The sequence below is a fragment of the Astatotilapia calliptera genome, chromosome 8 (assembly GCF_964374335.1).
Source record: "Astatotilapia calliptera chromosome 8, fAstCal68.1, whole genome shotgun sequence".
NCBI lineage: Eukaryota > Metazoa > Chordata > Actinopteri > Cichliformes > Cichlidae > Astatotilapia > Astatotilapia calliptera.
The window spans coordinates 19,520,744-19,759,553 of record NC_137429.1 but is presented as its reverse complement, the minus strand read 5'-3'; the positions used below and the strand labels follow the sequence as shown (position 1 = coordinate 19,759,553).

Here is a 238,810-nt window from a genome sequence, read left to right as displayed (position 1 = left end):
ATAAGAGTTGGGAAGCCAAACTTCAAATTTAAAAAAAAAAAAGATTTGTGGAAATTTCTGCTTTACTTTAAGAAAAGAGACTTCTAGAATTGTCCTAACTTGTGTAATTATTAGTCTGAAAATGCTTAGCTTGCTTTGAATAATCACCGCAGCATGCATTATTCAAATGGCCATAAAACCTTTGTTAGGGTAGGGGTCATAGGCCACACATGAGTGTTTGGGCCATTGCACTCACGTGTAAGTGGCAGCAGTGTGCTTCATTTTCAGTGAATGCTTGAATTAAATGATTTAATGAGGTGTTGGAGAACCAACCAAACGTCGAAAATAATAACATAACCTTCGTGATGCATGGATGTCATGTCACTCTGTCCGAAACACTGTGTTTACAAGATACCTTTCAGGTACTGAGTGCTGAGGCTGACTGTTAAACGCTCACGTGTGTGACCCGTGAAGCAGCTCCAGCGTATCTTGGATCTTCACAATTCGCTGTTCACTTCATGATGCCTGAAGGCATCCTGCAGTGCCTTTGTTGAGGTTTGTGTGCAAGCTGCACAAGATGGAGGTGTGCAGATGGTAAATGTTTTTTGTTTCTCTGCATTTTTTCACTTTTGAATTGTTGTGTATGAATTAAGCTGTAGGGGATACTTGCAACTCCTTGTTGATTTTGCAACCCAAAGGTTAGCTTGAAATTCACAAAGTCAGCAAACAATCATAAATCTGTTTGGTTTTTTTCATGCATTTTGCCCGAATCTTATTATATGATATTAGTTAGGATTAAACACGGGGATAAACATGACACAGATGTGCAATGCCACATAGATATTACGTTAGGTAATTCTCCAGAGAATGCTTTCAAATCATCCTCAGAATGCAAGAAAAGCAAAACTACAGCACAACTACAATACATACATCAAAAAGTCAACATTTGCAGTAACATTTTAAAGGCTCTTGTGAGATAATACATGAATCAGAGATGCTGTCATCATAGAGTAGAACATAAGAGCATGTTTGTCCTACTCGGCTCCCGAGGGAAGTCATGAAAACTCTTCTCTCCTGTGTTTTATAGAGTTGTAAAAAACAAAGGTTTTTCCTTTGTCTGTCCCTAAGCCCTTGTCAAAAAAACAAGTTGACGCAGGCATAAATTCCACCTGACAGCCTCTGCAAAGCTTTGGACAATAAACAAGAAATTAAAGTGGATGTTCCCCTGCCATAAAGGTTGTAAGTGGATTGTGGTATTGCCCGTTGATTGCGCTGACCATTTCTAAGCAATTATTGTACAATAATTCAAACCGATAGCGAGGGGCAATTGTGTTTTATACAACCAACGATGCTGAAATTGACGCAAAATAGCAAAAATGGAATTTAAATTGGTAAATCTTAGCTTTTAACAACCCGACGGGCTTGGATAGGCTGCTTAAATTACACTGATCAAATAATAAATAAGTAGTCTACTATTCAAGATGACCGATATTTGTCCTGTTCATTGTAAGCACCCATTTCCCCAAGATAACAGTGGCTATCCTATTATTTCTACTCCAGTGGTCAACCTCTTTGCACTCTCTCAAAAGCCCATAAAAGTCAATGGCAAGAAACAACAATATGCATAAGGCAAACTCATTAGCTTGGTGCAATGTTTGTCAGTAAACACCAAGAATGTAACAGGCCCCTGATAAGAGAAAGGGCAGACAGTGAAGTTTTCACAGTCGAATAAGCCCCAGCTAATGCACTTCTGAAGAGCAGTTTGGGCTCCTGCATAGAGGTGAAGTGTTTGGATTGCCATCAAGGCCAAGATAATAGCACCTGCAGGGGTGCCACTGATTTCAAAAAACTTTTTCTCTCTTGTCTTGTTCAGTTTTACCAACTTTTCTTTAGTGATATTGGTGCCGCTGATGTGTGTTACAGCATTAGGTATTACATTTAAAATGAAAGACTTCTTTAGCTTAGCAAAACTTAAGCAAATCTACTTACTGTAGGCATTTACCTGCATTCTCCAAACGTAGCCCTAAAAGCTTTTCTCCTGTAAGTCTGTCTTTACTTTAGATAGTAAACCCACCTCCATTTCCATTTGCATTACACAAGCTAGTTCCCAGTCCAAATAAGAACACACACACACATACATGCAGGGAGTCCATTGTGGTGTAAGAGCAATCTGCCTGGAGAATGTCTGACTCCTTCCTGCCTTTGCAGACAGTAAGGGGGAAATGATTAGGCCCTTTTTATTTTGCCTTATCTCCCGAACGGGGTAGCAGCTAATATGAGCAGAGTGCTTTTCAGACAGCCAGGTCTGTTTGCACACCTCGGGAGACAAAACGGGGCTGCCCACCAGCAAAGGGCAATAATTCAAGAGCACATAAGTGGCTCGAAAGGGGTCTATGAGGGGCGCTGTAGATGGGAGGCCAAACATAACACACATTTCTCTTTCACGGTACATACTTACTGTCTGTCTGTCGATGACACATGTGCACACACACATAAAATGAGCTTCTTCGCCACAGCAGGGTCAAATAACAGGTGCACAAGTCAGGGCTTCACATTTTCTCATTTGGTTTCCAAACCAGTGATACCTCGTATTATTTCCTTTCTCCCCTCCAGGGGCTTTCTCCGCCAGCTGCAGCATTCATCGTGACCATTTGTCTGTTTTGGGAAGCAGAGCTGACGCATTACATCAATATCCCGCCAACGGATACGTGTATGAACGAGCTGGCAGCGGCAGTCAGATGGGCGATGACACACAGGTTAGACAGCTCAAGTGGGGCTGATGATTTAATTCGGTGAATGTCCTCAAATATATTACAAATTAAGGAAGCCATTGTGTTATTTAGGTGCCCAACCTGTCCCCTGAAAATCTGTCACGCTCTATAATGTGAGGTGTAAGAAAAAAGGAGATCATACTAGATGTGATTGCAAAGCAGCTCATGGAGATATTTGATATTTCCTGTAAGCTGTGGGGATTTTGAATCTGTGGGGGATTGATTTGGGATATCTTCACGATGGACTTGGCAATTACTCAAAACATGGGAGAATCTAAATGAAGAATGCGCCCTGGAGCCTAACAGGCACGGTGCACACCTACCAAAGTCAATTCTTTTAGTAATTACACCAAATGAGTTTCATGGAACTAGTTGGTCATCAATAACTAATCAAGCAACAAAGAGACTCATTGTTGTCTATGAATGCACGTGTTGTGTGTCCATTTTTAATTCACAAAGGTTACATGTGCTCCTTGGATGCCTTAAAAGGCCTTTAATTAATGCAAACTGTTACCATGATTACTGTTATTGAGCTGTTTCTTAAAGGGGACCCGTGCTCATTTCCTGCTACTGCCAGAGCTGCCTGCCTGAGATGACTGTATTAAGAATATCCCCTCTCACTGATCATCATATTCGCCTCAGCTATTTTTCTCAAGTTCCATTTCCCATTATAAGAAATTCTAATGCAAAGTCTCGGTTAAATGGCCGGACAAGAGTGCAGACATTTCAGTTAATGTATGACTTGCTTAAGCGCGAAATAAGGCGTGCATAATACGAGTCAAATTATATAAGGGCGTCGCAAAGTGGCTCAGAGTAGGTTTACTTGAATGAAGGACCATTTTTTGAACATAAACTAACCAAGACACAAACATCCAAGCAGGTGGATGCCAGGTGGAGAGGAAGAGACTGAGCAGTTCATCTGGGCCAGCTTTTAAAGCCTGGAAGGCCCAGGTGAGCTGCATTACTGGTGACCCACTCATGTCAGCCAATTATCAGTAAGCGTAGGCCAGGACTTCCTTGAGGTAGTGGGAGGGGTGACACGATGAGTTACTCTACAGGTGACTGGATTCTTAGACAGGGTTAAAGACAGACTTTAGCTAGGAGTGATAAAAAAAATTAAAATGTGCAGTTTTAACATTTATTTGGTGAGTTGTGCTCTTAATAAATGTTGTAAAGTAGCCAAAGATAACATTTCCAGACCTCCAAATCTCACTGATAAAGAGGATGGTGTAGCTCAGATGGGAAGTCAAGAAAACTATTCAGTGCCCCGAAATTCATGGTTGCCAGTAATGAAAATATCTCTATATCCATCCCGTATTCTTGATTTGAGATGGTTCCTAACAAGATCTCTGGACTCTTTCATAATAATGTATCTCAACAACTGCACTGACTTCGTTTAATTCAATATGGTGATGATAGTCTCCAAGTAAGCTTTTAATCTACAGTGGGAGAACCACCCATCCCACATCCTTCATCAAATCCCTGCTACTGTTCTTATTATTCTTTAACCCTTAACCTCCTGAGATCCAGGTACTTGTCTGGGATGAATTTTTAATTTCTCCTGCTGGAATTAGTTGGACCTGATAAAAACAAAAACTAACAATCACGTTTGATATAAATAGTGTAGAAAAGCCGAAATGTGATGCCTGTAAGTGAGTTTGTCCAGTTTGGCTTTCAATTAAGCATTCCTGGTGCTAAATCAGCTGCTGCAGGACACTTTGAGCTATTCTGTTACAGAGTTGGCGTTCTGTGTCAATGACATGATGATAACTAGTTGCCGTGGTGCTCAAATGTGACTCCAATGCAAATGCAAATAAGGAAATTGGATTTATTGACTTTGGGCTCCATTCCCAAAGTAACAGCTAACATGTATGCCTATGTGAATCAGTTAATAATGTGGATAATATATCTTAAATAGGATTTGTATGACCCAAAAGGTGCACATATGGAGTGTGTCATGTATACAGTGAGTCACTATGAAAACCTCACTTTTGCAAGGAACACAATGCACGCAATCTCGTGCACTTTTGTGCATTGGCAGTATCTTTACAGACGTGTAATGTAACAAAAAGAAATATATTATATAAACTTTTGAGCTGCGTCAGTCCTCGCTTGTTGCGTTGCCAATTTGAAGGAAAGGTTTTTACAACAGATTGCCTTCCTCGGTGAATGGAAACTTGAGGCAAATGGCTTGTATGAGTGTGGCCACAACTAGTAATGTTTTTTTTCTTGACTCTGACCAGCAGCAAATACCCTGGCAGTTTTGCAATCAATCACTTTAAATCTCAGGCTTTAAAGTGTGTGTGCGTGCACGTGTGTGTGTGAGTCTTTGTTTACCAGCAGAGCCTTTGAAAACAAGCGGTGATATTGGAGTAGCCTGGAGAGCCGGTGAAAGATAGCGCCATCAAGAATAAACCACAGACAACAACAGTAATTGTTTCAGCTTAAAAAACAAAAAAACAAAGACACAAAGAAACTTGAAAATAAATCTACAAAGACATCCATCTATTTTCTTAACCACTTACCGACTACAGCATCAGAGGGTTTGGAGCCTACGTCTGACTTTGGGAATAAAGGGTAGGGTATTTTGGGGTTTTTTTTGTTGTTGTTGTTTTTAAAGTACTGGGTATGAATTCTGGAATTATGTCAATCATCACAGTTGATTTTGTGACCACTGATCATAAAATCGAATCATGCTTGAGTCCCATGTGACCATTTGTGTCAAATTTAAGGAAATTTCCCTAAGGACTTCAAACGGCGTCTCCTTGACGATGACGGGACAAATGGATGGAAAATTCCTCTCGCTGGCTGTCACAAAGGCATAGCGAGGCAAAGAGGTGGCCACCTCTGGATTTGCCCTTGCACAACATTGAGGAGCTAAACAATGCAGAGGCACCTCTTCAATCACAAGAGGCAAATAAGGCAATAAGTATATAAAGGTTATGTACACTTTGTAACTATAAAGTGTAATAGCTGTCAGATGTGATTTAAATACATAACGACGGCATTTTGATTATACACACAAGCACTTGCATACACATTTAAGACATGAGACACGCTAATTCCATCTCTTAAAATGTGTCTATAGGTGAGACGCTTTGCCTTGATTGGTTGGAGGGCTTATGCCATTACAAACGAGCTGGCCTCGGTACTCAACTGAGCAGGGGAAAAAACCAAGGACAAACCAAGGTCATTTAAAGATACAGCGCTGTGCAGATGCATATTTGGTAAGTTTTACCGTTTATTGTAGTTTTATGAGCCTAAAGTGAACAATAAAGGGATCAATTGATGTGCTGGGTGTGTTTCACATTTCCTATGTCCGGTTTTTGCTATATTACTTTGTCTTTCTTAATAACAAGACTTTCATGTCCGGTTAATCTGGAGATGGAGTCTTTGCAAAGATCCATCTCCAGATTAACCGGGTTAGGGTTAGGTCTTCAGCTTGTTTAGTCCTCGGGTTGTACAGTTTGTACAGCCCGAGGACCCCATGTTTATTTTGTTTTAAAGGATACACGGCACACCAGGCTAAGACTCACTTTTTCCACTCATAGCTCTTACGAGTACTGGCGGCAGTCATAAATATTGTAAAAACATAAATTGCGCCCTGATGATGGCGCAGTTTATGTTTAATGGCAATTAAAGCTCTGGTCATGCATTTGTGTGCTGAATTTAATGGCAGCCCTTCCAGTTGTTGGTTCACCATCTCACCAAAGGACTCCAGGTATTCTCGAGCTCTTTTTCAGTCCAGTCCTTGCCCCTGACCATTTTCAGAGGAATATTTGTTTGTTTGTTGTTAGGCCACTTAGCAACACTGATGATTCAAGCAGAAAAAAGGCAAGAACCGATGCTGTGATTACACATAACAGACAACTTAGCAAATAACCAATTTTAACTCGTATTTGTAGGCACTTTATTCCTACCAGCCTGTCATAAAAACACACGTCTTTAGTCAAATCTATGACAAATCCCAAAGATAGTTTACCTGACATGAAATAGTATTTTTGTTCCAGCAAGGTGATTCCAAAAGAGCTGTTAACATGAAAGTTGATATATATAAAAACTAACTGCAACAGATGACGAGTATGTGAAAGTCATATCCTTTGGAATTAGAAAAACATCAGCAAAGACCTGTCACAGAACCTGCCTGAGCCTTAACATTACTGAAGCAGTGAGAACAAAAGGCAGCCAACATCCAAAGAAGAGCTTTGAAAGTCCTTCAAGACATCTGGAGAACTAATCCTGAAGACGATTTTTAAAAAATATGACAAGAAGTAAGAGTGTTCAGGATGCATTGAAGAATAAAGGTGGTAACACCAAATGTTAACTTTTGACCTCATTAGAATTACTGTTTTTTCTTTATTTACTCAGAAACACAGATGTTTGCACATTTTAATAAGTCAATTTCCATTATTTTGCTTACAAAATGTAAAGGAAGGAGGGGAGGATTGTGAAATATGGGCCAAAAATCAAACCAAAACTGCACATTACCACAAGTTTCCTTTTTTTAAATAGCAGTCAGACCCAAAATACACTGTGAATCGTGAGGGATCACAAATATCCTAACCGGCTGGGTCATACGTTACAGTTTCCTCTGTAATAATGTGGCAACAATAAACATCCTGTCATTAATGTGAACCAGCGTCAGATTAACATGTACTATCTCATCTCAACACTCTTTATCATCACAGCTATCTCCATAGGCCTATCTCACAAGCAGACCATCTGTATTTCCCTATAAAAGTGAGATGAATGATGTTAATCAGCACATGGGAGCTCTGTGCATCCCTCAGCTCCACCTTGTCCTGCTGTAATAAAGAAGACTGCCTGCCTGAATAATTACTCTCATCTGTCTAAGTCATATGAGCACAGAGCCGACGAGGGAAACAGAAAAAAAGAAAGCTTCGCCCAACGGCTTCTTTCTGGAAAACCGTGAAACAAACAACTCTATTTTTGCAAATTTGTTACACTTTACAACTCTTTATGTAAAAGAAAGTGTTGAGAGGAAGAGTTTTTACAAAAGGACTTTATTCAGCTGAAAACAAGATGTGGAGCTGTTAAACCAAACAGAATGACTTTAAAAATAAGACAGTAAAACTAAGTCACGTTAAACTTAAAAATGGGCCAATCAGAACCTCAAATGTGAAATATTCAAGAACTCAGAAGTACAAACGTACAGTATGAATGAAAACCATTAAAAACATATAATAGACAGCTGTTTGTCCCTTTTTTTAATGATTCATTTACACAGCATTTACTGCATCTTTTTTTCATAACTAATACAAAAAAAATCTTTCATTTAGGGAAACATATTGCCTTTTAAGCACTAGCCTCTTCTTTTTCTAACAATGTCTCTACCATCTTGGGTAAGAAAGCTTCCAGGAAATGAAAGAAGTCTTGAAACACTCCTGTCTTGTCGCTGCTCGGCTCTAACTTGAGCACTGCCCTTGTGCTTTCTGTTCCTCCCAGCATCTGGGGCTGAACATTAAACTCCAGGGGTTCCTTGAGCTCTGGCTCTTTTTCAATGATGAAAGCCGTAACCTGGGACTCCAGCTCCACACAGCTGCCCTCTGGCCTCGAGTCAGCATCTTTGATCAGCTCCCGTTTCACTTTCCTCCTGCCCGCCCACACTACGTGTTTTTGCATGCACATCCATGCCAGGAGCTCAGGCTTCCCTCGTCTCGCCATTCTTGGCTTTTTGCCTTGCGGCGACACCGAAGCATCACTGCCAGAAGACAGCGGCCTCTTGCCACCGATAACAACTGTACCCAGAGGGCTGGCTTCGATTTGGGCTTCAGCACCGTCAAAGCTGTCACTGAGTGACGATGTGACAGAAGCTTGTGTAGTTTCCATTTCCTCAGCAGAAATGGACGAGTCCTCGCCAAATACAGCATCTTTAGAGGGAGCGAGGTGACACTTGAGAATGTTTTTCAGTACTTCCTCCACAGCAGAGCAAACTCTCTGAAACCACAGCAGCCGGAAACCGTCTCCCGCTGCGTGCAGTTCGTCGCGCAGTCGTTCTGGGAGCGAGGCCGACTTGAACGGGATACTGATGGTCAGCTGCTCTGTTTTGCACGGTGTCGCTTCCCCATGTGGGCTAAATAAGCGCACCAGGCCCCACGGTTTCCCCTTAGTAGATTTTCGCTGATACTGCAGGCTGCGGCAGTACTTCTCAGCCTCTTGGCACTCCCTCTGAAAGCTGCGCTGACACCGTTCATTCAGGTTTCCTGCTACATTGTGGGAAAGCTCAAAGGGGTCTAAGAGGTTTAGGGGGCCAAGTTTGGGACGTTGCTGATGGGCCTTGGTGGACTGGTCCTCTTGCAAAGCATCGTCCTCTTTATTCTGACTGAGGAAATCTGTGATTGGAAATGAACGGCCCTCCCTAACAGATATAACACTACTTGCAAAATCAAACTTGGCATAAAAGGAGAAGAAGGCAGCCAGCAGGGTACCTGGACAGAGAAACGATTTGTTTAGAGCGAGCAAATCTCTGACTAACACATTTCTTTCTTTACATTTTAACTTTAACTTACAGAGCTGCTGAGTGTTCTTGCTGGGGGGAACAGCAATTGGCTGACTGGGGAAGGTGCAGTTCCAGCCTTCAATCACACACTCTTCCTCCTCACCTGCAATCAAGTTAATAATTATTAACACAGGTTAAACAGTTAATACATAAGCTAAAGTCACAGTATACATTATCTAAGTTACCTTTAATAGAAACGGTCATTTTAGTCTGTCTGCAAGACAAAATATATTAAGAAGTATTTTGTTTTTTATTAAAGTTTTTCTTTAAATTAAACAGTTAATTGTAAAAGTAGGGTCAGGTAACTCTCGGTGCTCATACACTCAGATTTGTTCCTCAGTGCAAGTGATGAGAGTTGAGGGAATTCAAACTAAACAGTAGTTTAAGGAAGAAAAATTTATTTATATAGCATATTTGACACCAAAGTGCTTTACACTAAAATAAATTCGAATAAACAGACACGCATTCACAGGGTTTACATGAAAAACCAAACAGTAATCAATCATCAAAACAGAGGTCCGGCAAAGTTTCCAAAAGCATAACAGAAAAGCTGTGTCTTTATTTTAGATTTAAAAACAGCCACTGAGGTCATTTGGGAGGTCATCCCATAATTTTTGGTGCAACTGCAACTTCTTTTTTTTTTTTCTCCGCCTGTCCCATTTGGTTCTTTAGCCATCAGAATTGTTGTCTGAAGACCAACAAGGATACCCAATGGATTTACTTTGCCAAATGGATCATCGTGGCATTGCCGTATTGGTCCATTTGGTCGATCTTTGTTTTTATTATTTATTATATTTTATTTTCAGATGTTACAGACGGGACAGACATGAGTGAGGGATAGGAAAGGGAGAAAGAAAGAGGAAGGAAAGGAAAAACAGAAGGGGAGAGGGACAGTGAGAAAGGGGGGGAGAAAAAAAATAAAAATCTCCTGGATCACCTGTTGAGAGAAGAATAGAAAACAAGCAAAAAAAAACAAAAAAACAAAAAAAACAAAGCAACATACTAAACACAACACCATCGCATTAATCTAGCTAAGTGTAAACAGCAGTAAATACTAAATATTCAATGTTGTTGTGCAGCACGCAGGACAGATGTGCTTCGAAGTAGCAGCCAAGAAAGGTGTAATTTGGGTCTACGAGCTGTGAACACCCGTGTGTACACCTGTGTGCATACCTGTGTGGATCAGCGTGCTTGCATTCCAAAGGTTTCTCCATGTAACGATCTGCTAGGGAGTGTGGGGGGGCCACAGCCCCGTCCTCCAGGGTGTGAAGCAGGTATGGAGGAGATCAAAACTCCAGACATCCAGAGGCCCCCAGAACACAAGAAACCATGGAAGACCAACAGAGGGGCAGCCGCGCCACTGTTCCAGTAAGAGCTGAGGAGAGTCCCAGATGAGGGTTCACTCAGCAGCCGCGGAGCAGAAGTCAGGGGGAGTTGCAGTGACGCGCCTGTGAGCTCCGCCGGCCGCCAGCTGTGCCTGAGTGACCGAGCCCCAGGCCGAGAGGCCGGGGGCACCCCACCCCCAAAGGGGCCCGAGCGAGCCCCAGGCTCCAGGCCCCGATAAGCGGCCGCCAAGGAGTGAGCCGGTGTGTACCCGGACGCCCACCCCCAGACACAAAGAACCACCAACGCACCGACACCTGAGGGAGTCCGCCACCGGCAGGGGAAGTGGTGGTGGGTGGAGATAGGCCTCCAAACCTTGGAGGGCCTGAGGTGTCCCCAGAGAGGTGGCGTCTGATACCCAACCTGACATATAGACACAGATATACAGGCACACACAGACACAAACATCCATTCCCCCCCTCATGCTCTCATATGCACTCACTCCACACTCAACCAACGTGGAGACAGACATAAAGAGACGCTGTACACACAATCACACTCCCCAAGCGTACTCTACAAACCGGGTCTAGGTACCCTTGCCCCTGGAGGGGGGAACTGCACCCAGACCCAGGTGGTGTTACCCTTTTCCCTGCGGTGGGGGGAGGCAGACCACCCTGACTCCGTAGCAGCAGGGAGGCCCCACACTCCAGACCGCAGTCGGACGGCCAACTCCACCTAGCCCTCCCGCTCCAGCAGGCCGCAGAGAATGGGGGTGGGAGAAGACTCCAAACCTCCCTCCACCCGCTCATTGTAATGTTGATGCATGTGTGTTCTAAGGTGCAATTAAAACCCAGGAGGGCATGGAGCTACCTGCCAGAGAGCAGCAGGTAAGCGCATGGTCCCTCCTGATAGCCCTCAATGTCTAAGTGTATTTAAAATTGAGAGGTGGGCAACGATGCCAGGGGTGAGGTGTACACCCTGATGGTAATTTGGACTCCGTGATTGTGCCCACCCCCAAGATCCTATATGTATGTGTAATGAGAGTGTGAATAATGTGAATGTCTAAGTTGTGGGATAAAATTGAGGCAGAGGCAGCCAGAAGGGGACAGAGGGGGGGGGGGGGGGGGGGGGGGGTAGCCTCCTCTGCACCCTGGTGACATACCCCTACTCCAAGGCCCTGCATGTGTGGGTGGTTGTGGTGGAGCGGGAAGAGAGAGGCAGCTGGAGATGCCTTCTCTGGAAATAAACTTCAACCACAGAGTGATTGAGAAGCAAACCTTAAAGATCTCCAGGGAGCGTATCCAACACGAGACAACAAACTGTGCCACTTTATACTGGACTCTGTAATGCACCAGAGCCAAAGCTGCCACCGCTGGAGGAACGTGACCTCGCTTTTTCGTCCTACTCAGTAATCAGCAGCTGCAGCGTTTTGGACTAATAGTAAACAGGCAAGGGATGATTGATTAACTTCAGCATATAGTTCATTACAGTAGTCCAGTTTATGTGTAACAAAGACATGCATAATCCTTTCCAGATCAGAAGGATTTTGTTTCTGAGCTCTTGATCTATTCCTTTGTCAAATTTCTCATTTTTGTCAAAGATTGTCTCAATGTTCTTAACCTGTGTTTTGGTACAAAAAGAAATCTTAAGGGGTCGTGAGCCGCTGAAGGAGCCATTAACAGTTTGACTCTCCCTAGGACAAAAACCCCCCGAACATCAAAATGGAAATATATACACGAGAATATATTTTTTCTCTTCCTGAAGCATTCTTCAGGAATCGTTCTCCAAGCTTCTTGAAGGACATATACATTGGAACTAACATTTACGAGGTGTGTTTGCTAGTCCCAAAAAATGTCTGTTAGCTACAAAAAACAAAACAAAAATAGACTGAGAAAAAGACAAGTAGTTTTTTTTTTACTTAAGTCAGAGGTAAAGCCGCGTGTTCAGCTTGGGGAAAGCAGATTGCTGTTTAATTACTACAGTTTGAAGAAAGAAATATAAGAACTTGAATGAGCAGAACAGATATCTAAAGCTTTGTTAGCCAAGCTGCAAAAAAGCCTTTTTCACTGAGCTGTACAAATCTAGGTATGCAGCCGTCAGGACCAGCTTTGTGATTTCCCAGAAAATCACATAAAATTAACACTGAGCAGAACTGAGTTCAGCTTATTGGTGCACCCACAAAAGCACCTCATGTGGACCCTTGGGTAAATTAACTGGCCACCTCTGACGATCACTAAATACTCACTGTTCTACCTCTACCAACCTCCGTGCATATTAATGATGATATTAACCAAAATTTTTCATTTGGATTCATCACTCCATCAGACCCATTGCCACTGGTTTTCAGCCCAGTTCTTTCTCCCTGTGCCTCCTTCTTAATAATGGCTTCTTGACAGCCACCCTTCTACTGAGACCATTTCTCATGAGGCTTCAGTGAACAGTAGGCAGATTAACTGGTCAGGTGCATCTCTCACATCCTGTGTCAGAACTTTGCTGGATTTTTTTCTTAACGACTTCAGATACTGTTCATCCGCTATAGATAGTTTTTTAGGCCTTCCACTTCTTCTTTTGCCCCCCCTTGTCCAGTCTGCTCATTTTCTAAGCAAACACTGTGCAGAGATAAACCAGGCTTTAAAATTAATATTCTGTTCATTTTTGTTCCTATTAAACAGTGTTATCTTTGGCATTTTTCATAGATTCAACTAAATAAAAAGAGAACAGATTATGTGTTTTTGTGACAGGCTGCTAGTAACAAAGTGCCTAAATTTAAAAATTGCTTAGTTGCTTGTTATGTGTAGACACAACACAGGTTCTTGCTTTGAATTAGGTGCCTTTTTCATCCTTGGATGACTCACAGCTCAGTTCTAAGTGACTTAATAAACAAAGAAACATTCCTCTGATATTTGTCAGGCACAACAACTGGATTGAAGAGGATTTAAAAAAGCAGCCAATGCCCAAGGAAGAGCTTTGAAAGACCTTAAGAAAGCCCAGAGAACTATTGCTCAAAACCACTTTAAAAATGATTAGCAAGTCTGGCTCCTTGGAAGCAAAATATAAAGAAATGAGGGGTGGCTCAAAACTTTTGCACAGTACTGTATTTAGTTGGTTAAGTATACAAAAATGTCCTTGTGTGAAGTGTAGAAGCAATGCAGCACTTACAGGCCAAGTCTTTGAGCTGATCCACTGTAGGGAGGACAGCAGGCTCACAGTTTTGCAAGAAGAAGATGATCAGCAGCGTGAGAGCGTAGTTGTTCAGAAGGGGACCGGCACCACTGGGATTACCTACACACCACAATGTGACAGCATTAGTAAGAAGAAGAAACGAATCAGAACACAGCCACAAGTTTTTTTGGGGGGTTTTGTCACCCGTTTGTTTACGCACTCGGACTGACGGTGACTCACGCAGCCATAACATCATTACAGTTCACTAATAAACCCGAATAACTGTTGTGCTGCTGTGACAACTGGAATAGAAGAACCATGGCTCAAGAGTAAAGGTAATCACCAGAAAGGCAATTAGTAGTGTCAGTGAGCAACATTCATTAAGATTTTAATATGAGTCGACACTGGCAATACAAGAAAAAAAGCTGTTTGTGTCGTCTTATTTCATCATAACAAGGTAATAAAATTGTAAAATCACTCTTCTCGCATCAGTGATCTAAGAGGCAGTGAAGTTCTACTGACATCTGTTGACCAGAAAATGAAATAACCACCTAAAATACAGAGGAAACTGAAACACGGGCATCCGTTTCAATGATCTTGTTTTAAGTTGCTGCGTCTTACCGGCAAGCTGCTTCTGCTTGGCCCAGTACCGGATCGTGTACACAAGAGGCCTCAGCCTTTCATCAATCCCTGAGCACAGCTGGAGGAAGCGGGTGTTTCTTACTGCTAGTCTAGTGAGGAAAAACAGCTGTTACGCTCACAGATAAAATAAAAACAGAGCTGAAGACAGCAGATGCTGCACAATATTGCATTCGCTCACCAACCTGTTATTAATGGTGATGTCCCCCTGCAGGTTAAGCTCACGGTGATGGAATTTGACAACGGGGAGACGAGCGCTGCTGACCACGTGGACTTTATGCACGCTGGGGACGCAGCGTTTCAGGATCATCGCCACGAGGTCGAGAACCTCAGCTGGAGCGGCTGTGGACAGGTCGATATCAGACAGTATAGAGTCCTCAGACCGCCCATCGTCTGACACGCCTTCCCCTGGCTGAAGAAAGAGGGAATCTCACCAAAGGCGTCTTCTTTATCGAGCTACATGTGTGATATTATGTGACCAAATGTGCGCATCGAACCTGTTCTGTGGTTGACTTGGCATGAGCCTGGAACACCTTGGTATGTTCTAGGTCTAAGAACAGGTCCAGGTCACATGAATGGATGCCAAACGTGTTGACAGATGAACCAAATGGGAGAATCTGGCTGTCTGCAAACCACCCAACATATGGCCACAAAAGTTAGAAAAACATTTCCTTCTGCTCTTTTCCCCTCACCAATATGCATGCAAGACCTGTGTACGGGTATTTACAAAGATCACCTGGGAAAAACTCTACAAAAATCTCCTGCATGAGTTGAACCAGCAAGCTTCGGGCATTCTTTTCATTTTCTCCCAGCTGAAATTGCTCAACAACATGCTGCATCTGGGCGTTCACCTAGAGGGGAACAAAGGGCAACACCGTAGTCCCTTTGTTAACAAACATATATGTTATAAGCTCGTCTAGTCTATTCTCAAAGCTGCATATTTTCGATTACACTAAACTTGTCTATTAGCAGAGTCGAGAGTTTCATTGCTCCACAAGCAAAGTGTATTTGTCATTTTTTAAAGACACACACATTTTAGCAAAGTTTAAAAGAGGATGCTTACAGACACCAACTGACACAAGTCGGGTTTAAGGCAGTCAAGAACTTGTTGGAGGTTCTCGGGATCGTTCTTCTTCTTGGGAATCAACTTGAAATTCTTCTTTTCCCGAGGTTTGACGCGCAGCTTCAGGCCTTTCAGCTTATGCTCAATACAGGACAGAGCTGCTTGGATGCTGTCTGTCTCGCTGAATTGCACGATGGCATACACACCCTGTGAGCGCAAAGGGATAAAGTCATGCTTTAATAGAAATGCAGTAATTTGGGGTTGCTTTAAGACTGTGCACATCTGGATCGGGTATAGTTGTCTGACCTTGTCTTTGTCAATGATGACATCTGCGACTGACCCAAACTGCTGAAAATACTCCGCTAAGTCAGTTTGGGAGATCTCAGGATTGATGCCACCAACGAACACGCTGTGGTCTTCCTGGGTCTTTCTAGTGGCGCGCACGCCACTCAGTGTCTGATGCTTCTTCCCTTTCAGATGCTGATCCAAACTTGCCGCTGTAGGACAAAAATAATGCTTCAGTAAAGTTCAGGTACGGGCTCTGGAACGGGGCAGATGCATCTCTCAGGTCCTGTGCCAAGTGTTTGCTGTATTTTTATTTTATTTTATTTTTTTAACTTTGAGACATTGAACATCTGCTACAGATAAGTGGGTGTTTTTTTAAGCCTGACATTTTTTAAGGACACACTGTGCTGGTTAATAGCTTTTTAAGAATCATCTTGTTTATTATTTTGTGCCTTTTAAATTGTGTTATCTTTGGCAGTTTTCATAGACTCAACTAAAGAAATGTGAACAAAATATATATTTTTGCAGCATGCTGCTAGTAACAAAATGCCCAAATATACAATTTAAAGATGGTTTATTTTTTTATTTTTGAATGAGCCAAAGGTATGCGTTAACCGGCATAATAACCAAAAGATTACTCTGAATATGGTCAGGTAAAACGACTGGACTGTAAATGAGTGAAAAACAGTCCATGTCAAAAAAACAAAACAAAACAAACAAAACCTTGAGGCTGGAGAACTAGTGCGCAACAACACTTTACAACATGGCAAGAACGTCTGGCTGCTTGGAAGGAAACTATAATCCTTCGGATCAAGACTTTTGCAGTGTTGTAGAAAAAATTACGAATTTTCTGAGTAATGTTAAACTTTAAAGCTACGGAAAATAAAGCAGACATAACTTAGTAATGTATGTGTAGTTTGCAAAGTGCGGTAACACTCATTAAACTTATGACGGAAATGACTGCAACGTTCAAACTGTAGCCGCAGTTTTATTAGTTATCTGTAAATTAAAGAAACTATTACATTCACAGCACTTCAACAGACTCGTATATGGTTGAGTTAGCTTCCGTTACTTACAGTTGGATAAATTGACGTTGCACAGGGTGCACTGAAACCCTCTCGGCGTTGTTTTTATGTCAATGTCCTCTGACATGATGTAAAGAATAAGTTATAACGACAAACGCAGGAAGCACAAAAATCGCTAGCCAAGTTTGAGGCCAACAACCTTCCACGCGCCTCAAATCTCCCTCCAGCGTCGACTCCGCGTTTGCTTTCAGTCCGTCACCAAACTCCGTCCGGGTTGCTCCCATGTTTTTAATCATACAGTTCCTCTTAGCTTTTGAACTAGAGCACTCACTGTAGCAGGCATAGTCTATGGAAGTTTATTTATAAAGGGGTGGCATTGAGGCCATAGAGAAACGCTAACATTAATTTAAAAAAAAAAAGAAATTTTTTAAAATTTGTCCAATTTCACTTGAGGTCTCTAAAGTAGAATTATAAAATGCATCATTTTAAAGCCAATTTATTTCAGCTTGAAACCTTTAAGCCTTTCACTTAAGGTGAACTGTAAACCTACTGCAGAATAGAGCTTAAATTACAACCTCTGAGGTAGTTACAGCAGAGGTCTCAGGACACATTTAATTAAAACATTGTCACAAAGCCCACTATGATAACAGGCTAAACATACTATTATTTTCTTTATCACTAATTCTATTACACTAATAACTATTTGAGTTATAAACTGTGTTTACTTCTAACCTGATCATCTATTTACCAGCTGAACCCAATATGTAGATGCATTCAAAAATTGTGATTTAAACATTTTTTAATAAAATAAAAACAATTTCCACACATTTTCTAATGTAGAAAAAAATTTAATAACCAATTTTTTGAACCATAAAGTATTTGCAGAATCAGTGAAGAATAATACAGCTTGACACCAAATGATTAAAAACAAAGATTCCCTGCTGAACTCAGGCAAAGCTTTTTCACTATAAAACTATGGACTACAAAGCATTACAATCTTAAAAAAAAAAGAGAGAGAGAGAGAGAAAAAAAGCCACAAGTACAAAAATAGATTATCATTAAAAAGGTACTGATGTGTACAAATACATCTATTTGTTTGCTGATCTTCCTCTGCGGGTTTTAGGCTGCGTTTTGGCTTCAACGTTTTTCTCTGGGTTGTTTGCAGGTTCCACTTTGGCAGCAGTCTTCGCCCCTCGTCCGACTCTCTTAACAGGTCTACTGTCAACAGCTTTATCTGAGAGATCCTCCTCTTCAGTTTTGTTGGCATCATTTGACACATTTTTGCTTTCACTGTTGACTTGGTCTGCAGCTTTAGACTTCTTACCTCGCGCTGCTTTTACAGGTGTCGCCTTTGGAATCTCAAAGACTTCCAAGTGTGATTTCCACTTAACGCATCTTTTGGGCATCTTTGCGTTGCTCTCAACAGCTTCAGGATTCTTCTGATCAGTAGTCGTCGTAGGCTCTTCTGTTGTGGACTTGAATGCTCCCCGTCTTCCCTTTCTTGCTGGTTCCACTGACGTGGGAGCAGGCTCGGAAACCAAAACTGTGGATTCTGTGCTGACCTCCTCAGGAGAAACAGTTGTACCTCTGCGGGCTCTCTTGGCTGGAATGGCTTGTGAAGTCTCACATTTAGCAGAAGCCCTCACTCCCCTTGACCTGCTAGTTTTCATAGACGAGGAAAGTGGCTCAGCGTTTTTCGCCTCCTCAGCCTTCGGCTTGTGTTCAGGACTTTCGGCAGTGGCTTTAGTTTCTTCGGCAGCTGGTTTTCCCCTCCTGCCTCGTTTGGGTTTATTTTCTGTGCTGAGAACAGGGACCTCTTGGACCTCAATGGATTCCACACTCTCTGTGTCTTGTTTTGCTTTCCGCCCTCCTCTTCTGGGCTTCGTGGCCACACTGGCCTGTTCGCTTATCTGGGCTGGTTCTGTTGTTTCTGAAATGACCATTTTAACAGTTTGGGCTTCTGTTAATTCCGTTTGGGCCTCCTCAGACTTTCTTGTTAGTTTTATTTTTTTAGCAGGCTCATTCATCTTTTCTTCATCCTGTTTGGCATTTCTGCCCCTCTTTACTCTGGCTGGAGGCTGAGACTGCTCATTCGTCTCCACTGCTGCCTGCTTGACCACCTCTTCTGTCACCTCATTCTGTTCAGCGGTATCCTGTCTTGCCTTTCTCCCTCTTCGTGGTTTTCCAGCAGTGGGAAGAGTGGTCTTCTGAGGCTCAGAGTTTTCCACTTGGCTCTGTTCCCCACTTGCTGTTTCAACCGTTTCAGGCTCTGGTTGAGCTGGCTTAACAGGTGTTTGTTTTGCTCTCCTCCCTCTGACTGGCTTAACAACAGCTTCTTCTGTCTGGAGTGCAGACAGACTGGTGTTTATCAGAGACGCTTGGGCACTGGCATCAGCGGAGGTCTCAGAGGTGCTCTCCTGAGACTTTGCATTTCTGCCTCTTTTTGTGTGTCTAGCTGCAGGTGGCGCTACAGCTTCCATTTTCTTCCCTCTTCTTTCTCCTCTCGCTGGAGTAGGCACAATGGGATCTTCAGCAATTTCAGCTGCCTCTTTTTTATCTTCAAGTTCTTCAGATTCGGCCTGTTTTGCTCTTCTGCCTCGGACAGATTTCTTCTGAACTGAAGCTGGTGTCTGCACGTGAAGTAAGCTTTCAGCTTGACGTGCTTGGACAACAGTTTCCATGGCATCAGATTTGTTTTCATCAGCTCTGCCTGGCAACACCTCAGGCTGGTCACTGCAGGCTACATTTGCATCTAATTTAAACAAGAGCAAGATAAAACAAGGGGGAGAAAATTATACATAAATTATAAACATACATATGATAAAAATGAAATAACATAATGCAACATGCTCAGTTATTAGTTATACTTCCTAAGAGAAGGCACTAAATAATCTAAAGTGTTATACCTGGTGTATCTTGGGGAACATCCTCAGTTGCATTTCGTTGCTGTGACTTTTTGGGTTGCTTAGCTCTTCTTCCTCGCTTGGGCACAGCACTTTCATTTGCTTTCTCCTCAACATCAAGTGGGTGGCTCTGAACACGCTCAGCTTCAGCAGCAACTTCAGGCTCATCAGAAGACTGCTGTGCACTTCTACCCCTTTTTGGCTTAGGAGCAACTTTGGGAGAAGGAAGGTGATTCTCTTCTGCTGACAGCTCAACAGCTGTCTTCGCATTTCTGCCTCTTGTCTGTCTAACAGCAGGTGGTGCTGTAGCTTCAGTTTTCTTTCCTCTTCTTCCTCTGGATGGAGCAGGGATTACAGGCTCTTCCTGTTTATCCTCAGCTGCTTTAGATTCCACCGTTTTTGCCCTTCTGCCTCGTACAGATTTCTTCTCATGTGCAGGATCTGCATTCACAGCAGTCTTCACCTCAGCTTCCTCAAGAAGTACTGCATCTGCCTGAGAGACCGTTTCCATGGCATCTGATGTTTTATTATCATCATCATCATCATCATCATCCAAAAGGAGAGAGAGAGAGGGGGGAAAGAAACAGTTTAACGCTGAATCTGTGTGGAGGCTGATATGTTTTGACAACATTACAAAAGAAAGTCACACTGATCAAACCCTTTTCAAGTCCACGCTCCCAAGAACAAACATTTAACAGTTTTAGTTAACCTAACCCACCTTTTACCACGTTTGCACTGCTGTCGAGAGACATCTGAGCTTCACCCTGCTAAAAATAGAACAAAACCAATTTGGACAATGAGGTCTTGTTAGAAAACTAAACCATGCACACCAAACAACTTTCTAAAACCAGGGATTAGAGGCAATGGCATTGATAAGAGTTAACTCAGTAACAGACAGATGTTCAGACTTTTTTGGTGGGCATGTATTTTGTATGAATACTGAATGCATTACCTCCTTTGCCTCTGGTTGTACTGTGGGCTCAGTCAGTGGCTCCTCCATAAGTTCTTGAAGTCCCTCGAAGTCCTCCACTGGAGCATTACCCCTCAGCCTTGGCGACTTCATGAGTCTCTTGAGCCCGAAATTCGCCTCAACAGGTTCGCCTTTCTGTCTGGGAGTTCTCATGAGCCTCTTCACGCCAACCACATCTTCGACAGGAGCACCTTTCTCCACAGGTGTCTTCATCACTCTCTTGACTCCAGTGAGGTGAACCACTGGAGAGCTTTTTGGAGTTTTCATGCCTTTTGCGTCAGATTCTTGCAACTGTGCTGGCGTCTGCAGAAGCTCCTTACCACCACCCAAACTGGCATCACCAGCTTCTGGGACTTCGGGGGTCTTCAGAATCTTCCCTTGAAGGTCTTCAAGCGGTTCAGCCTTCTCCTTTGGAGTTCTAAATATTCTCTTAACCCCAGTGAAGCACTCTTGCTGTTCAGGCTTCTGTTTGGGAGTCTTCAGAAGATTCCCTCTGATGTCCTCTAAAGGTTCGGCTTTCTGTCTCGGAGTCTTCATGATCCTCTTGACTCCAGTGAGGCACTCCTGTTTTTCAGGCTTCTGTTTTGGAGTTTTCAACAGCTTCCCTCTCAAATCTTCAACAGGCTCAGCCTTCTGTTTTGGCGTTTTCATGATCCTCTTAACTCCGGTCAGAGAATCTGGTAATTCTGGCCTCAGTTTGGGAGTTGTTACAGTGGACACCTGCAAATCTGCATTCTGCCGTTCACTTGACTCTGACTGAATCTGGCCGATGAAGGTGGCGTCTTGATCTTCATCAAGGAGGCGTTGGACTGCCTCATTGTTGTATCTTCTGCCTTTTACTGCAGATGTAACACTCAGCGGAGATACTATCATCTCACCTGTAAATAAGTCATATTTTTGTTTTCCTTTATAACAATTTAATGTCCCAGCCAGCTTATTTGGACTATGCAGAACTCAAGATTCACTACCAATCAAAACACCACAAATACACAGCTTACCTGGTTCCTCTGGTGTGCTCAGCACAGATGGCTCCATCACAGATGCGCTCTGACCTCCAGCTGGTGTCTTTGTGACGCTGTTATCATCGATTAAAGACTTCCGCTTCCTTTCGTTTACAGGAGTTTTAAACATTTCAGAAATACCTGAAATCAAACAGCACAATGTAAGAAGGCACAAAACTGAAATTGGCCACAAGTTTCACCACCTGCTGCGGATGAAGGAGAGGTGCTTACCAGTCAAGTCTTCATCCATTTTCATGTTCTTTTTGAAGAGTGCAACATTGGTGACCACTCTTGGTGCAGCACCAGTTGGCTGCACAACGGTCTGTCTGTGTGCTCTACCAACAACAATGGTGGCGGGCGAGTCTGCATGTCCAGTGCTCACGTAGCCCTTCAGATTTCTGGCAGGTGTCTGATTGGTGTTTTGGAAAGACAAGTAGATTTGATAAAGATCATTATAAAGATTCAGAACAACAGACGCATAAACATAAAACATAACTGTACTTGGTACAATATGTACCTGTGGTTTGGGCACTGCTCTCTTCTTAGGCTTTTGGCCAATGGTTTTTTTAAGTGGAGCAACAACTTGAGCCTTAGGTTGACCAAATTTCACAATGTGCGCCCAAGGATTGGAGACTGGATGGACATGAGAGAAAAAAGAAAGAAAGAAAACACACAAAATTAATCTTCTCATTCTCATCGTGATCATCAGATTTCTTTTTCCACAACAACTGCATTAATTAATTATAAACAGCTTTGAAAGATTAAATTAAATTTACATTTTTAAAGATGATAAAAAGAAAATGAGTAAAACAAGTAGCTTTCAGCTACTCCCACTAATGACCTTCATTCTGACTGGAACTGACAGATTTCTAGTGCTGGGAACAAAAACCAAGAGTTGAAACCAGCTATCAAACATTTCAGCACTTATCATACCTTTTATAGATGCTCTTGAAATGCCACTTCTTCTGTGCATCTTTACTGCACTCTTCGCAGCACCTGGAGTCTTCTGCGAGGTGCTTTTCCTTCCCTTGTGTGTTTTAGGGGTGACGGTGGGCAAAAGAACCTGGTCAGTGACCTTGTCGGCTTCAGCTATTGGAGAGGGTGTACTAATTTGTGACACAGAAAATCGCCCCTTGACTGTGGGGGTCTGAACTCCTGAATTAGTGGGAGTTTTAGCTGGTGTAAGGACGACAGTAGGGACACTTTCCAGAGAAGTACCAGGCAAACCCACAGTTGCCCTTCTTTTTCCAGCAGGAACTTGCTCGTGGGGAATCTGCCCTGGGGCTGAAGCCCTGCGTTGAGTTTTCTGCTGTTCATTGGTTTTAGGAGTTTCCACTTTAGGAGGAGATCTTCCTCTTGCAGGAGATGGGCTCTTGGATTTTGGTGATTTATTCGCGGTTGCTTTAGGAGAAGCAGATCTAGATTTGGGTGATTTATTGGTAGGAGAAGCTGCTTTGGGAGACGGGGACCTGGACTTGGGTGACTTGGGCGACTTCTTCGCGGGAGACGGGGACCTGGACTTGGGCGACTTCTTCGCGGGAGACGGGGACCTGGACTTGGGCGACTTTGCAGGAGACGGGGACCTGGACTTGGGTGACTTGGGCGACTTCTTCGCGGGAGACGGGGACCTGGACTTGGGCGACTTGGGCGACTTCTTCGCGGGAGACGGGGACCTGGACTTGGGCGACTTTGCAGGAGACGGGGACCTGGACTTGGGTGACTTGGGCGACTTCTTCGCGGGAGACGGGGACCTGGACTTGGGCGACTTCTTCGCGGGAGACGGGGACCTGGACTTGGGCGACTTTGCAGGAGACGGGGACCTGGACTTGGGTGACTTGGGCGACTTCTTCGCGGGAGACGGGGACCTGGACTTGGGCGACTTCTTCGCGGGAGACGGGGACCTGGACTTGGGCGACTTGGGCGACTTCTTCGCGGGAGACGGGGACCTGGACTTGGGCGACTTCTTCGCGGGAGACGGGGACCTGGACTTGGGCGACTTCTTCGCGGGAGATGCTGCCTTGGGTGATGGTGATCTGGATTTGGGAGACTTCTTCCCAGAAGTTGGAGTCTTAGGAGAAGCCATTTTCTTGCTCGGTGATTTCTTAGGTGATGGTGTTTTTGTTTTTGCAGGACTTTTTGCACGTGGGCTGCCCTCCTATGGAAAACAATATGTTTTAAATAAGTGTTTAACATTCCAAGTATACTGTCACTTTAAACTGCCCATTCTTACTTTTAGCAAGCCGATGACGGATGCTCGTCTAAGCAGTGACTGCTTGGGTCTCAAGAGAGACAAGCTCCTCCGTGGGGTAGCCCCCTTGCGTAATGGAGAGTCAGGAGGCAACCGTTTGTCAAACAGCTCTGGGCTCAGGTAACCTCCAAAGGAAACGCGTTTCCTCTTCGCTTGCTGTTTGGGCACGTCTTCTCCGAGTTCTCCACTCTTGCGTTTTTTGGACACTTCTTTTCCTATGAAAACAAAATATGCTCGTACATTAGTATCAAGCTACCAGAAGTGTACAATATCAATTATACAGCCACACCCAGAAATATTATAATTCAATTTTGAGCAGGAAAACCTTTTCCAGCTGAATTCCTGGGTGATGCCTTTGTTTTTTCTTCTTGGTTCTTGGTCACTGGAGTTTTGCCAGGTGACATTTCCTTACTCCTCCTCCTCGCAGGCGACTTGGGTGTTTCAGCTGTAATTTGCTCAATAACCTCATTTACAGTAAACTTCTGAGGAGTTGCGCCATCTCTTTTCCGAGGTGAAGCCGTTTCAATCACGCTGCCATTTTCAGCCTTTTCTGCTCTGGGTTCAGCCGTCTCAGCAGCTGGAACCTTCGCTTGCTTCCTCACAGACGCTGGGGTTCCCCCGTTTGTACTTCCAGGTCCAGCTAGAACTTCACTTTTCTTAGGAGTGCTTTTTCTCTCAGTGAAAATGGCACTACCTTTTCTGACCGAATTGGGTTTTGGAGAGGCGACCTTTGAGGAAGGCGTTGCAAGCTGACTGGCACAAGATTTTCGAGGGGTCTTGACATCCAGAGATTTTTTGATCATTTGATACAGGTCGCTGAAGGGGGAGTTGCTCTTGCCTTGTAGCAGGCTATCATCTGCCTTGGACTCCAACTCTCCGGTTTTCTCCAAGGAACGCTGAATATTGTCATGGCTGGCTCCATCTTTAAGACAAGTATCTTAAAAAAAAATAATAAAACAAATCAGTCAGTGGCTGTTTAGCTGCTTGTTCTGCAAGACCATTTACAGCTTTGGTTACATGGGTCTGCTTATTTTCAGACATATTTAGTAAGTGTACGCTGCTTCACATAGCTACATTGCTAAAAACGACTGTTTCTAAATAGAAATCACACCTGATGACACTTCAGAGAATCTCTTTTCTCCTTTTTCCACAATAGGGGTGTCACCCACTTGCTGGTCTTGAAGAACCTAAGAATAAGACGCCCCCATTAGTAAAACAATCCAATTTATTAGAAAGGTAATAACTTTTTTAAGAGAGTTGTGGAAGGCTGAAATAGAGTGGTTTAAAAGGAAAATAAATAAATAAAATTACCTTGAGGGTTTCAGGTTTGCCTCCAATGGCAGACCTCTTCTTTGGCGTTTGTGCCGGAGGATACTCAAACCTGAAATAATCAAAAGCAAAGACATAGAAGACGCCCTTTAGGGTAACCATGACAATGCTAACATGGAGACACTAAGTACAGGACTGTTTCATTTCCACTGCAAGCAGTATAATCTATGAGCTCTTAAAATATGTTAAACACATCAGAAGATTCCAATTACCCACCACTTTTCTACAAGATAGATTATCTCATTTTTATCTCTACATGAAAAACAATAAATTAACTCCAGTGCTGCTCACCTGAATTTGCATTTAGCAATAATAACCAACAAACCAATACCATGTTAACTGAAACGGCCAACACAGATTTCATATTAGTATAGAGATTGAAAATGTGACGTCACTCAGGGGTAAAACCGCAAATTCTGGGAACTCGTGGCAAGAGGTACTAGCGCACGCAGGCTTTCAATTGAAATCAGTTATACAGCGATAAAAAGAAACACAAAAAATGGCAGGAAGCTGTTGTATTATTAACTGCAATAGCCGGTCGCATGACAGCCACGGAAAGCCGACGGGTAAAGAGATCGGTTGTTATCGGATTACGTCGTTGAAGAGAAATTGTTCGAGCCATGTTTCCGAAGTAACAAAGAGGCGACTGGATTGCAGCCATTCAAAGACAAAATATAACGTCCCAGAACACCAGCTCACAGGTTAGTCTGCTCCAAGCATTTCCACAAAGGTCAGTCTGCTGTTGTAGTTAATGCGTCATTTTTATCACATAATTGGTGATATAGGTTACAAGCAAGTCTGGCGCTGAACAGAAATTGTCGCGCTATGCTCCTTTATTTATTGTGCATAAATAGTAAATTGTCCTGACACAATATTGCGTTTCGCTTCTGTTATTACCATGGTACACTGACAAAAACATATACTTTTATTCACAGGACAAAACTGTTGTTTTGTATCACTAATTGCCCAGTACGATTACAGCATACAATATTATTGTCACTGCTACATTTCTGTAATGAACCAGAAATTATTTCTTCTACTAATTAATTACCGTTGAGCTCAAAGGTCCTATTAATAAACTGTTAGCGAATGTGTATTTATGAAGACGATTTGTGAGACTGGTAAACTTTTGATATGTACGATGGTCTTTACTTTCTACACGGTGCATTTCAAGGTCCTGCACCCATCCGTCGGTAAACTGTACCTGGGCTTGTTGCAGTGACCTGAAGTTACTAAACTTCACGAGTGTATGCACGCACTCAAAGAACCGTATAATTATAAATATGAGCGTGGTGTAGTTGGGCAACACGCTAACGTATTTTGTCCCTCTGTGTGCTCGTAAGGGTCTAACACTTTCACTGGTTTGATTTTTTTCCTCGTACCTTTTCTTTGACTTTTCATTAAGTCTGTCTTTGCACGGACCGGCATTGTTCTCCTTCGTTTTGTGCATACCTTTTTGGGGGGCAAAGAAAAAGCAAGAATTTATTGGAACCGAAGAATGAACGTTTTGCGGTGCTGCAAATGTTTGCATTTGATGCAGGTATTTGGATTGTTTTGCCACGAGTTACCGGCATGCAATGCGCGAAAGTCACGTGGTCTGTCAATCTCTATTGTTGGGCTTAAGCATTACATTCGGTTTCAGCGGGTTCCTCACATCCTTGACTTTTTGCAGGTTGCATTTCAGAGATTAGACTTCTGTTCCAACAACACACGCAACTTGAATGCCCTTTACCTCAGCGTTTGTCTAACGGCTTGTGAAAAAAGGTTGTTAAAATGTTTCTTTCAGACCACACTCACCTGAAAGAACGGTCGATAATGGTTATAACATCTCCATGCTTCAAGCGCTCAGACTGCTGCAAAACCTCGCCATTGACAAGCGTTGGATTTGCTGAGCTTAAATTGGTCAAAATGACCTGGCAGAAAGACAGAGCGAGAGAGAAACACCACATGAACAATGAAAACATTTCAAAGCAGAAGCACAACTACATGATTACACAGCATCTAAGCAAACATTCCCCACAGCAATCATTTTTTAAATATCGGCAAACTAAGGCCATTAAAGCAGTCACACTCCTTGTATTTTCTTACCTCTTTATTCTCATTCAAGTCAATCCGGCAGTGCTCCTTGGAGACTTGAGGAAGCTGAATACGAATATCACAGTCAGGCTTCCTGTAAGGTCACAAGCAGAAGGCATTCAGCTGCATGATAAGTGGAACCTCTTCATATTTACATGTAACTGGGAGCTGATCTTTAAAGGCTCATGAAGAAAGACTGATTCTTATAGAGCGCTTTTCTACTCTCACGGAGTACTCAAAGCGCTCTATACAACATGCCTCATTCACCCAATCATACCCATTCTCACAAGCACTTTATTTATACATAGTGCTTTCTAACGACATTCATACTCCGATGGACCCATCGGAGAGCAAGTTCGGGTTAGTATCTTGCCCAAGGATACTTGACATGCAGACTGGAGGAGCCAGGGATCGAACCACCAACCTTCCGATCAGTAAGTGACCAGCTCTACCTCCCTGAGCTACAGCCGGTCAGATGGTGCAAAACTGATGTGGATTTTCTTGAGAGCTTTGATCTAACAATGTAAAGTCTACTGTATATGAGAACAAACATAGTTTCTTCACTTCAACAGCTTAACAGTAAAGTTTTTATAGCCCATCACAATCGCAACATGAGAAACATTGATGAAGTGTATGCGTTTTCTGTAGTACACGAGGGTGTCTTACATGTATGAACACTACTGTAAGTGGGATTAAAACAGAAGGTAAACAAAGGCCAACTCTACCAACCTTCCAAATAAACATGCTGCAGTCAGAGGAAATTCAGTCCCATCTCCTCCACTCCGCTTAATCACGACAATCTTACCGTGCAACGGCATTTTCCCAACGTTACCTGGGAACATTACGAAACACAAGTGTCAGCAGCGAAAGGCACAGTCAAATCCACATTAGACAATCAAACTTTAAATGTTAAATAGCATTTAAATGTAGTTCCAAGCCGAGGAAAGACATTTACTAGGCGGCAACATTGTATTCATACCTAACGATGACATTTAGCTATTTTTTTTAAATTTGGTTTATGACATTTTAGGTAGTTTTAGTTTATTCTACACTTCTTTTTAACTCTATGTAGGATTAATCTAATCCTAGATTTGTTTTGTATTTCTATTACAAACCAGCAGGACCGTTGTTCCTCAGTAAAGCGCTAGCAAACGTTTTCCCAGTATCCCACGTGCATGGTGGCCTCGACTGTAGTTTTCGTCTTGCCAGAAATACATAGCTAGCTGTAAGTTTGATTGTTTTTTTATCATTTACTACATTCTCTAGTTAAAAAAAGAAAAAACGTGTATCGTTATAACGCCACCGTTAAAAAAACTTAATGTCGGGTCGCCACTTGTGTTACACGACTTATTAAACTCTAATATAACGGTCGTTTAGGACTATCGTATCCTCACCTGAAAGTCACTTTGCAGATGCGTGAAATCCTGGGAAATCCATAAACATAGACAAGGATACAACGAGGACTTTAACTACACGATCATATCAGCCTAAAGTTAAAACGACAATCTGCCATGCCGACGACTACCTAACGTAAGCAACCTTCAACAGCGGTCCCTTGTTGTCCGTCGCCTGGTCCAGGGAAGTGTTGTGATATCAATCCGCCAGACTTAAACGCACTCGGTCGCCCCACTAAAACTTGACTTCACTTGTGTTTTGTAATGAAATGCGTGTAATATTTTGTCATACTAGGTTTGTCATGCACTGTGTATTTGCTCTGATCAAATTGAACTCGCGTTTAGACAAAAGGGACTATTTTGTTTACAAATTTGGCGGAACAATATCACATCGGTGAATGGATGGGCATTTGAAAATATTTGAAATTCCGCGCGAAGCATCGTGATTGGCTCAGACGTCATCGTTTCGTAAAATGGGTGGGGCTAGTAGCGCAGCGTAAACTTCTCGAAGCAGCACTCTAAGCGCCCAAGTAGGCTATTTAAAGCTCAGCAGCATATTCAGTCCACTTTGATGCAAATAAATACAAAAATAAAAAGTTACTAGTACTTACCTTTTTCATTCACAGCAGCTCCACAATGGTGAGAAATACAGTCTACACAATACCATACCATACCACCTTTATTTATAAAGCACTTTAACATAAAACCAGAGTTCACAAAGTGCTGTACATGCTAATAGCATAAGTAAAGAAAATTAAAATGAGATAAGATAAAATAAATAACTAAAAAACTAAAATAAATTGAAACATGTTAAAACAAATTGAGTCAACCCCTCTAATCAATGCCAAAGTCTTCAGCGAATAAATATGTTTTAAGAAGACTTTTAAATTCAGAGAGAGAAGAGGCCTGCCTAACATGCAAGGGTAGATCATTCCACAACTTTGGAGCAACTACAGCAAAAGCACGATCACCTTTAAATTTATACTTGGTTTTCGGTACCTTAAGGAGCTGCTGATTGGCGGACCTAAGGGAACGGGCAGGTGTATATGGTTGTAGTAGCTCCGAGAGGTGGGGGGGGGCAGGCCATTAAAAGATTTAAAAGCAAATAATAGAATTTTAAAAACAATCCTAAAATGTACAGGTAGCCAGTGGAGTGAAATTAAAATTGGGGTAATGTGCTCAAACTTTTTTGTTCCAGTTAAAAGACGTGCTGCAGCATTTTGCACAACCTGCAGGCGCCTAATGGACGCATCACTAACCCCAAAATAAAGTGCGTTACAATAATCCAGTCTAGAAGTAACAAAGGCATGGATTACTGTCTCAAAATGCTGTTTCGATAAGAAAGGCTTTATTTTGGCTAATTCCCTCAAATGAAAAAAGCTAGATCTTACAACAGCTCTGACCTGGCTTTCAAGTTTAAGATTTGCCTCTATTTTAACTCCCAGATTAGTGATGACTGGTTTAACATACTGTGCCAGTGAACCAAGATCTATAATAGTGGCCTCAGAAGCGCCACCAAAAACCATCACTTCTGTTTTCTGTTCATTAAAATGTAAAAAGTCCATCCAGGCCCTTATTTCATCAAGGCATCTGAGCAGCGGGTCTACTGAGAAGCCATTTATCTTTTTAAGTGGGAAATAAATCTGGGAGTCATCGGCGTAGCAGTGGAAAGAAATCCCATGTTTCCTGAAAATAGACCCAAGGGGTAGGAGATATAGAGAGAAAAGAAGCGGGCCTAAAACTGAACCTTGTGGGACCCCACATTGAAGAGAAGCAGCAGAGGATACAAACTCCCCGAGTTTCACAGAGAAAGTTCGCTCTGCCAAATAGGATCTGAGCCACTGCAGTGCGGTACTCCGCATACCCACCAACTGCTCTAAACGGGAAATTAAAATATTATGATCCACTGTATCAAAAGCAGCAGTTAAATCTAACAGCACGATAATAACACAGTCACCTGAGTCATTTGCCAAAAACACATCATTAAAAACTCTTAAAAGGGCAGATTCGGTACTATCTAAAGCTTTAAAACCAAATTGGAAAACTTCTAAAATACCGTGTTCTTCTAGGAAGGACATTAATTGCTTGTAAACTACCTTTTCAAGAATCTTTGAGATAAAAGGCAGTTTGGAAATAGGTCTGTAATTCGCAATAATATCAGGATCAAGAGCAGGTTTCTTGAGTAGAGGCTGAATCACTGCATGTTTGAGATTGACAGGTACAACACCAGAGGACAGACTACTATTTACAATGGATTGTACAGCTGATGCTATAGTGAGAAAAACCTCTTTGAAAAATCGAGGAGGGAGAGCATCATAAGGGGAACCTGAGGGCTTCATGTGAGCAACCAACTCCTGCAGGCAGAGCAAGGAAACTGGCTCGACCCTGTCAAAGACAGCAGAACTAGGGACAGGGGTAGAAGGGTCGAGAACAGACTGGGAAGTCTGCGCTTTGACAGATAGCACTTTATCAATAAAAAAGTGTAGGAAGTTTTCACAAATTTCCTGAGAAGACTCGACACCAGCAGTCTGTGGAGCATGAAGGACCATGTCAATAGTCTTAAATAAGACATGAGGCTTACGACAATTTGCCTGAATAATAGCAGCAAAATGTTTCCTCTTAGCGTCTTTTACAGTTTTCTGGTAAGAATTCCAGTAATCTTGTAACATTTGGTATGACACCTGAAGTTGATCCTTCTTCCATTTATGTTCAGCTCTCCTACACTTTCTTCTGGCAGCCCGGGTGTCTTCATTCAGCCAGGGTTCAGGTTTGGCTTTTACTTGCCTAAGCTTAAAGGGGGCCACTGAATCTAAAGCAGTTTGGCAGACAGAGTAAAACCACATACTCAGCTCTTCTGTATCATTGCATATGAAATCAGGAAGGCCGCCGTTCTGATTAAAAACAATAGAGAACTGTCCAGCAGAGGAAGGGTTAAAAATACGACAGCTCCTAGCAGCAACAGGAGGAAGATTAACTTTAGTACAAGGAAGGAAAACCTCAAACAGGACAGGCCTATGGTCTGACCATACAACATCACAAACCTCTAAGTTAGAGACAGGTAAATTGTGAGTTAAAACAAGATCCAACGTGTGCCCATATTTTTGTGTAGGCACAGACACAGGTTGCACAAGATCAAAAGAGTCAATAAGATTTAAAAAGTCCTTTGCCATTGGCTTGTCAGGGCAGCACACATGAATATTGAAGTCCCCAATAATAAGGACATGATCATATTTGGGCATAATTTCAGCCAACAGATCAGAAAAGTCATTTAAGGAAGTTCTTATTGTATTTTGGGGGTCTGTAAACCACAGCACAGAGCACTGTGTGAGAGCGACCTAGCTGAGGTTGATAATGGCAGTGGTTTACATTTATACTGCTTCTTAAAAACAACCGTTACTCCTCCTCCTCTGCCTGATATTCGAGGAGAGTTTAAAAAGCAGCAGCCATCAGGTAAGAGATCTGTGAAAGCGCTGGACTCACCGGCCCTCAACCATGTCTCAGTTATACAGAGGAAATTCAGTCCTTGGGTCATAAATAAATCCCTTAAAATAAAAGTTTTATTACTCAGCGATCTAGTGTTCACCAATCCAAACCTGGTGGAGGTCAGCGTGTTCGTGGCTGACGGCGAGACCCGACGCAGCGGCCGCAAGTTCTGTAGGTTCACAATAGACATTTCTCACACATTTACTGGATAGCTTACTGGCTAACTTGGGATATTTATTGAAGAACATTTACTGTATTGTTTACAATGTTTTCTGTACTGGTATCTTTATCTTGACACTGGTTTCTTTTCCAGTTAGTATATTCTGATATGCTGCACGCATCTATTTTCCACTATCTGCATATAGATTCATCAGCCAGTTTTTTTGTTTGTTTTTAAGAATAGCTTGCTACTACTGCGTTCAACCCCTTTTCTTTCAAGGTGCTGGAAAAATTCCTCTGATATTTTCTGACCATACTGACATGACAGCATCACATAGTTGATGGCGATGTGTCGTTTGCACATCTATGATGACAATCTCTTGTTCTACCACCTGGTGACTGTGGAGACCATTTGAGTACAGTGAACTCATTCTGAAAAGCAGTTTCAGAAGATTTGTGATCTGTGACATGGTGCGTTATCCTGCTGGAAGCAGCCACTGGAGGGATAGATGTGGTCAGCAACAACACCCAGGTAGGTTGTGGCATTTAAACAATACTATTTCGGGATTAAAGGGGCCAAAAAAGAAAATATCCTCATACTATTACACCATTATCAACACCAGCCTGAAAAGATGGATCCATGCTTTCATGCTGTTTATGTTAAATGCTGAAGGAGACTCATCAGACCAGGAAACATTATTCCAATCTTTTTCCATTCAGTTTTGGTGAGCCCATGGAAAATTGTATTTTCAATTTCCTGTTCTTAGCTGATAGAACAAGGTGTGGTCTTCTGCTGTTCGAGCCCATTGGCTTCAGGATTTGCTATGCTGTGCTTTCAGAGATGCTCTTCTCCATACTTTGGTTATAACAAGTGTTTATTTGAGTTGCTGTTGGCTTCCTATCCTTTCAAAGCAGCTTTGCCATTCTCCTCTGTCATCAACATTGTCATATTTTCACAGAGAACTGCTGCTCACTGGATAGCTTCCTTTTTTTGATCATCCTCTGTAAACCCTAGAGATGGTTATGTGAGTAAATCCCAGCAGATCAGCAGTTGCTGAAATACTCAGACCAGCCCACCTGGCACCAATGACCAGGCCACATTAAAAGACACTTAAATCACTCTTCTCTGTGTTGACCTTATTAGGACATCTTGACTATATTTGCATACCTAAATGCACTGAGTTGCTTCGATTTGAAAAAGAAAAAATACCCAAACCATTTCAAGAGAAAGTATTTTTACAGCTTACAAATTTGCAGTGCTGGATAATGTTTTACTCTGACATTACTGTAATGGAGGTTTTCATTGTGGTCATAAAGCTTCTCTGTTATATATTCATGCAACACAGCTCCTGGCTGTTAATAGTGGCCCCAAACCTTCCAGAAAGCATAATTAAAGTCAGTGACTGCGTGTGGATGGTTCACCAGTGTAAATGAATGAAAAGCTAATGAGTGTGATGCTGTAAAGAAAAGAATTGAAAAGACCACCATATGAACAACACAAACGTTTAATTATTAAATGTTGGTTTTATTATTTTTTCTAAATCTTTTTTCTCGTTTTGTTTTGGTTTTTTTTGTTTTTTTCCCAAAGTCGCTTGATAATCTTGACAAAATTGCAACATATTCCATACTTTTCAAACTGACGGTGTGTCTGTTGCTATTCCAGATTCGCTGTGGAGGGAAAATTTGTGCACCGTTCTGGACAGGTTAAGTCCTAAAATGACGAAAGCAGCTTTGACCGTACAAGAAAAAAAAAAAAGAGAAAAAAAAGAAAGAAAAGAGGACATGTGAACGACTCGGAGAGAGTCCACACTGGCATCCTACGGATGTTGGAAAAATGAGCGGTCAGGGGTCAGTGTCTCTCGGCACAAGTCCTGGTTTTGCCAGGCCAAACAAAAGTGAGTGAAGAAAAATCTGAAGGGCTCAGTAGCAGAGGTGTGTGTGTGTATGTGCATCTGTTACCGGAGAGGGAGGGGGTTGCAGCACAGAACATATACAAATGACAGGCCAAGCACACAAAAATGATTCCTTCCTGAGACATTGGTGCGCGTACAGTAATGATGGTCTGGGTGACGTGTAGCAATGGTGAAGGCGTTTTTGGTGTCACAGGGCACGAGGTTGCTCTGGATTCAGTTAAGTCACATATTGTTTCTACCACAGGTTGCCAAGGTGGAGGTGAGGGGCGGGGAGTTAGCTGACAAACATCACATTTGGGACCTCGCCTTGCCTGATCGCTGACAGGGCAGAGGTAGAGGAGGGGGATCAACTAGAGTCTAGTCTTCTCCTATTGACTACAAATTGATGCACTGAGAGAGAGCACTGAGATTTACTTGTGTTTAATACAGAGTGTATGTACACCATTGTTCACATTTCAACTCTCTTTGAAGCAGAGCCGCCGCCGCTTGTTTGAGCCCGTCAGGCCACAGAAGGCGTCTAAACCATTTCCTCAAACGCCGCCTTCTCTTTCTGCTACATGGCCAAACACACAAAAAAAAGCTATGCCCCGACAGGAGTGCTACTTTCTTACCTACTGTACATAAAAAAAAAAAAAAGAAAAAAAAGAAAGAAAAGTGGGGTCGGGGGGGCAAAACTGTTCGTGAAGCCAAAACCTTTAGAGCCAGTGATTTGTGATGGGTCTGCCATGTTTTTGTTTTGTTTTTTTAAAGTAGGACACGAAACATGAAAGAACTTCCTTCAGTAAAATGTGCTCAAAACGTCTTTTCTTGAATCACAAACCTAAAAACACATAAAACGGTATTCTTTAAAAAAAAAAAAAAAAAAAAAAAAAAAAAAAATCGATCAGGTGAACCCTAAAACTCTTCATAGTTTTAAAGAAATGAATACAGCTTATATACACAAACTCAAAAGGCTACTTAAAATACACCTTAATAATGAATCTTCATTAATTTGATTTCTTGAAAGGACCTGTGACCATATCATACAACTGAGTTCATACAATCATTTCCCCCCCCAATCTCTTGGAAGAAAAAAAAAAAAGAAAAAAAAAAAGGAAAACAAATCCGACCTGGAATAGTAGGTGATAATCATTGCGACTTGTTTTCTGTGCACATTTGTGTGTGTTTGCTTGTGTAGACTGGAAAGGGAAAAAAATAATCTTATTTTTCTTCCCCCCGTCAATTAGAATATACAAATGTGAAACCAAAGCATTTTTCCTCAATACTCGATGGGTATGAAAAAGATTCAAACAGTGAAGGAGTACAACAATTTCTAATCTCAGCTCAGAAAACATGTCCTCATTTCAACCTGCCATCCTGTTCTGGACATGTCGATCGCAATAGGTCCTTAATTTTTCTCTATATATTTATATATCTTTTTTTTTGTACGAAATCTGTTATTTTTTCATGAAACTGGAAAAGAGGAAAAGACCCCGAGTCTTTGAGGAGTGGGTTCTTTTGACAAGTCCCAAAAGTTCAGTTGTAGTCTGCCTCAGAGCACAACAACAACAACAACGAAAAGAAAAGAAAACAAAAAAAAAACAAAAGTGTCTGGTGTTTGTCAAGTCAGTCTGTGTTCATTGTTCTCGTCCTTATATTTGTTCCATTGTGCTCCAACCGCTCTCGGGTTCATCCACACCTCATCTCCGTTAGTCTTTTCAAAAAGAAAAAAGAAAAGAAAAAAAAAAGGTGGAGAAGGGAGGGAGAAGGAGGAAGAGTCATCAGAAGTATTTACGGTGTGGTATGTTGGAGGCATCCGGTTACCCCGGCCTGTCCAGCCTCATCTCCCCTCATGTCTGGATAGAAATCCAGAGAGAGGGGAAAGCGGATCAGGAAATTGGGATTTTTGTTGTCGGAGAGGAGGTGGTTGGCTCTGCTGGTCTCCTGTGTTCAGCAGTTAGGGGTCAAGAAGACCCACCTCCTTCACCCCTCCTCTTCAGAACATTAATGGGAGGAGACAGAGCGCAACACAAAGAAAAAATGAAAATGAAAACGTGGGCCGTGACTACGGCGATTGTGTAGCTGGACTGCTTTGGGCAGAGCTGGGGGACAGGCTGGGGCTGCAGCTGCCTGGGGGGGCGCCGCTGGGTCGTCCGCCTGCGGCTCCGCTTTCCAGACCTTCTGAGTTCTCCAGCATCTCCTGGATGAGAGGTGGCATGGAGCCGGGGATCTCCATCTTCAGCGTGATGACACGCTCAGCTCCTGCAAGATGGAAAAATGTAAGCTATCAGTGTAAGTTCTGGTAAAACATACTCATTCATTCATTCATTCATTCAAAAATGGAATATACAAAAGAAAAAGTAGAAATGATCAATTGTACACCTGAGTAATCACTGTAGCACTATATATGTAGAAACACAAGGGAACTACAGACCTTTAGCACTGATGCTTCTAAGATCAGTGATCTTCATCAGCATCTTGGGGAACATGTGCGGTTTGTGTGGCCTCCTCTTCCTTACATAAATCTTCAGCGCCTCCAGAAGGGGTTCCTGCAGGATGTCCACCTTGTCTGCCTCTTCCAAGTCCTGTCGATCTGTAAACAAAACAAACAAACAAAAAAAAGAAAGCACAGAGAAAAGGGTCAGCCAATACTCTCCGACTGTTAGAACCACAGTGGCCACTAGATGGTGCTAAGGAAAAGAGTGCAGCATTGCTACCCCGCTGCTGTTTCTGACACAAACATGACCCAAGCAAGCTTTAAGGGCCTTTTTTTAAAGACCTGCCGTACCTCCACACAGCAAACAGATGGCACTAAGCAGCCCCGTCTCTGCATCATCCATCTCCAGAGGAAGGAGCTGGTTGGCGAAGGCAAAAACCAGATCAGTGAGGGGACCGAAGCCAGCGTTGTGCATCTGGTTTCGGTTTAGCGTAAGTCCATCTGAGAAAGTCATCGTGTCTTGCTCTGGTGTGTAGCGTGTGCAGATCCGCAGTATCTGTGGACAGCAGACAGACTCGGTTTGTGAAAAAAAAATTAAAACCGAACTTCCAGTTTTATTCATTGAAAACATCTAAGGTAGATGTTTTTTGTGTGTGCGTTATTCGTACCAGGATGTCCAGACAGGCAGCTTTGAGCAGAGTGATCTGGTCGGCGATGGTGAGCGTCGTGAAGCCGGGCAGCTGCTTGGCAAACTCCACTGTCTTGATGATGCACTTAGTGGACAGCTCACTGAACTTGTCCCACAGGTCTACGTCCAAGGACACACGTCGTTCTGAGCTGTTAGTCTGTACGAATAAAGGAAGAAAATATTTGCAGATCAATTTTATTTCAAAGGCAAAGAAAAAAACAAAACTCTCCCACTTGAAAAAGGTGAATGAACATAAGGACACACAGACTGTCAGTCTCATGCCACTGACCGTAGTGTATTTGCCCAGCTGGCAGAGGGAGGGGAAAGTATCCTGGTGTGCCTTGCGAACCCTGTCGATCATCTGCTCCGTGTCAGGACTCAGCACGTAGCTCTCTGTGCACTCCTGCTTCTTCTCATCCTTTTTCTTCTTGTTCCGGTCGTTCCTCACCGCTAAAGGGACGGAAGGAACAGAGAGATTAGTATGCATCTCGAACCCTTTCGACAAAACTAAGTCTTGGCAAACTTTACATTTAATCTTGTATTCTTTTTCCTCTTTAAACACAGCGGTTCATGCAGCAGCATTTCAGAGCTATTTCAAGTGTAGCGTACAGTTCATGGAGCTAATTACAGTCTGCACGCATTCCTTTATCAGTAACCCCTGACTGCAGATCGAGGTAAAACTGAGGCGAGTTATAAGCAGGAACCGATCCTCAGTGTGCAGCAAACAGCGGCAGCAAACACATCTTTTCTTATCCGATACTGTAAGATAAATGTTGTGAGACAGCTCCATCCAGGATGGGCTATGGTGATGGAGAGGGAGAGAAGGGGAAAAAAAACAAAACAAAAAAAAACCTTGAAATAATCCTCTGTCGTTTCCCTTCGGGCGCTCTGGCTGCGAGTGGTGTGCTCACCCCAAATGACAAAAAACACTAGGAGAGGTGTTTAGCATTGGAATCCCATTATGAGCTCGATCCATTTCTCCCATCTACGTTTGGATGCGGTTTTGCTTCGACTATGTTGTGTGTACGTGTGTGCGCTGAGGCTGGGGTGGGGGTGTGTTGGGTGTGATGGGGTGCTAGTTGATAAATAGTGGTGGGGGATGGAGCTATCCATAAGGCTGACAAATTGCCACAGCTTTCATTAGAGGTCCCAGCTAATCTAATAACATAATATGACAAATATCCTGCCTCTAATGGTTTTAAAAGGGCTCGGCTGCGGAGACCATACCGGGGAGAGGGAGAGAGAGAGGGAGAGAGAAAAACCTTCCAGCTTTTTCTCTCCCTCTCACATCTCTCTCCCTCTCCTGGTTATACAACACGTTCTCGCTTTCCTAGTCATCCTCTCAGTGCGTCTCATTCTCAGCCAATGCACGCCCTCTCTCATTTTCAAAATGCTTTAAATCATCCACCTTTCCAACTCTATCACTTCTCCAATCTCTACCTCCCCTCAAGGTACCTGCACCCCCCCTCCCCGAGCCACTAACCTGAGATCAGATTTTCCTTGTCTTAATACCAACCTTGACCATTAAGGGCAAGAGCGCTCGGGCTGATGGGAGATCAGTGTCTTTTGACAGAGGGGGCCTGGACCAGGGCCAAGGAGAGGGGGGGGGGGGGGGGGGGAGCACTACTCTGTGCTGCTGCTCATTCATCAGCCCACAGACAGGCCTCCCTGCCTGGGAGAACAAGAAGGCGAGGAGGAGGGCGGGGGCTGGAAGTCTGATCTGGCATTATGTTATTGCTAAGCACCGCTCACCACAACAAGAAGTGAAGAAGACCCCGCTGCGATCGTGGTAATGCATTATTTTCCAGCATGCACTGGTACTTGCACAGAAAGCTCTGCAGCAAAGAAAGGCCGATGAAGAAGAGTATGCTGTGATGAGACCGCTTCATAAACTATGTGGGTATAAACACGGAAAACAAAATGTTTTTTTCATTCCCATTTACTTTAATGAGCTAATTATGACTTAGTTAGGGAAGGAACACCCTGTTTAACAAGCCCTCATCTTAGGTTGCATAACACTGTAGTAAGCTGCTGAAGATATTTGGGCCAGCCCTGTTTGTGGAGCTGATTGGGATTCTGTGTCCTGTGTGCAATGAGGGGAGGGGTGGAGGGCTGCAACGCACTCAATGTCCAATTAATTCACAAATAAAAGTGGGGCATCCCTAGTGCCCAGACATTACCCTCGCTGACAAATCGGCAGCACAATCATAAGCCGCACAACACAATTTAATGAAGTCATTAAAGAACTATTAGGCACGACTGGCGATCTGTCATGGCGAATTGCCACATGCAATAACTTGGGGGGAAGGAGGCCTCTGGCAGGGGAGTGCAAATGAAAGAAATACTGCCTTGCCTTGCTTTTCTTTTTTAAAAGTATTTATTATCATCATCATCATCATCATCATCATCCGCGTGTGGATGTGTGTAGATACAAATGTACATTTGATGTTTGTGTGTCAACTTGTGTGTCAACCAGCCATGAATCTAAAAAATGTATTATGAGAATATGAATGCTAATGGAGGGACTTGCATCATGGATTGTCCACAGTTGCGCGCTCGTTGCATAAAAAGGATTTACATGAGCCGGTGTGCAGCGTGCACAGAATACTGCGTCAGCGTGCACGCCCAGCCATCACTCAATCATTCCCTCTCGTAGTGGATTTCGGCTGCGCACGTGCAACTTAGACAATTTCGGTGCCACGGGTGTGTATGCGGGGGTTTTTTGTGCCCGCGTGTTTGTGTCTGTGTACAAGACAGAGGGAGGTGGGCAGACAGGGATAATTCGTGTGAGGAAAATTAAAGCTCTGGCAGCTCGTCCATCACACAGATTAAATTCAATGGAAAGATAAAAATGTCAATGTTACCCCTGCTCCTGCTGCTCGCAGCGCAGAGCCACCGTCGACAGTGATGAAACTTTCCCCCCTCTTTCTCTCTCTTTCTCTGTCCTCCAGCCTCACTCCTCCCTTCCTCCCCCGACTCCCCCCTCGGCTCTCTCAACTCTAGATTTTCATTCTTGCTCACACTGGGTTCAGTACACTTCTCTCCCTCTCTCTGCCTTCATCTTTCGTCGCTATCCTGCCTCTCTGGTTGATGTTATCCCCTCTTCGCACCATTCTCCATCATTCTGCGCTTCATCTTATTTTGCTTTTATTACTTTTTCTATCGCTGAATAACACCTTCCTCGAGGAAAGGGTGATTACTTTGGGAGAAAAAGGTGGGATACTGTTGAGAGGACTCCAACATGAACGCAACATGGTAGTGAACTGTGATTATATAACAACAGTTAAAAAGTGGAACTGATTTGCTATAAATACAGCCTTTTACTTGAAACTTCTGCTTCTTGTCCCTTCCCCCCCTTTCTTCTTGAGAATGTACATATTTCTCACAAAATTTAGAGAACAATGTTGCAGCTTTTGCAATCCCTTGGAACAGCTGTTGCTCGTAGCTGTCCGCTTCAACCACACACCGTCAGGTTGAAGCTGGCACTAGCCTTTACAGGCGTTTCCCTTGTAACCCTCCGCTTGCTGCCAACGCCCTCCCCGCTCCTCCCGGCTCTGTCTTGTGTGCCACTGCCACCTGGCAGCAGGCATGGCACTGTCATCTGGAGCTGTCTGCCAGCAGACACAAGGTCACCCAGACGTCCCCCGGCACTAGCGGGGGGTCCACCTTCTGCGTGTGTGTTTGACAGGGAAGTGTATGCCGTTCCAAGCGAAGCTGTCGGAGTGTATTTCTGTTACGGGCTTTTTATTCCTACCAGCTTGTGTTTGTCACCTTGTATGCGCATAATTTAGGCATACGTGCGCATGGAATTATGGTGAACAGTGCACTTTGATGAGCGTGCCCGTTCTCCTGTCTGTGTCAGAGGCGAAGAGAGAGTCCCTGCTGGCCCCAGATGGCCAGTCCCTCCCGCCTCGCCACACCAGACCAGTTCCACTGGCCAAAGTCAGCACTGTGTGATATGAAACCTGCAGAACATGAACACACTCCGGAAAAAAAGTATTCAAGTAAAAACCAAAAGCAGCTCAACAAAAGGAGCCTGGAAAACTATAAACTTATAACAATCATACATCCTTCCCTTGAGTCTACTTCAGAAAAGCCCTCCCCCGCCTGTTCTCTCTTATCCAGTACTATACAGTCACCACTAGATGGCTCTCCAACTCCAGTCTGTTGTGTGTTGGGTGCCTCGGTGCCTGTGTGTGTAAAAGAACTGGCTGCTGTGATCTTTCTAACCATGATTAATGGCCCCATTCAAAGGTAAGGAGCTCAGAGGATAACTTCTTTTACTGTAAGCCACAGTGCTGTGGCGTGGGGAGCGCTCCCTGCACTTTCTGCAGCAGAGAGACGAGGTAAATAGCTCCGGGAAGACAGGAGGCGCAGAGAGACTGAGCAAGGAAAGCTGTACGCAAGAGTGTTTAAACAGGAAGGAGGCATGCTGCACTTTCTGATCACGTGATTTTTATTATGATTTTCAAATCGACACATGCCCAGTTTCAGACCATTAAAAAGTGTTTATCAGAATATAAAAGCATCCCCCGCCTACACACAAGCACTCTCCCTCTCTTTTCTGCTGGGAAGTAAGTATGTGTGTGTGTGTATGTCATGTGATCTGGTTGAGGTAAAAACCCTGCTGGCCTCTGTGGTCACACCTCTCCCAATTACTTTATCAAGTCTGACTGCATGCGTGTATGTGTGTGTTCACACAGCCCCCGGGGGTGCAATGATTGGAGCAGACGCCTGCTCTTTCACTCTCGGCAGGTGAGAACATATTCATCACAGAGGCCTGCCAAGCCTGGAGACACCCTGACTGCTAATGCCAGTCTGCATCACGACTGCATCTCTGCCGCTCGCACATTCGGTGGATACTCTTTTCAAATGGAAAAATCGGAAAAGCTTTGTGCTTTAATTTCTTTTGATAATCTTGATAAGACTCCACCTATCGAGTAGATTATGACATGTGTTGTCAGATTGTGCTGGAGGATGGGGATGAATTCTTACGCAATGTTAGCAAAGGAGCAAATGTCAACAAACGCTGCGACTTAAGACTTCCTGCGGTGGCCACAATCATGTCAAAAACCCTGGGATTAAAGAGCGGTGATGAGATCTGTGCTTGTCCCTAAATGCCCTGTGAGGGCAGGGCACTCTGGGTAAAAATGATCATGTTTTTACTCACACTCCTTCGACATCCCAACTTCCAGGCACTTCTGCAACCGACAGTACTGGCAGCGGTTGCGGGTGACTTTGTTGATGATGCAGTTCTTCTCCCGGTGACAAGTGTACACCATGTTTTTCTGAATGCTTCGCCGAAAGAAGCCCTGCATGACAGAGAGACAAACGTGTAAGGTATTGAAGAGACAAGGGGAGGGTTGTGTCGGTGGAATCATTGGTAGAAATATGACTGCCATAGGAAATGGAGCAGTTAGTAGTAAAATTATAAGCAATTTTGCATACTACATGTGTTTAGGCTTCCTCGTCCAAATTGCGCGTTTGTTATGGCATTCGCCTTTTGTCCAGTTCACATTAAGCAAACAATTTAGAAATAAGAAGCAAAAAGAGGCCATGCTGAATACTTAGAAACATCTGCAAATAAAAGGCAAACAACAGCCAAGTCCAGCAGTGGCGTAATCTGTGTGTAATCACTACAGAGATAATGGTCAGTGAACTGTCACCAACTTATGAGGCTGCCCACCTGCTCGGAGAAAGCTCAAATGAGAAACCTAAACAATAAACGATTCGGGAGGTTTTTCCAAGTCCAAAGGCTTTTGGGGTAAAAGGCACAGGGTTACTGGGTGTCACATAACCATGGCCTAGTTTAGAGAGCCAGAAATAAGCAATTCTAGATCCAGGCCAAGTGCATATAATTAGAGAGAGAGAGAGAGAGCGAGAGCGAGAGGGTGAAAGAGAGAGACTGACTATAGGCTAAAAGTGTTGTGTAAGAAATAAAATGTAATCCAGCCCCATGGGAGATGAGGGGAAAAAAGGATAATGAACTCATTTTTGGTCAGTAGGCTGAAATGGGAGATTTCTGTGGACCACAAACTAGTTTTTGATTGCACAAGCACGAGCAAAAAAATATCCGATTTATACGACATGCACACCAAGAATGTGGTAAGATCATTTTTAACTCCCTAAAAATTTAAATACAAAAAAAAAAGAAAAGGTAAAAAGCAGTGCAAAGTTCAACCTGAGAGAACCCAGACCATCTCACATGCATTGAAAAGTAGTGCATCCCAACCTATATATTCCTTAATATGCCTATGCAATAAAAATCAATGTTCACCCGTGCAGCCTCACTGCTTAAACATCCCTATCATGTCAGAAAGATAAAGAGAGGTTAATGCAAATTAAGCCCAATTGAGTGAGTACTCAGCAAGCAGGTCTCTGGACAAATGTAATACAGGTCAGTGTCAGTATTGATGCGACGAGGTGGGTCATGTTTTGTGGGTGGGCCAGCTGGGGCGGGCGAGAGGGAGCTGGGGTGGAGTGGGGTAGAGGAGCTGCCAGGGAGCCCCATCCCACGCAGAGGGATTAGCTTTGCTAGCTGACAGATGGCTGATGGATCTAAGCCCGCAATTTGTCCTTCCCGGATCACCGGCCTCTTTCTACATCTCCTGTCCTCCCGCCACAGAGTCATTCAGGCTCCTGATAGGGGAACTGTGCGCAGTTTGTCACGTTTGTCATCTGTTTCAACAAGGCACTTTACAGGTGTGGGCGATACTTGTGATTACGTATGATGGCCTCCATCTCTGGCTAGAAAAGAAAGCCATTTGGTGCTCAGGTCACCTCGTCAAACCCTTTTTTCCCCTGACTTTGTAAGCGCCTCACATCTGTGCTGCAACATGTCAGGGTTTTTTTTTTAAATTTGAGAAAAAAAAAAAGAAAAAAAAAGGGGGGGTGAAAAACACAATTTCCAATAAAATGTGCATTTTATTGCAATGCTTCCAGCAAATAAACAATGCATTTTCTGCTGCTTTCAGATATTTCCAACCCCCTCTCACCCCCAGCCGCCACCCTGGAAAAGAGCTGTTATCTCACAGTGCAACCTGAGCAAACAATCAAGTGAAAAAGAACAAGGATTGTAGCTTATTTATAGCTGCTGAAGCTGAGGGATAATTCTCCAGTCTTTGTTTGGGCGAGTATCATCTCCTCTTTGATCCAATAGTGCCCCGACCCTGACCCCAGGGTCATCAGAGGATTGACCACCGCCTGCAGATAATGCAGAGGCTCAGGTGCCCGCTTGCAGCACCTCCTGATTGGCTGTTGCTGCTGGCTCGTGGGGCAGTCGATTGTTCCTGCCACCACCACCACCACCCCCTCCAACTCCTCCTTTTAGGAGTCATTGCTTCCTGTGGCTCTTAAGCCTCTTTTTGTATCACCGCTTAATCCACCCAGCGACAAGAGCCCTCAGCAGGCCTGTCAGCCACCCTGCAGAGTTCAGTGGAGATGAGGGCGGCAAGAGGAGGGAGAAGGGAGGGAGGCAGGAAAAGGACGAGTGAATGGTTCCTAGTGCATTTGTGATTGCGAGTGTCATGTGCTCCTAAATTCCCTGCTGTCTACCTGGTTAAGAGCTTCGTGTGCTTGCGATCACGTTCCGCTCTGTGCACGTGTGTGAGGAAATGCTTTACTAAGTGGGATGTAAGGAGTGCCTAGAGTTGGTGAGTTCACAGGGAAGCACAGGAATCTTCTCTGACACGAATATCACACTGCGCCTGGATTAGGAACGCGTTCCCAACCTCCTACTGCGGTCATGGACGTGTGTATATGCAGGCCTGTGCTCTTGCTCCTATTACGAAACAACTATTGCAACAGCTCGCACACTAATAAAGGCTTTGTTTAACAAAAAGAAAAACACCAAATAGGGGACATTCATCACGGGGAGGTTGGGGTTTTTTTTTGTTGTTTTTTTGGGGGAAATAGCCACTTCCCTTGCACTGCAGTGCATACCAGGAAGAAAGAATGCCTGCTTTGCACTGGCATGCCTCAAAGACAAAAACATAAACATGAGGGGGTGGGCATGCATATTTAATGTTTAAGTGTTAATATCTGCAGGGGGGGGGGGGGGGGGTAAGAGAAGTGCAATTCTAGTAAGTGTTTGCGAGCGGTAGAACTTAAACAAGAGAATGAGCTGTCTCCAAGCAGCAGAGCTCGATACCCCCCCCGCTCCTGCTTCCTCCGTTCACTGCAGCCCCCAGGAAACGCCTTTGTAGTTTGGCATGCTGCAGTAAAGCAGACGCTGCTAACCCTCAACTTACCCCAGTCTCAGATGAGACACCGTATATATTCTCACGCCTGTAGTGTTGAATTATTGAGTATGCTATGCCAAGTCATCTCCTCTGAAGTGAGAGATGCGGTGAAGGCATGGTGAACTTTTCAAATTATTACTGCAGCTACTGAGTGAGGAAGGCAGCGGTTTGTGAAGAGGGATGGGACCAGCAGGTGACAGCGGCTGTCGAACTAATGAGGTTTTAGGAGTTTTAGTGCGATTATGACAACATGTTACTAACCTGATGAATTGTTGTGCTGTTAGGGCAATGACATTATTTGAATGGAGCACAGAGGTTTATGTTTTTATTGCCTGCCTGTTTGGTAATGCAAAGAAGCGCCCAATTAACTGCTCCCTCCCCCACCTCTGCCTCAGTCTAACAGTGGCTCCCTCCCTGTATCTACTCAATATATCTGATTGACTGAGTAGAGCCGCTCATTATTCATGCATTCTCTATCTGGTTAATAATCTACCATTCACAGTAACACACCTATTCAGCTGAGAAGGCATGCATGCCAAATTTGCTCGTGGTTTTCTAGATAAAAATTTTATGACCTGAATGCGAAGAGATGAAAGAGCAGAATTTGTATATAGCGGAGGTGTTGCAGGGGGAGAGAGGCTGTCGAAAACTGACAGTGAAACCTATCTAGTACGTTACTGCTTTTCATCTGAAACAACTTATTTTGTGCAGAATATCTCATGACTGACTAAAATATCAGTTATATCTCCAGTGCATGAAAGCCTTCAAAGGATGATTGCAATATTGGTTCTGACACAACTGCTCTACAGTCAGAAAGAGCAACACTCCAACCACTAAAGATGTCTTCATCATGTGCTTAATACACCGTTTAGAGTTTTTAACCAACCAAAGGAAGTGTATAATAACCGATTCAGTTCGTTAAGGAATAATAATATTATTAAAAAAAAGACTATCCACACTTCAGAATGTTGTAGTGTGAATTTTACAGTTGTTTTTTAACACTGCCATCTGAATATGTGAAAGAAACTGCTTTATATTTTCCATTTTTATATCAAAAACCTCTCAGATTAATGCAGATAAAACTGCCTGAGGTGACACAAGGTGTGTTCAAAATCAGTAGAGACACACACACACACACACACACACACACACACACACACACTAGAATGAGGTGTGATTTAGCCTCATTATGTATCTTATAACCCTGCTTAATTATTGCCTGTGAGACAATGGGGATACATGTTAAGTGAAAACATTAAAAGCAGATTAAGACTTGGAATAGCCGCATTGTTGCAGTGCATCTTTTGAGATCAAAGTCAGAGCTCATTACATGCCAACAATCAGAGGGGGGAAAATGGATACGCCCACTCAGCTTTGAACCAAACCTGATATCCACTCTCTGTGCCACAGACAACTAAAATGCATTAAATGTCTAGAAATCCCAACTTGCTAATTTAAAAATAAAAACCAAATTGTATATTCCTGAATTGGTCATTCCTTCTTAATGATAGTTTCACAGGATAACCCTTAGCCACTGAGGTCGTTAGCATCATCAAATCCCAGCATGATGGTTCTGGGAAGAAAAAAAAACAACACCCATAAACTGTGTTTTTTGGTTTTGGTTTGGAGCTTGCATGCTCTCGACATGCCCGGGTTTTCCCTGTACTCGTCCAAGGTGTACCCCTGCCACCTGTCTTATGACAGCTGGGATAGCTTCCAGCCCCTGTGGCCCTTAACTGAAGATGATGAATGTATAACTAACAATGTATAAATAACAATGTAGCTTGCCATCACCAGTGTGTGAATGTGTGTGTGAATGGGTGGATGACTGGATATGTAAAGCGCTTTGGGGTCCTTAGGGACTAGTAAAGCGCTATATAAATACAGGCCATTTACCATAACTAACTGTAGCATGTAACAAGCTTACTAAATACAGCATACTTAAGTAGCTGTGCATCACCATTATCTGCACATCTGTGGGGGTGAAAACTAGGCATGCACCAAATATGAAATCCAGCAGTTCCTGACGTTTAATATAAAAATTAGACTGATCGCACATGCTTTCCTTCGTACCAAGAAAACAAAGAAATCTTTGCAATAAATGATGTTTTCAAAGCCTCTTTCAGCTCCTTGAAAATAAACTGGCACCTGACACTGGTAAAGGTGCAAAACTGACAGATGAAGGGAAACCTGACAACAACATGTGTGCAGTTCACTGCTGGTGTAATGCTAAGCATCATCCTGTTGTTCAAACTGTTTGCTATTATAATCTGACACCACTCACAAAATGTCATGCACATGCCGATTCTAAATGAAATTATTTCAAATATATTTTAGACATTCACGTATTTAAATGGATTCATACACGTTTTCACATATTCGGATATGGCAGCACACAGTTATGACACTTCTGACCCTCCTTTGCTTCCAAAACTTAAAACAGTAAAATAAATACATATTCAGATACTCGAGTTCATACATGATAATTACAAAAGCGGTGAATAGTAAAAATATCAAGAAGAGCAACTACAACATCACCATTCTCGTGCATTCAGACACTGAACATCTTCTGCTGTAAACAAAGACTGACAGCTCTGCCAATATTATACTTACATATATTTCCATTACTACTTATCACACGTAAGGACATGCAAAAACTAAATTTCATCTTGACCAAAGTGGTGGCTGGAAACTGCTGTCTTTTGTTAAACCAGCAGTTAAAAATGCTACTTGTTAATCGTCAAACTACCAGGATTTTCCTTGGAAAGTGGATGGAGAAGCACAATAAGCAGCATTGTTGTTGGCCCAATTTATTTACTCTGCCAAGTATTAACCTGCTGGAAAGCCGGGTGTACTTTGTATCACACTCCCAACTTTCCTGTGCTCTCCTCCCTTTGTGCATTCTTTTCCTTACTTTATCCCTTCCCCCTGTGCTCTGGGGCGCTGACCATCTTTTACTTTTGGTGTCAGTGAGTTCAGCTGTGGCCCCTGTGCCCTAATCGGCTGCCCCTCCAGCCATCCCAGCTTCTCTCTCTCTCCTCTTTTTTCTTTTTGCTTCTTCATGCCTTTCAGAGCACAGTCTGCTCTCTCGCTCTCAACCAGCTTAGGCCTCTCAGTCTTTGAATGGTAGCGTCTGCATTTCTACATCCCGCCTGAGTGTGTGTCCTTTAATGTGGACTTTTCTTTTTTCAGTACCCGTTTCCTTTCATTAGGCTACTATCCGTGCATGTATGGAAACAAATACACACTGGCCGAGGAGCCATTGGTCACAACTAGTACACCACCCTGCCTGTGCCAAACATACAGCATGTTTTAAAGGCGAAGACTTTCGCTTTTTTTGATAGCTAGAAGACGACCAGAGCGTAAACAGAAAATATTAACAGCACGTTGGGTTTGTGAAATGCACACACCGTGCAGATATAAGGTATGCACCTGGCAGTAACATTACATTAGATTGCACAGATCCCTGCTCCTCATCTCTATCCTCCTCCAAGCTTGCACAACTCTGGCTCCTTGCCTTGGGAGCCGTGAGATAAAGAAGTCTGTGTGCTCACACTAACAGGAGAGCGTGTACACGTGCACACAGCAGCTATCAACTGATAACAGAACAGATGGGCCTTATGAGGCCTCTTCTGCACCTGTGCAACATGGCTGTATTGATAATGGACAACCGATGCAGACACGTCAGCAAGAAGGCGATACGAGGAGCAGCAACACTCAAAAAGAAAGAAAAAAAAAAAAAACGATGACTAGATGACAAAATTTCACATTTTGTTCATAAGAGGCACATTTATCATATACGTGTAAAGGCCTGAGTTTCCATATTCTTGATTAGACAGCTCAGTGATAATGTCAGTGATAATTCTCAACATGCATTCAAAGACATCTAAAGTCAACAGAAGAAGAAGAAGAGAAAAAACAGGGGGTGTGAAATACTCAAAATGATGTGATTCATCATTTTTATCATATGAGCTATAAAAAGTTTTTTTTCTTTTTTCTTTCCAGTGGAAATCACATGAAAGCAATAAGATTGACAAATATCTTGCTTGCTTGGCAGATTCAGAGGAAGGCCGGGAGTCTCACCTTGCAACCCTCACAGGCGCTGACACCATAGTGGTACCCTGAGGACTTGTCCTGGCACACAAAGCAGGGCTTGTAGACGCGGGGTGGAGGGGGAGGCGAGGGCGGGCTTGGCACTATCTCCTCTGAGCTGGTACTCTGGGTCTCTATTGCTGTGGAGAGGAAAGAGCAACAAGAGAAAAAGGTTAGTGGACGCTGCCAGATGGAGCTCCGGCACACTAGCAATAATCAATGAGTGGGATAAACGCATAATCTCGTGTAGACACTCACACAGATCTTAAACAATCCAGTGCAAACAACATGAAGGGGGAACGCTCTCAGTTTCAAGTGTTTTCAGATCAGCCACAGGAAAGATGCCTTCAAAGAACAAACACTCTTGCACACACAGAGGGAGCACAAATGAATCCACCCCTCTACAACATTCTTATTTACAGCTGAATACGTGGTTTCTCTGCCTCTGTTTGGACATTACACAGGGGGTTACATCGCAAGCAGGGTTCAAAGGCAGGTTTTCTCCAGGCGGCCTCGAGTTGTGCCTTTTAAATTTCGTGCTCTTTTTAAGTGCTTCAAAATATAAAAAGGATTAAGGGTACACGCTGTACTAGTCAAGAGAAACAAGCTGATTCTCACCAACCAAGACAGGTCTTTGAAACTCCACTACCCCACACAAGCTTATTTAATATCACACAGGTAAACATGAGGTTAATTACTAAGTAAAGGGTGAAATGACAAACCAAAGAGCAGTAAGGTGTATCAAGTTATTCCAAAGTACATTTGGTGTCTTATTGTAGCATTTCTAAAAAAAAAAAAAAGTCCCTTCATTCTTATTTTGAAAGTTCAGTCACTTCTGACCAGCTATCTCTGGTCGGCACGCTGACCAGGTTGCTTTAGTGACCGTTATCCACAACATTTAGCTGCTTCACTGGCGCCTCGTCCAGCAGTCGGAAGTACTCCAACTCCACAGACTTGGGACTGCAGGTGGCGAAGGTAATCCTCCTTCCACATTGGTTATCAGCTGCGAGCTTGATGTGCTACTCTAAACAGAACCAGCAGCAGGTGGATAATAGATTCATGAACCACTACACCGAGCTCATTGAGGCAGGAATACAGAAACGTGGACCGAGGGCCAGTTCGGCTATAAAAGGGAGACACACTGAAGAGGCAAGACGATCGCTCTGCACCCTTATTTATTTGTCACAAAGAATAAGCACCACTTTATAAATTGCATAACTGTGTGCGGCGGAGTCTCTGTTTGAGTGAATGACACACACATACAAACAGCATGTATCCTGTCATATCATTTGTGCATGTACATGGTAAACAAAGCGACCAAGGATTATACAGAAGTAACCTCCCTTCACTGGCCTCAATGTTTTGTGTATTACAAAACACAGCGCTTCCATTAGATATAACAACACACATTCACAGCAAAGACCTTCACCCTGTAACTTATAAATGAAGCCAGAAAATAAGCCACAAACACACGAGTGATGGAGCAGACTGGAGCTTTAGAATCCCATGCTATGGCACTCAAAGCAGGTTCAGGTTCATGACATGCAGGTGTGCACCCTTTTAACCCACATTGCTCCACCCAGCATCATCAGCTTAACAGAGAGAGAGAGTGTGCGTTGGCAAGAGGCTTAGGAGTTACCAGCACCTCAGTGCTTGTGTGTAAACAAGCCGTGTACAGTATATTATCAGAGGGGGTTGGCTCAGCAACACACTCCACGTGACTACACTTCAGACAAACCCTGCGCTTGCATGGTGCCTGCACTGCACAGTGGGCAAAATAACAAAAGAATGCCTGCCTGCCTGCCTGCCCGCCCCCCACATGCACACACAACTATCCTTTTATACTGTCTCTGTGCAGGTGTCTACTTGCCAGTCTCTACGCGAACAGAGCAGATGGTGCAAGAGAAGATTATATTCAGAACAATCACAATAAATCTGACACCCTTATATGTTCCTGTTTCCTGGAAAAGGGTAACAGACACAATCACACTACACCAAAATCTAGTCCCTCCAAAGCCTGCTTGTTATCTCTGCCACCAGGAGAGAGAGAGAAAGAAAAAAACAAAACAAAAAAAAAAAAAAAACATACTGCGTGTCCGAGCAGGTTTCAGGTGTCGGAACAGCTAAGCTTCAAAGTAATAAAGCTCACTTTGCATCAGCTAACGGTGACACTTAATAAGGCCTAGCATAGCGAGAGGCGTTGTTTATGAGGCCCAGATGTCGTATGCCACTTTCGCACCGACGGCGACCTTTAAAGCTCTTGGTGTAAATTGGTCAATGTGATTTAAGGGGGGAAATATGTGGCTCAGAGGGGGGAGATAGTGGTTTTCATTATTTTTAAAAGCAAAAAAAAAAAAGTTTTATGGAGTGAGCAGAGGGGGGATATGGGGAATGAAAATGATCTTTTTGGATAATGAAGGGTGGAGATAAAAGGAGGAACAACAAATCTAGTTTTAGGGAAGAAAACTGTGTTGTTTGAGTAATAAAGCAAAAGACAAAAATACAAAACAGATGAACTGCCTACAGACATCAGCTTTACTCCTCCCTGAAGCTTCAGAGTCATCAGCAGCTGTCCAAGAGACTATTTGAAATCAAAAGAAATCTTCAATCTGACTCACGATTCCCCATTTAGTTGAACTCGTGTGATCACCCGTTTAGTTGTGCTTGGATACAAAGAACGGGACTAAAGTCAAAGCAAGAAGGTCCAGCTCCAACCTGCTTTCGATCATATTTTATTGGTAAAATTCGGACCTGAAGTGATCATTTTAAGTGACAAACACAGAAGCCTGGGAAGGATAATCAATGCCAAAATCAGCTGTATCCATCTCACACCCGCTGCTGATGGATTCACTGCCTGCAGGCATCGTAGATGGAGAGAGGGGGTGGAGGCTGTCTCACTGCGCAGCAAAGTTTACAAGATTTGCCAGATTTTAAGATGCGCGTCAAATTAAGCTTTCATTTTATCTTGATCATAACAATTCATATAAGCCAGACATGGGCACTGTAGTGGTTTAAAACATACTCTCAGACTCAAAAGTATAAAAAAGCGTGATAAAGGACACGACTGGCTTCTTGCTCAATGCGTACACACATAAAGAGCAGAGTTATCAGCTCTAGATTGATCTTTCACTTCACTTGAGCTCATTACAGAAAGCATCAAACTGGAATCTTATCCAGAGCAGCAGGTGATTTAACTGGACCAGAACCTCACCAGCATCTATCATCACTGATATCAAAGAGGTAACGTGTATGCAGAGCCTAAAGGGTACTAAGAGACGCTACAATACCCTGCCATAGCCGGTTCATCCCGGCGCCATCTGGCAAGCAATTAAAAATAAAATAAATAAATAATAAAAATCGAAAAAGAAAAAAAAAAAAAAGATGTACCACCAGACATCAGGGTAGCTTCTTTGCTCTGACTGTGAGGCCACTGAATTCACCCTCCTACGCTTCATCATGAATTAAGCTTCAGTTATCAAATATCTCGTCATTCATTTTTTTTTGGTAATACAAAGGGAACGCATCTGTTTGGTTATACAAGTTAGTGTTGTGTAATGATCACTGAAATTAATCTTGAAAGCGGAATCAGTGTCCTCATCGCCGCATCTTTAAAGATTTATGCGTCAGATGAGAAAACTCAAGCTGCAGCTCAACCATGAAAAAAATAAAATATTTGCACTAAATCGGCAGGTGGTATGGAAAGAAAAAGCACCACCCTAGACTTAACTATATTACACAAACTTCTGTTTGCACTTCAATCCAGGCATTCAATCCAATTATAAACATAACAGAGAATAGAGGGCAGGAATAATACATCCAAGAGAACATGTGTGGACATATCCAGAAAAGAAATTACAAATACAGGAGGTAATTTTGTCCGAAGGACGTGAAGGATTCAGTCTGAATGAACATGACAAGGACGACAGATTGTGGGCAGGGAGACGGCCTGCCCTTTGTTTGCATATTGCCGTTTTATTGGTGTCATTATGAGCCATCTTTGCCCATGCCACTGGGCCATGTAGTCACCACACTCATGTCAAACAAATTAAACTTAAATAGAGCAGGCCTTACATAACACCGCATCTTTTCTCATTACGGATAGAAGGGAAAAGAAAAAAAAAACATTCACAGTTTTGCGCGCTCTTCTGCGCCTCTTGATGTGGACTGATTACAGCCCTGCATTATTAGGGTGACCACAGAACTATTCATCCACATTAAAGCTGCCATCATTAGAAACACATAGACAAACAGATGTGCCACCCACAAGCACACACACACACAAAAATCACATCTATGGTTACATTTAAAGCAGGCTAAAGGGTCTCTAACGGCCATTTAAAAAAGACCCAACAGTCGAAAACAAACACACAGAATGTACACTCGCTTAATGAGAGCACCCATGGAAATCTGGGACACAGGGATAAGAGTCTGTGAGAGGGCTGGCGACTGTAATTAAATACAATGGCTGGCTTCTGGAGCCTTGTCAAGCTGAGGCATGGAGCAAAACAATGGCAGGCCTGTGGACAGCGAGGCAGAGGAGCTCAGAAGAGAGGACAGAGCTATTTAGTCCTTAAGCAGCTCTCACCCAGGGATTATTCAACACCAGCCTGCATCCAAGCTCTGATCAACACCACCCATCTTACAAGCCTGCCTTTTGTATGATCTGCAAATATCATACGCACAAGCAGTGGAAAAACTGACTCACGCTCGCCTGGAGAGCTTCCCTCAATATCCTTGAAACACGTTAACACTGGGGATGTGTGTGTCTTTTAAGGTTTCCAGATCCGAGCCCCTTCCAGAGCTAAGTCACCGCTGTTAACTTCAGCTAGAGTATCACTCCTTTAACCAAGGCAGAGCAACAAAGAGCAGACAATAACCTTAGGGGATGTCGGTAGGAGTTACTGATAAGAAATCTATTGTGCTTCGGTGGGGAACTGAAACACAAACCATATGGTTGCAACAGTTGTTAAGCAGACACAAGGGTGAATGAAAGTCTGCAGCAGCCTGGAATTTTGTCAGACGAGTCCCAGCAGCGGGAATAAGCGACACAGACTGCCAGGTGTAACCAGCGAAAACCAAACTTGACATGGCGATGACTTGGAACTGCAGAACTTCCCTTAAAGGAAGCTTTGTCTGACCGCTGACTCGTGACCGTGTCTGAGAGTTACGAACGGCGGCTACCAATGAAAAGTTTGAAGCATTCTTTGGTTAGAAATTGTAGCGAGGAGCCAAACACAAAAAGAACAGAGTTATCTAATAAAACCAATTCTGAATGACCAGTATGTCCAAGCACCTTGATTTAATTTAGTTACACATCTCCTTTGATTCCCAGACAACTCTTATACACATGTGCGTGCATGTGAATGTGCACGTACGTGCAAGCTACCCCCAGATGTCTTAATAGCTTAATGTAGTGCGGTGTTCTCGAACTCAGAGCCAAAGCATTTTTGATTTAATTAAGTTCAAGTGTGAGTGGTCTGTAATGCTGCTCTTCAAATTCACTTTGCATACATCATGAGCCACAAGTGCACTTAGAGCGAAGCCGAGGCCTCCCAGCCACATCCTCCATAAGCAATTACCGCAACACTAGACTTAAATGGACAAATATGCACGAGAATGAAATGAAATTTATTCTTATGATAAACTATCCTTAGATGTAATACTGACACAAGATAGCCTGGCTAACATCAGCACTTCAAAGGCATCAAGACCAAGAGGCATACACGCTCTCACACATACACAAACCCCACTGGCTATTATCAAGCCTCCAGACACCAGGCCGTCTCGGCCCAGTGCTGCCGAGCAGTTCTTGAGGTTCAGCTCTAGGTTAGTCCTCTGAGATTTGATTACCTTCATCCCCACTGGTTACTGGGGCCAGCTGTGAGGCATATTAATGAGATTTCACCATCATTAGGGAGAAGCTAAGTACATTAGCAGGCTGGCTGGTTGGCTGGCTGGCTGAACTGTAGTAAAGACTATTGCAGAAGAGGAAGGAGAAAAAAAAGGGATGGAGAAAGAGACAGGGCTTCATCGGGGTCCTCCACTTAGCTGAACCCTATTCAGTCAGACTATTGCGCTCTCTGGGTTCCATTAGATTATCTGGACACACAGACATGCACATGTACAGACACATGCCGGCCATCTGTACGCTACGTACGACATATAGACTTCCATTTGTGTTTCTGTACAGTGTGTGCTGGAGAAGAGACATCAGACAGACCACCATGCCACAGGCTGCTGCATTAGGACTCGCTTTGAAGTCTGCTTAAAATAATGAGGTGGGATGGCCGATGGAACAGCCCTGTGGATAGAGAAAGCCTAGGGAGTTGTAAGCCAATGTATCATGACTGTCCACAAAAACGAAAAGCAGCAACCTAAGCGCTGTAACAGAGCAGCAAGCGAGCAGAGAAGGGCATCATTCATGCACGGTGTTTGACTTTTACCAAATATTCAGACTTTATTTCTGTTTTTCAATGTAAGGAATGCGTGTAAGCATAACAGACAAAAAAAAACAAACTTACACACATATGTACAGGAATGCTTTATCAGCACTCTTCAATTACCGAAGGGGGAAATGGGACCGCTTCCTTGCTTACGGGGAAATCCTGCCATTCTCTAACAAAGCGTCATAACAGCTCTCTGCTGAAAATGGACTGGGGTTCCATTCGCCGCTTTCACACCGATTACTGAGGACACACACACACACACACACACTGACAGCTGTAAGGAGACGACCAGTAGGGTGTGTTTGTGTTCAAACACAGAGTGCGAACAGTTATTAGATGGGAGAAGGGGGAGGAAACTGGTGGCGAGGCCGACAGGCGTAAGCGAAAACACACGCTCACAAACAGGAGAGCCCGGGGAGGTTAACATCGGGCAGGAGTGGAGCGCAAAGCCTCCTCCGCTAAGTGAATTTTTCCAGTTCATCCTTGCCAAATGTGAGTCCCAGAGCTTTGAGCAGCAGTCATATTCAAATTTCTGCTTGTCAACACACAAAATAATCAACAATATATAACTGAAGTTTTCCTGGTGGAGGGCTAGCAATGGTAATCATGTCTCCACAGCTGTTTTCATACAAACTGCTGGTAACGATGGGAGAATGGGGCGAGGACACAAGCGGTCCATTCGCTTTAGCCCTCAGCAGGAGATAACCTGCTTTGGATGTGTTCACACTACAAGCATAGATAACAACAGGCTGCTGACTGTGAAATCACCTGACAATTACCTGTGCTGCCCTAAAGCAGAAAATCAGCATAATCAGACATCGCACGGACTCTGTACTGGGGGCAGTTGGTGTAAAGACCATTTAACCTGTGATCAGCCTGAGATATTGAGACATTTGCGCTCTCATGTGAAGTTCCTTCGAGCAATATCTTTCAAATCAAAATGGCTCATGATTACAGCTTAGTTTGAACAATGTGAGTGTGCCACCTAAACACGGAAAGACAAAGACTCATAGGTAAGACGAGCAGACTGCTCACAATCAGTGCTCATATGAAGCTGGGTTAGGGAGATTATTGGGGATTGCCTTACTTCCCTGGATGTGCTCCACCTAAGCTGCTGCATGTAAAACCTTCATTCTACCATCTCAACGTACAGAGAGGGGGCAGAGCGAGGTGACGAGAGGAGGACAAAGTGACAGAGGAACACGTGAAGTTACAGGACTCTGTCACTAGCGGGTCTCCAGGCTTTCTGAGCATAATAGCGACCACATATTTCCGGAGTTGTGCAACAACAACTGATTCCAAGCCCTGTTTGAAGGTCACATGATTCACATATATATTTCAAATAAAGCATCGGACATCACACTGCCCTTAATGCAAAGGAAGGGAAGCTCAAACTGACAAGTTTAGCCTGATTATATCATTTTCTGCAGCAGATGTAACATCACTTCCACTTAAGTGAGTGCACTGTGGTCTACATTTCAGGGAAATGACAGACTAGTATTTTGCAACCATTGCAGATATCCAGATTCTGCAGAGAGAGTAGAAATTGATGTGACAGCTTAAGTTTTTATTGTGCACCATGTTTTGAAGACTTCACTGACTCAAGACAAAATTGTTTTTGATGGATAACGCACCAAATTGGGGCCAAACACCCCAAGCCGCCAAAATAGTCCCATCCCATCTAGACTGCAAGAAAAACACACACGTATGTGAGTGATAAATGAGGGCCCGAGCAGAGGCCGAAGGGCAAGGCGGTTCCCGAGTAGGGAGTCTTTCTTGCCTGTTACTACGATCTCTCCTCAACACCAGGAAATGGTGATGTTTGTCTTGGACCAGGAGTGGGGAAAACAGCAGGTTGGGTTTAGCATGGGTAATTTATCTTCACACCTGGACGAGCAGGAGTGTCTGCATGCATAAATGTAACAGTGAGATGCACTTTTATTTTCTGCTTTATTAAGGGAAATAACTAACAAAAATGTAGTTAATCAAAAAGTCTTGTATGAAAAGAGCAAAAGTTAAAGGATTTTAAATTGGCGGTTGTCCCCTTTAAGGTATCCTTGTGCAGCAAACACAGCTCTCAGTGCAGATGTTATGCTTGGATCTCTCATAGGAAGTCCTATTCTGACCACCTGCTGGTGCAACTTTCACTGGATATCCTCAATATGTCTGAATGCTGCGTTAAATTTCAATTCTGAGAAGGGGACAAGACATTTTTGGTTAAATTTAAGGTAGTCAAATGTTTCTCAGATACAACAAGATGATGAAAGAAATTCACATGACACCGCCAATAATAGGGTGAATTTACGATACAGAACTTTGGGAATTTTGAAGAAAACAATGTTCCTGGTTGCACTCCTGATCTGATAAGCGTTCTTTGGAGATACAGAAGGTTCTTTCACAAAGACCGCTGCTTGTTCTGTCATTAGGTCTTAACCAGAGACCACTCATCACCAATTATGATCCTTTTCGTGACTGCATTAGCATTACAAAAAAATTCGTTTACTCCTTTACAAGTTTGGGGTCGATGAAATTGTAAATGTGCACCAGCAAATGCTCACATTTCCAGGAAGCGCTCCAGTTCTAACACTGGAAAACTATCTCTGCATTTTAAGACAACTGATGTGAAGCAGCAAATAAGTTTATATTTATAAATGCAGTCAAACTGTATCTGGCACTTATGTAAATATGGATCTGCCTCTCCAAACATGTATACTGTGTCATATTCTGTATGTGTCTCGGAGCCTGTGCGTGTGAACACCAGCATCTTCTTGTCAAGGCGAGGCCTGGTTTTTATCAGCGCAGTGGCCCCCATTATGTTCCCAAAATCCTTCTCCAAGGGGCCCAAGAAAACTTCCCACTCTGTGCTGCCAGGACTCTGAAATAACAACACGCCAGGTTTTCCTATCACAAATGGAGAACGAACTGAGAACATGTGTGGACAAACTGGATCGTGGGGGGAGGGAAAGAGCAGAGAAATGAGTGATTCAGCATATGGCAAAGGTGAGCTCTACGGGTGCTAGACTTTTTAACGGAGACTTCGTGTTAACCTCAGTAGCTGCTATGTCCCGCTGCTGCTGCTGCCACATGCTGGCTTTTGGTACAGCTAATTCTAAAACACATTTGATAAATGCAATAAAACACTCCAACATTTAGGGACCCAACTGAAAGAAAAACAAAAAGACAAACACATCAGAAGGCATCCAAAGACTGCCATCTAGCTGGAGAGAACCACAAGATCCCTGACAACAACGCTCCCTTGCAACCACGAGTGATGCGGTGTAACTCTACCCAGCAGCTGTCCATGCCTGCTGACTGACACTGGGACTATGTGAATTGGCACTCGCCCCGGGCTGACTGGAGATATCTGGCATGAGCTGATGGTGTGGGACATGGTGGTGAGCACAAGGGGGCAAAAGGCAGCCCCTGTAAGCCAGAGGATACCAGGATGTGCTCTGGAAAAGCAGCACATTTTAGTAGCCTGTCGAACTATAGTGGAGACTCCGTGATAGTGAGTGCAAGAATATAAGCTCTTGATTAGAGAGCCATTAATCCACATGATGCCCACAATGGATCTGCCATTGAACATGGAGTTACTTTAAAAAGCTGATCACACACATTTAGCAGCTGTATAGAGCTGAGTATAATGACTGACCTACATTAAGGGAGAGAAGAGGGGAGGCAGGGAAGCGGGAGGAGAGAACATCTGAAGAAAAAAGACGAGATGAGCGACAGGACCAAGGGAGGATGGTGACACGTGAGACAAACATTTCAAAAGCAGGACCCAGATAAAAGCTCCGCATGCTGGCATGTTTGCTTTTAGACGTTTAGTTCAAAGTAAGAAAAAGCAGAAGGTGTAACCACAGTGTAACCTTCCTTTGTCAGCCATTATAAAAGGGAATTTACGCAGCGTTTCTGGAGCAACATACAGCTGGGTTACTTCAGTACAACTCAAGATCAAGGTCATCATCGGATCATAACAGGAACACATGCAAGTAAAACCCCGGCCCTTTGCAAACTGCTCTTTAATGTTACCACTCTGACTTTAAAAACGACTTCATGAAACATTAAGCCTCTCTGTTACAGAGTGCCTGCATTGGTTAATTATAGAACTATGCATGAGCAGATGACTGTGTACATGTTTTTGGGCTTTTTCCCCCCTAAGACAACAAACTGTACTCATGCACACTGTGAGCCAGGAGGGTGCCAAAACAATACTAATCCTGGGCCACCCAATACAGACTCAGTGTGTGGTCTGACAAAAAAAAAAAAAAAAAAAAGCCTTGAAGGTTAGCATTTACTCATCTGGGTGATGCAGTTTTGCAGAGCCACTTAGAAAGAGTGCAACATAAGCTTCAATTCCCTCTATTCCCATAAAAGCCTCAAGGTCAGTGGCATTACAAGCAGAGTTGGAGGGTCAGGGGCCTGGAAATATTCCTGTGACCTTAAAGTAATCATGGAGAGAGACAGGTGCTGGGGAGGAAGGAACAATGGTTTAGAGAGAGGGTGAGTTTGTGAACACTGCACGTCTTTTTCGAAAATTACAGTTGAGTGATGCGAGACAGATGATTTCAGTTAGAGTGGAGATCATGAACACATTTCTGCCTTTAGCATTTAAAAACAACGACACACTAGGAAATGCTGGAAAGTGCATTTGATAAAGGAAATGAATTACGTTCACACACATTAACCGGGCCCTATTCATCTTTATTGGCAGGAGTGCCACACACATTGCCTCTCCTGGTGTTTGAAGGCCAAAAGGCCTTCATGAATACTTGTGCTCTAGTGTTTGCACTTCACTTGCTAACAGAGAGGTTATCTGCCCATTGACACTCACTAATCCAATGTGGCTGGCAGCATTCAAAGTCCTCCGTTCTTAAGCGCATATTCAACAGTGGAGGAAGCGGGTCGTAAATATGGGAGGGAGAAAAGGGCTATTTGCATTAGAGGGCTAAAGTGGACAAGGAGAGGCCTCGAAGAGGTAGATAAAAAAGGGGGGACAAGGATCAAGAGGGGGGAAAAAAGAAGAGGATCACGAGGATCTGGAGAGAAGAGAGGATCACCAGGGACAGGCTTTGTCATGTTAAATCGCTTCTCTCAGCCCATGTTCTCCCTTTCTCCTCCTCCTCTCTCTGGAGAATACAATAGTCAATCACAGGGGAATAGATTACAAGGGTCCGATCTTCTCAACTTCAGAGCAGGATAGTGACATTGGAAGTGGGCTTGAGGTCGCAAATAAGCGTGTGCAGGACTCAAGTGGGTGACAGCGTGTGCTCAGGGCGAGCAGTGACCCACAGAGCAGAAAACAGAACCCAACAAAACCTACAGAATACCTCGAGCGCACACAACTTGAGCCAATTTCAGCAGGGCCAAATTTTAAATTTACAACATTGAAATCTCTACATCTATATATGCAAAAATCCACTATTTCATTTGTGTGCTAGTTAAGTAAATGAAAAACACACTTTCTAATTTTGGCCTGTTTCAAAACAACACAGCAGAGGTCAGAAGGCAAATATTGGTTATGAGGCAATAAAAAATGCTTTAAAAAAGTGCCTCTTCATCACGCCATTTCTCCCCAAAATTAAGAATCCTTTTAGGTTTGTCACTTCATTTACTTGTCAACATGAGTTACAGGTTCTAGTTAAACCTTACATCTGCCTTCAAGCCTCAGCAGGTTAATGTGCATTCCTTTAACATAGACTGCAAACATAATGACCATGGTTCCCTTCATAAATTAGCTAAAAGTACCAATGTCAGCTTTAGAGTTAAAAGGGCATTGTGCATGTAAATGGAGGCATCTGCAAGAGTCTGGACAAGATGATGCAGCAGGCGTGCCATTATCCTGTCACTAGTCTGTTAAAGAAGTCAAAGATGCTATGACCCAAGGGCTTTTTTTTTACTAGATCGGCAAAGTGGTTAGAGTGGCCTAAAGACCCCTCGGAGACAGCTGACATATGCAGAATTGCCAGACGCAGAGGAAAACAAGCTAAATGCAATTTAGTGCGGCTGCCCATCCTTCATATACAGAGATTTGGAGCCTATATCATTGCCTGACGAGGCCGCACATTTGACAGAGCCATTCTGCATAAAGCAATGCGAGTAAATCCAAAGACGAGAATAGCAGCTTATAACAAAAGTTCCCCTAAAGGCTGCACAGCCAGCCAAATCTTCTCCTGCTCATGCCCCCTAATGATGAGTGATGACAGGCGTTTTATTCAAATGTCTGGTGCACAGTGTCGGTGGGGCTCCTCGGCGAAGATGTGGGCAGAGTGAGGGGTAAAACTGGGAGGCAGCAGGAGGCACATTCAATTGCATTTGATGTCAGTGCCATCGCAATAAAAAACAAAAAACCCAAAAGCAGAGGTGCATGTCAATAGCGCTGGGACATTAGGTTTGCTCTGTGTTTAGGACAAATGGCTGCTGACAGCAGGCAGAGTCATTAAGGGAGTGCAGTGGGATGTTACTAGAATTTAATGGAGGACATGTTTAGCTTCCTCGGGTATGGGTCGTGCTCTTCCCTTCTCTTCCCCTCTCTGTGGGTGCTGTCTCTGTCTCTGCAGACACTAATTTCCTGCATGGATCCCTGACCTTTCAATATAACCTGGGGGAACCATTTGATCACAGCACAGACACACATAAACCACACACCATTTCCTGTGATATGGCTGCCCACCAGTCAGTGGGACTGTTTTTTGTCAGACGACATTGCCTCTTAGAAATGGAAGCCTTTATCATAGAACATCAAGTAACTACATCTTCCTCAACTTCCCTTTTTTCCTTCTTTTTTTTAAGAAACAGTAACAAAACTGAAACTGACTTTCAAAAAAAACAATCTAGTTTATAAGTTTTGTGAGGTCGCCATTATTGTCAAACTAGTTTAAAAGTGAAAACATGAGTACAGTTGTGCTCCAAGCCAAGCGCTTGGATTAGCCTGGTGTTAAAGCTTCCACCTCTCCCTCCTGTCCTTCCCCCCCCCCAGGGTTCAGTTAACCCCAGCTGGCCTTTGCCGATTCAACTGCTGCTTCTGCCAGCCCTGTGACCTGGGCTTCATTATGACCCTCGGGGGCAACTGGGTCTCGTTTTGCTGCGACCCAGTTCCACTGCAATAGCAATGTATGCCACTCCCAGTTAACTCTGTCCATTAAGCTAAGTGGGGCCCGTCAATTATTCAACAGTTTCCAATGTATAATTAAAGAGATAAGGTGTACTGTCATGAATAGCGGCGCACGCAGGTGAGGAAAGACAGCAGTACTTTTAATTCAGCGTTCTTTGTTATCATATATCTGAATGGCAAATTTTTTTCCAATGTGATGAGAGGGATGTTCAGAGAAACAATAATGTTAATCAGTAATAAAAAGCAGCAGCAGGGTGTTTCATAATCATTAGATAAAAGACAGGCGAGAGGACAAAATGAGGAAGTGGAGAATTAGGGGAAGTGGTTTAGCATAGGGATGATGAGAAGATGAGAGCTGCATAGAAAGAAAAAGATTCACGGCCCGAAGGATGAGTAGAACATACTGTGTGTTTATTCTTATGCTTTAAAAAGAAAAAAACAAAACAAAATCAACTCATTTATAAATCACACTGAACTCAAACGAGAGTGAGTGCAGAGAGAAAATTAGGCCATAGTTTTAAAAGCAAGAGAAAGCAGATTTACAGAGCTGCCCGCCCGCCCACCCTCCCCCCCTGCTGTGTAGGTGTGCGTCCTGGGGGAGCCCGTGATGTTAATACAGTTATTAAGCCTCTCCACTGAAGCCTGCTCCACCTCCTCTACCCCGAGCATCAAGGAGTTCTCTCTGCCTGCCAGGCAACGGGCAAGCTTGCCTCTTCCACAATGAGATCAAACAGACCCAAGTAGGCCAGCTCAGGGGAAGCCTGTGATGAAGCGTCCCACTGAGCAGCGAGGGCAGGTGGGGTTGGGTATGTCAAGCCCAAGGAGAATCCCAGCAGGCTTTAGGAGAAGGGGTGGGGGTTAGACTTTAACCTTGCGATAGCTCCTCCTTCACTTCTTCTTCTCTTTAAAGTCAGCTGACCAAGATTCCCATGCACCTCTTCTTGGAGTTGGGGATTACAGCCATGAAAGGTTTTAGTGAATGTATATGAGAGCTGACTTTTTCTCTCGTTAGCTTCAAGGATATGTGCAGCCATCAAGGAGGTTTGCAGGTTGATAAGACGTGCACGGCGTACAGCCAGGAAAGCCCCCCCCCCTCTCTCTCACAACCTAACTGGTTACCCCTGCAGCAGGGTGTAGGTGTGTGTCTAATCGCTGCGTTACTGCGTTATAATTCAGACAGGACAGGGAAGATTAGTGTTGCCACTCCTGCCTGTAGCCAAAGGGAGCAAATTTGGACAAACATCTAGACAGCGTGCAAAAGTTGTTTTTCTAAAGTACTAGCAGGTTTTTTATTAACATTTTATTTTCCACTTATCTGCAGCAGTTTTTAACAGGAATATAAATGAAATGGCTAAGTTTTGACAAACATTGTGACAATGCTGGCCAACTGGCTCGCACACATTAGGAAGATCACAGGAGGGCGTTTTGTGTCATGATGACACTTGAAACTAAATGAAAGGAAAGAAAGTTAGTGACTAAAGAGATGGGCAAGATAAGGCGTAATGTGCTGTAACGTGGTAAATAGGACGGGGATATAGGTCATTCTGTACCAGACTCAGTTCCCCAACACTGGCCTGTTGGCAGCTAATGGATGCAGGCCAAGTCTCTATCAGTCGCACTAGAACACTAATAATATGAGTCACCGTGCCAAGAATCTCCCCTTCTCTTTCCCTCTCCCAGTTTTATCCCTTTACTCGTTTGCCCCTCTTCCTCCTTTGCCATTTGTTCTCTGCTGCTTTTTGTTCAGAAGGAGAAAAGGCCAAAAATCCAGAGACCAAAAAAATGACATTAAACCCCCTGAAAGGCTCCACAGAGATTACTGTTTGAAAATGCCAGCCCCTGCCCACCTCCCCCTCCTTTTCCCTGCGCCTGAGATCTCTTTTTCCTCCCTCCCCTTACCTCCATCTCAATTTCTTTCAGCTGAGAGGTGCTGACAGCCCAGACACAATAATCTGGCTCTATTGTGGAACTGCCACAGTGGCAGCAGCGCTGTGCAAAGGTTTCCCACGTATGGCGCGAGGGCAAAGCGGGGTGTCACGTCACGGCGGTGCCACTGAACAGTGCCGCTACAAGGGGGTGGGGGGACTGGTAACTACTTGCAACAGAGCACCATGCAGAGCTGCTTGACAACTCCAGTTCAAAATGTTGTCACCTTTTCCATTAGTCAGCTCCGGGGCTCAAGCAGAGACCAAGAGGAGGGGAAGGGCTATCTAAAATCAGAAGTGTAGGAGCTCCTTGGCAAAGCACAAAGAGGACTTCTCTTTGATCACAATGCTATCACTGGGAGCACAGAAAAGATTATTTGAAGGTTGTTAGACTATGGTCAAAACAAAGCAAAAGTCCAACACTGGAACACCAACTGAATTATTTAGTGAGCTCCATCATATCTTTGGGCAAACCTAGTGGAGCAAATGTATTTCTTCATACACTTTTCTCCGTTTCCTTCATCTTTTCAGCCAACTATAAAAAGCCTTCTACAGGTTACTGTTAAAAATCTCATGGAATAACAGAATGCACCCTCTGAGCTGCATGGCTGCATATTTCCCCGTAAGCCCAGCCTTAAACTGAAAGGATATCCATGAAAACAGGACTATTTTTTTGAAGAAAAAAAAAATAAGGAAAGGATAAGGAAAAGAGAATCATTTGTGTCTGATTTTTAACCAGAGAAGAGAGTGCGTGTCATCCTGAGGGTTGTTGACTTAACTCCACTCACAGCAAAATGAACAAGCAGCAAGGAATTCCGGCACATTATTTTTCCCCGGAAAAGAAAGGACCTCGGCATCTGACATAACCATTTAATTAACATGATATGGGCCTAGAAACGCTCTCTCCTTACTATCAGCCAGGGTACATCAATAACAATAGCCCAGATAAGAGAGAGCAGGTCACAGCAAAGGTTAGACGTATCTTTAAAAAGACAATACCACCTCCCTTTTGAGAACACAGCAACTCCACTCGTAACAAACAGGATCGAGTTGTTTCAGTCTGCACTCGTCACCTTTCATAACCCGCACTGGTTTGGAGCTGCTCAGCTAGGATGCATCTCTTGGCTCACAGAGAGCACAAACATATCAAACGTGGTTACGGGGGAACAAGTGGCATGTAACCCGAGCCCGTCTGCCCCCTTCAGTCGGACATGCTGTCCTATCCATCACTATCCAGCTCTATACTCTTCCTTCCCACCTCGACCACACTGCTGGCAGTCTATTTCATCCTGGTCCCAGGTGGGTCTTTAAGAGTCAAATGTCAGAGGCCGAGCTGCAGCCAGACACATAATGAATATGAAGCGATTCAGAGGGGCTGTGGGAAAGAGAGGAGACTGGTGTCCAGACAGTCCTGAGTCATGCTGAGCAGACCTTTGGCTGGGATGATATGAGAGAGAACCACAGAGGAAATGCTACGCAACATGGACATCTGATGTTATTTAGAAAGGTGCTTTCATAAATCAAGACAAGACATATGAACAGGTCTCATCTTCCTCCGACTCTGTATGTTCCTGCGGGGCTTGTTAGAAACGGAGATAGCAGGTTAAATATAAACCAGAAAACAGACTCCAGTTATTAACTACAATGAGATCATCAGAAACACCGAGACCGTTTGCTATGTTAGGAGCTGGCCTGCTGGCTTAATAAAAGCATAGTTGAAACCAAGGGGATTTTGTTTTGATGTGCACAAAATAACTGCGGAACATTTTGTGATGGGATCACACCTGCTGAGATGCGTTCTCAGACCAAATATTTTATATTGACAGCCCAAATGAGGATGAGGATGGGTCACCTGAGGATTTATGAAATAGATTACAAATTAAAAACAATGTGGGACGGCGGTGTAAAGCTATCATTCCCACACCCTTTACACACTGCACTTGTGGGTCGGATCGCACAGGTGTTTGAACTTGACCTTCATTCTAATCTCAAATACACATGTGCAAAGTTTCACGGCTGCATATTGCACAGTTGAAATGCTACAGTGTTGAGAAACTCTGCCCACAGACTGAAGGGACATGTGAACACCTGCCCTATAAAAACAGCCTTTAAAAGGCAGTCTCTGCTACAGCAGGTGTCACCGGGGAGCACACAGACTCACTAGGTGAAAACAATGGCAGTCATGCTGTTGCAGCTGATAAATAAGGGCAGGTTTGATTCAGGACTCCGTGCTGATTTTTTTCCCCCCTTGCATTCAACGCAAACACGAGCTGTGACAGAGCATTCGTTTTCAGTTAACAACACCAACTGAGACGGCAGCAACACGGTGCTATTTTTTTGTCCCGCTCGTGTGAAAGTGCCAGGCTTTTGTATTTTTAGCACACTAACCTCTAACCTATTTCCCCCCCCTCTCGCTGTCCCGCTCTCAAAATAGGCGGGCATTCCACTGCGGTGCATGTGCAAGTGTGCGTTTGTGTGTGAACTACTTGAGGTGTGCACGGTTGTCATCCATGTGATGCTAACACAGATCCCCAGAGGCAAAAACTGAGGATGAGTGTGCTGGTGGGAAGCAAGCAGTCCTGTGCTCTGGCCTGGAGCTAGTGGCCTGAGAGAGCCTGGCTGACTGCACAAGAGAGGCAGAGGCATGTAGCGGTCCTCTGCAACTGATGAAACAAGGCAACATTCCATGTAATCACTCTATATATAGAGGATGCTGAAAAAAAAGAAGGTTGGAGGGCAGGAAATCTTGTAAAATATGAGGAAAAATTAGGGCAGGGAAGCATTAAAGATTAATCGCCACACTGACTGCCCGGCTCAGGCTTGCCATGCGGAGAATGCCACCACGAGATGGGAAACAGGGAGGAAGATAAAGTGTGAGAAAGGACACACTTTAGGAATGAAAATGCCTCGCAGATGAATTCTGGGATGATAAATGTCCGTGGTTCAATACCCTGATGAATTTATGTGTGTTCCATTGTGGGAGGGTGGGGATAAAACATGGAGATGGGGAAGAGATGGGAAGCGCAGGGAGAGAGAGGGGAAGAGGGAGACAGTGCCGGTGAGCTAGCCATGCAGAGCACATTGCGAACAAGTCATCTGTAGAGATAAGTAAAGAAGTGATTACAACAGGCCCAGCTCAATTTCTGACAGTTGACGCTTGACTGCCCCTGAAGAGCAGAATTGATTTAAATGAAGAAGCAATGAATATTTTAGAGGGCAGAATCCCCCTTTAACCTGAACAGTTTTGATGTCCCTCCCAGCCCCGTGCGTGTGTGTAACGGTGCTGACACCAGGGAGAATGTAATTATTGATAGCGAGATTACAGCCCTGTTGTCGCAACGGCTGCAATCAGCTGCCTCCTTTAAGCCCTGATGAATCAATGACACTGCCTGGATCTTTTCTGTCTGCACTGCTTTGTTCATCAAAGTCAGCTTTGCAGTGTACACCAACCCTTGTTTGGGGATTTAGCGGCAAACCAAACTGGTGTACAGTACACTCTGACTTTTGCCTCCGGCTAATTCTCTCCGCAAACAAGCTGAGGCCCATCAGTTGGTTTGAGCGTGCGTTCATGTGTGCACAAAGGAAAAGAAAAAATGAAATGCCCAGACAAGAATATGCTGAACCCGTGATGTACTCGATATGCAATAGCAAGGCATTACGTCGCGCCACCTGCAAGACAACATCAAAGTTGCGAGCCAGCTATAGCAGTGTTTGGAAGTAAAAAGCCGGTTATTCTGCCACTCTGTTCAAGGTGAGGGACCACACCCAGTCATTACACTTTGTGGAGTGACTGAGCCAACGGGCATTTAAACAAACAAAAACACGCATCTTTGTTGCTCTTGGTAAACTTACTGCAGCGACTGTTGTAAGTAACTGTTGAATTGCATTAAAAGGGCAACGACTGCTCCACAGGTAGGTGGCAAGGTGCCGTTTTTGGGAGCAAGTGATGGCAGGTTGTGAAATGCTGCCCTGCAGCCTTTCCCAGGAGAATGGCAGGAGCAATGCTGAACTCCGGTCACTCCTCTGCCATTGCAAACATACCTTGATGACACAATTTGTTATTGATGTTACCCTGAAGGTGAGAGCAAGCGTATTCCAGTGGACAATCAGATTGCACTCTTTCACCCACACACATCTCCCCGCTCTGTGATGTCCCAGGCATGCAGGCTACTAAATCGCAATCACCTTTGGTTGATCGGGTTTAGATAGATGTGGCAAAATGAGGAGACTGCCTAACGCTTTCCTTCTCCAGAAGAACAGATGACCTTGTCTCAGAGCTGTGCATCATTTCTGCCAGTCCCATCAAGTCCGGACCAATAAAGCCCCACAATAAAATCCTGATGTTCATGATGGCACCAAGACACATTTGTGTTCAAGCAAAAAACATAAGACTCAGGGACCCCACAGTCGCATAAAGGACATGGTCATTCAGGAATACTAAGGCCTGGAATTTGCATTCCTGCCTTATATAAACAGTCACAAGCTGTAATGTTATTAAAGTAGCTTTGCCAAGAAATCCTTGATTGTTCCAAGAAAATAAAATTTGTACTTTATGATCTTCCCCTTGTAGGATAGAACCCCCCCCACACACACACTTCTGTGCCAGAAACCGACAGTACTCTAGCCAGTTCTGCTTAGTGACCCGACTCACCGTTTATTTTCTGTTGTTCATGTTTTTCCAGTTTCTAGCATGCACTATAAAAAAAAAAATGCACATAGAAAGAAAAGGTGCAGGAAGTGATATTTGCATTTCTTTCGTAAGGCTGACACAATCTGTTCTCCTGCACAAAGTCCAAACACATCACCCACTTTCCGTGTTTCAGTGTTGCTTCACAACACAAACAATTACGGGTGCTTTTTGTGGTGCTGTCTGATACTGCAGACTCAGAAAAAACTAAATGGACTTGCCTGTAAATCTGAAACTTAAAAAAATGCAAATTCAAAAAACTGCTCTTACAGCCAGAAAAAAAAAAAAGGGGGGGGACAAGGACTTAAGGACTAAATATCAAACAACTCAGATTAAGACACATACTGTTCATGTAAGCGCACTTTCATCATCTTTCATCATCAGAAGACAAACATGACAAAGAATGCTTTGCTCTCCATCTCACATATGCTCTATGCAGTGACTGATTCTTTTACACTATAGACAGCCTGAGAAAAATATACCCCAAAGAGCAAGACGCCCATGGGCTGCAGAGCATTTGAGCCTACCGTGCAATCCCCCCTTTCCACCATATCCCCAGTTTTTAGTGTGTGACAGTCATGTGAACAAAGCCGCGTGCATTCTTTCGTGCATGAGCCTATAACCGCTGTAAGGATTCTGACTGTGACTCAGTGAAAAATCAAGTGGATTTAATCTGCAAGGCCACACACTTTTCACCTGAGCCATTCAGAGCCTTCTTCCAAGTAGAACCAAAATACAAACAGCACACAATGCCTATGACTGGGCAACCTGGTGATAAACAGAGGCTACATGTAAACAGTCAAACCTCTTAATACACACCATCTTTTAAGAACTCGTTTTACAGGCTCATAGTGTGCTGGATTATATCAACTGATGTAAAATGGAAACATAATCTTTCTCATATTGCACCTTTCAGTCTCTTTAAGGATCCCCTCGGGAAAAGACCAGTCTCCTATGATTAGTTAGCTAGCCTGGCAAAAGAGCACTGAACATTGGTTATGTATCATAACCTCTACTCTACGAATGCTGTTGTAGGCCTTAACCCTTTATCATCAAAGTATCATACTTGCTGTGTAATTCTGACTGTAAAATGACAAAATAATGCTCATCTTTCTTTTCTCTCTAGCCCAAAATGATTGAGGGGATATGAAAATCTAGGCAGGGCTGGTTTTTCTGTCTGTATTCAAAAAGCAGTACTTACAACTGAATTGTGTTACCGTGATACACCGAATATCCCGGCAAAACCTGACTTCTCTTCTTTCCAAAAATCATTAATATTGTCTCTAGAACAAACAGTTATAGAGATGTGATCATCTGTCATTTAACTATAGCATTACAGATTCAAAACAGCCATGTCTAATGAAGTGCATGAAGGGGCTCCAACAGATGAATAACAATGGAAGAAGCTGCTGATTCCATGACTTAAGCTAGACAGGTATAATTCAAATACATATTGGTGATACAAGTAAGAAAATGAGGAGTAAATCTGAATGTCAGTAAATCCAAGCTGAGCAACAGCAAGTCCTGTACGACTTAATTACACCCCATTGGTGTGTGCTTTGGACTTTATAACGTTTAAATGCACAAAAGAAGCAATTTGAAGGAATATCACTATCACTAATATCACTAAAGGGAAGGGAGTAGGCTCAAAAGCATAATATGGCCTTGTTAAAGAACCAATAATACTGGGATGAAGCACCCATATGATGTGGATTTATACCCACTCACTTAGTGGGTCCAGAAGGCCGTTTTAGGCTAGATTCACTTTAGCAAAGATGTCACTGAGTGCATGCTTAGAGCCAGAAAGCTCTTCTGTGAAGCCTGTAATGAATAGTTAGATCCAATGTGGAGGGGTTGAAAAAACAGAGGACCAAAAAAGAAAAGCACAGAGGGGGTAAAAAGAAAAAAAAAATGGTAAGACCTACCAGGAAAAGTGCAGAGGAACATACCATGACACTACTCTCTGTGAACTTCAAAAAACAAAAAAGCAAACAGATGTTTATGGGATTGTCTTGTGATTTTTTTGAATCTGGCTCATTTGGATTCCTGCGTGAGAGCGGGGAGTGACGAGGAAATCTCGCGCTGTTGTCTGGGTTGTTTTCTAGCCCTATGATCCAATAAGCCTCTGAGCCACGTGATGACACTTACGGATGTTGCGCCTCTCTGCTCTACACCCTCCCGTCAATGTTCTCTGGTTGTGCACTAAATTTTTTATTACATTCAAGCAGTAAGGCAAAGAGGAGATATGCTACCCCTCACCCACACACACTCTCACTCTCCCCCTGCAATTCCTCCATTGAGCAAAACAATGTGGAGTCGAGTAAAGGATCAGAGGTCTTTTCCTGGGCCAAACCCCCACAGTCTCCCCTCAGACGAGCTCACATGGTTTGAATCAATGCCACCACTAGAGCTGTTTTAATGGACCGGTTCAATAAATACTATCAGGCTCTTTGAATATCTGTTTAGAAAAAAAAAAAATGTACGGGCTTCGCCTCTTTACTCGGGAGAGATCTTTTTCAAAACAAATAATGAGATGAGAAAGATGAAGAAAAGATTACAGCACGTACAAAATAGTTATGGCTGCTTGTCTTTTGTTGTTGCTGCCAAACATTAGAAATTCCTGTCTAAATTTCCCTTTGTCGTGCGTTTCTATAGTCTTGAGACAAGGAGGAAATTGGTCCTTAAGAGCCCGTGGAGATTCCTGCCTTTTTTTTTTAGCTCCTTCAGCAGTGAAAGACAACAGAGCTATCCCTTTATAAAAAGGGCCTGCTCACGCTTTATGCAGCCTGGCTCTACTGAGGTAAAGAATGGGAAGCAGCTCTTGCTATACTTTGTTGCTGCAATAAAACTCTCTCTCTCTCATATCTGCAGCAGATATGCTATCAGCAAAATTAAATCTCCCACGGCTGCTGGCGGATACTGACCCAAGGAGATCATGCAGCAAACGCATGAACGTATCATCAATCTAAACTAAATCTCACTGATATAAAAGCACAATAAACCTGTCATTTATAAAGACTGCTATCCTCACTACCTAGCACAGGAGTCTACACATAAAATCATACTAACTGAAATATTGTTTTTTTTAAAAATAAAGTTATGCGAGAACATCACTTCAAATTATTTATTAAATATAAATAAATGAGTGCAAGGCTTTCAACATTTAACAGATACAGTTGTCTGGTGAAGGCCATGGTGCTGCTGCTGAGGAACTTTGGCCTGTGGGTACAGCTTCCCAGATTACCAGAGGACCAGGGGATAACACTGGCATGAAAGTTTGATCTGATTAACGCTGGCATCGCTTGCACAAACCTGGTTTGCATTAAGTGCAGATTTCAGGAACGCAAAAGCTTCGGGTAGCGTGGCCTGGATCAGAGCGCAAACAGACTGGCAGGAAAGAGAAGGAGGGAAAAACCCCAAACCTGAGTGAACGCTCAGAAAGAAACGAGAGAGACGAAAGTGGGTCAAATATATATAGGCCTGTTGCAGCATTGACGGCTTACTGATTGTGATAACGTGCAGCGCTGTTGAGCACATATTATGGGGTTTAAATAATGGAAGTGGTAACTCCAGAATAAAAAGGCCTTCAAATGATCGTTTCACATGCGACCGGCGTGTGCTGGGAAGCGCAAAATAGGAAATATAGTGATTATTATGCACACACACTAACAGGGAGGGTTCAACTTCACCAATTAGTGAGATGAAGGTGAGGGGGGGGTGTTTTAAAAAAAAAAAAAAAAAAAAAAAAAAAAAAAAAAAAAGCACCTACAGTGATTGGAGCCGTTCCAGTGCTGGTTCCTGATGGACGTGCTGTACGGATGGGGCGCCCCGGGCATCAGTCCTTTCTCCGGGATCAAGCATCCTCTGCTCTGGTTGTAGTAATCCATCATTAAAAACGGGTTCGGGCTGGGATTCAGTCCCACAACGTCCACACTCTCATACATCATATGAAGCAGGGCGACGGCAGGGGGGAAATATTAGCAAGAGGGCAAAAAACAAAAACAAAATACCCGAATTGTTTGTGAGGGGTTGGTTTTCAGCTCGCCACCAGCAGCGGTGCCGAACGGAGGGGGGGAAACTGCATTAAAATCGAGGGGAAAGTGGTAAATCCAAACACAGCAGGGACATCGGAACATTTGGCATCTTCTCACGGCAATGTGAAGATCGAAAACCAGACCGATGGATGAATCGGTGTCCGAATGCGCCTGATCGGATATGAAAACATAATCTCAAAGAGCAGTCTGCGTTGTGTCCGAGGTAAGAAACTCGACAACAGAAATACAAGAAAAGGAAAAAAGAAGAAGAAAAAAATCGGGGACGAGCCGAATAACTTCAACAGAAGGTGTCTGTCTTTACGGCGCTGCTCAAACAGAGCAACATATGAGGCTGTATCCACACGACAAAGAATAAATCCAACCCCCAGTCCAAACAAATCTTTAAATAAATACAACACAAATCTCCAAAGTCTGCGTGGACAGCGCAGGGAGATTTGGGAATGTGTTGCAGGCGCAAATATTAGGAGAGGGAATTCCGCAGAGTTGCAGTTTGTCCTTTTGGGTTACGGTCGGTTGTCCCGTTTGCGCCCGTCGTGGGTGGACTCCTGTCAGCTCCGTAAAACGAACCAGTCCCCCCTCCTCCTCCTCCCCCCAGCCTCGCAGACTCTGTTGCACTACAACGAGCGGCCGCTTCCCTCCGTCAGACCCTGCTCTCCAACATCCAGGCTCCCGTTAAAACGCGCAGCGCCGCCTTGTTTTGTATTCGGGGAAGAGAAGCCTAAAACCATTCCCACACCAAACCGTGCGGCTATCATGTTCTGCAGAAATGTGACAAGGCACAGCAGCTGAGAGCTTTGGCTCCACCTCCACTCGGCTCTTTCTCTCTCTCCCCCCCCCCCTCTCTCTCCTGCTTCCCCTCGGTGCCTTTCATGCGTTGCTCCGCCCCTTCTTTAACCCCTTCAGGGACGTCACGACGGATCTCCCTCTCCCGAAACACGGGCACTGCGGGAGTGTTTCTTTTTGGGGGGTGAGCCCGCCGGCCGCCGTCAAACTGAGCAGCGAGGGCTTTAAATAGGAAAGTATTTGAGGACATGATTAAGTTATATAAGCTCAGTAATTAGTCTTGCGTGTCTTTACAGAGTGATTGTGCACACAGCGGCTGCTATATCACAATCTAACTCTCTTGTTTCTTTTTTCTTTTTCCTGGAAGTCCCCGTTTATGTTCTCACTCTTTACTGGGCTCCTCCTTCCAACTAATTTGACCCTTTCCCCTCATCAGTCCCTAACCCTCCCGATTTTCTTCTCCCCCGGCCGCGGTCTCCCTAATTTGCCTAATGCTATGCGGCTGAACTTTTCCTGAACCCAGGCAAGTAGGCAGCCTCACCTTCTGGTGACCCACTGGCTGACTCGGATCTCTGGCTTGCTCTCATCCCCACATTATTCAAGGTTTCCCACCTTGTATACCCAGTGTAACACTATTACACTTTTCCTCTGGTGCTGCCCAGAGAGGCGCCTCGGTTCACACAGCACACACAAGGATAAAAAGTGCCAAAGTCACCCAGTCATAGTAGCAGGGCGCTTAACTTTTTCTTTCCTCCCTCACAGTTTAGTTACAGCTAGAAGAAGTCCAGGAAGTTGTTTTCGGAGTTGCTGACTTTATACCGCAACATTCCAGGTAACATTGTTCCAGCTTATTAAGCAAACCCTGCAGCTGTGTCATCCATGAGGCATAGCAAAAACTCACACTATAAAAGCAGTTTGAACAGTCAGCTGACGCTAATATCAGTGCTGATAAAATATAGTGGCAATGAAGTTTGTGAGTGCATCCAAACTTCTCATGTTTTGCCTTTTTCCCCTTATGTGCTTCAGAAATCCCAGCCTGTAATTTTGTGATTGTCATGTGATCTGGAGGACAGCTGCTGGCCCAAATTGTCTGTGCATGCATAATAGTAGAGATTAAGGCCAGGCACCAACATACAAAACTGTGTGGGTTTTTTTTTAACCTTAACAATGTAAAAGCAGAAATGTAACGTTCGAAACACACAGAGCAAATTCTGCCTGTTTCATAACTCAGTGGGACGTCCCTGACAAAGTCGAGAACATAGGAGGACACTTTCCGAGCTGTTTTGGTATCTCGATGTGGACGCAAAGCTTTTCCAAAACTGCCTGGGTGGACAGTGAACATCTGATACCCGATCTTGTGAAATGTATCTGCACAAACACAAGCACGGCCAAAAAACCCTGAGTGGCTTGTATTGTAACCTACACCACAGCCGAGACAATACCTCTCCTCCCCCACTTTCCCAACACCTGAGCCACAGGCCACAGCTGGGTCTGACCAGCATGTTTTTTTTTTTGAAAGGGATTATCTGCACACTGGCAGGGGGGCTCGGCTTGCTCCACCTCCAGTGACTGTGACACTTATTTAATGCAGGCCCCTAGTGTGTTTACCCTGCCTGATAAGAGCCGATGTGCAGGCCTGGGCCATGGCGACCCCTCGTCTGCATTGATAGCGCAGCCACACATTCCTTGACAGGATTAGCCCAGTGAGTAATGGTTGTCAGAAAATGCTAATTTTCCAGGCTCTGTTTTCCTCTCTGAAGAGGGAGCATTCATCCCTGGGTAATACCCCATGATTGCATAAAACAAGCTGAGAGATAACAGACTGCTGATCATTACTTATTAAGAGAGGGGAGAATACAAGATTAGGCTGACATACAGTCCTTTTCCCACAGCTTTTTATTTGTAGCGAAAAGAGGAACTCCATTAAGTCAAAAAAGAAAAAAAAAGAACTGAATATATCCAAGTGGCTAAGAGTAAATACGTGGCAATTTTCACAGGAGAAGGTGATATTGGAACAGCGGACTCCTCTGAGTACACAGTTGGAGAATTGAGTGTGTTACACTGCATTAGTGGAAAAATTAGGACTGGTTTTTATTCCCAGTAATAATATGTAATATGTCACTCTCACATGAAAGTCAAAATATAAGAGCCAGGACATACACTTGACGGCTGGTACCACAACAGCAGAAGTAAGAGTGGTAAGTTAAAGAGGGAGAGGGACGAGAGGCACGCACACACACACACACACACACACACACACACACACACACACACACACACACACACACACACACACACACACACACACACACACACACACACACACACACACACACACACACAGAGGTTTCAGCCCACATCAACACACACCAGTTCAAGTGGCTATTCTTGTTCCAGCATCAACAAGCGCCACACTCCTGAGAACATGGAAAAGTACTTTGGCACTGGAAAGCCAGAGAGAATGAGATTGTGCCTCGATCCCCTAAGTTGACGCTGAGGACCCAGTCTCAGATTCGTCGCTCGGGCTTCAAAGTGAGGGTGCGTGAAGTGCCGACTCCAAACCGATGCACGGACCTGATCAAAGCTGCATTCAGACGCAGGGGCCTTGCAGAAAGAGTTATGCAAACATAACAACCTTGATCTGAAGCAAAGCTGCAAGTGAGAGTCTGGTGAAGAAATAGAGAGAGAAATGGGGGGTGGGGGTGGGGGGGTTTAGGAGAGAATTCAAAGAGTTTTATGGGCTAAGAGAGAAGAGGAGATTGCTGGCTGGACCTTGAGGGTGTCAAACTATTTTTACTGCCCCCACTTTCCTTCTTTCTGAGTCCAATCAGGGGCACTAGGAAGCTGTAAAAAGTGCACGCCTTGCCATTCCTTCCCCAAGGAGATGGGCAGACAGGTTAGAACAAACAATAGGTTGTTTTGTCATTTGGATTATGGCGCACAGCAATAGTGGGGGGGAGCACAAGTCCTGTGTAAGTGCACAAAGTGGACTCAGCAGTATCCTTCTTTAGAGCATGAGTGAGAATTTCTGTTTCTGGAGACGATCCACTTACATCTGCAATCAGCCCTTGGCTCTTGTGTTGCTACCTTCACTCTGGAGATCATTTCTGTCCTCTGTGACTAACGAACACATCCTGCACAATGTGCTCTTTATTGGACATGATGGTCAAATCAAAACAGAATCAAATTGTCTCAATGTCATGGAAAAGTCTGCTGAGCTCTGGCTGCCTAGAGACACTAAACAGGCAAAACAAACAAAAAAATAAATAAAGAAAGAAAAACCAACCAGACCTGCCGTATCGCTCAGACAACAGTCGGCTTGGGTAATAGCCATCTCTTGACACGATAAGGCCAGAAATGTTCCAGTTAGAATGGCCTGGGCCTAATTTTAGAGTTCCTGTCTGCCTTAGTGGCTACTACACAAACACAGGCACTCATGGCTCACCTCCCCCAAAGCACTCCTGCACATGTGCCAGCAGATGGCTAATGCCCAGACGATAAAGAAGTTGGGGCAAGCCTCGGCAAAGGTTTCTATCTTTCTTAAATCTTCCCAGCGGCCTAATAAAGCAGCACAGCGGTGGAGAATTCAGAGAAGAAGCACTTTAAGGAGTTGAAATGTGTCCTAATTTGAGACGGCAAGATAGTGATCGAGTCTGTTCAGGTCTCTGTCACACTGTGAGACAAAACGGGCTCTCTGTATGTCAGCATTATCCCACGACTGATCAGCACCGTAATCCCACCCCACCCCTATCACTAGCATAGCCCTGGCAACCACTTCCTCCTGTCACTCTCCAACTAGAATCACATCTTTGGCGTGCATACCTGTGTGGGTTTACGCATGTTTGCTTTCAAGTCTACCTGAACCTCCGTGGCCCGTCTGTTACCACTCCGTTCCCCTTACTGCCTTTACAGTTTCCGTGTGTGTGTTTGTTTGCACAGCTGGTTTTGTGCAGCCTGTACAGGCAGCACCAGCCAAACCCAGCAGCTGTGCTCCCTGACATTGAGCCAGTGCGTAATGAGGGCCCGACCCTCCAATGTGAGAACAAGCTCCAGTTATCAATGAACAACTGTATCACTTCCACCTCCCTCTGTCAATCTAATGGAAACACATACACACGCATGCGTACGCATGAACGCACACAAACCTTGACCTAAAGTTAAACTGGTCTATAGATCTCAGCCTTGGTGCTTTGCCATCCTGTGTGTGTGTGTGTGTGTGTGTGTGTGTGTGTGTGTGTGTGTGTGTGTGTGTGTGTGTGTGTGAGAAAGAGTGTCTTTTCTAAAAGGACCCTCTTAGCCCCCCCCAGTCATTATCCCTTTAATGTCCTTCCGACAGCAGATTCCAGCATTTATGGTACAGGCATATATCTGCCCATAAAGCCTTTTATTGTTCAGCCCAGCTCTATGGTGGCCGTAACCTGGTTTTCCCATTTTTTATGGGGGACCTTCACTATATCACAGAGGGGGGAGGACAAAGCTGCCCACCATCGGTGTTTACCAAAGTATGGCCGACTCATAAATCCATCGTGGCCGGCGGCATTCTGGAAATACTTCAGCAGAGGAAGAGAACGAGAAAGAGAGAGAGAGAAGAGGTAAGCGACGTAGCTTATTGTATAGCTTGTAATTGTCCACACTCTACAGCCTTGAGTTAGAGAGCCATCTCCTCAACGATCATTAGGTCTATGTTGCTTTGCACCAAGTCCATCACTCAGCAAATCAAGAGAAAATTGCTATGGATGTTACCCTGGAGGAAGGATATCTCAATATCAGTCATCCAAGACTTGGAATGGCCTCCATTAGATGTCAGAGACGGGGAGATGTTTTAGTGCATTCAGACGGATACTGGCTAATTCTATTTAGAGAAAAAAAAGGACAAGAAGAAGAGAGAATAAAGCACAGAAACAAGGAACAACAAAGAGAGCAAGAAAATGAGAAAAACAAGGGGAAAGAAAATATGGTCAAATTCCTCCTGAAGTTTTGTTGGCAAATTTATAAGTTTTGTTGATTATCAATTACAAAAAAAGTGTTTATTCACACATTAACCATGATTAATCACAGAGAAACCATTGCAGAGAAAACAAACTGTAACCAAACCTTGACTGAGACTTGATAATCATTATCCTGATTTGAAATTATGTGCGCCTGTCAGCAGAGTCATCATACCCGTATGGTATATTGTCTGGACTGGTCCCGACACGTTGCTACCAAGCTATCAACCTCCAGGGCTGAAAAGTGAAGCCAACAGAGCTGAAGCAAGTCCCAGTCCCCATAGACTCCCGAAAGTGAAAAACTTCAGATGTTTACAGCCCAGCGCTTTAGTTGATTGCCATTGGTTAGTTCCACCTCGGCTAGTTCCAATAACTTCACTCTCAAAGCTGACGGCTGTGTTAATTACAGTAATCAATTACACAGATTGGAAATTAATTGCAAATTTAATGTTTAGCTCATTTTGACAGTGCTCCCTGCAATGCATCCCTTGCTTTTGCTTTTGCATACACGTTCCTGGATGACATCCTTCTATACTCATATTTTACCTGCAGCTGCTGACTAATTAACTAAACTGTGAGAAGCAGGCGAAGTATATTATAAGGAAGTTACAGAAAGGAGATGAGCTCTTGCAAGAAAGCGCAGAGGGAGAGTCAAAAGGCAAGGAAGCAGGAAGCTGGAAGAATAATCTCTCTGCTCTGCCAAAGCTCACTCAGAAACTGGCATTACTGATGCAATTACAACTCAAGCTACACTCATTTATCCATGTCTGCATTTCCTGAATCCAGGTTTTCCATCTCGTGGTCTTAAATCAGAGCTCTCAAAAACTAGAGATGTGCTGATAAAATGGGGGGGAGAAGTAAGCATGTTCTGCATCTCCTTCAAGTTTTTGATTATGACCATGCTGTCTGCTTTTCTGGTTGAAAGCATTTCATCTCTTTCTTTTAGAGATCTAAGTATTTTCCCCACTCCCTCTTGGTGCCTTCTCTCTCACACTTCAGGATTTGAAGTGCTACAGAGGACCAATTTCCTGTTTTCTATTCAGAAGTGTGATGCTCGTGGTGGCCTGGAGGGGATATGGGAGGTGGTGGTGGTGGGAGGGGGTTAGTGGTTCACTTTAAGTGGATTGCCCTCATTCTTGTTGTGCCCAGCCCAAAGCATTATGATGCCTCGGTGACTGACCTCCGCTTCAGCAGTGCCCCTAACACCAGTACAGACAGGGCACACCAATTGTTGTGCTTGTTGCACAAAGGCTGAATGTGTGCCACGACCTGCACAAAAGGTTGGACAACTGCAGGCCAAATGTGTAGTCAACACTCACTGAAACCACAGTCTGCAGTGTGTGGAGTGGGCTGGGAGTTATTTGCGATACAGCTCTAATCCTGTGCTCGCTCTCTCATAAAAGTTGACTGCCCTCTCTCTCTTCTGGGCGCCCTTTCTCGCTGCAACCTGTTTTCTAATGCTTGTATGCATGTCGGTGTCTGTGCACAACTCTGCCAAATGATATGAAATGTTCAAAAAGTGCCGATCTAATTTGGATGTTGATGAAACGTGTGAAATCCTCAGCTTACCCAGCAAAGTTGGGAGCCGGTGGGGACAACAAAGGCCCTCGGGAGAGCGGCTCAGAGCATGAAAAATGCCCCTTGCCGTCATCACCGCCACGGCCCCTGCTGGCCTGCCTTTTACAGAGAGGTGGGGGGAGAGAGAAAGAGGGGATGGGGGGTTGGGGATCTGCCTCATTCTAACTTGGGAAGGCAAGAAGGAGGAGGGTTAATGGAATGGATGACTCCGGCACATTAGATGAGAAGTGAGCAGAGCAATGAGCAGAGAGGGAGTCATCAGCGTTTCAAAAGAATGGGGTGCAGTGAAAGTAGACGGAGCAGCTATACTCCTTTCCCTGAGATATATATATAGATATATATATATATATATATATATATATAGATATATATATAGATATATATATAGATATATATATATATATATATATATATATATATATATATATATATATATATATGTGTGTGTGTGTGTGTGTGTGTGTGTGTGTGTGTGTGTAAAAGTGTGTAAGAAACAGAGGAGTTAACTGGATGAAAGGCAGCCACATTTAGCCACAAATCCCAGAGGTACACATACGGGTCAGCTTCAAAGATATTCACTGTATGTGGGGTTGTTACTGCAGTCAAAAGGTTTACTCATCGTAGCCCCAGGGAGTAGAATAGAGCTGCGTCATTCTCACACAACTGGCACGTGAAACAGATATCAGTGGAAAACCTTTTGCCCTCAGACATTGGCTCGTCCTACCCTTGGCATTTAGGTGCACAAACATTGAGGTGGGGGAAAAAAAGGGAACTAGTGAAAGCAAAACTAACATCACATGGCTTATCAGATGTTTAAAAAAATGCATTTGCATCTGGCAGCACAGAGAAACTTTTGTGCTTTTGCTTCACTCGGTTGCGCATATCATTGCAATCCTAGTGAAATGTGACCGTAATAGAGAAGAGGAACCTTTTTTAAAAAATGAACAGATCTGTGAGAAAGTCAGGGTAGAGGCACTGCTAATTTCTTTCTATTCATTCACGCTGAAGAAAAATTTCTTGAAATGAGCTGCCTTTGCAGTTGGGCCTGCCTGTGATTAAAAAAAAAAAAAAAAAAAGGAGAAGAAGAAGAAGAGCACAGACTGGCTTTGGACTGATGGCATCCAATGGCAGTCGCTATGGCTACCCAAACCATCTGTGTTGTGAGCCCATAGAGAGGGGGGAGTGTCTCTAAAGTAAGTAAATAGGCTAATACAAAAAGTGAATGGCTCAGAAGGGCAGATCATTAGCTGACCACATCTTGCTATTCTCTGTGTGATACCAGGACAGGAGGAGGGGGTGTTGATAGATTAAAAAAAAAGAAAAAAAAGCAGCCTGATAATATTTAACCAGCAGAGATCTGTCATCAATCTGGACCATCTTCCCCCCACCCCACATCATCTGTCCTCACCGCCAGCTCTGACCCATTGTCATTCAAACCCCAGCTCCCTTTCACTCCTTATTCAATATTTTTGAGCCATTGTTCCACCTTACATGCCCCGGCTACACTACATTACTTTTCCCAGTCAGTGGTTTAAAAGGGTGAAGAGCAACAGCCAAGAGAAAACAAAACAAAAAAACCCCCATAATAAGTTATAATGTCAGAAAGTAACAAAAACATCAGCCGGCCGTCACACAAGTCTGAGTTTTGCACACATTTTCAAGCATGCACATTGTGACACTTTCTCCACTTCATACACACACTCCTTTTCTCCCCTCCCTCCCCCACACACACCCACCCACACGGAGCAACCCTGTGGGCTTCACTGGGCTCTTTGAATAAAAAAGAGAAGTCATTTATCCGACTCATCTTTGCTGCACCTCGCAGCACCTTTTAAAAACACTCTATATTCCTTGCTAAGGCTAAAGCTGCACCTTACTGACAGCATGATGGAGAGCCCTATTCTACCCCCCTTCTCTCTCTCTTTCTCTCTCTCTGCAGTCTCCCGTCTTTCCATCTTAGCTGCCAACAGCCCTGACTTACAAAAAAAAAGTAAAGGCTAAGCTTCAGTGACGATGTAAGAAAGTGTAGATCCTTGTGCATCTGTCTGTGTGTGAGCTTCAGTGTGTGTGGTGTGTGTGTATCAGTGTTTGCATGTTTAATCGGGGGAAAAAAAAGTGGCATAGTTAAATGTGTAAAAAGGTGGAGGGGGAGTTCACAGATGAGCTTGCTCATGTGTGGAGGTGAGAACAGGAGTGCCAGAGGCTGCTGGGAGGCCTGTCGTGTCAGAGCTCATCAGCAGCTAACAAAATCATCCACCAGAACCTGTCAATATTCACTTCGCTACCCTCTCTCCGGATCAACTCGTTTGCTGTATTCCACTCATTCTATTCGGTTTTTGTTATTATTGTATAACCTGGAGAGACATCACAGGCACGCTTGTCAACTTTGCTGTTGTTAAATAAACTAGGTACATCTTTGCTTTCTCACAGATTACTTAGGTTTTAGTCTTTCACGTGTAGGGAGACCACACTATGCAAAGTGTGGACCTGTGTAGGTGTCACGTCACCATTTTTTTCTTTAAATCAGTCAAGGTCACTGCAGAAGCACATTACACTGAAATCGAGTTAAACAGCAGTATACCCACTGCACGCATTCGTCTCAGGATCTCGTAGCATAATGCTCCATCTTATTGATTTTGGGGCAGTTGTTTTGCTTTCCTTTCAGGACATTGTGGGCCAGACGAGATGGTGCGCAGGCTGCGTCTCGCTTGATTTGGAGCGTGCTGCGTCCGCATTTTTAGAGTAAAAAGCAAAAGGTCTGTGTAAAAGGTTCTCTGGTGACTTGTATTGTGGTATGGTGATATGGTAGCATGTAAATACAAATCATACAGATTGAACTGAATATAAATCAGTTGGAAATGTAAAAAAAAACAAAACAGAAGGGAAAAAAAAGAAAAGAAGAAGATGGCGTATATTTCTGTTAGCACACGGTCGAGCGTTGGGTTGTCTAGACTGTATTTGACCAAAGGTGTGCGCGCTCCACATTTGTGTGTTTATCTGGAACAGTTTCCATGTAACCGAGCAGACATCGACAGCAAAACCTTTAACCTACTTGGCAAACAGCCCGGTTCTTTCTATCTCCCTCTCTCCATGGACGGATCATTCATCATGCTCTTCCCCTCCCCTTTCTCTCCATACAGCATCGTGGTCTGCAACATTATCTTCATCAATACAGCTTTTAAAGCAGATAAAGGTCACGATCGAGACAAGATTGATTGAAAAGTGTTCTTATTGAATAAAGTAATAAATGAAGGGGGGGGGGGGGGGGGGTGTAAAAAAACTTATGGTATAAGCCTAAAAAAAAAAAGTTTGTTATTAACCTGTGCTGTTTCAAAATCATTCATTATATTTTTTTCCACCTCTGTGATCATCTGTATCTAAATCTAACTATGTATGCACCGATGCTGTATGGCTCTCTGAGGCCTGGATGCTAACGGTTGCCTCTTCCACATTTTAACCCTTAAAAATATTAATATATATCTGTTCAATTGAAGATGGTAAGGAGTTCAGAGTAAATAATCTCACACTGCTGCTATGTCTTTGGATTGTGTGAGTGGTGGGTCTAATTCAACCAAGCATCTGTCATGGGAGGTGCCGCTCCATGTCCTCCATCCTCTCCCCTCCTCCTGCTTCTCCACAGTGGTATCAATCTTCTGCCCTTAACGACTAAACTGATTCCTGAAGTGTTGCTGCTCGGCTCATCAGGGCAAAGTGTAGCTGTGATCTCCTGTGTGGATAACCCGAAAGCATTTTGTAACAGATTTTGAAACAAGTCCTGATAATTGTTACAACAGTGGTGACGGCAAAATACAGTAAGTGATGTCAAAAAGATACAAGCGCTGACAGTAAAGACCGATGGTTTCTACACTTCCCCGCTATCAAGCAACTTCCCTCTATTTCAAAATGGTTGACATCCATATTTCTAATACTCAAACACATTTTTTTGTGCGTGAGCAGAGTTTGTGTTGTAAGAGTTGCCAAATGTACTCTGACGGTGGTTTAGTCATTGTGTCATTTGCGTATCCTCCGGTTCAATTTCTATCATACTGCACTGTTGCGCACTGTTCAGTGTTATTGTTTCTACATCTGCACGTATATCCCAGCCTCCAAGAGCACTTGTCAATGCACTTGTGTCAATGAGTGTTTATCCAATGTGTCCACAGCTCTCTGCCCGAGATGTCCCAATAAACAGCTCAAAATCCTTTGCGCATCACTCGTGCTACATCCATTCTCAAGGTCAGGCCTCAGTATGATAGTGTTCTTAGTCCGCAGTGACTTGAAAAGGCAAAAAGTTAAATATCTGGAAAACGTCTGAGAAGTGAAGTGAGACAACAACAGAAAACAAACAAACAAAAACAATCGGAACTATTCACTGAAGCCATTGTTTGCTTATTTCTCTTTTTGGTGAACTGTGCCGTTGTTACCCTTTTCAATCAACCAGCATTACACACAGCGGCACCAGCCTCAGGCTATGAGGAGTCCAAGCAAGTGCATTTCTATATGCTCTGTGGTGGTTGAATTCCCAGAATTATCTATGCACAGCCAGAGAACTATGCAAATTGGTATCCACATGGGACCGTAAAATCCAAAACAACACAAAAACACAAGCAGAGAAAAGCATATCCCTATGGAGTTGGGGCTTTCTGTTTATACTGAACTATTGTATTGGGAAAAAAAACAGAGAAATGTGTTTTTTGACAGTTCCGCACATATGTATGTGTATATTTCTATGTGTGTGTCTGAGTGTGTAGATGGTGGAGGAGATCGCGAGTATGAAGTGAAGAAAAAAATATAGTGTGAATAATTCATAAAGGACAAAAAGTGACAGTTAACGAGAGTGTCACAGGACACTAACGTCCTATCCGTCGAACCATCTGTATCCCGCCCCATCTCACCCTCTCCTCTAGGGAGTTCAGATAAAGGATAATGGATCTGCTGACATTCATCTGTCCTAAATAAAATTCACATAAAATAACCCTGTTGGTACGAAGGAGCATGAGAGTGCCGTACACGTATAGCAGTCAAATGAGCTCACGCACGCTCTCAAGCCTGTTTGAGCTTTTGATCAGACAGGTGTATGCGTGATCAGTCCACCGCAGAGCATGTATGTGCATCCATACGCCTGAAAATGTACACAGCTTCACAAAGTGGTGCACAAACGTATATACAAACATAAATTTATAAACTAAATATCACTCCACACATACTCTATGCATTTACAAAAACTAATTCATAAGCGATTAAGCACGTTGACCAGCTAGCTTCTCTCTTTCTCCATTTTAAACACGCACATGCACAAAGTACCCTGCAGACCTGGATCCGAGATAATTGCTACACCTCGGAATTTAATCTTCAATTCAATTACTTTTGTACCATTAATTCACAACAACAGTCACTTCAAGGCATTTTATATTGTAAGTTAAGATCCGATAATATTAGAATGAAACCCCAGTAACCACAGAAACCCTATCAGCAAGCATGCGGGTACAGTGGGAAGGAAAAACTCCGTTTTAACCGGAACAAACCTCTGGCAGAACCAGGCTCAGGGAGGGGCAGCCATCTGCTTCAACCGGTTGGGGGAGAAGGCCAGGATGTGGAGCGAGAGATAGAACAAAAGGCACAGATGGGAGAGAGCCAGAATTTAATAATTGTTAATAATTAAATACAGCAGTAGTGTATACACACAGAGTGAAAAGAGATGTATAAAGAAGCCCATAACACACTGAGTGGCAGCCTAAGCCTATTCCAGCAGGAGTAGCAGAGGATTCAGGTTTAACTGATCCAGCCCCAACCTTATAAACTTTATCAAAAAGAAAAGTTTTAATTCTACTCTTAAAAGTAGAGAAGTAAGTCTGTCTACCAAATCTAAACTTGGAGCTGGTTTCACAGAACAGGGCCCTGCAAGTCTCTATCTCCAGTTCTACTTTTGAAAACTCTAGGAGCCACAAGTAAGCCTGCAGTCTGAGAGCAAAGTGCTCTGTTAGTATAATAAGGTCTTTAAGCTGTGACAGGGCCTGATTATTCAAGATTTTGTATGTGAGGAGATTTTAAATCCAATTAAATGCAGGCAGTCAGCCAGAGCAGCGCGGGCTAAACATGGCTTTGGCAGAGTGTGACACCAGTGACGGCCACGTACGTGTCACTGCCACAGTTCAGATACCGAGTAATGGTCAAATGATCTGCGTGCTGTTTGCATGTGAACGCACAAAGAGTTGGATGCAGATGTACATAGGATGTAAATGGACAGAAAGTCGGGTGTATGTGGATAATTAAAGAGACTGAATCAACAGATATGTGCAAACAATAGGTGACTTCAGCGTGCCAGGTCACCAACCACTAAGCAACACGCACATACTTGTGAGTATGTGCAAAAGTCACAGACCAAGCAGATTTTATCAGTTTTCCAAACCACTGCAGTGGAATTTTGATAACTTTTTCATTACTCTAAAATGAGTCATGAATGAATTAAAAGGTTATTTTATTTTCGTTTTTAAAACGAACTAAAGCAAGATGTTAAAGCATACCATTAACACACACATACACACACACACACACACACACACACACACACACACACACACACGGAGCAAATCCCACCATCAGCACCACGCAGGTGCACGATCATTCCAGCAAACCGATAACAATGGACACCATCCTCTCTGTGTGTGCCCAAAACCCAGTCATCTGGCAAAAGAGCTGAGTGGGACACATCATCAAGGGTATTTTTGTTGTTCCAAAGCACAACCACACAATATGGCTAACACACACACAAACGCATGTAGCTCTCACTCACACAGACAGACATGCACACTCAAAAGGACACACATTCACACACTTTTGTTGTGTCTGTAAGCACCCGTATTGCATACACCGACCATTCACAGCCACATACCTGCATGCACACAGTGCACACTCCACTTACCTGTTGTTTACAGAAAAGGAACGCAGGCTCAAGGCTCTGTTAAAACTGTAGGTGTTAATATAATAATTATAAATAATATATATAAAGATACAGATTTTATTCCCTGCTGTAATTTCTTTCTTTTTTTTCCTGTTTTCAGTCCTGTTCAGACATTTCTGGTGTGTACACATTATTATTATTATTTTTTAGATAACAAAATGCCTTTTTATAAATGCACTTAAAATAACATTCAACTCAAATTACACTTCTGATTTGAAACCATCTAACGCAACTGAACAACCCCATGAAAGAATAATTAGACAAAGATCAGTGTGGCATTCATGTGACACTCAAATCACCTTCATGACGCTGCTCTCAACTTTGCTCCACTTTTACACAGGCAACAGGAAACAAAATGGCAAACACCTGACGCTTTCAACCACCAGCTTAAAACTGCTCGAGCAAAAAGTGATAAGAATGAAGTGTCAACATAAAGACATGAAGATCTGGATCGCTTGCTTTAAAAACCAGGCAACAGAATGAATACGGTGCACTGTTTAAGCATTATTAAACTATATGGATATATGGATGTTGCAGTCACTGATGTTCTTTAAGCCAAACATCTCATGGTCTAAAAATCAGTGGGATTAAAACTCTTGTTTGTATTTTGGTTGATTAGAAACCTGAGACTGAAGAAAAAAGAAAGAAAAAAATGTTGGCATGGTAACAAAAGCAGTACTAGCTTTGCTTGTTAAATATAGTACTTTTTTGGCAAGAAAAAAAAAATCCATTTTTAGAAAGCACATCCAAAAGTACAATGACTGCACTTAAGGACTACTTGAGCGTCCTTTCAGTTCCGTCGAATTTGGGAGAGAAAAGGACGAACGTTTTTAGAACTGTTATTCTTATAACTCTTCCATTTACAGTTCTGATTGGCCAGAAGTAAAACTGAGTTTTACTTTTTCAAATCTCACTCATCTAATAATAAAAGACAATTAGACCTATTGTAGCCAGAAACATAAAAGTGTCTCTTTTCTATAGAGCTCAAGGTTTGGGGTTTTTTATTTTCCTAAGTTCCGTTCTGCACTTCTCTGAATTTCTGTGTTTATTCTCTCCCCATACAGCGTAAGAGCAGTTGGGTTGAAGGGCTTTTGAAGCTTTTATTAAGCAAGTATAATTTGAAAAAACATTCTCCAGTAAATCTATGTTTTTTATTCCATCATACAAAATTACCCCTACAATTCTCAATAAGAACAACCTTTCTGAACATACTTGTATATTTGTTGACATGCCTGTTATTATGCTTCATTATCCACCATTATTTCATTATCCAGTTTGTTCCATTCTTGGAACTTACATTAACAGGATCCTTCCTCTCTTCTCCTTCACTCTGCATATCCTAACTTATTTCTCCCTCCAATTACTCTCTTCTCGAGCATCACAAGTATCTCCTTAGCTCCCTGAGGCAATGTACATCTCTATATAATCAACTTAAGTGCTTTGCCGTCTGCCACTGCCCTGCTGCCATGAGGTTTACTGGTCACAGGACCGTACTAAGCTTGTTGTGCAGTCGTCAGAGGCCGAGGCTGGCAGCGACCGAGGATCCAGCTGTGCCTCGTATGCTGCTCCTGGTGGTTACGCCGACTGAGTAGCTAACAAAAGAAAGTAAGAGTTGGGGTTGTGGGCGGGGGTTCTTTTTTTGGTTCAGTAAGTACAGTGTGGCAACAAGAACATTACTTTTAATACTTGTGGCAGAATAGGAGTAGAAATCCTGTGAAGAAAATCTACAAAATGAGTTTGCAGTAATTTTTAATAGTCACTGTGATTATTGATGAAGATGAAATTGCATCTTCTTTTTTTCCCCCTTTCCTTTTATCCAGCTTTCTCAGATATTAGAAGTGGGACAAAATATTGATAGGGTAATATGTCAAACAGTTTGCTCTTTGGATACAATTACTAACACATTAGAGTTAAAAAAAATCTGGGTTTTTATTAAAACATTCAGCCGCTTTGGGCAAATTTCGCCACCAAATTTATTTCAAATCACTACTTTATGACTCCTTGCGGTGAAGCTTATCAAATGAACGAGGGTAGGGTGAACAGAGGAGAAGAAGAAACTTACGGCGGGAAAATGGCAGACAGCAGGGAAAGCAAATCAGCGAGCTAATGGACTGAACGGACGAATTTAAACAGACGCTGCAACGTACCGAACATAAATCCCGTATAATCTGTAAAGTATCACGGGAACACTGAATTGCGAGACCACTTTTGCTGCGTGGAATCAAGACAGTTTCAGATCGTGAGTTACTCCACATATGATTTAAAATGGAATATATTTCGAGGATTAGTTGTTGATCATCTTAACGGGCTTTTTGGTGTTCTTAGACGAAGTCATTAAGTTAACAAAACACACATTTTTCCTTTCTCTGTTTGTTTGTGCGAAGCTGAATGGTGGGCTAATGTGAATGCAGCAGCAAGAGAGGAAACAGGTTATAATCGGGTTTCCTTTTACTGTTAATGTTGCCAAGATACAAAATAATGCCTGCCTGTTACAAAGCACACCCAGATTCCTACTGAACGCAACTGGTCATAGTGCTTCTCCTGGCGCAAAGACGAAAGTCGACGGGGAGAGGTGCAAGCGTGACATTCGTCGGTGTGCCTACACTCACGGTTGCATGTCTTTATCCAGCAAAAATGAACTCTTATCCAAAATGCACAGGAGATGAGCCAAATCCTGCAACGAGGAAGGGAGGGTTGCTAAGGGAAGGATGGGAGGAGGTGATATGGAGCAGAAGAGGAAGATGGATGTCATAAGTGTGGGGGACTGTGTCGGCGAGGCTCGTGCACAGTTCTATCCGAGTGCTAAATGACTGTTACCAAAAAGGTTTTTCCAACTCTTTCTTAAAATACCTTTGCCAGTTGTTGTACACTGTAATCTGACCATTGCCTTTTCCTGTCTTCTCTTCCGTCTGTCCCGCTTTATAGCAAGCATCCTACCCCCTCCTTCCCTGTTTCTGTCTCTGTCTGTCTCTCTCTCGGGGGAAGCTCTGTGACAGTGTGGGGTTTTATTTGTGTAATTTACATCCACCCTGACAGCCTTCTGTGCCCCCCTGCAACCCTTGGCTTTTACTACAGCCAGACCCTTGTAAAACAGCCGGTCTTTGTGATGAGAGAGATGGGGGGAGAGTGGCACTGTCTGAGCTACAATCCAGACAAAGCTGATTGTAAAAACACCACGCGGTCACTTGGTGTCATTTAGCTTCCTCGCCAGCTATTTGCGGGTGTGAGTGTGTGTGCTCGAGTCTCCAAATCTGGATGTTTGTGTGTGTGCCCTCGTGCGTTGCACTAAATAGGACTGGGGAAGTTGCACGATTGGTTTCTAGACCCAGCAAGCTCTAGTATATCCAGGGATCAGTCATTAATCCAGCAGTCATCATGGGCTTGCTGTGTACTTTGCAGGATCGCCCTTGGAGGTTAATGGTCAAACAGAAATCCCATTAATAGTTAGTAGGGACTTCCAACTCACCTGTAGAGGTGAAATCCCTTTGGGGTCAGGTACGTCGCAGAGTTAAGACAGCTAATTTAACACTAAGGAGACGAAAACAACCAACAAGAGTCTTAAAGCGAATCTCAAATGTAAATGGTTAAATTTGGATAACTTTTATCTATTGACAGAAGGAGAAAGAAAGAAAAAAAAAAACATCAAAGAGAGCCAGCACCAATAAAATTCTGAGAGAAAATGCTAACTAGAGCAAGAGAGAGCAATAGGAGAACAAAAGACAGAAGCATGAAAGACTGAGAAAAATAGGTAATGAGGGGAAGAGATCAGTGAGTTGCTGCATCTCAATGAGAGAAAACACACAGATGAAGGCAGGGCGATTTAAAGCAAAGACTAAGGGGGGGGGGGGGGGGGGGAGCAAAAAGAGGCACCACCGAGAATATAAAAAGTAAAGTTGCTTGCTTGCAAGAATCGAAAATGTACTTTATGAAGAACAAGGTCACAGATGAATAAATCAGTGAAAGTGAGCAGCAACCCCAATCCCCCCTCTTTTATTCAGCTGTTTCTCAACCTCACTTGTTGTGATGTATTAAACGAGTGATGAACTCGTGGTGAGCTAACATCGGCACGGGCTGCACGCACAACTACACGCACATGTACTCGCACACGCTGGAACGACAGCAGAGTTTGAGAAGGAGCTTTGGGGAACAATGACCCCCAGTGGCTGCAATGATGCTTTAGAGTAGAGTGGATCAGAGATGTGTGTGTGTGTGTGTGTGTGTGTGTGTGTGTGTGTGTGTGTGTGTGTGTGTGTGTGTGTGTGTGTGTGTGAGAGAGAGAGCTGAGAAGGAGCTCATTAGGAGTGTTTGGCCAGTCAGCCTCTCACAGTTCAGAGCAGCCAAGGATGGTAAACAAGCCCACTTCAGCACCCACTCAGTAATGTCACACACATACACAGACACTCCGCAAGCAGCCTCTGTCTGTACGAGACAGCATTTGAAACGTGAACACAGCTTATTAAAGCTATGAACGCACTAATACATGAAAACTTTGTTTTTATTTGTATTCTGTGAAAAGATAACTCAGACAAAAAGTTATTAGACCCACAGCGAAAAAGGCAGGTTGAGAGCATCCAAGCAGACAGCAAGTAGAAAAGCAAAGACGCAGTTAGCAAACACAAACATGCATCATGTGTCACCTGTGACCTGTGTCATCTGCTTTAATTGAAAACTTTATAAAAGGAGGAACAAAAGGACAGTGGACAAGAGAGGAGATTCCATGCTTTACTTTTTAAACCCACGAGATGTATTATAAACAATCACGCAAAAAGCCATTTGACCGTTCATCAATTATAAAAATCACTGAATTTGCGCTATTAAATCGTTTTTCTACCTCTATAAATAACCAAACACCGGCAAACCACAATGTTTCACATATGCCCGTCCATCCATAAAATCTCAATCAGTGTTAATGTGAAGAATAACTCCCTCCTGTGATGTGGTTTCAGCCACAGTACCAGCAACATCATGACGGAGCGATGAGTCTTCTCAATGAAGGGGACCTGATGTGTTATTTTAATCAACTCGGCCTGCCGGCATTAATTATTCACCACGTTAGTGAAGTGGGACAGCCCGCAGGGTAGAAAGAGGGAGGGATGGGGGGGGGTTCCTTCTTATTAAGGGTTGTGGGGAGGGGAAAAAAATAAAAATGAAAAGAGAAGAATGTGAGAGAAAATGAGAAAGAGGAGATGTTGAAGGAGATTTGTGCTATACCTCCTCCCCTAGATCGTGTTAGCCTAGTATGTGCATGAGTGTGCGCGTGCGTGTGTGTGTAGGTAATAAAGTTGCTTACAGACACAATGGGAGTGTGAATGCGTGTCCTTGTGTGTGTGTGTGTGTGTGTGTGTGTGTGTGTGTGTGTGTGTGTGTGTGTGTGTGTGTGTGTGTAAGTGACAGTGAGAGTGTGTGTATCAAAGGTCAAATCTAATCATGATGCTGCATAATCCAATTCTGAATGGCCAGGCAGGTCAGACCCCGCCTTCATGAAAAGAGGGACCACTGGATTGGTGAAATGTGATTGGTAGGACAGTATGTGGCCTGACGCACGCACGCACGCACGCACGCACGCACGCACGCACGCACGCACGCACGCACGCACGCACACACACACACACACACACCTGACACTCCTACAGTGCCTTCTAGGCTGGGATGAGATGCAAACCGATTGGACCAGATGTGGCACCCATCTAAGGGCCAGTGTGTGTGATAAAAGTCTTAAGTGAGACCACATGAGCGCCTGTCTGAGAGTGAGTATTTTTGCGCCAAAAACACAAGCACCCCATGAGTGAATGCCTGTGTCTAAGCAGCTCTGAGAGCCATTCTCACAGCAGAAACAGAAGGGGGAACAGAGCGCCCCTGCTGACACTCTCAGTGGGCTGACACAGAAAGCTTGTTTGGGGCATTAAATCTTAAAACACACGGACACTGGGGAGGAGATAGGAGAAAGAGAGAAAGAAAGTGAGAGGCTGGATTGAAGGTGGAAGGACGATGATAAAAGAGGAGGAGCCGTGTTAGAAAAGGAAGAGGAGAAGGCTGCATAGCAGCACACTGAGGGGAACTCCTGGGGGGCAGGAAGGATGTTGCAAGGGAAAAGAAAATTCTTTCCTCTCCAATCCACAGGAGGATAGCCCAAGATGCCAGAAAAATGTAGCACGGCACTAAATCAAACCACTTAAATCATCATGTGTTAATGACTCCGTTAACCCACTTCTCCCCCTCCCTCCCTTTTCTTTCCCCTTCACTAAAAGCCTGTACAGAGGCTTTGTCAACCCTAATTCATCCTCTCAGCAGACAGAGACAGACGATGGTGAGAGAATTTCGAGGGAGGCAGATGATTAAGGGCTGCGAACTTTCTCCTGAGATTTCTCTATAAATACATTCTGCCAATCATGCCTCAGTTTGTCGACAATATCACTGTAATGGCATCATTATGTTGCACCCCTGTGTAGCTGTGGACTGACGTGCGTCTCCACTATATGCTACTTAGCATGTACAAGAATGACAGGTACACCTGTATGTGCTCATGTGCGACCCACTATGCACTGTTAGGTTTACCGTCATGTAGCAAGTTCCATGTAGCATAGTAAAAACTTTGTGTTTACTGCAAGAAAAACAATTTAGTCTTGTTAACCGAGTGTTTGTGCTGCTCTTCAACAAAGACTCTTAAAAGTGAGCGAGAATATTGTAATGTAGAGTACAGACTGTACTTCCTGTCAAGACGGGTTTGTTCTTATGACAGCGCACCATCCTTCCACACCTGCTTTGTTTCTGCAACAGAACAAACTGGATGAACAAAAATTTTAGCATTTGGTGTCTACCAAAGAAAATCAATTTTATCCATTTTCCAACTGCTCGACCTGGCACTAGGAAAAATATGCACATAATCTCTAGATTACTTCAATCAGCCACAGCAAACCGGATCCATCATTGGTTGCTTTGTTTTGTGTTTTTTTTTTAGTGGTCTCTCCCTCACTCTGAGAATTCAGCTCTGTAAAAAAGACCACAGCTTTGCTTCCCTTGTTCTTGTTTTGTTGAGTTGAACTAAAGTGAAGAACTGTCCACAGACACTGAAGGTAAATGGTAAATGGCCTGCATTTGTATAGCGCTTTACTAGTCCCTAAGGACCCCAAAGCGCTTTATACTACATTCAGTCATCCACCCATTCACACACACATTCACACACTGGCAATGGCAAGCTACATTGTAGCCACAGCTGCCCTGGGGCGCACTGACAGAGGCGAGGCTGCCGGACACTGGCGCCACCGGGCCCTCTGACCACCACCACTTCTGACTAGTCAGTGCAGTGATGTGAGACCTGACATCATATGGTTTATTTTTAACTAAAGAGCACCAGTGCAGATGTTCCCATTCATGCGTCCAACAGCTTTGTGAGCTGACAAGTTATCACAAAGCCCAAGTCAGGTAACCTATCCACACTTTCCTAACTCTTCTCCAACCTCACCACACGTTATAAGTTGCACACTCTTATGAATTAATAGCATGTTGTCCCCACTTGATTGATTATGTAGGTTTATATTATATTTTGACAAAATGCAGCCACATCAGTGACTGCATTGACCTGCTGTCAATTAGTTTGTAGAGGACTCAGAATCAGTGTTACTATACTCTACTGTAATCACCCTACATTTTTCTGTAATGCAGTAATATAACCCTTTATTATTCCAATTTCAGTAATTACATTAGTTATAATTACGTCGTTACTTGTGTTACAAAGGTTCTTCAGTTATTCTTGCACTACAGTCAGCCTACTTCAGTTCATGTGTGGGAGAAGGCAAATGGCGTGAGTCATCTACAGCGAAGATATGGAGATTACTTTGACTATTATTGCCCAAAGAGATAAATGTGCAATGGTAAAGTGCATCCAGGACAGAAATGACTGCATTATACTGCAAACACAACTTTGTCTCTTTGCACGCATCTGCACAGACAGCGTGCTAACGCAAAGCTAGCCAAGGACCCAAAGTAACATTAAAGCTGCTGCCAGACCCTGAACTTCAGCAGGTAACAAACTGATGAGCAGTCAGGCTTGCAGGCTTTGTTCCTACCTGTTCATGTTTCTTCAGTATAATCACTGTGGAATTGCTTTGATTGCGTTGTCCGCCCTATGTTCATGCATAAACACTAAAAGAAAGATCCCATGCGTGTCTTTGTTGGGATACCTCAACATTGCTCTGAGTACATGTCTGTTAATAGTAGTGGTTTAATGTGTTTCTATTATAGGATGGATGTTTTTCCATGGATTTGGCAGTTTTCTCCTCATAGGTTACACCAGTGCTTCCCAGACCAATGACTTGAGAGCATATTGAACAAATTGACCAGTGAATTTAACAGCTATTCTTCTACTGGCATTATACTTTCCCCATCAAAAGACAAGTTTGTGGCTACATCCTGAATTTAACAGTGATTCAGAACAGAGGGCAAGTTTCTAACTTTAGCTCTCTAACAGTGCAGAACTAAAGGGTTAAAAGCTGTCATAATAATAAAACAATAAGACTGTGAGGAAGGAAAAATAAAAGAGCACATAATCTGTTCCGCTATGTTGTCCTGGAGGGCTCCAACACAAGGACACTCCTAACTGCAGATGTAAACACACAGTCAACACTTAAAACAGCAAGAAAATGCAATCGCAAAAGTCTCCCCGGGCGTTCTGACGCAATAATAAGAGCCTTCAGATGCTAATTACACGCAAAAACATTCATGTCTGCGCTACCTTTTAGCACCTTGTCACCATCCGCTGTTGATCAATCAACACAATGGAAATCATGTTTACTCCACTGGCTTTGCCCTTTGCAAACATGCAAAAATGTGCAATTAGTTTTCAACAGTCTTGAACAGTTTACATAATAAATTCAACAAACATCTTCAGTGGCTCTGCTTTGCCCTGTGAATGTGTTCAAGATGTTAACAGCATAATCATTTAATGATCCCTTTTCCAGAAACGGTTCCAGTCAGTCGGAGTGGTTCTGTATGCAAATAGCGGACAGGATCAGTGTTTCTCTACCCTGTTTTTCTTTTCGCTCCCCGCTTCTTCCCCCCCAGCTCTTTTTACTCTGCCTCTCTCGGCTGAGTGATAAACGCTGTCTGTTGGCCATAAATCCAGGGGGAGTCCTGACAGGCGTCCCAATAAAGCGCTCTATTTTCTCCCTGTTTGGTGGGTTTGTCAGAGGCCCAGAGGAAGTGAGATAACATTAGGAAGAGGGAGAAGAAGAGGAGGTGGGGGTTGGAGGAGGAGATGCAATTTCATCAGTGGCGTACACACACACACACACACACACACACACACACACACACACACACACAAATGCACTCATAAACAGTGGGAACGTCCACATGAAAGGATGAAATACGCTCAGCAACACACAGGCATACTCGAAATGAGTGATCCATGTGCTGAGCGGCCAAAACGCTCAAGCCGCAAGACAGCTGGTGAAAATGGCAGCCTGTAAGAAAAACACATTTTTTGCCTTTTATGTTTCTCACACAAACTTACGCACATAAACAAAGCTAAGACCAAAATTCACAAAATCACAAACCCCAACTGCCTCGCAAAGAAAACAAGAACTCTCACCCCTTCCGTCTGCGGCAAGAGCCTGATGCATTTAGTACGTGCAAGTGTGATGCACTTACGCATCACGCTTGCACTGATTATGTGCATTTCCTCAAAATCTACTAGTAAGATAAATTTATTGAGCCGATATCCAATGGTACAGCCTGGTTACAGCCGCTAAGATCACTGCCTAAAAACAAGCCATTTTAGCTCCTCAACCTTAAAAGCCATTCTTGTTTTTAAGGGCTAGTTAAACAGCAGGTGGGTGGGACTCCCAATCAGACCTGTACACCTCACACTATATTAAGGATAACCGCTCTCACTGACATCATACAGAGCATAGTAAGACACTTCAACTATGCAGATGAGGACACAAGTATTAGCCTCACTATGAAATGTGACATATTCGTTTTTATATTATATTAAATTATTAAAAAGATTATTTTAGAAAAAAAATTACATATAATATTATTAGGCCCCTGAGAAACTGACCTTTTTCTTGAGCCATAGCACAAACCACTGTTGTGCAACGAGCTGCTTTAAGGTCGTAATGCTAAAGTTAAAACTGAGGGCTACCTGCCAATTTACACACAGCATAAAAACTTCAGCAAGGGTTTGAGCTGTCACTTCATCAAGAAATTCAAAGAGAGCCACACAGTACAGAACAAGCCTGGCAGAGGTAGGAAGTGAAAAATTTCAAAGACTCTGGAAAGAAAACTAGTGAGAGACGTGTCTAAAGACCCCAGAACAACTGCCAAGACACCAGTGAATGACTTAGCCAAGTCGGGAATTGTAGTCTCAAAGAAGACTATCATCAGAACCCTGCAGGAATGGACTGCGAGGTTGCAGACCAAAAAAACCCAAAAAACCCTCCTCAGCTTTTGCAGAAGAGATACCTTCAAGCTAGATTGAAGTATGCTAAGGACAACTTGGAGAAGGATGCATAGTGGAAGCCTGTCATTTGTTCAGATGAGAGAAAACTAGACCTCTTTGACCTCAAAGACGTTTGGAGAAAGAAGGGAGAGCTGTACGACTCAAAGAACACTGTCCCCACAGTGAACCATGGTGGTGGGAGTATTATGCTGGGGGATGCTTCAGATCATCTAGAATCGGGAATTTGGTCAAAATGGAAGGAATCATGAAGAAAGAAGGACACGACTCTGAAAGAAAACCTCAAGCACTTGTGTTCGAACACAACGATGTATTTATCTATGAGCACCAGGAGACGCACGAGCTGTACGATTACATTTGAGTTTGAATAAAAACTTCCAGTGGCATGCAACACTGCAAATTTACTGCACAAAGGCCAAGGACAATATTTCACATTTTATCTCATCTACCTGTTTTTTAAATTTGCATCTATCATTCACAACGTTCTCCCTCTGTTGGTCCCCATCGTTATTTTATACAAACACCCCCACTTCCTTAATTCATTCCATCCAACTTTTCACCTATATTTTCACCCCTCTTTCAACTCCATCACTCTCTCACATGCTTAAATTTCACCACTGCTCCATCTCTCCCAGACTCACTGGGCTCCTTCTCCACCTCTTATCTTTTCTTCAATGACTGATAGTCGCGAAGTGCTGTTTTCTAGTGCTCGGGGCTAAGCCTTCACTTACACCACAAGAAATATAACAGCATAAAGTCAGACATGTTGGAGTGTGTGTGTGTGTGTATTTAATCAGCTTGGCGTTAATGAAGAAAAATGGAGAAGGGGACAGACAGAGGCAGGCACAAAATGAGATATGGAGAAAAAGTGGAGGCTGGGAGACAAGAGAAAGCAAGAAAGCCTGGGCTCTTCGGGTTGAGCGTTTCTGCTCTTAAGAGGATTCCCACCTGGTAGCAATTTAGGTTGGGCCTGGTAAAGCAGGCCCTGGAAAGGAAAAAATAATGTCTTTTGGGTTAGTGGTTTCATTTTTCAATCAAATAAATCACGACCTTACAGAAAATAATTTTTGTCTTTTAATGGCCCCCACGGCGTTTGAAGTTTCTCAAGGGGCAGCTAGCTTTGAAGTCTGTGAGAGGAGTGAAATTCCCTCTCTCCTTTCTGTGTGTGTGTGTGTGTGTCTGTGTGTATCCATTGCCTTCTCAAAGTCCTGTAACACAACACTTGAAGTAGTCCTGACAAAGGGCGTCCAATGAAGAAGCCAAAATGTTAGAAACACAAGCAAATTCCTACAAAAGCAAACACTTGTAAAAAGATGAAGACGAGGGAAACTGCTACCCTAATTTAGACCATAAGTAACAAATCTACCTACCAGCGTCTCTAAATGTCACTGATTAGCATGTTACTTAACCAGAAAAAAAAAGGAAGAAAAATATGGGGGAAGAGGTCTGTGAGTAATTCAGATATCTCAATGAATATTCCTGTTCGCGGCCCATTTAGGAGAAGTCTATTAGGCTCCAGTAGAATGGTCCAAATGTGCAAATCTCGGGTGGGAAGTAAAGTAAGAAATGGACAGATGTGCACGTAAAGGTGACACAGGGGAAAACTACGTCAGCTCCTGGGCACACAGTTCAAACAGCCACGCCAATGTGTCGACAGACAGATGACTACCTTCACGATAAAGACTTAAAAATATCGCCCTGAAAACCTTTCCCCCCCCGAAGCTCCGCCACTACTTTCCATGTGTACTTTAAGTCCAAGCGATCTGCTTTTGACATAAAGGCTATTTTTCAAAAGGTTTTAAAGAGACTCCGGCTTTGACGGCACATCTGTCAGGGCTAATGCACTTCAGAAAGACGTTCAAATACTCGCTGTCTTTGCGCCATTCATGTATGAGCGGCCAAGCCCACGGGGACAAAAGAAAGGCAAACTCAAACACACAAAATTAAGAAAAGGTGTGGACGTTTCCCGGACTTAATCAAATGCTAAAACACACTCACTTGTCTTGCACACGCCCGTGGGAACATCAGTTAGTGTATTATTTAAAGCAACATAATTCCCCAGGTCAAACCAGCTCACTCACTGTGTACTCTCTGTGTACACGGCTTGATTAGCATGTCCTATTTTTTTTTTCTTTAAAGACAGTTGCTGTGAAAGGTTTGCAACAGTCAGGGGGAAAAAAAGGAGAAAAGGAATCTGATGCTTGAGAAAGAAGACGCTGGGAAAGACGGACAAACAAAAGCAAACCGGGGAGGGAAAACAAATCCCGCAAAAGTTTACAACGATGAAAGGGAGCGACATGAAAGCCTGCTCCAAGGGTGGGGGGGAGAAAAGGAGATAAAGCGAGAGGTGGTGCTGAGAGACAGAGTGATTTTGGCCTGACATGAAGTGCTTACAGGAAATAGTTCTGTTTGATGAGTAAATATTGAATCAGCAAAAACCCATCTGTGGCACAACCTGATCTCTCCGTCACTCCGTTTCAGGCTTTCTCCGTGTTTACAGTAAACAGAGTCATACCTACATTCCAATCACAAGTTCATAAACAGCTGATGTAACTAAAACTGCATCTGCACCGCTGTACAGGCGTCTGAGAAACTGAAACACAGCGGCTCAGTTTATAGGGGTTTGGAGAATGAGGAAGCTAAACGTTTGTCTACATGGGGATACTTTCTCATTGCAGATCGTGCACCACCTGTATATTGCTGGAGGTATGTGAAAGAGTCGGTGGGCATCTGTGGAAAGCGTGAATCTGCTCCTGATTCTTGGTGAAGTCTGGGCCTGCTGTGATTTAAGATGCCTGCAGGGAGCCTTCACTACCTTCATTCGCTCTCTCCCTCTAACCATCTTTCTCTTTAGCCCTCGAGCTTTCTTTCAAAGAATCTATTAGAGGCATCTTCAGGTCAAAGAGCAAGGTCTTGGGCTCCAGGTATATAGTGTCACTCTAAATCTTTATCTTTGAGTATTGGCCCCCTCTCTTTGAGAAGTGCTGCTTTAGATATTCATAGTTGATACTGAATGGATAAATCATATGTGAAGGATCATAGTGTTTTTGTCTTGAATTTATTTCTCTTTGTTGTGATCCTGCAGACGATGACCAACACAGGCCAAAAGAAGAATGCATAAAGTGGAATATCCATAACTTTAAATTTGTACTTTATAGATCTAACACATCCTAAAATGTTTTTTTTATAAGACATATGCTACAACCACAGGCTGATATATCATATTAGCCAATTATACATATATAGAAAACACATCAATAGAATTAAAAATTATTATTTGTATAGGACTTTTGAAAACAGAGTTACAACTTCAGAATATGAATATAGCCACAAATTATGTCGTTATTTATGTGTCCGTATGTTTGAAAATGTATACTTGTACATGTTTGAACACGCAAGATGATTCTTTACAAGCAAATGGTTGTAAACTACGGCCCAAAACACAGGGGAGAAGATTAAGAGTTAAGCTAACCTATAATAGCTTAATGTGTTTTCAGCAGTCGTTTAAAACAAATCAGAGATCTCACAGGCCATACCAAAGTTTGGGTGCTATAGCTTCAAAAACATGATTGCCTCTGGGACATTTTGAAGACCCTGGTTAGAAGACCAGAGAAGCCGGCTGCAGTGATGACGTCTCAGAATCTCTGCTTTATAAGCGAGGGCTTGTCCGTGTGGAGATTTATATGTTAATAATTGGATTTTAAAGTAAATTCCGAAGGGAGAAGTGAGTTATACGGTGGATGTTTACTAAAAGTCTATGCATCTTTGCTTCTATCTTTACACCACATCATATGCTTTAAGGCGGGTGGAAAGCATTTTACTTGTGAACACATGACCAACCGCTGTGTGATGAGACAAAAACACTTCTACAAACATAAAACAGGCTGATCACTGTTGAACTACAGCCTGCTTGGCATCTAATGCTCAGATGAGTATTTCAGATGACAAACCATAATCTTCCCTGATTGCATTGCTGTGGGACATAGTTTCTCTGTTTCAGATTTTTCTTCAGCACACAGTATACACAAACCAAGCAGCTGATTAAAAGACTTGGCTGCTTTTGTGTAATTTTGTGGTGTTGGTGCTTGGTCAAGATGTGTATTGTGCAAGCTTAAACAACTAAAAGAGACAAGATCCATAAAACCGTGTGCCACCAAACATCCCTGTTTGCAAGAATTAGAAGATTAAAAGAAAAAGAAGTGCTACAATCCATCCAAACTGATACCTGATATTTTTAACTTGGCAGTAACTGATCATTGTGACTGCTGTGGAAGTCCATCAAATCAAACTGCACTGAAAACCCTGCACAGTCTAATCCACTCAGTGCTCTGCATGTCGGGTTGACTGGTGTCCCTGTGTTGCATGTTTTATAGTTGCCGGTTCATGTTTTGTGGCATTGCTCAGAATAATTAGGTTATGGCAGTGAGAGTTATTGTGCAAAACAGGCTTCTGTTACAATCCTGGCAGACAATTTTGTGGCTGGTATGACTGTGAGACTGAGCGAACATCTGTTTGTTGCACGAGATCAAATTAAGGGACTAATCAAGGCATAATGCACACCAGTTGTTTAGAAGGCCATTTCAAAGCGGTGTCACTAATCACATCCTCTCCGTCCGCTTAGCGCACTCGCATAATGTCTCTGTGAAATGAAGGAAGACTGGACCACGATGATAAAAGGAGTGTGAGGCCTGAAAGGGCTGTCAAACGCCAGGGCAAGTTTCAGGTGCCTCGTAGCACTAATCACAGGCTACCTGCTGAACAGCTGTTTTCTATGGATGAAAAGAAAACGACGCAGGGAATGAAAAGAGAGATCAGAGAGATGAAAAATGAAGGCAAAAGAGCGAGAGGTAAAAGGAAAATGAGAACGAAAAATGGAGCATTGAGACCACAGCACAAAAATGTATGGCCCATCACAACATAATTTGCAGGTTTAGAAGTAATTTGCACTGTCTTATATAACGAGTTACAATATAAACCCATTAGTTGGGTTAGACGACGCTTAAATATCTGTGTGACTGAACATCTTCTGTTTGAATTAGATATAAATTGCTTGATCAGTAAAAAAAAAAAAAGATTGCTCAGTGTTAAACTAACTTAAAGAATTTGATTTAATATCATATTCAAAAGAAGAAGCACTCCTCAGCTCTTTGCTGTGAGTTCAACGATGGGGCGGTCGTGGCTCAAGAGTTCGCCTTGTAATCGGAAGGTTGCCGGTTCGAGCCCCGGCTTGGACAGTCTCGGTCGTTGTGTCCTTGGGTAACACACTTCACCCGTTGCCTACTGGTGGTGGTCAGAGGGCCCGGTGGCGCCAGTGTCCGGCAGCCTCGCCTCCGTCAGTGCGCCCCAGGGTCGCTGTGGTTACAATGTAGCTTGCCATCACCAGTGTGTGAATGTGTGTGTGGATGACTGGATATGTAAAGCGCTTTGGGGTCCTTAGGGACTAGTAAAGCACTATATAAATCCAGGCCATTTACCATTTACCAAACAGGGAGAACAAAAAGGGCCAAATATAAGACAACCTTTAATTTTACTGGATAACCTGCAGACCCCGAAGGATTTATGAATTCACACCCAACATCTGTGCCTCATGCAGCTGGAATTTATTTCTGTAAGAGAGATTTGTTGATTTTAATATTGCATGTGCTGATCGCTGATTTTAATCCCGTCTGGAGCACATATGCTTGTGTTTCTTTCCCCTCTATACACCAGCAATAATTACAGTCCTGAATATCTGCTTCTTTTCCTAACACAGGGCTTAAAGACACAGGGTGTGGTATGTGGTAAACACTGTAAAAGGTACTGTGCAATTTAATTTTAATAACATATAACCTGTGATTTATTGTTACTATTAGAAATGACACCAGGTCATAATGTTCTCTGTTTAAAAAAAAAAAAAGAGCTGCAGTCACAGCTTGACAACTTTTACCTTGCGTTCCTATTCCAGTATCTGACTCCAGAAAAGGGGTTGCGATCTATAAGTCAAAGTCATTTTTTAAAAAGGACATAACTGGAAAAACAAGCTGCTGGCACCCCAGGAGGACACGGAAGGTCGAGAGATCATTAAGCATGCGTTTCCACAAACCTCTGGAATGCTAATGAGTATCTAAAGACAGCACAATTCATTCTGCATTAGCCAACCCGTGGTACACTTAGGACTGTAATGTGCTAATGTTGTCACAAGTGCATTATCTTTCCACTCTGAAGAGGTTATGTGTTAATGCTAGCAGACAGCCATGAGGTTAAGTGTGGCCAGAGGCCCCTTAGAGAAGTGCCAAGAGAGAGCTGGTGGCCCCATGAGCTCTGGGCGAACAGAGCTCTCTTAGCCCCTCTCCACAACACAGTTAGCCATTGTGCCAGGCTGAAAAAGCGCATTAGCTGCTGAGAAAAGGGCTTTCCCCTCTGAAACCCTCTTGGACAACAAGCAAAAGCCCTGCTTGATAATTCAATCACTTTCTGAGCGGTGCGGGGCAGACCTGCACAACCTCTCGCCACCTTTCCTTGCCACTCTCCTTTTCTTCCCTCTCTCGTCTCCTCTATTAGGTAACTGTCCTATATTTTACAGATGCCGTCATTCCTACCGCTTATGAAAGGACAATAGAGGAATGATGCCTGTGAGAGAGAGAGTCGTTGACATTTGAATGTATGCAGCAGTGTGAATTATGGCTGTGCGCTATGCGTTTTGCAAAAAGGGCATAAGAAGATAGAGATATATGTGTGCGCATGTGTGGAAAGGGTGGGGAGGAGAGATAAAAGGAAAGAGAAGGGGGTCATTGAAAGAGTAGGTTGAGGGAAAGGATAGAAGAATAGAGAGAAAAAGGACGGAGGGGAAAAAAGAGGGACTTCTTATCTCTTTACCCTTGTCTTGACTTCCTTCATGGGCCTTTGAAGAGAGCAGAAATAAAGATCCTTGCACTAAAGCATCACAGAGAGATTTAGATTATGCCAGTGTTTACCCAACTGAGTGCTGCATGACTGCTGGCGACAGCCTGCTGGTTTTGAAGTTGTTATGGCCCTACTACAGCTACTCAAAATATAACACTCGTGCTGCAGAGGAGGGGGGTTCTCCCTGCTTGTGTCACTGTATGCGTATGTGGATCTGCATGCATGAGTGCATGAATGCGGCAACTGGAGCGAATGTTTATGAGAGATAGCATGTGTCCTTGTATCCTAACACTGTATGCAATCCATGTGTGTTTGTCTGTGTGTGCAGCACTGGGAAAATGGAGCCATCCATCGGATTACTGGTAGACAGCTCTTTGAAAAGAAGGGCCTGTATTTGCATAAGCAACCGTGGAAGAGAAAAACCTGTAGAAAGAAAGACAGAATAAGAGAGCAAGCAAAAGAAAAAGGAAGGAGAGAGGACAAGAAAATAAAAAGAAGGGGGGGAGCTTGGGGAGTGGACCGCACTTGCCAAGCTACTCGGGGATAAATCCTGTGGTTAGGATCAAGTATTGTGGGCAGGGATTTGGCCCCAGGTCCCCTCAAAGCAAATGGAAAATAACAGCCTGCGAGTAAATAGGTGGCATGGTAATGATAGCTCTGTCAAGTCCTAAGGTGGAGAAAAGGAGGGTGGGAAGAAAGGGGGATAGGAGTAAAAATGTGGTGAATGAAGAGGAGGGTGGAGTGCAGGTATGAAGAAAGAAAAGGGAGTGCAGAAAGGTGTAATGGAAGGAGGGGAGAGAAATGTTGAAGAGGGGTTTGAAAGACGACGAGCAGGAGCCAGAAAAAAAAAAAAAAAAAAAAAAAAAAAGAACGGGGGTGGGGGGAGCGAGGAAGGACGAACACATGGAAAGGCAAGCGCACTAACAGCGAGGGTGATGGGTTTCCTAGTGCGTACCCGTTGGCTAAACTCGCAGGTGTTCTGGTGCACGATGGTTGTACAAGACAAGGTTGCTGCCAAAAGTATGTGTGCCTGTGGCTCTTACTCCTAGCACACGTGCAAGCTAGCAACACTGATTTCCTGCCTTTCATATTTTTCCTTTTTAGACAGAAATAAAACAAAACAAACTCCACTTGCTCCTTTTTGCCCTTTATTTCCCTCCTAAAATGGGCACTCTTTTGTTGCACTCCTGTCCTTGCAATCCTAATGAACAAAGCCCAGAAGCTCATTTTGATACACACAATAAGGAGGCCACTCTCATTCGGTGAATTCCCTAACACACGATCATATACAGAAACATCAGTAGTAGATTATGGCAGCTGCCAATAAAAGCCATTGATATTTTTGATCTTGTGCATGCTCTTGATACTAGGATAGGCCTATAACGCCTCATTGAACCTATATTTAGATGCCATTGATCACTAATTTATCATACGTTACAAGGTAGCACAAAGTTTGTTATACATTAAATGTGTTGTTACTCAACAAAAGCAAAGTGAAAATGGCTTTTTTTCTTTAAAAAAAAAAAAAAAAGTAATATTAATAACCCATAAAGCCCGCTGAATTAGTCTAACTACTCCCAAAGTACCTTCAGAGACTATTGCTTCTTTGAAAACTTAAGAATAGGATAGTCCTTGTGCTCATTTTTCAACCTCCAAGTGTTGAGCAGTTAATTAACAAGGTCATTAAGCTGGGGTGAACAAGTGCTTTGCTGACATGCTGGATGTGTTTTACACACCATGTTTAATAAGCCCGCGTCTCCACCGTCAGAGTATTGGCACCCCTCAAATGACTTTCCAATAATGACAAGCAGCTCTCCAGAGGTACTGCTTCTATGTAAGAGTCTTTGTGTGTGTCTATCCGAAGGAGCTAAATAGCTGGCACCTGGTAACCTGATAGAAAAGGTGATTCTCACTGTCATTACACTTATCCCTTCCACACAAGCTGTGTGTGTGTGAAAGTGTGTGCTTGTGTGCGTTTGTGTTTGCCACCCATGGAGTGCACTGACACGGCCCTCTGATTCCTGCAGACCACCATCGCAGAGAGGAACCACCTGTCTGTCCCAGAAACCAACACACACAGCCCAGTATTACCATATCCATATTTGCTCGTGGTTTGTACATTCCGCAACGGGCTGCTTAATGGGATGGGTAAAACACACACACACACACACACACACACATATAACCTTCCTTGAGGTCTGAAAATATCCTTTAGTATTTCTCCTACTGGCCCCAAAGTACATTCATAAATGCCATTTCACCCTCTAATAAGTCAAACGAGATGGTGCTGGTGCGGGTTAGCCATCCTAGGAAATGCTCCTGTACCAAGCAATTACTGTGGCTGCTGAAACAAGAGAGCTCTGTGGGGAAAAGCCAATTAGTCCATCGCGGCAGCAGGTAGGAAGCTGGCTCCATTCATTATGATCACTCATAACACTGCGCTAATGTAATAGTACAGTGTTAGTGAGCTTGGTGACAGACAGCAGAAGGCTTAAATGATAATGACGGGATCGATAGTTGCAGGTGTTAATGCCGGTGTTAATGATACTTCCATATTCATACAGGCCTGCAGTGAGAGGAATTTAATCAAAAACACTAATGAGAGGTGTGCTGTATGTGCCTATGTTTGAGCGTGCATGTAATGAGCACATACTGTTCAATACAGCAACGTGCAAGTTCCTGGTTGCGTGACTGGGATCAATCCATAGTCATAATATTCCGTTAACTAATAAAGCTGCAGGCTATAAATGTATTATCAATATCTGAAACTGATCTGCTCCAGTGCGTAACCTAACCTGATGATTTTCAGATAATGTGATGTGAAGACGTAACCCAGGAGGCAGGATCTGAAGACAGAGGGAGAGAGAGATGAGCTGTAAGCTGAGATTAACCCTCCTGCTGTGCTTGGTCCAAATAATTGGCCTGTTGTGGTTTACTAAAAAAAAAAACCACAACAGACCAGAGCTGACTGGCAGAGTTAGCCTCCCCTTTCTCAGTGATGTCCGACTCTGAGGAAGGGGAGGCGGAGGAGTGTGAAGAGAGGGAGGAAAGCAGAAAGAAAAGACAGAATTTTTTTTTTTAAGCGAAAGTACTCGAAAAGCTTTTGATTGTAAATGATTTCCGCTTTAAACCATATGCCAAGTCCTGGATTCATGACTGTTTATTCACCATTATTCATTTCAAGAATTTCTAATGACGGTCTTTTACATCAGCGATTAGAGTGCAATTGAACAAAAAGAAAAATGCAGGTGTTTCTGGACCAAAAACACATTAAGGATGCAAACAGGTGGTAGCAATCAGCTTCTCGTCACACTGTGTTCTTCTACAAATATTGACTCATAAATACTTTGGGAAACAAAACATTGCAGAGTGATATTAATCAGCTGCTTATCCAGTGAGTTTCTCAGAAAGACTCTAACTGCAGGATCTTTCGACTACAGCTGACGACGACAATCCTTGCTCTTCTGCAAGGATTACCATCTACTTCATTTGCTCCAGTTTGTAGATAGAGTGGCAGAACATTTCCAAAAAGGTCTTCAGAGCAGAGCTAGAACTGCCGCCAGCCTGCTGTTCATAAATGTTGCAATTGGTCTAGACCACCAGTAGGGCTCCTCTTTGGAGAGTTAACTGAATGACATGTCTTGGTTAGGAAACAAGATGAGAAAGGAGGCCAGGGCTAGCCGGTTCAGTCAGTCCATTTCAATACCAAGCGCAGAAAATAAGCATGCTTTCTTTCAGCATTCAATATTACCACAATGTCGCAAACGTTAATAATTCAGTTTGTGTGTTTGATTTAAATCAAGGGACAATCTGACCCTATGTGTGGAAAATAATGCACGAGGATTCAAATAATAATGTTATAAAATATGCTAATTATTTGCCACAAAGGTGATAAGAACAGCAGCTAAGCATTTGCACTAATAAAAAAAATCCCTGCACCCCAAAGTCATGTCTGTGGACGATCTAGAAACAAGCTAATCATCAGATATGATTTTCATTCTGTTTACAGCTGTCGTTCATTCCCAGCTGCGAACATAATGAAGCTATAAAACATAACTGAGCTCTGTGTTAACAACTACAAAGCTTGACCTTGAAAATTTTAACAAGGTCAAAGCTATTCATCTGGCCAGCTGTAAGCAACTTTCCAGTTAAAAGGGGGAAAAAGCACATTATTTGCTCAAACATGTATGAGTGTAAACATACATGCGTGTAATTATTAGCATTTAGGTGAAGAGTTTCTAAATCCCTCCTCTCCTCCTGCATTCAAGCTCCAAATACTCTCGCCGTCTTCCTCAGCAACCCCTCTTCTTTCCTCAGTGCTCAGTACTGAATGGGAGCTTAGCTGGTGTGTGTGTGTGTGTGTGTGTGTGTGTGTGTGTGTGTGTGTGTGTGTGTGTGTGTGTGTGTGTGTTTGTTGATGTTTATGTGTGCTACGCGAGTGTGTGCGTGGGTGAGGAAGGAAGGAAAGGAAAAAGAAAGAAAAAGAACAAGGGGGAGAGCAATGATCTGCCAGAGAGCTAGATGAGGAGGAGGAAAGAGAAAAAGGGGGTGAAGGTGGTGTGCGAGTGTATGGAAGGAGGTGCGCGTTTCTGCTGCTCCGTGCGTGAGCATGTGTGAATTATGCCTGCAGTTATCTACATGCGTGGCAGAGCACGAGTGAGAAAGTGAGCCAGCATGAAGGGCAAAGATTGTGTTTATGTTGTCCGTGTGTGCATGTGCGAATGTGTACTCATGCACGTCAGGAAACTGTGGTGTCCCTGGCTCTCCAGTGTTTACTGACAGGAAATGTTTGTCCAGGCAAAACGGAAGAAATCTTGCCGCCCCACATGGCAAACACTGGGACAAGGGATACACACGCGGACGTGCATAGACGCACATGCAGGAATGTACACACGCACGCACGCTTGCAAAGAGCGTTTTAAAAAAAAAAAAAGAAAAGAAAAAAAAGAGGAATCTGACGAGCGCTCCAGTTTATGTGGTGAGGTGTGGTATCTGGTATTGGGGAAGTGGGAGTGACTGGGCTGGGCACGGCCTGTTCTTTACTTCCCTCCACCCTGACTGCCAACACAAGCTCCAGCAGATAGAAAGTCAATACGCTGACCCCCTCTGAACCTGTGCGAGTGAGCACAGGGTTTGACAGCTTTGTCCACACTAATGCACACAAACTGACCGACTTCATTGCTTCAGTTATTGTTTCTGTTGCTCCCTCTACGTTAGCACATTAAGAGATTGTCCAAGCGCATTACTGTTCTGTAAACAGTGGTGGTGGTCCATTTACCATACATATCTATTACCTTTGTAATTCCACCAACCTATAACCATCTATAATTCACAATATTGTGATCTGTAGTTGCAAGTTACTTTGCAGATTAAGTATACAAACTGTACAGAGTGCATAAATCTGACTTTCTTAAGATAAATGATAAATCTGTCAAACCACTGCAGTCATTTCAACCTTTACTGGAGATTAGCATAACTGAAGAACAACAACACTGTGAGACTCTGAAAGCTGCCAGCTCTCCCTGTACTTTGTTTTATTTCAGCGTATTTGTCTTAGACTGAAGGTCGAAATACTTCAGTATGCTCTGAGAAAATTCTTTGGATGACCTTTGAAAAATGTGATGTATTCTTAAAGATTAAATGACACAATGGCTGCCCAATGATATATGGTGACTGATTCTAGCATTTTTCAATCTTCATTTTCAGTCTTCTTTCACATTGTATTGAAAGTTCAGTCACAGCTAACCTTTGCGTTCCAATTTTTACCCAAAAAAACAAACAATTTCTTCCTGCAGTTATACGCCAGCATCTTTGGCTAGAGGCTATCCTATCTGTCACAGGGTGAAAGATGGGATAAACCCTGGACCCGTCTATCAGAGGGCATTCACACCTATTGCCAAATTAGAACTAGCTTTCAATATAATATAACAGCAGATTTGAATGCAGGACCTTCATCCTATCAGTGCCAATCACAGCACCACCATAATGTGGTGAAACTAAGGAGAAACCTCTGAATGCCAGAAAAGCCTGCACGCACATATGGACACATGCACAAATATCTTATCCTAACTGACACCCACAAACCGCTAACTAACCCACCAACACTGTTCCCCCTGACTGAGCCTGACTGAGTCCAAATACTGAATCCAAAGCTGTGGAAAAAACAGCTATAACATAACATAACTAGTTTGGAGAAAAAAAAAATGATGAAGATTGTAAAATCTTCAACATTAGAAGTTCTATTTCCTACCACTGTTCACAATTAACCATATTTCCCATTCCATTTTCTGAATTAATAAACCACTAACACTTTAATTTACTTCTGAACAAGTACTTTTTCCACCAAGTCCTACTTTAATAAGCAACACTGCCAGTTCGCTCTGAAGCTTTTGATGGATTGAATAAAGAAGTTATAAGAAGAACGCTGTCTGCGGCAGTATTTCCGAGATTTACTTTCGGAACACTTGCCAAATGTGTGTTCCCCAAATGAACAATGCTCCTTTCTGGCTGTCCTGCCTCATTTCCTTGTGATCTATGTTGACGTTGCAATGCGTGTGTGTGGGTTTGTAAATTAAGGACAGCGCTGGAGGCGACATGGGCATGTGGGTGTGTGTGTGTGTCTGTTTACCAACACACACTTACACACACACACTTACACACACACACACACACACACCTTTCAAACAAGAATGATCTAAACAGGACGAGATGAAAGTGTTTTTTACCAGCATACGAGTATGTACGCAAATACACACAGCAGGCGAGCTGTACCGGAAACTGTGAGCCACAGCGGCGCAGAGAAACCAGGACACACGCACAAAGGAAAGTAAATCTCCATACCTCCTGTCACTCAAAACCTGCACAACAGCCAGAGCATCAAACACTTCCACATGCAAAATGCGAACCAACGCAGAGAAAACTGAAAAGTTGCTCAAACTCTACTCACTGGCTGGTGAGGGGGTGCTGTATCCACTGAGAGGCAGTCCCGGCAGGGCTGGAGGCGACAGGCTCCCCAACATGTGGGGGAAGAAGTAGGAGTAGGTGGGCACGGGGAAGCCGTTGAGGTGGGGGCCCGGCACCGGGTTGCCCTTCCCAGCCATGATGGCTCAGTCCACCTACAAGTCACGAAAAGACCTCACTGGGGTAAAGAAAAAACCCTCACTGAGAGGCAACAGCGCCACAGTCAGGAGTCAGTATGGATTCCTGTAAGGATTTAATCCCCCATAAGGATGCTGGGTAAGAAGATATTCCAACAGGCAAAGTTTGCAAAAAAAAGAAAAAAGAAAATATCTCCTTAAGGTTCACAAGGTTGCCCTGAAAATGGCCGCAAAATCCTATTGGGTTTAGCGAATGTATGTGGGTGAGTGTGTCTGTGTGTGTGTTAAGGGCTGAGTTACTAAGGACACAAAAGATAAAAAAAGAAAAATGGGGCCGAAGTGTAAAGGAGGAATGTGGAGCGTTTTATCCTTCCTTTCTCTGGGATTGTGAAACGGTCTTATTTGCAAGAGGCGTTGGGAAGTAACGCGGCCATTCCTTATCTCGAAGATGAAGGCAGAGAAAGACAGGAGGCAAGTTGAGTCAAGAAGAGGTGCACTTTGATGGCAACAGTCAGGAGCGGCAATGGCGGTGATGGGGGTGCTAGTGGTTGTGATGCTTTCACGGGGACGTCATTCCACTCTTCAACTGCAGAGCGCTCCTAGGAAAAGTGCAGATCACATGATGCCAGGAGAAAGCTCTTCTCCCTGAATGGGCCCCCTGTTCGCAGTTGCAGAGCCTCTGTCTAAGAAAAAAGAAAAGAAAAGGAGAGAGAGAGAGAAAAGGAGATCATTTAGTGCTTCAGTGGCAAGGTAAAGAGATCACTTCCCTTTGTACTTAAGTGTTTGAGCAAAACAGTGCTTTTCTTTTGACACTAATTAATGGTAATGTCTCATCTGAAACGTTACAAAAACACCCCATCCGCCTTAATTATCTAATGGAGTGTTAAAATTGCGATGCGAGCAGTGGGTGTGTGATGTCTCCTCTCAGCTTTGTGCGCTCACACACTCGCTCATTAACAGTGACAGAGTACAAATACTGTGGGAGGCGAGCCAAAACATAAATGAAGAGAGCGCCGCAAAAGAAAACTTTGCTAATTACACCAGTTGCAGAAGCCAGAGGTGAGACCCAAGGCGGCATTTCTGGGAACCGCTCGAGACTCCTGCTGCAGAGTTCGCTTCCAAATTACGAGCGAGACGTGAACAAACAGACCTGTAATCACCACGGAAAGCGTGAGCAGGCAAGAGCGCGCTGACATCTACACACCCGGAGAACAATTATCATAGAATGGTACATTAGCATCACAATATACACAGGGATATGAGAAAAGCCATTTATCCCAAACAGCTCATCATAAAATGAGCAAACTTTTTTTTGTTTTGTTTTTTTAAGCCATAATGACCTTTTTATGAGTCAGTGGATGTGATGCGGAGCAGTAAAACAACTCGAACCACACAGATGCCTCACAGAAAGAAAAGAAGCATGTGGAATGTGTCTTTGCATGAAGCAGGAATGTAGCACTCTAGCATGAATTACACCGCGACATCATGGATGAACTCCTGTAAAGAGAGAAGGGTTAAGTCAGACGTGTTCGTGTGCCTGTTTCCACTTGTGTGGTGTACAGAAAGCGCTGGGATATATGACAGGAGAGGCATGCACAGATGTACAGATTAATAACAAATTTAGGAAAGGGGGGGGGACGACATAATGAGGTGAAAAAATAGACCATATAACTTTGGTATAGATAACTCTGATGTTACTTGTCATGTTCCCCCACTGTCTGTATCATCATCATCATCATACTACATTTGATCTTAGTGCCATTTAGATGGCGATTGATTCAACTATTTACTTCAAATAAAAGTGCTGTTTCTTCTTCTGTGTATTTGTATACAACGTAGTTGGTTTGTGAACATGAACAGTTACACGAACGTTTTAAACACTCAACAGGGGGTTTAAGTTTTAAGAATTGGAAAGTTTTTATTTAGTAGTTCTTTTCTCTTAACATATTTAGTCACGTGATTCTTTGATTTTTACAAACATATGTGAGTTTATTCACTACAGACTACATGGCCTTGGACTTCCTTTAAGCTGCCTTATTTTCATATGCTTATTGCCAAAGTGCTATGCAGTCATTCTGTCACAATGAGCTGGTGTGTATGGTGGTCAGGAGATGAGCACATGAGAGCCTGAAAGCCTTTACAGCCCATGGGAGCTAGGTATAGTTTTATTTGCTTTTAAAGCCCCTGTTGACCTAAAAAAAATAGTTAAGAGTCACATAGTAACAATCTCCATCAGGATATTGCATCTGGTTCAGACTACAACACAACAATACGCATTACGAAACACTGGCTTGATACATTCTGCATTGAACCTTGCTGCAATCGCGTAAAATGCAACAGCATTGCTGAAAGTGCACACTGAAGTGATGCAATGCCATATATTTTTTTAATCTAATAAACTAAGGAGGCCACAAACGTTGAACCGATACTTTAAATGAGGAACTGCAACTCACCGGGACAATGGGAGACCCATAGACTGGAAATGGGCCACTTCATTCACCATTATCATTACACTGCCTCATATGGGTGCCATAAAAAGTCATACTAAATGATAAGCAGGACCTCATGTTACTGTTCACCTGCACCGACTCTGTTGTGCATTTCCTTTTTGCTGATGTTACAGTAAATAAACATGGCTGCAGAATGACTGGCTTTGGTTACATTTCGTCAGGGATAATAACAGCGTAGGCTGAGCTAAAGGCAGCCAAAGCTTCTGCTCACTTGTGTTTTGATTCATAGTTAGGTTGGACTGTTTAGAGAATGTAAACTGCCAACAACAGAAAGCATCCTACTCTCAAAATTGGGAATAAAGTTCAGGTCAGGAAACTACAAAACAGCCAGCTCATATGTGACATATCTAACCATACAAGTCACACAATACATACAACCAGTGAATTTTGTTGTCTTTGTTACTTAACAACCCCTAATAACAATAATCTAAATCCCCGTATTTGCTAATCCCAAAAACAATTTACATGTTGCGCTGTTTGTGAGCATTGGAGCGTTTCCTGAACGAAGCCCACATGTCTGATGCTGAGAGCTAAAGAAAAGCATTTTCTGATGCATGTAAACAAAGACTGATTGTCGCAGCTGAAGCGTTTCAAAGGCATTATACAATCAGTCATTTTTCCACTCATCCGTGCATACTTGCAAGCGTCAACAGTTGGAGGCAGAACGTAGCTGACTACCTGGGTAATCCCCTCTGCCAGGACAGAACAATCACAGGGAAAAGAGATCAAACAAACACACACACACACCACTACATGAGGAACTGAGACTCACCTGAAAACCTGTCTAATCTGCTGTGAGAGGTGCACATACCACAGTCAGGTAAAGCTGTCGACATACATATCACAACTCTCGCAAACAGCTGTGAGCTCTGTGTTTGCAGTGGCTAGCATGTTAAATAACACACACTTCATCTTAAAACATCTGAATACGAGCATATATTCTCTCCACTTCACCCAATCTGATCTCCTCCACCCCTCTGTCAGGCAGCTCTTGAATCTCTGTGGCAGGTGGGTTAGGCAGTGATTTATGTGCATGATATGCCTAACACAGAGAGGTCATCGATATGATGAAGATAGAAGGGGAACAGTCGTGTGCCTAATGCTGTACAGTTTCTGCTCTTTTATTGTGTATTTGCTCAAGATCTCAGACTGAAACCAAATTTTTCTGTATGGCACATAAAAAAATTAACTCACCCATCTGCTACATTAATACAGCAGAAATGTGGACAGATGTGGAATAAAAACAGTTATGGACAGAGTGCAAAAGTCTAACATCAAACAGTAATGCAATAGCAAAGCCAAGACAAATCCACAGAGACTGTGGGCCTAGAGCTCAGCCCATTAATGTACATCTTCTTAAAGATTTTCTAAGATTTCCTCGCCCATATCTGCCAAACTCATTTTAAAATGCTCAAACGCGCACAGGCAAGATCTAGCATGGAGGCCAGCTCCAGGGGGAATGTACAGTATGTGATCACTTACAGTAGAAGGAAAAATAAACAAACATTCTGGGTCACTTGGTCTTAACTATGTTTGGCATGTAGCAGGCAGAGGGAAGAAAGGGTTAGAGGTCATGAGAGAATGTAATTGGATGTGTTGGAAAACACTGAATTAATCAGAAAAGCCAGCAAATGGCAGCACGAGGTCCGGGCGGACAGCGAACACAGAGACGCAACCAAGGGAGATGGTCAATGCGAATACATGACGTATAGTGAGATTCTGTTGAGTGGATAAACATAGATGTATTCAAGTTCAAGGAGTTCAGAGTTAGAGCGTAACACAGACACCATTTTTTTGTTTCCTTTCTTTTTTTACCCCAAGACTTAGCACATGGACACAGCAAAGATACCAGTGAGTTTAGTGAAGATAGGCCACATGTTATGATAATGCCACACAAAGCATAATTATAAAGGATCAACCCATCTTAGAACAAACCTGTGATTACCGCAAGTGCTCTTTTAACTAAATTCTAAACGTATGCAGTGCATTGTGGGGATTTTACCAGTCATAGAAAGAACAGGTTACAAAAGCAAATACTCTACAGCCATAAACACTGCATCAGCTCAATTACTCGCAACAACACCTGCTACCTTCTGAACACTTTGCTGCATGCATGTCAGTGAAATGCGGCTGATTTGTTGCACGTGCAGACAGAAATACTGCTACATATATGCTTTTACATTTGTAACCGCCTTTAGGTACTTCCCCTACAGCACCGCACTTCATTGTTTAACAGTGAAGGCCTAAACAAAAAATGTGTATGGCTTTGCAGTGGCACATGTAACGGAAGTCACTCAAGCACAATGCAGTAAAATTTTCATGAGGATAGCAGCGTGGGTGGATATGCACGTCAGGTGGGAGTGCAAACAAGCATGTGTGAAGATATGACTGTGTACATATTATACTTTTTCAAATGTCACTTACTTGCTGTCATATAAACACCATTACTGTAGATAATGCTCATATTAAACTAAAGTTTCAACTAATGAGGTCAGCGACAGCAATTCCTGTGAATCCAAAGCACAGGCAGTTTTTCTATTCCAAGCTCTGTATGAAGTTAAGAGGAAAAATATCAGACACACAGCTCTAGCTGTGTACACAGCAGCCCCTCCAGTTTCCTTTTTAAACCTTCTGTTTGTGAGGAGCAGCCAATCAGGAGAAAGCTGGCTTAAAAGGGAGAGGAGCTGTAAGAGCTTGTTTCAGACAGTGAAGACTACATACAGGGGTGTACAAGAAAAAACACATGCTTATGTAATATATCAACAAGTGCGTGGGTATAAGGGACCGGTGTGTGTGCTCATGTGTACAGCCTGTGTGGCATGTGATTATTGAGGTTTGTCTGAGTGCTAAATCCCATTTGCACATCTTTGTGCCCCGGGGGAGTTTCTACAGTACACTGCATTTACTGTATATGACCAGCTCAGATGGGAGGGGTTTTGCATAAAGAGCAGACTGCGTGTTTGGTGAGGTCCAGTGAAAGGGGTGGGTGCTGGCTGATTATGATGTAAACAGAAACAGGTTACACGTGGAATCACTCTCAAGTCTATTCTGGCAAAATAAACTCAGATAGAACATTTTAAAAGACCCTACATTAACACACTTACATTATTAATGAAGGCTGCTCATTTACTGTGTATCTTAAGAACATTCTCTTTTTTTTTTCTCTGACCACACTAAGAAGTCTGTGATTGTTCCCAGTGTAAACATAATCCGGGAAGACTGCTGGCTCTAATCACCCTACTTCTAATTCTAAAGCCCTTTAAAATGTCTAATAAAAAGGCTTCAATGGGACAAAAGTGTAATGAGACATGCTCTGTTTCCATTTACCTATTACTCTAATAACCTGTTATAACAATAGAACACCCTGTTCTCAAAGCGCAGGCTAAATCGTGCTTCCTGGAAGTACAATAGGATACAGAGCTTTTAACTATCAGGTTACTCTCACGCAGAACCAGCACCCAGTTTTGGATCAAGACACATGAACCCGCTCAACTCTCTACTATTAAGATTAGGCTTAAAACATAGTTAGGGCTCAATCAGGTGACCCTGAGCCATACTGATCCTTAGTTAAGCTGTTATAGCGCTGGGCTTTTGGGTGGACTTCCCACTGGGGAGCTGTAATCGTGCATTAATATACCTCTACTGCACATCGTGAATTTTGTCTCTTCTTCTCTCCCATGCGGTACCTGTTTGCTAAGCTCTGAAGCTGTAAGTTTCTGATCTGCAAGTTATTTGTTGTTTCTAGCTTCTAGTTTTTCTCACAGTGCTCTCACCTCGTCCAAGGAAGGTGGCAAGGAAGCTGACGCGTTTTGATACTATATAAATAATAAAAGAATTTAATTCAAACAGAAAATGCTAAATGAGTGGCCCTTTCATCCAAAATCCCCCCAAAAAACCTGTGATGCATTATTTGAAGTGCTGTCGTCAGTAATTCATGTTTTTTGGCCAAACCACCACACAGAAGAGTACTGCTACTTTTATATACAGTAGCTGAAAGGGTAAATGATTACATCCACCTCGCTGCTTCTTCCACCTGCATAGTTTTGAGACGGTCAGAATCGCAGCTTGCTGATGCATTGTGGGAGAGTGAGCAGGAGGTGGGAGCTACTTCTCGATGATGATGGTCAGAAGGTGTGGCGCGAGAAAGCTAAAGGGTGCTAAGTGCACTTCTAAAGGTGGTGAGAATCCTCCGCTGTTTTGACCGAGGCTCCCTGTGGGGTGAATCCACTTGTCAGTGGAGCAGGCTGCGTGACATTTCTGCCTCACCTCAGAAAGGTCAGCCTTTAATTATCTCAAATGCCAGCAAGCACTGCACCTGGAAAAAAAACCAAAAAATAAAACCCAGAGACAAGCTGAGCGCTTGTCAGGGTAAGACGGTGGCCTGTTTTCTTCACGCAAAATGAGCGCGGCTGTGGCTGTCCGTGCAGAACTGGACCATCTGCCCACCTGCGTGTATGCATGCAGACTCACAGCCAAAGCTCGCATACGCACAGACAAACCCTGACAGATGCAGACACACACACACACTCTCTAACTGTGTCAACCAAAGTCACTAAAACCTACAACTAAAGTTGCTTGCCAAGCTACCCTTTAAATAAAATGAAGCGGGTTGAATCCCTGGAACAGTGGCAACTTCTGGGAACACTGATTTAAAAATAGGCTGCTGACAGTATGTGTAGACAGATTACGGAGCTATAGATAGAAGAGTAAGATGGGCCAGTGCTTCTGCTAAATATGGGTAGGCCATGCGACGTAAACTCGCATCACATTCTGTTAATCGATACGAAAACTAGGCATGAGTCAGAGGAGAAGTGAGCGTCTGAAGATTAGAACGCTGAAATATATGCAGCGAGAACGCAGTTGCTGTCAAAACTAAAACTGCAGGCATATTTATCAGCGGATGACTCGACTGTTTGCATTTGAGTGACTCACTGTAGTTTCAACTTTGTTGATATTTGCAGGGGCTATGGTAACAGAAAGCTCCCATACCTGCATAAACACCGTCCTGTACGCTTCAAACTCAAACCTCACACACACAAAAACCAACATCGCTGCCCAGAAAATCCCACTTGAGCTCAAAGGAGGTCGGAGAGACAAAGGGCCATAGATCATCCGTGTGGACGGCGTGTGGCGAGCTCCTTGTGTCCAGGTTTTTCCGCCATTTTTCTCTCGTTCTAAGAAAACATGGAGGGTTGGTCCCTATTGTTTACACAGCTGGCTCCATGGAAAGGATTGCCTAATATGAAATATGAAGAGTGGAGAGGTGAGCGAAGGAGAGTTGGGAAGAAAACAGGGAAGGGAGCCAAGCGAGAGGGGTGTGGCAGTGGTGATGGTGGGGGTAACACACCATCGAAGAGAGCAAGAAGGACGGCTAAAGGTGCTCTGAAGTGGGAGACACAGGAAGTGAGTAAATTTAGACAGAGAGGGAGAAGAACTGGAAGAGGAAGTGAAAAATGGAAGGAAGAACACAATATGGCAATTGCGCATCTGAGAGGAGAAGACACCATGCGGACAACTAAATGAGGAGAGAAGAAAGAGCAAACAGAACACGGAGCAGAAAGCCCTGAGGTTTCCTCGTGGTGAGGGAGTCATGCCTCCTGCGGTCTGGGGTCTGCAGTGCATGTTATTCTTTCCCAACAGTCGCACACTGCTTCCATCCATTCAGTCATGCCTCACAAACCATGTGGTAACTGTCCTGCCGATCCCTTCTTCTAAGCTCTGTCATTTGCATCTTTTATCTGACAAAACGTGCGCTCTTTGAAGGACACGTGGACGCACAAATAACTACACTATTTTAAATCCGTGCCACACACAGATATAGTGTGTTTTATTTTTTTATTTTTTTAAGATAAGTGCAGTGCTTTCATAAATTTCCGTGAATAGCCTTTCCGGGAATTTGGATTAAACTGGCCGGATCCTATTCAGAGTATAAGTGAGTCATGCCATTTGTATAGTCAGAATCATTTTAAGAGCAGAGTGCATTTTTCTGCTGAATGGTAACAACACAAAATGCTGTTTTGGAAAGGGGAAAGCAGCAGAGCTCAAATCTATGTGTAAGCAAGTACATTAGCGTGTATGTGACAATGAGAGCAAGAGAGTGTAGTGGCTTCCTTTGCCTAGTTTCAAACCTGTTCCAGGTAGTGGAAGAGGCTTCACACAAATTAAGTCTATATTTCTGAGAAGAAGAAGAACAGTCAACACCCACCACCCGCTGACATACACACGTGTCTATAGTATATCTACAGTCGAAACACTTCAAAGACACGTGCACCGTCGCCAAGGCATCCGCATCACTGTGCTGCCTCAAGAGGATGTTTCAATCCACTGTGCTGGTACTTTTTTGTCTCCGTCACCTTAGTGTACCTATCCAGGATATCGGGCTAACAATGTTATGTGAAACACTCCAGCACATTTCAACACAGAACATCCAATGACACGAGAGCAAATGACGCACTAAAGCACAGGGCCCCTTCCTGTTTATACTGCTTGCTTGCCCACTGGAGGATCAAACAAGATCTGTTCCTCCGAGCGGGTGTGCCCCCTTTAACAGTCTGTTGCTCCTGCAGCAGCTTCGCAGACAATACCAGGATTAATAGGTAGATATTTTATTTAAAAATAATAATAAAAAATTCTGGTCTGTTGAGGTGTAAAAAATAATCAGCATTTTAAGTATAGTACAAGTAAAAATGACTCTGACCAAATTAACACTTTCCTATCCCAATGTGCAAATGTGTGACTTTAAACGCACTCATGCGTGACCACAATTCTGCACAGGAGTGTCTGAGTGTGTGTCCACGTGCATGCATGGCAAAAAGCCAGTTTGACTCACCAAACTAAGTGTCCTGTATTTCCACCAGGCTTGTTGAGTCTTGTTTACAGACAGCTTTTTTCAATTACTTGAATGATCCCGCATAGTGTTTAGAACTGTGCGTGTGTGTGTGGGTATAGTCATTTGTTTTTCACACTTACAGTAAAACAGTAAAAAAGGCCATAGTGCAGGCCACTGATAACAGATCAGACTTTATACCACATCAGCAAACCCAGAGTTTTAGGTCAAGGTCAGATATCTGCATCTAGTTTACTTGTTCACGCTGCTGCTGCTCATCATTAGCTCACATAAATAAAGGTATTTTTCATGAATAATTTATAAGAAAGTCACATAAAAACATGCAGCGGCTACACTTCTATTATTCTTGTTGCCAAACAATAACCACACTCAGATAAATATGATTCAAATGTGCTGATTTTGAACCGATTCATGAGTCTCAAGTTGAGCCAAACAGGACTGGAATGCTTCAGATCTTGACCGACAACCAGTTACTTATGAGTTCTGAGCGTTTCCCTAAAGTTAACAGCAGTACGTCGATAAAAACTCGTTTTCATTGTTTTGACTGCACTGACAATAAGTTGTTATCAGATTGAGCGCAGTTTCCTTCACTCCACCCATTTTTCCTGTTATCTGTTCTACCCGCAACCCCAGCCCTCCCCGACATTACCACACTCACCTGGTGAAACAGAGAGCAGAGGAGAAGAGGTGACCACCAAGCATGACTCACAATGATAGCCAGTTTGGGGGGAAAAAAAACCAAAAATCAGTTTCCATGAAAACCGAAATGTGGACAAGTGCTGTCACAGGAGAACTTGCAAGTGTGGCGTGGTTTGATTGCACACTGGGAGGGAGATTAGGAACAGGATTGCACTGAGAATGTAAGTGGAGAACTGTAAACACTAGCCCAGAGAGGTTATGTAACCCAACAGCAAGCAATACTGATGAACCACATTTTCTCATCTTATACCTTATATAAGGTATCGAAAAGTCGACATGACTCTAGCAACCCCAGCAGGAGGTTTATCAGACACTAAAACATTGCACAATAGTCTGACAATTCTTACAGGCAGGCTTGCACAATAATCTCATCCTCAGCTGCTTTGTCTTCCATTCTGGTGATTGCAAGGTAAACAGAGAGAAAGAAATATAGCAAACATAGTCATCTAACATCCATGTGTGCTTTTCTGGCCTACAGAAGCCTCTGCCAGATGACATCACATTACACTGGAGCAAAAGTTAGGGCGGGTGCCAGACAACCCTGAGTCATTTTGTCCGAGACCCCTTTGTTGGCAGCCCCTCTGCATCGACAGACTGGCTCCATTCAAATGAATGAGGGCACGGCTTTTTTTTTTTTTCTTTTTTCACCTTACACTGATCACTTAGTGATGTCATTTTATGTTTAAAGTGCAGACTTGGGTTGAAATTTCCATGTCAAATGCATGCTACAGTATAGGATCACCAGCCTTCCATGACAATGCTGCCCATTGTGTTTTTGTGCACGTTTCATACCACAATGACACTCCATGCAGGCAGTTTTTACCTCTTGAGGGGAAATGAAAATCTCCATAGCCTAGCACCAGGGCCATCTGCAAAACAACCAGGCCTACAGTTGCACTATGTGGGGCACACTGCAATCACTTAAAGCATTTGCACATGTGTTTTCATGCTTATATGACAAGAAGAGTAGAGGCAGGGGTTTGTGGGTCAGTCCATACACAGATTAAGCCCTATAAAGTGCAGGTCATCCTGATATGACCTCTCTAGGACACATCCATCACTAACCCAACACTGTCTAAATGAGAATGGCATTTCTAGAATGACCTTTGGCCCACTCAAAGCTGCGAGATTAGGAACATATACAACCCAAATGCACACACTGTATAGCTATATAACTAATGCCCCCCTCCCCCCGCCAAACAATGCAGAAACATAAAGACGACAGATACAAACAACCTTGCAGGAGAGAGAAACAGTGAAAGCGAGCACGAGCAAGATTATGATACTAATCTTTTCTAATGCCTCTGTCCTCCATTTTCCTTCTCACACATAAAAACATCAAGCATATGCCTGGCTCTCTTTCCTTGCCTCCTCTTCAGGAGTCATAAAACTCACATTTAAAAATGCATGGACTCCATAAGCTGCCAGGCCTATCTATTAACTGCGTTATAGTGTGGATGGCTATAGCTGCTGACGGCAGCCAAGGAATGCTGCTTTCCATTAAGGGAGAAATGGAGAGACGAGGAGGAGGAGGACTGAAAGGGATGAGGGATGAGGAATGAGGGGGAAAACAGAATTTAATCATTTTTCTTTTTCCCATGGCACTGCAAACTGATGCCTTGGCATCCGAGCATGTGGAAAAGAAAAAAGAAGAAAATAGAGGGAGGCACTGACTTCTTCACAAAATCCCACATAATAAGGATGAATGCTGTAAAACTGCATCAAAGAAAGAACATAAACACGTGGATATAAGTGGATCACACACCCCAGTGACAGCCTGTGGCCCAGGTGAAAAACTAATTGATTCAAGTGTTTCAGGAAGATCTTCCCCCAGTGTCCTCAGGCGCTCGCAAGATGACTATTGATTGGCTAATTGACTGATTGACATTCGCTTGACACCAAGGCAACAACATCATCACTCTTCATACGAACATCACCACTAACCTTCCCCATTTGGTACTGCTATTTGCAAAATCCTGCATGCTGCATGGATTTAATCCTCGTCAGTACCTCCAACCAATAACTCCCTCTTAAGTTAAGCTTAAAAATTCATTTCAGTTTGCACTTTTCAGCCTTGCAGAAGCTGCTCGCTAATTTGCACAAACTTCTGCTGTGCTAATCGGATATAATGAATCTGCATTAAAAACATATCATTAACAAAAAACAAAAAAACGAAATGTTTTAACTTAAAACAATGAAAACTGAAAACTTTTAAGACTTTTTCTTTTCATTCACTCTGCAACACAACTCTCCAAAGTGTCCTTGAGTAAGACGCTAAACATCAACCAGCACTAGATAGGAGCATCTGCTTAATGACTTTGCATTAACATGTAAATGAGTTTTCAATGGCTTGGATGAGACTTCGACATGCCAGTGCGCATTTCTTCTTGGTTACATTTACCCCCACCTCCCCTCCGCCCCCACCTCTCCGTGCACTTATAAGTCAAACATAAATTAACGAGCTCGCGCCTAAAGCCGCGCCGACACTTAGGAACGACTCTCGCCCCTAACCCCCACCCCAGTAATGGACCTTACAGACAATGCCTGTGGTATTTCAATTAACAGACAGTGGCGTGACATGAAATAACGACATATAGCAAGAGCTGAGTGACATGTGCGAATGAGGCAGTAACGGCAGCATCTATTCCCTTTAATGGACCATTGTGGTTGAGCGCAGATAATACGAGTTAATAGGAAATGTAAAATTATGATGTAGGCTCTTGTCTAAAAGGGTGAGTGACACCTGGGAGTAAGCGGTTACATCTTAATGCACTGCTGCCACCAGGATGAATCATCTCTCCACATAGGAGGTGGAAACCATCTGAAGGTTGCTAACGGTGGCTGCTGTCAGTCTTACATTAACCTTGAGAACAGCCAGGGGACTGGTTAGCCCTGCTGACCTCTCTCTGTCTCCCTCACGCACAAACACACATGCACAATCTCCATTATGACCACATTTATGACTAAAGGGTGACTTGGTGTGGGTGTGTGTGTGCATGCACGCGTAACTTTGCCTCTTCCTGTGTCTTACGAGCAGCATCAGTGGGATTAAATCAGTCCATCACCGGCTGCTGTAACACCATATAGGCTGTCTGGGCTGAAGAGAAATCACCTCAGACCTTTCCTGTTGCCCCCAGGGTTAGCAATAACACTCTCTAAGCTGGTTTTCTGAACACTCTATGTACATGCTCATATTCACTGATCAGCTCAGAATTAAGAACAATGTCCTACTATCTTTGATATCTTTGTGAAATGCATACAATAAATCCTCCCCATACAATCCAAGCAGCTAAAAATCCCAAACAAATGCAACCATTTGCATTTGGAAAATCCAAAGCAAGAAGCATAGTTTTGGTGAAAGCTGCTTATATTTTGCTGTTTGGTTTGAACAACGCCAAGTATTGTTGTGTGCTGAGGCATAACTGGGCAAGCTGATGCCCATGTGTTTTCAGTCAATTTTCACTGACAGCAGGAGAGACAGAACGTGAGAGAGGCCGAAGGGAAGAAACAGAGAATGAGCAGGGGGAAACAAAGAAGTGTTTTATACAATAAAATTGTTGGGATGACTGCCTGGGAACGGGCGAAAGCGCGATCAAACACACTGACCTAATTTTCCGCCACATCCTGCAGAGAAGCGAGAGGAAAAGCAGCCCATGAACACTGGAGAGAGTGAAATCGAGGTTTTTAATACTTTAATACTTCCCTGCAATCTGTGAATGAATCCATTTTCACGGTTTTCTTGGAATACGACAGGATCTGAACTGGGACGGATTATTATTTGTTTGTTACTGTTTGGTGTTTTTTTTTTCCAGCTTTTGTTTAACGTCTAAATTTTGCATTAATTACACTCTTAAAAAGTTAAAAACAATACAGTTCATGTATTTGTAACAAAGCTGTATCTACTGGGAAACTGCTGATTGTAAACAATCCAAAAATCACATCATTTGAACTGAATCAGTATGAAAATGTAACAGTTAAAAATTTAAAGCAAAATGAAAAATATATATATTATATTAGTTACCACTGTGACTGACTCCACACCACAGGACGGGTAGTATGGAGATGCGGTCTAGTATAAAAACCATTTGTTTGTTTTTCCTTTTTATATTATTCATAAGCAATACCGGGTTTACTATATCACTGATGCCCTGCAGGGATATTTACTCTTGTAAACTCAAACATTGTGAGTTTATATTATTTGTGGAAACTCTTCTGATGGAAAGCAGCAGTCTGGCTCTGGTAAAAATAAGAGAATAGAGTCTTATATCTTCAAGAAAGAGATTTTAGATATTTATACCTTTTGCACAGTTTTTGGAAACTTAAACTTTCATTTATGTTGTTTTCTGAGATATGTTTGGTCATTAAAAAGACATCCCTCTATATCGGAATGCACGATGAAAAAAGTTCAACATTTAAAGTTGCCTTTTCGGGGCTTTTATTAACAATTTGAAAGATTTTCCAACTTCATTACAAACAGGGACCAATTCGTGTTTAGAGCTGTACGTGGCTTGTACACATCCAAGACGGCTAAAAATCAGCTTAAAATTGATTCAAAAGTGGAAGCTGCAGACAGTCAAAAATTAACTTTCATATGCTAAGGTATCAGAGGGATGCAGCAGTTTACAATGTCACCTCAAAGCTAGAAGCTCTGGGCTTGAAGCTGCTGCTCGACTTAAGCCTTGATTATACACCGCTATGGACACGGACTGCTAGAGAGCCAAAGGCTGGATAGTCATTCCTGTTATTCCGCTTTGAAGTCCGCTTGAAGTTCGCCACCTGGGGCGCATCCATCGTTGGTGTATTGTAAGGGAAATTTTCCATGGGCAAGTCCATGTGGTCACAAAAAAAACCAAAAAAAAAAAAACAGGCAGGGACGCGGACATACGTGCAAACCCTGTCCTCACCACCTGAAGATGAAATTGTTGTCACTTTGACCCAAATGGACCAGAGCAGACTTGTGGACAGGGGAAGTATAATCAAGGATTGAGCTGCTATGCTGTAGAGAAGGAAGAGTTCCTTCCTGCTTTTTAACAAACTTCAGAGATGTTTACATGGCCGAAAAAGTCATCATCGACGTCTTTCCAACAAGTTTTGCTGGGTAGGCTGATGTTGATGAAGCATGTTTGGGTCTGAACTATCAAAAAACCCAAATTACTGCCAGATAACAATCTAGTAATAATCTTACTGAATGGGATGTTCACTCTTATTATCCCCATTATGGTCTCTGAGTTACTTTGAGGCTATTTCAAAACTTTACCCAACTTCCTTCTTCCTCGGATGATCAAAATTACAACAAATTATTGTTGTTTGGCTGAGGATGTTGTTTTTTCCGTAGAGAATAAAGTCTCTTTCAGACAGTCATTACTGCATCGATGCACCCGTATGCACTTGCAAGGAAGCCATTATGGCCCATACTCAAATCTAATTGTCAACCCCTGTCTTCTACTTTTCCGTCTGGTCTTAGGACAGTGCAAAAAGCTTTTAAAGGGCTAACATTTGTGCTTGAGTGGCCAGAACACCGTGTGCAGCCCCCGCCTCTGCCCATCGCTGCATCAGGTCCGCTTGTAGTGCTGCTGTGCTACTGTGACTGGACTGGAAAGGATATTTATAGAAAGCCGTTAACAATATCCTGTCCCCAAACGGGTGTAATCGTATTATGCTGGAGGTGCTAAAAGCCTCGAGTTGGGAAAGCACATCATCGGAGGAAACGGGCTAAGACACACAAGGACCATTCCCGGGGAGTCTTCAGAGGAAGAAGCTCAGAAGCACACTGGAAGGAGTAGATAAAAAGGCAGACACACATACAAACTCAGCAGGTGAGGAAGAAAGAGTGACAGAGAGAAGATTAACTGAAGGTTTACTGACAAGTGAAGAAGTGACAAGTATAAGATGCAAATTATGCTGCTGACTGAGAGCAATAGGCTTGTTGCTGGAGGAGTGTGGAGGTGGTGCGGGTTGGAGGCTCGATCGTTTTGACAGTGTTTGGTATCGGCAGCTCTGAAGGTTCAAGCCGGCCACGGCGATGATAGATGGAAGACTGAACTTTAATCAGAGTGGCGCCCGGAGCATTTTCATGGAGGTAAACAGGTTAATCAGTCAAGCCCTCCTTCCATCCTCCCTCTCATTCTCCCCTAGTCTTTCCTCAGCACATGACCACTTCTGACACTGGCACGCCATTCGTCTATTTCCCATCAGCACCTCGCCCTTCTCCTTTCCTCCCCCTCTCATTTTCCCTTACCTTGCTTCACATCTTTTGCAACCAGCCAGGAAAACAAATGAACCCCCCCCACAAAAAAAGAAAGAAAATCCTTCCCTGCAGCCCATACCATCAGGCACATCCCACTATCTTATAAAAGGGCATTTCAAACCGTTCAGTCAGCTCATTTAATACCTCCCAGCATCATCCACCATGAAACTATGAGGTGGGAGGAGAGCATTCAGCAAACAGAAACTGTTCATATGCTCTCAGTTTCTTGCATTACTGCCCTTCCACTAGCCTGCATCGAGGGAGGTAGATAATTTGCAGTCATAACCCTCAAACATACTGTGCCTAAATCTAAACACAGTGAGGCAAAGAAAAGAGAAAATAGCAGGAGCAGCGTTGCATTTCCCATTGTTTCTGCTATATCAAGGGTGTAGTTATTAAAATGCCCATGTCTTACAGTCTCTCCAAGAAACAGCACGACATACTGACCTCAATAAAAACTAAAGCAAGTGCTAACCGGTGCCAAATCACTGCATGCATAACCACCAAAATTTTTAAAACAAGCAACCAGTGTACAAAGCAAAACAGGAACTAAAAACTCCTGTCAGTTTACGGTTTAAGCCGCATTTCGTGTTGTCCGTCAAAACTTCCTCTATCTCTGTCCCCCAAAGGAAAATTAACAATCAACTCTTAACAAACCATGCTGGCAAGCCAAGCGTGAACTTTAGAAAAGCCTTAACAGCTCCTGTGGAGGTGGGCCATGTCTAATCTTTGACCACACTGTATTTAGGCAGACTTGGAAAGTGCGATTATACTGTGTTGTCTGGAATTCCAACCACATACTTCTGCGAGCCATCAACAAGGGCTGCCCTTTGCCAAGATAAACTTCAGAGAAAGTTGCCACATATTTACAGGCTTCGCTGCCCCACTTTGCTTCTTTGTAGCTGCAAAGTGTCGTTCTGGTTGCCTTGAAAATTTTTCTCTGAGCCTCGGTTGGAGGGCAGAGTGGGCTTGAAATAAATGCTCTTCTTGTTCGTATTTGTCCAGGATATTGCTAAAGCGTGCTCGTTGTGCAACACGAGTTAGGAAATACACTTAATAGGGGGCCTTCAAGGAAAACAAAGGAGGGAATACTTACTTTGACACCATACATGCTGTATGCAGGGAAACTCTGAAACTATGTTGTGCTATTACCTCCTACCTATCTCCCATTGAGTGATAGAGAGAACTCAGCTTGGTCCCTTATTTAATGATGTGAGGGTTCGTGATCAAGTTTGAATAATACACGCGAGCTTCTTTAGAGAGAAGCGATGCTTTTAATGATAGAGTGACCCATAACTTAAAGGGGCAGCAAGAAAGGAGGAGGAGGACATCAACAGCCTCACCCTTTGAAAAAAAAGATACAGCGAGTAGAAGTTAAGAGAAGATGGGACAGAAAAGTGAGACAGTCGTTAGTTACATTGTTAGGCAACGGGAACTGGCTAACACCCACACACACCCAGACACACATGCACACAAGGAAATCAGTGAGTGTATTGAGATTTCTCACGCGATGTTGTGTACACATTGCTTAAAAGTTGTCCAACATATTGGACATGCTAACAGCCACTAGTTGTTAGCAAAAAAAATGTGTATTTCCTAACTGGTTACGGCATTAAGTAAGTGAAGTTTATTTATATATTGCTTTAAAAGACACAAAAGTGCTAAACAATAATTAAAATGTAATTACTATCAAAATGAAACATGCAAAAATAAGTTAAAAAAAAAAAAAACAAATGAAAAAAAAAGAAAAAAAGAAATCACACTATTTCTGATAAAACAATAAAAAACTGCAACACAAACCAAAAACGGAGAAGCTTTACCTTCAAATTAAATGTTTTGTGGTTTTTCAAAAGGCACAATTGTCTTTGTTTCCCTACTCAGAGAGTAACTGGACAATGTTTATAGACAAGTCTGCCATTCAAACCATAACTGCAGCAATATGCTAGTAACCAAAGCAATTACAGAGATTTTTGCCAAACAGTTGAGGAATACACATTTTTCTTACTAACATGTGGTAGCCAAGGGGTCATGACCCGGCCTGTAGGCCTGTGTGACTGGGTCTTTAGCAATCACTTTCCCAGCGACTGCCATCAACCTCCAGCAACTACTCACAACCAGTTGGGTAATACTCATTTCTCCCCTCACGACCAGGTAGTCACATGTCTGCACAACCTCAATAAATTACACAAACATCTATACACAAACGTATGCAGTACATGTAAACACATCATACGCTTAAGTCCTCGAGGGCCAGAAATCCCGTGTGAGTTTACAACATCACATCCATCCTCAGGGGGGATTTCATAACAGCAAAAATATCTAATGCTACATACAGTACCGCAGTGTTCCAGTACCAGTGGATTAGCGCTGCCTTCCCCCCACCCACCACCATCACTTCATGCTAATAGCTGCTGTTTTCATTTTCCCCGAGGCCACTCTCAGCTTCCCTTCATTCAGTATGCATACAGTTTTCTCTCCCTCTCTCTGTTTCTCTCGCTTAAGGGAGTGGTGGCCAGAGAAAGTTGAAGATTTAGTAAGGACACTGATTTGCTCATGCAAGACTTATGAAACCCTAGTTTCCTGTGCCTCATACAAACACCCATACAGAAGTCATTTTAAGGTAACATCCTTAGTGCAGTGAGCTCACTCCCATGCTCCTTCCCCACACAACACAGAGAGCCGTGGCACTGCATCTTTGTACATTAACTTTATGAAGTTTCTGCTTCTGTGGGGGGAGCGGGGGGGGGGGGGGGGCTCTTTCATCCCTGATGCCATAGAAATCTTCACTGCTTCGAATCCTATTTAAAACAAAACCGCTGTTACACGTTACCACTCTTATATAAATAGAGAGCAGAAAATGCATTTATTTATAACAAATTCAACCCTCAGACAACCAGTTCTGCCGGAACTAAACTGAGATTTGCTTGATATGATTTGGAACTGAAGTATCATAAAACAATCTGACAAACACATTGAATGAAACACAGTTTGCCAGTAGGACAAGGTGCTGGACACAGACACACATTCGCCATACCCTGTAAAGTGTCTCCACAGCCTAATAATGCAAGGCAGATGAAGCCCGTCAGAGTGACGGTCCAGCTGTAAGTAATTTGGAGGGCCGAAGAAGAAAAAGCAGAGGAGGAAAAAAAAAGAAAGAAAATATTAGACAGCCATCAGGCCCTCTTCTGACAACTCTCTGCAGATCTAGATGAATTTGACCTGACAACACAGGAGCGATGCAGACAACACCTCCTGCACCAGCTGCAAACCACAAGGGCACACAAACTCCTTCTACAGCCAAGAGAGGAGGGAGGGAGCAAATGAGCCTGTGAGTGAAATAAATAAAAACATACTGAACGGAGTTAAGCGTGCCTGAGAAAAACTACTGACAGCGTAGAGCGAAATATAGAGAGAGAGAGACAGCAGATGAGGGACAAATCGATTTTGGTAAAGAGGCAGAGCAAGCAATGAGCATGAAAGAGGATAAGAAAGACAAAGAGCCAAGAAGGCATGAATGATGGCGGAGGATATGAAGGACAGCTTGAAAGAGAGAAAGTGAAACAGATAAAGAATAAAAGGAGGGGAGGAAAGAGAGGGCTTGATGGAGGGAGACAGAGGGAAAGACGCACCTTGTCAAAAAGATTGAGAGCAGAGGAGAAAATGAACAGGGAGCTAGAAACTGAGAGAGGAATACAAAGAATGAATGAAGATAGAGAGAGAGTGAGGGAAGATGAGAGGATGCCTTATTTTCTTCCATCTCAATTTGCACAAAACTTTCATTACCACCAATTTGGGCTGGGAGCCGTAGGCTGGACCATTAGGCGAGCCCAGCATCAATCAGCTTAATCTCCCTCCCAGGCCGCTAAATTACAGCGCCCAGTTGCTTATTAAAATTTGTCGCCCGTCTCCCAACACCCGGCACTGCTGGAGATTAGACAGGGGCCCCCAGACAAATCTGTTACAGAGAAGAAGACGGAGAAGAGGAGGGGGAGGAGGAGGAGCTGGAAGGGAAAAAAGGACCGAGAGAGATGGAAGGAAGCAAAGGGACAGTAGAAATGAAAAAAAAGGGAAAAAAAGAGGAATGCACTTGCTGAGACAGAGTGGATCAGAGTGGGAGGACGATCATCCGGTTTGATTTATACACTTCTGTAGATCTGCCGTGCTCTCACTCACACATTTCTACGCACGATCATACATCCCAATAAATCCTATATACACTCGCATGTGCCCACACCCCCCCAAATGCAGTTTTCCATTCCTGTCAACACCCCCAACACATAAACACACACACACGGAGGTATAGAGAATGCAGGGTTTGCAGTGCCTCCCATTGCACACTCAATCAAACCGGCGGCCAGATAAGATGCATGATGAATGGCGTAATTGAAGGCGGCGGCAGAGTAATGCTGCATCGCTCTGCATTCAGTGGGGGAGGGCGGGTTATTGGTGAGTGTGTGATTAGCCTGTAGGATTTATTGTTATTGCCCAACTTATTAAAAAAAAAATAAAAATACAAAGACTGTCTATCTCGCCTACAGTAGCACACCTCCAGCTACAAAGCATACCGAGCCTACACTTTCGGATGGATGAGGAGACAGCAGCGCTGCATCATATAGAGCTGGGTGGGGTGAGTTCTTTGAAGTCTTGAAGTCTGTGCATGTTGCAGAAATGTGGCTTGGCTAATCGTATAGGTTGCAAGGCAGAAATCTCGATGTCAAAATCTGGAGGAAAACCACCCACACATTGAAGAAGTAGCGGTAAAGTCTCTGCTCCCTTTAAACACTTAAATAAGAGAAAGCAGAGGATACATAAAGCATACAACAAAGTGATAGAACCTGCAGGTCAATGGGTAAAGGAGGGAAATAAAGCAATTCTACTTCACACTGGTAAGCACTCAGCGGAGAAAACACTAATGTATCAAGAGTTAGTGAAGGTCCTTGAAAGAAGCAGACCAGAGAGTGTCATTAACACCAGTGCACTGTCTGCCTGCTGACATCATGTGTGCACAGGAGTTTCTTCTTCTTCTCCTTGTTAATACCTATGGCATCTGAAGACACTGAGCTGCTATGGTTTACTTTGGTTAGTGACCTAACGTAACTGCCTTAATTATTTCAATTAGTGAAGCTTAGGATGTGACATTTTTAGATACTCCAGCCAATATTAAACTACACAATCTTGGATAAACAGTTATTATCAGATTCAGATGGGTATTAATCAGTAATCATTTTGTTCTAGTTTCCTTTTTGACACTGAAATTTAAACTCTCTAAGATTTAAAGTAGAACAGCAGGTGCAAGTACTGCATGCAACTCTATCTTTGGAAACTAACGAATTCCTATAGCTGCAGGTATGAAATAAACTTGGCAGTGAGACCAAAAGCAGCTACCCAAACTAACTGCTGAGTCATGTTAATCTGTGCTGCCGCAGACTTTTTATTCGCTCAGGTAAATAATTTACTCTTAAGTAGTGTTTTATAGGCAATTTAATCTGTAATGACAGGAAAGTCAACATACATGAAAAGTTACTTTGGAGAGTTCTGTATGTGTACTTCCCCAAAGATGCAGAAAAAGTACACTCAGTTCTAAACTTGTGCATGCCTCTTCATTAATAGGAACATTTCATTCAACCTCAAGAGCTGAATCATACGAGACTACGATATAGACTCCGTAGCTGAGCCACGCGTGCAGTTAATAACCTTGTGGTCATGTCTCGGTGTTTTATGCAGGGCCAGGCATTATAAAAACAAATAAAACCCTGAGACTTCTTCCTCCTTCAGGGAAAAGATGTTTCCCCCTTAAGTTTCTCTACTTCTTCATACATTCACTCACGTTCAATCCGACAGTTTCAGCAATCTGCACCCAGGAATCCTGTTGACATATCTGAGTCCTTATATTAAAGGCTGTGATTACTGTTCTTTATATTAAGGCAGTAATAATATTCACTCTGATCCATCCAAAACCTGAGGTGAAGAAATATTTGAAAATCTAAATAAAATATCAGCAGATCGAAGCACAGAACATTACATTTCTGATTTAGACTTAGCTAGGCTGTTTAGGTCACCAAGTCTCAAGGGTAACCATGTGCTACAGGTTCAAAACTAGCATGCTTGTCACAGCTTTTCCTTTCTGTAAAAGCTGTAACAGACACGAAGCCGATGCGCCGAGATGCTGTCAGATGAATGAAAAGGAGCGCGTGTCTGAAAGGAGCTTATGAAATCATAAACTGCAGCCCTAAAAATAACTACTCACTTCTGTGAGCAAAAGCTATAGTTTCTTATTACGATGGGAGTATGCAGCTCTCGTTAATCAAACAAATGGAGAAAAGAGCAAGGTACTATTTTTAAGGGAAAAAAAAGGGGGGGAAATTCCTGCCTTTTCCCAACTCGACACAAATTGAGACAAAGAGCAGAAACCCCTTTGTACTGCACACTTACAACAGATTAACTAAGAACAAATACACCACTTACATATATTAAGGTTAGCAAAAAATACACAATGCCATGAATGCAATGAAACCTCACATAAAATTTACAATTCAGTCACACACACACACACACACACACACACACACACACACACACACACACACACACACACACACACACGAGTGAAAGTAAAGCAACTACAAACAGTGTGGTTGTACAGAGCGTGTCCACTGTCAACACATACTGACACAGTAACCAGTAGAGGGAAAACCACACATGTACATACTGAGCCAGCTGTGGTCTCAGACAAAGCCTATAAATAGAAGGAAAACAAACAGCTGTTTTGTCTGAAAGTTAAATTAGCATATCACCTAGAGTATTCAAAGATATATGGGCTGGCGGTGGCAAAGAGTCCCCGTTCCAAAACACTCTGGCATGTCTGCGCTATTTAAGAGATGAGTGTGAATGTTTGATGTATTGCTGTTGATTCATTTGGCTTCGTTTCGATATATAAAACTTGGTGCATGACATTTACTGCTGTTGCAGGATATGTACATGATTTATCAAATGAGCTCAGTTCAGGATCTACTGCTGTATATATAGCGAGAGTGCGTCTACCTCAGTTGGTTGCCAGAAACCCTGGGTGTTGCTGTTCAGACTGATTGAGTGGTGTGCTGTTCGGCCAACTGGGCTTCCGGTTGGTGGACTGCCTGCATCGATTGCTCGGAGAGGCCCTTCTTCTGGCGCACAGACAGAAAAATTGAAAAACAGAGGAGGAAAGGAGGAGAGTAGCAATGAGGAGAAAAAAAAAGTAAGAAAAGAGAGAGGGGGAGGGATGGTGAGAAGATGAGGGGAGGAAAAAAAGAGGAACATTAGCTTAAATGAAAGTTTATTAGGTGTATCAGTCAGTCAAGTCGATGGGGTGGGGTTTTTTTGCCTCAGGCTCTCCATCCTTCCTCTCTACCCCCCCTCCTTCTGCTTGCGTGTGTGTGTTTGCAAAGGAAGGGGTTTCGGGCCGGTGGGGGCAGCCATGACGGGAAAACATTAGGTTGTTGGCGAGTCGCCGGTACACCAGCCAGTAATTGGCTTGGGTAATGGTCATGTCCAGACAAATGGTGTAGGCCCTAACCGTGTTACGAGCAACCAACTGCTCCGCCTGTATTCACAGCATAACTCTGAGCACTGCTCGGATACCAAATGGCACCAGCGTGCGTATGCGTTTGTGTACAAGACTCACGAAACATGTGATTTACTGGAACAAAACATTATTACCCCCCCCCACTACACCCACCCACACATGCACACACCACTCCCCAACTCAAAACCAGCGTGGCGTGCACGTGTGATTCATGCCTCTCTTGCAGTCTGTGTGGGAAACTGTACCACGATAAGGAGGAAAAATATGGCAGCACAAGCGCCCGCTCACCTCGAGGGACAAACCGACATCTGCTGTGTCCTCCAAACAAGTGACGGATAGGATATAAGCAGGAAGAAAGAAGGAAAGAAGAGGGGGGTGAAAGAAGGTGGGGAGAGGATGACAAGAGAGAGGGAGTAAGAGGATAAGTTCCATTTTTCATCCGTCCCTCCCTCTGCTCTGCATCACTTCGCCTTCTGTCTGACGGCAAGCTGAGCCGCTAATGTCCATTGTGTCTGGATGGGCTATAAACGTGCGTGTGCGTGTGTCTGTGTGTGTGTCCGTCTGTTGATGTTATTTGAGTGAAAATGAAACATATATGCTCCCACAGAAGCTATCCAAGCTAAATGGCATGCATATATGGATAAAGCTGAGTATGTGCCTGTGTATGTGTGTGTGTGCGCGTGTATGTGTTATGGAAGCCCTTCAGCCATCCAGCTATCATCTCCTGCCAGACAGGCCCCACCAAGCCGACCCAGCTGGATAATGAGATCCATTATGATTTACGTGCCAAGAGGACAGCCAGACAGAACAAAGACATGTACACACACACACACACACACACACACACACACACACACACACACACACACACACACACACACACACACACACACACACACACACACACACACACACACACAGGGGGAGTTTGGTGTAGTTGTCAGTGTGTGTATGAATGTGGGCTCTCTATCTTATACTGTATGTGCTGATGTGTGCTGCCACTGTTTCATATTTCAGTTTCTTCTCTGTGTGTTAGTTGCCTGAAGGGCATCCTGCAGTGGGTCCTCTTTCAGTCTGCAACTAGAGAACACTTCTTTCTCATTCTCCCTCTCTCTCTCTCTCTCTCACACACACTTTCCTCATCTACCTCTCACCTGAAGAAGCAAACTAAGTTGAAGATAGAAATAGATTAAGGTTGCTGTGCGAACTCTCTTTTAGTTTCTCACTTTCTCCTTTCTCACTCTCTCTCTCACACACACACACACACACACACACACACACACACACACACACACACACACACACACACACACACACGGGATTTGCTCCAAAACATTTGTGAATGTGTGTCTCCATGCAAGTGTGTGCTGGGATTTGTTAGTGGAGAGCTTGGAGAAGCTGTCAAACACATTCTGGAAAAAGGAGTAGACCAGTGCTTCATTTCTCTCTTCTGGAACGAGGGGTGTGCTCAGCTGAGAGGAGGAGGAGGAGATTTCTTCAGGGTAAGCAAGACAGAAAGTGTAAGAGGATAAGTTCCAGGTTTAATTTCTTAATCATGACTGACTGTATTCTCGAGGCTGGTGCATTTATGGTTGCATGCCATGAACTACTCTGTCACACTGACTCTTATATTGGTAAAAAATTGTCAGCTGTCTTCATGCAATCAACTCCTAAATGTACAGACAGTCAATTCGGGCAATGCACATTTATGAAATTGTAAATGCTCTCTCTCTTACTCAGACAGACTGGCCCTGCCTTCTGTGTCTGAACACAGGGTACAGAAAACAATGGTGGGATTCTCTGTTGTTCTTTTCCATGAAGTATTCAAGGGATGCCAGCTCAATTAGAGGCCTAAATGCCAAGATCCAGACTGGGGAGAGATGAGTGGAGATTAAAAGATGAACAGAAAGAGGGGCAACGAGGGCAACAGCAGAGGAGGATGAGCGAACAGGCCATAAAGAAAAAAAATGGAGGAAAAAGGGATGACACTGAGATTTCTTTAAAAAACAAACACACAAACAGATGTATTAAGAGGAAAAAATGGTTTGAGGTGGAAAAACATCAACGCTGGGAATGTAGAGCTGAAGACTCAGCAGAAGAAAAGACAAAAGACAAACATGCATAAACAGTGAGATTAATACCCTCTACAGACACTGGCAGGACTATCATCACCTCCACAATCTTGCTTTGTATATACACACAAACACACACACACACACACACACACACACACACACACACACACACACACACACACACACACACACACACAAACACAATCCTCAGTGGTATGCGTTTCCATCATCAAATGTGATCAGAGCTACTGTCCGCAAGCCAACATTCACTCAACTGTGATAACCCCTGCGGGAAGGCGCACAAAAAGCGCACCACACACACACACACACAGCGACGGTTTCTTACAAGTGAAAACCGAATCTTGGGAAAGGTCCGACATGTCTGGTTAAATTAAAAGGTCAAATAAATTAAATACGCATCAAAAGGAACAAGGCTTCAGATGAATGGTGCAGCAGCCCGGAGGTACAGCCCTCTTCATAGTTTTGGCTGCCATTTCTGTGGGTAATAATAACACAGTAGTCACACAATTTATTGCTGAGAGCTAAGAATATGGTCACATGATTAAAAAAAACAAAAAACAAAACAACAACAACAAACAAAAAGTCAGCAAAAACAAGAAACACAGGCAGACTGTTTTAGAACACACCTCCAGGTAAGCCAGAAAAACTCAGAGATGTGATGATAGCTGGCAACAGCAAGAAATTTTTTATTAAACCTTGTAAGGTCTAAGTCATCACTAATGATCATAAACAATAGGGGTGGGGGAAAAAATCGATACCGTGTAGTATTGTGATATTTTGTTTGCTAATAATGTATCGACAGCAGAAATCGATATTTTGTTACAAACAATTTTTTCGTGGACTGGAACATGCTCTGACTTCAGAGCACGTTGATCCCTTTTTCTGAGCAAGAACCCTGACATTCCTTCACTGTCCAAATGTGTTTAACTTTTTTTTTTGGCAGCAATAAACATGACAGTTTACTTATTTTAATTTAAGACATGTTTTATTTTAATTAAGTTTAAAACTTTTTTTATTTAATGTAAAATTATATTTTGTTTTAATTTACTTTCAAATTCTTCAGTTGCTGAATGGGCTGCATAGTTTTCATAAATTGCATGGTTCAGAGTAGCTATAATTGTACCAGATGGTTGCATTCAGTTAAGTTGGACTAGACTGTAATACAAACCGTTCAGTTTGTCAACAATAAAACTGACTGAAATGAGAGAAAGACTGAGTGCGAGGCTTTGATATGAGATAAAATTAATATTGATAAAGTTTACCTTTATGTACAGAATTTGAATATCGCAAAATATTTTTAAAAATTGCAATAATATCGTATCGTGCGTTAAGTATTGTGATATTATCGTATCGTGAGTTGTATGGTGATTCCCACCTCTAATAAACAACCCAACAACACAAGGAAAATTTGTGATCATCTATCTGAGGCTAGCTTAAATAGAAGAAGGCTATTCTGAAGGCTTATTTGTTATAGTGATGCACTGTGACAAAGTCCAATGAATGCCATTCGTTGTAGCTGTAGCATGGGTGGGCCATGCGACAGCTAAATCTTGCCATGCAAAGAATATCGCCATTCTCTGTGGATTTCCAGACATTTTTGAGGTTGCAATAAAATTCCCATCAGTGCAGAAAAAAAGCGTTAATCTTCCGTATGGTTAGCCACTTGCGCAACTATTCTGACTTCTAAGTTGGTATGCGTGTAGTCTGTGTGGGAGCTGAACCCACAACCCCATTGTTGTGGCGTGTCCCACGCTCCAACCGAGTCGACAATCGGTACCAAGATCAAAACGTAAAACACATGCTGCCACCAAAATAATTCCCTCTAATTGCGCACCAACAAAACAACATTGTGTCTCAGATCTCGCTCTGACAAAAACCTAATGTCAATATTTCTCCAGTAAACCAAACTCAGGCGAGATTCCCCCCCTTCCTGCATCTCAATCCGCCTTAACAAAACAGCTCTTCGCTCACAGCAGTGCCAAGCCTAATCACATTCCCTCAGCACCAGGTGGTTCTCATTGACTGAGGCCCAGCTCCTCCACTCTGCAGGATGCTCCGCCAGAGGAAATTGGCTCGTCTACGAGCATTTATTGCTGGTGAGCTCGATCGAACGGAGTTGTGCGGGCCCTCCAATGCTGTCGCTGGACTTCGGCCTCTTTGAGGAGCCTACTTCACCAAAACAGCTGTTCAGCACACGCGGCCCTATCCAAAGACACAATTAGAAACACCCTTTTCCTATTACTCCCTGCCATTAAACGCCATTGAGTTGAATTAGTGGCAGTCTATGGAATAAGTGGATTCTAATTCATGCCCCTCTTTACATGGGCCACGGCTGCTACCGTGGCTTTCCTCTGCTAATGAAGAGGATAAAAGAGAAGTCTTAATCAAACTGAGCATCTCATCTGTGGTAATAAAGAGCACAAAAGAGGCCTTGGAGTGGCTCACTAGTGGTGCTTGTGTACACATAATCATGTGCGTATGGAAGGAAAAGGAACTTTATATACATCCCTTAGAATATACTGAATTCAGCGTTCTGTGTGGTGATAGTTAAACAAAACAAAGCAAAAGTAATAAACACATAAATGAGGGAATGCATGAAATAATGTTTCTCTTGGTCTTGTTTTCTAATTGCTTAGCCTTGCCCTACAGGGATCAATGACCCACTATGGACCAATGCTTCTCTGCTGTCTTTTATCCCTCCCAGGCTCCCTCTTGTCTTGGACCAAAGTGCTAACCAGCAGGGTCTGATTAGATTTAAATGTCAAGAGAGATAGGACAATACAGTTATCTTCCCAAATTATGGCCCATTAAAGGGCCTATGCAGTGTGCCTCCCTCCTCTACTAACTAATCACCAACCAGATTCATCATCTCGCAGACTGGGGCATAATTTGGGGGGCTGCGGTTTCCCCTGCTTCTCCATTTCTGTGTGTGTGTATCGCACCATGTGCAAGGGCATGCAGGAGTCTCTGTAATGCATGATCAGTGTGTGTGCACGCTGTATGTGTGTTGCTCCAGAGGGAGCAGGTTCGGCGCCCCAGGCCAGTGCCCCATTAAAGGAAAGAAAGACAGAAGCAGTGTGTATAAGGGAGAGACACAGAGGAGAGGAGGAGAAGGAGGAGAGCACCTCCTCATTTAGACAGCAGGAGTGGCAGGCTGTGTTCCACCTGCAGCCAACAGACAGACAGAGGGAAAAGGCTGGGATGCCTCCCATCTGCCTCCTTATAATTCACCTGCTGTCCTCAGGGTGTCATAAGAAGCCGGGTGCCAAAAACGGAGTCTCCCTTCTAAGCCCTGTTATTAATTTTACACTTTTCCCTCTTATGTCATGTTCCTTCACACACTTCTTCTCTCCTTTCTTCATATGCTTTTGTTGTCCTTGTCCTTTATATTCATCTTTCCTCTTCACTCTGCTTGTTCCTCCATAAGGAACCCCATCACTGATCTACCATACATCGCAGCTTTCATCCTACCATCACAGAGGTGGAGATGATAGCGGTGGTGGTTCGAAGTCCTATGGGAAAAGGAAGAAAGTGGAAATGCAGGGCTCATATCTCAAGGTGGTTTCCTCCATATTCTCGCCTCTTTTCACCTCTTTCCGCATTTCCATTACATGCCTTGCCCATCTTTCAGTATGCAGCCTCTATTCATCTTCTCCACGTGGGATCCTCTCTCCTCCTGTGGCCCCTTCTTTCTTTCATAAGAGCTTTTGTCTGTCCTTTAATATCTCCTTCCTCTCCATCTCCCTTTTGTCTATCACGACGCACTCATACAAGGCTCTATCTTCAAACTTCTGCCGGCAATTTATGCACAGGAGCCTGGCTGCTGTGCATTAGGGCCCATGACATAAGGCAACACATTATGGATTGCACTATAAATAGCTACTGTGTACACGTCCTGTAAAAGCTTTTCATTACATGGAGACATTGAACAATCAATATAAGCCCTCTACTGAATCTAATTACCAAAAATGACAATAGCTAGAAAATATATACTTATTTTCAAGATGATCAGTGAAGGAGAACAATGTTTCCACCAAAGAGCCTTCAAGAGGCCTCTTAGTCAAGTATCAGGCCCATTAAAAGCTCAAGGCAATACGGAGATGAATGTGGGAAAGATAAGAACTTCTTTTTTTTCTTTTTTTTCTTAATGGAAGACTAAATGATGAGCAGCAGCTGCAGAGTGGTTTTAAAAATATACTTTCTCAGTAATGTGTATCCACAAAGGTACACCATTCAGTTCTGGGTGATTTTAGTTCATACTCCCACAAATCTATATATGATGCATCTATTATGTTGCTACTGGAGCCCAGACGAAGCTCCATGGGTGCCAGTGGTCTGAGCCAAGCACACAGCAGACCTTCCTATGAGGTGCAGCTTTAGGTAGAGTGCAGAGAAAGCCAAGAAAGAAAAGAGGAGTGAATAGGAAGGAAGGAAGGAGAAAGAGAGAGAATGGGAGGAGCCCCGGGTGTCATTTCTCTCTCTGTCAGCTCCCAGCTCTCCCGTCCTCCCTCCCTCCACCATCACCCCCTGAGATGTGGATGCTTCGCGGGGACAATTACCGACTGACACTTCATCATGGGCCGCGTGACAGCCGCTGACGGCCCTCGTCCAAACAAATGATGCTGAGGTCGAGGTTGCAGGCCTGCCTCCGAGTCTGCCTGCCTGTAGCCCTGCTGTATGGCCCTGCACTGCATTAGCAAGCACCCCCCCTCCCGTGCACACACACACACACACACACACACACACACACACACACACACACACACACACACACACACACACAGGGGAAAAAAGCTACATTAAAAGAGACTCCTCTAAACCAACCACCTTCTTCCTTTAAGAAAAACACATTTATCAGCAGCGGGGGATGGTGTGTGAGGGGAGGGGTGGAGGTGGTTTCAATAGAAGGATGGAGGGAGGGTGGGGGCGCTACAGTACTGTCAAACCCCATTCCCCTTAGGTAAAGAGAGAGCTCTTCATCTTTGTGAGGCAACTAGGACTCACACACACACACACACACACACACACACACACACAAATACTCCCCAACCTGCCACATACGGCTTATCAGATAATGGGGTTAAAAATCAACTTAAAAAGCCAACAAGGCAAAAAGGCAAGCAATCACCACAGTGACACTGGCGTGCATCAATTAACCCTGTGTCTTTGTGGAGCACAGATAACACCGCCCACCCTTCACGAGCTAAACTCACAATCAAATCGCTCCCTTGACTCGGGGTTGAGTGCAGCTAAGTTTAGATTCATGAAGTAGGTCATTTGCTAATAGTTAAAAAAAAAAAAAAGGGGGGGGGGGGGGCAGTGTATAGTTTTAAGAGAAAAAAAGAGAAAAAGGAAAGGCATGTGGTGGACCTGCTGCTAGCAGTCCCTTAGCTGTGAGTGTGAACCTGCAGATTAATAAATGTTGCCTGTGATCTCGGCCCAGGGAGGCAGATGAACAACAATCGAGAAAGACATCAAACGCTCGACTAACACTGAAACAACACTTGACAAAAAAAAAAAAAAGAAAAAACAGAAAGCCCGCCGGTCTCTGAAAACATTCACTCGACTAGATGTAGGATGGAGAGGAGGAGAGAGAAACTGAGACGCAGAAGAAAGAGCATAAACAATGAAACATTTATCAAAGCGAGCAGCGGAGCATCTTCTGCACGGCAGGGGCAGCCTGCTAATGCAGGTGGCTTTGCTGTTTTTGGTATCCTGAGATGACATTGGCAGGAGGTGGTGAGCAGTTATGCCTCAGGTTTGACAAAAACCTTAAAAAACAACCCTCTTTTTTTTCTAAATTTTGAACTATACTTTGTGCATGTCCTCTGGTCTCCTGAAGGAAAGCACATTTTTACTCTTTGTGGCTTTCTCTCTGTTTATTATCAAATTCTTTTCATTCATGCTCTGAATGTTTTCCCTGTTGGTCACTGCTCTTTATAAATGTGCTTGGCATCGCTTGCATCTTCAAACTCCTGCACAAGATAAATAAAAGAGCAGGCAATGGAGGGGGGAAAAAAATCCAGACCTATTTGTCATGTTGGAAAGGCCCTTGAGAACACTTTCAATCTTTCCATCAATAGTCGGCGTGTAGGCCTGTATGTGCCATCATTAAAAAGTAGATGCTTCTCTGTTTATTTATCATACGGACGCATGGCTGACAGCTTCCTGTAAACAAGTCATATGTTTATATGTGTGCACGAGTGTGTACTTTATCTGCAAAAAATGGATGGCTGCTGCTCACTAATGTGTGTGTGTGTGTGTGTGTTGGGGGGGGATTGGGGGGGGGGGGGGGGGGGGGGATGGAGTTGGCCAGAGTGCTTTCTGATAATGACTGCTACAGAGCTCATCACTGTGTACCAGGGGAAAATGCTATTTCCTCACTGACCGGTGGTTAAAGAACTCAAATCACTTCAATGGGAACAAATGAGGTGGTGTTTGATGCTTAACAGCCTCAGAGATAAACGTACAAATGGCGAATGAATCATTCGCCTGATGTAACAGAACTGTCGATGGATCGCTCAGGTAGTGAGAAATAAGGAATGGCTTTTTCCCTTTAATGCTTTGGACACTTTTGCCACTTGCTGGCCTTGCTTTTTAGCAGGTGTGGCAAGAATCAACTGAACATTACGCGCAGCATAAAGAAGCTACCATATGTCTCAGGAACATCACTAGTTTAGACTACCGTGTTTAATGGTTAAAAGCTGAAAACGAACATGTAAACTGCATATTTTTTAAAGCAAAAAGAAAGTGTTGTTCATTGACTGTCCATCATCAACTGAAGTCACTCCATTCTCAGAAAAGGTCAAACTAAACAGCTCTTGGATAAAAAACAGGATGTTGTCAGGCTGTCAGTCAACGCTTCAAACATGTAGGAAGAAATTATATCCGGGTGATTATCAAAAGCAATGTAATAACAATATCCCCTGTTGCTAGGCATCAATCCTTTAATACAAAGAAATGTGCAAAGTGTGTATTTAAATATAGCCACAGAAAAGGAAATGGTTACAATGAGACATTTTGAGGATTCTTCAGCAGGTGAGCGTCTTTGCATGCTTGTGTGTATCTAGGCTGATGGGTCTACAGAGAAAGACAAATGGCTACAGCAGGGGGCCGTGCTTGACATTTAGGTTTCATGTGGTAATGGACGTTGACCTGCTGGGGTCAGGCCTGCCAGCAAGGCAGCACAGAGGCCCATTCCTGCATCCCTGTAACTAGATACTAGCAAAACAGTGGTGGACACACACACACACACACACACATATATATATAATCATTCACTCAGTAGAGGAAGAGGACATCCCAGAAGGTTGGACCACATAGGTGGGATGTCATTAGACAGAAGAGACAGATGTGTTTGGTATGTGGTTTTAAGTCTCAGGAGCAGCATGTGCCGACCAAATAGAAAGGTGACGTGTAGGTGTGTGTGTGTGTGTGTATTTATTTTGTATACATTTCCTATTTTCTATATCTGTATAATGCACGTCTGTTTCGCCTGCTAAAGCAAAAAGCAGCTTCTCTATCGTTCCAGCAAGGCACAGCAGTGGTAGCTGCTGTTGTTAGGAGAATGCCCTGTGTTCACCCACAACTCGGCAACAGGAGGCTACTTTATATACTGTTTGTGACAGCTTTGTGGTAATAATGGAGCCCAGGCCCCCGCTAGTACAAGTGGCATGCTCAGTCAAGTGAGACTTTGCCTAAGAGAACACACATACACACAACAGGCAGCCTCCTTCATGCCTAATGAGACCACTGGGAGAGTGGAGAGCAGGAGGCAGGGAGAGTGAAATGAGTAGAGGGAAGAGAGTGAGGATGGGAAATAAAGGGTGAGCGAGGGAAGAGGAGTGGAACAACAATGGCAAGAAGGGAGTGAGAAAAAGAGACACAGAGAGAGTGAGAGCAACCAACTGATTTTCCAGGTTCGGGATCATAGAAAGGAGAAGAAGGGAAGAGGTGATGACCTGGATTGCTGCCAAAGAAGAAAGAGGAAGATGGAGGGGGAGAGCAAGGGGCGTGAGGAAAAAAGAGGAACGAGGGTGTGAGAGAGAAAAGAGATCGGGGGGAGGGGGAGTTGAGGTGAACCTCTAGCGGCGGGTGGTTATGCAATGTACACAACGCAGGAGTGCAGGGGGAGATCAAAGACATGGGGTGCATACATAACCAAATTTGACACCATAGTGCAGCAAGTGATGATGAGCAGGAAGGGGGGGGGGGCGAAAAACTCACTAAAATATAAAAAGAACAGGCACTCCCTGGGGATAGAGCTAGGGAGAAAGAGTACATTTGGTACAGGGTACACATTGTCTTAGTACAGTAACAGAAAAGGTAATGACAGAGGGAAAAAATCCAAAAAGATGGGAGGGGGGAAAAGAAAAGAAAAATAAAAACAAACAAAACAAAACAAAACAAAAAAACCCCCAAAAAAACCCCCCACACACACACACGGCCGTGCTTCCCTAACTTTGCCTCTAGCACTACAGCATCATCTGCTCATCCGGGCAGGTGCACATTGCAGGGTGTGTGTGGCTGTGTTGGGGAAGGGTGTAAGTGAGTAAATAACTTGCAGTCCAAAATGGGAAACGGCTTGAATGTCCAGTGACAAGAAATCTGGACAGACAGCCACAGCTGAGCCTTTTGGTTTTGCTTCCAGAGAAAGCAGAGGATAAATTATTAACAGACGCTCAGTCTAATAAAGTGAAGATGGGCCACTTGGCTTCAGATTCCCTACAACAGGTGAACGCGCTGATTCGAACCCCTCAGCAGGTTTCAGTCTCAACAGATGGCATTTTACCTGGACCACTTTAATAAACTCTGCTTTATTTCTGTAAAAAAAAAAAAAAAAAAATGGATGTGGGGTGGCTTTTAGGTCGCCACTCATGAATTTAGTTGACTTTGCAGTTTCTTTTTATCAGGAAAAAATCTTAAGCTTCTAAGTATGGATGAACAGAGTTTCAATTCACCTAGTTTAAAAGTTTAAAAATACATTTCTACTGCAGGACTGCCAGAGACACCCACGAAAGTGAAGTCACTTTCTTGTGGAAAAGGAACACGCTGCCTCAGTCCCTGTGTTTATTGTGAAAAGTCCAAAATGGATTTTCTCATCAGCCTTCTGAAAACACACCAGTTTATTTATTTATCATGTTCTCCACTTCCCATACCATACAAGCCTCCAACGGGATGTAAATATTGCATTTGCCAACTGCCCCAATATTCAACATGCTCATCTCATCTGTGACAAAAATCTTCTGGTTCTATAGAACAAATCTGCTTGAACAGCCTGTCACCACTTCCGGCGGTCCACATGCCACGGCTAATCCCTCTGAGACCCACAGGAAGGCTTTGGGATCATTCTGTATGAGAGCTGGAAAAGACAGGAAGCTGGCATGCGTACATCGTCTGGGTGAAAAGCAGTGGAGGAGGGCTACACGCTCATTGGGAGAGCTTCACCTTTCCTCTACATAAGGTATACACAGTTTGACAAAGAGCTGCTGGTGTTGCTGTTGGATAGCGACCTTGCTGACCAGCTAAGCTATTCTTACATGTGTTTGACGCATAGCCAACGGTTATTAAACCTTTGCTTTTTTCCAACATACTGCTGGTTGGTGACATTTAGAGAAAACAAGGGGGAATTTCCACAAGTTCAAATCTGATTATTCTATTAATGCTTAAATTGTGAGTCAGCTGAATCACTGTGCCTAATATCAGCCCGTGGCCAATTTATAATAAGGCTTGTTGATTAATACAAATTTATTTTCAATTATGTTTTGGTTTCCAGTCATTATGAATGCAGACTCTCGCCAAGACAGGATGATAACTTACCACAGTTCTTCGATTGGTTTCTGAGTAAAACCTCCCTGCCTTTTTGGAGCACATGCTGTTCTGTGCAATTCTCAGAAGCAAAGCAGAATTCAGCATCAACACAACCTATAGAGCCACAAAAGCCATAATAGCCGCAAATACAACTAAATATATATATATAGGAAGATTAAAGAAACAATAGCGCGGAATGCTTTGTCTTTATTGGCTTACAGTGTATAAAAAGGGTCTGAATATAAATGGAGTAGAATTGCTCAGTGTGTCAGTACCATATAGTATAACTGAACACATAAGAGTTATTAGCCAATATACCTACTAGGTAATAATTCCAGTGAAAACATGTTTAACTTTGGCAGCAGGCGCAGCCAATTAGACCATACCAATGCGGCACAAACACCGAGTGTCAGGCCCTGCCATTACGAAGACAACTAACGATAAAAACCTCAGCGCAGTCACAGGGATAATATGCTCAGTTATCATTCAATAAGGCAATTCTCATCTATAAGACTGTCACGGGCACAGCACTCATTCCCGAGGAGCCTGCAGGCAAGAAACAATACTCAGGTGTTGAAATGACTCTTTGCTACATTAAGATCAGTAAATACGTGCACTTTCCCACCAGGGGAGGTAGACCTTAGCAGGATAAGTATATACTTTAATGAACACACACAGAGGCCAGCGTAGTGCGACTAAATCTTAGTTACCGACAGGCAGTGTAAAAGGCAACACCCAGAACATGTCCGCCCGGGACTGTATATATTAAACACAACTCCTTCATCTCGATAAATCTGGAGTGTGCAGGAAAGGCCTACATCACTGTATACAATACATCAGTGAGTGCTGTCGTTAAAGTCTTCGGTCCCTCCTATTCTCTCGCTCACTCCTCGGGGGTTTCCAGTGGCTGTCCGGAGCACACGTGTTTTGGTTTACCTAGAGCGAAGCCCTATCTGAGGCCATGCTGAGAGCAGACTATGGGCTTTGTCTCTCATCTGGTCTTCTGTTTTTGTTAAAGGACAGTTGATTAATGGTGCCACAGACAAAGGGAAGAGACGTGGGGGGTTGGCTCTTATTTAGGTAGAAAAAAGGCAGAGAGGGTTAAAAAACAAGGGAGAGAGGAGAGAGAGAGAAAAAGGTGTGTGTGTGTGTGTGTGTGTGTGTGTGTGTGTGTGTGTGTGTGTGTGTGTGTGTGTGTGTGTGTGTGTGGTGGGGGGGAGTGCTTGACCCAGATCCAGGACTTCAATCAATCAAGTAGCAACAATAACAAGCAAAGTTTTCATGTGGCTTGACTGATTAATCAGGGTTTTCTTAAAAAAAGAAAGAAAGAAAGAAAAACATGCGAGTCATTTTTATCTCTTTCTTTTTTCAAGACTGCAGAGTTACTAAGTGCGTCTTTTTATGCCGGCTGCTTAGGTCTTCATGCTGCAAGGTTTTGGACATGGAGCCCTGAATCGTTCACGATTTAATGACAGCGAGGCCTTCACTCCATGCTACAGCGGAGCGATTTTACTGAAGGTCTCCAGCCACATTAACAGAGCCCAGGAAGGCTTGACAGAAAGACTGGACGGACACTCACAGCCCTACGCACTCCAGACATATGATGGCAGGGCTTCTTTTCTAGTAAACAAACACGCACTGTTTTACACACATGCACACACAGTATAGACGCACAGTGTGTCACGGCAACAGGCTGTGTAGCAGCCCTCTGAGACCCTGCGAGGTGCCGATCGATGTGGATTGAGTGCAGACAAGGAGGCATTGGGATCGATAAAGGGCCGTTACAGAGATGTGCCTAGTGGGACATAAGAGAGTGCAACGGGGGAGAAGATACATCTGAGGCTCTTGATGCTGTCTTTTTCACCTCATCGGTGTGAGAATGTACTTACTCCCCGTGAGTACTGGGACATACGCACACACAACAGAAGAGCTTTACATACTATACATGTGCATGCACACCCAAACTATTCCAAGAGACCTTTTCTTAATCTCCAAGTTTCACTGTTCTCATATAGTCTTCCTGTGAGGGAGGAGGGGGAACTTTAACTCACTTTTGGTGCCATCTTCTCCATTTCCTCCACATTCCTTTAAACAGTCTCTCCCTGTGCAGTGCACTGTCACCAGTTCAGCCTGCACAGTGCTCTGTCAGTGGAACAGCTTGATCCTAAGACTTTCTGTCAGCCCCTCCTCGTCCTCCACTCCCCCCCCTCCTCCCCCCAGCTCTGCTGTTTGCAGAGAGCACTGACTGTTCTATTCTCGCACATGAACGCGCGCGAGCAATAGGGGAAAACGACAGCATTGTTACTTCCACAAAATATGTGGCAGTGACATAATCGCCGACACTTCCTGTTTTTACATGTTCTTAAGAAGTCCACAATGATTTTGCATAAAGGTTTACTCTACCAGTCATTTCAGCTGTGCAACTGGCCCACCGCAATTGCACGCAGGTGAAATTACTCGTTGAAAGGGTTGATATGCATGCAGTACAAATTAAAAAAAAAAAAAAATTAATGCTTAAGCCATTATTGCCACTCACTGAGCTGAAAATAACCACTGTGACCACAACTTTATACTCCCAAATAGTTTTAGATATAAGGTCTTTCCTGGCTCAGAGGGGCCCATCGGTGTTTGCTATGTACAGCTGAATGAGTGTGCATCTACATTATTTATTTATTTTTTTTTAAACTACACACTTGATTGTGACTTTTACTAAACAGATTTCACATAAGTCCTACAAATACACTACTGACTATGAACCATCAATGAGGTGACAACAAGAAACTTGGTAATTTTGCTTGTAAATACAGATGAAACAGAGCAGCAGAGCAGCCAACACTGTGAGTCAGTGCTGATTTCAATCAGACAGCTTCTTTGTTATAAAATCAGGACTGAAGAGAAGTAGTCTGAAAAAGGGTCTAAAAATATAAAGGCTGCTTTACATTAGCTTCAGTGGGCGACCTTTCATATCAGTCATATTACAACAAAAACAGGAAGGTATTGGAATGAAAACAGCTTTGTTTTCAGTTCAGCTGCATTACAATAATGTTCTGTGAGCACAAACAGATGTGACTTCACCTGTGACCTGTCAACCACATGTCATAGTCACACCTGACTTTCCCCTTCGATCGTCCCACCTTGTTGCATTTATTCTAGCGTCTGGATGAATACTTTGAAAAAATGCACACAATACTGACCAATATGTCCCGCTAATCAACATTTAAAACAAATACATAATGCAGTAATCAATGTCAATTGACTGGGTTCTATCATGTGTTAGTCTAAAGGTCTAATTAAAACATTACAAAAGAAACTAAGGTCATCATTCATCATTATAAAATCTTGTGCAATTGAGCTTGTCCTCTCAGAGCTTGGTGCTGAAAGAAAAAAAAAAAAATCACAGTTTTAACTTTGTACATGTGAGCTGCTGTTTATGAGCATTGCTGCTCATTGGTGTTTATGAGTAGAATAAATAATTATCTTTCACTCTCACTTGTCAGGCACAGAGTCACAAAAAATTTAAAAAAGCTCAGCCCTGGAAGTGGTTGGCACGCAAGCAAGACGCAGACAGACCGCAGACTGAGAGGTGTGCTTCCCTATATCAGTGAGACACTTCAAGCTAGCATGTCAACTTAATCACAATAGTTTCTTTTTGCTGACATCAAACTTGAGCAATGCAACTCTGAATTTTTCTAGACATAACCAGCCAGACTTAAGAGGTGAAAACACAAATGTCAGAGACAGACAATCAGCAGTCTTTAGCCTTACAGTTCCACAGCAACTCTACATGAAGTCCGACTGTGCCGATCTGTGACAACAGTGCACATTAATGGAGCATTTCCAGTAGTGAGATTGTGGCTGGAGCTACACCTGAGAAAAGACAACTTGGATAGTGTCCCAACTTGATTCTGCAGACACTGCCCCAAGATTATGTGAGAAAAGCTCTGGAGAGAACATAAGATTACCTCTTAGAATTCACTCTTTGTGTTTTGTTTTGTTTCTTTTCTTTTCATGACCAGAATGATAGTCTCGCTTAATCATCTCATTAAAGTTGTAAACGCTGACACATGTTTCAACATGAGGGAAAAGCCCGACTGTCCAGCTACGTACACACTCGCCTAGATATGCAGGGGAAATGTGATTTTCTTTTTGTGCCTGTGTGTGTGAAAGAGAGATCGACAGGAAAGAACTAGAGAATCTGTTTTTAAAAAAAACAAACCTGCAAACAAAAACCCTTTGTACTAGTGTTAAGGATACAGCCATCTAGTATATCCCATGCAGAATACATTGAACATATTTCATTTAATGCCCACCCCAAGACAGACAGAAAATCCAGCCTGTTGAAGTACTTTAGTGTGCCACTATTCCACATTATTACAGGTGCTAATCACATGTGAGAGCACACAGACGAGCTGCTGAAGCAGATGACTGAAACCACCGAGGCATTTAATCCTCCTAGTGAGAACTGAAGGAGGCGAAGGGTCTTCTCCTCCTACTCGCCTGCTCCAGGAGCACCGCCCTTAAAGGACGGTTGAAAATAGTGCATTTGGATGATGTTATGGAGAAGGACTATTAAAAGTCAGGCAAATGCCTTTACCAGTACTTCTGAAACTGTGCTGAGGTGCCATGTCGGCTCCTGCAAGTCTTGTCCAAAAACCTCCTCTGTGGTTGATCAAAAAGAATACTCAAGTGTACACACACACACACACACACACACACACACACACACACACACACACACACACACACTTTCTGGCCTCAGCCAGAAGTCCCTGTTGGTTTGGAAGGCCACAGCGGGCTATAACAACTACAGCCTGGCCAGCCTGTTACTAGTGGCCCCTCTGTTTCAGCAATCTGGGTTCTCTTTGCCTTTGGACAGGGACCAGGTCAGGCTGCACAATACACTACTGTGTTTGAAGAGGGTGAGTGAAAAAGAAAGAGAAAACTGCAGACATCTGAGTTTTTTTCTGCACACAAATGCATAAATACAACATGTGCAACACAATGCATTTTTTGGTTGTGCAACTGTTTGGGTATACGTTATGACTACTTTAGCCATCGTGTCCCCTCTCTCTTTCATTCCAGATTGCAACAACTGCATTCGCTTCGATCTCCCCCAACCGCCATCGCTGCCATCATTACATCATCCTTGCTTTGGCTTTTTGCTCACTCAGCACAAATTCGGGGACCCCTGGCTACAGTTCCCCTCCCCTAAGCATGAAAGGTGTTTTTTTGGATCTGTCAGGGGTTTGTGCAGGAGGAGTAACACACACCGCTGTCAGTCTAGAACAACACAATGAAAACAGACTGCAAATACAGAGTGGCCCTGTGCCCTATGATGGAAAGCCAGCAGCACCTGTCCCTTTAAGACCTATTTCTCACAGCTTGTGGGTTCTGAGCTGAGCATGCTAGCCTGAGCTGGGTTGCGCTTTGCTGTGCATGTATGGTAATGGGGGGGGGGGGGACCGCACCGCCCAGCCTGCCAGCCCACCACAGGGAATTTGTTTATGTTTCCTTGCTGCCAAGTTCCTGTCAGGAGGCGCCCCAAAGAGGAACTGCAGACTACTCAGTACTGTTAGCTACGCCCTCTCGCATAGAATGACTGGGGGTTTCTGCATCCAGTATCGAGTAGTGATTTGTAGCAATACTCAAATCCAGGGAGGTCTCTTCATCAATTTTAGCGCTCACACACACTTCAAACACTCCATCTGTTGTTCCAAAAGCAGCTCTGAGAGCAACAAACTTCATAAAACATGTTCTAACAAAAGGCTTAATTTATGAGCCCCAAACAGATTAACACCAATTTTCGCAAAACACAGTGCATAAAACAGCACAAAGCATAGTTTCATTAAAGCAACACTTTATGAGTGGCACTTTGTTAGGCTCGTGGATAATGGGTATTGTAAAAACTGAGCACCACCACATAAAAACATAGTAAACAGGATTGGTAAACTCGTGGGCATTAATCCAAGCACTTGTGGGAAAAAGAGCTAAAACGAAATTACTCTCCCACTAATGCAAAAGAGCACTGCGACTTCCAACGACGCACGCACATTTTCCCAAATCATTACAAAAATATGATGTACCGCTTCCAGTGACTCAATAACTGCAACACTTTAGCACATTAATACAGAGCTTTAGAGTGACATAGCCAACGCACGAGCAGCCTAATTTGACCGGCGCGGTCAGCAAGTGTTGGAAACTTTCATTTAAGCACGGCAGATCTCACCAAGTTTGTTTCTGGATAAAAAGGAATGAGCTATTTTTTGTCTCTGTATCATACATGTGTAATGTCCACTGTGTGGTAGGTGACGCAGTGTGTTCCCATGAGCAGGTGATGAAAGGAGTAGTGAGACAAGGCACCAAAACTAGATGTGGGACCCACGATGGTGCGACACAGGAAGAGTTAGGGCGGGGCGGGGGGGTACAAAAGATGGAAGTATGGATGGAAAGATGTAGGCTGAGATTGAGAGCAGAGGGTGAAAGTAAAAGAAATTTTTAAAACAACAACAAAAAACCCCAGGAAGCCATTTACGTTAGCCTGGATGGCCACGTGCTGGCATGTTTCACTAACTTTTGACTGTGCAGCCAGAAGCTGGCATCTGCATTTGTTTGAATGGGATTAACGCTGTGAAATTGCTCAAATTTGTCACTGTGGTTGGAGTATTGAGCATCACTTCTGCTATTTTGTCCTTGGTGAGGAAGTAACATGCCACGCAATGTCTTGCTAGTCAAACGCCTTACAGTAAATGAGCTTGGCAGCACAACACATTAACTGAGCTCGAAGTAGTTTAGCCGACGATTTAGATCGGTTATTCGATAGTGAAAAATTGGAACAGCAACATAATCGCACCAAAACTTATAGCCAGATTTACCACAATGACAGGAGAGAAATTACCATTAGAGCCACTGGAGTCAGCAGTTCACTCCATGAAGTTTCATCAACAAGAAAAAAAAGAAGATACAGAAAGTGTTATAGCCTGGCAGGTAAACACAGATCCAACTGTGTCCAGCCTCTGAGTGAGACTAAGAAGAACCATTACATGTAAATAACAGTGTATAGCTATGCACTTCAACTTCCCTTAAGTTTCCATGTATGGAGTAAAAAAAAAGAAAAAAAGGGAACAACACTGTGAAAAATACAGGACTCCTACTCTAGACGGAGGGAGAGGCAGCGGGCTCGGCAACCACCACCGACCTACCGCACAGAGTGTGAATCATTAAAGGCATGTGTTCCACATCAACTGCCGGGGCCTCTTCCCAACCCACTTATGAGACTGGATCTAAATTATGAAGGGAGGGAGGGCAGCAGAGGGGGAAGGGGAGGGGAGCTTCAGTATAGTTTTACATTGAGATGAAAACCCCAAACCTGCTAACTCAGAGATAAAGTCCAAAATGGCTGCAACTATCCTCTGCCAAGTCACAGAGTAATGGCTTAACTGTGTGATTTCCACAAAATGTGATGAAGTTAACATGATGAAGGCAATAAACAAAAAACTGTACAGCTTCAATTTGTACCTTTTTTGTGTCTACCTTACAAAAGCTAAAAACACAACACACGGACGTCTTCTGTGGGTGTGCGTCTGTCCACAAAGCATATCTCTGTTGTGTGGGTATGCCATGACGGACGTGATCTGCAGAGAGAGTCTGCATTTTTCTGGGTATTGGCTGGCATACTGGTACACACAGCATTCAGTTTGCTTTTGCTCAGAGGCTGGTATGAGGGCAGGTGCATGTCTGAGAGGAAGAGATTACCTTTCTCCCAAGGCCAGGAAGAGCCGGTTTAAAAACAGGACAGAATGGGACAAGACGGGACAGGACAGAGGAGTAAAACAAGTCTGTACAAACAGGACAAAACCAGACTGAGGACAAACTGCGATCTTTGATTGGCTGAAAGATCGCAGTATTGCTGTTTTCATCGTAGTGAAAATTCTTTCACTACGATGAAAAGAATTTGTCAAAACAGTATGAAATGACAGAAGGGATAAGAATAAACTAATAGCAGTATTCATTTAGCTGCCAGTCTAATACAAAGAACCAAAATGAATCTATATTCACACAGCAATGGTCTGTGCACTTCAAGCCAATATAGCGAATGATGAACGGCTGTTTGTGTTTGGTCTTTGTCACTTTAATATGACAGGGCAAATCTCCCCGCTGCCAACTCCAGCTCTGATGCAACAGTGCTCATCCTAATGCTAGCAGCACGCAGGGCACAAGACACAGCACCCCCTCCAAACAGACGCACAGTGTGAGTCTGTGCAAGGGTGTGTGAAAATGATTGGAAAGACTTTAAAAAGTCAGCTGTCCACAAGCTTGAACTTTACCCAGCCAGCGAAATGCAGACCATGTGTCATGGGAAAAACAAATGACAACAGAGTCGACCTCTCCACGACATTAATATGGCAAAGAGCAACGCTTATATAGAGACATGCGTGCGAAAAAAATTGGTACACACAAAGTGTTAAATGTGGAAAACCAAAATTACCCGGAGTCAAAAGCAGTGACAAATTCGGGCTTACCCCAAAAACGTCAATCTCGCCGTCCTTGAATCGATTGTGGCTCCTAAGCTCTGAGAGAGAGAGAAAAAAAAAAAAAAACAGAGAGAGAGAGAGAGATTTGAAATCGAGAGCTTTGTGGTCCTTTATCCACGTGCTGCAGACTCAGTGACTCCCTGGCTTTCTGGCGCAGAGCTGCTTTACTACATGAAAACTCTTACACACTTTTTCCCCCCTCTCGTTCTCCCTATGATCTCCCCACCCTTTTCCAATAGATTGTACTTTCTCACTTGCTGCATTTGTACCCCAGACATCATGTGAAAAGTGGAGTAAAACAGTGCTTTTGTGGTGTGTGAATTACCTAGGGCCTAGGCAGGCACAGTAGTGCTTATGGCCACAACTCAATTACAGCAATGTGAATCAGGTGGCGGCCTAGAAATCCCCTCAGCCTGATGCACAAATAGGGACACAGAGGCGCCTTCATTGCCAAGACAGAGACAAATCTGAAGTGGCGTGTCATCTTTTCATAGTAGAGCAGCTTAGCCGATGCTGTGCAGATGAATGGCTGCTACAGACAACGATCTAATGACTCTGGTTTTCAGCAAGTGTATGAATGCTTCCATTTTGTTTATGCAAACTGCTCAAATATTACAAGTGTTTACTAACAGGTCTAGTTACAGATCTACATTGAAAGAGTCACATGGTACTTAGGCTATCTGATAAATGGCACCTTTGTGCTGGAGAAAGCATGGAAAACGCTTTGTGGTATTGTTTTCAAACCAAAAACAACTAGCTGGAAATTACAGAATGGCGGTTAGTAAATGTTAAAAGGCACTTTCGTGGATGCAACGTAAATGCCAAACTACACAATCACGGTCAATCATATTTGAATAGAAAATTGGCTCACGTCAAAAGCAGTGAGCTTATCCTCTCTCTTTCTGAAGGGGGGGGGGGGTAGCAAATCCGGCTCCAATAAAATGTAGAACTGTGGACCAGGACAGGGTTTTCCAAAAGCAAGAGAAACCAATGACATTTAAAACTGTGGTCTGTTTGGGTATATTTCACTTCACTTGTCACAGTGAGAAAGCAAGTTCCTTACACTTAGTTAACAGCAAGCTGTGGCACAACAGAGCTTTTCTGACAGCCAGGCTAATAGTCGCTCTTTAGAAGGGTCAAGATACTGCTGGAGAAAAAAACTAAAGAAAACAGGGAAACACCATCCCTTGAGGAAGAAGTGGCCTTTTATTGGCAGCAAATGAATTTTGCAGTAATTTGTTATCACAAGCTACCAGGGACAGTGAAACAACAGAGCTTTAAATATAGCATTTTTAAAATTTATTTATTTATTTTTTTACACAAATAAAGATTTGGGGTTATTATAAAGAATGGCTTCATTTGCATACAACTCAATTACAAATGGCTCTCAGAGACACCTTAATTTGGGGTTAATCAGGAAGCAAATTTACAAACTAACATCAAATGCTTGTCTACAATTTCTATGGTCAAAGAAATATTGCTCACATCCTTTTACTACACGCTCACCTTCCTCCTGCATGTGCACATGTCAAAGATGTGGCAAAGTGAAAGGACTACGAGCATTTCGAAGCCAGCTTCATTTTTAGATGTTTTTTCCTATGAACTTGTCTTTACCTTAGACTTTTTAGTTTTAACCAAATAATGTTTTAGCAGTGTAAAAAGCAGTTAGCGAGCACAAAGGTGACATAACACAACAGATAAAGGCTCAACACTTACACTATTGATTGCTATCTTGTTTGTAGGCTGATATGACTACGCAGATATCACCCAAGTGTGACAAATCTGTACATCCCTACATGCAATACTTACACTTTCCAGAACTACAGGATATGGACACATATATCAAAATATGTTATTCATTTTGAGGTGGATTGTGAATAACAAAAAAGTAGTTTCATTACCCATTCCACCCTCTACCCATCAGTTGATTTGTGCAGAAGCTCCTTGTGCCATTTCCTGTTTTGTTTTGTTTTTTTAAACACACCCTTACTTCCTGTTTATGAATATGAATGGTATCTAAATCATGTGTTCCTACTGGTCCTGTAGAGGAAGAGCAGCATAATTTCTAGAAAGATGAAACAAGGACAGAGTTTGTGTATGTGTGTGTGTCTGTCTGAGCCTCCAGCCTGCACTGATGAGAGTGGAGTGGACAGGATGAGCCCAAGGTAATCGCATCTTTATCCTTGCTGATGGGTGAAAGCAAGTCGCTGTAGACGCTCACCTTAAACACAAAGAAGAACATGGTGTCGTCACTGTTGACGCGTGGTTTCAAACCAAAGCTGATATCGCCACACATAGGAGGTCTTGAGTGCTCAGGAGCTCGCAAGGAGTCTAAAATAATAATTCAGTGGGATCACCCATCCTGAGTGTACAGCCCAGCATCTCAGCAACTGTAACTATGCTCAGGGTTGCTCAACCGTTCAAGGTTTAAAAAGGTTTGATGGGAAGCAGTCCAAGTCTCGAGTAAAATTATCATCGGCCCTTGGATGTTCACTTATTCACTGTGACAGCATCGCCCCTGCGTAGACTATCAGTACAAATAGAATCTCTGATTTTGAGTACGACCAGCAGTCTCCAAGCGTGTGCTTACTTGGGAATGACAGCCCTGCAGCGAGGGTCATGAGCTCACATTAAAACAGACACAATGTGTTGTTTTAACTTGCTTGGTCCTATAAAATTCCACCGGCTGGCTGCCTATGCGCACACACACACACACACACACACACACACACACACACACACACACACACAATAAACCCCCTGTTCTTGAGGCTCTGACTCTGAGCGGTGGAAAGCCCCTTCAGTGACACATAGATCGCATAACCTCTGTTGACACAAGAGGACACAACTCCCAATGGAAAGATGCAGATTCACACACATACTGATTGCAGGCCAAGGCTCCAGACTGCTATTGTCCTTCAGAGCCATCCAAAGAAAACAATGAAGAGGGTCACGCAAGGCCCCCTGTGGAATGGTAAATAACCAGAGGGAGTGAGACCGAGAGGAAGAGAGGAAGAGACTGAGGAAGTGAGAGAGAGAGATTGAGACTAATCCAGTCTGACAGCGTTATATGGAACACCAAGTGCAAAATATGACCATCTGGGGACAGGTGAATTCCACTAACGTTCAATCATTCAGGAAGAATCTGACACTGCTTGAATGGAAAATATGTCAACTCCATGATGCAGAGAAGAAAAACACACATGAAGAAAGAATGCAAATCATTTCACCTCTATATGGGATTCAGATTTTCTGTAACACACTTTGAAAATGCAGCGCATTTCTTCAGCCGAGTTTCACATCAATATTTTACCAACTGTAGTGAAATAAAGGGAACCTAAATCTCACGCAGTGCAGGAAACACTCTTCTAATGAGCAAAATCAGTTTAGGTGAGTGCTGCCCAGGTCAAAGCCATGCACAGACAGAAAAAAAGGAGGGATAAAGTCCAAACAATAACAAAGGCTGAGATTGTGGTGATGTTAACCATTCATTAGTGCTGAGTGACCCTTATTATAAAATCATCTTTGTTGTCATTATTCATCTGGCATAAAATGCTGGCCTGTTAATTCAGACTCAGGATGTTGACAATAGGCGGTCTACAAAGGGCTGAGAAGGCACAGTCTCCCTCCCGATTGGTCTTTCATATGCTAATGAGGGAACTGTTTGGGGTTTACTGGCCTGGTTGGAAATGATTTAGGGCGACACCGGTGCTCTGAGCCTTTATGTTAAGGTTGGCCGTAGGGGCTCATATATCACCCTGATCATTAATCAATTAGCGTCTCCTAGCCACCTGTCGGACACATCGGCACACAAAACATTCCTGCCCTTGGGCAGTTGCTAGACGATGATCAGCAGTAGCAGCAGCAGCGCCACTGCTACCTTCTAGCCCCTCGATAGCCCTCCCCACTCCACTTTATGGTAATACCCTGATGGATTACATAATCACACCCAAATACTGTCACCGACGTCAAGGGCTACTCTCCAAGAGCAGCAGATCTGAGTGGAAGCTGCCACAAACCTTTTACGGGTGCCCCCACCCCCTTACCTCCCAATTCAACACAACGCATTTGCTCTCCGCTGTCACAAACAAGAAAAGAGCGGGCAGAGAGGAATTGATGCAGACCTTGAAGGAGAATCAATAAGCTGACGCCTATTCAAAAGTGCTGAATGCACACCAATGCTGTGTCCTCCGTTGTTTTAAATGCAACTGCCTCCAGTGGGGTATTGATGGTTGCTTGGTATTGACGATGTGACACAATAGCCAAACAAGTGCGCGATGGAAAGGTTCAAACTAACAGGGCATTTGTGAAATAAGTCCAGAAAAGTACATTTGTTTGTAGATGAACTAACTGCTGCTGACTTGCAGGGTGACAACCAAGTGCTAAACAAATGCACGGCAGACTTCTAACTAACAGCGCACACTTTAATCGTACACAGCCTGGATCTAAGGGTCTGTTATGGAAAGAGAAGGTGAAAAAAGCTGTGCTGAATTTTTTATGGTCTGGGCTTTTTTCAAAACACCAACTGACTTTGTGATCTCATGGAGTCACTCGAGGCACAGTGTAGTGGGACTGAAATACTCCTCAAAGATTTCTGTTAACAGCTGCCCCTCTACTCAACTGCCACAAATTGAGTTTTTTGTTTTTGTAACTGGAGATTTGTATGTAAATTTCACCTCTTATGCAAAGAGCCCTCACTGCCACTAGACAATCCGTTTTCCACAGCCTTGCTTCCTCTGACAATAGACAATTCCCTCCCCTCCCAATTTTTTGCTCCACACTTTTTTTCTGTTATTTGGAACTAATTCTTAAAAGCAGCTGAAGAAATAAGTGGCACTAAAATTAGCACCTAATCCGCCAACCCTCAATGTGAGGACATGGAGAAAGCAGATTTGTCAAGCCTTGATTTAGCAGTATTCTTCCATTATAAAAGTAGCACTCTTCACGCAGCTTAGCAGGACGAAACGGCTCAATCAGTCTCATGTGGAACGTTTAAGCACGAAGGGGGGGAAAGGATGGTGCAATGGCCTATCTGTGAACCCAGAAAGCCTGGCGTCACAATGGTGCCGTTATTAAGCTGCACTCATTGTTATTCCTACCTGTGTTGCACTTTTCACCTTCTGAGGGTTACCCTTTGAAATAGACATTCGCCATCCACTTCCAAAGCTCCCCCAAAAAACAAGAGCTGTTTTACTGAGGGACCGCAAAAAATCTGGGCCACTATGTAGGATGTGCAATGCTGGAGTGGTCACTGGAGACAGAGCTTTTTTCTCCCTTTTTGTCTTTTTTAAAATCCAACCAGCTCAGGCAAGGAGCCAGCTCCCAACATTATCAGGTGGATTTTCAAAAGAACAAAAGCTCCTGTGCAATTCTTTACACTGCCAGTGGGGGGGGGGGGGGGGGGGGGAAGCATGAAACAAACAGAAACCCCACGAGTGTGTGTGCATGCACATAAGCCCATTGTCCTTGATATTTCAGTTGAATTGATTTCAGAAGATTATTTCAATGATAATCTCACACTTTCTTCCATTTGCTTATCTCTCCAGCTATGTCCCAAAAATGGCAGGGATTTAGGTGTGTGCGGGTCAAAACTAAAGCTGAGAACACTGGGAGTGGAGCTATCTGTTCAGGCTTTGCATATCTAATCATGAATGTATTTCAGAGGCCACAGGACAAATAATAGATATCTTTGGAAAGATAAATCAGGAGGAGGAAAACATCTCACACTTGACTGCAAACACGGAAAGTGAATAGCTGTGTTGCCTTGGTATCTGTATGGCGGTCAAGCAGTATTGGAGAGAAAAATGTTGCCTGAGCAGATAAAGGCTATCCACAGGGTTTCAGGGGCAGCTAGAAGACAGCGGGAAGGAGGAGGATGATGGGTGACAGGGCAAAGGCTTGACCTCATGGGGTCAATAGGTGATAAGTAACATTTATCATACTTACCCAAGCTGCTAAATGAAAAACCAGGCAGCTTCTCTTCTTCACATTTCAATGCCCTAACTCCAATGAAGCTCACACTACTGGCAACCAGATGCCCTGTGTTTATGACAGAGACAAATCCTGGAATCCCTAAGTGGAAAAACATGCCATGCTGGCACACAGTAGCGCCACTGAAACATTACATCACTCTGACGATTTAATGAGCACAGCCTGGATCAGATCAGAAGTTTAAATACCTGCCAAAGCTAATATAAAAGCTTGTATTTCACGCTTCATGAGAGAAGCTGAAAAACAAGCTTCATTTGATAGGACAACAATGGTTTCCACGATGAAGGGCTTGTGGTTGAGGGGGAAGCAAGGATCGCTGTCTAAGTCCTGAACGCAGGGAATCCATGGAGCCACAACTCAACCACAATGACATTCACATGGAGAAAAATGACAAAGAAGCAATTGAGTGTTGGACTAGATTTGGCACAGACCTATCAGATAGCACCCCACCCCCAGGGGGCTCCTCGACAGTGGCTCTCTGAAGGATCACGGCAGCTTGGTATTGTTTTGGTGCTCTGGACAAGTGGACAACAGTTGTAGTGGGTACCCTGGGCCATAGGCCAACCGAGAACGAAGACAACGTTGTGCAAATGGACAATTAGGGCACACTCACGCAACGGGCATTCATCAAGTGGAGATGACAGCTAATTTCAGGATTAAAACAAACATGGCCTTCTTGTTGGCCATTTCATAACTTGTGCATGGGCAGAGCATCTACAATGAGGCTACTGGAAGAGAAATGCACATTGAAAATACAAGTTAGGGATGGTGGTTCATTTTCATAGACCGCAAAGCCAACGCACAGCAATTTTCATACGCTAACACAAACTACATCTTGTCAACTGCAACACTTTCTTCATAAAAGCTGTCGAGCGTTTCAACTTTAAAGTAAGGAGACATTTCCAGGATTTCTCCATCATCCGATCATTTTAACTTTGTAAAAATACATAATGTGACATACAAGCGTCTTTCTGCTGTTGCTGTTCTGCCAGTATCTCGCATGCTAGAAGATGTGGATCCATATTTTTAAACAGTGGTGTGTTGAGTGTGTGTGTGCCCTAAAGTGAGTGACAGATATCCCATCAGGCTCAGGGAGACATCCTTTTTGCTAGAGTGGGAAAAGCAAAAACGTGTCCTAACAAATGTTTTGTTCTTATCGCAAATTAGAAACAGGGATCCAAATCAATAGTCCTTTTTTCCCCCTCAGGTAACTGAAGAACTCACAAAAGACGCACAACAGAAACAAGAGTCAGCTGCAATCATTCATGCCTATCAGTTAATGTGACTGCATGCAGCTCAGGCTAGTGCTCTGTTTAAAGTGATGTCTAAATACTACAAGAGATTGCTGTTAGACAAAGCTGACGTTCAGGAGACCTTTGATTAATGCAAAAGAGTGCATGTCTACAAGGGATGAAGAGAAACCAAAACGATAATTACTGTTATCTTTATACAGGGTTCTTCCTCCAAAAGAGGAATTTTTAGTTCCTCCCAAAAAGGTTTTAGAGTCAGAGAGAGAGAAAAATGACCCCATTGTCATATACAATTTTCAACGAGGTTGACTTTGAAACTCCATTCTGAGTCTAACAAAAACTACACAACGTAAACCCATTTTTCACTTTTCCTAACACTTGCAGCAGTGCACACCCGTTTCTACTTTGTCAGCAATTGAGCTGCTGACCTGCCAACTGAAGACAAAATTATATATACATTCTACTGTCTCCACTATAATTTAGCAATTTCTTTAAACGGTTATGTTAATTAATCAAGTTAAACAGCCAAACGTTAAGTGTCAAAAACAGAGAAAAGTGAAAAGGCAGTCTTCTCACATGTGCAAAGGTGTGACAACGGGCAGAGTTCCAGGTGTTCTGCAAGTAGTTTTCTCATCATTTCTCACATTCTTGCTTTCCACCACTGTCCATATTCGCTGTTGAACTTTAACAGTCACTTCTGTGCCGACAGTGATGGTTTGACAGTGAACAGTTTGCGCTCTCCTTCTGACTCTTTTCCTCAAACTCACAGTCTGAGCGGTTTTATTTCTCCACAGCCAGCCTTTTACATATCAAGATAGGAAAAGCCACAGTGTTACTATTAATGATAACTTCAAGAGTCCCAGCAGGGTATACCAGTGAGCCATCATACACGATGTCATTACCCTGTAACTGGCAAATGCAAATGGGATGCAGATATTAAGTGTGTTTGTGTAAATGGCACATGATGAAATTTGTGTAAGACTTCCACATGAAAAGACAACTGCAATATCCCTTTTTATGAGGTCAAACAAAGCAATCTTTGAGTCAAGTCTAGCTCATGATTCGAGTCCTTGAGTGTGGCAACAATCATTTTGTTGACATCTGAAGCTAGTGTTTGCTGCAGGGGTCTTAGGTTAGCAGCTAGAAATACATAACATCACAAGGTATCAGCAGGAACCATTCAACACCAACGTCCCTGGGTTCTTTTGCAATTTTTCTTTCTCGACTCTGTGGATCCTTTTTATGTATTAACAACAGCATCCTGTTGTGCCTGGATTTGCCCCCACTCTTTTGGATTTTACATATTTGTCTCTTTGTGGAACATTTATCAATAAACAGACTTGTTGTTATTAAGAGGTGCCGCTTGGATGGGGGGAAAAAACATAGTATTGCACTAGAAAGATTCACGGTTATCAGTGATGTAGTTAGGGCTGCTCGATTATGGCAAAAATGATAATCACGATTATTTTCACTGAAATTGAGATCACGATTATTTGACGATATTTATTTAACCCTTTAAGACCTACTATAGAACCAAGTCCACCAGAGCTTTTTTTTTTTTTTTTTTTTTTTTACATGCTGTAGTGCCATTTGTGGGAGCATTTCAAGTTGCTATACAACTGTTATAGCCCATATTTTACTAATATGTATGCATTAAGTCCATAGTAACTACATTAATTGCAAAAAAGTGCAATAAACTACAAAAAAAATTGAAAATCGCTTTTGTTTTGTTTACATATATTTCTACTTGGAGAAATTTAAATACAAAATAAGTTGCAAAAAATAGTTTACAACAACAGGAAATTTATTTTGAGTGTCTTCATAGTTTTATTTTGGAGATACAGCAATTTTTATATACTGCAGGAAAAACAAAAAACAATCCTATGATGCAAATTTGCAAAGAAAACAGCATGTGCATCATTTCACTGTGGGAAGTGTTACGAACAGCTGATAGGAACGGCGAAGCGTGTTTCTGGAATATTATGTTTTTGTTCCTGCAAGCGCTTTTTATGCAATTTTTGCAAAGCTATATGTGGAAGGAAACCGTGACCGAGGACAAGCTGATGGCATCAGATGTAAGTACAACTCCTCCGGTTTCATATGCAAAACAAATTATTGCGCTAGCTTACACGGTTCAGGTTCTACAGGGATTTAAAAATAGTTACGCAAAACGGAGCTTACTGCTCTGACCGGCTTTAAAGGGTTAACAATGACTTTAAAAAAATAATATAAAATAGTGTGCAACACCACTGAAGTTTTTTTTTAAACTCTCTTTTCAACCAACGGCAGTCACTCTCCTCTCCAAATAACTTCTGCTTAGCTTTCCGAGCTTCCCTCGGGTCCTCTTAATCAGCGGTCTCCAACCTTTTTTGCGCCACGGACCGGTTTATGCCCGACAATATTTTCACGGACCGGCCTTTAAGGTGTCGCGGATAAATGAGGGAGGGGCTAATAATCGGCTCAGTCATTTTTAATGATCGTTGAAAGCCCAGATCGTAATCGTGATTAAAATTCGATTAATTGAGCAGCCCTAGATGTAGTAATGCTTTAATTTACAAATAACCTAATCCAGGAATAAAACACACACAACTCAAAAAATAGTTTGTGAGTGTATCAAACCTAAAGCATTCTAAGTTTGTTGCAGAGTTATCTGTGGGATGAAGAATGAGGCCATTTTTTAAAATATGCTAAATCTCACCAATCCATTGCCCTCCTTAATTTTCTAAAGCAGGGGTGGGACTGTTGTGGAGGGCCACAACAATAATTTTACAAGCAGAATTAAATCCAGCTTATTTGTGCAGCAGTCCACAACAGTCCCAGTTTCTCACATGACCCTCTTGGGGAAACTAATTGCCCACCTCTGCTCTAAACACCACAGGGCACTGCAGTAAAGTGTCTTCATAATGTAGTGGTTTACACAATCACGATGCAAACGAAAGCCCGGTGGTTTGATTCCGGGAGGGGACATAAATCCCTCTGGGGTTGCGTCAGGAAGGGCATCTGGCGTAAAAATGTGCCAAATCAAACATGCGGAGCGCCCCGCTGTGGCGATCCCTCGTGAATAAGGGAACAGCCAAAAGTAGCTTTCTTTATCAGGGCGTTGCAGTGAGTGAACCAAAGGAGTGTTACCAAATAAAGCGTGAAGTATTAACAAAAGCCCCTTTTGGATATCAGCTAGAATTACAGCCTCACACTTGAATGCCTCTGGCAACCAAGTCAAGCTGCGGTTTAGAATCATCCCTGCTTCTGCTATAAGGGCACCGAATAACATTTAATGAACATTTGGTTATAAAACGTCATCGGTCCCTCCGTTTCCTCTGGGCATTTGAGTGATTTACTAGTTACTACTAAGCACATGACTTAGAAAATTGTGAAAAACATTTGAGGTCACAGTGAACTTGAACTTTGACCACCAAACACTAATCAGTTTATTCTTGAGACCAAGTAGATGTTTACGCCAGATGTAATTGCAATTATTGAAATAACAAGAATGACAGGGATGGGATGGGAGGTCAGAGCGACTTTCCCTTTAAAAAAATAAAAATCAAACAGAGTTTTTGTGCTAAATTTGAAGAAATTCCCTCAAGATTCTCATAAGATCTTACAAGCACAAGAATGTAACTAGTGGGCGATGAGTAAATATACTCTCACCATAACAAAAGAGTGTTTGAACGTGGAACGCACCTCTAAAAAGGTCAACAGTTGGCTAAAACCTGCACTCAAACCTCAGTATGTCTACATCCTGTTCAGACCTCCATGCCACAAGAAGCATGCATGTCACAATGCAAAGCAAAGGCACCAAACTATAAAGTTCGGGTCCAAACAGATGTGGATGAATTCAATGATAAAAGTCAGCGTATGAATTGGCAACAAAATTGAGCAGGCAGTGACAGATTACGAATACGTACAAATGTGAGGTTCTGTGGATATCACTCTGAAACATGAAGAAGAGTGATGCAGAGAAGCCTGCTGGAACAGAGTCAACACACTTTACACGCACAAGGCCTGGAAACAACACGCTTGGGGCTTCCACCTTCATTGAGATGAAAATGGACCTCCTCGAGAGGAAATAAAGCCATTTTTAACTCCCCCCCCCTCGCTTCGAGTCGGCCTCCCATAATATGCCCAGTCAATGGACTGTGGGTCTATTCAACTGCAGGCAGCCCACAGCACAGCCATAAATAATGTAGGGCAGCTCACATGAAACCCTAATCACCATTGTGCTGTCACCCAACAGAGAAGATTGCTTGTTTAATTTACTGCACCGCATCTGTCTCAGTTCTGCCCAATTTAGTTTCAGAGTTTCAGCGGGCAAGTACTCCAAATATTTATCAATATGCTTTTCACACAATGCCAAATCAATAAAAAACAAACAAATAAATAAATAGTAATGTGTAATTACGTCCGGCTGTGTTTGTCAAAATTCTTTTGGTGGGGTGGGGGGGGGTGTTTGTTTGTGCTCTTTGGGGTGATGATGTGCGTTTTTGTCCTGAACAACAAACCAAAAAAACCCCAAAACTGCATCTTGTGTAACAACAAAGGCTGGCTGAGAAAAAGCCATCAACACTCAATAACCAGAGCTCATTACTGGCAATATACAACATACTTCATTACATTACTATTCCATTAGCATGCTCCCATTTGCATATTCCAGTCACCTCCTTACCGAGGCAGTTGATCATAAATGGCAGCCATATGCTGTGTGGTGCGCCATATTACAGAATTATTACTGCGACACAAAAAGCAAAAAAAAAAAGTGAATTATGTTGACATGAAATGAAGTACAAAACCAATCAAAAGGATCCGCCGTTAACGATAGCGTCTCGCAGTCTCATTGGCTGAAAGTGTATCATTTCAGGCCACAGGTTATGGTGCCTCGGTAAAAAAAGAAAAAGAAATCTGCAAACCTGACAGCCTAGTTTAACAGACAGGGTGCATTTCTGCTACACCTCCTTTAGTTGTACTGTACATCAAGTTTGTTCATGTCTAAACTGCCAAAATAAACATTGTTTTGCTGTTTTTATTGGAAAAATTGATTGGGGCACAACAAAGCTACAGAAAAGTAAATGTAATTGGTTTTAAAAATTCTTTTCTACATTCTTTTTGGGTATTTCTGGCTTTCCATCACCTTCTCCAGCTGCAAACGCAGAAATCCTGTCATCTAATGGGCTCTGTGCTGCAACGTTCCAGCACGACGATGATTTGGTGTGATGGCTCTTCATCGGGGCTGGCTGCATTGAGATGACAGACCAGGGAGACAGAATAAGTAGCAGCGGCTCACTAGCTTCACAGACTCGGCGGGCACAAGCCAAGACAGCAGAGCAGTACGATAACGATGCTATGTGCCGAGCCACTTACAGGAGCTGCCTATTCGTGCTAGCAGCAGCGAGCGCGGTATCATCTTGTTCAGGACCATTATCTCACCACCGCTCTGTTCTCCTCACACTGATAAATGTGGCCTATAGCAACTTGAGCTAATGTGCAAGCAGCTGCAACCACGGCATCTGGGTAATACACTGTTGACGGCCACATACGCCCACACAGGAGGCACAATAGAGAGGATTTGTTCCACTAAAATCAGTGTGAAGATGCCTTGGTTTGTGCAGTGGTTTAACATTAGCCAATGCTACTTCTCGGGAAGGACGCGGGAGCTGTCAACCGCCTCACTTAGAGAGACGTTTGTTTGTTTGTTTTTTTTAAATGGGGAGCAGACCAGCCAAACGTTATCCTCCAAGTAAGAACTAAAATATCAGTGTAACAAATCAAGGCAGAAGATGAGACTAAATCTGCATTTTCTCTTACACACCTTTTTGGAAATATTTAACTAACAAATACATTCAAATTACATCGGTGTCAGCAAAGTGGACATGAAAACTGAATGCTATGACTGACTGCACATTCACACTTGGCACAGAGAAATACGCATATTATCAAGAAGCACTTAAGGACAGATTGGTCGGTCAGACATCTGTGCAAGTGACACTGGCTATCTAGCTAGCTGTCTGACTCATGACAGCAGAAGGTTAACTTGGCAGCTCAGCTGTACAGCGTAGCTCTAAAAGGAATATTAACAGCATGTCCCTCAGTGCTGACGGAGAGAGAAAGAAAAAGCAGAGAAAAAGGAGAGATGGAGAAAACGCAAGGAGCAAAAGGGGTGGGTGTGCAAATCCAATTTCCAGTGACGGTGCGTTCAGGATCACCGTTTCGCTAAAAGAACATATCATCTGTCAAAGTTAATGGCAGTGTCCTCGGGAAAATGAAGGAAAATAGAATGAAGACCGTTCATTAAGAAGGTGGGGGACGGGGGTGTGTCGAAGCCATCGGTCTGCTCCGCCGTCTCCGCGGGAAAATAAATATATACCCGAGCTATTATTTGTGCATTTAGAAGGTGGCAGTGCAGTCGCAATCAAGAGCCAGTTCACATGCAGAGGTAATATTAGTGCAGGAGCAGTCTGCGGGCTCAAACACCGAGCTATCGCTGGGAATGAAGAGGTCGCCCGGGCTGCCTGGGAGGACGGTTGGCAGGCTAGCTAACAGGCCCAGCCAGGCTGTCTCTCACTCAGAACTGTGGATGTACTCAGTGGAAGCAATTGATACCATTGTTTTATGGAGAGGAGGGTGGAGGGGGATTAAGAAGCAACAATAGGTCTCTTTCACTGGAAATGTCAGCCGTCACGCTGGGGGACTGTCCGACTGGGCAGAGACACTTCTGCAAAAAGCCAAGGTACAAAATGAGTGTGGAAAATAGTATGAAATTTTGTGACAAGTGCAATGAAACACTGCGACACAGGCCAGAAACATCCACATGCCAGCTGGTAGAAATGCAATCTCAAACATGCAAAATAAGCTGTGGGAAACTTTACAACAAAGATCAGTCAAGCCATGTCAACCATAAATACAACCCCCTCAGTGTAGTATTATTTTATGTGATCTTGAAGTGGGGAAGGGGATCAGCGCTTCAATTCTGCAGTAAAACATCAATGGTTTCAAGGTCTATCAAAACAATGTGCAGCTCGAAACAGATTCTAAATCAATAACCTGGATAATAGGTTATATGGGTCTTTAGCTCAGCCTCATTAGGAAAAAAAGGAGACAATCGTGGCCTCATTCTTCAGGCAAATTAACATAGCGAGGAACCTAAAATAACAACCGATGATCCATTCTGGGACGTTTTATTAAGAGACTATACAACAGAGAGACACAAAGTTCTTTCTCTGAGTGCTTTGATAACCCAGCTGGCCTTGGACCTCTTTGAAAATGTTGCTCCGAAGGGTTGAGGTGAATATAAAGAACAAATGGAAGCGAGGCAGCCTGCCGCTTTAAGACTGAGATGATACCAAGTTATTCTACCACTCTGACCTAATTGCTCTCTTGCTCTCCCAACATGAACACTGGGAGCTGTGCACTCTGACACGTAAAGATTATTTAATACCATCAAAGCCATTAAAAAAAGGAATAAAAGGAAGGCAGCATAAAAAGGAAGGGGGAGTTAACCCTCACGTGACTGGCAGCACCAGGCACGCTAGTTTGCTATGTGGAGAGCTACAGAATTGGAATCAGTATGCAAAAGCAGGCCTGTCTAACTGCCGCCGGCCAACATGAGCGGAGCTCCCACATCACAGCGGCTCCACTCCCCCTCCAAAAAAAAAAAAAAAAATAATCCCACTCGGCTTCAGCTACACTCTCCTCCCACCCTTCTTCTCTCCTGCTTTTCCCACACTCGCCCCAGTCCCAAAGGCAACGACTACGTCATTGGGCACCACAGAAAAACCACAGTAATATCCTAATTTATTTCTACTTATTCTGACAGACCGTGGGCCCGTTTCATTTGGGTCAAGGCTGGTTTTATTAGTGTAAAGCCACACTGTGCGGTTCCACTGGACTCCATTTGTAGAAGCATGTTTGCTGCTTACTACTCTTTACGGCAGCATCAGTAGTCAAACACCTGTGCACACCAAATAGATTCTAAGAAATAAAAGACAAAAAAAGAAACAAACCCCAATCTTCACATCAGTTTTTCCTATTTACAGCAAGTCGAACTCTTATTTCTGCTGTGTGGTTTTCACTAACAAAACATCTAGCAATCAAAATCTGACAGGGCGTTGGTGCGACTGGGGTAGAGGTGTTTACCATTCAAAAAGCACTGGGTGACACCTCTAGTTGCAGTGAACTTGGTTCATCTGTCAGCACATGCTGACTTCGTACTGTACAGTCATAACCTCGTGAGTCAGCCTGGCACATCATCGACAGGGTAGCAGGCTACTGTGGCCAGCAAGACTACTACAATCAAAGCACCTGACAGACGCCATCCTTATAACGGTAAAAGAAGAAAAGAAAAACATACTTAAGTCCAAAAGGAGGTCACTAAAAATGCATTAATTCAATACACAAGCCTTATTATAGTGATATAATATTACACCACATATACATATTAGTATATAAATGTGTGAATTGTGCAAAAAAAAAAAAAGAAAACCCCAAAAACTAAAACAAACCTTCAAATAAATTCCTCTCATCAAGAACAATCCAAACAACCGTTAATAACTCACCACGTATCATCTGCTGAATTCACTAGTTCCATGTATGATGAGAAAAACTGTCATCACATGTAACCAAACTCATAGAGCAAGGAGCTACTGACTCACCACTGCCATGCCAAACCAACAACAACAAAAAGAGAGAGAGAGAGACAAAAAAACCCTTTCTAGTGTTTGAGTTGAGTCTACAAACTATAGAGGAAGCAGAGGGACATGCCGAGGGCGTGGGGGAGGTGAGGTGGCAAACTGAGTGTGCCACTGCCTCTGCTGACATGATGATACATTTAGGGCACACGAGGCCTTTGACTGGCACGGTTCACACGAGAAGAGTCGCTGCTTTCCGCCAACACTTGTCACAGAAGTTCTGACTGCATCACAGAAACCACTCCTGTCACTTTTTTTACTAACAAATGCGACAGTGGGCAGTATGACTAGGTCTTTAGATCTTTAATAGACCTTCTGAGAACAAAAAAAAAAAAAACCCAAAAAAAAACAACCTTTAAAATCTTACTAGCATGAAAATGGCGTGTGACTGCAGGAAACCCTTTCTCTGAACCTCGCTCAATTAAAACACTACTATGAGATCTGCTCGCGAGTGCCAGTATCATGCCTTTCATATAACCCCGCAGCTTATCGGGAACTGTATTTTTAGAACACAATGATGAGCATGCGTGACATCAGATCAGGTACCACAAGATGGCTAGACAGCAAACACAACAATTTTATGCAAAATGTCTGAAGGTTATTATCAAAAATTTTCATCAGAGTGACAGCTTACTGGGTAGGAAAGAATAATCTTGTATTCAGGCCAAGCCTTGCCAAACCGTGGTGAGGGCACAGCATTTAACTGTGAATCACACCAAGACGGGAGGTGACAGGGTGGGAAAACCCTCAAACACCCCAGATTTCCCAGTGAGTGACTCTTCCCCTAATGCATCTTGCTCTGAATGTCACAGACTGTCACAGGAAAGGTCGGGTATCTTTTTTCCTTTCAGTGCCACCCTGCGATCGCTTCCCCCTGAAAACAATCAGTCTGCCCTGCTCTGCAGCCAGCAGAGAAGATCTAGAGAGTCATAGCTTAAATAAATAAATCACTCAACAAATCCTACACAGGAAATGAGGGTTCATTCAAACACAGGGAAACATCTCTACAAAGTACCGCTATCAACAGAGGGTACAGAACACTGTAATCTGTGGTTTATAAGACAACATTTTACAAGACAACACTGCAGGATTTTGATGCTGCAGGGTATACTTAAAGACTCCTGACATTTAATTTGAGGTGATGCAGACGCCTTAAATCGCCACATTATCTTGACAGCAGATAATCGAGAGTGTTAACAAATTGGGGGAGATATCTGTCAGTTTGCCAATGTACCTTAAGGCTATAAAGAAAAGCAACAGAAAAAAAGCATGTGGCTGTTTTTGTTACAGTACTTTTTCCCCCCCTTCTCGGGTCAGCAGGTATGCAGCTCAGTTTCAGAGCACCTTGAAAGTATTGCAAGCAGTGGCTGGTGCCTCTAGTCTGCACACCGAGGAAGTGGCTCGGTATTAATTATGCACTGGAGCAAAGTTTACCTCCAGCCTGAAGTAGCCCACAGCCAAACAATGGTGAGCGAAATGTGCATAACGCACCATGTGAAATGAAATACTATCTCCCCACATTCCGCTGTCCCGACGCTGCCAAAAACACTAGCTTTTCTCTGAGAGGGTAACAGAGACATCCAGACACACATTACAGGGTTTTCCCCTCCTCCTCTTTTAATCCGTAAATCCCCACTTTCTCAACAGCCAAGCTAGGTGGACACCGAAACGGCTCTGCTAATTAAGTAAAGGAAGCTGTCAGCACTTAAATGTGACCCGGTGTCTTTCCAACCTCCACCTAGGCAAAGACGCGTTAGCTCTGACATGCTAGCCGACCTAAGAAGCGTCGGATTCGCACACTATAACGTCGCTCGGTTAAACACACCTATGGTTTATTTTTTATTTTTTTTGCTTAATTGGCCATGAGAACGCCAACTTGACAGGGAGTTTTATGGTCAGGCTGTCCAGTACGCTTCTGACAATGAACGGCGTTAAAACAAACAAACAAACAAAAAACTGTCACACCCGTGCATTTAATGACCGTGCCGACTCGTGACGCGTTCAAAGTCCTCCAGGTGTAAAGCGGACAGGTTACTACGGTGCCTGGCTAACCCCCCGAAGGAGACCCGAGAGCTGGACACATGCTGTCAAATGTTGTCTAGCTGTCAATGACAAGTGTATGGTAATACCTGGGACCTGTTGACTCCTCCTCCTGCCGCTGCTGCTCGCCTCGGACTGCTGCTGGAAGTTCAGTCGCGCCGCTGTATTTCTAACGCGGGTTGTACTCTCTTTTTTCTTTTCTTTTCTTTTTTTTTGAAAGTTTTCCGCCGACTTCTCAAAATCTCCAAAAAACGGTGGCCCTCACGAGCGCTGAGTGAGTTAACCCCCACCGGGCAAACAGCGGGTAAGAAGTCGGCGAGTGGCGTTTAGAGAGCAAGCAAGTTCGAAACGACGTTCGCAGAAGCAACCATGGCAGTTACGTTCTCTGGCTGTGAAATCCAACACCACCCCTGACCCCGCCCCCTTTCTCTTATGGGGCCTGTCATCGAAAAAGTGGATGTCCTGTTTCTCTCCAGATGTGCTCCGCGCGCTGCTGCAACCAAGCGAGGCAACAAGAAGGAGCACTCACTTTGTTTTGGTTGCATTTTTAATGCGTTTCTTGCAGCTCGTTTATGCTCCATTAAAAATAAATAAAAACACAGTTTTCTATCATTCTCTGTATCTAAACAATGAAACCAAGCACACAGTACAGACATTAATTTTTATTATATATATATTTTATTTACTTTTTTTTTTTTTTGACAAAACAGCTTCAACTTAAAATGATTTCGACACTTTAAAAAATTCAGTGATGTTATTAACTCCATATCATCGCGGTGGGACGGGAAAGCTGTGCAGTCTTTCTGATTTTTGTTCAAATATGTATTATCAGCATAAAATTTTAAACGATCCCGCCGCCGTTGCGTGACTATGTCTCGGTGTCATGCTGAGAACACCATTAAAGCCTCTAAAATATCTTCCATCGCAGGTTGTGCTGTTCCCTTTTGTCACACCGCATTTGGGCAGTCGGCTTCTTCTGTTTAATCCTCCACTCAGAGGAATGCTCCACCTGAGCGCATAAAGAGGGGCCGCGCTGTCAGTGGCTTTCAAGCATAATTATGCATCTGTTTAACAGCCATGTGTTCGGTTAGTCTGCATTTTAATTTTGTAACACGCACCTTACATTTGTCTATGTTTAAAGAACTGTTATGCATATTATACGGTACTGTGCAAAAGCCTTGAGCCACCCATAATTTGGGAAATGGATAAAGGGATTACTCAACAACATGTGCAAACATACAAGTAAATACAGAATATGAAGCAAAAACTGAGTGTTTTTCTGACAAATTTGATCATATTTGGTAGGATCACCTAAATTCTACTACACTCTCTGTGCTCCTTCAATATTGCTATTCTCTGCTTCAGTAGTGTTGAGCTCCGGACTTTGGGGAGGCCAGTCTATGGCTGAGAGTGTTCCATGTGTTTTTCTATCCAGGTATGCTTTTACTGCATTGCTAGTATGTTTGGGACCATTGGTGTGCTGAAAACTGAAGCAGATGTTTTCCAGATGACATTGTGGATCCAAATCTGACTGTACATTTCTGCATTCACAACTCCAACAATTTTGACAGAATCTCCGATTCCACTGGCTGAAAAGCAACTCCAAACTGTGACACAGCCTCCACCATGTTTTACAGAGAGTTTTACGTACTATTTTTGCTTTGTTTTGTTTTTTTGCTTGAATAGTTCACAGGTCCCTGTTAGGTGGGTTAACAAACAAACAGACAAACCAACATTCCAAAAATGGTCAGGTACAAGGACTGGACTGAAAAAGAGTGAAAAAGCAATCGATGTCCAAAGAAAAACCACAAAGCACTTGCTTCGATAAAAAGGTTCACTGTGGGGACCAACATTTAGATCTGCCTTCCCAGAACCACTACTGTTGTACTTTTACCTGTGTCTTTGAAGGCGTACTGTTAAAAGTAATCAGAAGCGATGGCTAACTGCTTGAACAAAACGCAAACAGGTTTGTGTGGATATGCCGTCATCAGCTGTAGCACTGGTGAGTGTATACAGACTGGGTAATCCAGTCTGTATACACTTTACACATAAACTGTATTCCAGGAAAAAGGACAGGTCCTCCTCCGTCTCTCAGACATGGTGGCTGCATTTGAATGCTTTCCAACCCAGAAAGCAACATTTTGTGACAGGTGGCAGATGTGAAAGCCCTTGTCCCTTATGACTGGGCAAAAGGCCACAAGAGAGCTAGTGACATATTTTCCCTCTGTGGTATCTTCTCAGTTGCTTTTCATCTTTCCCTCAGAGCACTGACACTGCTACAGAGAGAGAGCAAGCGTCAGTATCCTCCTTGTTCTCCCCTGCTGCCTTTAAGGCTTTCCTATACAAAAGCTGTGAGTGTCACTAAACTGTGTCAGTTGTCACACATCACCACACAAGTGAGGAATGCATTGCTGGGGGGGGGTGCTGGTTGTGACACGGGACACGCAGGCATGCGAGTAAGCGTGGAATGAGGGAGTCGTCAAATCCTAAAAGTATGCTCTGGTGGAAGTTGTTGCTGTCATAGGAGAATGGCTGTAGAGATGGAGCTGTCTTATTTCACCGCTTCCTGACAGGTGAAACTTGGCCCCAGCATGCATGTGTTCATCTAGACTGGATAGACTCAGACTCATTTACCCAACTGCAGTGTGGGGATTTGTATTGTGAAGCTTTGTGTTTCCTCTACATATCTCTAGGTTGGATAGTGAGGCCTCTGGGGTCTCCTTAGCCCAGCTGCATCCTCTGCTTGTAGCCAGCTTTAAAATGGAAGTTACTGGAGCTGAATCTTAACGGTTCCCCAGTCCAGCGCTGTCTAGCAGAGCTAGCCTCTGCTCTGTAATAGTGATATAGACCGTATTTCAGCATCTACCGTAGAGCCATCAGAACATGTTAAGCAAAGTGAAACGCTGTGTGCTGCATGCTTCATTTAATCAGCCTTTAACATGCCCTCATACAAAGCTCTCATACTGTCTGGCTTGACAGTACCTTTAAGGCACTTGCGCTAACTTTTTGTTCAGCTACAGGCAGAAAATGTTGACATTGCTGAAAAATACAGAGATTTTAATGCCGCTTTCGCTTTTTTCAAAGAGCAGCAAAGAGTAACAGACAAGCCTGACAATGGCTTGAAGGATTAAATACAGCACGCACACAGCACATGCAGGTTGGAGAAGCTCACTCCAAAACTCGAGCAGCTCTTGAGGGTTAGGAGTCACCAGAGAGCAGCGGTCTTAAGGCACCAGAAACAGAATAGGAAAGGCAAACAAAAGTCTTCAGTCCTCTAAATAGCAGACAGAGGTAAAGACACTTTGATTCACATATGCACTGAAACACAGAATCTTTCCAGGCATTACTCAACCGACTTGTATTTGAAGTCGGATGTAAATGTTTGGCACAGGCGAACTGCAAGTCAGAATGTGTCTGAGTATCTCCCAAAGTTTGCTACATGTGAGAAAGTAATTATTTTACATTTAGACAGAAAGAAGCCAATATCCCTTTATTTCTATGCTTTCAAAGCTAAGGCCGAATACTACTTATTTATCACACAGACAGCTTATCAGCCCATATGTTCATTTCATTGATTAACAGAATAAACCTTCTGGGGTCATCAGACTATACCTTTACTCCAACAAAATATTAGCACCCACTGAATAACTTAAGTCAGACACACTTTAAGATGCTTTCAGAAGGCCTCAGGGTTATTTATACTCTTAGTCCTGTCATTTCCCCACAAGAAACAATAATATAAAACAGTCCGTGTTAATGGTTGTTGTTACATGACTATAACAGAGAGTCCCTTTCATGTTGCTTTTTACAAGGCGCCGTGTGAGCCCTTTAGCAGGTGCTCGGTTTCTGCCTATTTACTGTCCAGCGTGAAAGTCCAGTGCTATTTGCAAAGTGTGGTAACATTAGCCAGCCTGATCAATGTGCTCAACCCCAGCGTGGGGCCACATACCACATGTCACATCCTGGTTCACAGAAAAAAAAAAAAGAGAAAAAAAGAAGAAGAGGGTGTCAGAGACCCCACACCCCCTCTGTGTAGGGTGTCACCTACACCCAAGATAAACATTTCCAGCTCTCCAAATGTCAGTGGGCAATTACAGTGGGGTGTCTAATGCACTAAGGCAACCTGAGAGGAGGAGGCTGGCATGAAAAAGGGAAGCAGTCTGGCAGTTCTTCTTGGGTATACTTCGGGAGATAGCCTGCAGCTGGAAAACTGTGAAGGATGTCAAAGCTCGGTGGTCAATCACTGTATCCCTTTTTGCCCTCTTTTAAAAACCAGATTTGTTGGAATTTTCCATTCCTATCCATTCATCACTTTGCAACTCCTGTTTATTAGCTTGTCATTCATAGCGGAGTATAATGGTAAAACCATCAAGCAGGCACCATAAAAAAGCACCTCGGGGTGAGGCTTAAGGCTACTTGATCAGGCTTAATAAAAGAGGCTTTATGGATATATCGCAGTAAGATGAAGATATCACATCACTCGAACACTCTACTGCTACTCCGCCAGAAGCTTGATGTGCCACTCGTGTCTGTAAGTGTGTCTGGACAGGCGTGCTGAAAGGCTGCATGGCTTTCACGTTGGTTCACTTTATGGTGCTAGACTGTGAAGAATAAAGAAGAAATGGAAACGAGGGGGGGTAAAAAAAAAAGAGAGAGAGTGCAGGGTAGATGGTATCAGCCGCATGGAAACAGTTAGCCAAGCCTCAAAGCCTCTTTTGAACTACAAATGGCTGTTAAGAAACAGCTTTCACTCAGAACATGTTCAAATAACATGCCACCAACATGCAATAGGACTCAGGGAGAGAGCTCCCCTTTGCACAGCAAAAACACAGGTATCCCACCCACCCACCCACTCATCCACCTCCCTACCTTATCTTACCTGGAGAGAGAGAGAAAAGCCTTTTAATTTTCTCTGTCTCATTTTTTCCCTTCCTGGCAAATACAAGATGATTTTTTTTTTGTAATTTTTTTTTTTTTTGCAAACCTCTGACAGGCGAGCCTTTCGCAGGATTTAGTCCATCTGAAAACATGTGGTAAGCCTTGAGGAATGTTTCAAATGATTCCCAGATGTGGGCCGCAGACAGGTTTAACCCATTCTTCTCTCGATTGGTGGCCCAGATGAAGCAGAGAAGACGCCTTGCCAGGAGAAAGTCTGAGCAATATCGCGCAACTCTTATCCTTTTCTGTCAATTTTTGTTACTTTCAAAGCATTAGGGCTCACTGAACTGTAGCTTAATATAATTTGCTGCGAGGCTAAAAATGGAAGTTCTCTTATGGTGCATTAACCAAGAATAAAGAATGCGAGAGCGCTGCTTTCTTTTCTTTCTTTCTTTCTTTCTTTTCTTTTTTTTCCAGACAACTCAGCAAACACAGGAACCTGGCAAAAAACCAAAACAAAGCAAAACAAAGGAAAACACCTTTAAGAAGGGAAAATTCACACTCCTGATACAGTTAACTTCCGAGTGCAAGCTCAACAGAATGCATTCTTTGCCCTTTTCTCTTGCAAAGTAACCTGGAAAAAAAAAGATAAACATCTCTTAGTCATTTAATATATTCCACCGAGCGCTGACAGTGCCAGATAAAAGAAATGCAAGCTTAAGCTTACTTAATGCTTCGGCTGAACTTCATCTTCAGTGTTTTATATTGCGCGATTAAGCCGGGACTCAAAACAGGGCTGCTGGATTGTTTTATGAAGAACATTGTTGTTATAGTAACACTCCCAAAGATGGCAGTTTTGGTAGAGATAGAGAGGGAGGTAGCAGAAAAGCCAGACTACTAAACGGGGTGGAGAGAGAGAGAGCTGCTTGATATCCTATGAGCAACAAACTCAAGTGACCCCTTTCCCAGTTCTCGCTCTATCTCCAGCTCTGATGTTCCCTCCCTCCACCCTTTTCTCTCTTTCTTTCCTTTGCTCTCGCTCCTTCCCTCTGTACTTCCCCCTCGCTCACCAGCCCAGCCAACTGTGAAGCAGTTGTCCAACACGCCCGTCTGCCTGCCAGCCAGCACGCTGGACTGAGGCCCATTATACACAATCATAACAGACAGAAGGGGTACATGCAGACAACTGATAGAATTGCGCTAAAATTGAGGACAGAGGAGAGTGGCAGGCAGTCACTCTGGCAGCACATTGGTGAGCAAGCAAAGGAAGAAAGGGGAGCAGTCAGACAGAGAGCGGGAGATAGAGAAAGAATAGTCCTGTGCTTTGAGGCTCTTAGCAGGATACTATAGGCCATATGAGGCCAGAGCAGGCTGGGAAAGATTGTTACTGCTTTGAGCTTCCACATGTGAATGCACCGCAACCCCCCACCCATTTTTGTGCATCCCTCCCACAAGCCTCCCCAAGGAAAGACCAATGTTTTAAAAGAATCACAAACAATTGCCAACTCCGTATTTTGCTTTTTATTTTTGAAACAGAGTCAAACGTGCTTTTGCTTTTTTGGCCATGCTGTGTTGCAAGCAGCTCTATGCACTTACTCAGTGCAGCTATTAGGACCAAATAGGCCTGGGGTCAATTTCCCCAGAAGGGATTGGCCTTACGATATGATGTGAGTCATACAGCTGTATTTTGTGTACCTGTCATTTCAATTGCTTGAAATCAAAAGCTGTTACCGTTCATGAGCAGAGGGTGTAGTGTGATGCAGGAAGAATTCGACGCAAATGCTGGATGTCAAAAACCTGTGACAATCAGCTGGTCACCCCCACTTGTTAACATGCCCATTAGAGAAGCAGAAATTAGCAGGTTGGTACCCATTTTGGTTTTGATCTCTGCAGACCAATCACATTCAGTTTTATTGGGGTGTGGCCACTTTGCTTGACAGGTGAAAGCCTTTTGGTCCTGTTTTTTTTTTTTTTTTGGTTGTACTAAAGCATACTCTAATCAACTGTAGCATCTACTGCAATAGCTCAGTAAATATAGGCACCTTGTTAACTAGGCTAGCTAGATATCTAGCTAGTGTGATGACTAGCTAGCTAGTTTAAAATGGTCATGTGCTGTTTGAAAAGCAAAAACAAGATGGCGACCGCCATAATAATGAAGTTATCTGTACAGTTCCTGCCAACCAATAGTTTTCTGTCACAAATTGTTTTAAGGATCCAGGATGGAAGATTAACCCACTGCAGACATGCTTTAAATCTTTAGCATTTTGGCTACCAACTTATTTAACAAGCCATTAGCCAATGAGCAAGTCCTCATCACGTACGTTTTTTATAAACAAGATGGCGATGGTAAAATGCCAATCCTTGGGCTTCAAAACTTTAAAAACCAGCAGGTGATGCTGTGGTAGCTATTTGTTTTATAGAGTTTATAACTGAGGTGGGCTAGCTGTTTCGCTAAGCTCTGCTTGTTGTTTTTATAGAGTGTGCCTTTCAAGGTGGAGCGTTCATTATACCCTTACTGCAATATAAGTGAGCAGCACGCTTCAACAGGTGTACATCAACAGAAAAGGTAGGAAACTGTATTTCTGCCATTTCCTTCAAAAAAGCAACGATTACTTTGATGGTATTAGTACCTAGAAATAATTCACAAAGGTTAAATTGTGAAACCTTGCAGTTTCAAAGGTGTAGCTTGACAAAACTGATTCAGATGCAGTCTACAGTGCAAGGGTTTCCTGTATTCAGACTGGCAGATCAGTGTTAAGAGGTTAAGGCTGGCAGAGCTTTAATTAAAAACACAGTTTTATACCTTCACCTCTGAAGCATCTGAACCCACCATGTCTTGTAATAACACCATGTCAAGCAACATGAATTCCCAAACTGACTACCTGGCAACCTCTGTCTACGCAGCATCTTAATTCTCACACATAGTGTTGTGTTACATGCCCTCCCACTGGGTCTTCTATTTTGGATCACCAGGGTGCCAGTCGCCAACATGTTCCCCTTCTTAGCATCTCATCAGAAGAAACCCAGAGAGTATGTCCCTTTAATTAGACCGCCCGTGAAAATAATGGTGCATTAATGACTTTTCTATGGGGGCCAATGAGCTGGAACAACAGAGGAAAGACTAAATCACAAATCAATTCCAACAAATGTAATTAAGGCTTAATTAGCCTCCAGGGTGTCACTGCAATGCCATAGAGGGGATGATGTGGAGGAAGAAAGCAAGAGAAAGGGGATATGAAACAGAAATTTAAAGACAGAAAGCTAGTCACAGGCCATGAAACAAATGAGCGCTCTCTTTTGTGACGATTTACAGTCCTGCGACCAACTGCTTGTACATCAGTTTTAAAGAAAGTACTACATTTGTTGCTACGCGTTAACAGCATAATATAATTCAATGCTTATTGCTTTGATTACACTCATAAGGAACGCTAGCTTCTGTATGCTAAATGTGTGGTTCTTGGCACGTGCCTGAGCGGTTTTAAAGGGGAGGGCTGATTTAAAGGCAGCACTTCCAGTGTGGAGCCACACAGCCAGTGCTGGGTAGAGAAGTGCTAATTCTCTATAAAAACAGCTGCATGTACGGTTAAGCCCAACAACATTCTGGTGTAACAAAAAAAAAAAGAAGAAGAAGAAAAAAGGAAAAAAGAAAGGAAGAGGGGGGGGGAAAGAAAACAACAGAGAAGGAGGTTAAAAAAAAAGAAAAGCAAAAAAACCACAGGGAGGCTTGGATAAGACTGGCCTGCCTTGCTGGATGCCACATCACACAAACACAGACTCCCGAGCCAATAAATGAGCTTCATAAACTGCAATTAAAACCCTGGGCACTAATTTAGTGGAAATGGCAGCCTGTAAAAAGGGAAGAGTGTTAGAGAAAGGGGGAGAGGTGTGAGAGAGGCAGAAAGTGGGAGAAGTGGGAGTTTTTGGACTTTAGTAATGGTGATTTTTTTTCTCTCCTCCTTTTTTTTATTTCTTTGCATTAATGCAAAACACACGCACACGTTTGTGTGTTTTCCTTGCTTGTAACACACACACAGAACAAACGCAGGCACAGCGTGCTACTCGTTTTAACTCGGGAAGGGTCGAATCCAAAAACACACATGCTCTTGATTTTCATACATGGTAACTTTAATAAACTTCAAATAGCGCTGATTAAGATGAAAAGCCCTATTTCTTCATTCGCAACACACACAAATACACACTCGTACACACGCAGTCCACTCATAACACCACTGTGCTCTCCAGGAAAGCTGGCGGGCAGGTTTATCATATCAGAGGTGACGGGTAGAATGGGCTGGACGTGGCTGATGGGTGACATCTGCCGCATCTGCCTGCTATCAGGTCAAAGAACTAAAGAATGAGGTGACAGTAGTGTGATTAAACAGGCCACACACATGCTCGAAAACAATGCCAAGAACAGAAGTAGGGAAAAAAATGCCGGGAGCTTGAAAAAAAGCCCAAACCCTATAAACACATCTCACTCCCACTACCCTAGCAGACAAGACGGTGTAAACCGTCAGTGACACAATCGATATGCTCGTCAGGTTTGTGTGTATCTTAGGGCAAGCACAGCTGTAATTGGGGGGGGTGGGTGTTAGGCGATGCAGTGCAACAGCGTTAAATGATGATGTAAACATCTCTGGTTGCTGCAGCCAAACATCAGATGCTTTGAAACGGTGTGACAGTCACAGGCGCTATTCGTAAATCCTTCATAAACCACAGGATGGGTGGCTTCAACCACTCTTCCTGGTTAAGATTACTACGAGTATCGACTGACCTTGAGCTGGCTCGTCTTTTCCCCTCCTTTAATCATAAGCTGGGGACTTTAAATGTTATTCACGGAGCTTGCATAGGCAACTCATCGAAATGTCAGGAAAATGGCAAATGCGACAGCAGAGTCAATAAAAAAAATGCTCCAATACCGTACCTGCAGTGGCAGATATAAAAGCTACCAAAGACTTTGAGCTGCTTTTGTAGCTTTCGTGCTTGCCAGGCACACACACCAGTGGTCTCACCTGTGCATTGTGCCCCTGAGAGAGAACCAAACGAACATTGGAACTATAAGCAATGTAAGGCCTCTGCCACGTTGCCTTTTTTAATTGCTTATTGATTAGAATGTCATGCTGTGACAAAAACCGGGAAACAACAAAGGAAACCTGGAAGTGATGAGAACTGGGGGTTGTAATGCATGGCTGAGCAGGAGGCTGTCTCAGAGGGGGTAAAGTGAACTCTCTGCTGGAGAGTAAATAAAGGGTTTTTTTTGTTGTTTTTTTTTCTTTTCTTTTCTAAAAGCACACCCTACAGTGGCTCTTGGGAGGAGTTTGCCTAGAAATGGAAGAGAACTACGCAGAAAAGCAAATGTGTCCTCAGCTGCTAATCTGGGCATCAAGCACATCGCGAAAGAGAAAAACAACACGAGCTTGGCGACGGAAGTTTGAGGTTAAGACATTTATCACCACCCAAATCCTCTGCTGTATCTCTTTTTTGGGTTTCCTGTGTAAGTCACCATCGTACTAATGTGCCCCTGAGGATTGTGTAAAAAGGCAGTCACATGCAGTTCAAATAGGAGCGCAGTTCTGCTTGATTTCTAGGTAAAACGATAGCGTAAACACACACCGAAAAAATGTTATGACTACATAAATTATAATATGTTTGACAAGAAGATTTTCCCACGTGATGAGCAGAAATGGAAGGTCTGCGTTTATGAGATGAAAGGGGGTTTAAGAGTAGATTTTATCACGCATTACGTACTTTCACTGCCCTCGTTGCAAAATTCTCCAAAAGTCAAGGGTTCGAGTTTGCTGATCGTTAAAGATGAAGAGGCGCGGTTTTCAGGGCTGCCGTTTCCTTTCGAGCGCTATATTTTTACATTGAGATAATTATCTTGGCGCTTCAGACATTTCAGTCACTAGTTTCAGTGTCTATATTGGCACTCTGACTCACTGTCACTATGACTCATCGCACGCAGGCACGCAAATGGGAAATGATACCCACTTATAATGATCACTCGGGATCAGATGTTGCTCATCTGTGACTCCTGCAGCCTTTCCCAGGCCTGCAAAGACAAGAGTGGGTGCACTGATACTGACAGAAACAGCCTGTGAGTAGTGACCATAATCCTCAAATGCCCCCCTGTGATCCACAAGGAACCTACTGCTGATCTGATCTAAATGAGGCAGAGAAGGAAAACTCCTTCCCTTGATCTCTCTGGAAGAAAAAAAACACAATGGCTGCCACAGAGCTGCAGCAGTATGATGGCTGCAAGGACTGCAGTTCATTATAGAATATAGGAAAAGTTGTTCCTTTTACCAACTGGTAGAAAGTGGTATTCCCAAATATGAGACTTTTTTCTCTTTAACATGATCGTGAATATAAAACAAAGATTAACTGTCAAGCTAATTTAAAAAACAACAACAAACTATGCTCAGTTGTGGAGTTTTATGGTCAAAGGAGAGTGCCGCTACTAATGCCCTTGAAATGAATCACAAAAATGGCAGTTTTGCTTTTTCCTGTTGTCTTTTGTCTCTGGCAGTGGCAGTGTGGTTTGTCTGTGTGTCTGTTGCAAGCAGGGAGGGAAGAGGAAGTGTAGTTTCTTGTGTATCTCTACAATGAAGGCTGCATTTTAAGCTACTTTTTCAGCATTACATGGAGAGCATTTCAAACCCAACCCCCTTTAAAAAAATGAAACCACATGGGTACTTCAGATCTTGATGTATTTATAGTATATGAACAAAAGCTGGCAGGACATTGCCGGGCAGGGGGGAGTTTGGTGGCGCAACAATCTAATTTACCTTATAAATAGAAACTTCCCCTCTCAGCAGATAATTTATTAGTACAATTGCTACTGTAACAGAACTGGAAAGCGGCCTTCGCAGTGAGGTTGCTGGCAATGTGGCAAAATAAATGATGGATGTGTTCTGCATGAGCAGGAAAAATGTTCTGCAGCAGAATCCTGCCTTTTTTGTGCAACCAGAAAGCTTCATTAAGAGGTTGAATCTAAACATAATCTGTAAGCAGTGAAGCTTAGACTGATGGTAGGGTGGGTTTATGGATGGTAACGCGGTGAGCGTTTAATCACTCTTAAAGATCGCCATGTTTCGTTTTGATCCCCAACATGCCTGAGCTGATCAGGGAGTGCAGTTTAATAAGCGCCAATCCATGGTGATGCTGTGATGTGCAACCAGTAGGGGATTATTATAGTCACTGTAGGGCACACAAGAACAGCAGAGGCAGACATTGCTGTTGAATCCGGAGATGTGCCAGATGTGTCAGGAGCTGGGTTACAGGTGAAAAGATTAAGGTCGCATTGTCCTGGCTGGATTAGCGCCATGAGCTACATGATGCTAATGGGCTGGCACTGCCAGGCGGAACGAAGGCGAAGATAGGCTGGCAGATGTCGGCACGCCGGTTTTATGGTTGCGCCTGGATCCTCCCTGCACATGGCTCCCAGTTCCTCCTGCAAGCTGGCGTTGCTCAACTCAAAAAAAAAGATAAGCGGTGATATAAGAGGTTTGGTAGCAGCAGCAGGGTTACGAAACAGTCCGCACCAGCCAGAGGTCCCAACCTTTTGATCTAATCGTGGGCAAAGAATTAGTCTCCAGAATATTAGGGAAAATGTACTTTCTAGATGCTGCAAAAAGGCATGCAGAGAGTGAGAGAGAGAAGCTCAATATGAGCACAACCTAATGCTTTTCAGTTCAACACCTAAATCAAGCTCTGTGAGGTAATTATTGTTGGATCACAGAGGTCTTCTATACCTTATAGATGTGGTTTGATCCTGTGGTTAGATAGTTGTTTGATTAGTTTTCACAGGATAAAACTTGTAAGATTAAAACCTAAACGGGAGGATTACTTCATAAAAACAGGAGTATATGAAACTGCCTTGTTTTTAGAAATCCACCCAACAGTGGTTGACACAAGTGAGAGGAACTTGCTGTGATCAGTGCACTGATAATAAGTAGTACAAAAACATGTTTTGGTATTATTGAGGTAACATAATATGGTTTCCCATTTAGATCATGCTGTCTGTCTGACACTGGCCCTCATCTACCAAGTGACATCGATTAAGTCTTTGAGGGTTTAGTGATTAGTGATTCCCACGTGGCTCCAAAGAACTAAACAACTGTAACCTGGAATCAGCAAATCCTGGATCAGACACTTGATCTTGGATCTTTTAAGCCGTATACATAAAACGAGTCCCAGAATAGAGTGACGGGGAATGTAACAGTGTAGGATGCAGAAGAAGAAGGTGCAGAGTGGATGGGGCCTTTCCGTGTGGAGTTGACGTACGCTCTCTGTGCCCGATTGGGTTGCCCCCAGGTTAGGTAACTTGTTGATTCTAATTTGGGAGTAGGTCTGAATGATAAGGTATCTGATTGTGTGCGCCCTTGTGTTAGCCCTGTGATGGACTAGTGACCTGTCCAGGGTGTACGTTGCCTTTCTCACCATCTCAGCTAACCTCAAGCCTCCCACACACAGCCCACAGTTAGATAAGGAGTCAGAAATATGGATGGATGGATGACATCCTGACCTGATTCTCCTTGACGTTGGCCAGAGTTCATGTGTGACATCAGCTTTAGCCCATCAGTCAGTCAGTCAATCACAAAGGTAAATAAAAAAAGACATCTAAAGAAAATCAGATTCCAAAGACATTAATGCCAGAATATGTTTTAAAAAGCTGGAACCAACTTTTTGGCTTTTCTGTTTAATGAATTGCTTATTTTATGTGATTGTAATTATGCTATGTTCTAAAATTCAATGAAACACCAATATCAAAGGTTTAATTTTTCTAAATAATAAAAAACAGAAATAAACAAGTCACAAACATATTTTTTGTTAATGCTTAGTAACTTCCTGGACCACTTGAGCAGCGTTTTTGCAAATGTTACTCAAACAGGTGTTAAATCATGCATTTGTTTGCGGCTTTTGTCAGCTGTCCCCAGCTGTGCAGAATGTAATACTTGGAGCAAAAGCTGACTCAAAATAAGCTACAGTCCCAGGTGGTGATAAAGGAACTGGTCAACCAGTGCAACAGTTTGACTCATGTCTGTGTGTTAATGTTTAAAAAAAATAGTAATATTCATGGTTAAACATGCGAAAGTAGCTTTACTTACCTATTGAGTGTGGACTTGTATCTGATATGTTGTAGAAAATTACATTTTGTTTTGGTAGCTTTAATTCAGGAAATGGCCCAAACTCTGAAAAAAAACCCTGCTACATGAGCTCAGTGAAGGCAGCACAGTGGACGGTGAAATGGCCAAGCAGGCAGGCAGACGGCAGGCAGGCTAGCTACTCCGGGGAATGGATGGAAACGGGAACGTCCACATTTCTAGACAGTGACTGGCCTAGTTTCAGGAGTACAGTTCATTTGCTTTCTCCCTCGCTCTCCCTCGCTCTCTCCTCCTTTCCAACTATCCCTCTGTTTGCCGTGGAGCAGCCAAACAAATCATGCAAAGTTAACATCAAAGTTTGCTCTCAAAGGTCACCGGATCTCTCATAGAACAGTTGACCTCTGTGCTGCTGGAGGGCGGAGTCGACCCAAAGACAACAGTGTTTTTGAAAGCTGCATGTCATTACTTTTTATTTGGTTTCCTCGTAAATTTAACCCACCCTGTCTTATCTCCTATTGTACTATTTGCACATCTGATTGTTTTTTATATGCATATTTCTCCCTCCTTCTATATTTTCTCCCTCTCTGTTGTCTCACATTTCTTCCAAGTTTTAAGGACACAAGCATGTGGAAAGCATGTGGCCTGTCGCTTAATATTATGGCCAACCTAACACCAGCGGAGTGACGCAAGGTGGCGAAGCCAAAAAAATAATAATTCAGCCAGACTAGAACATTAGCTCTTTCTCTCTGTCCTACTTGCTTCTCTGTCCATCCTTATCCCTCAGGATGGGAACAAACAGAATGCCTAGGCCACGGAGGGAAAAAAAAAAAAAGATGTGGGAGAGTGGAACATATAGGAGGCGAAATGACTAGCATAGCACATAATCGAGAGAGGAAGGACAGAACAACGAAAAAGGAGAGAGTCTTTGGAGCGAACTATAATCCAATAAAAGGTCTTGTGAAAAGACACGCTGACCATAAAAACTCTACAGAGGTTACAGGAGGACTTTGCTAGAAATATAGAGCTCGTCCAGATGCCAGAGAAGGATGATGGGACAGCAGAGTAGAAGTGAGGACAGGTTTGTTCGTTTGTTAATCCCCAAACACCCCCCACTCCCCCGCGATCTGTTCATCCCAATCTTTCCCCCCAGTCGAAAGTCACCTCCCCCCGCTCTGCTGTGATGAGATTTCCCTGGAGAGAGTCAGATGGTGCCGCTCCACCCCCACGTCCCCGTACCTCCATTCCTCCCTTTTTTTTTCTCCTGTTTTTCGTCTCTCTGTCACTCGTTAAGTCTTCCCTTCTCTTCTTCTTCTGCCATCATATCACTCATTCCCATGGCAGTGATCTGTGAAGACTATTGGAGGTGGTGGTGTGTGTTGTGTTTGTGCGTGTGTGTCTGTGGGAGGGGGGGGGGGGGGGGGGTTACATTCACCAAGGGGCCTTTTAAGTATTCAAGGTCACCGCTTGACAAAGCGTACGCTGCAGCGCATTGAGTGTTTCACAAGGCATGTGATGTTTTGTAATTTTTGATGAGCTTCCCTGCAAATCTGATAGTGTGTGTGGGTGTGTGCATGTGATGTGTGTGATGGCGATGTGTGTTTGTGTGTGTCTATCTTTGTGAGGACCAGTTTGGGGTTTTCAAACCTTGGAAAGTGAGGAGATTGCTCCTGGACTTCAGTCTGGGATAGAGCCTCCAAAGGCAGTTTGATGGTTACATTAGTGTTAGTGTTGGGACTTGAGTTTCTGTTAAGGAATGCATGATATCAGTGTGAGTCCTCACAGTAATAGATTTCTATCTGTGAGTGTGTATGTGTGTGTGTGTGTGTGTGTTTGCAGTTTGTGAAACAGGATGACCTGTGGACCGGGTGTGTCCCAGCAATGAGAATGTTTACACTCTTTCAGATGTTCTGTTTCAACATCGTTTGCTTTTCTCAAGACTGAGTTGATTCATATGGTTCAGCCACAGTTATCACATGCTCCATGTCATCGCTTACTCACGTTACTGCATCAGAAATGTGTTTACTTTAAAGGAAGCAAACTTTGTTTTTAGACTAATAGCTGCGTAATTATGACTGCATGTTTATTAGACCAAGATATTAAATGGTACTCAACCACATTGAACTGCTGATCCTTTAGCTGGAGTTAAATGGTACTTTTACTACAGTCCACCCTTGTTACATTTCATAGATCCTTTCTTTCTTCCTTGCCTCAAGACACTTTATAAAGTTTAGTTTGTTGTAAAGTAAACACCCCACAATATCAGAGATAACCTCAACGATCAAATGACCACCTATGAGCAAACACTTGGCGACAGCGAGAAGGAAAAACTCCCCTTTAACAGGAAGAAATCTCTGGGAGGTCCAGGCTTTCAAAAAGATATATTAAAAATCCTTCCTCTTTTGATTTTTATATGTATTTTGGAAATTTCATTAGCTTTCTGCTAATACGATGGGAGCACAACATCGTATTAGCAGAAAGCTAATGAAATTTCCAAAATACGTGGAAACCACGCCGGCCAGAAGAACAAGGAGGGGGCTCCTGTCGCAGACATGTCTCCTCCTGACAGCGCGTCACCGCACAGTCCCGCCCCACTCCACACCTGAACACAGCCTCCCTCGTAGCACCGCCAGATGCAGGCAGAGGGGCACCCCTGCCCTGCTGTGAATTGCGGCCATCGCCACCCACTGTTGCTGTTCCTGCCATGGGGACTGGATCGCCGAATGACTCGTGGCCCCCCACAGTCAGGCAGCAGTTCCTCCAACACATGTGCAGGCTTACACGCGTTTGGTTTTCTCCTGCTCACCTTTTGTGCGTCGCTCCTCTTGTCTCTGCGCTCACCATCCCTTTTAACAGGTCAGTCTGGCGGCTGATAGGCCACCTCGGGGAACGCCCCCACCTCACAGGTGCCTACAATTGTCTGCTTAGTCCACAGTGGATTATAAGAATATTGTGCAACAACACTAAAATACATAATGTAAATATGAGGATAAAACCATGCAATATAAATATCAATAAACAAACATGCAATATAAATATCACAATAAAATCATGCAAATAAAATCAACTCTATGTACCAATACACAGATTGATAAAACATAAAAACACAAATTTCCACTGTGTGACACTAACATGAAGCTAACCAAGCACGCTGACCCCAGCCTAGCAGCCAGTGCCTGATCTTCGACAGGCAACAAAGGCAATGGTGAGCATTCACACGTGCAACATTGCTGCCTGCATTTATACCTGTAAATGTTTGTACAGCACAATGACTTGCTTTGAAGTTTATATGGGCTGGTTTTTAACTATGAATTTTGTTGCTATTCTTACGTTCATGTGTAAAAACTAGTGCTGTCAGCGTTACTCTCATTAAAATGACGTTAACGCCATAACCGCATTAACGCGACAAATCTCCGTTAGCGAGTTAACGTGGATCGCCCCATGCGTGTGGCTGCACGGCGCTAACTTGTTAACGAACTAACTGTTGACGCTAACGCGTTGACGGCGTGCAGCCCCACGCACGGGGCGTTAGCATCATTTTAACGAGATTAACGCTGACAACACTAGTAAAAACTAAAAGAAAGATCATATACTAATGTCCTCATTAGGACAGGGATTTCCACTGGGTTGTGGAACTGTGGGTTTATATCATTAGCTGATAATTATGTCACAGCTCATTTCAGGTCATGTTAAAGAGTAATGAAAAGTAATGTAACAAGTAGTTACTTTCTTTCAATTAAGTCCTTGCTGACTGTCTTCTGGAGTCACTCCCAAGTGCTCACTAAAGAAAATGCAGTTTTTTGGACGTCCTCATTTTTGGCGGCGTGTGTTACTTTGTGAGGTTGCGGCTTGTTTTAAACAGTATATGCTTAATAAATCTGATGCCAAATATAATATGACACCATAAAAATAGAACAGCTCAAAAATAATGGAAGTAATAAAAGATACACACACATACTGTGAATGACAGTGATGCACGGTCTGTGGCTGTCATCCAAGTTAACATTGATCAGAACTGTCAGCACACCACCAAATCAATCATGCTCATTGATCTGACACAACATTGGATTGGGGAGCGTTTGTTGTTGTAGGCTAAGAACATGATATTACTGTACTGGGTAAAATTCGAGGAAAATCAATTTTGATTTTCATGGTGCTTGGGGAAAAAAAAAAGTTGGATCCTCACTTTCTCAGGAAAACAACACAAGATTAAAGCTAAGGCTAAATGGAGCTTGAAGGTAATTTAAGGTCATTAACAAATGTGCTTAATTTCTTTTCTTAAGAAGTCTTAAGAAACAGAAGAATTGTGTCAGACTGAATGTTTTAAAGTCACTTTCTTCTGACAAGCAGCAGATCTATCAAAAAGAAAGGAGGGAGTTACATATCCCATTATACCAAAAGAGATATTAGTAAAGTATGGTACATAGAGAAAAGTTTAGCCATAGAATATAAATTCTGGTCATCCTGTCTTCGACCTCGGGGCAGAGATCAGAGCATAGAGGGAACTAAAGGAGTGGGAGAGACACGGCCCCTAGACCTGTGTGTATCTCTGTCTCACTTCTTGTCTCCATTTTTCCACAGTCTGCCCTGGCAGAGCGGAAGATGTTTGACACAGACATTGTGATAAAAGGGTGATGAATAAAGAGAAATGAATGTTACAGTTGGGTGGGATAAGAGCGAGGAGGAGAGAGTGTATGTGTGAGGGAAGGGAACTGTTGCCATGCTGGTGGAATGAAGCATGCTCTTATCTGTCTGGAGAGGAGACAAAACAGAGTGTGTATGATACAAGGGCCAACACATAAAAACCCGATGGCGGGAAAAGAGAAGGAGTTAAGCAAAGAGGAACCCCACCACCACCACCACCAAAAAAATCAAAACACCAGACCTCCCCCAAAAGACAATTGAAACATGAAACGCCTGCCTTCATGGTTTAAGAACAATGTCCTGCATTCTTTCTCTTAACCACAAAACTTGCAAGGAACTTACCCTTCTGCATCCACACACACACACACACACATGCGCTAAAGGATTTGCACACACCTCTTTTTGAGCAAATGAAGCCAGGCGCCCTCGCACACACACGTTCATGCACAAAGGTGCGCTGCCTTTTTCCTGTAGAAAAAAAAAAGAAAAAAAAGGAGGGGTGGGAGAAAAAAAAGGGCAAATTACACATGAAAGGATGTGGGGAGAGGTGGTGGGCGGTGTGCTGGCGGTGGGGGGAAGCGCAGGGCGGCTGTTTTGAGTGAGTGTCTTTTTATCAGGTGAAGGAGAAGCAGGGAGGGGGGGGTGGGGGGGGGGGGGGGCTGGTGGTGTAAGATTTATCTGCTGCTGTCGGAAAACTTTGACCCCGGAGTTGTAAATCTGTCAAAGGAGTCTAGCCAGCTCAACAGGAAACACGAAAAGGAAGGGGGGGGGGGGGGGGGTGAAGGGGCGGGAGGGTTGGCGTGGTGTGGCGGGGGCGGCGGGGGGGGGGGGGGGGGGGGCACACCCATAAGCTGAAGCATGAGGCGTTTTGTTAATGGGGGGGATGTTTACAATCTTGAAACTGATTCCTCACAGCCGGTGGATCTCTGCCTGCAGCTTCACCTCTCACCCACTTACGCATGCTTGCAAGAAATAAATACATGAATATATTTATTAAAAAAACTGTGAATGTGCAAAGACATAACTGGCTGGAAATGACTGTTTTGATATGTAAATGCGCACTGCGGTTTGTAAGTGCGAGTATTTATTAATACTGAATGTACGTCGACATGTTTTCATTATGTTTAGTTTCCACTTCCAAAAATTAAGCGTTTGGACGCATGAAGAAGTTGACATGGCCGATCTCCATTTGTGAAAGAGCGACTAAAAAGTCGACTTTCTGTCAAGTACTGTTATGTCTATGATTGCTCAGTATTACATTCAGGATGACTAAGCACACATATTGGCATCCTTATGTGTATTAAATATGGTTATTTAAATGACGGTCTGAATGCAGGTTCACAAGAAAAAACTCACATTCACATCTAAACTGAATATCTGGAGCAGCTATAGGAGTACACAGAGCAAAACAGTTAAATGCTCTTATTACTAATGATTTATAAATCTCTATAAGCAAAGAAGGAGGATTATAAAAGCTCATGCTGACCAGGAATCAGAAAAGAAAATGATCATTTTACATACATGGAGCAAAACGATAGCACACCTTGTACCTTTCACCTCACACAAGAAAGTTCTGGGTGTAGTCCAAAGCCACGCATGTTAGGTTAAGTGATCATCTGAAATTTGCTGATTTGATTGGCTGTCTTCCTCTTACTGTTAGCTGCTGAGGTTGTGCGAGGCCTTTCATGAATGCCAGATGTGACCTGTTCCAGCCTCATGTGACCCTCTGCAGAAAAAAAGATGCAGTAATGGATGGAGGGATGTTGCCCTCTAGCAACCGCTTATAATGACTAACCAAAAAGAAAAAAACCCTCGCTTTTATTGAACTAAGCATAGCATTTGGAAATACAACAAGGTAATGATCAGGTGTGGTAGGATAATGCATATGTTATTGGCTCCTTTTTCTGAACTCAATTGCAGTCACAGGAGATGTTTGAATCCACATCGGGCACAATAGACTCACTCGACCCAGCATGTTTCAGCCCAGATGAATGTGCTTTGCATCCGGTACTGTGAGCCTTCTCTGTGTCATTGGGCAGGGTAATTGGACACACTTTACGTAGACTAAAAGCATCTATTCTTGAGCCCTGGGAAACGGCAACACCTTGGCACAGAGTGGCACGCTGTTACAGGCTGCCCTGAGAACAGCTCAATTAGCCACCTGGCCACTGCCTTCCCATCACAAAACTGTGCCTGTCAGCCCACGCATACTGTAGATGTAGTGGATCAAGAGAATGGGAGGCTGTTTTGGCAGCAGACATCGCACAGACCGGCTTACTGGAACACATTTCTTGGATATTGTCCTTTTTCCTAATCAGCCCTTGAACGTCTCCATGACACGAGTGACCGGTCACGAGAATGAGCTCATCCGAGAGCTTTTTGTTCACTACTAGCAGCCCACACCTTCGCACTGCATCGCTTTACCCAAAATTCCCGGGAGAAAACACTGTGAGACAATGAAAAAGCTGAGCCATTGTGTCAGTGGGTTCATTCACAAAAAAATAAAAATAAAAGCAGAGCAGGTTTTGAGGATACAATGTGAATGTGTATTTGGAATGAATGTACTGTCTACAGAGCTGTAAAAATGAACACACACACACACATATGGATAAGGATAATAAAGTGAGGTGTGGTTTGCTGATCTGATGCTGATTGACTAGCTGCATGCTGGCAGACCCGGAGCCAATATGTGTGAGAGGGGATGTGAGCTCAGACTATTTCTGCATGCGTGTGCACATGCAGTGCATCGGGTATGTAAATGACAAAGACGTAGGCCAAACAAGGGCATAGTTAGTCAGTGCCCTAGACAGACACTGAAAGCATGCACATACGCTGCGGCTCACACACTCACACACACACAATTCTCACATTACTGCGGGGGAGGGATTTTTTTCATGCTTTCATTGAGTGAAAGAGAGAAAGAGAGGTGCGAAGCCTCAGTCACGCAATGCTGCTCCTTTTGGCTTGCTATATGTGTGTGTGTGTGTGTGTCTGTGTGTTTTGGATGCCATGCCACTGATAGTATGTCAAACTGAGTTTGTATGTATTAGTCAAATTGAGACAGTGGCTGTGCACACAGAGGTGAAAATCTGCCACCAAAGGACCTGCACACAGGAAGTCAGGGTTAGTGACGCCCTCATTCTAAGTTCAAAAACAACTTAACACCTCTAAAAAAAAGAAAAAAGGAGATTTCTTTCAAAATTCTTACCATTGCCCAGGGGTCAGAAAGCATCACGAGCTTGCAACAGTAAACACAAGAGACAACCTCACTGCCAAAATAACCTGCTGGACACCCTCCTCGTGAAGTACGGTGGTGTCAGTTTTTCTATATATACATATATGTAAGTACACCCGGAGGCACACGTGTGCATGTGTTGGCACGAGGGAGGCACAGAGGGCATTAGAGGCCACGTTTAGGGAACTTGTTGTGGTAACAGATACATGTGTGGTTTCATAGAAGGGGAAGTGAAAGCAGAGGGCTGCAGCTGTTCATGTCTAGAAGGCCTCATCTAGGCTAACAATTGAGAGAAAGGAAGTGAAGAGCAGAAATTGCCCATGTGCCGCAGTTATCTGAGTGTTACAATCTTCCGTGCGTGTGAGTACAACCGTACATATTGGTGTGTTGCGTATTGGTGCATTGCATATTGGTGTGTTATGCCTGCAAGACAGAGCGGTGAAACTTCTTCCTCGGTTACCACTGATAAGATACAAATGATCTGCCATTGAGAGATGATTTTTTTTCTTTGTATTACTGAAACTGAAGTGATTCGTTATGCTTTCTTTTGTGCTGACAAAGGAAACTGCCTTAATTTAGAAAAGGTCAAAGTTACACCACACAGAAACTGGCACTTACCCTCACCTAGACTATTTCCTCTATCAGGCTGTGTCATTCGCAACCACAAAGGTCATGATCTGGCAGATAGTGGTCATGTGAGCACTTCTGGGTTAAAACTGTATCATATCTGTTATGCTAGTTTAATAAAGAGGGATTTAAAAAAAATGTTCTTAATGTTATTTGACTTGTGTGAACAAGTTGAAAGTTTCTCTCCCCCCCCAAAAAAGAAAACTCTACATGTTTGCTCACTTAAAACACACACGCGCGCAAAAAAAGCTAAGTGGAGGTGAAGGTTGTTTTTGGCTTGATCCCAAACACCCCCACGCTCTCCATGTTCCCCATCTCACAGACTCCCACTCTAAGCCCTGAGCTCCAGTATGAAATCAACATTGGGCCTGCAGGAAATGAGAGATCTCCACAGGAGATAGTGGAGGGAGGCAAGGAGGTGGAGGAGACAAAAGAAAAACAGCAGAAAGAACCATAGATTTGACTTTTGACATCGGAAAGTCTACTTTCCATGTCACGGTCCCTTCTTTTTCCTTTATCTCCTCCTTCCCTCTTCTCTCTATCTCTCTGTCTGCGTCTCCTCCGACATCTGCTTGCTGTGTTCGAGCGTGCAGCTGTGCCTGCGTCTATATGGCGAGCTTGAAGCGCTCGCTCCCGTGAAAGGCTCTGGGCTTGTTGTTCTTTCCTGGCACGGTAATTCGCTCGGCTAAGCCAAGAAAGTGGACAAGCGGCAAGCTATTTCAGCAGGGCCTTGTTTTTGTTGTTCCACATTCAAAGACAACATGACCTCATGCGACCCCCGTCCTCCCTCCTTCCCCTCTTAACTACTCGTGCCTGGAAAACGGCAAAGTTTTCAAGGTGTGGGAGGCACATGACGCCGTGATCCCGCAGTACACCGGCCTCTGATGAGTCTGCGCTTTGCTCAGACTACTTGAAAGCACGGAGGTTCAACAAGAGAGGCCACTCGAAGAAGCGCTTTCTCGAATGCGCCGCGCAGGGCCGAGGGGGTGTTTTGACTTTTGCACACGAGTGTGCAGGCAAATGTGTCTGCGTCTCTGCGCCCAGATAAGCGAGACATAAAAAAAGAGAGTTGCACACACTCATATACACAACGGGGTGGGGTAGCAATGAGGGGCTCGGCTAATAGCTTTTAAATTTCCACTGAGTGAGTGACTTACAACTGTGGAGGAGCACAGCTGTTCCTGATTTGGGGAACAAAGAGGGGGAAAGGCAGCGATCTGAGAGACTGGACCGAGCTGTGCTCATTTAATGGGCTAAAGTCTCCCAGGAATGACACAGATGCATGTGTGCGAGGGAGTCTGTGTGTGCGTTTGTGTAGTCATACATGCTCATAAGTATCCACGGTCATCCTTCATGTGCTTATTTCACAGCGCAAAGTCCCTTTTGAGTGCACATATGACTGGATGTGTACGTGTGCACTTGTGTGCAGTAGGTTGCTCGGACAGCAGGATACGTCTGCATCCACAGCCGTAGATTAAGGCAGCAGAGCAAGTGAGAGCAGACGTATGGCTTTGCGGAGCTGAGTGATGGTGAAGGTCAACTCATGGGGGAATAAATGAGAGAGCTGGAGAGGCAGGGAAGAGAGAAAAGGTTCAGATGCGCGAGATTTAATGCGGGGAAAGGGAGAAGGAGATAGGGAGTGAAGGAGAGAGGAGATTAAGGCCAGAGCTCATCTTAGCATGTCAATTGGACTTGAGAAATATATGTGGACCAGGTGAAAAAAAGAAGAAGAGAAAAATCAAGCTGCTCTGATCAAAGGTTTTCCATCTCAGGCCAACAACAATGCAGCACGTTTGAACGCTTCGTGATGTCAAACTTTTTATAGCGGAGTTCCATCGCTTGAAATACTGCTTCCTGATCCCCCACCCACACAATCGCCCCACTCACACACGCACAGACACACACTCCCCTTCTCCTCTCCGACTTTTGCTTTGTTTCCTGCCGCTGGTGAACGCAGCCCTTTTCCTCAGAGGCCCCCTCACTGCCCTGCAGCCTTGTAAAACATAGCAGGTCAGCGTCACATGACTTAGGTCTAGGACACTGTAGGCTGGAGCCAGCCCTCTGCCGTGCTGAGCAGGAGTTGGGTGTCAAAGTACACATGGGTGGGGCAGAGCGGAGGGAGAAGGAAGGAGGGGAGTAACTTTAGAGGGAAAGAAACACTGAGGGAGAAATATGGAGAGGAGCGAGAGGAGAAAGAAAGAAAGGAAGTAAAGGAAGAAGGAATGAGCGTTTGCAGTAAACCAATAACTTTCCAGAGAAGCTGAAACCACTAAAAGAATATTGTTTCCATCCCTCCCTCCCTAAAAACCACCTTTCTCAACTCAATTTATCACCTCCTCCCAAAACAGTGGAACCTTTTTTTTTCATCACCTCTGTTCTGAAATACACAATCTCCATCTACATCATAGACTAATGTGCATGGAGAGTATGCACTGCCACCCCGCCCCATTTCCACTGAGTGATCGGAGATGACATACATATGGAACAAACTCATCTTGGTAGCACTCAGAAGGAAGGGGGGGGGGGGGGGGGAACATGCATACACCAACACGTGGATTCACATGGATTCACATGTAGGCCCATCAATCTCCACACACACACACACACACACACACACACACACACACACACACACACACACACACACACACACACACACACACAATCTACATAGACAGTAAATTCACTTTTCAATCCAGCCTGTAAATAAAGTTCCGAGTTGCATCGGCTGGCTCAGTAGCAATGGTATTTCCATACGCGCACATGTGCAGTACGTGCAGCATTCTCTTTCTGGGCCTGAGATTTTGGCTTCTTTTACTGCCTTTAATTTTAGCCTCCTGTCTCTTCTTGTGTCTCTTTTACCCAGCCTCCTTCTATCTCATAGATTTTTTTCATTTTTTGGGCTAAGCAGTTGAAGTCTTCATCTCCATAGGTGGCCTACCACACATAATAGATTTTGCTTTCTCTCATTTTCTCTCTCTCGCTGTCATTGCTTTCTCATCTGCTGCCCAATACAGGCAAAAATGTCTGCTCAGTACAAGATACTTCAAACCCACAGAGACCGATGAATATCCACGGCTTTATTGTTTCCACTGGCGGTGCTGTAAAATTCAGATTTTTGTTTTTAATTAACATCACGCTTCTCACAAACTGCTGATGTTTAGTGCAGAAAAGGGAGCCTGTACAGTTGATGCAACCTCCCCCAGGTAGTAGCCTACTGTGCAGAGATGCTGTTAAAGGCAGACATAAACAGCAGCAACACAAGCCATTGTAGTTGCTTAATATGATGTGGCCAGCAGCTCACTGAGATAAAAAACAATAACAATACATTCAAGCTCATATTCCGGTACAATGAATGTGCCGTGCTAATGTTTGCTAATTAGCACTAAACTGTGTCTGGATACGTGCATTAGACTTCTGTGTAGAGCAGTACACTTCGTACTTACATGTGTATAAGAAAGAATCTTGACATTCTAGTTTCCAAAAGCACATGATGTTGTGCACTTATAGAAAATTACGTTTTAGCTAATTGTTGTGCTAGCTGCAGGATTTTTTGAACATTTACCACGTGCAAGGGCTCTGATCAATCAATACTCAATAACTCTATGGTAAAGGTAGGAAGTCAGTACACAAAAACATGTATGTGATGTTAAGTAGCTATTACCTTGCAGGTACTGTTGTCATGATCAGTGCTGATCATTTATTTTCCTGCTACTGGCTGAAAATTGGTTGGTGATCCTGTTGCTTCTGCTATATAATCGAGACACGAAAGTTTCAGCACAGACTATAATACAGACAGATTGTTGATCTAAAAGGTAAAGCCGGTGCAGACGTGACATAAAATCTGCATTCTTTCTTATGGCCAGCAGGTGGCGACACCTGCGATTGTAAAAATAGGTGAAGTTACGCAAACGTGTGATGGTTTTTTAGCCTCAAGATTAGCGTTTTCACCATGTGTTTACGCAGGTCACGTCAGAAAGTCATTTTTCCATAGGACCACAAGTCCTTTTGCAGCCACAGCTATCGCCATCTGGTGGCTTTCAGATGGAATGCATGTTGAAGGCACTTTCACATTGGCTTCATTTTTCTTACCTGGCAGTTTCCCCCTGGTTTTATACCGTCTGTGGGTCTTCCCTAAGCAACTGTTGATGTTCTGGTGGCGGTAGTCATCTTTTATTTACAGTCTATACAGAACAGCGCGCACTCAGGTTTTTGACTCGTATGAATGCACCATTTAGATAGGTGTAGCACACTTCATGTAGCGGTACCTGCTGGTGAAAATGCACTTGCAGTCTCAAGATAGATAGCAAAGGTATGGAACTATGCATTTTGAGACACAGCTAAGGTACAGCCAAAACTTAAGCAACTGTGGCTAGTTTTCTTGGCATGTCATGAACAAGAGTGGGCTACTGGATAGAAAATCCCCAACCTGCAAAAACACTGGAATATTAACATGACTGCCATTCACTGGATATTTGAGTTTTGAACAGAGTGGTGGATAAACTGACAGACTGTGTAATCCATAAAATCCACTACAGTCGATTATAACCTGCTATGTTATGATAAATTCCCACTACATGATATTGAAGATTTCCATGTCTTAATAGTAATACCAATATGCTGTTGAGTGTATTCATGCTTTAATGTCTTTCTGCATTGATTCAAGTGCTCCGGTGGAGTCCTGTCAGTGTTAATGTTTACCTCGCTTCACGGTTATTTACTTGATAAAAATCTGTTTCGCTCTGTCTATTTAAAGTATGCAGGAGTTTGTCAGAATGCAGTCAGTCTGCGTCCCTGACAGCCCGACTTTGTGCATCTCTCAGTCTTGTGCTTTGAAATGTCCCCTAAAATCTACCTTCTGGATCCTCACCTATCACCCTTTTCCTCTTCCTCGTCCTCTCTCCCCCCTCACTCCATCTTACTCATCCTGCATGTCACATCACATTTCTCAGGCAGCCTCAGGAAAAGGGCAGAGGCCTTACGAATTGATGTGGGTCGCTTACAGGAGCATGGCCAACACAAGGACAGGAACACAAACACACACTCACACACAAAGGTGGATGACGTGGCGTCTGTGTACACATACCGCCCTTAACCTGTCACCTACTTTCATCTGCAGTGTGTTACTGACAGAACCGCAGCCTCTGCATCCGCACGCAAAATATTTATTCATAAATCAGCGCACTTTAATTTACGCGGACACACTCGCTTGCCTTTGTTGTCTTTATCGTGACAGAGCTACAGTGCACGGTTACCCCACATCTTGCTACAATAGGTCTGAAAGGGAACGATCTCTCTCTCCCTTTCTCTCTGCCGGCTTGACCTGAGAACAGGCTGGGCAATGACGACACCTATTGGTGGCTCTGTGACTCTGTGCCGCAATGGGAGCATTTCAGAGAATATATGAGATGAATAACCAGCGATATTGAGTGCATTCATCATCCGCTGACAGTAAATTCACAGAAGAAAATTGACATTAGCTCATAAACATCTATCACGGGCCTGTGTATTCGGCAACACACATTCGAGTGTGGAATGTGTGACGGATGAATCAGACGCAGTGGGGCAGAAGCGGCTACGTTGTCATATTTTCAGCTTTTTATATCAGTGCTTCATTGTTTTCACACACACACGCTTCCTATCTGTCCTTTCTCGCCATAATCTCCTTTCCCATGACACTTCTTTGCTACTCCTTTTATCCTGATTTATTCCTGTTTCCCACAGCCTACATGCAGTCTTTTACATGTCCACTTAAGTATTTATCCCTTCTAATTGGTTAGTGGGGAGCAGAGAGAGAGACCGGGAGGAGGGGGGGGAGACTGGTGTAAAAGGGAAGTCCCCGGAGCCTCTGAGGCCTGCTCCATGCCCACTGGACTGGAAGGGAGCCAAAATGTAGTCTCCACCAGGCATCGCCCTTACGCCTTCAGTGGACTGGAGAACGTCCAAGATGGATGCCTTCAGGGCTGCGTTGCTGTGAAACTTACACTAATGTAGATAAATCTGCAACAGAGAGAGCGAAGCTGTCCGTTAGCGCTTGAATTTTACATACTAAAAACGTGATAGCACGACTCAGAGCTGCCCATCTTAAGCCACTTTTGAAACCCGAATATGATTTTAGGACGGTGACAAGCACAAAGAAATCATTTTGCATCAATAATGCATCAAAACTTCATCCATTAGCTCACCGAACAAATTCCAAGGCAGGAACCGCAGCATCATATCAGCTCAGCGCTTTAGAAAAATGCTCGGTGGAAAAAAAAAAAAAATGGAGCAATTTTTAGAAACGGTGTCTTGAAGCTCAGTGATCCAAAATGCTTGTGCATGCAGCTGTCTCCCTGAGGATAGAGGAAAACACGGGATGGAAAGAGGGGAGGAGAGATGGCAGAGAGGGAAGAGAGAGAGTTCACATAAGCCCACAAAGAGGAGGAGAGGTGAACTGGAGAATGATGCAGAATAAAAATATAGAGAAGCTGTTCAGTCTTTATATAGATTCTTTTGTATAAAAGGGACGAGTAACACCGTCCCCTCTGTGGCCTTAATTCCCCCTTTCCTTCTCTCTCAGAGTATCTTTATTATCAGCAGTGGTGTGAAAAGTGCCCATTTTTACTCGCCGACATCAAGCAAAGCACTTACTTTTGTTTGCTATAGGTGCCTGTAAAACTGCAATAGTCCACCACTGTGTATCTTAAATTCTCTCAAAATCCTTAATCTACCACAAATGATCCTTATTGTCTCATTAATCATAGTAGCAACAATACTGACATAACTCTTTTTGATTTAGTTGCCAAAAGGAAAAAGTTAGTCATATGAGGCACCGAGGACATAATATCACAGTCCTGAGGTGATCTATATATGGTTTGAATTGCACACACACACTTTATGTTTTGTTTAGAGATAGACTGGAGACCCCCACCAACTGGTCGATGTCCAAACATCTTGTGCTGTGATACTCTTTCTTTTAAAAAAACAGTCAAAAGCACAGTCCAGTAAAATCTTGAACTTGCTGTGCTCACTTTTGCTGTTATTCTTGGACTCTGGGGTTGCACTGCATGATTCACAGTTCAAAATAATCCTTATATACACTGGGTTTTGGTGTGACCCCCCCTCCCTCAGTTCATCTTCTCTCTGAAACAATTCTTTTTTAGCTCCTCTCCCTTTTAACCTAACTTTCTTCTTAGTGGCTCCCCTTCGCAAACAGAAGGTTTGAACAACAGGTGTGTTAGGGACACCCACCCACACTGGGGTTCGTGAGTAGAAAATACTGTCAGCTGCAGCTATTTGACAAATTACAATTTTAAAAGCAAAAAATATGATTGGTTTACATATGTCTGTGAAGGTTCTCAGTCATCCAGGTCATCGTAGTCAAAGGAGCTTGCAAAGAAAAGCGTCTGAACTTCTTTAAGTTACTTGAAGACTTTTCACCTCTCATCCGAGAAGCTTCTTCAGTTCTAAGGTCAAATGACCTTAGAACTGACCTTAGACACACACATGTAAAGGAAGCACTCAAAACGTGCGGCTATCCTAAATGGGCGTTCTTAAAGTCAGCAAAGAGGCACAGAAAAGAAGATCAGACACCAGCGAGGGAGGATAAGAAGGACAGACGCAACAACATTGTCATCCCCTATGTAGCCGGTGTATCAGAAAAACTCAGGAGGGTTTTCTCCAAGCATGACATCCCAGTGCATTTCAGACCCAGCAACACGCTCAGACGAAAACTAGTTCACCCGAAAGACAAAACGCCAAAACACAGACTTAACAATATAGTGTATGCTGTACAGTGCAGCGAGGAATGCCCAGACCTCTACATTGGAGAGACCAAACAGCCACTTCACAAGCGCATGGCACAACACAGAAGAGCCACCTCCACAGGACAAGACTCAGCAGTCCATCTGCATCTTAAGGATAAAGGACACTCTTTCGAGGACGCCAATGTTCACATTTTGGACAGAGAGGACAGATGGTTTGAAAGAGGAGTGAAAGAAGCCATCTATGTCCACTGTGAGCGACCATCTTTGAACAGAGGCGGGGGTTTACGACACCAACTCTCTGCCATCTATAATCCAGTTTTGAGATCCCTTCCCAGACGCCTTAACGCCCACTCACATCCTGGGCCATCTGACCTCAGGAATTCGCATGATAAGGTGGGGCCAGGTTTCACAATGAGCTCACCCGAAACTCTGGCTGGGACCCACACCCAGTTTCACACCTTGGCTTAGGCGATTAGAGGATCATCAAGGGGTCCTTTTGTCCCCCTGTGGGGGGGTTACTCCCACTAGGTTTATATCTGGGACTCTCCACCATTTGACCTTAGAACTGAAGAAGCTGAAGAAGTAACTTAAAGAAGTGCAGACGCTTTTCTTTGCAAGCTCCTTTGATTGGTTTACATAATACAACTGCACTTATCCAGGTGAAACATTTCTGCAGCATATAAAATTGTTGAGGCTGCTTCCAGTATGACAAACTGAAACAAGAAATATATAATAAAACCTGCAATCTTGACTCATCTCCACCTATGGACATGAGTTTAAATTTATTTTTTTGGCTATTTCATGCATGCGCATGAATTTTGTTGATGTTTCCGTACTTGATGATATATGTATTTCCTTTTGTAAAACATTATTGATTTGTATCTGTGCTGGTCGGCAGGTACCTGAGCTGCTTTTGCTTTTTGGCCGGTCATGGTGGGGGTTTGCGAATTGGGAGTTTGGGTGGAGTGTGTAAGTTGGGGAAAAGGTGTAGGGAAAATATTTTTTTTCTATTTTTATACAGATGTAATAAATCACTGATGAAAAATTGTATACCAGTCAGAGAGGAGCTATTTATGTGAGTGTTTTTCCCTGACTTCATAAGTATAGTACCATACTGTACCATCAGAGGGGAGAAAATGACCTTAATCTAGCTTTTTGTGTATTCTAATGACACCCGTTAGAGCCTACTCCAAGCTTGAAAAGTAAAGCAGAAATGTCCTTGAGCAAGGCACTGAAATGCTCCAGTGGAGCTGCTTAGTGGCCAGAGAGTAGCCTTTTATCCAGCTGTATCCAAGCGTGAAAATGTGTAATGGTATAAATATGAGTCGAGGTGCTGCATGATAAATCAGCCATAGCCTGAAGGTTATAAGAAAGATGTCTCTGTGTTCTTTGACACCGGGACTCTAAGATGAGAAGATGGTCGCATGGTATTTAAATTTCTCCTTGTCCTATCAGCTTGAACCCGCCAGCTGCAAAGGAGCAGAGGTCAGGGTTCAAATTGTGACAACTGCAAATGTCAAATGAGTTTTGTCCCCTACTGGGACTGTCACCTTGGTTCACCGTTAAGGAAGCCAACCAACCGGTAAGGAGATATTGAAAGAACGAGAGAGCGAAAGCAAAGTGGAGAAAAAGGACCCATCTCAAGAGGGTGGGTGGATGAACACATGAAAATTTTGCATTGCATAATGGGACATTGCGTAACGTGTCCCATTTCATACCATGTCACACATTGATATTAGAGTAGGGCCCCGCATAATGCTGCTAGTAGGCAGCCAAATGGGGAGAGCGGTTTTTCGGGGGTGAGGTGAAATGAAGGGGGAGGGAAAAGCATGGAGGGCTCATGGTTCTGTCTCCGAGCAGAAGACATGGAGTGACGGAAGTAGACAGCCAATGGGGTGCGGGCACGGTGCGGTGGAGAAAGTGGGAGATGGAAGGGGGGGAGGAAGTGGATGGTGACGGGATGGAGATCGTGTGTGTGTGTGTGCGTGTGTGTGTGTGTGTGTGTGTGTGTGTGTGTGTGAGACGGTGGGTGGGCGAGAGCACGGTCGGTACTGGTATTTCTACCCTGTCACATCGTGTTAGTGTGCAGCCGAGCACGACTGCTGAGCACACCACTCTGGACAGCTCTGCACGCACGGGGTGAACCATGCATGCACACACTTATGCACACACTCACACAAATACCGAGGTATACGTTCACAAGGACACAGTAGCTACACTTGAGTGCGCACACACACTCTCTGTAATCTCCCACGAGGACCGCAAGGACATCAAAAACAAGTGAACACCAACGGAGAATTGACAGAAACCGGGGGAGAGCTCAAACTCCCAACTTTACTTCCATCCATCCATCCTTCCATCCTTCCATCAATCTTAGAGCAATATTACTTTTTCCATTTAAATGTGCAAAGGAAAAGACAAAAAAAAGATACAAAATTAATCAAAAAGCATTCATGTTCATAAAATATTGCAATCTAATGTTCCTGGCTCTGTGCTTTAGCAACCCAGGCAATACCTTGTTTTGGAAAGAAGCTCTCAAAACAAGGCAGACAGCTCATCCACTTTCCGGTCACTATTTGCAACATGGCCTTTTTTTGTGGCCATAAGCCCAAAGGCCTTTACGCAATATTTTCCTTGAGAAAACGATAGCAGGGGTAAGGGTGGGGGTGAGATAGGATGACAGTGTATCATTCACATTGTAGCCCAGCATCCCGTAACCCCCACCCAGCCCCTTTGGGCAGAGGAAACAGGAAGAAGCGAAGAAAGCAGATGGAGGGAAAGAAACAGAGGCGACGAGAACATTTCCTTGCAAATGCTGCGCACAGTGTGCCCCGTGGCAAAGGAAAGAGAGGAAGGGTGGAGGGTCCAGATGGATGGATGGATGAGGATGAGGACTAGGAAGAGTGTCGAGGTGTGATGTGCGGTGACCCGAGCTCTTTAGTGACGCCATAAACATAGAGGCACGCTTCAGCTGCTTTGACCGAGGGAAAAGAGATGGGATCCATCAGCTCTGTGTCCGGCTGTGTGACGGGCTAGAGATCAGCAAGTACACACAGAACTGTACGGGAAAGCGTCAGCATTACCGAGGGTCGGCGAGGTCACGGTTACATAGTTGCGTAACTTGGCCCTAAAAGACTCTAAGGTGGTAATCGAACTTTTCTGGTAAATTAGCACCAGAAAGGCACATTCAGTCTGCAGTGACAAATACATTGTTTGCACCAAAAATGACCTCATGCCTTTGCATGGCTCTCTGAAGGGAAGAGCTCAGAGTTTTGGAAAACGCTGCATTTTACTTTTTTGCCAACATCCACTCTTATTTTCTTATTTTCATGAGCATGATCAGCAGGTAGCGACTAGGTTATATTTTTTTGGGGGGGGGGGGGGGGTTGCTAAAAAGCTGGTGAAGCCAGCTGCAGTCATAAACTGTGTAGGTGTATAACACAGACACAGATACCTGCTAATAAAAATAGAATTTCATTCCCTAATACTTCACAAGCCTCATGACAGATAATTCCAATAAAAATACTACAAAAGGCATCGACACAACAACTGTCACCTCAAGGCACTTTATGATACGAAGAACTTGCAATAATAGATAAACCCCCAACAATCAGATCCCCACACCCACCCATACCCCATGAGCAAGCACTTGGTGACAAGGGGGGAAGGAAAAACTCCCTTTTAACAGGAAGAAACCTCCAGAACCAGCCACAGGGAGGGGCAGCCATCCAAGCGACCATTTGGGGGCGAGGGAGGGACAGGAGAAAAAAATAGACACACTGTGGAAGAGAGCCAGAGATTAATAATAGCTAATGATTAAATGCAGAGTGGTGTATAAACACAAAGTGAAGGAAGGTCAGTGAAGAAGAAACACCTAATGCATCATGGGAAGCCTCCAGCAGCCTAGGCCTATTGCAATGCAACTAAGGGGGGGCACATGATCCAGTCCTGACTATAAACGTTATCAAAAAGGAAAGTTTTAAGGCTAATTAAAAGTAGAGAGGGTGTCTGTGTCCTGAATCCAAACTGGGAGCTGGTTTCAGAGAAGAGGAACCTGGACGTTGAAGGCTCTGCCTCCCTTTCTACTTTTAAATATCGTAGGGACCACAAATAAACCAGCAGCCTGAGATTTTGAGTATAGGCTAATATAAGCTGAAAATATCGGTGTGACTGACTCAGTTATAGATGAATATGTGTACTTGAGTCAGTTTTTCCAGCATTTGTTGTTTTCCTCTGCCATTTCTTCGTTTTGTTTTGTTTTCCAAATAAGCATTTGTCATTTGGTTGTCACAGGAAATGCTCTCTGTTTGTTCTCCTGCCATTAATCACTAATCAAACCCCCATCCAAGTTCATTAGCAATAAAAATACATACAAATGTAAGACGTCTTCTTCTGTGACTTGTTCGCCAGTGTTTACTCTAACCCTCGGAGACTTACATCAACATCATTGGGTCACACGCTACCAAAGTCAGTCCGGTAAACAAGCTGCTTGATTTGCTTAGAACTGGGCGCTGTGCCATAAATAAACCAAATCAAAGAGTGACGCAGTAGCTGAGAGTGAGCTGTTCATACTTTGTTTGGAGCAGAGAAAGCAAACTGTAGGAGTGATGTTTCTGAGGGTGGGGGGGGGAGACATCTTGGCAAGTTTTGTCCCCACACGACTGAACAAGACGTGGGACGCTCAGAGGCACTCCGCACGTGGAGCTGTCACTCAGGTCGGTGTGTACTGAGGGAGCCTCCGAGGAGCGCGCAGAGGACACAGGTAGAGCGCGGGGAGCCCCTGAAGTGTCTCATTCAAGGTGGAGAATGAAAGAGGGGTGGGGAGATGGAGAGAGCAGAGAAAGATGTTATCATTTCCATCTCCTCCTCCGTGTTGGTGTGAGGGGAATCGCAGAAAACAGATGACCTACATTTTCTCTGAGACAGCACCGAAGCCTCCTTGGATTCAGAAGAGAGAGAAAAAAGAACGAGAGAGAGAGTGTGAAGTGTAGGAAAGCATAGAAAGTGGAAAATAGAGAGGGTAGAGAAAGAAAGAAACAGACAGGCTTCCAGTTTGACGAGACAGACTTAAAAAGGTAGAAATGCAGGCGGGCAAAAGGAAAGAGGGGAAGTTTTGACGGTAATCCTCTTCGACTCTTCCTTCCTTCCCTCTCGAGCGGTTATATAAAACACATCTAGAATTCTGCTCTGTGCAACATCAAAGAAGCTGCACCACTTTGCAATCTGCATATATGATGCGTCCAGGGAACTGCAGGAGGGGTTTGTGTGTGTGTGTGTTTCCTGGAGGAATGCATAAAGCAAAAAACAAGCTCCTTTGGAGATTATTTAGATCATCTTTGTGTTCAGATGAGCCACTTGGACCTATGGATGCTTTGGTGTTCAAATGACGGTCACCTTGTTTTTTTTTATGTTCCAGCGCTCTTTCTTAACTGAAAACACAGAACCAGTTCATTCAATTGACCTCAAATGACAAAGCTTTAAAGCAAGTAAGATATTGCACAGTTTCAGTCTGAACTGTTCGTGAAGAAAAGAAGCGAGGCCTAAAAGGATTGATATGCATGAATAAACCCTGCAGTGTAAAAGATACTGTCACTGGGTGTCACTGGGATAATGTGGCTGCAAATTAAGTCATCTTACAGAAGATGAGTGGCATAAGTGTGGGATTTAGTGTTCCACTGCTGCCCCCTACTGTTGACAAGACGAACTTGACAGAATAATCAAGGTTATCATTTTTGCTTTAGTGCAAAATTTCTTTTCAGCAAATTCTTTTGTGGTATATTATTTTAAACTATGGTGTATATTGACTTCTTTAGCAGACTGTAGTCCAAAAAAATGTACATATGCTCCTCAGATACTTCCACCACAACCTGAAGTTGATCTAAGATGATTTGAGGCATATTACGTGGAACATCAGTGTGTACCCAACAGAAGATGTAATCACTGTGGTCATTATTAAGGCACGGTCGTGGTTAGCAACAACACCCAGGCATGCTGTAGTGTTTAAATGATCATCTGCACCATTCGGCCACTAGCAGCAGGCTGAAGTGTTGATGCAAGGATCCACGCTTTTGTGTTTATGATTGAAACTTTTCTTCCAGTGGCCTGTTGGCCGATTCGGATGAGCCTGTGTCAGCAGTACCCTCGGTTTGAAAGTCTTAGCCAGCAGGAGTGGCACCAGGTGTGGTTTTCTACTGATGTAGCCCATCCGCTTCAACGTTGTGTTGTTCAGAGATGCTCTTCTGCATTCCTTAGTTATAACGAGTGGTTCTTTGAGTTATCTGTAAACTTTCCATCAGCTCGAAGCAGTCTGGCAATCTGACCTCTGCCATCAGGAACTGCTCACTGGATTTTTTTTTTGTTTGTTGGCGTGTGGGAAAATCCCAGTCTGAAATAATCAGACCAGCCCATCCAGCACCAACGTGCCGTGTTCAGAGAACCTTAAATCACCTTTCTTCCTCATTCTGATGGACTTGATCACGTCAACGTGGCTAAACTCACCGAGTTGTGACATGTGTACCTATTAAAAGGGCCAATCAGTGAAGGGTAAGTTATATCATTATTACGCAACTTATAATTATGCAACAGTGGTTACACTGCAGGGCACAAAAATTCACTGTCTGGAGTTTTTGGAAGTTTTTGTTATACAACTGGTGTCCCAAACCAGTTTTATCACTAATCCTGGCAGGAAAAACACCTGCTTGCCAGAAATGTGAGGTGAGCAGAGGGAAACCATCTCTGTCATTCAAAAGAACATGAGAGAAATAACTTTTACACATACACTGCCCGTACCGTCAAGGTCAAACATCCAAGTGAGGTAACAGCAAGCAAATCAAGTTCCTGAGCAGAGGGGGGCTTTAATATTCATGCTGTGCAGCTGAGCGGTGATCAAATGAGACTGCTTTGATTAGAATATTTTACACCACCTGTGCATGTGACACAAGTATTTAGGTCAGAGTCAGTGTTGGAGCTACAACAAAGACACTAAAATGAGACAGGCAAACTGAAAAAACACCCAGCAACAGCAGTTTTGAGATCAGATGATCGCAAAGGGTAATGTTTTAAAAAAGTCTGAACCATGAAATAACTGCCAGAAATGTACATTTTTTTAAACCTTCTTTCAAATGAAATAAAAAAGAAATGAACTAATAAATCTTTTTTTTTTTTTCCAATTTATTGCTTTAAAATGTATTGTGCAATTTATTTAGGTTTTTCAGGAGGAAAGAAAATCCACAGTGATGATGCAGAGGTCTCGAACACTCACAAAAACTCATGTATCAAATATGATACTCTTGGCATTACAGGGTTAAGGCTTTACATAACAATTTTTTTGACTGCACACTGAATGAAATTCAGCGCGATAAACTCATGAACAAAAGCAACAGGTTCGTGTCCAAACTTGCGCAGCAACGACTCTGAAAAATGCCACAGAGCTTGTTTCTTATGACATGATTACATTCACCCCCCATGATCCTCGGCCACAAACAGAAACGGCGCGCATGCTGTCTCGTGGTGTGTGGTGTGCCGGCACTAGAGCAACTTATTGACGGTACACTACGATATCCTTTGAAAAAGGGCGCCGGGAGAAAAGCTGCTGTGTCTGATTATTAATAGTGAAATGTGTTGTGACATCAATAAAAGGAAACACCGTTGAACTCACAAAGAGTCTATTCATTCGCTCACGACCGTGTCGGAGACACAAATATAAAAGCTGAGCAACCAGTCCAGCTGCCTGCTGCTGGTGTGCGCCTCTGAAAGTTTCCCAGCCATCGAGGCTAAATACTCCACTTCAAAAGGAGAAATTCAATTCGTTAAACTCCACTTGAGAGCTTTGTTGTTTAAGGATGCTGTAGCATTTTTAAATAGGAGTTAGAGTGACGTGAAGTCATCCTTTAAGAAATGTAACACCACTTTTGTAGACTGTACCCTCTATTGAAGGTTTGGACATTTTAACCATGGTTTTGGTTAGCAGATGATTACAAATGAAGATGAATTAAAAAAAAAAAAAAGGTTAATCGACTGGGAAAACGCAGTGCAGATATGAATGCGAGTAATGCATTCCTTATACTAAATGGAGTTTGTCCTCTAAGGCTTTTTTTTCTAGAAAGGAAGTGTGTGGATTTTTCACTTCCAGTCAACCCACACTGGGTGGAGTGAGTTGGCCCCGTAGAATGTCAGCAAATCTTACATTAACCATTGATAAAACCATTAGTCACAAGTTATGAACCCCACATAAAGACATACCAGGCAACCATGACAGGCGTACATCACAATAATATCACAATATGGCTTTAATAACCTCATTTAATTAAATTACAGTCATATCGATTGTCCATTCATTTAAAAAAAAAACACATTTGAAAAACTAAACAAAACAAACAAACTGAAAGTTACAAGCTCCATCACAAGAGTTGGAAACCGTGATGTAATTATATTTTTATTTTATTAAATAAGTTAGCTATGACTTGATGAAAGCAGATTTTATTTGCTTTGAACAAAAACACAATTACTGTATCACAGTCATGTACTGCATATTTATCTGAAAAGCTGATCAGCAAACAAAAATAATCAGTGAGTAGAGACTAATTTGTGACTAACTGTAAGTAATGAGTAATGAGCCGAGTGAATAACCTCAGTCTGTGATCTGCTAAGTAAAGTGCTGATGCTAGGTTTTACTTTTAGCTCGTGTGTCATGTCTACATTCAATTATGTTTCCTGTTTTATTTTGAAAGTCTTGTGTTTCCATGTTCAGTGTGTTTAGTTTTGCTTCCCCTGTGACTCTATGTTCATTTGTGTCAGCTGTGTTTCCGCTTCCCTCATTATCCTTCTGTGTGTTTTAGTCGTCTGTTCAGTGCGGGTCCGTCTGTTGTCTTCATTTCAAGTCACAGAGTCTTGTTTTCAACTGCTCAGGTTAATGTACATGCTCATGTTTGGATTACTTCAGTGTTCAGTTATATGTTCTTGTCTCTTTTCATTGTTTTCATAGTTAATCTTAGTTTCCCCTCGCCTTGTTTTTTCTGTTTTGTGTATCAGCTGTAATAAAGGTTCGCTTTGTGTTTAAACCTCAGTTCATGTCTCCCGTGTCTGCATTTGGGTCTGCTTCACAAACACACCTGCTTCTGTCAGCTACTCTGACAGAACGGACCCTGAACAGAGGAAGACAAAGGACTAAAATACACAGAAGGATAATGAGGGAAGTGGAGACACCTGGGGAAACACACCTGACACAATTAAACATGATGCCACAGGGGAAGCAAAACTAAACATGCTGAACACGGAAACACAAGACTTTCAAAATAAAACAGGAAACATAATAGAACATAGACATGACACACAAACTTTACAATGTGGACACATAAAGATGAAACACATGACAGACTAGACAGGAAACATGATATATAAACCAAGGGGTATGGAAATATTAACTAAAATTCATCTCAGATAAACTAATAATAATAATAGAACTTAACACTATTTCAATATAACATAAGAACTCAAAAATATAACAGAAGTGAAAATGGAGACCCAGCCCCCTGACAGTTATAGAAACTCTTAAATCTCTGTCAGAAACTCAAAAACACAGTGAAAAAACCCTGAAAAACAGGGTGACCAGACGTCCCTCTTTATGTGCGACTTTATTCCTTGTACCCCTCCCCTACATCTTGAGACAATGCCACACATTTTGACTAGTACTGCTGGCTGTGCACTTTTCTGAAGTCTGGCATTTGAAACAGAAGGGAAGTTTTTTTCTGATAGTCAGAAGGTTAACGCACCTAATGATATACTCACAAGTGGCTTCAAGTCGAGTAAAAGCTTTGCAGATTTTGGTGAATACGATGGAAACTACCTTGAATGAAATGAAGCAGCGATATATTCCGAGTAACAGAGTTTGCATGTACATCCTACAATCTGATAACGTGCAGAATTTGGTGTATTTGTATTTTTAAAGTAGACACGAAAATTTCAGACTACTTCCCAGCATCTCACTTTGTCTTCACATTTACTTTGCTGGGAATTTGGTCACTCTACCTTGAAATAATTCCAACATTACAGATTGGATAGAGACAGATGCCTCCATTTACAAAGCCTTACTTCACTTTCCAGATCTGCTTAAATAAATTAATCTTCACACGCTGCCTCAGGGCGGATTTGTCCTTTAAAGTGGGAACAACACAAACACAAAATGCAATCAGTCTTAACAAGTGTTATCAAGTGAATTCCAGAAAGTTCTCCTTTAAGCCTTTAATCAGTCACCAGAACGAACAAGTCAACAATGTCTCACATGCATCCTTCTTGTCCTTCTTATCATCTGTGTTGTCTTTACTCATTTCCTGAAATTTGATGGGTTAGCTTCCATGCATTTTTTTTTGAAGTGTGTAAAAACTCCTAAAAAGGGAAATTCTTTCAAGTGAAATGGAATTAGAAATGTTGCTGTGAGTTTAAAATAGAAAATAGAGGATGCTTTGATTGCAGCATGTGCTACTGCAGAGTCATCTCACACCATAAGCATCTTCCTTCTCACATATTTTCCTCTTGGACTCTTGCACTTGCAATAGACCTTTCGACCGGAGCTGCTTCTCACTGATCCCTTCTTCACTTTCACACTGCTGGCTGTGCTCTCTGACAACGTATTTCCTCCCGATTTCTCCTGTGTCTCCTCTTTCTCGAGGTTGTGGAGGTTCTCGCAGTCACAGTAGTAGATTTTGTCCTCGTCATTTGAGCAAAACCACTTTCGAGAGCTGTAAAGAAGCTCAAAAAAGCTGGAAAATGCTGATATCACCCCTACAATAAAGTAGAAGAAGAGAAAGATTGTCTTCTCTGCAGGCCGGGAGGTGTAGCACTTCACTGTCAGGGGGCAGGGAGAACGACTACATTCAAAATAGGCTTTTACCTCAAAGCCGTAGAGATACCACTGGGTAAATAGAAAGACAATTTCTGCCACCAAGCGGAAGATCACAGTGATAATGTAAAGCCTCCTTAAAGCTTTTTCTTCTCTGTTCTCGCTGCTCCACCTTTTACTCGATGGGGGGGGATTAGCACTCTTTTTATGCTGGTGTGTGGCGTACACGAGGAAAAGCAGAGAAGGTGTAGCAATGAGGACTATATGAAACACCCAGAATCTGTACTGGGAGATGGGGAAAGCTAAGTCATAACACACCTGCTTACATCCTGGCTGGAGGGTGTTACAGATAAATTCCTCCTGCTCGTCCTCAAACATGTCACTGGCCACAGTTCCCAGGATCACTATCCTAAACACCAGCATGAGGAAGAGCCAGAAACGACCCAGCATCGGCGACTCAGTCTGGAGGGCATCGAAGAATCCACCGATGAAGCCCCACTCACCCATGACTGCAGCACTGTCAGGTCTGGCTTCTTTTAAGTCTGGAGGCTTGTTCACCTGTCTGTCTCAGAGCAAAGGCTGCCTTTGTTTAAAAACACTAAACTAAAATTCTTGTTATAATCTCCCATATATGACTCACAGTGAAACTAAACCCAATAAAAGTGATCAAAAGAAGTGGGTTCATAGTTTTTGCACTTTAGGTTGATTGAGTTCATATTCCTGCAAAGACAATAATTCAAGGACATCACTAAAGGAATCAAACAATATCACCAGCCTACAATAAATCTCTATATTTCTTTTGCTTTCAGTTAGCGTAATATTTCAAAGAACTAGGAAGCTGACAAACTTAAATTGTAGAGTATAATAATGCAGTTTTGCAGAATACAGGATTTGTAAATGATTTTGATTACTAAAGGCTGACTCTCATTGACATATACAGGCTGGTTGAACTGCTCAGTCAGAGACACATGTGCTGCCACAATAAAAAAGGTCGAGCACACATTTGATTTAGGATTTAATCTGCAGTATCTAGACAAATGAATGACCTACACCCCTTAAAAAGCCTTAAAATTCTCCTACCATGTATAAGCTCAGATAAACCAGATTAAAAATGGTCAATTCTCATGCCCACACGATCTTATAGTGTACTCACCCTTAGCTCTCTCCAAAGTGCCATGTTCCTCAGGCTGGCTGGCACTTATGATTGAAAGGGCGGCAACAGTTGTCAGGAAATTCCTGCTACGTCCTAATCAGTGTCCATCCAGCCCCAGACAGAAGGTGTTTATCCAAGAAAGGCAAACTCTTGATGAGCATTTCCTAAATGGCAGGAAATATCTCTTTTAAGTTGGTCCACCAGTTTCCCTGGTAACCGCATGAGAGGCTGCATGTAAAAAGAAAAAATTGGGAATGTTTTTCCTCTTCATTTAGTCAGCTATCACCAAAATCAAAAGAGCTCATAGGTTTTCAGTTCAGGCTTTGTTAGCTATAGAAATGTTCCAGTAGTTTTGCATTGACAAGCTTTTAAAAGAAGTTTAAGGTTTAAAACAAACATGTTAATGGTATGAAACTCGAGCTGTGCTGTCTGCTGAAGTTACAACAAAATATTACTTGTTTCCCCCTACGTAAATATTTAAATATTTCTACAGAGCTCTGATTTTGGAGGCAAAATATGTGGCAAGTGACATGAAACAGGACACAATAGTAACACAGTAATAATAAACCATATAATTAATGTAAGCAAGTCAAAATTGTGTTTTTTAAAGGTATAACATGACCAGCCAAAAAATATTTACAGGTAAAGGCGAAACACTAACAAGTGGATTATAGAACAGAGTCCCTTTATTTTAGTTAGTTTTAACTTACTGAGTCTTTCCAATTATCTAAGCCATCTTCTTATAGGTTGTGTGTATTGTAACATAACCTTTATCTTCTCTTAAAATTCATCAAACAAAACACATAATTTATAATTTTTGGTAGCTGTTTTGAAGTGAAGAACGGTCTGCTTGCACATCTTTAATGCTGCTGCACATAAGCAATGTGTTTCTTTGTGAACTTTAACAAAAATCTAAATTGCAATTTGTTATTTTACTGACGTCATAACTTATTTATGACAGTCAATGCTTTTGAGTGCTGTGATATGCTCTAATAACCGTGCAAGACTAAGCACCTGGTTTCCCACAGTCCAGCAGCATACCAGTGCAGGACTCTGCAGTTTCTATCATGTTGTTGAAAGTATGCAAACTAAAATTTGCAAAACATATGTAGCAATATTTATATGACTGTGCTACAGGGACACTACAGTTGTACTTTCATATGTGAATAACAAGATGCACTTATGACTGGATATGGAGAAAAAACAAACATAAAAACCACTTAAACCTTGGCACTCTCTGCTCCCAGGACGCCTGCCAACCTGTCCTCTCAGCACAAATTACTTCATCTGTAAGTCAAAGAAATTTTTGAGGATATCCTGCACAGACTCATACTTTTTCTGGCTGACCACATGGCTAAATAGAACTTGAAAAACAAATGGAAAAATGTTGACGTTTCATATGGTTTGTAAATATGTAAATAAATTCTTGGGATTTCACAGAAAAGCACCCAAAGACTTTATTCATCCTGCTGTGAATGTGTGCAAATAAGTGGCAATCGTTACCACAGAGTTGCAGGTGAGGGAGCTCTGAAGCTTGAAGACTTTATGGAGGCCGGCGGCCTCAGCCTCCCTCAGCTTCTCTTCTGTCATCTTGACCACAAAGCGCAGTGTGATGTTCTCTTGTATCTTGGTTTCCTTCCCTGTGTCCCTCATGCTCGTCTCTGTATTTAGTCAGTCTTGTCCCCAAATTCACATTTCATTGTCTTTGACTCAGTGTGTGTCACTTCCTGTTTTATTTTGACAGTACCTCATCTCGTGTGTGTCTTGTTCAGTGTTCCTTTCTCTGTCTCTTTAGTTTGCATTAGTTCTAGCTGTGTTCCCTTCTGTTGCCCATCCTCTCGTTATCCTGAACGAAATTCTAACTCTACTCAGTCTACCTCTGCTTGTTGTCACATCATCCCAATTTGCCGTGTTTCCTTTGTTTATCCCTAGTTTCAAGTTCCGAGTTTTACAGTTTCCTGGTTTCCTCCTGGCCTGCATTTTTGTATTTTTTGTTTTACAGTTTCTTGTTACAGCAAATGAAGCTGTCTCCTTTAGTTTATTCCCCTGTCTCCAAGTCCTGTGTGTAGGTTCTACCTTGCCTGCCACACAGAGGTTAATAACTGTCTCCATCAAAATGGTCTAAGAAGTACAACAAATGAATAAGTGTATATTTATTAAAGTCAGTTTAATATACCTACAAAACCGGCAAATCTTGAAAAGAAAAGCGTCTGGACTTCTATAAGTTGCTTGAAGACGTTTCACCTCTCATCCAAGAAGCTTCTTCAGTTCTAAAGTCAAATGGTGGAGAGTCCCAGATTTAAGCCCTGTGGGAGTGTCCCCCCAAAGGGACATGGAGCCTCTAATGATCCTCTACCTAATCACATGAGCCAAGGTGTGAAAAAGGGTTTAGGTCACAGTCAGCCAAGACTTTGGGTGAACTCATTGTGGAACCTAACCCCTATCATGTGATTTCCTTAGGTCAGAAGGCCCAGGATGTGAGTGGGCGTTAAGGCGTCTGTCTTCTCTGTCCAAAAGATTTTGGACAGAGAAGACAGATTGTTTAAAAGAGGAGTGAAAGAAGCCATCTATGTCCACTGTGAACGCCCCTTTTTGAACAGAGGCGGTGGTTTATGACACCAACTGTCAGCCATCGGTAATCGAGTTTTGAGATCCCTTCCCAGATGCCTTGAGAAAGGGTTAGGTTCCACAATGAGTTCACCCGAAATCTTGGATGATTGTGACCTACACCCATTTTCACACCTTGGCTCATGTGATTAGGTAGAGGATCATTAGGGGCTCCATGTCCCTTTGGGGGGACACTCCCACAGGGCTTAAATCTGGGACTCTCCACCATTTGACCCAAGAACTGAAGAAGCTTCTCGGATATGTCACGATCTGAGGAGGCAGACCGTGCGGTGGTGTGTGTGGTGGACCCAGGTGCGAACACACGAGAGTAGACTGGAGTAAACTTAACTGAAAGCGAGCCTTTATTGTGGCTGTTGACAAGGAGTGCAGACAAGGCAGAAACGCAGTGACAAACTAAACTATGACTAAACTGGGAAAGTAAAACTAGGAAAAACTATGAAGACACAGGAAACCATAACTATGAATACTAAGACTGGCTGTGACAACATGGAGGGTGGGAACACAGACGACGCGACACAGACTACATGAAACACAGAGACTAAATACACATGAGGGATGATCAGGGGAAGTGGCCACACATGGGAGCACAGCTGACACACATGAACCTAACGACAGGACAGGAGAAGTGAAACTGAATACGCTGACAATGAATACAGACTTTCAAAGTAAAACGGGAAACATGGAGATTAGACATGACAAGAACTAAACATAACCACGCAGACATGACGCATGAACCAGGGAGACTTAGTACAGGGGGAGATGACATAAACAACTAAGGAACAAAACTAAACTGCAATCTAGAAATTAACTAGGTGAACTAAGCTAGGTGCAAATGAATACAAAAGATACATGAAACTCAAATACTGGGTCGCTTGACCCAGGACCATGACAGGATAAGAGGTGAAATGTCTTCAAGCAACATAAAAGAAGTCCAGGCACTTTTCTTTCAAGGCTCCTTAGACTATGATGACCTGGATGACTGAGAACCTTCACGGACATGTAGTTTATAAAGTTCCTGCTGACCTGAGCATGGTGAAGGGCTGGCAGAATCCCTGTCAGTGTGACACACACAAATATGTAATTACTTTATTAAATTATTTTTGTTATATATGCATTAAAAAAAAAATTACATTTCATACTAATTAAGTGTAGGTGGTTTGAGTGTCTCAAGTCCTGCATGTTTGGTGTTTCAAGTCAGTGTATTCCACTATTATATTATGTGTCCGATTTTACAGGTCAGGAATGTGTCCAGAAGCAAATAAATATGCTTAAATGACCTCTGAAATTTACCCAATATTATTTCACACAGATGTGTAATGGATTTCACTTTTTTACTTGAACTACAGGTGTGGGTACCACTAGCAAACACTCCTGTTCCTGTAAAGTGTAAAGCTATGTGTACAGTTGCAGCGCCCCTGATTAATTTCTTCTCTTTAAGATGTTTTTATTTATTATTTTGGAAAATGTGTTAAGCTAGTCTGAAGTCATTCATTAAAAAATAAGCTATCTCTCTGTTAGCAGCTAACTTGCCAGAGAAGATACAAAGCCAGAAAACTGAGTTAGAGTTCCTGCCTCTGTCCAGCTACAAAAGGGCAATAGGTCCCAAAAAACAGCGTTAAACAAGTTTATCAAGTGTAATCCAGAAAACGTTTCCTCCTTGTTGGGGCGATCGTGGCTCAAGAGTTGGGAGTTTGCCTTGTAATCGGAAGGTTGCCGGTTCGAGCCCCGGCTTGGACAGTCTCGGTCGTTGTGTCCTTGGGCAAGACACTTCACCCGTTGCCTACTGGTGGTGGTCAGAGGGCCCGGTGGCGCCAGTGTCCGGCAGCCTCGCCTCTGTCAGTGCGCCCCAGGGCAGCTGTGGCTACAATGTAGCTTGCCATCACCAGTGTGTGAATGGGTGGATGACTGGATATGTAAAGTGCTTTGGGGTCCTTAGGGACTAGTAAAGCGCTATATAAATACAGGCCATTTATCATTTTGTTGCATTTGCTCATTTCCTGATCTTAAGCATTTCCTTGTGATATGTTCCATGGAAAAACTCCTTAACTGTGAAATTATTCATCATTTCAATTTTAAGTGAAGCAGCACGAAGGAATTAGAAATGTGTCACAAATTTATAATAGAAAGAGAGGATGCAGTGATAGCAGCATGTGTGATTCAGAGTCCTCTCACACTGTAAGCCTCGAGCCACTCACATATTTTCCTCTTGGACTCTTGGTCCTGTTCCCAGTGTTGGAGGCCTTTCGACTGGAGGTGCTTGTCACTGATTCCTTCTTCACTTGCACACTGCTTGTCTTTTCTCCTGGTTTCTCCTCTGTCTTCTCTGGCTTGTGGTTGAGGAGGTTCTCGCAGTCACAGTGGTCATCTAGTTCTAAGTGCTTTTGATTTGAGCAAAACCACTTCCTAGAGCTGTAGAGAAGCTCCACAATGCTGGAAAATGCTGATACTACCCCTACAGCAAAGTAGAAGAGGAGGAAGATTGTTTTCTCTGCAGGTCGAGAAGTGAAGCACTCCACTGTCAGGGGGCAGGGAGAACGACTACATGGAAAATGGGCCTCCACCTTGAAGCCGTAGAGGCGCCACTGGACAAATAAAAAGCCAATTTCTGCCATTATGCGGAAGATCAGAGTGATAATGTAGAGTGCCCTTAAAGCTTTTTCTTCTCTGTTCTCCCTGCTGGTCTTTTTCCTCGACGAGGAGCGGTTGGCTCTCTTGTGATGCTGATGTGTTGCATATATGAGGTAAAGCAGAGAAGGTGTAGCGATGAGGACTATATGAAACACCCAGAATCTGTACTGGGAGATGGGGAAAGCTAAGTCATAACACACCTGCTTACATCCTGGCTGGAGGGTGTTACAGGTAAATTCCTCCTGCTCGTCCTCAAACATGTCACTGGCCACAGTTTCCAAGATAACTATCCTAAACACCAGCACGAGGACGAGCCAGAAACGACCCAGCATCGGCGAGTGTGTCTGGAGGGCATCGAAGAATCCACCGATGAAGCCCCACTCACCCATGACTGCAGCACTGTCAGGTCCAGAGGTTTGTTCTCCGATCCGTCTCAGATTCGCCACCTTTGATTTAAGAATGAAACCAGAATGCTTGTTATCATAATCTCCAATCCATGACTTTCACTCAAAGTGAAACCAAATCTGGTCAAAAGTGGGCTCAGGATATTTGCGTCTTAGGTGCTGACTGAGTCCTGTGGGCTTAAACTAAAAGCCTACAATAATTCTCAATTTCTGTTGCCTTTAGTTAACACATCAGCTCAAAGAAATTGTAAGAAACTAACAAGCTAATAGTCTGGAGTCTACCGATGCAGTGTTGTCTCAAATGTAGGATTTGAAAATGTGTCTTATACTGACTGGTTGAACTACTCACCTATGATTTAGAGATGTCTGTTCTGCCAAGACAAAACAGGTTGAGCATAGATTTTCTTTTTGTATTTGTTTATTTAAGAAAGACAAAATCTTGATTAGTATTTTTAAAAAAAGTTTCCTTTACTGGACGGAAGAATATCTTTAAAGTTGTACCAACATGTTTCCTGATCACAGCATAACATGTTTTGTTAAATATAAAAATTATACATGTAGTTTCTTATTTTAGTCAACAAGAACCAGAATCAAAACTCATTTTTTGTTTTTGGTTTTAAGTTGTTAGATTAAAAATATTTCTTTTGTGACCCTGGATATGGCATTTGTCTAAATTTGATCAGAACTTAATTACTGAGTACTTAAGTAGTAGTTAATTGAAAAAAAAAACCTTTTAAGTTATATATCATCTACTTTTGAGGTATAACCAATCAGGGAAAAACAATCAACCTTCTCTGTTCCTCAGTCGTCCTCTCACGTGTCCAAACCTGTTTAAAACTCCATTCCCCTCTCTACACAAGTATGTCATCTAGACTAACGACGTTTCCACTCTTCATCCTCTTCATAGCTTCCCTCCCTTGCTTCTTGCTAATCCTCTCTCATCCTCTACATTACATCCTTAATACAGTCACAACATTCTCCAGATACTCCTTGATAATAAAACATTACTTACATGTAGATATTTCTGAGTGCTGTGTCGTCATGACACCCAGCGCATCGAATGTTGGCTGCTCCTCCCTCTACATTCAACATGAATATTACCCAGAAGCAACATATTTAACAGGTTACATGAAACAGCCCACAATCAACCCGTGACACGACTTCCAACTTACTGTACAATTAACATAAACAAGCGGATTGCACAACACATTTCGAGAAGCTAAGAGGAAATAAGCCTAAAACAAGAGGTTTTTTTTCTTCTCTTTGATATGATGAGAATCTTTATTTTGAAACAGTGAATCTGATTTTTTTTTTATGTCACACAGATTTCTGGTCCATTTATTCAGTAAGTCTCTGTCGTTTGAAAGCTGTAAGAACATAGTTTTGAACTTCAGATCAAACAACATGGCCGGAGCCAGAGAAGCCGTTCTCTGTCGTCAACATGGGCAGAGGGTCCTCTGTCGAGCACACAGTGGATGTTACTAATAGTCTCACATATTTTGCAGTTGGGAATCTTTGTGGTCCAGCCTGTGTGAATGCCTTCAACACCACGCATCAGCACAGTGAGGGTGATAGGAATGTTCTTGTTACAGTTATTCTTAAGCAGGTTTTCCACAGTTGAGAAAACATGGTAGGCGAAGTAAGTAGTGCAAGATATCTGCAGCTTTAGCGGCCGAATTGTCCAAGTGCAGAACACTGATTTATAGTTAGTTTCCAACAAAAGTTAAAATTAACCATACTGTCAGCAGAGGACATGACAAATACTAAATTGTTTGCCATTCAGTCACACAAACTTTATGAACACCACCTTTAGAGGGCATGTATTTTATAAAGCGCCTGTTGACCTGAACGAGGTGAAGAGCAGGAGGGCTGGCACAGTCCATTTGTGAATTCATTATACAGTATATACATGTGTTTCTGTGCATTTCACTCTGTTTGCATGCTGGTATGATTTATAAAGCCGTACAAGTCTGGTGTTTCAAGTCAGTGTGTACCACTATGGACAGCAGAGGGCAGCAGAATGCCTACTATAGGTCTGCCTTGTTTCCGTTGGTGTCATGAGATCGCTATCCTAGCAAGACTGATCAGGCTAACATCGGCATGTTTCTTCTGCTCATTATTTCTGATTTTTCTAAGGTCAGTAATGTGTCCAGAAGCACAGAAAATATCCCTGATTAGTTTCTTTTGTTTCAAATGTTGTTGTGTGTTATGCTTGTAAAATATGCTAAGCTAACCTGAGCTAATTCATAAAAATGGTTAACAAAAGTAATAGAAACCATGTGGATGAATTACGTAACAAAGAAAGCAAAGACTCTGGCAAGGCTAACCAGGCAAAAGGTAGCATGTGTCCTCTCCTTTTTAATAACTTTTACAGGATCATGAGGACCATACCGTACGACAAAGTCACGTCCGCTGTTGCTAGCCGCCATTTCTGCCACTGGCCGGGGTAGCATTGTTGTTTTTTAATGATGTTTTAATCAGTCAGTAGAGAAACTTAGATATTCACAGATTATACAGAGGATATGCTACAATATGCTACAATAGTTTGAGAAATTTTGACTTCTCCTGAGTGGCAACACCTAGTACAGGAGAATACTGCAAATTCAAATAAATTCAAATTTTATTTGTCACACACAGACACAACCATACACAGTATGACATGGGGGTGAAATGCTTGTAGCTGTACAATGCCCGACCATTAAATGACAGAAAGAAGTGGGCAGTGGGTATTTATAAATCCTAAAATGGAGAGAAACCTGCATCAGTATACACAGTGTATACAGTGTTAGCCTATAACTGTTTCTTACAATTTGTAAGAAGATAAAGAAGCAGGTATGTATTATACGCTGCTGTTAATGTTTTATTACTTTAGTGATATCATAGAATTGATATCTCTACGTGTTCTAATGCAGTGTTTCATTTTTGATTCCGGGAAACCGGAATATGAAGTCAGTTAACGCCCAAGCTGGATAAACCTCCAATCTACCTTTAAATGGATGGGTACCTAAAGCGACCAATGCACTAGTGAGGTCATAATCTGATTGAGGTTGTTGATTGCCACAAAATTCTGGCCCAAAACAATGATGGCCATCATCAGATATACTGCAAAATAAGAAAGAATTGAAACCCAGTACAAGAAAATTCAGTCAGTGTGGCTCACCAGGAACTACAAGAATAATATTCATTTTCTCTAAAAGGCTGCCGTGCTTATTTTTCCTATCAGTACAACCTGAATCCTCTGCTGAGTTAGAGTTTCTGCCTCTGGCAGCTACAAAAGGGACACAGTTACGAACAAAACAATCAGCATTAAACAAGTTTATCAAGCGTAGTCCAGAAAATGTTTCCTTCCTGAACTGTTTACAGCCTTTAATCATTTAAACAACAACGTCTTGCATGCATCCTTCTTATCATCAGTGTTTTCTTTGCTCATTTCCCAAACAATCCTTGTAAAGTGTCCCACTGCAAATACTGTTTAACACATCAGCAGTGAAATCATTTCAAATGAAATGGAGTTAGAGATGTAGTCACAGGTTTAAAATAGAAAAGACTCTGAATCACACATGCTGTGATTGCAGTCAGTCCTCTCACAATGTAAGCCTCGAGGCGCTCACATATTTTCCTGGTGGACTTTTGCACTTGTGACCACTGCTGTAGACCTTTCGACTGTAGCTGCTTCTCACTGATCCCTTCTTTGCTCTCGCACTGCTGGCTGTGCTTTCTGACGTCATCTTTACTGACGCTTTCTCCTCTGTCTCCTCTTGCTTGAGGTTGTGGAGGTTCTCGCAGTCACATTGGTCATACAGATCCAATTTCTTCTGATTTGAGCAAAACCACTTCCCAGAGCTATAGAGAAGCTCCACAACGCTGGAAAATGCTGATATCACCCCTACAGCAAAGTAGAAGAGGAGGAAGACTGTTTTCTCTGCAGGTCGGGAGGTGAAGCAGTCCACCGTGTAGGGGCAGGGAAATCGGTCACATGGGAACTGGGCCTCCACCTTGAAGCCGTAGAGATACCACTGGACAAATAAGAAGCCGATTTCTGCCACTATGCGGGAGATCAGAGTGATAATGTAGAGTGTCCTTAAAGCTTTTTCTTCTCTGTTCTCCCTGCTGCTCCTTTTCTTCGATGGAGAGGGGTTGGCACTCTTGTTATGTTGGTGTGTGGCATACACGAGGTAAAGCAGAGAAGGTGTAGCGATGAGGACTATATGAAACACCCAGAATCTGTACTGGGAGATGGGGAAAGCCAAGTCATAACACACCTGCTTACATCCTGGCTGGAGGGTGTTACAGGTAAATTCCTCCTGCTCGTCCTCAAACATGTCACTGGCCACAGTTCCCAGGATCACTATCCTAAACACCAGCATGAGGACGAGCCAGAAACGACCCAGCATCGGCGACTCGGTCTGGAGGATATCGAAGAATCCACCGATGAAGCCCCACTCACCCATGACTGCAGCACTGTCAGGTCTGTCTTCTTGGAAGTCTGGAGGCTTGTTCACCTGTTTGTCTCAGAGCAAAGGCTGCCTTTGTTTTAAAAATGAAACTAGAATTCTTGTTATAATAATCTCCAATATATGACTCACAGTGAGACTGTACCCAATAAAAGTGATCAAAGGTAGCTTATCCATCCTAAGGGTTGATTGAGTTCATACTCCAGTGGCCTGAAATAAAAAATGAAACATCACATAAGAACCTGCAAAGACAGCAACTCAAGTATCTGATTAAAGAAATAAAACAATAACAGCAGCCTTCACAGGCATCATGATCTTTGGCGTCACTGGTGTTCTCTAGCCTTTGTCTTTGTGTCTAGTATTTAGTTGGACATCCTCTGTCTCATTATCATTGATTGATTTCAGCTGTGTGTCATACCCTGGCGTTTTCCATCTCCCTCTTTATATCATGTGTCTATTTAAATCCCCAGCCTGCTTGTGTTCTTTGTTGTACTGTAGTGTTTTTCCACAGCTGTTTTGGTCCACCTTCACATGCAAAGATGAGATGGAATCAGTAAAGTTTATCTTATCATATAACACATAAAACGAAACCATCTTTCAGAGTTCAGTATAAAAACTGACCTTGGCGCCAGCAATCGTCTCGATATGGCGTTATATGAGGTTATTTGATGAGCTACTATCAGTCGTCACTGAGGGATTTTTTTTTCTTGTAATCAAAGGTTTCTGTACTCTCTTTTTTTCCTTTTTAACAGCTGTGTTCAAATCTACATGTGACTGTTATAAGACCAAACCAACATCTGCGTTATAAAAAAGCACATAGCTCTAATTGAGCCGAACAGCTTTGTGTTGATACCTGCAGCCTTCCTCTTGAATGCAGCTGGTTTCTTTGGTTGAGCCTCTTTGGTTTTACGCTGAGTTTCTCAAACTCATCACACTAGCATTCTGTGGTTCTAACACTTGTAACTTATATATATTTTTAATGGTAATTTGAAGGTTATTTTATGCTAGGCTGCCACTCAATCACACAAACCGTAAAAACAAGCGTATTTAGAGGTCATGTAGTTTGTAAAGTGCCTGGTGATCTGAGCATGGGGCATGGAAGGCTGGCACTGTCCACGCCACTGTGACCCACACAAATATGCTGTCACTTTTGTGAATTAATTATGCAGCATATGCTTGTGTTTCTGTACATTTCACTCTGTTTTTGTGCTGGTATGATTTATAACATGTCCTTCTAGTTTGGTGTTTCAAGTCGATGTGTATCACTTTGGACAGTAGAGGGCAGCAGAATGTCTGCCATGGTTCTGCCTTGTTGACATGGTTCATCATAAGATGGTCATTCTGGGAAGACTGACCAGGATTAGTGTTGATGCATTACTGACCTGTTAAAATGCATAACTGAACATTGAAGTTTACCTTATCTTATTTAAGGCTAGATTTATGATGTGCAATATATCTTGATGCATGCTTTATAATCCAGTTAAGGAGTTCCCAAAAAGCTGATCAGTGGGAGAAACGCTGGGAAGGCACCTAAAGAATGCTTCAGGCAGTCCAGGAGAGATTAACTGCTGCCTAAGCAAAAAATCTTAGTGATCCCTTATGTGTCAGGAGTATAGGAACAGCTGAGACGCATTTTCTCTAAACACTGTGGCTTTTAAACCTCAAAACATACGGCGCCAAAAATTGGTCCACCCCAAGGATCGGTTCTCCCGACACAAACAGAATAATGTAGTGTACGCTGTTAAGTAGCAGGAGGATTGCTGTGATTTATACATCAGGGAAACCGAACAATCTCTGCTCAAGGGGATGGCACAACACAGTAGAGCTACCTCACCAGGTCAGGACTCTGCAGTCTATTTACACCTACAGGCCAGTGGACACTCTTTCAATGATGAGGATGTGCACATCCTGGACAGGGAGGAACGCTGGTTTGATTGAGGATTCAAGGAGTCCATGTACATGAAAAGGGAAAGACCATCTCTGAATAGAAGAGGGGGCCTAAGGGTACATCTTTCACCATCTTATAATTGTGTGATTGCAGCCATTCCCCAACTCTGTGAATGGTACTCATGGTCTTGGATCATTGGTCTTTGATTGGTGGTTTTTGATCAATCGACATGACAATTTCCATATTAATGGTCAAGGAACTGATCTCACAGCCCATTGTTTGTCAGCGGTGCTAATTATAGTCATTATGCAAATGTACTGTTTATAAAGTCGGCAAGCCTGCAGTCAGCTGAGACTGAAGAAGTCCCTCGGATATGTGACAAAATGTTTCTCCCACCAAAAACACTACATCCAGATGAACAGAATCACCTTTTTGGGATGTGGTGTATTTAATTTTTTTTTCTTGAGCTACTCCTGTTCTGCCACTTTTATTAAGTGCGCTACCATTGTTGGTAGAAACATTAATGTCCTTTAGCAAACACTTCCGCTCCCATACAGTGTAAATTCTGCAGTTCATAAACAGCTCTGATTGCAGTTCTTGTGCACTTGGTTAATCTCTTTATGTACATTATGTTTCTAAACTGTGCTAAGCTAGTCCGAGGTAATTTGTAAAAACAAGTGCAAGGGTTTTACTAAAACTTTGATGATTTATTCACAGTATTGAGATCAAAATCTTTATTGTTTGTATCTATTCTAGTCAGGTACATTTAAAAAAATATTCAACTACTTTCCAACGTTGAAACTTCATCTCTGTGAATTTTTGCTTTTAACATGTTTATATTTCTGCTCATTCAACTCTTTTTTTTTTTTCACCAAACATTCAGCAATTTTAAAATAAATTCAGCTCAAATGTTTTGAAGGTCAGCTTTGACCTTGGAAAGCTGACCTTTCCAAAATAAGTCCATGTGCTTATTATTTATTTATTTTTATTTTTTTATTGATACTGCTGATTGATGGTGAGCAAAATAAGAAAGATTTGAGATCTAGTCAAGAAAAAAACAGCTAAATTCGGTCAGTGTGGCTCACCAGGAACTGTCAAATTAATAGAAATTTTGTCTGAAAGACTGCCGTGCTTATTTTTCCTATCAGTACAACCTGAATCCTCTGCTGAGTTAGAGTTTCTGCCTCTGGCAGCTACAAAAGGGACACAGTTACAAACAAAACAATCAGCATTAAGGAAGTTTATCAAGCGTAGTCCAGAAAATGTTTCCTTCCTGAACTGTTTACAGCCTTTAATCATTTAAACAACAACGTCTTGCATGCATCCTTCTTATCATCAGTGTTTTCTTTGCTCATTTTCCAAACAATCCTTGTAAAGTGTCCCACTGTAAATACTGTTTAACACATCAACAGTGAAATCATTTCAAATGAAATGGAGTTAGAGATGTAGTCACAGGTTTAAAATAGAAAAGACTCTGAATCACACTTGCTGTGATTGCAGTCAGTCCTCTCATAATGTAAGCCTCGAGGCGCTCACATATTTTCCTGGTGGACTTTTGCACTTGTGACCACTGCTGTAGACCTTTCGACTGTAGCTGCTTCTCACTGATCCCTTCTTTGCTCTCGCACTGCTGGCTGTGCTTTCTGACGTCTCTGTCTCCTCTTGCTTGAGGTTGTGGAGGTTCTCGCAGTCACATTGGTCATACAGATCCAATTTCTTCTGATTTGAGCAAAACCACTTCCCAGAGCTATAGAGAAGCTCCACAACGCTGGAAAATGCTGATATCACCCCTACAGCAAAGTAGAAGAGGAGGAAGACTGTTTTCTCTGCAGGTCGGGAGGTGAAGCAGTCCACCGTGTAGGGGCAGGGAAATCGGTCACATGGGAACTGGGCCTCCACCTTGAAGCCGTAGAGATACCACTGGACAAATAAGAAGCCGATTTCTGCCACTATGCGGGAGATCAGAGTGATAATGTAGAGTGTCCTTAAAGCTTTTTCTTCTCTGTTCTCCCTGCTGCTCCTTTTCTTCGATGGAGAGGGGTTGGCACTCTTGTTATGCTGGTGTGTGGCGTACACGAGGTAAAGCAGAGAAGGTGTAGCGATGAGGACTATATGAAACACCCAGAATCTGTACTGGGAGATGGGGAAAGCTAAGTCATAACACACCTGCTTACATCCTGGCTGGAGGGTGTTACAGGTAAATTCCTCCTGCTCGTCCTCAAACATGTCACTGGCCACAGTTCCCAGGATCACTATCCTAAACACCAGCATGAGGACGAGCCAGAAACGACCCAGCATCGGCGACTCGGTCTGGAGGTCTTTAAAGAATCCACCGATGAAGTCCCACTCACCCATGACTGCAGCTCTGTCAGGCCTTTTGGAAGTCTGGAGGCTTGTTCACCTGTTTGTCTCAGAGCAAACGCTGCCTTTGTTTTAAAAATGAAACTAGAATTCTTGCTATAATAATCTCCAATATATGACTCACAGTGAGACCGTACCCAATAAAAGTGATCAAAGGTAGCTTATCCATCCTAAGTGTTGACTGAGTTCATACTCCAGCGGCCTTAAACCAAAAATAAAACATTACAGAAGAACCTGCAAAGACTATCAACAATATCATTAAAGACATAAAACAATAACAGCAGCTTACGAGCCTTTAAGAAACTCTTACCCACTAACATTATAGAGTCAACTGCTCCAAATTTCTTTCTATTTTAGGATATATACGTGGTTTTGACTCTTTGAAATTGACTCTGGAGGAAATATACTGACTCGGCTATGTTCCAGAGATGACAGTGATGGCAAGATAAAATGGGTTGAACATTGATTTGCCTTTCAGTTGTACCAACTTGTGGTTATATGAAATTCTCTACTTTGTTTTATTTTTCGCATCCACTGTGTTTGGTAGCATCTTTGTGTCTAGTATGTGCTTTTACTTCCTCTATCTCATCGTCAATGATTCCTTTCAGCTGTCTTGTACCGCAGTTTTCCCCATGTCTCTGTGTACATCAGTGTGTCTGTTTAAACCCTCAGCCTGTTTGTGCGTTTTTGTCACGTTGTGCTATTTGTCCATAGTTTTTGTTTTTCTCCTCCACTGTCTGTGCTATTAGTTGCCTCCTGGACTTGTGCCTCACTGAAATAAAGGTTTGTTTTAGTTTATTCATTCTGTCATTTGGGTCTAACGTCACACATAAACATTGCATGGGATTCACAAAGTTTATCTCTTTTTTTTTTGTGTGTGTCCCGTTTGGATCTTTAGCCATCAGAATTGTTGTCTTAAGGCCAAGAAAGATGCCAAGCGGATTTATTTTACCAAGTGGATCATCATGGCCTTGCCATATTGGTCCATTTGATTGACCTTTATTATAATTATGAATTTATTTTATTTTCAGTTGCTACAAACGGGACAGACATGACTGGGGGATAGGACAGGGAGAAAGAATGAAAGAAAGAGAGGGAGAGAAAGAAAACCAGAGGGGAGAAGAGACGGTGAGTAGGGGGGGAAGAAAGAAAAAAAAACAAAACAAAACAAAAAAACACCTGGGTCACCTGTATGGAGAAAAAAAACAGAAGAGAAAGCAAACAACAAAGAGCAACATAATAAAAAAAACCAGCACCATCACAATAAACTAGCTAGCAGTAGATATCAGTAGATACTAAATAATAAACGATATTGTGCAGCACGCAAGATAGACAGCGCACAATGTGCTTTGAGGCAGCAGCCAAGAAAGCTGTAGTCCGCGTCTGTGAATACCCGTGTGTACACCTGTGTGCATACCTGTGTGGATCAGCGCGCTTGCATTCCAAAGGTTTCTCCATGTAACGATCTGCTAGGGAGTGTGGGGGGGCCACAGCCCCGTCCACCAGGGTATGAAGCAGGTATGGAGGAGATCAAAACTCCAGACATCCAGAGGCCCCCAGAACACAAGAGACCAAGGAAGACCAACAGAGGGGCAGCCGCGCCACTGTCCCAGTAAGAGCTGAGGAGAGTCCCAGATGAGGGCTCACTCAGCAGCCGCGGAGCAGAAGCCAGGGGGAGTTGCAGTGACGCGCCCATGAGCTCCGCCGGCAGCCAGCTGTGCCTGAGTGACCGAGCCCCAGGCCGAGAGGCCGGGGGCACCCCACCTCCGAAGTGGCCCGAGCGAGCCCCAGGCTCCAGGCCCCGATAAGCGGCCGCCAAGGAGTGAGCCGGTGTGTACCCGGACGCCCATCCCCAGACACAAAGAACCACCAACGCACCGATGTCTGAGGGAGTCCGCCACCGGCAGGGGAAGTGGTGGTAGGGGGAGATAGGCCTCCAAACCTTGGAGGGCCTGAGATGTCCCCAGAGAGGTGGCGTCTGATACCCAACCTGACATATAGAATCAGAATCAGAATCAGAATACTTTATTGATCCCTGGGGGAAATTATTTTTTGTTACAGTGCTCCATTATAAACCAACATTAAGACAAGACAGACAATACGCTAACTAAGAATAGTACAATATATACATATATATACATACATACATACATAAGTCACTCATAAATAAATAGCTGAAAAAGAAAGAAAAAGAAACGTGTAGTTGTAGCAGCAAACAGTGTGTTAAGTGGATGCGTTGTACAGGGAGATGGCCACAGGCAGGAATGATTTCCTGTGTCGTTCAGTGGTGCTTTTCGGTAATCTCAGTCTCTCACTGAACGAGCTCCTGTGACTGACCAGCATGTCATGGAGTGGGTGGGAGGTGTTATCCAACATTGTCTTTATCTTGGACAGCATCCGCCTCTCCGACACCACCTTGAGGGAGTCCAGCTCCATCCCCACAACATTGCTGGCCTTACGGATTAGTTTATTAAGTCTGTTGGCATCTGCGACCCTCAGCCTGCTCCCCCAGCATGCAACAGCATAGAGGATCAGGACCAGTGTGTGAATGTGTGCGTGAATGGGTGGATGACTGGATATGTAAAGCGCTTTGGGGTCCTTAGGGACTAGTAAAGCGCTATATAAATACAGGCCATTTACCATTTACCATTTAGGATCGCACTGGCCACCACAGACTCATAGAAAATCCTCAGCATTTTCTGGCAGATGTTGAAGGACCTCAGTCGCCTCAAAAAATAGAGACGACTCTGGCCCTTCCTGTAAAGTGCTGTGGTGTTTTTAGCCCAGTCCAGTTTATTGTCAATGTGTACTCCAAGGTATTTATAGTCCTCCACAATGTCAACACTGACCCCCTGGATTGAAACAGGGGTCAAGTGTTTCCTGGTCTTCCTGAAGTCCACGATCAGTTCCTTGGTCTTTGCCACGTTGAGCTGCAGATGATTCTGCTCACACCACGTGACAAAGGAGTCGACCACAGCCCGGTACTCTGTCTCATCATCCCTGCTGATGCATCCAACCACCGCAGAGTCATCAGAAAACTTCTGAAGATGGCAGGTCTCTGTGCAGTGGCTGAAGTCTGTGGTGTAGAGGGTGAAGAGGAAGGGGGAGAGGACAGTCCCCTGTGGCGCCCCGTGTTGCTAATCACCTTGTCAGACACACACTGTGGGAGACGTACATATTGTGGTCTTCCTGTCAGGTAATCAACAATCCAGGACACCAGAGAAGCATCCACCTGCATCGTTGCTAACTTATCACCCAGGAGGGTCGGCCTGATGGTGTTGAAAGCACTGGAAAAGTCAAAAAACATGACCCTCACAGTGCTCGCCGGCTGGTCCAGATGGGTGTAGACACGATTGAGCAGGTAGATGATGGCGTCCTCAGTTCCGAGACGAGGCTGATAAGCGAACTGAAGGGGATCGAGATGTGGTCTTACTATGGGTCGCAGCTGGTCCAGGATGAGCCTTTCCAGGGTCTTCATGATGTGAGAGGTCAGTGCCACAGGCCTGTAATCCTGGGGGCCACTGGAACGTGGCGTCTTTGGTACAGGGACGAGGCATGATGTCTTCCACATCACCGGGACCCTCTGCAGACTCAGACTCAGCATAAACAGTTTATGAAAGACTCCACACAGCTGGGGGGCACAGGTCTTGAGGACAAGGGGACTCACTCCGTCTGGTCCAGCAGACTTGCCCGAGTGAAGTCTCCTCATTTGCATCTCAACCTGGTATTGAGTGAAGGTGATGGGTGGGGGAGGGGTGTCAGGAATCTCACAGGAGGCAACATGTGAAGAGAGAGGCTGGCACAGTGGTGTGGCTCTGGATTCCAGGCTGACTACAGGTGAGGTTGTGGGGGTGGGAGCAGACACTGTGGTGTCGAATCTATTGAAAAACAGATTCAACTCGTTGGCTCTATTCTCACCTCCCTCAGCTCCCCTGCTGTTGGTTGGCCTGAATCCAGTGATGGTCTTCATGCCCCTCCACACCTCTCTCATGCTGTTCTGCTGGAGTTTCCACTCCAGCTTCCTCCTGTAATTGTCCTTAGCCTCTCTGATCTTGTCCTTTAGTAACACCTGGATCTTCCTCACCTCCTCTTTGTTGCCCCCTCTGAAAGCCCTCTTCTTGTTGTTGAGGAGGGCTTTGATGTCCTTAGTCACCCACGGCTTGTTATTTGGGTAACAATGAACAGTCTGAGCTGGAACAATGGAGTCGGTGCAGAAAGTTATGTAGTCTGTGATACACTCAGTAAGCCCATTGATGTCCTCGGCGTGAGGCTCACAGAGTGTTTCCCAGTCGGTCACCTCGAAACAGCCCTGTAGTTCCGCTATTGCCTCCTCTGACCACCTCCTAACATATAAAAATATAGACACAGACATACAGGCACACACAGACACAAACATCCATTCCCACCCTCATGCTCTCATATGCACTTACTCCACACTCAACCAACGTGGAGACAGACATAAAGAGTACACACGATCACACTCCCCAAGCGAACTCTACAAACCGGATCTAGGTACCCTTGCCCCTGGAGGGGGGAACTGCACCCAGACCCAGGGGGTGTCACAAAGTTTATCTCATCTTATAATAGAAAATATCACTGAGAGTTGAACTGTAAAAATTGATCTTGGTGCCAGCAGTTGTCTTGGCTTCAAGGCGTGATATGAGTTTATCTGAGAAGTTGTCAGCGTCGTCACTGAGCTCCTTTTTCTTTCTGGAGCTTTGCTTTCCCTTTCGAAGTCATTGGTGTCCAATGAAGAGACCCTCTCGGTGCAAGGAGCACTGGTTGCAGTGATAAAAAACCCACGCCAAATATAAATGTGCTATGATTTCTTTTTATTTCTTTTCTTTTTTTTTTTAATTTCAAAAGAACAATCATTCTGAAATCCATTAGCAGAGACAGCAGTCTGGTTCATCAGCAGATTCACCTTTAGTTTTATGTTCACTCTGCACTCTGTGGGCACGTCCACTTCCTCTATCTCCATTTAACACTCAGACAGGCCATCAACCCTCATCATCTGACCCCAGGATTTTCTTGGCTTTCTTGGTAACGGGCATGAACCAAAGAGCGGTGCTGTTTTTGATGCTGCTTTGCATAAGAATGGGTTTCTTTGTGAAACTTTAACAAACTTTACAGTTAAAGTGCAAATCTTCACAACTTATGTATGATTATCAACATTTTTAAGGGCTCTGATATGCTGTAATATCCATGTCAGACTAAGTTTTCCACAAGACAGGTGTACACTGGTTCAAAATAAATATCTACTATTGTGAAATAAATATATAGATATAGATGGATGGATGGAGAAATCTAAGTTGTACACAAGCAATATACAATTCTGCCAAAAATATTTATTTATTACAAAAAACAACACGTGGCTGGGCTATTCATAGACTTGAGAAAGGAACATTATGGTGTCAGAGGGGTAGTTTTAAATTGGGTTCTGAGTTATTTAAGTGACAGGAAGCAGCTTGTGAAATTAAATGGCTGTTGCTCCTTGTGTATGGACATTGCTTGTGGTGTACCCCAAGGGTCAGTTTTGGGCCCAAAATTCTTCAACTTACACATCAATGACACTTGTAAAGTGTCCAGAGTATTAAAAATGGTACTCTTTGCAAACGTTTTCTGCTCTGGTGATGATCTGCAGCATTTACTGGATGAGATGACTAATGAAATAATTAAAGTAAAATTCTGGATTAAAAACAACAAATGATCATTAAATTTGAATAAAACTAAAATTACGTTGTTTGGAAATAGTAGTTTAAATACAAATGCTAAGATTCAAATAAATTATAATAATTTCTAGGGGTAATAATACATGAAAAACTTAACTGGAGAGCTCACGTAAGATATATTCATTCCAAAGAATCAAGCATTGGAATCCTAAACAAGGGAAAGCAGGTATTAGACGGGACATCACTTCATATTATCTACTGTTCACTGGTTTCACCTTACTTAAGCTATTGTGCAGAGTACAGTACGTTACATTACATAAAAGTACATTACATTCACTTTTTACTCTTCAAATAAAAGAAGAAAACAAACAGTTTGAATCATCCACAGTGCAGGTTATAGGGATCATACAAACTCACTTTTCTTGCAGTCTGAAATATTGAAATTGGCTGATCAAGTGAAATTCCAAACAGCACAAATTCTATTCAAAGCAAAAAACAAGGAACTGCCAGGTAATACTGAGAGTATGTTTTTCTTTTTAAACAAGGAATTTATAATTTAAGGGGTTTTTGTAACTTCAAAATTGTGAAGGGACGTACTACAAGAAAAAGCTTTTGTGTTTCTGTGCATAGACTGAAGCTGTGGAACAGTTTGAATATGGAGTGGAAGCAACATCTAAACATAAAGCAGCTCAAAAAGAGTTATAAAGATATGATTTTCTTGAATTATAAAGAAAGGAAAAATGTTGAAATTCAGTGAATGTCTCTATTTCGAAAATGTCATGTGATGTATATATTATCAGAAGTCTGTTTGCTATTTTTACTACAGATTATATCAGTAAGGAAGCTGACTATATATTGACTGATAGCTTATGGCAAAGGGGTGGGATTAAATGAGTGTGTACTTCTTCCCACTCCTTTTCGATGTGTAACTGAATCGGAACAGATGAAGCAATATTGAAATAAATTAACTTTATTTGTATAGTATTTTTTTTCTCTTCTTTTCTTTGCTAAATGTACCCTTATATTGTTTACATGATCGAAATAAATTAACAAACAAATAAACAACACACGATTGTTGACGTTTGTTGTGGCTAAAAATCTTGTCTGCCGAAGCCTCGACTGGGTTGAATCGTAGCCCATTTATGCAGAACAGGTATCGCTTCCTTCTTTTAGTTGTTCTCGACACACACATGCACAATGTTAATATATCTGATCAGAAGCATGGAGGAGATTCCAGGAGCCAGTTACTTAGTCTAGCAGAGGTGGAGAGGGTCGTAGAAGGTCTTTAATCCACCAGCAGGACTAGTATCTCCTTGTTCATGCAAGGAAGAGGACGATAAACACTGACATTTGACATGTGGGTCATTTTGTTTCAGTCCATCTGATTCTGTCAGGTTGCACCTCAGTTTGTCCAGGAGCTCAGTGATGCCCTGATCCAGAGCATGCCCTGAAGTAGTCCTTATAGTCTGTGATGAGAGGAGAAACCTTCTTTGTGCCATTTAGCATCGGCTCCAGCACACTCTCCTTTTAGATCTGGACCAGAAAGTCAATAAAGAGTTTGGCAAAGTGGACTTAAAAGTGGTGTTAAAAGCACCGGAAATATATAAGTATATTTATTTGAGGCAGTTTAAT

At 43.2% G+C, this 238,810-nt stretch overlaps 7 protein-coding genes across 21 annotated transcripts; all 7 read right to left on the bottom strand.

Moving 5' to 3' along the window:
* Nucleotides 1-7,758: 7,758 nt before the first annotated feature.
* Nucleotides 7,759-17,043, bottom strand: tut1 (terminal uridylyl transferase 1, U6 snRNA-specific). The gene is made up of 10 exons (XM_026178909.2): nucleotides 16,819-17,043; nucleotides 15,764-15,954; nucleotides 15,458-15,664; nucleotides 15,131-15,245; nucleotides 14,892-15,019; nucleotides 14,580-14,806; nucleotides 14,377-14,486; nucleotides 13,753-13,875; nucleotides 9,281-9,373; nucleotides 7,759-9,199 (listed from the first exon to the last, which is right to left on the bottom strand). The coding sequence occupies exons 1-10, from the start codon at nucleotides 16,892-16,894 to the stop codon at nucleotides 8,067-8,069; spliced, it is 2,403 nt and encodes an 800-aa protein (XP_026034694.1). The 5' UTR covers nucleotides 16,895-17,043; the 3' UTR covers nucleotides 7,759-8,066.
* Nucleotides 17,044-17,594: 551 nt separating this feature from the next.
* mki67 (marker of proliferation Ki-67) lies at nucleotides 17,595-28,861 on the bottom strand. 14 transcript variants are annotated; one of them, XM_080305179.1, is made up of 18 exons: nucleotides 28,689-28,861; nucleotides 28,024-28,126; nucleotides 27,307-27,388; nucleotides 27,016-27,131; nucleotides 25,201-25,270; nucleotides 25,001-25,076; nucleotides 24,215-24,826; nucleotides 23,872-24,104; nucleotides 23,588-23,796; nucleotides 23,462-23,542; nucleotides 22,575-23,392; nucleotides 22,159-22,274; nucleotides 21,873-22,050; nucleotides 21,639-21,782; nucleotides 20,623-21,518; nucleotides 20,389-20,437; nucleotides 19,674-20,186; nucleotides 17,595-19,519 (listed from the first exon to the last, which is right to left on the bottom strand). In XM_080305179.1, exons 2-18 carry the CDS (start codon nucleotides 28,110-28,112, stop codon nucleotides 17,856-17,858), a joined length of 5,946 nt encoding a protein of 1,981 aa, XP_080161305.1. In that variant the 5' UTR covers nucleotides 28,113-28,126; nucleotides 28,689-28,861; the 3' UTR covers nucleotides 17,595-17,855. The 14 variants fall into 14 exon arrangements, with proteins under 14 accessions (XP_080161305.1, XP_080161297.1, XP_080161301.1 ...); XM_080305171.1 differs by having other exon boundaries at nucleotides 22,575-23,191; nucleotides 23,225-23,796; XM_080305175.1 differs by having other exon boundaries at nucleotides 22,575-23,155; nucleotides 23,225-23,796.
* A 6,861-nt stretch (nucleotides 28,862-35,722) lies between these two features.
* raraa (retinoic acid receptor, alpha a) lies at nucleotides 35,723-175,280 on the bottom strand. Of its 2 annotated transcripts, XM_080305183.1 has the most exons (10): nucleotides 175,007-175,280; nucleotides 135,999-136,120; nucleotides 112,504-113,337; nucleotides 49,671-49,819; nucleotides 42,518-42,659; nucleotides 37,637-37,797; nucleotides 37,328-37,504; nucleotides 37,011-37,215; nucleotides 36,657-36,815; nucleotides 35,723-36,484 (listed from the first exon to the last, which is right to left on the bottom strand). In XM_080305183.1, the coding sequence occupies exons 3-10, from the start codon at nucleotides 112,655-112,657 to the stop codon at nucleotides 36,288-36,290; spliced, it is 1,344 nt and encodes a 447-aa protein (XP_080161309.1). In that variant the 5' UTR covers nucleotides 112,658-113,337; nucleotides 135,999-136,120; nucleotides 175,007-175,280; the 3' UTR covers nucleotides 35,723-36,287. The 2 variants fall into 2 exon arrangements, with proteins under 2 accessions (XP_080161309.1, XP_026034680.1); XM_026178895.2 differs by lacking the exons at nucleotides 112,504-113,337; nucleotides 135,999-136,120; nucleotides 175,007-175,280 and adding an exon at nucleotides 73,621-74,738.
* A 40,217-nt stretch (nucleotides 175,281-215,497) lies between these two features.
* On the bottom strand, nucleotides 215,498-216,647 carry LOC113027873 (gap junction delta-3 protein-like). Its single transcript, XM_026177693.2, has one exon. The coding sequence runs from the start codon at nucleotides 216,495-216,497 to the stop codon at nucleotides 215,646-215,648; it is 852 nt and encodes a 283-aa protein (XP_026033478.2). The 5' UTR covers nucleotides 216,498-216,647; the 3' UTR covers nucleotides 215,498-215,645.
* Nucleotides 216,648-220,089: 3,442 nt separating this feature from the next.
* Nucleotides 220,090-223,104, bottom strand: LOC113027887 (gap junction delta-3 protein-like). The gene is made up of 2 exons (XM_026177706.2): nucleotides 221,967-223,104; nucleotides 220,090-220,823 (listed from the first exon to the last, which is right to left on the bottom strand). The coding sequence occupies exons 1-2, from the start codon at nucleotides 222,786-222,788 to the stop codon at nucleotides 220,776-220,778; spliced, it is 870 nt and encodes a 289-aa protein (XP_026033491.2). The 5' UTR covers nucleotides 222,789-223,104; the 3' UTR covers nucleotides 220,090-220,775.
* A 3,151-nt stretch (nucleotides 223,105-226,255) lies between these two features.
* LOC113027892 (gap junction delta-3 protein-like) lies at nucleotides 226,256-227,393 on the bottom strand. Its single transcript, XM_026177711.2, has one exon. The coding sequence runs from the start codon at nucleotides 227,252-227,254 to the stop codon at nucleotides 226,388-226,390; it is 867 nt and encodes a 288-aa protein (XP_026033496.2). The 5' UTR covers nucleotides 227,255-227,393; the 3' UTR covers nucleotides 226,256-226,387.
* Nucleotides 227,394-230,517: 3,124 nt separating this feature from the next.
* Nucleotides 230,518-231,630, bottom strand: LOC113027954 (gap junction delta-3 protein-like). The gene has a single exon (XM_026177816.2). It carries the CDS (start codon nucleotides 231,498-231,500, stop codon nucleotides 230,655-230,657), a length of 846 nt encoding a protein of 281 aa, XP_026033601.1. The 5' UTR covers nucleotides 231,501-231,630; the 3' UTR covers nucleotides 230,518-230,654.
* Nucleotides 231,631-238,810: the final 7,180 nt, after the last annotated feature.

Coding starts and splice junctions, on each gene's coding strand:
- raraa (XM_026178895.2), bottom strand. CDS start 73,798: ATGATGTATGAGAGTGTGGACGTTGTGGGACTGAATCCCAGCCCGAAC. Junction 49,820..73,620: donor CTGGAACGGCTCCAATCACT/GTAGGTGCTTTT, acceptor TCCTCTCCACAG/CAATAGAGACCCAGAGTACC. Junction 37,798..42,517: donor AGTTGGGATGTCGAAGGAGT/GTGAGTAAAAAC, acceptor CCGTCCCTTTAG/CGGTGAGGAACGACCGGAAC.
- LOC113027887 (XM_026177706.2), bottom strand. CDS start 222,788: ATGGGTGAGTGGGGCTTCATCGGTGGATTCTTCGATGCCCTCCAGACA. Junction 220,824..221,966: donor AGAGTCCAAGAGGAAAATAT/GTGAGTGGCTCG, acceptor TCACACTGACAG/GGATTCTGCCAGCCCTTCAC.
- LOC113027873 (XM_026177693.2), bottom strand. CDS start 216,497: ATGGGTGAGTGGGGCTTCATCGGTGGATTCTTCGATGCCCTCCAGACT.
- mki67 (XM_026178897.2), bottom strand. CDS start 28,112: ATGCCGTTGCACGGTAAGATTGTCGTGATTAAGCGGAGTGGAGGAGAT. Junction 25,271..27,015: donor ATTATCGACCGTTCTTTCAG/GTGAGTGTGGTC, acceptor TGATTATTTCAG/GTTTGAGTATCCTCCGGCAC. Junction 22,275..22,574: donor TTCAAGAGCATCTATAAAAG/GTATGATAAGTG, acceptor ATGTCCATCCAG/TCTCCAATCCTTGGGCGCAC.
- LOC113027892 (XM_026177711.2), bottom strand. CDS start 227,254: ATGGGTGAGTGGGGCTTCATCGGTGGATTCTTCGATATCCTCCAGACC.
- tut1 (XM_026178909.2), bottom strand. CDS start 16,894: ATGTCAGAGGACATTGACATAAAAACAACGCCGAGAGGGTTTCAGTGC. Junction 15,246..15,457: donor ACTTGTGTCAGTTGGTGTCT/GTAAGCATCCTC, acceptor GTTCCCCTCTAG/GTGAACGCCCAGATGCAGCA. Junction 13,876..14,376: donor CAAGCAGAAGCAGCTTGCCG/GTAAGACGCAGC, acceptor TGTGGTGTGTAG/GTAATCCCAGTGGTGCCGGT.
- LOC113027954 (XM_026177816.2), bottom strand. CDS start 231,500: ATGGGTGAGTGGGACTTCATCGGTGGATTCTTTAAAGACCTCCAGACC.